Source organism: Eutrigla gurnardus (assembly GCF_963514095.1).
Source record: "Eutrigla gurnardus genome assembly, chromosome: 9".
Lineage (NCBI taxonomy): Eukaryota > Metazoa > Chordata > Actinopteri > Perciformes > Triglidae > Eutrigla > Eutrigla gurnardus.
The window spans coordinates 11,289,915-11,554,218 of NC_139923.1; the positions used below are offsets into that span (position 1 = coordinate 11,289,915).

Here is a 264,304-nt window from a genome sequence, read left to right on the forward strand (position 1 = left end):
ACAGTGAGGTCACCGTGGTGCTCACGTGTGCTGTGCAGCCTCGACCGCTCCAATCCTCTTACAACCCCCACGTCTTCCAGCACTCAGGCCAGACTATAAGATCAGCTTGCCGTGCTCAGGTCTTATCCTGAAGACACAGTAGATCCTCAGAACAGAGTCACGCCAGCAGTTATCAAACACCACAGCCAACAGGCTTCCTTCCCTCTGTATGCAGAGCAGCTTTGAAGATGCCTTCACTGACATCCTCCAAAGGGAAATATTTGGAGATACAATATGTTCTGTATTAATTGCTGTAGAAACAAAAAAAAATGTAAGAAAAAACATATGGTTAATGCACAAACCAAGTTATTTTTATTAGCCTGGTAAAATTGGCACTGCTGTTGATGATTCTTATTCAAGCACTCAAGCATTCACCCATTTGTTGTTTAAAATGACAGGAAAGTAACTCTTTAAATAGTCGATAAATAGTCTGAAACAAAGAATATTGAAATTATTTCCAATTAATTTTCTATCATGTTTTAAGGGAAATTCCTTTTTGAATACATCACCTTGACTTATGGTAAATGAGCCATTTTCTTGTATTTTCTACATTATAGATACAATGTACTGACTTCAAACAGATATTCAATATTATATAAGCATCAGCCCTAAAAGTAACAAAAGGGTATTGTCATCTTTTTGTAAAATCTTAACTAAATGTATTAGGATGGCGTCCTGTAACTTATCCACCGTGTACCTGCAAATACTGTTATCACATCCCAAAAACAACACTGGTAATTCCAAAATGTGAAGGTTCTTTTGTCCATGTCTCCTTTTGGTTTATCAGTTCAGTCGCAGGTTGAAATATGGGAGTCCCTGGCTTTGACGTCACTTACACAACCTATCCGAGGCCGGGCTGTATTTGCAGATTTTATATGCCGTTTCCCCCCCTCCTCCTTATTCTTGGCGTCCTGTGGAAGAGCGGATGGGAAATTCTGATGTCATCAACCTTGGCACAGCGGGACACAGGAGCATGCAGACCCTCAGGGTGCCACGATCGGTGCCCATGTGTTTGTGCCCCGTAGATGGTGAAATAGATGGTGTGGTGCTGCCCGCCTGTGCTGCACCTGCGTCCCAGCATGCTGATTGATCAGTTTGGTCATGTGGAATGTCACCATCTGCTCCCCAGTCCCACTCACCCCTTCTTGTGTGAATGCCAATCACTGGCAGGAAGATAGTTATTTAAGCCATGTCAAATCAGGCGCATGACGATGAGCAATATGCCAGCAACACTTGAAATGTGCAGGCGTAGTATGCACCACAGCATATTTTACAGTAAAAGGACAACCATGACTTCAGACAGCAAAGGGGATTTATATGCTCCCTCTTTTGTTCTCATTGGTCGGCCACATCGAGATTGTTTTCCTTTACAGATTATAATAACATGTTGTGCCCCTCAATGATGTATTCTGCACATAAAGTTGGATTTGATGACTGAGCGCTGCAGTGATGGTGTGATAGTGTGCATGCGTTTTTATGTGTTTGCATATAAAAGTCTTCATTTGCTTTCTTTTATTTTGAGCACGGCTCCTTATTTATTTCCCCCACCTCCATCCCCTTATGTTGCTCTTTTTTGGCCTCTTAATGGCCAGCCATGTATCAGGGGGCCATCAGGACTGACATTTTTCATTGTAGAGCCTCATAACCAATGACATTTCAACCATGGGAAAATAAAGATATGCAAATTTGAACTCATTAACATTTGCATTACCTGTTTGAATAATCGCACTCCTGACAAGACTGCAATTAACTAAGATTGATGCAAAGTTCAGGGTTAGGGGACTGTATATATTTAGTCTTGGATCATCTACCCAAGATGTGTGTGTGTGTGTGTGTGTGTGTGTGTGTGTGTGTGTGTGTGTGTGTGTGTGTGTGTGTGTGTGTGTGTGTGTGTGTGTGTGTGTTACTAAGCTTGGTGTGTCAGATAGGAGAACTGATCTGTCAGAGGAGAAGGTCATTCAGTAGCCACTGGTGTTCCTGGATTATTATGACTTATTATTACTATTTTGTTCTTCATGTTTGCCCTAAAACACCTGCATTAAGAACATTCCCTCATTATAACATGGATCTTAACTTAATACAAATAAACTTCCTAGAAGAAGAAGGAAAGGTCTACAAATGATTGTTGTGATGAGGAAGAGACTGACCTGCTAACCTACATATAGCATGGGTAGTAAATAGCCTGGGATTAGACTTTGACTTTGAGGAAGCTGCCAGGACCGTCCAGCTCACTATTTATTTGAAACCGGCAGACAATAGTGAGTTTATTTTCTACTCTTAGATCAGTTTGTTTGCTGTTTCTACCCCTAGTTAATATGCTCTCCTTATAACGGTCCAGCTGCTTGAATGGTTTTCCTGTTATTAAGGTAAGGATACCTTCTGTAACACTATCAGTGTTTAAATACAAACATCCTTATTATAAAAAAAGTCTTAACAAGTTATTAAACACTCACTGGGCATTAAAAGTTATGGGGTCACCGGAGCAGACATTTTGCTCGAGACTTAGAAATCTGTGTTATCGAAGTATTCCACATTAATCTCTTGTAAATGTAAACACTGGAAGGTTCATAAGACAACAAGTTCAACATCAGACTGTGCAGCTGACTGAAAAAGGTCTTGTCGGGACATTGTGGCACGCTGCAGGCCAATCGTGTAGATAACACACCCCTGCTCATTTCGTTTAGGCCTTCCTGATGACTTTCTGGAGAAAGCACCTATAAATCAGAAAGGTGTGGTTTATTTGCACATGTAGGTCACTGGCAACTTTCATCAGCAGGTCAGCAGACAGTGGATTTAACATCACGCAGGAACTCTGAGCGTTATCGTGTTTTACTTCAACAGCATAGACATCCCCTCAGACAGACTGCCGTATAAATAACTTTTAACCCAGCCGCTGGAGGAGCTCAACACGCCACACGTGCCTACAAATTGAAGATTTGGGATCTATTTGCACATGTAGGTCAGACATGGCTGTGTTAGCCTCTGTTTACTGGAAACCTCTACCTGGCTAACCGCAGATAATCTTCACGGCGTCGCCACTGCTCCAAGGGATTTTCTGAGCTTGCTTGAAAATACAATTTTGACACCAACACACAAACACAGGATGTCATGGGAAGTGGGTGACAGATGAACAACACTCACACACACACACACACACACACACACACACACTGGTGTGGTTAAGGTGTTTGCTCATGAGTGGGTGGGGGATTCCCTGTTTATTACAAGTTCGTTTCATCGTTGCCCATTTATAACAGACTCTTGAAATGTCAACACACTAAACACTAAACGCTGCAGCCTGAAAATGTTTATTCTTATAATGTTCTTTAATAATAAAAAGACATAAAAAGAAAAAGAAAAAACACTGCTTCTAATAGCCTATCCTGGACCAGGCATGCGGTACAGTAATAGCATCAACCCTCGGCCACCCCTCTCCGCTGCGTTGAATGGTCGGACCCAACCCTTATTTGCATAAGTTGTCTGCGGGTGACCAGCAGGGGTAGGTTAGGGGAAGGAGTGCATGTGGACTACATACACATGAAGACACGGACAGACGAGCCGCTTGTGGACTGTATCGAGAGACCTGGACTGTTGCTCTGAACCAGACGGAGTTATGTACTGCGCTCATCCTGCCTCCGGCACAGGCAACAACCCACTGATGTACTGCTACAACATGAAACCAGTAAGTACATTATAAATATATAAATATATATATATATATATATATACATATACGTGTGTGTGTGTCTATTTGTAAATGTTCAGAGGGTGACACTGTCGCGGCTGCTCTGCGATGCTTCTTTAATTGTTTCCCCCCCAGATGTTCTGCTTTGTTTGTTGGCTTGGAAAGAATGAAACACACGTTTGCAGCTTTAGTTGTTATTAGTTCTCTAACTGACACGCGACCAGATGTTCATCTAACTTCACATTATCTCATTTTGCATGGGCACCTTTTAGTGAGGCATCTCAGGATTGGTGGGATGTTTCCTAATATGCATACTTGTTGGAATACAAGGTGTGTGTGTGTGTGTGTGTGTGTGTGTGTGTGTGTGTGTGTGTGTGTTTAGGAGACCATGTCTATGTTTTATGCTGAATGTGTCATTGACACTTCCTTTGAAGAGTTGTGCACATTGGTATGAAGCGGCTTCTTGTTTAAACTTCAGTGGGTGCAACTTGCCAGAGTTAACTGAGAGGTTGTAATAATATTATCATGTAAAAAAATCTCTGGTCACTTGTTTGTTTGAACAGCTCTGCAGGGTCACACGAGTAATGTCATTTTGTGATGATTAAAATGTATGATTTACCTATAAATTATACAACTACAATAATGTTAGAGATCCGGTAACACCTCACTCACTCAAGTTTTAACAAACAAACAAACAAAAAATGGAATGAAGGAGCACCGGTGCTTCCGCTTCACTAAGCACCGTGCAGTCGAGCCTGGCAGCAGAAAACATCTTGACATGAAGCAGATTGCTGCTATTTCTATTTGATTTAACTCCGCTATGTCGGAGCAGTGCAGTCTCTCCACCACTGCTGCCATTATCAAAGGCGGCTTTGATCTCTGTGAGACTAACCATATCCAGACATCGTGGATCACAGAGGCAGAAAATTGGTTGCATGTGGCTGGAGTTGGGCCGTGGTGGAGCACAGCATAGGCCCTGAATAGCAAGTTGATATTTCACTAATCTAGCATGGTAATGCTGTGTGCATTTACAATGGGGGGGAAACACTGTAGCCGTTTGTTACATATATTATATATTTTTCTTAAAGTAACTCAGGAAATGCAACAGCTGGCCAAAAAGAGGAGCTGAATACAAAACCATTATTTCAAGCAAACATAAAGGTTTAATAGCATTTATATTCTCGCTAAATTGTAGGGTTTTTTTTATTTGCTGAAAAAAAAAGTCCCATATCATTTGTGATGCAGTGATTGATGGTTCCTAAATCAATGCTATGCTAAAAGAGGATGCCATGGTGACGGGCCCCTCTCCAGCGGGGGCCAGAGAGGGCGTGCTGGGGCGGGGGTGTGACCATTATTAACGGGTCGCCTGCTATGCTGATGGTAAGGAGGACAATTGGCTTTATCCTCCGCCATATGCTGCCCATGGCGGCTCAGACGGGCCCAGTGTCGGCAGGGGCTCCTGTGTTTGGCCGAGCCCACAATCACCATGGGACTCATGCCAGCCAGGGTCACGGCTGCGTGTGTGTGCTTAAGAGCGTGTGTCTTTGTGTGCGCGCGTGTGTGAGTGTGTGTGCGCTTGCACAAGCATACTCAAGAGAGTCTTTAATAGCCTGCTTTACAGAACTTGTCGTCCGGGTAACTGACACCCCATTGATGCTGTGCAGGGAGGTTTATTTTCATTTCCTGGGGCACATCAAAGCAATGGAGGGAGGTGCAGGTGCAGCCCAGACCTCTTGGTGTGTTTGAGTGAGGGAGCATGTGTTGGTGTGTTTTGTGTGCAGCTTCTAGACGTGTGCTTTACATTTACCGCCAAAGGTATCTTAAGTGGAATTCTTAGAACCGTTTGCTCCTTACAATATTTTCCTTTCCTACAGAAGTTGATCTTTAGGGCGAGACTCGGTTCTCTGAGGATGAAGCATGAGAAGGCCTGTAATTCAATTTTATTCGAGAGGGAATTGTATTCCAGTCTTCTGAAGCTAGCCGAACCTGATCATGATTAGGGCAGGGATTTCTCATGGTGAATGGTTCCTAAATCCGGATGAGGAGGTGCATGGATCTGCAGCTTATGGATTATCGCAATAGCTCTAAGTGTGCATCAGCTCTCTGCTTTGTTTTTATAATACTGTCGCTACAGCTCACACTCACAGTATTCACGCCGTGTTCCAGACACAAAAAAATGCCTGTGTACATTATGTTACGCTTCAAAAGTCTTAATCGAGTTCTTCTCTTCAGGTTTACGGGCAGTCTCCCACTAATGACGACATCAACCAGAACTCCTTTTCACATCCGTCCAGCAAGGCCCACAGCAATGTGTTCGCAAGCACCTTCTTCGGTGAGCTCAAACAATCCTAAATGAATGTGATCATTCTAGTAGTAGTTTTTACAGTGACTACACAGTAAAAACACCTTGCTTTGGATCGGTGTTCTCTCAAACCCATTGTCTCTTATGGTACAAATAATACATGGGATTTCATGGATACCAAAACTGCCATCAAGTTGAAGTATTTCATGAAATAAAGTGATTTTAGATTGACATTTTGACCTGATGATGGGGCTCCATAAAGGACAAACTGTAAAATTCCTCCTTAGAGGGACATGAAGGTTTTTACCAAATTTCATTGCAATCCATTGACCAGTCAGTTGGATTCCTCCTCTGGAAACCGTAAAGAGCTTTTCAAAAACGATGAGTCTCAGAGATTAGTTAAATACATTAACACTGTCCAGCCATTGATCGACTGTTAGGGCTTCAGGGCTGCTTGAGATGCTGTTGCAGTGGAGGCTATAACATAATTTTCACTTCTTTAGAGGGGACGAGCAATTCACCAGACATCTGGAACGCTGTAAACGGGTTGAACCAGCAGGGCTATGAAGGTGCACTGGGAGCCACAAGCCACCAAACACAGCCGGGGAGCTACGGCAGCCTGCAGCCGCCGCAGCACAGTCACCTGGTGAGATTCACCTCCGGCACCTCGGATGACAGCGCAGCACCTCTTAACCCCCTGCTGATCATAATGCACGTTTGCTTACTGTTCCAGGACTACTCCCCGCTGTCGGTGATGGCCGCCGACATGAACAGGGGTCTCCCACCGATGTCCACCTTCCACCGCAACAACACAGCGCCACGCACTCCGTCGACCAACACCTCGGAGAATTCAACAGGTGAGGAAACAGAGAATAATAACCACTCCTTTCAGCTCAGGTTCGTGTGTTCTTGTCATATTTTACAATGGGTGTTTTGGTTTTTTTCAGTCTCAGGGAACAAGGGACATGTGTCAGGAGGATCACAGACAGGCGATGCCTTGGGCAAAGCTCTGGCCTCTGTAAGTATGCACCACCTCAATCCTGTTAGGTCAACTCATCTATGCATCGTTATGTTCAAACAGTAAGACCAGAGCTTCAGCGGCATAATGCAAAAGGAAAATGGGGGGTTTGTCCCTGCCCGTAAAAAAGACTAATGCATATTAACGCAGGCCACTCTCGTGCTTCTGGTACTTTTTATTAGCTGCCGACTAGTAAAATGACCAGAATTGATGAGTTTAGCTCAGGTTACGAGTGTGCTCCGAAGGCGGTGGCAGCAGCTGTAAAACCGCACGCAGAAATGACAAGTTGTGCTTTTAAAATGATCCATGCCCTGCTCCTACTCTAACCCGCCTCCTCCCCTCTCTCTCTCTCTGTCTGCTGTCAGATTTATTCCCCCGATCACACCAGCAGCAGCTTCCCCTCCAGCGCGTCCACACCCGTGAGGTCTCCGTCCCCGCTGCAGAGCGCAGCTGAACCTGCAGGTAAACTGGACCCACACGCTCTCCAGAGCGCAACGTTACTTACATTCTACATTTTCTGACCCTTTCGTGGTCTAATTTGGTCGATTTTTAAAACATTTTTATTTCCAGGTACCAGCATGTGGCCCCGCAGTTCGGTTCAGGGACCGGTCTCACCACACTACGAGTCTTCACTGATATCATTGGTAAAGATCTAACTTGATTTCTTATGACTGAAGTTGAAATTCTTATTGTGTCATATAGAGATAATGAAGGGATGGATTATAATTATCATTTTAAATTAAAGCATTGCAGCAAATAAAATTAAGAAGAACATTTTATAAAGTAGAAAGACGAGAATATATTCAATATACAATACCTCGTTGTATATATTTATTGAATATGGATCAGCATTTGTACATATCTGGAAAGATTTGGACAAATATATAAATATCAGTAATAATACTACTACTACCACAACTACTACTACCACTACTATTACTAATAACAATGTACTGCTTCATATGCCAATTAAAAGCTTATGAATAACAGAAAATAGGTTAGCAGCAAATATCCAGAAGAAACTGGCTTAAAGAAACGGCTACAAATGAGGGGGAACTGAAAAAAGCAGCATGAAAAGAAATATACACAAAAACCAAAGTTTAGAAACATCAAGTTTTTACAGGATTTTAGTGCCGAACAGGTCAAGGACACGACAAAGCCCCAGGAAGTCTCAGTCTTAATGCCCAGTTAAGCTGAGTAGCTGCTCGCTGTAGCTTCATGTTTAACACACAGACATCAGGTGATGTCCTCGACCTCTTAGCAAGAATGGGAATTTCAATAGTTCCCAAAATATGGAATTATCATCATTTAGATTAAAACCAACCTTTTTATGCTACTTTGTGACTCTTTAACTTAACGATGATTTGACAACTGTCTTCTGTCTCTTGGCGTTTGCAGTCTCAGGTGGAGGACCGACTGGACAGACTGGATGACGTGATCCACGTCCTGAGGAACCACGCCGTGGGCCCCACTGGCGGTCTGCCCGCTGACATCCAGGGCCTGCTGAACCAGAACCTCCTCAGCCACATGGGATCCCCAAGCGCTCTACCGCTCACCTGCCACGCTTCAGCCATGGTACAACCATTTCTTTGAAGTATTTAAGGGCAGCATGGATGGAAAGCCTGTGTGTACATGTGTGTGTATGTCTGTGTGTGTGCTGGTATTCAGCTTCAGGAATTTTCCACCTGCTATGTCTGCATGTTTTCCTCGTGTAAAAGGTTGTTGTCCTTGAAATAGGAAACTGAGCACAATGGGAGAGCGCGGTGACGCGTGGCCCTTGTGTGGACAGCGTACAGTATGTGCGGACTCTAATTCCAGTGTGGGGGGGACGCCTGCATCGTACAATTCCCATTCCAGCGTGTTTTCAGCAGACCAGGGGATTTTGGCCCAGCTGGAATGGAAGTATATGCAGGGGAAAGGTTTTTTTTTTTAGTCTAATCCTTTGGGGGAGGGGTATTAAATTCTCTCACTTTTTATTTTTTCCAATGATGTGTCCGTTAGAAGTGAATCATCATTCCTGAAGAGAATTACTGGGATGTGTGGGGAGTATATAGGAGTTTTAAAATGAAGGATTAAGATCGTCTCAGATTAAATCTGTAGAGCGAGAGATCTCCCCAGAGCTGCGTCGGAAACCAGGAGGCAGATGTTGTGACTTATTTGTCTGGATCTAAAAGTTGTACAGTATGTGACTCTTTATGCACACATGAATATCGCCCTCATCTCATCCCTTCCTTTGTTTCCCATAAAGGTCGAAGCCGTCAACATGAACAACAACCACTCCGCCTTCCAGAGCCGCACACAAAATGGCCACCCGTACCCAGCCAGACAGAGGGCCGCGCTGCAGAGTGGAGGTAAGAGGCTTCATAGTTCACCTCCATTCCTCTGAACTCTTGAACCCTTTGAGCCACCGGCTCACCGTTTCAATATATATTTTTGTGTGATCTCCAGGAAGTCACGGAGCTCAGAATAATCTGGAGCTGAAGATGGAAAGCAGGGAAAGGGAGGAGATGATGCACACCAGTCAGAGTCACAGCTCCGACAGCCAGAGATCCGATGAGGAGAGCGAACTCAAAACACAAGGAGAACACAGTGGATGTAACAGGTAAACAGGGCCGCTTTGCTGTTTCATAGAAGAAACCCAGCATTCACCCAGTCAGAAACACTAGTTTAAGCTGCTGAGTGTGACCGTTGAAGACTCTTTGTGCTGATATAATTGCGGCATGCATGATTAATAATCTACAATGGGGGGGTAAAAAAGTAACTGTGATGAAAAACAGCATGTAACAGTAAAGTAATACAGCAGATTTCCAAAAAGGCAAGTGTAAGAGCCGTCTTCTTTCACTAATTTAAAACACTATCGGACCCCCTGTGGTGAAGGGCAGCTGTGTCTGGGCGAGCCTATTTAGCTCGGCCTCACATTTCCTCTTCATGTTGCATAAAGTTGCAGTGAATTAAATGAGGGGGAAAAAAAGAGGAGCTGCAGGGACAAAGACGTCAATGATACAACGGTGTATTTTTGTTTTAAACGTCTCCAAAATACAAGCCATGCCAAAAGAAGTCATTTTATAGTCTAGATTGTTTATGTGTAACAATAGTTGACCCATTCATTTTCTGTCGATCAACAAATTGCTTCAGCTCTATTTGTGGCATCAGAGTTGATAATTGTCTAAAAAGGTTTGCGTTTTCAATTAATTAAGGTGGTTTGGGGTTTTAAATGAGCTACTGATGTTAAAACCAGACCGCACATCTTGAAAATCTCACGGATTAATTTGAGTGTATTTCCTGGCGTGTCTCGTTTCAGAGATCACTTCAGGACAAACATCGTTTTATTTAGACCTGAGGGAAATGGATGATGACATATGTGGACAATCCTCCAGCAACTACTTTCTTTCTTTATTTTTACTGGATGTTTTTCTTTTGTTTCGGTCTCTTATTCAAATTGAATGTGACAACAATTTAAAATAAAAACGTATCAGTGGTAATCCAATGAGTAGGCATCTTTTAAAAAAACGTTTTTCAAATGTAAACACTCTAAATTAAATGAATGATTCGCCCGATCACATGAGCCTGTCAGTATATGTAAGCCCTTTTCACAGAACAAATGAGGCTCAGTAACATCAGCTCAGCGGCCAGCAGAGGGCAGAGAGATCCACAGTATAACTCAGCTCTCATGTGTGATCCACTGAAGCTTTAATATCAATTTAAAAACATAAATATTTAAAACAATCAGACAGTAGATGCATCCTTACCAGGGTCTCCTATATCTCATTGATGTCTAGTATCCATGAGGACGGGGACGAGGACCTCAGCCCGGAACAGAAGGCTGAGCGTGAGCGCGACAGGCGGATGGCCAACAACGCCCGTGAACGCCTGCGTGTGCGTGACATCAACGAGGCCTTTAAGGAACTGGGTCACATGTGTCAGCTCCACCTGAAGAGTGAGAAGCCCCAGACCAAGCTGCTGGTGCTGCACCAGGCCGTGTCAGTGATCCTCAGCCTGGAACAACAAGTCAGAGGTCAGTAGAGCTTTTCCTTCTCTGTGGAGTCAAATGGAGATAATAAAGAGAGAGTGACAGCTAGACAGAAACCATTATCATGTAGGAGGTTTGGACTCTAAACATGTTTTTAGCTGCATTATATCCAGACCAAAATATCTAATATATCTACTTACCGTGTGAGGAACAACATTCTGGTGAAAATTATCTGTGGGTTTGTCACTATGAGTGACGTCAGTATACAAATAATCGATGGGAGCAGCTTTAAAACCACTGTGACAGCAGCTTGTCACATTGGTGATGCACTAAGAGGAATAATGTTGAATGTCAGAATAGTCAAAAGGTGGAATTTGTGAATTATTACTATTATTAACAAGCCTGAATCTGCATTCAGGGGATGAAAATGAACAGCATCCAGCTACTACCACACATCCTCTGTATCTTTTATTTAGTCCAACGCTAAATTTGTCTGTCTAATCCTACAGAGAGGAACCTGAACCCGAAGGCGGCGTGTCTGCGGAGGAGAGAAGAAGAGAAGGCGTCTGCAGCCATGACGGATCCACACTCCATGCAGCTGGCTTTCCATCCCAGTGTGACGGACCCAGCGAACCCAATGGGCCACCTCTGAGCATCTGACCACGACATCAAATCCAGCATCAAAGTAATTAACATCAACGTACACACTTACAGTTACATATCTGAGTTTAACTTCACTGTCCTATATCATACATGCGTGTTAGATGTTTATTAGCAAACAGAAAATGTGTTTCTTTTAAGAATATTGTTTTTTAAAAAATGTTAATGCTACCAAACCATATTTGGAAGGATCTCAACATTAATAAGAGTCATATCAAATGTCTAATATTGTCATTATCTGTGTGTTTGATGTCCAGATGCTGAGTGACAAACATCCCAGGAAGCATCCAGCTGTTTCGGAGGTCCAGCGTTTCCTCGCCGTCCGGAGGACGACCTCTCGGTTGAACAATCATCAGTCTAACTTTGTGCCTAAACTTTACTTGTAACAGACAAATGCATTGTAAGCTGCAGATGTTTTGTACATATTTTGTATATTTATTGATTATCTGTCTGTTTTGAATATATCTGAAAGGATGAAACCCAGTCGTGACGAGGTGTCATCTGCAGATTGGATTTTTTTTGGCAGAGCCAGACTTGTTTCTGAGGGACTTTTACAGTGTAACACTATTTACCACGTATACACTCGTGATCTCCACCGAGCTCAGAGGACCGACATTCCCACCTCAGTGTTCTGACAACGGATTTCATTTGTCCTGTGGTGTGTGTGTGTGTGCGTGTGTGTGTGCAGGAGTTTGACCATTCTGTGAATGAACAGATCTCCGAGAATGTTCTTGAATATGTGGGCATCATTTTATGTACTTCATTTTATTATTTTTGTGTGTTTGTTTCCAAATTTGTGTTTTAGCACTGTTAACGGGATCACGCTGGTGGACAGACTCCCTCTTCTTTTTAGTGTCATTATTGCTCTTCAGATGTAGCTCTTTGCATGTTTTTGCGTTTTTAATAGAACATTACATTGTTTTTCTAAGTTATGTAACTTATCTTTTATACAAATATTGTGAATGTCCATTTACTTTTTCACAGGAAAACCATTATTGTGCAGTTTCGCTAGATGTAGCCACATGTCATACTCTGAGCAATACAGTATTACAGAATAATTGATGTCTCGTTTGCTTATCACACTGCTGAACAAATAAGTAATAATCCAAAATAATCTGAAATACTCCTATCATAACATGTACAGTATGTGTACAGTTTGAAGTAGCCTTCAGGCATGTGTTGAAATGATAATGTAGCAATAAATGTCTTTTTTCTTTTCAAATAGTTTGAGTCCGTATGTTTTGATGCAAAATTACAAGTGAATTCAAACGTCTACTTAAGGAAAAGTGCATACATGTTATCTGCAAAATGCTTAAAGGTATCAAAGTACTTGGCTCCTGTTATAATACCAAATTGCCCTTGGGGGACAATAAAAGCTTTAAGTAAGTACTACAGTATTATATTATTAGATGATGTAGGTGAAGCTCACTTTCTATAGTTTAGTAGTTTAATCCTGTGGTTCCCAAACGAGGAGTCAGGCCCCTTCAAAGGGTCACCAGATACATCTGGGGAGGAATAGATAAGATAAGATAATACTCCTTTATTAGTCCCACAGGGAAGTTTACAGGGTTACAGCAGCAAATAGTACATAGTGCAAATAACAAAAGCATTAATAGCAGATGCAAAATGCAATAATAGACTAATACAAAAAAGTGATAAATAAACAGACTGGTCAATGAAGTAAAAAGAGCACAAAGCTTTCAAAGTAATCAAAGTAATGAATTTGAAGTAAGTTCCAAAAGAAACTAAATAGTTAAAAGAGCGGTTATTGATCACAAAACCAGAAAATGACACAATGTAAGGTAAACGCATTAAGCCTGAGCCGTACTACAGCAAAAAACAATTACAAACCTTCTGTTTTACTACATTTTAGAGCAAAATGTTGCATGTTGTACTCCACTACATGTATTTAGTTACATTTATTTACTGGTTTATTTGCAGATACGAAATAAAACCAACAAATAAATGATGTATTATAGGTAACTGAAGATAGCCTTTATTGATCTCTTGGGGAAATTTACAAAACAGCATGCAACATTAAATCCGCATGCATGCATTCATAATTATAATCAATAATATAATAAACACTTTTCTGAAATGGGTCGTTCTGCATAATGAGAACACAACTAACATTTTGAATCCAGGTGTTTTGTTGTTGTTATTTATGCTGTGGTAGTACTTTTACTTATAGTGACTAAAGGAAGGAGGAGTACTTGATAAGTCATATTTCCCAAACAGAGTTCCACAAACATACATATTGTTGTGATCATTACTAGGTTAATTAATATATGCCTTCATAATGAGCAACGGCGTCAGCGATCAAATGGATGTGACAAAGAGCAGACCGTGAACGCCTCTCAGAGCGGGACGCGTCCGGGCGGAGGAAGGGCAGTGAGCGGACAGGGGGGGAGGAGGAGGAGGAGGAGAGGAGGAGGAGGAGGAGAGGAGGAGGACTCTGTTCAACGCTCAGACAGCGGGTAAGTTTCACCACGGATCGATATCTTAATAACGCACATTTCCCTTCAAATTACAACACGATCTCGTTTCTTCGGCGACCTAAAGTGCATCCGCGGTGAGTTCAGGGATCTTAACAGAACCGAAAGGTATTTTACATCCTCTTTCATAATCTGTCAGTAAAAAGCTCCAGGTTTTTTTGTAACAGACTTTTTTTTTGATTGCTGTTCGTTGTTTGTTGCGCAACTTAAAAGGTTGTTTTTTTTCACTAACGGTGGTTTATGTTGACTGTTAAAAGTGTGTATTGAAGTTGTCCAAGTGAAACCGGATGAACGCAGATCCGCAGTACATTGTTCACCGCTGAACGTTATGGGATTCAACACCGAAGCTGGAGTTTAACAGTTTGACAAAGAAAAGAAAATCTAATTAATATATTAGTATGAAGGCTGTAATTAATAGTTATTAATGGTTAATACATAATTTACTATTAAGCTGTTGAGAACATCATTAGGGTTGCCAGGTTGTAGCCTACAAAATCCACAATATGTGTCCTTTTAGTGCTTAAAGGTTTTCTGTTGGGATTCTGAACATGAATATAGCAGCAAACAAATATTTGCTATTTACGGCCATACTGTGTGTGTGTGTGTGTGTGTGTGTGTGTGTGTGTGTGTGTGTGTGTGTGTGTGTGTGTGTGTTTCAGCGTCGCCATGTTGAGAGCCGTCGAGAGGCAATAGAAATGCTCCCAATCTTGTACATAGCACTTCAAACCTGACTGTTGCTGTTGTTGAGTGTAAATAACTTGGTTGTTTCATCGTTGGTAATCATTTTAAGAGCCATTGAATGTAGGAGTTTGAGGATTTACCACAACCTGGCAACCCAACGGTCTTTGTTAATGACTTACAACCAATCTATAAAACAGTCTTACACCAGGTATTACAGAACCCTTATGGTTCCTTATAGAAGGTAGTACTACTGTAAATGAGCTGCTGTGTTATTGATTGAAGGCACCAGGATGATCCTCTTAAGAAGATACCGTTTTGCTGCACAACGCCTCCCGTGTTCTTGGGTTTTTTTCCGCCCACACAGTAACACGTTTGTTGACAAACGTTTCCCTCGAGTGTCATACGGTGAGGTGGGTGACGACACCGCGGAGACCCCGGCCAGTTGTGCTCGTCATGCAGTTGTACAATAGTACGCTGTCATGAGCACAGACAAGGAGCTGTTTTCATTGCGCAGCAATATCAGGCTCTTGTCCGTGTCATTTTATCCCGTCTTTATGTCAGCTGAGTGCAGCTGGGCGAGGAGCTCCGTGGATGTCTGTCATCGGGTCCCAGTGTGGCTCTGACCCTGCTCCAGTGTTTTGTAAACACCAGCTTGATTAACCTGATGCATCAGTCTCAAATTCCTATGCAGGGTCAGTCTCCTTCTGCGTCATTTGTTAACTTGCCGGGTTTGTTTTTTTCCCCATCAGTTCATCTGTTAATTCAGCAGAGTCACGATGGAGTCTCACAGGCTGAGCGGCTCTCCGGATGTCCGGGTACAGAGGAGCTACATGCAGCAGCACGGCCCCAGAGGCGGCCAGGACAACGCGTTTGGCGTCAGGGTGCAGATCCACGGGGTTAAAGGTCAACCCTACGTGGTTCTGAATAGTTCTGGCCAGGAGATCCACAGGGATGTCTCAGTCATCACTCACCAGGCGGGGTACAATCCTGGCATGGTGAGGAGGTCTGTGGAGGAGAGACACCCTCCCTCTGAGTCACAGAGGACGGCAGCCTCCTCTGCGTTGCATTATCAGAAACACCCGGAGATTCTGAGACCTTACGACCCTGAAGGTAACAACCTGAACTTAGTACTTCCTTCAACAGCTTCAGTCGACCGATCTGGGACTGCCAATGTGAACAAACCCAGGATCCCTCTGCCTGCTGAGGGTCCAGTGGGAGACCAGGGCGAGGTGGCCCAGAACAAGACAGCTTCCTCCGAAAGACATGTCCCTGCAAGGTCCCCAAACTCAGTGGACGCAGACTCCTTCATATCTGTTGGGAAGCTAATAAGCCAGTTCAACAGCAGCCAGCGGAGGGGAAGGGGAGGACCAAGGAACAGGTTGAACCCGGAGCAGTGTCGAAGGTCACGCAGCGTGGACAGCGCTCGAACCTCAGACTCCTCGTCCTCGTCGTCTTCCTCCAGCAGGGCGTCGTCTCTGAAGGCCGCCAGGGGCGAGAACCCCGGTGGGATATATCCTCCGGGGTCAGCCAGGGCTCGACTCCTCGGTGGGGAAAGCTCTTTGGCAAGGGAGGAGAACAAGACCAGCACGCTGCTTAAAGGACAAAATGGAAAAGAGACAACGTCTCCACATGCTGCCAAACTACTTTATAGAGCAGAGAACGCCTCCCTCTCCAGGTCATTTAGCGACCAGACTGATGAAAGAGACACACAGGTAAAGAGACGTGCGCCAGGGCACCGTTGTCATTTGAAAGGGTATATTTATGTGCTGTATATCTCCTAACCAGGTCACTCCTGATCTTCTGAAAGGACAGCAAGAACTCTCAGTGGACCCACCTGAAGACACAGCAAAACAAATACTCTTCACTTACCTCAAGGATGGGTAAGTTTTATTTAAAGGCAAGAGTTGAAGGAAATTATTATTGCACCTTTTAAATTCAGAGATAATTCAAGGTGGTTTTAAACAAGGCAAAGCCGTGCATTCAGTGCAATATATACAAAAAGCAACATAAAATCAGTTAAAGTAAGACTAAAGGTCCACATACGAACACATCTAAAGCTCACTAGCATTTCATTTTCTTTGTTAAATTCATACAAAAAAAACCCAATATTAATAATAAGTTGTGGTTCTACAAGAGCTCAGCCTCATACATTAGTTTCCTGGTTTTCTTTCACACCCTATTTTTTATTTTTATCTCACAGCCACCTTTTTGTGATTAGCTCGTGGTTGTGATCATGTAGAGCAGTCAGATAAAGGGGGTCTGCTCCAGCTGTGTGTGCTCATGCAGTCAGGAATGCCGAGCTTGTACTTGTTTCCACTGATAAAATAACTTCTTCACATGGTATTTGTTTTACGATCCATCAGTAGAGCTGTTATTTTAAAAAGCGCCAGGATGCGTGAAAACAGTTACACCTTTTCCTTTCAAACCACAGAGGCCCAGCACTGCCATGTCTTTGTTTAGCAGAATACATTTAATTGTGTAATTACAGCCCGTTTGTGAAATATCTTTCTTGTTTTTCAGGACGTCTGACGATGACTCCACCACTCAGAAGAAAGTCACCCTGCTGCTCGAAAAAGTCAACAAGGTCAAGTGGAAGACTGCTGAAAATGTGGAGGAGGAGGAGAAAGTGTGTTTTTGGAGGAGATATCTGCCAGTGTTGCTGTTTCGCTGATTTGTGTGAAACTAATAATGTTGAGCATCTGCTTTTTCACATAATTCAGGAATATGCAGCCGAGGTGGAGCTTTTGCAAGATAAACAGGCAACACTGGAAAAGGAAGTGTCTGACTTAATGCAAAAGCTGGAAACGGAGATGAAGGTGTAGTGCAGTCTCATCCTGCTGATTCACCTCTAAAACACTCACTTCCTGTTCCTGTGACTCACGTTGTTGTTATATTGTGCAGAATGAAAAGACCCTAGCCAAGGCTTGTGAAAAGGCTAGGACAGAAAAGAAGAAACTTCAGGAAGAGCTTGCCAAAAGTCAGGAGGAGCTTTGTAAACTCAGCGACCGACTGGCTGAGATAGAGACCGAACTGCAGTCCACCAAACAGGAGTAAGGATCTGACCTCTGGGTCATTCAACAAACAATGAGAACTGTGCTATGTAAAAACATGCAAATCTTATCAGCCAAATGAGGGCTTTCATAATCAAAGTCGTATTATTTTAGTCCCCCCTGGAAACATCTAGCCTACTATTGGATAGGTATGTCTTGGCTTCTCCAGTGCTGAAAAACTGAGCTAAAGCAGAAGGGCCAAAAACCGCACCTCCTCAAATGGCCACTTGGGGCTAACTCCAAAAGTAAGGCAATCCACCTAGACCTCGTAGACCCCATGTCAGTGTTCATGACAACTGTAGGGGGTGAATTTTTATATAACTCACCTGTTTGAGTTATATAAAAGCTTAAAGTGAGCCATAATTCAGGGCATGGCCACTTTACCAGGTTGCTAGCCATCTGCTCTACTATTTTTGGAGTTGGGCTGTGTCGTCACTGCCAGGATGGCGATGACTGGAGTCACACAGTTTGAGCTTCACAAGTGCGCTTCAGAATCCCATGAGTGATGTCACAGAGACTACATCCATCTTTTATACAGTCTATGAAATAAACATATCCCCCAAATAATTCTAGCGTTGCAAAGTGCAGATCTAAATAAAATACATCAATGCTGTGTTCTACATCCTTTAACTAAGCTTCTGCTAATACTCTTAAAGTCATTCAAGTGAACTGATGTATGATCTGACGAAGCTCTCATTTGAAAGCAGGGTCAAATACCATTTGGATTAAGTGTGCAGATCTCCTTTTTAAACTATCTAGTTCTACCATGCACCTTTCTAAAACTTTGAAGCATGGGAAGCAGGCTTCTTTTCTAACTTAAATATACCTGTCATGTTTCTGTCTCCTGTGTGGATTCGTGTTGTCAGGCTGACACAGATGAAGGTAGAGAGAGAGAGATCTAAGACGGAGATGAAAGACCTCCAGCAGCAGCTCTCGGAGATGCACGATGAGCTGGACCAAGCCAAGAAGGCCGAGGCGATGCATTCAGAGAACGAAGTCCTTCTGGAGGTAAAAGAGATCACATGAACAGGTTGCACTTCACAAATCAACAGCAGCCTGAAGGCTCCCTCGCTGGAGTCGAGGTTATGACGTAGTATTTTCCTGGCTGTCCGTCAGGATATGGCGCTGCTGCGTGTGGACTTCCAGGAGATGCTACGGGTGAAGGAGGAGCAGGAGGATGTGCTGCATCGCAGGGAGAGGGAGCTCAGTGCCCTGAAGGGGGCGCTCAAAGAGGAGGTGGAGACTCACGATTCATACATGGCCGCTCTGAAGGATGAATATGAAAATGAGCTTGAAAAGCTGCTCAAGGATTTGGAGCTGGCCAAAGAGGTAACATGGTTCTCTACCATTTTTATTTGTTTCCCGAAGCTAAAACGTGGTTTCATCGTTTATTATCCCTTCCCGTGTCACAGTGCAGCAGTCTGCTGGGTCAAGAGAAGTCCGAGGCAGAGGAGGAGAGGGGTGTAGCTAAGGTGCAGTTGAAGGAGCTGATCCAGGACAGAGATCAGCTGAGAGAAAATGTGCAGGAGCTGAACAACAAGGTGGATCGTCTGAATCAGGCGATCCAGGAGTCTAAAAGCACAGAGAGACTGCTGGAGCAGAGAGCCAAGCAGCTGGAGGTTGGACGCCTGATTTACTCGATATCAGAGTGTTTCTAGAGGCTTTTTTTTAATCAACATTGATCTAACTGATCCAATCCATTCTGCCATGTTCTGTTTTCCTTCCCCAGAGGGAAAAGCAGCAGGTTGAGGTAGTACTCAAGGATGTGAGGAGGAATGAGGAGGAGATGTGTCAGTCCAACAAGTCGCTGCTCACTCGCTTGGAGGACGTGCAGGTAAAGCAAGGTTGCGGTTAGCTTTAGAGAAGCAGCTTGGTGGTGTTTCAGTAGTCTAAGATGCGTATCACGTAGCTGCAACGTACTTTGTTGCATGCCCCTCCTTCTCGCCATCCACGGAAGCTCAGTCATCCCGTTTTGTTTTTGCTTTCCCCCAGGGTAAGCTGACCAAGCTGAATCATGAACACAGGGACCTGAAAGAGAAGCTTAAGGAGGAGAGGAAACAAGTGGAGGAGATGTGGAGGACAAAAACTGAGCTGGAGGATGAGAGGAGGTTGCAGGACAGGGCTGTGGAGCTACTGCAGAGGAAGGTGAGAGGTGGACCTGGACCATTTATTGGGCTCCATGGCAACCTGACGTGAAAATCAGTTATCTTAACCCTGAAGCTCCATGAGATCAGCAGAAAAGAGGCCCACTTATCTCACCGTAGAAGCACTTTGTTTACCTCAGATGAACAGCATTATGGAGGAGTGCGAGGCGTCGACAGATATACTACAGAACCAGGTCGATGAAGCCAGAGAGAAGAATCAGAGGGAGTTGGACGAGCTGCGGAGACAGCTGCAGGAAAAGGGAGCAGAGCTGGAGAAATCCCGACAGGCTGCCAAGGAACTTCAGGAAGAGGTGTGGTAGTCATTGTCTCTCTGATTCATCAACATGTGGCTGGACTGTGTAGTGTGAAAATTAAACAGAAACAAAAGTCGTCTCAGATGTTGTTATTCGGTTTGAATGATTCTGCATTTGTGTTTTAACGTCTGACCAGGGCCTCAAGCAGATGTGTTAGCTTATCTCACAGTGCGTGTTTTCTCTGCGGTCTGTTATGAGTTCAGCTGCTTCCTCTGGAGGAGGATCTGCGGCGGTGCGGCAGGGAGCAGCAAGAGGCCCAGCTGAGGGGCCAGCAGCTGGAGCAGAGGGTGGAGGAGCTGGAGGAGAGGAACACAGCCATGGTGGGGGAGCGAGAGCGGCATGTCAAACTCATGGAGGTAAATGTCTCAGCAACCTCAGATAAGGAACCTTGTGAAATGACCTTTTGACCTGAAATACACAGTTAACGAGACTCAATTGTGATGCCATCACACAATCTGTCCAAATACAGACAAACAAAAATATATAGTAAACACCTGGTTAATCGGTCTGTTGTTCCTGCTACAGTACGTGTACACACACACACACACACACACACACACACACACACACACACACACACACACACACACACACACACACACACACACACGCTCACAAGGCAAAAACAATACCAGCGTTGTTGACGCATCTGGTAATTCCCACACATTTTGTTGGAAATATTGGACCAAACTTTGACCACTAAAGGTCTTCCTCAGGTCTGACAGATTATCGTTACTCATCGTCTGCAAAGGATTTATGGTGAGCTTTCAATTAGAAACAAACTCACTCCTATTATAGAGCTCTCTGTCCAACATGCGTCAGTGTATCAGGTTTTGAATCTATTCAGGTGCCAGTATTTTTACTGGGAACCATAAGGGTGCTCAGAAGTGTCGTAGCAACACCTCACAGCTCAGCACTGTGTGTCTTACTGATGACAAAACATCCCACGGTGACACCGGAGTGATGACTGTTGACACTGCGTATCTACTGAGGAAGCTCATGTTTACTGTACAAAGTGATCGGACCTGTCTGGGTGTTCTCAGGAACCTTCTTACATGCTTCCCTCTTTTCCCGTCACGCACTCATGCGTTCAGCACTGAACTTAAATCCAAACTTATTTTCTTTGTCTTACTGAATTTATTTCCACAGCTTTCTTCATACATTACTACCCAATACGCCCAGGCTCAAGAGATAGATCCCTCACGTCCTCTGTACTGTACAGCGTACTGCAGTGTATTAACTACATCGTTTTTCTGCTCTCAGGGACGAATCAGCCAACTAGAAGAGGATCTTAATGATGAGCGTTGCAGTGGTGACCACCTGATGGAACGAATAGACAAAACCAAAGAGCAGGCAAGTTCACCCCCTCACTCTCAATTTGCATTTGCTGGCATTCAGTTTGAACAGCCAGGCCTGCATCTCGGGTAAATCAGAAACAGATTTAGGGCCGAGTCCTCCAGATTTCCCCTCACTTTGTTTTGTTTCTCAACGCTCGCTCTGTAACGACCCTGAAACACGACTGAACGCACCGACTTCATATACGTTTCTTCATCGCTGACGTCATCAGAGCCTCACGTCCTCAGTGGGCCTGTAAAGTAGGCCACCATTCATGGGAACAAAGTAGTGCAGACTAATTGACACAAAACACAGGGCAAAGACAAAAAAACCCCAGCAAACTATTGTGTGCAGTTATTCACACTCCCTTCATTGGGCCTCTGGATGTTATTAGAGGAGAGCCTTTAGAAGTGATGCCGCTGCTCAAACCAGACGGCATTTTTAAGTTGAAAACGTTTCATCTCACGTGAGAGTGCTTGTGATCAGGGTCTGACCTTTTTAATAAGGAACAGCTGTCAACGTGGAAGGCAGCATATATATATATATATATATATTTATATATATAGTTCAGCCCAAATAAACAAAGTTCTAATACACATTTGTGTGGATATTTATGAAACATTGTATTGAACCTCTGAGTTTTAAACACATATTGTAATGAAGCCACGTGAGAAGGTTAGGGTAGATAGGGTCGAGTATAAATGTCTCTTTGGTTGATCCGCTAACAGCTCAGACATTTGAAACATGAAAAGAAACTCCAAATAGACTTTCATGTAAGAGGTCTGTCTCACTGCTGGGAATAGCAGAGCTGAGGAGGCAGCACGGAGAGCTTCAATTAATTACCTTATGAATAAAACAAAAAAACACTTACAGATTGTGTCCAAAAACAGGCAGGTAACAGAAGTTAATCCAACACTCGCAGCATGCGTGGAAGCTAGAAAGAAGCGACCCGACATCTGAAACAGAGAAACCACACTGACTAATACACATGGGACTAATTAACTAATGAAAACACAGGTGAGGTAGAAAACAGGCAGGAAAAGACAAAGGAAGACAGGAAGTCAAATAAAACATGACTATCAAAAAAAAGAAAAAAAATAGTATATATAAATAGACAAATAGGCTTGGAAACACAGGTTTAATCTTTAAAGGGACAGTTCACCCGAAAATCCAAAATACATATTTTCGTTGCCTGTAATGCGATTTATAGTTATAGATTGTTTTGATGTGAGTTGCATTAAAAAAAAATCACCTTTACAAAAATCATGTATCCACAGACATTGTTGTGAGTTTCTACATGCATTTGCTTGATGTGAAATCTTTTCAGTAACGATGTCAGATAAATGTAGAAGTACTATAGTAGTAGAGTAGAATGTCTGGACTTTTGACACCTCTGATGAAAACACTAAAGGAACGTGCAGCTATCTCAAAATTGCACTCCAATACAGTATTTGAGTAAATGTAACTTTCCACCACTGCTTGCTGCTGAAAAATGTTTCCCTCGTCTCGGGTGTGACAGATGGATCAGATGAGGAGCGAGCTGATGCAGGAGAAAGCAGTGAGACAGGACCTGGAGTGTGACAAGACAAGCTTGGAGAGACAGGTACTGACCTCTGACCCCATACAAACACCTGGACAACAAACCAGAGAAAGAAAATGCTCAGTCCACTAACTGACAACAGAAATCCCCTTGATTAGATGCCATATTTAAATATCGGTCATTGTACCTCTCCCCCTGGCTGCTCCCACTAGGGGTCGCCACAGAGGATCATCTCCATCTAGCCGGTCTTGATTTTACCCTTAATACTATTTGCTGATCTTTATTTTTTATTTTATGCAAATTGGCCTTGTTGCCCATCCTCAAATGTATGCCATCCCAAGTGACAAGTAATAACTCAAACAGATAAAGGACTGAATATTAAGACTCAAACACACAAACTTGTTCTAAACTGAGTCTTCGATACGCAGTCAAGCAGTCCAAAAAATGGGCAAAGGTTTCCAAAAACACTAGACAAGATCTAAAAGTGACGATTGGTCCAAATAAAGCAATTTACAACTGGCTCACTGAAACAGGTAAGACGAGCCGTTTCAGACACGTGGGAGCACAGTCTAAATACACAGTGCAAGGAGGCGGATGCTGGGGGCCACAGCAGGGCTAATGAGAGACAGGTGGAAACCACCAGGGCAGGAAGGGAAGTATCTGAAACAAGAGACAAAGGTGAGTTTACCAAAATAAAACAGGAAATATGAGAAACATCGCCTTAGAGGAGCGCGGGACATGACATCTGGCATCAGATGTGCAGGACATCAAACAGCACAGATAATCCAGCATTATTACTCTCTGCTGGCATCTCAATGTTTGTGTAAAAACCCCTTAAAGGAGCCCGGTGGGGGTTTACTGCAAACAAACAGAGTCTCTGTTCATATTGAGGGTTTCCTACCAAAAAAGCACTGTGTGCATCCTTGAACTCCAGCAAACACATTGAAATTATCTCCTTCCTCTTAAAAAAATAGCAACACTAGTGGTCAAAAATGTTGCCTAATTTATGGCATTCTTCCGTGTAATTTCCTCTGTCAGAATAAAGACCTGAAGAGCCGAGTATCTCACCTGGAAGGATCACAGAGGACCAGCCAGGATTCACTTGTCTCCAAACTAAACAGCCGCATCCAGGAACTTGAGGAAAGGTTACAAGGAGAAGAGAGGTGATCCCCCGCACATTACATAATGACCTTTATAGCTCTTAGCAAAAAAATGTTTTGTATTAAACAGAGCAGGACAACACTCTGGGTAATGGTTTCAGCAGATACTTGATGGTAGGATGGAAGCGGGCAGTCAACCCACTCATATCACTTTCCCCGTGGTTGTAAGAGTGAGAGTATCTCTGGTCCGAAACACACCGGGAAGGTGTTGAGTTACAGGAAGCTGCTGCTGTGATGTGATCCCTTCGTGCTCTTTGCTCTTAGAGACAACAACAGCCTGCAACAATCCAACCGCAAACTGGAGCGAAAGGTGAAGGAGATGAAGATGCAGACGGACGAGGAAAACGTCAACCTGCTTAGCCAGAGAGACCAGGTAGACGCGTCTTTCACAGCAAAGAAGAGGCACAGTTGTCGAGTTAGTCTTGACTCGGTATCTCCCTTTTGTGCGTTCTGCAGCTGACGCAGAGGCTGAAGATGGCGAAGAGGCAGATGGATGAGGCGGAGGAGGAGATCGAGCGTCTGGAACACTCCAAGAAGAAGGTGCAGAGAGAACTGGATGAGCAGATCGAGGCCAACGAGCAGCTTCATGGCCAACTGAGCTCGCTGCGGAACGAGATGAGGTGACCGCTCACCTTCTGCCCATCGGTTTTCTGTGTCTCATATACACCGTTACATTAAAACAAGTCGTCATTTAATAATTTTTTGCATTAACAGGCGTAAGAGGAAATCGCCACCCCTCCTTAAGGTCGTGGAGGACCACATGAACGACGTGGATGACCTCGGATCTGACTGACGTGGGATGAAAACAAAAGGCTGTTCAACAGTCATTTCTGGACTTTATTAAGGAATGTTGGACTCACTGTGAAGAATGCTTGATATCATAATTCAACATAATTCCATTAACAAACTCGGATGTGATTTCATGATGTCTGCCATAAAGTGGCACCTAGCCAAGGCTGACCTCTTGTGGCAACTTGTATAACAACAACACCTGAAAAACTGATGTTACAATGCAGCAGACAAACTGGTGGATTTACCTGTACTCATATTCATTAATGTGTCCCCTAAGTTATTCCTTTTTCTGCCGTGGGTTTATTTACAAACTGCATATATCAAACTAATGAATCCATTCATTAAAATAAGCTTGTAAACCTCCAGAAACTTAAAAAAAGAAATAAATCCGGCTGTGTGTTCGTCCTCTGACGACACACACAAATAAAGAAAAGATCTGAAGTTGTGTTTGATGGAAATACAATATGAAACACATCAACGTTGTGTGCTGATGGGGCTGATGGATCAATGGTCTGTGCTGAATGGCTGTGGTCGGGTAGAGGTGGAGATTTCCTAACTCCAGAGGTTCACACGGCTGGACATCTGGCAGTTGTAACAGCAGTTGGCACGGTGATACATGGAAATACAACACAAGAAAAGCATGAGGCAACACTGTGCTCTCAAACATGGAATACTCAAGGAGTTCCTGGCAGAATTCCTGGGGACATTTGTCTTGGTCGTGAGTAGCATTTTTCTATTATAAACTGTTGATTGAGTTCAATGTTAAGCTCCAGACTGCTCAAGCTTGTGTTCAGAAATCTTCTTGGCCCTTTATGGTGTCAGTGACAATCTGCTGTTCTCTCCCTCTCTTGCTTCTCAGTTGTTTGGCTGCGGCTCCGTCGCTCAGACCGTCCTCAGCCGAAACACCCTGGGCGAGCCCCTCACCGTCCACATCGGCTTCTCCGTGGGACTGATGATGGCAGCGTACGTGGCAGGTGGAGTGTCAGGTAAATGTTCTACTCATAAGAACTGATTTCAAATGAGCTGCCACAACTTGTGTTTTATGATCAAGTTAATCTACTTGTTGTGTTTTCAGCTTCTTTGCTGCATTAAATCTGCTGTTTAGCACAATAGACTACAATTAAAATAATTTGTAGTTAATGCAAGCGACCCTACATAGCTCGCTTGCATTGTTACTCATTCGGCTTGCAGCTTGTGATAATATAACTTTATGACTCCAGTCGTGTGCCGTGTCCACAGCTCCGGTGTCGGCAGGAACGTGCCAGCTCTCTGTCCACATCCAATGAATGTGTACTGGCCATTGATTTGTGCACAGCCTCTCCAGGGTCATACATTACCCCGGGCACTAAATGTCCTGCAAACTCCATTGATCATAGGCCACGTTCATAAAGGCCAAACGAGACCGCTCAACTCATCCTAGCAGCAGCTACTTTCAATTTTACATCAAAAGGACCAAACTGAATTCATGAAGAGAGATCAAACAGATGTTTTTAGAAATAATAAAAAAAAACTGGCAGGATGTGAGCACAGCTTGATTAAAAAACTGAATAATGCTCCCTTTTGTTTGTTTTTTTGTTTGGTTTTTATAGGTTGAATTTCTAATATGTGACCATTCTTCTGCCTCTTTGCTTGTGAACATACATAACAAAACCCCGCACCGCCCCGGGGGCCGCTCCCCTTCTGCTGCCCCTCGTAAATGTGACAGCCTCGGTAATGATGGAGGGGATATCATGCCAGACACCCCCCCACCCGCCGCACCCCCTCTTTCACTCCCTGCATTGTCTTCCCGTCCCAGGGGGCCACGTGAACCCCGCTGTGTCTCTGGCTATGGTGATTCTGGGCAAACTGAAGATCTGGAAGTTTCCCTTCTATGTCATTGCACAGTTCCTTGGAGCTTTTGCTGGAGCTGCTGCAGTCTTTGGATTATACCATGGTGAATACACGTGAACTTTATTCTCGTACACATGTATATTAAACCATACTGGTAATGACTGTCACTGTAAACACATTTTAGCTGCATGTTCAATAGTTGCACAGTTACAACAAGCTATTTCTTCTCCTCACAGATGCTTTCATGGACTTCACCAGTGGGATTCTGTCCGTGACGGGAATCAACGCAACAGGTCACATTTTTGCTTCCTACCCTGCGAGACACCTGTCAATCCTGGGCGGCTTCGTTGATCAGGTGAGGTCTGGTCACGGTGACCTTTTGACCTACCATTTAACTCGTGCTTTTTCCGCTCCCATTCAGCCTCTAAATTCTGGCACGTCTGGCAAATGGAGCTAATGCGAAATTGATTGCCCCATTTAGTCTGAGAACACCCCCTCTGTTGCTTCAGTTTTGGGTCTAATGACCCATTTCCTGGCATTTCCTGGCATTCACCGGAAGGTCAAATCTATACTTAACACCATTTTCCGCCTTTTTATTCAGTGCAGCGATCCAAAGATAACGGGTCTACCAGCTGACCATAAACAGAATGACTTGACATTCTGTCGCCTGAACTCTGCAGTTTACTGACGTTCCACTCCTGCAGGTGGTGGGGACAGGCATGCTGGTCCTGTGTATCCTGGCCATTATTGATGGTGGAAACATTGGCGCTCCCAAAGGCGTGGAGCCGCTGGCTATTGGTCTGATCATCATGGCCATCGGTGTGTCCATGGGACTGAACTGTGGCTACCCCCTGAACCCTGCCAGAGACCTGGGACCCCGACTGTTCACAGCTGTAGCAGGATGGGGGATGGAGGTCTTCAGGTAACTGTGGTAGCAGAGGAAGTCATATCTGAATGTACATGATATAATGTATTAACACAATTACTTTTGAGTTCGCCGTTTATGTTAGATGTGGATGAATGAACTGTAATATTGTAGAAAACATTTTAAATCATGTCCACAATGGCAGTGAGAACAAATAGAGATGTTATTACTTAATTATAATAGGATGTTTTGTTAGTTTTCTAACTGTAAATTTAGGGATAATTGTTTTTTTGGTTATTCAAAGATTTACATCTTTATTAACAAACTAATAATGGAAGGGGCTGTTACACGTCAATGTAGATAATGCAATTTATATGATTATTATCAACTGTTATCCTGTAAACTGATTGAGACCCGAGCTGCTGTAGTGTTACATAATGTCACATGCACTCAACAGATGCAGTCGATGCTTGTGAATGATCCGGCGATCGCACCACTCATCTACAGTGGCCTCTGTGTCGGCTGCCAGAGATGTATTAAACTCTTCCTGCTTCTGTCTTTTCATATGTTTGTACTCACAGCACTGCAGACAACTGGTGGTGGATCCCCGTGGCGGGGCCCATGGTGGGGGGCGTGGTCGCAGCCGTCATCTACTACCTGTTCATCGAGGTCCACCACCACCGCGAGGCGCCCGAGAAGCCCCATGAGGAGGAGGAGGACGACGAGGAGGAAGACGAGGACGACGAGGACAGCAGTCTGAAAGACAAATACGAGATGATCACGATGAGCTAAAAAAAAAAAAAAAAGACATTAACCTCCATCTGTAAGGACAGGCTTCTTCTGTCAGCGTCCTCACCAATATTGGACTGTCTCCTTAACTTTTTACACTTTATGTTTCATGAACACATGAAAAACTCAGTCCTGTGTGCTTCACATTGTTATGAATTTTCATATATGTGGTGTAAATACTGTATTATAGATATTAGACCCTTTATTTGGCTATATTCACAAACATTTGAGACTGGACCAATAGTTTTACATTACTGCCAGTCTACTTTCAGGTTTGCTCCTATTTTCTTCATTGGTTGCACTGATATACTTTGTATATTTAAAATTTCTAACGTATTGTTTTCTTCTTTTGCAAACCACGAGGAATCGTCCCTCCTGTTCTTTATTAATATTTGTATTTTATTCTGTGTTGTTTTGTCTACATTAAACTTTCTACAAATATCTATTTCATGCTATATTTCACTTCAGGGGCTCAGACTCCATCCATAATTAAAAGTGCCTGTGATCCTGTAGTGTAGAGAGTCACACACCTTTGATCCACCGGTCCTCCCTCACTGACAAATCCAGAAACTATGAACATGCAGATATATTTTTATTTCAAACATTTAACTGCTGGGATACATGCTGTGCATTCTCAGTATTTGTGTCCTCAGTGTTTCACAGCTGGATTAGGTCTAGGTGTGATGAGTTGGGTGCACACCTTAAAACAGAGAGACTTTTGTCCCTTAAATCTACAAATATGAAAACATGTTTTAATGAACATTTACTAAGTTCAATGTGATCTTCGTATTTTAGAGTCTATTATAAATATATGTTTTGTGTGTAAAATGTTAGAACAACATGTCCCTCATGGCTGGAGTAGAAATGTACACTATATTGCCAAAAGTATTCTCACCTGCCTTGACTCGCTATGAACTTAAGGGACGTCCCATTCTTAATCATAGCGTTTAATATGACGTCGGGCCACCCTTTGCAGCTACAACAGCTTCAACTCTTCTGGAAGGCTTTCCACAAGGTTTAGGAGTGTGTTTATGGGACTTTTTGACCATTCTTCCAGAAGTGTATTTGTGAGGTCACACTGATGTTGGAAGGGAAGGCCTGGCTCTCAGTCTTCACTCTAATTCATCCCAAAACTCTAATGCATCCCACAATGCAGTCAGACAAGTACCGTTCTCCAGGCGACCGCCAAACCCAGACTCATCCATCAGATTGCCAGATGGAGAAGCATGATTGGTCACTCCAGAGAACGTGTCTCCACTGCTGTAGAGTCCAGTGGCAGCGTGCTTTACACCACTGCATCCGACACTTTGCATTGCATTTGCTGATGTATGGCTTGGATGGAGAGTGACCCATTCTTTCACAATGTTTTGTAGAAAGACTGAAGTAGAGTATAAATACCTCACAACTATACCAAAGCACCACATAAATCTACATAGTACCTTTCCACTTCCTGCTTTGGGTCAGTGAATGTTTCCTGGCATTCATCGACACATTAAACTCCAGGAGGAGAAGTTCTCAGACAGCACAAGTCCCCTCTTCAACATTCATGCTAACTAAAGTTTCAGAGACAGCCGATAACGCTTCATGTGCGGCTGCACGTGATCGTCTCTCACCTAGGCCGGGCTTCTGAAGATGTAGGACAACCTCACTGTGCTGATTCAGCCTGCTGGGAAGCGGCACTCAGTCTTCTGGGAACTGGGTCTGTAAAAATGCATCTCTGCTTGACAAATGTCACATGGGCACACTGAATAATGATCAATATGAGGAATGCTGGTCCTCAAAAGCAGACTGTCACCTTCAACTAAACTGACATAATATGGATTTCTTGTTTTTAATTGCGTGGAGCTGTAAGTTGGCCTGACTGATTCTGTGATAGAATATAACTATGTACGTTTATATTTACAAGTACTGTATTTAAGTTCAAATCTGAGGAACTTCTGATGTACTTGTTCCACTTTATACTATTTAACTTTTTACTCAACTTAAGTTATGGACAGCTTTGAAGGTGGCATTTTAGGCTCTGTAATTGTTGTTGCATTAATTGCTATTTTCTGAATTTTAACAAACCAAACTATCAATTTATTTTTTAGAATCAGCAGATAAATCCTTGAATTTAATTATCACATCATTCAATAGAAAATTGTTTGAAAATAGACTCCACCTCAACCAGTTATAACAGTAAAACCTGCTTTTACATTAATCCATGAGTATTAATAATGTTATAAAATATAAAAGTATTACAGTCAACTGGGGCATTTTTTATTTTAATACTTAAATCCATTTTCCTGATTCAACTTATAATAATATAATACTTTTACTTGTAATGGAGTCATTTTACTTTTGCTTAAGTGTAGGATCTACATCCTCACCTCGGTAATCTAGCGGGCATTATCTGAGATTGGACAATGAACTGGAAGTTATATTCCTTGTTTTGCAGTGTTCATTGTCAGCTGCCACTCAGCTCAGTCTGGGTGACACTCAGCAGGCCCGGGCCACTTTTACAATCGTGCTTTGTCAGTGCAAGGAGAGACAAAAGCTGCTGCTCGCTCATCGACTGTGACATCAGCTCTCGCATAGAGCTGAAGCACTAAAAGTACAATATTGAGCAGTAGCATTGTCCTCTCTGCTGGAAAAGAGTTTAAAGGCCCAGAGTGACATCAGCTTGTTGAGAGCTGTGAGAAAATAGGCTACAGCATCGGTAATAACATGTAAACCTACTGCAATACAACTCGCCATCTGAAAATATTGAACCTAAACTTGTTGTGGGTGGCTGTTTGTTCATGTGACAACCAGCGACTGCAGCTGAGGATCCACATTGAAAATCAATAGTAGGCCTCATTCCACCGCATGTGCAGATGTTTGCTTCCACAAACACGCTCCTGTGGTTGTTACATCATCAAACGCACTCATGAGGTTACAGTCATCAATGTAACCACGTGAACAGAGCATGCACAATATTTGAAGTTCCTCAGTTTGAAGGTTACTCTTCGATGGAAACCGAGGGGATGAGAAGCTGTATGTGGCTTTGTGGTGCTGATGTTGGTGACTCACAGGATACAAAACCTCTGGTCCCAACAGTTCAGCAAGTGACTGAGCAGCTGCTCCCTCTGCTGTCGACGCCCCTCTACTGCACACAGCTGCAGGTTTACTTTACAGGAACGGAGCAATATTATATTAGTGTACAGCTTCCAGAGCTTTAAACATGACAATTCTTTATCACACAGCATTTAAAGGATAAAAGAACAAACAGAACACAGAAGGATGCTATGAATCGGATCCATCTTTAGTATTAATAACATTTGCTGCATTTTTAAGTAATTTTACAAAAAGATTTTCAGCCTTTCATACACTAACGTAACCAAAAACAAGTTGTAGGTACATTAGTAAAATTGACTGACACCCCGTCTATACATCACACACTATACATCACAAAAACAAGCGTTGGTGTATGCAAGCAATCGTCGTATAATACACTTCATGCAGTCTTGCCAAAGGCAAAATTTAAAAAGTACAGCCCTATGTGTACTGGCAGTTCTGTTAGCACTTAGCCAAATACACCGTTTAAAACAATTGAAGTCAGCCGGCACAGCTGTGTGTGTAGTTCTATAGGCTATTAGCCAAACTCACCTGTCCATTCTGTTAGCTGTTAGCCGAATATGCTGCAAACGGTTATCCACCCACTGTGGCAGCGTAATGGCTGGGTGTTGGAGACGCATTCAGCTGTGTTTTCATTAGCCACCACTACCAGCTGAGGCTGAGTACAAAGAGAGGGTAAGCATGCAGTATAAAATAGGCAATAAAATGTAACTTGCTACAGCAGAATAAGAGATTAGCCGTGGACAGAAACAGAAGAGCACACTCACTCACGCACACGAATGATCCCATGATCCTCCTGGTGGGGACAACGACACTACTGACAGCATCAGGTGCCCCAGAGGTCATTATGTACCCGCTACACAGGCTGAGTGGTACTCTTTATAAGTAAACGATCTCCACATTTAAAATTTCAGGTCTTTTAAATATATCTGCATTAAACCTCTGTAGATAAATAAGTAAAACTGCACCAAAGGAATAGAAAGAGAGCACACATTACAGACAGTAAACAGGGGTCTATTTTATTTTGAACGAGTCTTTTAATTAATGCATTTCAAGTACTCCAAAAATTACATCTCTTTGCACAATACAATTTGAAATTTTTTTTTTTTTTTTTAGTAAAAATGTTCAAAGTGAACAAAATATTCCGATACTGTATAAAACACAGTGAACATTAAAATCAGACAGTAGTATTACTTTTTAATCTTGTGTTCTTTCGGCCTACATCACCTACAACATTTCAAATCAATTTGGACATTTTCAGTGCACGTTTATCTAAAAACTTTACCAAGACTACGAAATTAAAAAGAAAGTAAATTTACAGGCATTATTCTTCTGCTCTTCTACCCAAACCATGCCACAGGAGAACAAAGACAAAAATGAGAATGTAACATTAACTCCCATCACCCTGAATTGTTTACCATTGATGATGGTGGAGAAAAGTATCATAAGCAAACTCCAGTTCAACTATAGCACATATAAGAACATAAATAACTTAGAGGAGAGGAGGGTTTGTCACATATGAACATCTTTGAACAACTTACTCTGGAATTAGAATACAAAAAATGAAACGGATGTATCAAAATGTAATTTCTCCCATTTTCAAATGAAATGCAAATTTTCGAAGTACTGTACAAGTTTTACATATTCTCTAGGCATAACAGTCGTGATCCAGCCTAGACGACGGAATTTAAAAAGAGCTCCATTTTGTACAGACATGAGATGTTATAGTGACCGCTGACCTGCCTATTTCATCTGCCATGTGAAATAATCTATTAACCGTGAGAGACATTATTTGCTTTGTCCCCTCCAGAGCGCATGTGTGATAGTTACCACCATCAGGACAGTGTTGTAAGTTAAGATAAGTTGTGATTAGTATTGCATGCATTTAAAAATAATGCCGGGATAAAACAAAGTCGGAGCATAAAACGTTCTTTGCCGAATACATAATGTAAGATTCCCAACCTTTTTTGTCTGTGCCAGACTTTTCACTCAAATGCCGAGTCCTACTGGTGGGGGAAATGTTTGCATGATGAATAAATCGTGACATTTTACAGGATTTATCATGATCAGATTATGAAATGCTTTTGGAAGCAGTGAGGGAAGGAAGACAAGTCAAACAATAAAAAAATTAAATAAAAAAAAAAGATCACATTTCCTTCATTTCTTCCATCAAAAGTATCCCCGGTGCTTTCTGCATTTTTATAAAACCTCTGCACTAAAAGATCAGCTGTATAAAGTTTTATGGCACTCTAATGTGCACCCATGAGCTCTTAAGGGGATCCAGTCAATGGTGAGGTCTGTCAACTGCATGAGTTAAAAAAAGAAGAAAAATAGACAGCAGCTCGTTTCCTATGAAACAAGTGAACATACTGAGGAGATGTGTGAATAGTGTGACAATACTGCTGCTTCCACCTGTTTTAAGACTAACATTAATAGCTGTCAAAGTAAATAGTGTTGCGTGAGATACAAATATTACAGACCTTGGTCAATTAATAGTCACATTTAATAAATGTGTCCGCATGCCCACACTGACAAGTTCTTAGATTTGCTATCTGAAGAATAATAGAATGATTTAATCTTACATTTTTTTTTGTACATCCACACCGGAGTCATTTTTAAATTTATTTCCACACTCATGTAAACTAACTCTGTAACATGATACACTCTCACTTCTAAGCTAAGCCACAGCAGCCTTCATGTTCCCTCGTCTTGGTATCTGAACAGGTAGAATCATCCTCAGCTTCAGTTAGTGGTTATTCATTTCATTATTTATATATATTTATATATAAAAAAAGAAAAATCGGTAAAGACAATAAAAGGTGCGTCAAACTAGGTGATCTTCCCTTTCTGTTTCCATGACTATTTTCCTCATCTAGCTTGTTACACAACATGAGCAAAACACGATGTTAGCAAGACAATAAAACAATTAAAATTAAAATAAAAAAAGATGAAAAAAGCAACCTTGAACAAAGAAGGCCTGAAAAGTGGGATATGGTGACCTTGTTGTTAAAATTTGAAATCTAGCAACCGGACGAAAGTGAAAGAGATCCACCTGATTGGACAACTGCGAAGAGAACTTGATGGCGCCAAATCCGCAACAGCAACGTCCAAGGAACTCATCACAACCATCACTCCTTCAATTATGTGTTAAGAGTCCTGAGAGCACTAACCGAAACCGAAAACTGAAAAAAAGTGAAGAATTACACATTTACAGTAGAAGAAATAGTTTGTTTTCACTTATGATACACTAAATATGTACAGTCACATGCAGAAGACGGTCTGCATGAGAGACCGGAGCCTGTGTCTTTTGCCGTTTGACATGTGTAAATCACAAAAGTGCCGCATATCCTCACTGAGTGTCTCTCGTTCCAGGCTAGAATGGTGAAAGAAAATCACGGAACAATTCACCAGCAGCCACGGGCGTGTCACTCAAGAAGACGATGCAATAGAACCAAAAAAAAAAAAAACACACATCACATAATGTACTAAAGCTACACATGATTCCTTAACTCCTTGGCACTCCTCAAAAAAAAGAAAAAAAAAAAAAAAAGGTGGAAAAGGATGCTAGATCTCACTGCACTGGAAATGGCTGATGGTCGAGTCCACTCCACAAAGAGCCAATCGAGTTGCTAGATAGTGTTTTCTCTTTTTCACGTGTCAGTTTTGTTTGTAAATGGAGGATATGATGATGACTAACAACCATGTCAGGCTTTTCTTTGGATGGAGTGACGCTTTTGTTTCCCACTGTAGGCACAAGGAGGAGCCAAGGCATTGGGGGGAGGGGGCGGGATGCGGGGTCTCAGCGTCTCATCTGGCCCATCTGATAGTTCTCTCTGGGCTGACGGTGGTGCCTCTGGGGCTGTGCCTGCCGCTGAGGCTGCCTCTGGGGTTGCCGCTGGCCGCCGTGTCCCTGCTGGTGGGCATGCGGGTGCTGAGACTGGTGCTGCACCTGGGAGTTAGCATGCTGCTGCGCTCGCCGTCTCTTCAAAGTGCCTGTCAGGATAAAAGGCAGTTATTTGAGCTTGTTGAAAGACAGACTGCGGGTGATTTTCACATGTTTTCCAGTACGGCAATAAATAAAGATGCTACTACAGTCCTAATCTCCCGAGACTCAAAGTATGTTGATTTAATGGTGTTTATACCAACCTGAGAATTTGAGGTACAAAATGAAAAGAACAAGAAAGAAAAAAATTAAACAAATAAATCTATTATATGACACTATTTTTGTGAAAAACCTGGTTAACTTTCCTGAAATTCTGCTTGTTTGTTTATGTATGTAAACATCTTCAAAAACAAAAGTGTTTTTCTTCTTTAAATTATGCATGTGGGCATTTTATTTTCAGAGGATGGACACAATATCACAAACACCTTCAACACAACAAACCTTCAGCTAGAAATGAACACCATATTGCAATGCAGTGGAGTGGCAGAAGGGACATCCATGAAAACATGAAAACTGTTCATATATATGACATCAAACACATATTTTTTTTTTTAATAAAAAAAAAAAACATCACTGGACTCACCTGGAAGTGGTTTGGGAGGGGGAAGTTTGGGGTTACTGCTCGGTGTATGCACACTACAGATCTTAATGAAGCCAGCCATGAGCATGATGAGGGCAATACCCATCAATAGCACTGCCCACCAGTGGGCCTAGAGAAGAGAATGAAGCACAAATCAAACACTGCCACTACACAACACCTCATAATAATAACAAATAATTAGAATTGAGTAGTTGATACTTACCACAATCCACTCTGCAATGTTTTCATAGAGCTCTGGGTTGAAGATGGCCTTCTTCAGCCTGGCCAGCGGTCCGTCTGCATCCACCAAACGGCACTTCATGAACACATCACAGTAGCCCTTGAAGTCATTGCACGGCGAACCGGCTGGCAGCGTGGTCACTTTCTTATTGAAGAAACGAGTCAGACGCTCTGATCCTGTGCTGCTGCACGTGTTGGGATTCACTGTGGAGATGAATCACAGTCCGTCAACACAATTCAAATGAAAAAAGATAAAAACTCAAGCACAATATATTAGAAAATAAGTATTCATGGCAGGGGAAAGGAGAAGAAGATAAAATGACTCACTCTTCTCCATGCAGCACACGTGGCAAAGCTCAGTCTCATCCTTGCCATCTTGGCTGGCACAGGTGCACGCCTCAAGCCCATACTTCTCACAGATGGAGCCAGAGCAGCCCTGCGGGGGAGGAGCATGAGGACAGGCAAGATCAGACACTGACTGGTATAGGAATATAAAGTTGCAATAACTGAATAATAACTTATTCCAGGTGTTCAGTCACTCACCCCATTGAGGCAGACTTGAGTCTCTCCGTGGCAGGCGGTGAAGTTGGCCTTAGGCTCAGATGTGGGGCACTGGGCACCGACTCCATTACACATGCCCTGGTGAGCACACTCCGACTCCTCTCTGCACTTTTCATTACGACCCTTGTAGGAGCACGTAGCAGTACAACAAGGACCCTGGCTGGGACTGTGGGATGGAAAAAAGGTTTGGTCAAGAATGATCACAAATGAGCTGCCAGATCCTCGTTATGAAACATCAAAATTGTCAGGCAATCAAAAACACAATAGTGAGATTGAGATCTACCTGCAGCCTTTGTTGGGCTTTAATTTGCACTTCTTGTTGTCAGGCTGGTTGGCGTCATAGCAGCACTGATCCTTGCACTGATCACTGTAGCCACAGTCACACTCCTCTCCTGGTTCGACCAGGCCGTTACCACAGATGGGCTGACCAGACTCTGTTCGGGAAGGAAATACAAACATCAAGACTATTTGTTATGCTACTGATTTGAGAGTTGTATGACATGTTTTGTCTCACATAAAAAGATATCACAAAGAATAATACCACAATATGCCAAATGCTGTCAGTAAAAATAACACTGGACTAATGCCAAGACTGCCTTTCAATGATGACACCAGCCTATGTTGCACTATGTTAGTGCCTCTCAAGTTGCCTGATTTAAATCACCAATTAATTCACACAAGCTCAAGTTGGATAGTTAAGGGGAAACCAGTAAACCGTACCAACGAAGCAGTTGCTTCTCTTCTTCTCCAGCACCTGGCTGATGTTTCGCACGCTGCAGATGGAGAACTTATTATTGTTGAGCTTGTCTCCTGATGTAGCTCTTGCATACATGATATAATTGCCCTTCTCCTTCTTGTCTTGGCTCTTGGATTCTCCTGGGGTGCACTCAGATCCAGAGTCGTGCTGAGAGAGAGAGAAAGAGAGAAAAACAACAAAGGTTGAAAGAAGAAGGGAGGAAGTGTGCGAGTGCAATTCAGTCTCACCTTGCATAAATGTGGCACATAGAGGTAACTCACCGGGGAGCCAAAGTTGTGTCCTACTTCATGTGCAAAAGTGATATGGGAGACTTTGGGAGGTACGTGGGAGGCATAGTTCTGTACAGTGATTATACCAGTGTTGAGTGATTTCTTTTTTCCATCAGAGTACAGTTTGCTTTTTTCACAGATGCCTCCGGAGCTCCCTGCAAAAGAAAAGCACAAGTTGGAGCAAACTTTCTTCCAAACCACAGCCACAAAACATGAACGATTTTGCTCATTAAAGAGGGAGAATCTGATTAATGTAATGGCAATTTTTTCAATTAATGTCCAGATGACATAATGCCTTACTTCAAAACATAATGAGCTTGATTTATCAACTTGTTTACGGAACATGTTTAATTCAAATTGTGTGTCATCATCGCGAGCACACACATGCTCCCAACCTCCCACAGTAAATTATGACTGTATAAGATTTCACCCGTGCAATATTTTCTGTGAAAACAAATTAAGAATCTTGCACAGAGAACACCTTAGTTGCTATTCCACCAGTAATAGAGTGCAATAAATATATAGCTAGGGCCATAATGAAAACCTTAAGGAAGCATTACATTTGCATATTGTGTGAGTTGATATTTGGAGCTGCAGTTTGTTCTCACAACAGTCTGAAACAACCAGTATTTGCAAACACCACTGACACTTTTCCTTGGTGTAGCTGCAATCCAGCTAAATGACAATTAACTTATTCCTTAGACCCAGTACAAAGAACATTATACGTCATGTTATACGTTGTATAATGCTGTTTAAAAAAGCTGATTGATCATTTGCAGTTCCTGATCACCAATGACTATCTTAAAGTACCTGAAGGGGCTCCAACCCAGGCCAAACCCAACACCCCGTCATCAAAGTCTCTGTCAGTGAAGACGTAAGCCAAGCAGTAGTCGTCATGGTTCTGCTCCGAGTTCAGCTCCAGGAATTTCTCCACGCCAATGTTGGCAAAGCGGAACGGGTTGGACTTGTCCCTCTCATCACTGGTGGTGTTTATCTACACAAGAGGATGTTGACAATAAGTTCAGAGGGAAGGACCTCATCTAAAAATCAACACAAGCCTTAAAAACAGTACAAGACATACCCTGATCCTTTTCACCATGAAGCTGATGTTGCGAATGCCCATGAAGTCTGTGCCCTGATAGATAGCATCGATAGCCTTGACATGACTGGAGATCTGAAAGATTAAGAGATAACAACATTTAAAAAAAAAAAAAAAGCATCAACTACTAGTGCACTTTACTCCAATACTCATTAGCCTTTCTAATCTTGTATGGTGCTACTGTTGGTTAGCAATTTGCCACCTACATACAAACCGTGTAAATCTAAAGCCCAAGTTATGCTTCCGCATTGACACAACGAAAGGGGGCTTACGGACCCCTTACGTCCTTGCGGACCCCCCTTACGTCCGCCGCAAGGGCCTGACGTGCACCTCCCAAAAATCCTAGACGTGCGTCGAGGCAACGCAACACCAACGCAGCGGCATTGGCTGTGATTGGTCCGCTAACTACATCCGCTGGAGACCGCTTTTCCGGTTTCCACTCATAAACACCGCCATTTAAACTTTTAATAGGCTACTTGTATTGTTTGCACCTCATTTTATTGTTTGCACCTTGTCGCTTTTGCACAAGAAATATAACACCAAGTTCTGAAAAATTGTGGCTGTTTAAAGCCGGAAGGTAAACAAATAGGTTATAACGAGGCTAACAACGATAAACGTCAAGAGTCTCGGTCGGTCGGTCATTCTTTACAAAAAAACATAGCGCCCTCTATCTGGCATTGAATTGCATTTCGACACGTAAACCCCACGCAGAACCATCACGGTCTCCAAGCAACTGCGTGGCCATTGCGTGATCACTACGCGGAAGCATAACCAAGGCTTAATTCTTACAGCACCACAGTAGCATGTGTCATATGAGTGACTGTGTAATACCTGAGCAATGACAGCCTCTCTGGTCTTGTAGTACTTAAAGAAGAGGTGGTCAGTCTGAATGAAAAGTTGGCAGGTGTTTTTCTCAACTTGGGTCATCCTCTTCTTCCTTAGCAGCACAGGGTCATTAAAGCCTGCCTCAGTATGGAGCTCCTGGTACGGGGAGAAGTAGGAAATACAGTTAAATAAAACATATACAGTATATAGCATTTCCCACCAGTGGCTGAATAAATAATGTCTGGTATTTTTAGGCCATGGTTTTTCAACTGCAGATTATTCATGAGCTGCAACTTTGTTGCTGTGGAACATGTACTGTATGTCACACACAAGAATATGGTAAAGGAAAAAAAAAAAAAACAAATAAAAGCACCCCAATGGTCCAATAAAAGGAATGCTTTGATTTGGCAAACATTTGGAAAGAAAAATCAATAGTATTTCATATGTCATTTACAGCTACAATAAAAGAAATTGAGAAAGAATCTTTTTTTTGTCTGCAGTGGACTAAAAATGTGTTCATATAGCTGTTTAGAAGAGTCGAGGATTACAAACAGCACTAAGTGTTAAATGGCCTTTAGGGTTTTTCAAAGATTGCAGGACAGTGAGGTTAAGCTTGCTTTCCTCAATTCATGGAGGCCAAAGAGATTAGCAACAACTGACTAAACCACGTGCTAATATGTGTACATTTACAGCATATAATTCACAATTTACCAAGAAATGACAACACATCAAACCTCAGATTCACTTCACTTTATGGACACCATAGTCTCACACCATAGACTGAATACAATGGATGTATTCACACAGTCACCGTTAACTTATATTTGACTTAAACATGAGCCAAAATGAATTGGTTAATATTGCGAGAAAAGTCTACACCCCCCCTTAAAAACCCATCCCTTTAAAAGACACTGTAACGTTTTAATGTGGTGTGTGATGAAGTTCACCTTGGGTGACTCTACTACGGCTGAGGCTTGGTATTTCTTCATCCTTTCAAACACTGAACTATCAGCGCAGCCTCCCTCTGGGCCGTACTTGTGCGGGTAGTCTGAGTGAGAGAGGCAGACACAACACAGTTAGGATTATGGGAGACAATGTCAGCTACTTAACCCCCTGAGTCTCTCTATTTCTGGCGCTATTCATGATCAGCTAATGGATGTACTTACACGCCACTTGAGCCTAGCTTTGCTATGTGAGCTGTTTCTTGCCGCTCTCATTTGTGTTTAATTTACCCCTCAGCCACACAGTATATGTACACAGCTTATTCAAAATTATGGGGTGCTGGTGTAGTGAGGTATGCCTGGTGCTTACCAACAGCACCAACATTGTAAAGACTGCTGAAATGAGCCAGTAGCCTGGGAGAAAGATTGTGTTACTCAGTTAATGAGCACCGCGGGTATCTCTGCTCCCTGGTGGCTGATCACACCAGTCAGCCTCCCTCAGCTCATCTGCCCTAACCTTGCACTTCCCAATCACACATTTACATACAATGATACATACTCAATGATTACAGCCTGTCAAAGAATTTGTGTAGCTGAAGTTGCGAGTGACTCACGTATGTCGTCTTCGTGATAGATGACCGAGTGAAAAGGCACGTTTTTGTCCTCCAGGTGTCTCTCAGCGGGCTCCACGTAGTAGGTGCCATGGTAGCTTTGAATAAAGCCCTCAAACTTACCATCCACAATGGAGCCATGAGTCAGGGTACCTTTCTCCCCTGGGAATCCAAATTACAAAAGTAAAGGTGTCAGAGGATTCACACGAGATCAAGCATCACTGTAGCGATACATTAAAACAAGCATATTCAAATGAGAAGGACATTTTTACCGTAGATTTCTCCAGTGTAGATATGAGAGGTATCAAATGGAATCTCATCACCTGAAACATCTACCTTTAAATCTTGGGAAAACAAAGTGGTATCCCTCTTCATTCGTAGATTAAACTGCCTGAAATGAAAAGAATGAAACTATAGGCAATAGAAAAAAACAAAACGTCTTTGAACGGGATGACAAAGGTTAAGACGTCAGACACGTTTGTTATCTATATTGCATGAAGTTTGTTTCTGAAACAGTCTGCTGATATTATTCGGGTCAAACAGTGTGAATATATGTATGGATTTGGATGTGGATCTGAATTAGACCTCACTTCGGGAGGCAAAGCAATATTTACTCAGAGTGTGAGAAAAAGGAAAATGCAAATGAAAGGAGAAAAATTGTGAAAAGGCGGACATGGTTTGGCAGAGAGAAAACATCTAAGCACTTTTCTTTTGCAAAAGCAACTGCAGTCTTATCTTGTAGAAGAGGGAACGGAAAATTAGGACATCTTGCTGTCTCAATGCTGTCATTGGTTGATCAAACATGTGGCAGGGAAACAAAGATGCTACAATAAACCTAGAGTTTCATGTAACACCCACACAGTGCTCTTATTGTCTATAAGTTACTGTTCTGTAGGTCAGACACAGCAGGCAAATTAACTGCCAGAAAACAAGTTTTATCAGAAAATCATGGTCAAACTTAATACGATGGCACAGAAATCTGGTACGTGTACAGAACCTATTGTAACACAATTGTTTTCTGTTATGACTATGAATCTGAATCGAATGTAACTGAGAACACGTTCATACACAATACCAGCAAGCAGAAGGTGGATGGGGTGATGCAAATTAAATGTAAGAATTTGAGTTTTGTCTCCAGCTTTGCTATGAATTTAAAATAAAGCTGACACCTAACTGCTTTTTTAAAAGGAACAGGCATCTTCCCTCAGTGTGTTTGTTTACACAGCCCTTATAATTCTCTTCCCTATTAAGCAGCATCAGAGTCTGGGAACAGCAGGTCCTGCTACAGGCAGGACGATAAACAACCTTTGCCAAGCTCACAGCCAGATGGTATTGACTTTGTCATGGAGAGTGTGGACACTTTCTATCAAGGAACACCACCTCTTCAAAATGCTGGAGGAACAACCATGACAAAGACTACATGTGTCCATCCATCCATCTTCTACAGCTTGAAGGGTTTCCACCCAGGTATGAAGTGTACAGAAACACCTGATCTACCACAGGGCTAACAAACATACACAACACATTAACAGTTTCTACCTAAACTCATTTTTTTTATGTATTTAGATTGTGGCAGAACAAAACCGCATCAAGGCCGATACTAACAATATGTTTTAATACTAATTAATCTGCTGATCAGTCTTCGAAAAATAATCAATCTATTGTTTAGGCAAAATGTCTTCAAATAGCCTGTGTTATTGGACCAACAGTCTCAAGCCTAAAACTGATAAGTTTACAATGAAGGCAAAGAAAATCAAGAAATCCTCACAACTGAGAAGCTGGAAGTGGGAATGTTATCTTAAAATGTTTTTAAAAATGGCTTTAACGATTGTTGTTAGTTAATTCTCTGATGATTGGCCAATTCTATAATCATTTTTGCTCTAATAGAGACCATAGAAACTACACTGAAAGAACCAAGGCTGAGATTTAGAATTCATCCTCACCACACTGCCAAGGTGATGCCACTGACCAGGTCTAAGGTTTCATAAAAAGAGGATTAAATGTAAACAACTGTCAATCATACTGTGGACCTCCACCGTTGATCATAAACACTGTTGGCATATGAGATGACTTTTGCAAATAAAGGTAAAGACGAGACACAGAAATGGACACAGATCCAAACAAAAGGAGATCCAGACAGAATTTCCCTTCAGGTAAATATGTGGGAAAACTGACAAACCTTCCATGGGCATGAAAATCTAAATGAAGGAACTTGTCTTCATGAGAGAAAGCCCTCTTGGCCCGCTGATGGTCGCTGTGCACAAGCTCTGTGTCATATGACAGGCCTTCATAGTGACGGATGTACTTGTTCAGGGGATTTCTATAGTGTCCTGTGAGAAAAGAACAGAGAAACTTGTGTTATCAGCAAAAACAATGAAAATAGAAGCCTTATGAAAAATATTGAAATTGCATATCCTTTTAGAATTAAATGATATGCCAAGACAAGCAATATAAGGTGTCTGGTGCAATGTTTGTGTCATTTATTATGGGTTGTATATACATGTACAATACGTAAGTGGACCAAAAAATAACGTGTATATAGGTGTGACTGAGAGCTCATTACACAGAAATAAGATGAAAGATTATAAAAAGGTCACATAAAAATATACATTTAAAATAAAAAAATTATACACTACCAAATGTTGAGGGGAAAAATACTAACATCCAAGTCAATAAGTTTGAAACAGCATTGATACAACAGTCACATCGACTATTTTTAGCAGATGGCATTGAAACTGAAATGATAGTTTTGTATGTTACGCTACGTATATCAAGCATAGAACTTATTCAAGTCTTTATGGGAACATTTTAGGCATTGGACATAAATGATGATCAGGCAGATGTTTGACAGACAGGATTAAAATGATGGAAACTGACAGCAAACCAGTATGTTCTGTGTTTGAAAATGCAGTTAAAGAAGTCTAAAGCAAACGGATGCCACTTTTGGAGAGATGTGCTTTACAACAGCCCCCAGAGTCACAGCATAATCATTTTGCCACCAGAAGAGTGGGTGGTGGGCTTGAAGGAAAAGGATTCCCACCCATTTCACCAACTGCTTCACACTCAAAAGCAGTCTGACAAATTCCACATCAAGAAAACAGTGATTTTGTTGTGGCCATCTAATTTCACCTGGAAGTTGCATTGTTTTCTTTGTTTAGACGGTAGAATGAGCATAAGGGTGAGTGTGTAAGATCACATCCTTGTCCCATAACGTATAAAACAAGCCAAAGTATTTTTAGTGTATATGTAATTAGTACCGTCTGACAGGTAATTATGCTTAGCCATAGACCCTGAATACAGGATAAGCGGTATACTATGGATGGATAGTGAGCCATAAATTATAGGATTCCCTGTAACTATGTAAGAAACATTGGTAAGTAGACCAGGCTTCAGCTACTTCTCTGTTCATGTGAAGTATGAAATATTCAGGTGCCGCTGCCGACATTAAATTTTTCATTGAGGTGACTGTCAGAAGTGAAGGCCATATCTATTATGAAATATATTAATTTCTCAAGGCTAACAAAATTAAGATAAAAGCATCTAATACGTTATTGTTTTTTTTGTACAAAGTGTACAAAACAACATAACAATAACATTATGTGGCGAAGCACTTCACATAGACCCTTTGATGTTAACACAGGAGGTGGCCCTATTAGTGTGGAAAAGTTGTGACAGTTTGACCAGGGAACCAGCTGGAGATTAAACACATTACGATTGCTAAGTAAAAATATAGATTTTTTTCTCTACTACTGACTGAGACATTTATAGACTAAATTTGAGTCGCATACAGCTAATTTTATTTTATTCTAGAAAATATTAAAGAGCAGTTACGAGATGCCATAACGTAACCCTGGATAAAGCACAAGGCAAAAACAGCATTTTACGACATTTGACAAACAAATCATACACATTATTTTATAAACAAGTTACTGAAACCAAAGCAGTGCGTTGCGTTAAATTAGAGGATAGCGGCAACAGCATACAACACAGCACTGACCAGTCCCAACAGAAAACAGAATAATGCCAGCAAACCTCAACACTTGTTCGTCATAAACATTGTAAACCCGAGACGGTGCAGGTAACACAACGATAGTGGCTACATGTACTATTTTCTTTAACAGCATTGGTAATGTTAGCGGCTAAAGTGTTAGCTAGCACAACGCTAGCGGTCTGTTAACACAGTCGGCATCTCCATCTTCTCATAACAATGGCTGTCGGCGCTATTCGCACGATAACAACAAAACCGACCCAAACCTGACAATAAAAACGGTGACAACACGCGGAAATAACTCGTCGATATCGGTTTATTTCAACCGACCGTGCGAGCCAAGGTCAGCTTTTACGCTATATATAATTTTAGCGTGAAGCAATACGGCAAAAAGGGTGCAGTCCTCTTCATAACAAGCAGGCCCTGCTGATCCTTCTGTTAGCTAACGGGCTAGCAGCCTTTCTGCCCGTCTCTAGCTTCACGGATTCAACACTACTCGTAACGTTTTCTTCACGAAACGCCTCACTCACCTTCGGTGTAGTTTAGCAAGTACACGAAAAGGAAAAGTTTAAGAAGAAACATGTCTGACAAATCCATTGTTAGAACATTGATACCGTTTTCACTTTATTGTCCTACTTAGATAGGCGCAGACGCCCTGTGTTTATTGCACCTTCCTCTCATCGCCTCCTCTATCCAGCGTCGTGACGTCGGCGACGCGCGGCAGCTCGGCATCCCTTCCCCCCCAAACGCGTCCATGATCCAAGCCTGCATATACATCACAGCACGCCCATCAACTATGCCTGCGATTAATGTAATGTCTGCCATATACATCTTTCACCATTACAGGAGCCCTAAAAACAACAACACAGGACAATTATATCAAAGTTTTCTTTTAATATGTCATTGCATCACATCCGTTCATACATCTTGCATGTCAAGACATCTTTAATAACATTACATATTATTGTATTGATAATAACAACAGGCGACCAGTTTGATAATCAATTTACCATTAGAGTCCCTTTCAGACAAAAATGCTAAAATACTCCTAATGTCCAGCTTCTCAAATGTGAGGATGGGCTGCCTCACTTTGTCCAATGTATGGGCTGTTGTAAGAATAATTTAGATTGTGGACTGTTGTTTCGGACCAAACAAGCAATGTGATGCTGACTTAGGCCCTAGGAAATTGTAATTCTCAACATTTTATTATATAAAAAAAATAATCAATTAACACCAATGGAGGCAACAAACAGCAACTTAATCAATAATGAAAATAATTATCAAATAAATAATTGCAGACATATTATTTAAATTTACATCTGGAGTAGAGGCCAACAGCGTATTTATAAGGATATTTTCACATTAATTACTTGCATAACAAACTCATAGAGCTGTAATACAATTCACAAGCGGCCAACTAAATGGGAGTTTTTGTTGCTTGGCAACCCAAGATCCTGAGAATATAGTGTTGCCGAAGAAGATCTGGTGGAATCAGATTGGTGTGTTTGTTAGATGCATTTCCTGTCCTGCATGAGCTCTATCTATAGGCAAGCTATTTCTGATCTTTGCAGTAGTCAGTGATGATCTTCATCTCACAATACACCTCTACCTGTTGAAGGTAGTGGTTTCTCTGATGTTTATGCCTCAGGTCACACTCCGTACCACAAGACCCCCTATACTAAAAAAGGTTTCATTTGTGATATATGGAACATATATGTGAAGATAAAACGTTTTTGAAGAAAACATCAATATCTGTACGAGATGACCAAAATCTGAAAAAGCTCATTTTCGTCCCTTCAGTTTCTGATCACACTCCGATAATTAGCAACAAAGTATATTCTTCTGTAGTCGTTTATTCCAGACAAGCGCCTCTGCTTCCAGTTGCTATCACGTGACACACCTCCACATCACCCCCCAGCTTCTGCAGCTCATCCAGCCATATTTGTTGCTTCTGGGATAGTCGGTCAGTGGGACCCTTCACCTCCACCAGCTACAACAACAAGACACACCACATCATATAGTGTACTCCATGTAAACAGGCATAACAGAATCAGGTACCACAGAGTGTAGGAAAGCACAAAAATACACATACTCCAGGCCAGGATGAGATGTGATCTCACCTTGTAGCTGTTGTTTGAGGTGTTCCACACCACGAGATCAGGCAAGCCTCCACGGCAGTGTCTGTAGTCCTTTGACATTCGTGATATTACCCCTCCTAAGAAGGCTCCACCCAGGCATGACACGAGAGACTGCAAATAGAGTATATCAATGGTTATGTTGGTACCATAATCATAATGATGATAATACATCGGTTTTATATAGCGCTTTTCCAGATGCTCAAAGACGCTGTTGGCCATGTAAGTACTTACAGTAGCACACATAGACAAAACACCTGTTACATTTATATGAAGTATAATGTGATGTAATGTGTATTACTGAAGTCATAGTTAGTAGTGGTGTTGTACTGGGATTTACTGAAATATCTTTCTCATGTTCATGTTTGTTCATGGGCAAAACATTAGAAACGCCTCTCAATATATGAAGTCATGTTCACCTCACTGATGGTGTCATTCAAAACTTAACATGGTTTTCTTTGGAAAGGTAGAATATATGGCAGGGCTGTTACATCAAATTGCTTTTAATTCGAACTGAGCGTTAGATTTTACAGGTGAACCCAATCAAGAGTGACAGTAAATACCTGTGCCTGTTGAAGGGATGAGAAACGCTCCCAGGTGACCAGTGAACACACTTTACCCTCGTGCGACGTCCAGACGTCTTCCATCATGTCATGCAGAATCTCCACAGGTGACTCACTGAGTAACTGAACACGAGAATCGATGGCCTCTTTCCTGTTCTCGTAGAAACAGTCGGTGTAAAGATCTAGTGGGCATGTCTGTAAGAAGACAGGAAGATGAGTTCATCTGGTATTCATTAGATGCACAGTAAGCAAAGAAACATTATACACACGGAGGTTACTTTACCTGGTACGGATTTCTGAAAACATCTGGAATACCCTCCGTAAAAATAATGTCCCATAGCAGAAGACCAAACAATGTTGAGAATGTTGAGCCTTCTCCGTGGATCCCTAAGACATTAACAATGGCAATAACATGTAAAGGTCATAAACAAATACCAAAATATTTTCAGTAGGGCAAGCAAAGCTGCTTACCTTGGTCAAAGCCTAGTTGTCGGTAATGTGCTAAAGACAGATCTTCCACAGAGCATATTACAGTGACGTCAGCACTCTCTTCCCCTTCTCCATTTGCGGGTAAAAGAAACTTGGATTTCCCCGTGCCCCCCTCATGAGGGAACAGCTGTCCTCGGATGGTTACCTGTAGACATGAATTCATATATCTACTACTTTACATACCAAACAATTAACGCCTTTTCCTAGAAACCCAAATACTGACATATTGTGCTTAACTCACATGTGTGACATCTTGGACCTGGATAGTGGGCAGGTCTTTGAGTTGCAAGCGATACTTCTTCAAGCTGGCGGACTCTTTCATCCTAACAGCTCTCTGATGAAGAGAAAGTTTATGCCCGGTTCGCACCAGAGGGTCCGACAGTCCATCTCTGATGGCACAAATAGCCTCGGAGCAACAGGAAAAGACCACATCAAACAAACGGAAACACAGCGGCTATTCCTGTGCACACTGCCCCATGAAGAAATAAATGAAGAAAATGAGGTGAAAGGAACCACTAGTGCTCACTTGCTCAGGTTTTTTCAGGTGCTGGTGAAGGTTTAGTGCCAGTCTGTCCCACCATCGCCCTCGGCTGTCAGGACAGTAAACAAACTGTAACAGTAAAGACCGCAGCACCTCCACTGCTTCCTGTAACACAAAAATAGACCCCTGTTCATCTATGAAATACTTTGAAATTCATAAATACTTGTGTGCGCTTATCTCTTTCTGGAAACCTCATAGCGACGTAGCCGCTGCAAAATCTCCACCCCTCTGGATAAAATCCGAGTGTAAGCCCATCCTGGAGTGAAGCTGCGCAGGAACACAGGCAGCTGCTCCTGGGGACTATCCAACACAATGGAAATGTGAACATGAAGCAATATCCAGGGATCCTATATTTAGACAGGAAAACAAATAAACAGCTATGTTACCTGAGGTCGTGCTCTTTCCTCAGCTCCTGCCAGGAACTTTTGGCAGCAGTGTAAAGCTCCATGGCCTCTTCCCACTGACCTCCCTGCATCGCTGAGACGACCTCTTGCAGGGCTCTCATGGATGCTTCATATCTGTGATGGATGGAGTCATGAGGATTGATTCCTGGCTATCCTTCATAGATAATATATAATAAACTTAATTTGAACTTTTTGAGCAGACTCTCACCTGATAAGATCCTCTCTGTCCTGGAACACCTTGGCTGTACGCTGCACTGTGTAGTCTGGGAAGGCCAGGCGTCCCGAGTTAACCAGCAGGATGGTGAAGAGCTGGCTCTGCCCACCAGCCGCCGTCTCCTCTTCGTCAACGGTGTCCGTCAGAGAGAAGAGGAGAAGGACGCGAGAAAAGACAGCTCGAGGTCCACGGCAAACGTGCGCGCAGGAACTCGCAAGCTGCTTTGCCCTTTAGGGTTAGAGAGAACAGGGGGGGACATCATTACTGCAATACTACTGCTGCGAATGAGCAGAATGCATTTGATCATCTCACCTTTTGAGGATGACAGCCCCAATGTTGTTCTGTACGGGGCTCAGAGAGAAGAGGGACTTTTGCCTGCTCAGGCGGAGAAGTCCGTCCACTAGCTGCTGTTTCTGACTCCCAGAATTGCCCAGATGGAAAGTTTTAGCCAGACTTTTGAGTTCAGGCGCAGGCAGGAGATTCAGAGCCTCCCCCAAGTCCTGAAGGTCACTCTCTTTGGTAAACAAAAGCAGCACAGGAGGGGATCAACAGAAGAAAACCAGTTTTGTGGTCATGTGGTGTTTCAGCTGGTTAACTTGTATATCTTATTATATATGCTTAATTTGTATAGCTCTCTTCAAAACAATGAAGCCCTTCAAAAAAACAGCAGCTTGGTAAATTTAAAGTAGAAGTAAAAGCAGCATGGCACATAAAGACCAACTAATATGGTAATGCAAGTTTGTAACAATGTGTTAGTGGAGATTTAATGGAGATTGTTTCTGAGCCCTTGGGGTTGCTAGGTAATACATTTAGCTTTTTACAGTTTCATCAATCCATTGAAGCAGTGGGGGATGTTGTGCAGAAAAACAGGGGCAGCCTCTGAAGAACTGCAGTTACAAATCCAGAGGGATTAAAAAGTGTTCAGAAGTGGAGCCGGATCTACTTCAAACATGTTATTGTGTTTAGCTACACATTAACAAACACATTAACAGCATGATTATACATATGCCAATAATTCAAGAGGTTTTAGTTAATTCTCCTGAAGATGTTCCAAAATGGGGCTGTGTTGTGGTTACCACGCCTCACAACAAGAGGGGCCCGGGTTCGAGTCATGGTTCGGGTTCCTTCTGTGTGGAGTTTGCATGTTCTCCCTGTGTTAGTGTGGGTTCTCTCCGGGATCTCCATCTTCCTCCCACAGTCCAAAGACATGCGTGTTAGGTCATTTGAAGACTGTTAATAGCCCGTAGATGTGAATGTGAGTGTTTGTTTGTTTCTATGTGTCAGCCCTGCGATAGTCTGGCGGTCCAGGGTGTACCCTGACTTCCCCCAGTGTCATAATGGATGGATGGATGTTCCAAAATGTTAAAATATATTATTAGGGTTTATTTACCTGCCTGTAGAAAACCAGCTTGAACCAACTCCTGGACCACAGGTCCCAGATCACTGCATATCTCTTCATAATCCAGTTTATTCACTTGGATCCACTTCAGTTTCCTCTGAAAGAGTCTCACATACAGCTTCTGTGCCAGGACTTTGAGAGGAAAAATACATGTGAGCGACGAGGCATTATTTGTATTCAATGACGATGACGGAGTGGCAGCATACCTGAGAGTTTCTCAAATGCATGTATGAGTGACATATCATCCTGGTTGAACAACGACCTGTCGTCCTCATTCTGCAGGACAGCCTGAAGTACGGTGCGGAAGTTACGGAGGTAGTAGGGAAGTCGTGGGGGGTCAGAGCTGTCTACAGCCTGGTGACTATTAGTGGTGATTTCAGGCCCAGACTCTGCCAGTGAATCACTATTGATCACTGCAGCACTTTTCTCATATGGTTGGTTACAATTAGTGGTTGAAGGTGCCTCAGTTTCAAGCTGGTCTGCATCAGTTGTCTCTGCTATACTTTCCTGTGACGACACCTCACCTGCCTCCCTGCTCCTCCCACCATAGTTTGCTTTCTTTCTGAAAACCGACACATTGCCAGTGGAAGTTGTTTCTCTCTTTCTCTTTGATAGTTTGGAGGAGGAAGAGCGTGTCTTTGGAGCAACCTCTGATTTAGATGTTTTGTGTTCAAGATTATGTCCTTTGTCTGAACCTGATAGATCTTCCACTGCAGTTGGAGGGTCTGCAATGGTTTCTGTAAGGTCAATGACTGTCACACTACCTTTTTTGTCTTCTAAACTCTGAAGATTTTCTTTCTGTGAGCTGCCAAGTGTCTCAGAAGAACACGCCTCCTCATCATGATTCATCTGTGCAGGTTTATGCTTCATCTGTGTCTTCTTAGGTACCTTATCACATTTCCTAGATAACTTGGAGGAGAGACTTCCCAGGTCAATCGTCCTGACCACACTTTTACTTTTTATCTCCCGCGGTGCCTGCTGGGAGTGGTTCTTTTTGAAATAAGGGCTGGTCTTGGTCTCTTTGTCCTGCTCTTCCTTCTCTGGATCCAGCTCTGGGGACTTTGGGGGATTCCTTGTGCTTGACAGCTGGCTGCTTGGCACAACACTATTACTTGCTGAGCCGGCACTGCTGTCTCCTCTCTCGAAGTTCTGACATTGCAAATCAATGTGCTGATTGATCTTGAATCTGGGTACGAAGTGGCCACACAGAGGGCAGGCCACCTTAGGTGGAGGCTGGCTGCCGAAGAACGAGGTGATGAGAGCTGTGCTGGCAGCACTGGCAGGAATCCCAGCTGTGACGCTGCCCTTCTTCTTGGACAATGAAGACAAACTGCGTTTCTCAGTCATGTTGCAGGCGGAAGTGGTGCAGCTCGATGAAAACCTATACGTTTCTTTGTCGCGTACTTTGAGCACATTACCGGTGTGGACAGTGTGGATGTATGATGCTATGGCTATTTAGCTAACTTTGTTAAACAGGAACACTTCATTTTACATCGTCATACATTTGTAGCGTTTTAGGGCTTCGCATGTGCATTAGAAAAAAGCCAAAACATTCATATAAAGACTATCAATTCCAAAATATGAGCTACCTGAAGCTGCAGTGCGAGATCATAACAATCCCGCTTCTCAGGCGTAACTAGTCGAGCGCAGAATAGGCTGTACTAATCAATCACAACTACATCGATTTTTCTCAGCTACCGAAACACAAAAAACCCCAAGGTAAAATAAATGTAAAAGCGCATTATTGATGTAGAATGTATTTGTGTATATATAGATGTATATATATATATAATATTTTTAAATCAAAGTCAATGCTAATATAAAGCAAAACTGTATACGAATCATTATTTTTACATAAATGGCACTGGCGGTACATTGTTAAATATATCATAAATGATTAACCTCTATAATTGTTTTAAATCTAAAAGACACGGGTCAGTTATTTAGGCACTTGTTTGACTATGTTCTCATTATGCCTGTATTTGTTGGTGGACAGAGCAGTGAGCACATGATAGGGGTGTATTCCCTACACAGGTTCCTGGGCTGCTGTGCGGCTTTTATTCAAAAATCACCATTCCGGAGAGCAATCTGTTCTCATCAGCACACGGGCGTTTTACAGGGAGGGCCGCCGACGGGACCGATGCTGGTAAGTGGCATGAAGGATTGCCGGTGTACGGATGTGGGGACGTTGAATTGTAATAGTGATGCATTATAGGCCTGTTCGGCTTGCGATGACAGAGCCGAAGACAATGCTGTGCTGCCGAGGCAGCGACAACATCGGCGCATAAACTGGATGTGAGCATGGTGCAGTGTCGATGCTTCAAATCAAGGTCGATGTCAATTGCAGCAGCGGGATAATATTTGCTTCCAGATGGTGAAACAAGGAGTGTGTGTCTCTCTCTCTGTCTAGTGTGCGCGCGCGCGTGTGTGTTGGTGTGTGTGCAGAGCGTCGGCTCCATCACCTCCTGCTAGCATACGCAGGAAAACCATATATCCGATTATCTTATCGATGTTTAGGCAGGTGGGGATGCGGCGTCCTCAACAAGCACTCCTGCGGCAAAAGTTCGGCGTAATGGGTTTGTAAAATACCACCAGGAATCCATCAAGGGCAGGGCGACATGCGCGAGATCTTCAATACCGAGCCTTGCTTTAATGACCGCTTCAGCACCATGGAGAGATCATGATCGGACCCGCGTGTTATACTGTATTGAAGGTGATCTTTATTGGGGGGGCTGTATCCATAATATCATCATCTTTGCTGATCAACACCGTAAACGGTCAGGATTTATTGTGTTTAGTGTGATAACCATAAATCATGTCCACAATCATACGTGATGTTTTTTTTTCATCCTTGTGTTCAGCTTGTGTTTCAAGTTTAGATGAGGGTGTTGACATGTTTACACCGGGCGGGTTTCACTGTGTTCTTGATGATACACACATTCAGTGCTAATCGAGTGATGACGCCTTTATTACCAGACCAAGAACAGCATTATTACATTTCAAAGGGCTGTTGTTTTGTTTAAAATCATAATCGGGATGAAAACTGTTGCTTTCTTTTATCATTCAATTTGCCAATTCCATGTTTGGTCGGCTGAATGTCAGAAAAACTGAAAATGCCAATCACATTTTATAACGGCTTATAACGGTTTTCATTGTTTGTTTGTTTGTCATACAAACCTAAGATTGTGAGTGGTTCTAACCACTGTATGTATTCAGAATTGTTGCAAGAATTTGTCAATAACTAGTCATTATTAACAATCATAATAGAGTCAGAAAATAGTGCATGTTTTCCACCAGCTGTGTTTATTATTCTTATTCAACAGTGGCATTATTTGTCTATTTACCAATATACATGATGTTGTGCTGTGCCTTAAGTCTAGGGACAACATCCATTCAGAGATGTGGTTCGGATGTCAAAATAATGATGTGCTATTGCACAAAGACTTTCCCTCAGAAGACGTTGATCATAAACCTGGCATTAACACAAATCACATTATATAAATGCTTCAAGGGGTGAGTTTGTAAGTGAGGGTAGAGTACAATTATTTTACATAAGAAAAGCATCACATGCTGCTGGTCTGACTCACTTAAAATGGTTTTGCTGCATGTTTCCTGTTCTGCAGGACATCAAGACACAATTAGAACAGATGCAACAAAGCAAGATGCCAGATAAGAAACAACATCAGCAGCCGTACATAAGAACTGGCTACTGTTAGATGGTGTAGAAGTAAGAGCTGGACGTACATTATTATACGTGGCCACTGTCTGTCCTTGGAATAGGGATAGTGTTTCTATAAAAGAGTGAAACAGACTTTTATCGTGATACAATTGTGGAAACGATCAATTATTTCATTGCGGTGTACTGTGAAGTGATGCTCTGGGAATTTGGTTTTACTGTACTGTTTAATATTTTTCTGTATATTCTCTTATAAATGTGTGTCTGTTTTTCTGGCTGTATGTGAAGAAAGGCAATGTACTGTTGAAGGGAAAACAATCTGATTTTGGTTATCTTTTAATGTCCACAGGGTTGAGGGTAGTGGTCTACAGGGCCAGTTATGGCTCATGAAAAAAGGCCTGAAACCATTACCAAAATATTGGCGCCCAGCCCTCCACCGTGCCCCAGTCCAGGACTCACTAAACAGAGCCAAGAAGAGCAGCAGGGTTTGGTGAAGGAGACGTCTGAGAAACCACTGCGTACCTTGAAGGATGATGACGATGACCAGCTGACTTCTCCTGTCCCTGCAGGCCACTATTACATGAGTTGTGACCCTAGTCCCGAGGACATGGAGGACACCTGCTCTGAGTACGACAACGTGGGCTCTGATGTGGAGCAGGACTATGATGAGGTGCTGCGTTTAAATAGAGAGGGCGTTGTGGACACGAGGTACTACAAGCAGTACTCTCCTGAGGAAGCTGGCTATATAAAGCATGCAGTAGGTGATAATATTAACGAGAACAGCAGTGCCGTTGATCAGCTCTCTCCCAGGCCTCGCCAAGGCACAGAAATATGTGAGGGATCACCATCGGACACTAAGCCTCACAAAACAGGCCATCGCTTTCGGTCACATTGTGCTCCAATTGCTGGAGACGAAGCAGCGAGGGAGGTGGGAAAGGGCCAGGAGAACAGATTCTTCTTCAGTGATGGAGATGAGATAGAAGAGGTGCTGGATGGGGCCAAATTTATAGAGGATTTAGAGGAGATGGAGACCAGTGTTCAAATGAAGACAAGCCTTTATCAGGACAACAAGAATGAAAGAATTAGAAAGGGACGCGATGAAAGGGAAAGAGAGGATGCCACTCGATTCACAAGAAACCACAACATCCCTGGAGCCAGTAAGACGTGTGAGCCGTCTCACATGGGTTCAAAGGAGAGGGAGAGGCAGGGGAAAGGACGAGGGAGGAGGGTGACAGGAGAGGACGTGGAGCATATTGCGTCCGGGATCAAAGGATGCACGACCAACAGCACCGAACAGCGTCCAAAGACATTGTCGAAGGACTGTAAAAAAGCCGGCGTGCGGACCAAAGCTAGGTGTGGTCCCAGTAAGCAACATCCTCCTCCACCACCTCGTCAAGCCCTGGCTCAGCCGCCTGCTGACACCCAGAAGGCCCCGCCTCGTAGAGAGACTCCTCCTGTTCCCAGACCCAGTCCTTCTTCTACCAACAGCCGGGAGAGTGAACCCAGGGTTATCAAATCATCCCCGGCTCCGCATCACACACCGGAACAGCAGAGGGAGCCCCTTGAGGAGAGGCAGAGGTGGCCAGAGAAACCCCAGCAGGTAACCGATGCAAACAGGGAAGGCCTTTGTCACATCTCATCTCCTGTGGCTTGTGTTTGTTTCTGCATAATCTACCTTCTCTGCATCCCAGAGTGAATTAAGCATGACTTTAATGAAACGCTTTGTCACAAATAATCTTTTCTCCATGGGGTTATCATCTACACAATATAATAAGAAACATTTAAACCAAGGCTTAAAGCAGTTGCTTGTATACAGCAGGGTGAGAAGCCAAACACAGCTGTGATACCTGAGGAGGTGCCAGAGCTGCCGAGGAGGCCTCAGTGTCCAGAACTAGTCTCCGCAGAGGACAGCAACACGCCCAAGGTGAAGAATCAATGCACTACAGAAGCTACCTTGACAAATGTGACTACTTTTAATTTCACCATATTTGCTATTATATCTGATATTGTGTTTTTCAGGTATTATAACCAAAACAATGTTGTTCAGTGAAGTCTAACAAATTGACATGATCACTTATCTTTAAAGAACACACAGGAAGCTGCTTCTTTCCCCAGTTTTGAGGACGGTAATTATCAATAATGTGCTTATATTTCACACTTCTTTGTAGCGCGTTACAATGTTTTACAATGAGAGCCTTTTTGTTTTGCTGCATAGTCCCAGGTCCCTGTGAGCCAGAGGATCTTATTGATGGGATCATCTTTGCTGCTAACTACCTTGGCTGCACCCAGGTGTTGTCTGATAAAAATCCATCCAAGTCTGTCCGCATGTCCCAGGCCCATGAAGCTGTCAGTCGCATCAAGGTAATCTGCCTCTTCAGGGAGACAGTCGATAACATCCATACATTTACTTTATATATATTCAAGTCTTCTTTTCTCATCTCACTAATGTCGCAGCAAATTTCAAATACATTTGGTCAACAGATGACCTTGTGTCCAGGAGAAACTGATTAGAAGTTGATGCTGTAGCTTTAGCCATCCAATCAATGGGGAGACTTTATTCCAAATCCTAAGGGAACATTTGCAGGCTTAAGAATCACAATTGATCCCTCTGTGTACGACGACAAGGTACTTGTTCAGCACTGGCAGAGGCCTGTGCTCCTAAAGTGCCTCTTACTTTGCATTTTAATGGATTTTTATACCAGAACACCTGTATTGTCAACTGATTTATTTCCAATGGGTGCAGGGTCACCTCTCTTCCACACGGTGGAGCTGTTGCTTACCTTATCTTTGCTTCACATGGCAGTATTTTGAAAATGAGCTGAACATTTGCACTAAAAGCACAGCAATATTTAATGTCTCATTAAAATAATGTTATCTATTTCAAAGGGCCAAGAGGAAGACTCTCAAATGATGACAGAAGTAGACCTGTTTATCTCCACTAAAGCTGTCAAAGTGCTGAATGCTGACACTCAGGTTAGTAAATCCATGTGTCTTGTTACAGCCAACCCCTCTGTGTAAAATCTATTTTCAGATATAATGAGTAATGATTGTCATTACTTTTTGCTCATGTAGGAGACAATGATGGACAGTGCCTTGCGGACCATTTCCTACATCGCAGACATTGGCAGCATTGTGGTTCTGATGGCGAGGAGGCGCATGTCTCAGGCCTCATCAGAGGATTTCTCAGAATCTCCCGACTCGGCCAGCGAAGGGAAGAGCCAGTATAGGATGATCTGCTATGTCTTTGAGTCAGAGGATGTGAGTGTTTGCTGATTCATTGCACATATTCATTGTGGCTTTAGTTTTTATATGTTGTGTCTATCACTAAAACACTTTGATCTGTCTTACCTCCCTGCTGTTGTCAAATGGAATAGCCTTTCTGCTGAGTAGTTTTCCCCAAACTCTCCCCTTCCCACAGGCGCAGCTCATTGCACAGTCCATCGGTCAGGCTTTTAGCGTGGCCTACAGAGAATTCCTGCGTGCCAACGGCATCAACCCCACCGACTTGAGCCAGAAACAGTACAGTGACATCATCAACTCCCAGGAAATGTACCACGATGACCTCGTCCATTTCTCAAACTCAGACAACTGTAAAGAGGTGTGACATTTTTTTTATTTGGCTGCAGGTGAATTGTGGATGATGACGGATGGATTTCCCTTTAATGTGAATCCCTAGCAGAATCTCACAAATCTTCAAAACCCCTTGGCGTGTGACATTCACTACAGACTTGAAGATGATTAAGAATACTTCTTCTTTGTTCCAGCTGAATGTGGAGAAGCAGAAAGGGGAGAGCCTTGGTGTGGTGATCGTGGAGTCTGGGTGGGGCTCCATTCTGCCCACTGTCATCCTGGCCAGCATGCTGAACAGTGGCCCCGCAGCTCGCTCCGGAAAGCTCAGTGTTGGGGATCAGATTATGTCCATCAATGACACCAGCCTGGTGGGACTGCCACTCGCCACCTGCCAAGGCATCATCAAAGTACGGAGCATGAGGCACCTCTGGTTTCCACATATTTAGTGTTCATTCAATCTTCTGTAACATGACTTTTTTTTCATGTGTTTTTGGTCCAGGGTCTGAAGAATCAGGTGAAGGTAAAGCTGAGTATAGTGAGCTGCCCTCCTGTCACCACTGTCCTCATCAAGAGACCCGATCTCAAGTTCCAGCTTGGTTTCAGTGTGCAGAATGGCATTGTGAGTAAGCCCTCCTTAGTATGAAGCATCACACTAAACTGAGGCTCAAAATGAAAGGACTGCTGTTTTTCAATGTGAGGGATGTGCTACACACTGTGCGCCTTTCTTCACTTCCAAAGATCTGCAGTCTGATGCGAGGTGGCATAGCTGAACGAGGCGGTGTCCGCGTTGGACACAGAATCATCGAAATAAATGGTCAGAGTGTCGTTGCCATGGCACACGAGAAGATTGTTCAAACCCTGTCTGTCTCAGTGGGTGAGGTACGATGACATCATGCCACAAGCTGGCAATTTTCACTGATTACTGCACTACACAGATCACACTGTACCAGGCCTTTAAAAGATATCCTTACACATTATATCTATTATATGTCTTAGATTAGTTAAAGGCATACATGGTTCCATATATTATTGTACTCTATATGCATTTAATAAAAAAAAGAATAATTAAAAGTTTTTGATAAAAAGAGCATAATTAAAACACTGCTAAAAAAAAAAGTCAGAAATGAATTAATATGAACCTACCACCAGCAGCTGGTTAGCTTAGCTTAGCATGAAGACTGAAAAAGGGGACAAACAGCTCTGGCTATGTGCAAAGGTCATTTATACTCAGGAAATAGTCTGACACAGAAACTCTTGTAAAACCACAACATGGCATTCGACAGACATTTTTATAGAACTGCTGGTAGGTGGTTTATGTTACCTTTTGACAGAGCCGTGGTAGCTTTTTCCCCGATTCACAGTCTTGTTGCTAAGCTAAGCTAACCGGCTGCTTGCTGTAGCTTCAAATTAATAGAGTGGTAACAATTATAGTTAACCTAATGTCAACATTTCACCAGCTGTTAACATACAGTGACATTTTATGTGTTTTTTTGCCACGATTACTTCTACTATATGTCTCATTTAAAGCCATAGAAGCTTATTCTTTGTGGATAATGTATCAAGGCGCTCTCTGACTCGCTGGTGGCACAGACGGCAGTACATTAGGCCTGGATTCAAGACATGTGATTAGGACTGTGCCTCTGTGGACAGGCTCTGAAGTTGACTGCGTAATTGTCCTCACTCCTCTCATATCTGCCTCTCTGCCAGATCAACATGAAGACGATGCCTGCTGTGATGTTCCGACTGCTGACAGGACAAGAGACGCCCATCTACATATAGAGCGCCTGCATGGATCAGCCCACTGTAGTTCTGCATGTCTGGCTGTGTAGAGACGATGTACAGATGATGGACAGGTGACTCAGTGGGGGGGAGAATTTATTTTTCTATCATTTTATTTTCATGGCCTCTTGTTGCAATGCTGTAAAGAACATCCGGTTCTCATTTTCAGGTTTTATCTTGAATTACATTGTCATAATGGCCTTACAATGTGAATACTCTTGTCTGTAGTACTGTACGTGAGGTCCTGGTGTTGAAGAGAAGTAGCTTTAAGGTCATGATTATTTTCTTATGAAGAGATAAATTAGTACATTTATTTTTGATTTAGTCATTTTTATAATGTGTATGGAGTTTAAAAATGTGCTTCTACTGTAAATACTTTGGATTACTCAAGGACTTGGTTGGAAAGGCCATATTACTCCTACAGTATATGCATGTTACTATGAATTACCAACCAAGGATTCATTCTCAGTCCGACATGATAATCTGCTACAATTAGTATTAAAAGAAGATAATATGCTGTACAAAGGCACTAAACTAAGTGTATTATGGTGATGCTGAAGGCCAAAGACACACCTACTTTTCACACACAGTATGGGTGATCATTACCTTTACCAGAGCATACAGTACAAGAATGTATCAGAATATACATTATTGAATGAATGTAATGTTATAACACACTAAGAATACAGTCTCACGGATGAATGCTTGTTGTTGTTTTTATTTTATTGCAATGTTACAGCAAAAAAAAAAAAAAAAAAAAAGTACGTACAAACAGACCTAAAGTGAGTAAAGTACATGTGTCTGGATTAGAGATGAATCAGTTGTATCCAAGCAGTTTGGCATCCATTCTTCCTCTCATGTTTTCACATTCATTTGGATCTCAGAAGCTGTGAAAGAACGATGATGCTGCTCAGGAACTATGCACAAAAATTAGGCCACATATTGTTGCCATGGCAACGTGCATGCGTCACAAAAAAATCCAGAAGAGGCTATTAAAGAGTTATCAATATCAAACAATGAATTATTTTCCCCTCATTTTTCATTTCTGATGAAAAAAAAAAAAGAGTTGAACAATGACAGACCTATAATCCTTATTGATCATAAACACGTGTATGGATCCCATACGACTTTATATATTGTACTTACAACTACTGCAACATGACAATAAACTTTACAAATACAACTATTTACAGTTAAATCACTTAACATAGAACAGACTCGCTGACTAGATAATTGCATTCAAACAGGTGTGAAATAAGAAACTCCGTCTGTAACAGTAACAGTAGAAAAATATCTTCAAGTATTTGCTGTAAAAGCTCCCTGAGGGAAATCAAGATGGCTTCATAGATGTACCTAAAACACAGAAACAAAAGCATGTCAGTCAATGGTGGAAATAACTCCTTTAAAAGTTATACAGACATTAAAAGAGCAGCACTCAGGATCCAAGACAGGTATGGTGACGATGATAGTGGTGATTCATTTTGTTTTAATCTTGCATCTCTTGAACTGAATACGTATTTTGTAACAATAAATGCCAATCAAAGTCTAGTTTTTTAAACAAATGTATTAAAGGACAGTGAATAAATGCTTGTAAATGAATAACTAATCCATTGCTACATGCGTCATAAGGAAGTATGACCCTCTCAGTGGTGACACCTACCGCCTTGACTTTTGATGTCAATGGTGAAATTGTGACTCCGTCAAGAAAAACTGTATTCAGGTAGCCCTCCCCGCTTGAAAGGTCCTCCTCGTCATAACTGTCCACACCAACACTGAAGGCCTCGTTCATCTTCTCTGGGATAAGACAGTCCAACATCACCACCAGGATCCCGATGACAGAGGACAGCACACCTGGAAACCATTACAGTGAATGAAAACCCCACTTTGTCTGCCAGTTTAGAGTGCAAAACATACGTCACGGCTTCTCATCTGTACCTGTCGCCAGAGCCAGCCAGAACGAATGGCTGTACGCTATCTGAAAGGAGTCGGACCCTATGAAGAAAACACACTGTGGCACGTTCATGATGGTGGAGAAGGAGGCCATGGAGATGAAGATGAAGGCAGCGGTGGCCATCATCATATAGCCAGCGTACAGAACGACCGGCATGGAGAAGAGGATATTGGCAAGCATCCAGCAGCAGAAGGCCGTCCTGTGAAAGTGTGCAGCTGTTTTAATCTCCGCCACCTTTAATTAACATCTGTTTACAGCGACAGTATGTTCAACACAAACTGTGAGCAGTTATTTAACGTTACCAGAGGGTTGCAGAGGCGTAGCGTCCGGAGAATCTGTACTGAAAGATGAGTCCGCATGGGTTGTTCAGGGTGAACTTCTCAGCAATGTACAGAATGGGGTTGGGTAAACCTGTCTTCAGAGCTGCCTGATATTCCTGGTCAATAGTGCCAAACCAGCTAAACATCTCATTGTAGTCAATGGTCTCATTGAATTGTACAACAGGATTCCCTGAGGGAGAAAACAGGTTAATTTATGACAGATGCACCTACAACACACAAATGCTACTAAACGGTTGCTTTACTGACAGAACCTGCAGGAGGACGTTATCACACTACAATCCAATATCTAAGTTGTTCAGAGCTTTAAAGCTGCAGCCGGTGACTCACCCTTTAGTGTCACATTAATGCCGTACAGTCCAACATGCAGGCCGATATCTGCGTTAACCACCACATTGCTGAAAGACTTGTAGGTGGCGTTAGTGGTCATCCTGGCCGCGGCCCAGTCGTCGGTGAAGTTGAGCGCTGCAGAGAAAAAGACACAAAGGTGAGTGATAGTGGCAGGAAAAGGACAAATCTGTCATTTATTCAACGACAATGATACAAATACAAAACTCACCCACTATCACCCCGCCTATGAACAAGCTGATAATTATTCGAAACATCCAGAAGACCCTCTGATAGGAAGGAGCAGAATCAAAAATGACTTAAGGTGCATTGAATAAAAAAAGGGGGGGACAGAATAAGACAACAATTCAGAGGTTTTTGCAGCGAGAGATATTGTATCTGATGCTTTGCACTCACCGACTTCCCTCGTATCCCTGGCAGAATGAGGAGAAGACTGACTGCTAGCACAAGGAAGACCAGAATAATAGTGAGCAAGCTGACATCGAAGATGAAGGAAGTCCTTTGTCCAGGGTAGAATGGGTAAATGTCATCGTAGAAAGTCATCTTAGCTCCTTAGTCTGAGACTAGACGGTGTAACAGAGAAGACAGTGTTAGTGGCACCGTTCTCAGTTTCCACAAGATGCAGAGATAGCAGCACTTGTTCTTTATAGCAGATAAGGAATGGGACGTTAATGTGCTGGTGAACATGGCACATGATTAAGCACAACCGTGTCTGACTCATGTAATATCATCTCACGTTTCCCTGCATCTGTTTAATGCACAAAGGCACACAAGTGCATCCACGTAACCACTTCAGCCAGTGTCTTTTAAATAGGTGTTCTTAATTTTAATGCATTTGAACCCGAATGACAAGAAAAGTGTCCAATAGAACTCACTGATGAAACAGAGAAAATCCCCCATCAAAAAAAGTTCATTCTTACCCAAATGTTTCCAGATGAGGACGGCAGGAGAAGAAAGCGAAGTGTGAATGTTGAGGGAACGTACACTTCTTTTTATAGTGCCGGTCCCCGTTGTGTCACTAAGGAGGAGGATGCACTGACTGGAATCCTGAGGAAAAGAGGTGTGATCCAGAGGCAATGACCATTCCCATTTGGGCAACACAGGTCACATGCAGGTTTGTGATAAGCTGTGCGACATAAGTTGGCTTTACTATTGCACCATCGCTCACCTGCACTTCTACTGCAACTATTACTCCACCACTACATTTCCAGCCTCTCCAGTGGGTAAGACTCCACTCTTTATCTATATTCTCCTGTCCAGGTAAATGCATTGTCTTTGGAGGTCTGCAGTTTACAGGCATGACCAAAAGGAAGAAGGAAGAAAAGCTGTAGAAGAAGACATCCTGACTTATCTTATCTTCTATCACATAGAAATATCCAATAAATATGCCAGTAAATGTCAGTTACCTTCACCTTGTCTTCCCTTTTCAGAAGTTCGCTCCCCTTGGCTGCAGGCTGAGCTGAGGAGCATCTCTCGCATCAATGGATTTGCGTAAAAGGTTTTGGAGTATCTACGCAGCGCTTGGCTTGGTGCTCATCGTCGGTGAACGTAAGTAGCTTGCGCAACACTTGCACTCCATAGTTAACAGTCCAGTTTACCTATAAAAAGCATGTTTAAGCTCGACATTTCTTGAACAGGTTCACGCTGTGAACTAACGTGGGAGGTCCCTCGCTTTGACGGCTGGTACAACAGTTTGGCTTCACCGAAACGCGGAGCTGCCGGTAAGAAAGTTACGCATTTGCAGCGCCAGCCGCTCACATCGTGCCAACACTCACCGCGTTTGCGCTCGCGCAGGTTCTAATCTGGTGCGCCTCGTGCCCGCGAATTACTGGGACGGAGTCTACCAGCCGGTCCAGGAGCCGCTGCTGCCAAACCCCCGCAGACTGAGCCGCCTCCTGTCCGGCGGCCCCTCCGGGCTGCCCTCAACACGCAACCAGACCGTGCTCTCGCTGTTCTTTGGTAAATATGTAACATGCGTTTTGTTCCATTGGAGTTCACTATCAAAAAACATAATCAAACTCACCCAAAAATCATTGGTCATCCATATTTTACCGAAATGCAGGTGCCACATTTCAGGGTAATACGATTTTAGAAATGCATATCAGAAATGAAAGCTTCCATTGGCTGTTATTAAACCAATGATATGTCAAGATGTTCACCTGAAATGTCTTGTCAAATAATATTCCGGGCTTTTAATTATTTTCACTTCTCAGGTTATCACGTTTCTTTTGAAATGTTCAACTCAAGAAGTCCTGGGTGTCCACCTGAGTTCATGAACATCCCAGTCCCAAAAGGTGACCCTGTATTTGACCCCACTGCCACTGGGAAAGTCCTGTTGCCCTTCCAGAGAGGACCGTGGGCTACAGGGACTGGCCAGAGCCCCGGTAACCCTCGCACACAGGTATCAAATATGAAATGACTATGTTTGTTAGTTTTACCAACAAAATCCAATCTCCCACTTTCTTCAAGTTCAATAACTTTAGAAAAAACAAACAAATACAACACATGCAGGTGAACTTCGTGACCGCGTGGATAGATGGCAGCTCCATCTACGGCACCACCGCGTCCTGGTCTGACACCCTGAGAACCTTCTCTGGAGGGCTCTTGACTTCGGGCGATGTGTGGAACATGCCAATTAAGGCAACAAGCCGTAGTCCCATGTGGAGCGCCGCTGACCCCTCTACAGGAGCATATGGACCCAATGGCCTTTATGGTGAGACATTATATACTTATATACATATTACTTATATATTCTATATTATATACACCTCAGATCTAACATGAAACACTGTTTGCAATATAATCATAATCATAATAATTCATTTTATTGTCATCTGTGTACCAGATAGTGGGGTTTATGTCATCCTGCACTCAACTGACTGTATGCCGTTGATTCACTCAAAGGCACAGTCACACATAATTTCAGTGCATCCAACCATATAGTTAAGTGTGATTTATTCAAGAAATAATGTCTGGACCTCAACCCTGAAACAGTGGAGCTCAGTGATATTTAATAACTGGCCGTTAAAGCCCCCAAACTCAACAGCGATATCTCTTTCCAATTTCCCAATTATCCTTAAAACAGCAATTTTCAGTGAAAGGAAGTCGTTATTACACTCGCAAAATGAGTTGAAATCCACATAAGAGAGTTTCAAATCTCATGAAATCACTCTAAAACTAACTGGATGCACAGATTTCACTTAACGTGAGATTAAATGTGTTTTCGTTTGTGCTTTTTGGCCAAACTATATCTTAAAACAGGAAGAGTTCCTAAATCAGAAGTGTTTTGTTAAATTGTATGTGGTGACGCCCACCAAATCGATACTGCAAGCAATTGAAAACAAGCGTCAAGAATTCCAGACAAATATTATTTCACCGATCAGGGTTGTAGCCCTGAGGGGCTTAGTGAAAAGAGGCCCTGCCTGATGCGTGTTATCACCCTTTAATTATTGTGTGGCTTGTCACACTCATCGCACTTAATCCCCTCTATAGCATAGAGGATGTCGTGCAAGTGTTTTGTCCTGTGTTTTTTAAAGTGGGTGCAGTTATTATCTGGGGCGGAGGCTGAGGATCTTCAGCTGCTGTCACCGCTTTGTTGTCACATCCTTACAAACAAACAGTCAAATTATCCTTCCATTTGTGCTGAGATCCTCATGCAAACGGTGTGACACGATACCCAAAGGGTTTTTCTTAAATGTTCTGTGACAACACACGCTACACAAACCTGCCTGTTCTCTGCAGCTACGGCGATGTTCATTCCTATGATGGAAGAGCAGAAATCCCTATAATTTGTGCCATCTTCTGTGTCCAGAGTTGGGAAATGCCTGGGCCAATGAGAACGTGTTCACGGCAGCAGAGGGGATTATCTGGTTTCGCTACCACAATTATGTAGCCTCCAAACTGCATGAGGAACACCCAGAGTGGTCTGACGAAGAGCTGTTTCAAAACGCCAGGAGGACCGTTGTGGCCACATTCCAGGTAGGAGGAAAAGTCTCCATGTAATCCTCTCGCTACTTTAATTTGCACTCTGGAGAGAGAGAGAGAGAGAGGGAGGGAGAGAGAGAGGGAGGGAGGTTGCATGAATCCCAGGCGGTCGTTTTATTGATAAAAATTGATGGTTTTAGTGTCTCTCAGGTGTTTGATTAGTTAAGTCCTCTGCAGAAATGTCATAAACAGCACATGATAACTGCATTTCTTCTTGTATTACAAATCACAACTAAACTATATCAAATCCAAAACAAAGCCTCATCCAATCATGTTCAGTTTGCAATGATTCCTGCTGTTTCCCTACACAGAAAATTGCTCTCTACGATTGGCTGCCCGGATACCTTGGAGACAAACAGCTTCCTCCTTACCCAGGTAACACTCAGCCAGCGTGCGTACGAGTGGAGGGGAACAGGTAATGCACCGGTGACCACAAGCCATGTGAGCTATCCTTGTTGGTGTTTGACAAGTATGTGCTCTGTCAGCAAAGCATCAGCCCGAGTCTCCCTTCTTCTGCTGAATAAGCAGCCGCAGCTGAAGAAAGTTAAAGAGACAATGGAGGGATGAGCCCTTCACTGACCACCACTTTTGTTGCCGCACTTTAAACATAGGGATGACGATATAGAGTGTTTGCATGCATGAGGATCTTTTCAGCTTGTATGTTGTTGATCTTCTGTTGTTTTGTGTTTTTGTTCCGATGTACCTGTCAGGATACCATAAGTTTGTCGAGCCGGGGATTTCTCTTGAGTTTCAGGCTGCAGCCATAAGATTTGGCATCACTATGGCCCCACCTGGTGTTTACATGAGGTATTTATTTTCTCCTGGCACACTGAAAAATCAAAGCTCACAGGCTAAACAGTGTCTGACATAATCCAAAATACATTGTGTACAATTAGAAATGAATGTGAACAACTGCATGCTTTTTTCCCTACAGAAACAGAAGCTGCCATTTTCAGAAGATGGTCAACATAGATGGCAGCTTGTCACCAGCAATGCGTCTATGTAACAGCTTTTGGAAACACGAGGTATATCATGATTATACTTCTGAGTGTAAGGAAAGAAAGAAACAAAAAATCACTCCACTTGTATTATTCTAGTTTCCCATCGATGAATTCTCAGTTATGTGTTTGATTTTATAATTATTTCTGGCCTAGTGGATGTTAGGGGTATCAAAGAAGATATATTACCCATTAAGTGCTTTATTATGTGCATACATGTTTTTATTCACATTCTTTCCAGGGAGACGTGAAGACAAACCAGGACGTGGACAACCTCCTCATGGGCATGGCTTCGCAGATTGCAGAGAGGGAAGACAATATTGTTGTGGAGGACCTGAGAGGTGTTTTATCATTCTTATTCTCGGCATGTATGAAATCTGAAACTCTGGTGTTGTGTTGCAGAAATATACAAGTACCACACCAATTAAATCAATCATAAATCTAAATGTATATACGTCAAGTTATAAAGTCTACAGATTTGATCTGATTTGCTCCCTGACAGACTTCATGTACGGACCGCAGAGGTTCAGCCGGTCAGATCTGGTGGCCATGACTGTCCAGAGAGGAAGAGACGTTGGCCTGGGTAGTTACACTGAGGTCAGAAAAGCTCTGGATCTGCCTCCTGTTAAGACATTTGAAGACATAAATCCTGAGCTCAAAAGCTCCAACCCACAGGTGAAAGTCTGAAACAAAGATTGAACAAACTGCATTGAAACGTTTAGCAATTATCCAGAGAACTAAAGTGTGTTCTTGTGTACAACAGTTGCTGCAGGATATTGCAGAACTGTACAACAGAGACATCTCAAAACTAGAGCTCTTCCCTGGAGGACTGCTGGAGTCTCGCGGCAGTCCGGGTCCAGTTTTCTCCGCCATAATCTTAGACCAGTTTGAACGCATCAGAAATGGAGACCGCTTCTGGTTCGAGAACAAACAGAATGGGTGAACGCCTCTGACTTTCAAAATATGACCCTACATTGTTTACTTTGAATGCCGATAATCTTACTACATTTGTGGTCGTTGCAGTTTGTTCACAGATGAGGAGATCCAGAGGATCCGCACTGTGGCCTATAAGGACGTCCTTGTTGCAGTCACAAGTGCAGAATCCACTGATATTCAAAATAATGTGTTCGTCTGGAAGGATGGTAAAAACAGTGGTTTACACAATAATACTTGTACTTGAAACACAATGACCACAACCATCTCATAATATTATATATATACACTGTATATTGCTACATACACAGTATCTTCACTATTGGCCAGGGATAACATTGACTGTGATGATGCAGTGTTTGTTTTTTTTTTACTGCAACTACATTTTCTATTGTTTGTTCTGTATGTAGAACACTTTACCCACCTGACCTTGTCTTTTTATAGTTTTTTGGGGGAAATAATTTTATATTTATGATACAGTATCTTTGTGTTTCTATATTTGAGTAAAATAACTACCACACAGACTACTTTTATATGCATGTTTTTTCAATTCATAGTAGTGTTTGTGTTTTTAGATTTCAGCATAGAGTTCTGAGAATATCAGTAAAAGAATGTAAACAACAAAGATTTCAAATCAGTGACATAATATGAAAGCACGGGAGAACACATGGTCTTTCCGTGTCCTTAGGTGACCCTTGTCCTCAGCCCACACAGCTGAATTCGTCAATGCTCCGTCCCTGCACTAATGCCACCAGACTTAATTATTTTGATGGCAGCGAAGCTGGCTTTGGGATATTCCTCATTGTTCTGCTCCTCTTTCCTGTTGGTCAGTATCGCACTCACAAATTCACCTCTTTTTGCACAGCAATAATACCGATTTCTTTTGTGTGAAACTGATCATCGGCTTTGATTACTCTGTTTTCACAGTGAGTTTCCTGGTGGCCTGTATGGTCGCATATCTCCGCAAGTACAGGTACAACAAGTTCCAGAGAAGAAGAAAAGCTGGTGACAGAGCAGAGGAGCCAGCTGTGGGAATCACTGGTATGTAATCTGTGGGATTAAAATGAAATCCTTCTAATGCTTCTAAAAGTGCCCAACGTTAGTAAAAAAAACACAGTGTCTATATATATTTTAGCAGCAGCCATTATATATGTCACATGGTATCAACACAATCGTAAAACTGAGCAGATTACATTGTTTTCATAACCTTTCATGATTTATATTCTGTTAGCTACAAAACCCAACTAAGACTCAACTGATTAGTTATTCACGGGTGGAAGGGACACCAAACTGGTATTTCATCCTCATCATCATCCAGAATCCCGTCTTGCACCTCACATCCTTCTGCTTTCCCTCTCCAGCCTACGAGTGGCAGGGCCATAAGATACCTCTTCATCCCGTCAGCGTGGCGGTCGATGAGAAGAGGAGGCTGCAGGTCTTTGACAGATCTGGGTCTGCTCACCGATGCCTCAATCTGAGAAACCAGGACTACTTAGACATCCTTCTCTCCAATGACCGGCACCATAAAGCTCTGCTGCTCAAAGTATCAAAAGAGTATGATCTGGTGAGTAGCTTGAAATGATGGGATTTGCACCTTCAGGTGATGAAAAGGCTGCAGCCTGATTCACGTTGTAGGAAATGCTGCTGCTGCTGCGTCTTGTGTAAACATACACACTAACATTCTGTGTAGAAATGTAATGTGTTTGCAGTTAAAGCCCATCCAGCGTTTTTCACTTTTCCACTGAAGTTGTTCCTTCTCTTATTTTTCACCTCACCATCCAATCGTTGATGCAAGCACGATTCTGCTAGATGTACCCGATCTAAATCACTTTTATCTCACTCCAGCCCTGTTTTTTTTTCTTGCCCCGTCTGCACATCCAGGTGCTGTTTTTTGATGACGAGGGCAAACGTGCAGCATTTGTCAAGCATCTGAGCCCGGGGGTGACGGACGTCGGTCGGGAGATTAGAGTGAAGGAGATGAGAGAGAGGGAACTGCTGAAGGAGGCTTTAACCAGAGAGCAGAGGGCTCAGATTGTGGAAACGTTCATTCGGCACGCTTTCTCCAAGGTACCGTCAGACTCTGGACGTTTACCTCACCAGCTGCTCTGTCAAAGCGACGGCGGCTTTAAAGCTCGGCCACAAAATGTCGTCAGCCCTTGTTTGAGGTCAAATTAGGTCTGACCTCCAGCCAAATGAACTAATTGTCGGTCTTGATGGTGACGTCACCTGTAATGGACGTACGCTAACCTCAGTTAACGTTGGTGATACTACTAATGACACTACGGTGGCATATAATGATCTGTCCCTCGCTGTCCCTCTGGTGCACAGGTGTTGGAAATAGAGAAGTGTGACGCTGGCGACATGAGCGGCGTTTCCCACAAGAAAGCCAGAGAGGTCCTCCAGTGCGAGCTGACAGCAACTGAGTTTGCTGCTGCGCTGGGCCTCAAGCCCGACTCCTTGTTTGTAGACTCCATGTTCACACTGGCCGACAAAGATGGAAACGGCTACCTCTCCTTCCAAGAGTTTCTTGATGTGATGGTTATCTTTATGAAAGGTAGAAATGCAGTGTAGCTCAGTGTGCTGTCATCTAACCACTGCATGACGTGATTTCCATTTCCAGGAAGATGGAGTTCTTTATTTTGAGATTGGATTATTTTTCAGTTGAAATTAAAAAAAACAAATACTGCTCATTAATTTGCAATGATTTTTTTTCTGCTTAAAGTTGCAGAACACATTATGAAATCAATAAAGTAAATCAATAAATATAAGTAAAGGACAGTCCATTTCATTACAGTTTTTATAGACAGTAATAGTCTACATTATGCCATTAAATATGTTTGTATTTCCTCAGGGTCTCCTGAGGAAAAATCCAAACTGATGTTTTCCATGAACGACATCGGTGGAACTGGTTTCTTATCGAAAGAGGAATTTGCCAGGATGCTCAGGTTTGACTTTTTTCATGACTGCACAACATCTTCTTTTATCTTTATTTTATCCGTCTGATCGTCCGTCTTCTGCTTCTTGATGTGCTGCAGGTCTTTCATTGAAATCTCCAACGGCGCGCTGTCAAAGAGCCAGGTAGAGGACGGCATCAAGTCCATGATGCAGGCCGCAGGCTTTGATAACAAGGAGAACATCACATGGGAGGACTTCCACTTCCTCATGCGGGACCACGAGAAGGAGCTGCAGTTTGCACAACTCAACGTCAAAGGTTGCAGGAAGTCTTGTCGAAGAAGAGCTTTTCTTTAAATCCTAACTTCTCTGACCTTGTCTGATGAAATGGATGCGTGTGCACAGGGATGGAGAATCAGGGAAAGAAGCGCATGAGTCGAGACCAGAGAGTGTCCTTCATCTCTCCGGGAAACAGGTCAGAGAACAGAACGCAGGCTGTAATCACTCATCACACGTGGAACAACTGTTGCTTGACACTGTGGATAAAAACAACTATCCACTGGAGCTTTGTCACTTACTCATTTCATTTATATACCCCTAGTGACCATTGTGTCCCAGCTTACAATTTTGCTCATTTTTTTTGTTGTTTGCAGCTACAACAAGACAGATGGACCGGAGCTCCGCAGACGGAAAAAGTTTGTTCCTTATTTTGTTTTTTCTGCTCCTGTAAATGAGTTGAATACTAAGAAAGACATACCAAACAATGTAGTTTCCCACATTTGTGGTTCTCAAAGGGTTTATTTTGCTTTGCATCCTACTTCCTCCTTAAAAAATAAATCTAATTGATTTGCATATTTGCAGGTTAAGTGGCAACACTCCAAATGTGTATGTGCAGCCCAAGCGTGAGCAGTACATAAGGAACCCAGTCCGGCAGAAGATCCAGCACTTCAAACGGTTCATTGAGAATTATCGGCGCCACATCGTCTGCTTCATCGTCGTGTACGGCATCATGGCGGGCGTGGTCCTGGAAAGGTGTCACTGTGAGTAGAACTCTCTTCTCCATGTCTTTACCTCCAGCGTGAGCCTTTTATAAACTGATTAAAAACCTTCTTCAGACAATGCCTTGCAGTCAGAAACGACCGGCATCCCCAAGACTTCACGGGTGGGCATCATCGTCTCCCGCGGCTCGGCCACCGCCATATCCTTTCTGTTTCCCTACATGCTCCTCACCGTGTGCCGCAACCTCATCACGCTGTGCCGAGAGACATTCCTCAACCGGTACATTCCCTTTGACGCAGCCATCGATTTCCATCGCTTCATGGCCATGACGGCCATCCTCCTTGCAGGTTGGTGGACCGGAGGAGAGTTGAGAGCGATGACGGAAAGTGACGTTCTGATGTCTTTGCCTGTGTACATTTGATTGAAGTGAGCTCACTCCTGTTTCTGTTCTGACTGTAGTGCTTCACAGTCTGGGCCACGTGGTCAACATCTACATCTTCACCATCAGCGACCTCAGCATCCTGGCTTGTCTGTTCCCCCAAATCTTTTTCAACAACGGGTAATGTTTGAAATGCTTGATGATGATGTATTTGTTCACTTTGCCGAGTGTTGATTTACAGTGTGTTTGCATAGGTCTGAACGTCCCGTGAAGTGGTCGTGGTGGTTCTTTCAAACTGTTCCAGGTATAATAGGAGACTGATTTGAGACCTCCAGTGGTACATGAGGTGCTTTTTATATTATTCGATAATCTGTTTTTTTCTCCTCTTTGTCCTTTTTTCCTAGGGATGACCGGTGTCTTGCTTCTTTTTACTTTGGCGTTTATGTATGTTTTTGCCTCACACTATTTCCGTCGCATCAGCTTCCGTGGATTTTGGATCACACATTACCTCTATGTTGTTGTGTTCACTCTAGTGAGTACTTTTTCTGTCTTTAAAATACCCAAAATGCACTCTGAGAGGCAATAATATTGTGATTCTGGCTTCGTCAACAGACAATTATTCATGGGAGTTCTGCTCTGCTCCAAGCGCCCCGTTTCTACATCTACTTAATTCCACCTGCGCTGCTCTTCCTGTTGGACAAACTGATCAGCTTGAGCAGGAAGAAGCTTGAGATCCCGGTGCTCAGGGCTGAGCTGTTGCCTTCAGGTGACACTCTTCAAAATGTCTCTGCTGCTCCTCGATTTTAATGTCTTTTGTGAACTAAATTTCACTTTTCCATCGTCAGAATCACTGATATGACGTAATGTTTGTGTGCGCTGTGCATTCAAGTTCACACACTTTCTCTGCCTGCAGGTGTGACACATCTGGAGTTCAAGCGACCACAGGGCTTCGTGTACCGTTCAGGCCAGTGGGTTCGCATTGCATGCCTGATGTTGGGCACAGATGAGTACCACCCATTCACACTGACGTCAGCCCCGCACGAAGAGACCCTGAGCCTGCACATCCGAGCTGCGGGGCCCTGGACCAGCCAGCTCCGAAACCTCTACACCGAAGAAAGCCTGCTCGAGTTCGGAGACTATCCAAAGGCAGGTTCAATGCAATGTTTTGTGTCTGTAAATAGTTTCATCTGCTTCTGCATGTTCATGATATTCATATTTGTATTTAATCCTAAGCTGTACTTGGATGGCCCATTCGGTGAGGGCCATCAGGAGTGGATTGACTATGAGGTGTCTGTTCTGGTGGGAGGAGGAATTGGAGTCACCCCATTCAGCTCCATCCTAAAAGACATGGTGTTTAAGTCCTCCATCAAGTCCAAGATTATGTGTAAAAAGGTGATGCTTTAAAAACCTACAGCACATTTGTTTTCTTGAACCCCTCCACTGACGCATGATTTATTTTTTGCAAGAAGCTCACTCTTTCTCTCTTTTCTTTCTCTCGGTTATTTGAAGGTGTACTTCATCTGGGTGACACGGACACAGCGTCAGTTTGAGTGGGTGTCGGACATCATCAGGGAGGTGGAGGAGATGGACACCCAGGAACTGATCTCAGTCCACACTTACATCACTCAGGTGGCCGAGAAGTTCGACCTCCGCACCACCATGCTGGTGAGACCTGCAGCCACCAATTTCCAAGTGTAGAAATCCTCTTCCTGTTATATTAATGAACCCACTACTGAGACCTCACACTTGTCTTTGTCGTGTGTGGACAGTACGTGTGTGAGCGCCACTTTCAGAAGGTGTGGAACCGCAGCCTCTTCACCGGCCTGCGCTCCGTCACCCACTTCGGCCGGCCGCCCCTGGTCTCCTTTTTCAGCTCACTGCAGGAAGTTCATCCCAAGGTCAGACCTTCATTCATCTTCATCTAAAACAAACATTTCCCCCAACACACAAGCCTACTTTTCAATTTGTGTCATCATCTCTAGGTGGGTAAAATGGGTGTATTCAGCTGCGGACCACCTGGACTGACCAAGAACGTGGAGAAAGCTTGCCAGCAAATTAACAAGAGGGATCAGGCCCATTTTATACATCACTATGAGAACTTCTGACTCGCATGTCTGCGGAAGAAAAGATGAGCCACTTAAACGCTGGAGGATACCAGATACTGCAGTGGTTAAAGACAGTCACACAATCATAGAGACAATGTAGGAAGTTTTGATTTGATTTTCCCTTTGAAGTGAAAGATATTTGTTGCATACTGATTAAATGTGTGTTTTTCTTTACGTCTTTATTCTCTAACTCTGAATATTATTGTTGCATTCATTTCAATCAGTCAAGGATGAGAATGATGATAATATAATTTAAAAACTACAGTTTTTTTCAGATCATCATGTGATTTCTTTGTATCTGCTGTTTGACTCGGATGTAATTTGAATTAATTGTAACGATTGGTTTTATGTTATTTGTTTCTTGTTTTTGTTTGAAATATCTGGAACAAATAAATTATGATTTACCAATAGATTTGTGACTTTGTCATGTCAGAAGGACCCAGAAACATTGTGAGTGCCACACTCAGCCCATGGATATGACAACATCTTTTAATTTCCTCTCTTTGTTGTAGGGCATTAGATTATGTAAGCCCCTGTGGGATTTTCTGCAGTTGAAATTCTCTCAATTCTGCTGTCGGCTCCTTCTCGTGCTTTTAGCTTTTGGACTAAAATTACACTTGAATTAACCCAACTCCAAAACTGGAGTTTAAGTGATCAGCCAGCTCTCCCGCCCAGAAGTAGAAGAAGAATATAGTAAAAATGTAGATTTACCTTAGGGAGACCATTCTTTTTCTTGGTGCCTCGTTAATTCACAAGTCATTATTATTTATCAGTTAAAGCTCTTGATCATCATTAACTGACAAACTGCATTTATGTGTTTGAGATTTGTACAATGCTTTGCGTGCCGCTACTGCACAATCCCAATACAATGGGCTGCACACGTGAGTGTGCTTATCAAATACACTCAAGATAAAGTATGAAGGGTGTATGCAAACAACAACATGCACTGTCTGTATTGATGAAGTGCACATTGAGTGAGACGTTGAACCTGCTGGTCGTCCCAGTGGCACCAAGAATTTTCCTTATTTACCAAAGAAAAACGGCACATCGTGACAATATGCAATTACAAGAATCAGCCTGCATCTGATGAAAACCTTTATTGACTCAGGGTTGTTTCACTGGGAGCCTTTTCAGCACTGGCGCCGGAACCTATTAGTCCGCCCCACTTTTCGGGGAAGGAAAAAAAAATCACTAAAAACAGCTTTAACTGCTCCGCAGAACACCCGAGACAAATGTATTATAACGTCGGACTATCGATGTACATGTCAGTGTTGGTAGAATAATTTTAGAAATTAAACCAACCTTGCATTTTCAATGATAAAACATTTTGAGGGACTAGTTTCTCAGCAGCAGCGGAATTTTACTTTGCGTGTTAGTAGTAGGCCTAGTGCGTAAAAACGAAACCTAAGCGCCCTACAGTCGTGACAGCTAGTACTCGTAGCAGCGTTATAAAAATGGTGCTTCAGTGTGCGTTCAGAAATTGCAACAATAAAAGTTACAGATGGGCACCACAGAGTTTCCACCGATTTCCATTACAAGAACCAGAAAGGAACCAACTATGGCAGCTGGCAGCTGGCTTGGACTCCAGGACACCGGCGGAGACGGTGCTGAAGTTGCGAATATGCAGTGATCATTTTAGAAAAGAAGACTTCGAAAAACCCCGCAGTCTGAAGGACCACGCATTTCTCAAAACAAATGCCGTCCCAGCTGTCTTTCCTGATGCACAGATGACGGATACAGCTACGGATGAACAGGTAGGCTAATAACTTTTGGTAACCTACTCTTGCTAATAAAGCGCACCTCTCATAACGTTAGCCTAGCTTCTTCTGATATCTTCTGAGACTTGAGACTGAGATCGAGACTGCTTACATGTACCGGTGACGTTATGTGTGTTATAATCTGGCAGATTGTAATTAGTTGGAGCTCGCATGCACGTGGAATGAATCCCTGGCATAGAGCATGGGTGCAGTCGAATAGTCTTTTTTTGCTTAGGAAGGTTCCTAACTGAAGAAGTGACCCGGAAGTAAACAAGTGGCCGCCATGATAAGAGCTGTTCGAATTCTCTAAATGCATAGGAAAGGAGCTCCAATGCTTCCTTTCAGAGCTCCTTTAGCATAGGATGCAACGGACCTTCCTATGCGATAGGAAAGGAGATTACGCCGACCCACAATTCTTAGCGAGAGCAACATTTAAAGTGCCGCACACCTTGGCCGTTCATGAAAACAAACGATATGTGCATTTACATATTTAACAGTTACTTTCAAGCAGACATATAGTAATTGGAATAGTGATAATAAATGTGTGTGGACAGTGATAATAATAGAATGTTTTTATTTTATTTATTTCAATCATGTTACAAATGTTTGACAAAAACGAAACTAAAACCACAAATGAAAAGTAAATAAAGCAACCGGTCAAACAGAAAGGAGGAGATGCTGGACCTGAAGCCGGTCAGTGAACCAGCTGTTTATAAAACCAACATGTGGAGAAGTGGACGATGCGCTTTTTGTAGTCCATTATTGTAGTTTATCCAGCGCAGACGCACGTCAATCGCCGGTGCCGATCATCAGCTGTCAATCATCAGCGGCCGCGTTATAATGACGTAGCTTAGTGAAAGTCCGGTCGGATTCTCTGAGCACCGCGGCCGACTTTTCCTAAATCCTTTTGAGTTCTCCTATCGCCTTTCCTTAACCCCGTGACGTTTTCCCCAGAGGTCAAGGAATAGGAGATAGGAATAGGAGTTAGGACCTTATTTTTTGACTATTCGACTGCACCCCATGAGTTTTCTAACGTTATGTACTGCAACTTGCATTGGCATCAGAGGAGGCTACAGTGCTTGGCGTCAGGCCCGGCCCTAACCAATCTGGAGCCCTAGGCAAGATTTTAGGTGGCGCCCCCCTTGCATCGGCAGTGTAGTGTATATACTCACAAGAAACCGAATAGCTTTGTCTTTGACTTTTTTTTTACTTAAAGGAGTCATCACCTGGAAATCGCAATTTCTCTTGTTAAAACATGCATATCTGTGTTTGACCTCAGTTGAAACTTGCCTGAAAGGCTGGAGTTTGAAAGTGGCGCCGTTTTTTCGCTTCTGCTCTTTTTCCGAACAGGAATAGCACACAAGGGTGTGCATTCCTAAAGCACGAGATTTTGATTCTGCGCCTTCGGTGACGTCACCGTGGAGGCTACTTGCATAAGCCCACCCCTCTTTCACCACCCAACCCCGCCCCGTCCGCTACCTGAAATCGCCGAAGCGCCGCCATTATGTTTTGGAGTCTGCATGCAGGCAAGCCCCCCCGGCTCTGTCCTTCCTGCGGCGAATCAACGCGCGCCTCATTACATATTATACAATGCACATCCGGACCAGTCAAAACCTCGCGCGTAATCTCGCGTGATAAAATCGCGGTACGAAAAAGGGTCAGAACAAGCTCAATGTTTGATTAAATTTTTTTTTTTTTTTTCTAATAAGTTTTACGAATTGATCCAAAGCGATCCAAGGGGGGCTGGATACGTATAAAACCAGGTGATGACTCCTTTAAAGAAAGCAAATTCACAATCAGAATAGTTAACAAGATAAAAAATTATGAATAAATAAAAGAATACAAAAAATACAATGAATATATGAAATACAATCATTTTTACATACATTCATAAATAGCCTTAAGTATAAGATCTAACTAAACACAAAATAAAACGTGTCAACAAGTTGCATAAAATAAATTAAAAATACAATATAAATAAGGCACTGCACAAAACAAGATATTAAAGGTGGGGGCAACAGGAAGACAGCTTGATGCTGCTGCATCATGGCTGGGTTGTGCTGCTGAGGTGGAGGCAGCAGTGGTAGATGTGGTAGATGGCCCAGGGGTGGGATTTAGAAACTTCAACAGTGCATCTGAAGAGAGGAGTATGTGACACCATTGAGTATTACAGTCTAATAATAAAAACATATGATTCCAGGAATAAAATGAAATGATATAATATAAATGAAAAACCAAAGAGATATATGTATGATGTTAACTGATATGCAAATTAGATTAGATTGAATTTATTGTCATCATTACAGTGAAATGCTGAATAGCAGAATGCAAAGTAGCAGTAATATATCATATGAGAATGTTATGTTATGATTATCTTTGATCGAATCACAGCAGTGCTCATATTCAAAACAGCATTCTCTCTCATGTGATATTGCTTAATTAACATTAATGATGTGCACTTTAACAACTAGGCGTACAACTATAATATATAAAGGGGTGGAAAAGTCACTATTACCAGCAGGGCAAACGTGAGCTAACCAGAAGGCAATAAAAATGTAAACAAATGTAAAGACCTGCTTAAAGGATCTAAGACAAATGTCCCTGAGGAATGTAAGGTGGTCCCATAGGTGGGAGTACTGTAATTACCTAACGTTACATTATTACTTTCCATAACAACTTAGCCCCCTCCACAATATTAACTGACGTTAAAACAGTCAACTAACGTTAGCTATTTATTGATTAGCAATTAGCGAATCATGTAACGTTATCCTAATGCTAAAAAGCCAGGTGTCTATCTGTAACAGATAAATAATTTAATGTAACGTTACTTCTGTCTTTTTCTCGTTCCTCCTCCTCTTCTTTTCTTTTTTTTCTTCCCTGGGCACCGGACAATTTTGGCCGTTTTGACATCTTGTGTTGATTTTTTGATGTGGTGATGACGTCCAAAAAGAATCATGATAGGCTACGGGAAGGGAGGGGGCGCATTGTGCATGGGAGGGGGGGAGGGGGGGTTGTAATGTTGTGACAAATATTATTTCTATTAAATAGGCTTTGCTTTGCATTTAAATTAACGTGGGATTATTTCTTGTACCAACTTTTTATTTTTTATTTTATTTTTTTTACCATTTGTGGCACTGGCGTGGCGCCCCCCGATGGACGGCGCCCTTAGCATTTGCCTATACGGCCTATGCCACGGGCCGGCCCTGCTTGGCATACAGATATCCATCCTGGATGCTGCTGTTGATCAATATTGACATTTACACTAAGTAAGATAACTTTGAAGTGTGGTGGTTTATCACTTGGTCCAACAGTCTCTCAAACCACGTAGACCTATTGTCTTTACAATCCATGACAGTTATTTATTTGTCTCTATGTTGTGTTTTGCAATACATTATACTTATATGTTATTGTTGTTGTTATCTGAAAAGGAACTTGAGGAGATGAGCCATTTACCACAATCCACCCCTAAAAAGGACACCTCTGGGCCATTATCATCCTCAGCTGAGTGTTCTGGTGCACTGAAATTGTTCATCACCACTCCAGAACAGGCAGAGCCACGCCCACCAAAACGGCGTTCTGCATTTGGGTTCTATTTTGCCCTCCGTCCTTTTCTACATCGGCAAATTGAGGTAATTGTCTGATTTATAGGAGTGTTTCATTCATATTGTACTCTTTGACAACTGCATTGTCATCAACTTGTGTATTTTGTATAGGATATCCACAGTGCAGCATCAGGCCAGCTGAAGGAAATCCAACTGCCATCATCACAAGTAAGAGATTGAGCTCAAATAAATATTAGTATTTGTATGACATGTATGACTTCATTGCATTGCTTTACATACTTTTATTACACTGATGACATGGATTACGCTCTTACAAAAGGACAATGCAATATTTTGGCTGGATTCTGTTAGACAGATTCCTGTTCACGCTCTCTCTGCCCTTCGACTCACTGGCAATAGACATCTGTTGTCCACTAGACTATAGAAACCCTAGATATGCTTGCATATTTATTTGTATTGTGTTGTTTATAAAGGAGGATAAAATAGTGGCTGAAGATGACAACCCACTGAACCAGAGTATGAGCTCAGTTGAGGCCTCATCAAGTCACCCGGTTGACAGCAGCTTTGTTCCATTGAGCAACACCTCAAGCTCCTCCAGCTCAGACATACCCTCTGCTGCAGGAGCCAAGAACTGGTCAGAAAATAAATGGATTGTAAATGAGTCCAGGCTAATGCAGCTCTTCACAACATGCCACCAGTGTGGAGTTTTCATTGAAGAAGAAGACAAGAAAGTGACCACTGCTGGGACCCGCATACACATCAAGTGGAGTTGTGTGAATGGACACTCAGGAGAATGGGACTCGTGTCCTCAACGGGTCCTGGAAAGGCGCCAGGATCCTACTGTAAAGTTAGCAGATTCAAAGTCATATATCCAGTCATCACCTACTTTACCTGCCAACATCGCCAACATTCCAAGACCAGACAAAAGTCAATGTATCTCAGAACATGTCTCCCGATTTAAAATATAAGTAAATGGGGAAATGAAAGCCTAACTGTCTGCAAGCAGAAGTAAAGAGACAAAAGGTCAACTTTTTTATTTTATTTTTATCGAACCATTTATAATGTTATTGAAAAGGCATTACTGTAACATTAGAGCACGTTGTTGAAATCTCCTCTGTTGTGTAATTGTTATAACATAAAAATAATTATAAATACAATTGTTATATAATAATAATGGTAAAAAAAAACATCAAAGTTGTATTATGTCATCGGAAACCAAATGTATGTGTTATTTCTCTGTTTTATATAAAGAATATGGTTTACAGGATGTGGTGCAGTAGCTGTAGTGTGTTCAGAACAGTCTCAAAGCATCTTGTGCTTCCTTGAACCCCACATATTGCCCAGTGGCTGAAGGGTATTTGTTGCGGATGCTATTCACCACACATGATGGAAGAACGCGTCGGTTGCCTCTTCCAAGCTGTGTTCCTTTCAATCCCCACTCCAGAACAATTCTGTAGGCCACCAATCGGTACTGCCTAAAACAAGAAGGAAAACAAATTAGCTTTTGGTAGCAGGCAACTTTCTTACCAAAGACAAACACTTGGGTAATAGCACACTGACAATGACCATGGTGGTAGACAGCTGAATAGTTTAGGCTAAGAAGTCGGCCTAAGCCTACATGGTTATAACTGGCTAGCATTATTCTAAGCGTTCTCTGTTATCAGCCACACTAGACTGAGGCTGTGATTGTACATCAAGGGTAGGCTAAATCAATGGTAAAACTCGCCTAGCTAAAGCAGACTTGTAGTCCATGTGTGAAAATACATTATAAGAGTAAAAAAACAAAAACATTTTGTTTACATTGTACACTTACAAGATTGACAACTGGCCGTTGGGTCCAGCAGGTCTGGGTCGTCTTCTCCAATTGATTTTGTCGAAGAAGAAAAACGTTTCTAGCACACCTTGACTCAGAAGAGGTGGAAAGTCCTGGTGCTCGTTTATACAGATTTTTTTGTCTCGGGAGACGCTATGCCCGGACACATAGGTCTTGGAAACTAGTGTCCAGCTCCAGTTCTTGCATCTGTGGGATTACTTAGTCCCACTCCCTGCAGCAAAAACATTCTTGATCTGTCGGCATTGGTATGCATTTACTGCATTGGCACCACCAGTCTCCAGATGTTCTGTCCCGGCGAGTGTCTGCTGCAGCTCCACCGGTAGCGGTCTCAACTCTTTCACGTTCTGCCCTTTAAGTATCCATCTGTATCAGTTCTTGGTCCGTATACTCTGGCTCAAACTGGTATGGCTGATTTGATAAAACAACCTCATCTTCGTCGTCCTCAAACTCCGAAATCTCAGCATAGCTGGCAGTGGCCATAGTCTCCTGTTATCCTGATTCCTTCCCGCTAGCATAGGACTGACAGCAGCTGAATAAACTCAGCGAAACCGAAACCGTCTTCCTCTGTAGCCTCACTAGCCCGGAGATAATATCAATCCGCCGCTGACGTAGCCTTAGCAACAACAGGGAACAAAGTATAAGCTATTCCAATGCCATGCAAGGTTGGTTTAATTTTTTTAATTATTCTACCAACACTGACATGTACATCGATAGTCCGACGTCATAATACATTTGTCTCGGGTGTTCTGCGGAGCAGTTAAAGCTGTTTTTAGAGACAGGCTGGATGTTACCGTTGACGTGCGCTAGCTCAACACCAGTTTAGCAACAGTGACTTGTGCAACTATAAGGACTGGACCAATTGTGCTGAAAACGGTCTCCACCGACCTATATCACCTCGGGTAAGTTGGAAATGAGGTCCTATGTCCAAAATTCTGAACTTTTCCTTTAAGGAATTAAGGTGGCGCATTGTTGTCACACTAAAAAAAAAAAAAAGGCTCAGTATCAAGTAATTACGTGAAAGTTTCTTGTTATAACAATATCTTTTTCACGTTTTAACAAGATAATTGTTAAGCGTTATTACATGAAATTATCACGTTATTTCATGCTGATATTTTCACGTTTTTACACGATATTTATCATGTTATTACATGAAATTATCACGTTATTTAATGATAATGATTTTTTCATGTTATAACATGAAAATATCATGTTATTTCAAGAAATTATATTTTCACGTTTTTACAAGATATTGGGGAGACCGGGGATGGTTGCAACAAAGGGATAGTTGTAACACTCTCAGTTTGACCAATCAGAAATGAGCTGTGGTGATGTCATCAATACAGTCCATGCCCACTGACAAATTGACCTCACTGGTGAAGCCTCATGTCTCTGAGTTGAAAACTGTCTGTTCTGGAGCCAAAAAACTATTTTTCAGGTAAGAAAGTAAAAATTTCCATCACAACTATTTTTTGCATAGTGTCCATTGTGTTGTTGATACAGTTGTTTCACTTACATAAGCTCAAGTAGTAGTTTCTCTAGTTTAATTTGATGTGTTGCATTAGTGCTAGCTTTGAAGCTAAATGCTAAAAAATGGTTAGCTTTTTAATGGCTGCCTGGCATGGGGATGGTTGTAACTGTTCTTAAAAAGTGTTACAACCTTCCCCATATGTTGACATTTTGTGACAAGCAAGAAGAAAGCGGCAAAGAAAAGGCCCAAACCTGATGACACTGAAGATGCCAACTCCTCAGACAATGAAAATGTCTGCATTGTGTGCTTGGAGCACTTTGATAACTCAAAGGAAGTGTGGATCAGATGTCAGCATTTTGGGCCCATGAAGCCTGCACCCCAGGCAAGGACAACTACATTTGCCACAACTGCCTATCTAATTAAACATATGTGCCTTAGGCAGTTTGCTATCTTCTGCACCTTAAAAACACACTGTTCAAAATAGGCAGTTCAACTATTCAAATGCCTTTTAGTACTTACTAAGTATTTAGTGCAGCTTTGCACCACACTGTTCAAAAGTGGTTTGTTCCACAGAAATTCAAGTGTTCAAATACTTTTTCACATTAATGTGTTTCAGGCTACAAAACACACAAACAACAGACACCAGTTTATACTTTTTATTTATTTTATGTTATATATATGTATTTATTCTATTGTATTTATTTTAATTGTATTTAACTTGTACTTTTTATTTATTTTTTATCATTATTTTTGTATTCTGCCAAGTTTATGGTTCCTTCTTTATTATTCATTAAAGTTCTTGCATACATTTTAAGTGTAGATCTTTTTAAAGGAGTCATCACCTGGAAATCGCAATTTCTCTTGTTAAAACATGCATATCTGTGTTTGACCTCAGTTGAAACTTGCCTGAAAGGCTGGAGTTTGAAAGTGGCGCCGTTTTTTCGCTTCTGCTCTTTTTCCGAACAGGAATAGCACACAAGGGTGTGCATTCCTAAAGCACGAGATTTTGATTCTGCGCCTTCGGTGACGTCACCGTGGCGGCTACTTGCATAAGCCCACCCCTCTTTCACCACCCAACCCCGCCCCGTCCGCTACCTGAAATCGCCGAAGCGCCGCCATTATGTTTTGGAGTCTGCATGCAGGCAAGCCCCCCCCCCCGGCTCTGTCCTTCCTGCGGCGAATCAACGCGCGCCTCATTACATATTATACAATGCACATCCGGACCAGTCAAAACCTCGCGCGTAATCTCGCGTGATAAAATCGCGGTACGAAAAAGGGTCAGAACAAGCTCAATGTTTGATTAAATTTTTTTTTTTTTTTTCTAATAAGTTTTACGAATTGATCCAAAGCGATCCAAGGGGGGCTGGATACGTATAAAACCAGGTGATGACTCCTTTAAGTATAATAATTTAATTGTTACATCCATCCTCAAGTAGTGTTACAATTCCCCCCGGTATTGGGGTAAGTTGTAACAACATACCTCTTTGTGTTTGACATTAATTTACATAATCTGTGATGGTGTAGTAGAAGTCCAAGTGTATGTCATTCACAGCAGACAAAAATGGTTACCACATGTCAAAATTTGAGATCTCTAGCACCAACAACCACTGAGTTACACTTGCTCAAACAAAAGGTGTTACTATCATCCCCGGTCTCCCTTTATCATGTTATTACATGAAATTATGACGTTATTTCATGATAATGATTTTTTTCATGTGAAAAGTTGAGTAACACACTGAAATATAATCTGGCAAACTCTCTTACCATTGAGGCATCAAGTACATACCTTAATGCAATGATCATCCCCCATTTTTTGTACTGTATCACATCCTGGTCTCAGGCATGTAAAACAGTTACAAAACCACTCGAATCGTTGTATAAAAGTAGCCTCAAGATCCATGCCAAAAAAACACGGCATTACCATCAGTGTCATGTACTTGCTAAATACGATATTCTGAGCTTTGAAAACTTGATCATACACTCAAATGTCTGTTTCTGTTTGTTTTCACTCTGCTCTGAAAAAACTGCAAGATTAACTCGATCTGTCACGAGGGGTGAGTGTAGCATTCCAAAACGTAAAACTAGATTTGGTAGTTCTTCCTTTTCATGTGTAGCCATGAGTCAGTGGAATGCCCTTCCCACAGAAATGATCCTATGTATAAATCCCCACACATTCTCATGCTTATCAAAGTGCTGGTTATTGAGTAAGCAATCTTGCACACGTTGCTGAGTTATGGGAGTATGTGTATGTATCTGTATGGTTATTAATAGGTGTGTGAGTGTGGTTAGAGAAGGGTGGGGATGGTTGGACTGTTATCTATGTATGTACTTGTGTTTGAATGCTTGTGATTGAACGTGTGATGAAAATAAGAGAGAGTATGTGCTGTTGGGCTAAGCTCTGTTGTGCATTTTCATGACCTGGTGCTCTCGCTTCCCTGTTTCTGTTTGTTTTGTCTACTGTTAAAATACTATGGCCATCAGATAATTTTTTATTCTGTCACATCGAACAACAATTTTAATATAGTTGTTCTTTCATTTGTTCTTACCTGCCCAGGGACTACAGGTGGAAATTAGGAAAATTGCTATAACCTGGCTCAATACATGTTTTCTTGTTTCACAAGATTAATGTTTTTTGTGCATTGTCCCTGTTTTAAATAAATAAACTCCTATCCTATCCTATCCTATCCTATCCTATCAACAGCAACTCAGCAGCTGTAACGAGGGAGGGCTATTTTAAAGTCCCACCAAAGGTCATTTTGGCAGTTTGGGGATTGAACTGGGGACCTTCACGACGTCACAAGCCAGGTTAGTTAGATGACGTTCTTAATCATTCTTTAACAATACAATTCAAGAGACTCACTGTACAACATGCACTGTATTGATGAAGTGAACATTGAGTGAGACGTTGAACACGCTGGTCGTCCCAGTGGCACCAAGAATGTTTCCCTATTTACCAAAGAAAAACGGCACATCGTGATAATATGCAATTACAAGAATCAGCCTGCATCTGATGAAAACCTTTATTGACTCAGGGTTGTTTCACTGGGAGCCTTTTCAGCACTGGCCCCGGAACCTATTAGTCCGCGAGGCAAATGACCACCCCACTTTTCAAGGAAGGAAAAAAAAATCATATACAAAAATATATTGCATTGGTCATATAGTTCGTTCCTAAACTAAGGAATTAAGGTGGCGCATTGTTGTCACACTAAAAAAAAGGCTCAGTATCAAGTAATTACGTGAAAGTTTCTTGTTATAACAATATCTTTTTCACGTTTTAACAAGATAAGTATCGCGTTATTACATGAAATTATCAAGTTATTTCATGATGATATTTTCACGTTATTACATGAAATTATCACGTTATTTCATGATAATTATATTTTCCTTCCTCTCCCTGCCCTAAATATGTGTGTATATAGTGTACTTCTTCTGTACCATTTATGTATTTAACTTTCTCTGTGACTATAGTAACTTTTTGACCATCCTTTTCTCTGATTTGAACTCCTCCCTGTCTTCCGTTTGGGCAAACACAACAACTCACGGCCAAGCGTAAATCAGGGTTTCCGATTGGCTGATTGTAGTATACGCTACAATGGGTTTCAGAGGGCTAGCCTAAACATGTTCACTTCATGCATAGCGATTTAGCCTGTCATCTTCAAACTTACAATCTATATTTTTGGAACACAGAGTATGAGGGTCATTCCGTGTCATTTCATCAAATGCCTCCCACCTGACCATCTCAGAATGTCCTGTAAAAATTCTAGTACAAAGACACACTTGTTAATAGGACAAATCCAAAATATTAGGTCTCTACTGTCAACAGTTTTCTCATGAAACATCATTGAATGAAGGGTAGTTTAGACGGTTTTTGGCATCATACTCTGAAAAGCCATTTTTAAACAGCAATATCTGGAAAACTATCTCACCTGTGGCCTTCAAATTTCCTACACTGTCTATCTGTTAGTAATAGCCTCCAGACATGGAATATCAGAGGTGTAGCTCAATGATAACCTAGTATGGTAGGTACTTAAAATGTGGCTTGTCGAAATGAAGTAGCAAATTTGAAGAGTGGCTGAGCTCCCATTTTTGCAGATAAAAGACTTCTATCACTTCGGGCTCTATCTCTGGTGTTAGCTTAAACATTCTACAAAATATGGTCTCTCATAGATGATTAGTTTCACAGATATTAAGGCTCAAAAGTGGAAGTTAACACATCTTTGCCCAACTTCAGAGTCATATTCCAAAAAACTGACAACAAGTATCAGGTCCAATCTTACTTTTTTTGAAAGATCATATTCTTGTTAAAATCATATAAAAAAATCGGGAGGATGTTTTGCCTCAATTTGTTGCAGTGATTTTTTAAAATCCTGATATTGGCGGGGTTGTTGTGGCCGTTTTTGGTACTGCATGTCCTAATAGCCTACTAGTAAACATCACAGGAGGCAGGGCTGGACTGGGACCAAAAATTGGCCCACGCATTTTCAGCCGAGACCGGCCCACCAGGTATTGATGGAAAGACAATGAAGCCTATGAACAAACTTTTTTGTGACAATGCTTGTACACTGTCGGGCATCGGCCCTCAGCTGTAATTGGTCCAGCCCAGAATCAATCATGACTAAGGGGCCAATCTACCAGTTTTGTGTAACAATAACAGTGTTTCCCACAGGATTCTATTGTGGGGGGTCTTGCGATCTTCTAGGGGGGTCCGGGGGCATGCCCCCCCGGGAGAAAAATTGGTTTCATTTTAATGCATCAATTTGGTGAATTTTGAGAACCAAAATATGACATCAATTACTGACCAATTTCTTACAAACTGCTGGTACTAATACAAAATGTTGACATACTAAATGGGGTTGAGGAGTTAAAGCATTCAAGAAAAGATGAAAACAAAAATGACTAAAACCCCGTGCTGAGCCTTCCAGGGTTCCCCAATTAGTTTTCACTGAGGGCCAAGTTATGCCCAGGTTGCCAAGTCGAGGGCCAAATTGTCTGTTTTTTTTCATTGGATCACTAAACATTATTTTATGTGCAAATGTTATTATTGTTGCTGCTATTATTTGAAGTATTATTATTGTAATGATTAGTACTACCAGTGGTAGTTGGTTGTAGTAGCAGATAGTAGTAGTAGTCATAGCCTGTGTTGAGGGACAGATAAAAATGTACGCTTGAAAGAAAATAAGTCCAATATCAACGATTTATTTATTTGAATAACCCTGGAGAATATTTTTATCAACAACAAAAAACAACAGCACTACAGCAAGTGGTGCCCAATATGCCCGATGGCCAGTCCAGCCCTGACAGAAGGGCAATTCAATTGTGTTTTTTATGATTTACCAAAGACTTACATGTGACTAAATGCTGCTGATAAATGTAGCCCTATGAAAACATTCAAATGTAGCACAGTTGTAGTTACAGAGGCAATAAGTCCTTGAATGTTAGTTGAACATGCTGAAAGCAGCTTTTAATGTCTTAAACCATGAACAAACAATGATATGATAGCAAAATATTGAAGACTGCACAAAAATGGCTTTTCAGAGTATGATGCCAAAAACCGTCTAAACTACCCTTCATTCAATGATGTTTCATGAGAAAACTGTTGACAGTAGAGACCTAATATTTTGGATTTGTCCTATTAACAAGTGTATCTTTGTACTAGAATTTTTTCAAGAAATTCTGTGATGGTCAGCTGGGAAGATTTTCAGAAATTTGACAAGCCGGGTTAGTTAGATGACGTTCTTTATCATTCTTTAACAATACAAATCAAGAGCCTCACTGTACAAACAGTGAACCCGCTGGTCGTCCCAGTGGCACCAAGAATTTTCCCTATTTACCAAAGAAAAACGGCACATCGTGATAATATGCAATTACAAGAATCAGCCTGCATCTGATGAAAACCTTTATTGACTCAGGGTTGTTTCACTTGGAGCCTTTTCAGCACTGGCGCCGGAACCTATTAGTCCACGAGGCCAATGGCCACCCCACTTTTCAGGGAAGGAAAGAAATATTACATAAAAAAATATATTGCATTGGTCATATAGTTTGTTCCTAAATTAAGGAATTAGGGTGGCGCATTGCTGTCACACTAAAAAAAAAAAAGGCTCAGTATCAAGTAATTACGTGAAAGTTTCTTGTTATAACAATATCTTTTTCACGTTTTAACAATATAAGTATCACGTTATTACATGAAATGATCACGTTATTTCATGATAATGATATTTTCACATTATAACATGCAAATATGTTATTTCAAGAAATTATATTTTCACGTTTTTACACAATATTTATCATGTTATTAAATGAAATAATGACGTTATTTCATGATAATTATATTTTCACGTTATAACATGAAAATATCATGTTATTTCAAGATATGATATTTTCATGTTTTTACAAGATATTTATCATGTTATTACATGAAATTATGACGTTATTTCATGATAATGATATTTTCACGTTATAACATGCAAATATGTTATTTCAAGAAATTATATTTTCACGTTTTTACACAATATTTATCATGTTATATGAAATAATGACGTTATTTCATGATAATTATATTTTCACGTTGTAACATGAAAATATCATGTTATTTCAAGAAATTATATTTTCACGTTTTTACACAGTATTTATCATGACCTGAGGTCCTCCGGCACCGGCCTTTTATCCATACCAAAACCCAGAACTAAACCCATGGTGAGGTGGCATTTAGCTACTATGGCCCCCACCTGTGGAACAGCCTGCCGGAGAGCCTCAGGACCGCAGAGACAGTTGATATTTTTAAAGGAAGATTAAAGACACACCTTTTTAATCAGGCTTTTAACTAGTATTTTAAATTCTTCTTATGTTCTTATGTGATTTTATCTTATTTTATATTTTTGCTTCTATCTTGTTTTTAAGATGATATTGATCTTAAATAATTTTAGTTGTTTTACTTATCATTGGTATTGTTTTATTTTATTATCTTATATATTTTTATCCTTTAAAGCCACTCTATTTACTTATTTTTTCATGGTTTTTTAATCCTATCTTATGCTTTTAGTTTTTAGCTTTAACTCCAGTGTTTCCTCAGGGGGGTCTTCCACACTGGGAGCTGTGTCTGGGCTGCTGCTGGGGGCGCTGTCCCTGGGTCCCTTCCGCTCGGCTGACTGTTGTCTGTCGGGGTCGGGGGGCCTGGGCACTGGTGCCCCCTGTGGCACAGCCTGTGACTCCTCCCAGTGTGGATGGCCCCAAAGATAGCGTTTCCTCAATCATCAGTGTCATGCCATGTCTCCCTATTGTCAGTAGTGAGACTGTGCAGGTGTGTGTGTATGTTTGTGTGTGTGTGCGTGCGTGTGCCTGTGTGTGGAGGGTGGGAGGGAGGGGCTTTATTTGTAATTGTTTTTTCTATTTTCTTTTTTATGTGTGTAAAGCACTTTGTGTTACATGTTTATGTAGGAAAAGTGCTCTATAAATAAAGTAAAGTAAAGTTATTACATGAAATAATGATGTTATTTCATGATAATGATATTTTCACGTTATAACATGAAAATATGTTATTTCAAGATATGATATTTTCATGTTTTTACAAGAAATTGACCATGTTATTTTATGAAATTATTACGTTATTTCATGATAATGATATTTTCACGTTATAATTAGGCCCGGGAAACGGACACGGTATATTTGACTGATTTATCAGGTTGATGACATGTCACATGCCGCTCGTCACATGCACGCGCATTTTGCCCCCCCCACCGCTGAAACCATTCCGGCGCCACTGCTTTTCAGGTACACCCTGCTTCATTTCCACTGGCAGCTGCCCAGTTCCACCAGTCTGATGTGGTGGCCACTGAGCAGCTGCACAGGAGCAGTTGAGGGTCATGAGTCTTGATCAACAGCAACTCAGCAGCTGTAACGAGGGAGGGCTATTTTAAAGTCCCACCAAAGGTCATTTTGGCAGTTTTGGGATTGAACTGGGGACCTTCACGACGTCACAAGCCAGGTTAGTTAGATGACGTTCTTAATCATTCTTTAACAATACAATTCAAGAGACTCACTGTACAAACAGTGAACCCGCTGGTCGGCCCAGTGGCACCAAGAATTTTCCCTATTTACCAAAGAAAAACAGCACATCGTGACAATATGCAATTACAAGAATCAGCCTGCATCTGATGAAAACCTTTATTGACTCAGGGTTGTTTCACTGGGAGCCTTTTCAGCACTGGCCCCGGAACCTATTAGTCCGCAAGGCCAATGACCACCCCACTTTTCAAGGAAGGAAAAAAAAATCATAAAAAAAAATATATTGCATTGGTCATATAGTTCGTTCCTAAGGAATTAAGGCGGCGCATTGCTGTCACACTAAAAAAAAAAAGGCTCAGTATCAAGTAATTACGTGAAAGTTTCTTGTTATAACAATATCTTTTTCACGTTTTAACAAGATAAGTATCGCGTTATTACATGACATTTTTACATTATTTCAAGATATGATATTTTCACGTTTTTACAAGATATTTATCATGTTATTACATGAAATGATGACGTTATTTCATGATAATGATATTTTCACATTATAACATGAAAATATGTTATTTCAAAATATATTTTTTGCGCTGAATTTTTATTTGATGGTGGTTGAGGTCAACACTTGTCAACACTTGTTGACCTGATAATACAAGCATTTATAAAAACTCAGCTAAACTTTTTCATACTCTTGCGTGAAAGTCGCGTCACGGCATCGGCTGGGTAAACACGGAAGTGGCGTCTACGCTGCGGTAGCATAGCAGCCGAGGATAGAAGCTTTCAGGCAAGTGTTTTTTAAATAAACTCCTGGTGTACTTACAAACTTTCAAATGCCCCGTTTTGTGAGTACAGACCCTATGTGTACTACTGCAGAAGTTTGGTAACATTCCATGCATTATTAGTGGGGTAATTTACGAGATATACCCACTGTACCATAGCGCTAGTACTAAGCCATTCGGCTGATAGCGGCTATCTTGACCAATGCTGACCATCGCTAAAAATGCTTCCGAGGGGGTATTTGGCTGGATGTCATGGTGGAAATTACCTAGGGTGCATTTCACTCCGAACCATCACTTTAAGAGAACAAGCTTTGCCACCACTGTAGCCCCCGTGATAAACAGAACCCAGCCTGGAACTAAAGGAAAGGAGCATGTCAAGTCTGCAAGGAGGACATGCATCTGTTGTGGAGAAGGACATGTTTTGGATTCATGTCCACAGTTTGGGAAAGAAGGCACACAAAGAGAAGATAGTCTTCTTAAGAGAGAAGGGTGTCTGTTTTTGGCTCTTTGTGTATTGGACACATCAGCAAAGTTTGCAAAAAATGGATTTCCTGTATAAAATGTGGTCTCAAACATCCAACTGTTCTTCATATTCCTCAAAAAGAAAAGGATAAAGATTCGCACCAAGCTGAGAGGAAATCAGAGATGTCCGTCAACAGCACTCTGATGTCAAGTGGGCGTACAGGGGCTGGTGATCACGATTGCAAACTTCCTATAGTTCTGGTGCAAGTTAAGTCCAAGAAGGGCAGTAAGATTATCACCACCTACACTTTCTTGAACCCGGGAAGTACTGCAGTATTCTGTACAGAAGCTTTAAGGGAAAAACTTAATGTTGGCAGGAAAGAGTTCATATTCTCCTACGGACAATGAGCCAAGAGAAATTGGTGAGCAGCCACATGGTGCCAGGACTACAAGTGGCTGGCTTGACTGGGGAGCATTTCTGTGAGCTGCCCAAGGCTTATACTCAAGCACACATGCCTGTTCACAAAGGAAACATTCCAAGACAGAGTGACATTCAGAAATGGCCTTATCTGAAGCATGTTAATTTGCCTGAGATTGATGCAGGGATTGAGCTGTTGATTGGGACAAATGTTTCTAAAGCCTTGGAACCCTTGCAAGTGATTCGCAGTGTTGGAGATGGACCCTATGCAATCAGAAAGATGCTGGGCTGGACGGTGAATGGGACGCTGAAAGAAGACAGTGGTGACGCAGTAGGAAGTGAGCAGCCAGAGTTAACAGTTAACATTGTCAGTTGTGACTTTGGATGAACTTTGGCAGCAGCAGTTTAAAATAGACTTCCCTGAATGCAGCTTGGAGGAACAACCTGGCATGTCAAGAGAGGAACACAAGTTCATGGAGCTGGTTACAAGTTCAACAAAGCAGGTCAATGGTCATTATCAGATCAACCTGCCATTGAGGAATAAGGACGTTAGTATGCCAAATAATAAGAAAATCATTGAGCAGCGTGCCTTACACCTGAAGAAGAGGCTTCAGAAGGATTCCTCATTTCATACTACTGTATATGGCCTTCATGAATGATCTTGTTGTCAAAGGCTATGCTGAAAGGGTGCCTAAAGAGGATTTGGAACGTAGTGATGCAGGGTTTGGTACATCCCTCACCAAGATGTTTACCATCCTATAAAGAAGAGGATCAGGGTTGTTTTTGACTGTGGAGCAAGTTTCCAAGGAACATCACTTAATGCTCAACTCTTACAGGGCCCAGATCTCACAAGTTCGCTGATTGGAGTGATGAGTAGGTTCAGGAAAGAACCTGTGGTTATTATGGCGGATGTGGAAGCAATATTTCACCAGGTCAGAGTAGCATCAGAGGATACTGACTTCTTGAGGTTCCTCTGGTGGCCTGCTGGAGATTTAAATCAAGATCATGTGGACTTCAGGATGCTGGTGCATCTCTTTAGGGCAACGTCCTCTCCCAGCTGCTAATTTTGCCCTCAGGAAATTCGCAACAAAGGACAGTTCAGCCAGGAAGCGATAGATAAGGTCCTACATAGTTTTTATGTGGATGACTGCCTTGTGTCTGTGGCTTCAGAGGAGAAAGCTGTGTCTCTTTATCATGAGCTCATCGCGATATGTGCTAAAGGTGGGTTCCGACTCATAGTGCATAAGCAACAGGCATGTTCTAACTGCAATACCTGAAGAGCACAGAGCCAAAGACATGAAAATGTTGAACATGGACCAGGATTTGCCACCTGTGGAGAGAGTGCTTGGTGTGGAGTGGTGCATTTAGTCTGATACTTTTAAGTTCAAGATTTTTTTTAAGGACAGACCACTCACTAGGAGAGGAATCCTCTCTACGGTCGGCTCCATCTATGATCCTCTTGGTATCGTGAGTCCTGTCGTCTTGTCCGCACTTGGCTGGGACGATGTCATACCCCAGACCGTGGCTCAGGAGTGGACAAGTTGGCTGGATGAACTTTGCCATTTGGAGAAATGTAACATCATGCGGTGTCTGAAACCATTGGATTTTGGTGAAGTGACCACAGCACAATGACATAATTTCTGTGAAGCAAGCGAGGATGGCTATGGAGCAGTGACTTACCTGCTGTCACGAAATGCACACTCACAGGTGCACAGTGCTTTTGTCATGGGAAAGGCAAGGGTGGCACCATGGAAACCGGCTACCATCCCCCGAATGGAGCTTATCGCAGACACCTTGGCCAGTCGCATTGATATCTTGTGGAGGAAAGAGCTGCACATGCACCTTCAAGACTGTGTTTTGGACCGACAGTACTTAGGTGCTCAAATATATCAGGAATGAGACATCCAGGTTCAGAGTCTTTGTTGCCAACCGGGTCACACAAATTCGCAAGGCTTCACAACCCTCTCAGTGGAGGTATGTTGGAACGGCAAGTAAGCCAATGTCGCCTCCAGGGGTGTGAAAGGCGATGCATTTGTCAAGGATGGAACATGGGTGTCAGGGCCTCGTTTTCTCCTTCAACCTGAGAATGAGTGGCCTGTCAACCCTTAGGATGTTCATCGACTTCCAGCAGACGACCCTGAGGTCAAGAAGGAAGCCACAGTGAATGCTGTACAACAGACCAGTGAGGAGGCTGATGCAGTAACTCGCATGATCCACCACTTCAGCTCTTGGATCCATCTGAGAAAGTCTGTAGCTTGGATCTTGAGATTCAAAACTTGGCTCTCATCTCTCTGTCAGAAGAGAAGACAATTGAATATGGCTCTTGCACAATCTGGTTTGGATGTGGAACAATGACAACGTTAATTGGAGAGAGATATGGAAACATTCAAGAGAAAGATGCTTTCAAGTTGTCTATCAGTGGAGGAGTTGGAGAAATCAGAAATGGAGATCATCAAGTTTAGTTTCGAGGTGAGAAGCAGAGGAAGTGTCGTAAAGAGGTATGGGGTCATTTTTACCTGCATGGCCATAAGAGCAATCCACATTGAAGTGGCACCTTCACTCGACACAGACGCCTTCATTAATGCTCTCAGGCGCTTTATAGCAAGACGTGGTCAAGTACGAGAATTGCGCTCGGATAATGGGACGAATTTCAGGGGAGCAGAACAAGAACTGAAAACATCCATGTGGAATCAGGCACAGATTAATGACGTCCTCCTTCAGAAAGGGATAAAATGGACTTTTAATCCCCCAGCTGGCTCCAATCATGGAGGTTCTTGGGAGAGGTTAATTCGAACAGTCCGTAAAGTCCTCAACTCCACCCTGAATGTACAACATTTGGATGAAGAAGGCCTTCACACAGTTTTCTGTGAAGTGGAAGCCATTATCAATGGCCGACCAATTACAAAGGCTTCCATGGATCCTCATGACCTGGAAGCATTGACGCCTATCACCTGCTGCTTTTGAAGGCATTACCATCTTTGCCACCAGAAGTCTTCCAGGAGGCCGACATGTACGCACGCAGGCGATGGAAGCAGGTCCAGTACATGTCAGACCTGTTCTGGAAAAGATGGATTAAGGAGTACTTGCCTCAATTGCAGGAGCGGCAGCGATGGTCAGGAGCAAAGCGCAACCTTGTTCCTGGAGATCTGGTGCTTATAGTGGACAGCACAGCACCTCGTAACTCCTGGGTCATAGGACGAGTCCTACAAACCTTTCCGGACAGAAGGGGCTTTGTGTGTCAGGTGCGCATCAAAACTAAGAGTAGCTGCCTGAACCGGCCTTTAACCAAGGTCTGTCTGCTGCAGGAGGCCGATGCTGGATGTGTGGCAGCTGTTATGGATGACGGTGCCTAGACCTCTGACTGAACTTTGACACTTGACTGATAATGACTGTGGCGAACACAGATCACAGGGCTATGTGCTGGTAACGTCTGGCCACACTGACTAACTTTTTCACAGGATCATGAAGACCGAAGAAGACAAGGAATGTAATGTGATTATGCGGACTGTCTAGTTTTAATTATTCCATGACTCCTACTGTGCATAATTATTGGGTGATAGATTAATAATTAGGGGCTGGTGTGTAGGAGCCATGAAGGCATTTAATATGATGAAATGGAAATAGATAATTTTGTAGTTTATATTTGGGTTATTTGGGTTGTTTTATTTTGTTACCTTTTGTTGTTTATTTATGATATCACAGTAATTGGGTCACGGGCATATGGGCGGTAACATCTAGTTAATATAATCACCAGCACTGGTACGGGGCCGGTAACTAGAGAGAGAGAGAGAGAGAGAGAGAGGGTGAGTTACCGGGAGGCCATTTTTTTTGTTGACCACTGTTTTTTGCTTTGTTCGCTGTGATTGATTTTGTTTCACACTTTCAAAATGTTATGATAAGTTGTCATTCTTTAATAAAAACCGATAAACGGACTTTTGATCTCAGTGGATATTTTGTTTAGTACAGCATGTCAGACAATCAGCTTATACCCTGTCCTCAGCCTCTCAGCGACTGCTTTGTTTAGACAATAGTCGCTACACCCACCAAAGGTCATTTTTGGCAGTTTGGGGATTGAACTGGTGCATAAAAGGAATTAGAAAACCAGTCAGTTAAAAGCCTGATTAAAAAGGTGGGTCTTGAGCCTCTTTTTTAAAAACATTCTCTGCTGTTTGTAGTATGATGATAATCTTCCTTGAAAAACATGTGAGCTTATTACAGTGATATGGGAAGCCAGAAATGCACAGTCACTTCCTTTTACTGCGAGCATACGGGAAATGGCTTTCAGACATGTAACAACTGTCAAGTAATCAGAATTACCACAATTAACAAAATCTTTATCTTACACGTGATACTTATTTCTTCTATTATATTGAATATGTTGGGTTTGTTCCTGCTCTTATCTGTATGCAATTACTTCATGTTGTCATCATTATAATCTCATTTAATATAATCTAATCTAATACCTAAATGTGGTACCCGACTAGCAGTATACTTTTATTAGTCTGACAACGCCACCCCCTGATGGGCAGGAGGACCCAGAAATCTTCCCTTAAGTGTTGTGTGGCTAATTCTATATCTTCCCCCCGGCAAAGGGACAATGGACAAGAGGCAGATATACAAATGTATTCCAAATGTATTATAATTTAATTCAAAGGCTATAGCAAGGTTAATATACGTCTAAAAATTACTGCTATGAATAGCTGATTGATTCTCTTCGGTCTAGGAAGGTCGGATCAGCCAATGCAACACCTCTGCTCAGGACGCCCCTGGTGAGACAGAAAAAGAATGGCGACAACAACCCAACACCAGTAGAAGCATGCAACACAACAAGCACTAAACACTTGATATCTAGAGATACCACTACAAAATAATCACACCTTGTTGTAGTCTTAAGTACACACCACTACAGCGTCTCCCAGTGTGGTCCCTCGACATGGGGCAAAGCATCAGTGTGGATCCGGCCTTGTACAGGGATAGCCTATGCAGAAGACAAGGTTAGGGAGGAGAACCACCAGGATCAATAGCACCACTAGTCCAATGAACAATGGACAAGGCTAGTATGAATAGGGCACAAGGGTGGTAGGCCCAACGGCAAAATCACAGAAAACCAAACGACAAATAAAACTGAAAACAATAAAAAAAACTGCCTACTAAAAAAAACAAACAGTGGCTGGCCTGGTCCCTGGTTTCAAGAGAAAACAATGTAAGTTGCCAGCCTCATTAAACAGCATAGGTTCAAACAATTCAAACATGACACAAAAATATAGGCCTACTTTTCTGTATGCTCAACTGTCCCACAGCACATTGACAAGTGAAGAAACACTGAACAACTGTTGCTACGAACAAAGAAAATCATTAAAAGGACACGTTCAAATGCAGATAACACATTCAATGGAAATGTGCATATTGAGACATTTACCAGTGCAGCCCAGCAGCTCAGGTCACATTGAGGTAGTCACATCCCTATTTAAAAACTCCCTGCAGAAGCCTGTGTCCTCCGTGAAGAGTAGACGCACACTTCTAGAAACTAACCTAATAAAATGAAATAAATAAGTATTAAAATTCAGATGGCAGCGATTAAAACATGCTCTACCATGACCAACAGTACCTCCAATGAAGAAGGGAGCCCAACTCACACAGTGTCCAGCAAACAAAGAGAGTCTGACTTGCAGCCAGCAAACATTTATCACTTCCTGATTAGTCATGTGACTACCAGGTGTTGTGTGAATGTGATGCAGCTATGTTGTGTGCCTGTCTGTAGATCCCCACATAAAGAAAGTAAGTAAGTAAATAAGCTTCAAATTTAGTCCGAAATGACAGAAAATGAGAATAAGAGGGCTTAGACACATTAGAAAAGCAGACCCTTGTAATGTGACATGGCTCCTGCATTCCCCATTTTTATTTGTCACTTTCACTTGTACTTGTTCAGCTGCCATACCAACATGCTGGTATTGTACTTACAGCAAGTTAAACAGAAGTTCAGTCACAACATTGGTAAGTCACTGACATTGCTGCATGACTCAGTGTGTAAGAAAAAAAAAAAAAATTAAACTACAGTCTGTGTGCCAGCTGGTACGTGCAGAAAGACATTCACAAGAAATTCACTGGTAGAACAAATAGATGAGCCTTATTGAAACAACAATCAAGCCTGAAAGTCACAATCATCCATGTTACAACGCATCACCTTTCATTGATAAGCCTCCTCTATTTTATCACCAAAGGTTGTTTTTTTTTGTTTGATAAAACTTTGATTTGGAAATCTTAGATGGTCAACAAAGGGATTACATTTTTCACACTGTGCCAACTACTGCTGTAGAAGAGCCAATTTATGTTTAGGATTTATGATGTTATTTGGCAAGGGCTGAGATTTTTCACAATGAGAAAGTGTCTGCTGTGAATTGTTACAGCTCCAATGTGTAAATTGTTTTAAAACGGTTACTACATATGTTACATTTTTTAACTTAATTGTGATTGTGTCTTACAAAGGCAGACAGCAGAAAGAGTGTAACTAAACAAAAAAGGCTCTTTAAACAAAGTTTAAGGCAATTGAAAACAAAACAGATATGTATAGCCTATGTAAAACCTTATTTTTTTCTTTTTTATGCTGTTTGTCACAAACTTTACATAAAATCTTAGTTCGATACTGCACTCTATTTGGACAATCTAAATGCAGAAAAATGTGGTTTCTTTTCAGCTCAGCTCAATCATCATTTTTAAAAAAGCTGTCTTTCAAGTCTCCCATCTTTATTGAAGTGCAATACTATATTGCTGGGGGGAAAAAAACAAAAAAACGTTGGTATTGTTACTGAACGTATTCCATGTTTTAAAATATAATTACTACCATAGAAAGTACAAATCGTTTAGTTTAGTTAGTGGAATTAAACAAGTTCTTAGAATATAATTAACCAAATCTGGACACCCTTCAGGCTTATGTAACATCATCTCTGCCGATCTTTGACACACTGAACCAGATAGACATGCACACAGAAGCTATCTCTCCCCGTCTATATCAAACAACTGCAGCTGGAACCACACCTTCATAGTATATGTTGCATATTGCAGGAATGCTTGGGCAATGAGATAATGGGTTCTGGTTAAAAGTAACTAACTGCTAATAGTAGCACACTGATAGAACAGAGGTGACCACGAGAATGTGCTTCGATAAAGTTGCACTTTTGTGAGCAATGCTGAGGAATGCATTCACCTGATGCAATGTAGATCAGTGATGCTGGAAACTTCCACATTAGTCACACATATTAAGTACTATGGATAATATTAAATAATACAATGATGTGATGTCTTCATAAAGGGACCATAATGCAATAGAGAGGCCATCGGTCCTTATTTAATTCAGCACTCTAAGTTAATATAATGCTTCAGCAGTTATTCAAATAAAGTAGGTATTTCCCAAAGTTACAGTATTTTCAGTGCAGAATTCGCGACATGCAATGGTTTGTAATAGTGGAAAAATAAAATTGAAATCAATAACGATCATGATACACACTGGTTATATAAGAAAACGAATATCAATAGTGAACATTAAATAACATCAGTCTTGTAGAGCTGTTTTCGTGTGTAAAGTTCATAAGATGTTTTTCTGGTCAGAAGTTCCATTTATGTTTATTTGATATTGAATACTTTATTTCACATAAAATGTCATTAAACAATAGACAGGTTAGTTGCCATCTGTCCGTCTGTCCTTTAAGATGAGATTTTCCAAAATTGTATTTGATTGGTTTTATATGTTGGACACATTGAGTTTCCATCTGAAATCAGCTGATGTGATAGGATGGTTCAATCATTTCAGATAGTGACATCTTTTTTCTTCTTTTAAATGTTAGTATCCATGCTGAGGGCTCATTTACCTATAATACAAAATGTTTAAACACACACACACACACACACACACACACACACACACACACACACACACATAGTATTGATCATACCCATATCAAACTGTCACCACCTGATTTACTGTATATGTGATACTCACTGACCAAACAGCACCCTCTTCTGGTAAAGAGTAGGCTGACTTCCATCCTTTTACAAAGCAGCTGGATAAAATGTGATTCAAGGTCATTGTGGTTTGTGCTGCATTACCTTTCCCCTTAAAAAAAAATCTTGACAATACATTAAGCTCCCCTTTAAACACCCTTGTTGCATTATATTATATGTTAATGCTAGTTCTTCTCAAAGCAAGCCTGACATCTCGATGTAACGGATCGATGCCCATGACAAAATGGTTTAATCTCACTTTAATCAAGGGGTCACATTCACAGTGATGACCAGGGATGTGAGTTATCGGAGAGGTGGTCAGTGGAGCAGCTAGAGGTTAAGTGCGTAGCTCACAAGCAGCAAGTTAGTTCACATTGTGCAGCGTTTCCAAGATGGGGAGCGGATTTGAACCTTAAAAGCCTTCGTTGATGATGATTTCTATGCTCAGCATTACTCAATGCGGCCATTCACATGGTTGCTAAGAGAAAGAAAATAAAAAAAAATTAAAATAAACAGCAAAGAGAATACAAAGACAGCATCAGAAAAGAGAAACTATAGTGAAAAACATTTTTAAACGTTGCATATGGCGATTAAATTACAACTTTAGTAGCTCAAATGTTTCATCCTCCAACAATACAGGCAAAAAATATTGTCAAATATGCCGTCTGCGCAGTGGTGAGCAGTTTGCATTGGTGTACTTAAGAGTGGTAATCTTCTTAGTGTCGGTAAGTACCCAGCTAGGAACCAACTACTGTCCAGATTGTCTGACAACAACAAAGCGAGGCTCGGGGAGATGTGTGGTTGCCTCGCTTGCATGAAATATGCTCCTCCCCTCCTTTGGGAACTGTGTTGACAGAACCGCACAAGAAGTTCTGGTGGGTCTCCTCAACGTGAAGATGTTTGGCAGTGGCTCCAAGAAGTGGTTTGTGAAGAAGCAGAAGAGGCACCAGCAGAGGCCTGTCAGGAGGCCATGCACCAGGAAGAAGAAGAGATGGGCAGCCAAGATCCTCAAACAGCACCGACAAAAGATCCTGAGGGAGCTGGACGTCAGAACGGTGCTTCCCTACCTGGTGTACGATAAGGTTTTCTCCCTGGGGGAGTACAAGGAAATACTGGGACAGGAGTCCAGCAAGAAACGGACGGAGATATTCTTGGACCATCTGTCCACCAAGGGGCCTGCTGCATTCTGCTCATTCTGCTCTGTTTTGGAGGAAGTGTGTCCCCACCTGCTAACTTCCTTTCTGCTGGAAGAAAAAGGTACATCCATTGATGAGCCACTAATTACATTAATGAGTAATACCAAAGATAAAGGTTATACAGGGCCGTTCCTTTGCTGATGTTCTCTTTGGCAAACATTCCTTGTACGTCAGAACAAAACAGACGTACAGCTCATCGATCTGTTTTTTCACTTATCTTGTGTTCCATTTATTTTTCTGTGAGAAATGTAATTCAAACAAACAAACAAAAACACATAAAAGGAAGAAAAGTACTTTGCATTAAGCCAGCGACACAGACTAAGAGCCAGCAAAAATAGCTTCTTAAATCTGGATGGCCGAGGAGATTACTGAGCTGTCAGCAACGTGGCTGTAGTCTGCAGGGCCTTGTCTGTGCTGCACTATTACAAATCAATAGGCTTCAGTTGCATTTACATAAAACTGAATACTCTCAAGAAAATGAACAGCTCAGTATTATCTGTGAATAATTTGTCCCACAATTACAAAACCTGCAAATCCTCTTATTTACTCACCCAGCTAGAGGGCAAGACGTGTAAATTAGCAGAGCCATAAGAAGTGTTTACTATATTAATCTGTTCCTACAGATGGTGCCCCAGGACATGGCGGGAAAGGAGGTCTCCCTGTGCCCCCTAAGAGTCCGGGAGAGCAACCCCTGTGCTCCCCTCCCGTGTACACCGACCCCATGTTTGACTCCAGGTGAGAGCAAGTTTACTTATGTGGCTGATGCGAGTGCATTCATTTAAAAATTGAGGTTTGATCACGCTCAATAAACATCGCAATATAAAGTGGGGTTTTTCCATATGAATGGAGCATAGCGTCTCTGTCTGCCCTGCAGTTTCCATACCACCATGTCTGCTCTGTTGTTTTCTAATTAATGGCAAATTAAAGGAGGCTCTTGATTGCCTATGGGAGATTTTGGACCAATGAATCCATCTATGTCTTTTTGCTTTGAGTGGCTGATGTGGTTGGTAAAACTGTTGATCATTTGTGCTGTGCATGGCTGCATGTCCAGAATGATGGATGCTGTCGTTGTGTCGTATCATTGCATCAATGTTTTGCTGCATGATTTCAGCACCGTCTTGTGCATGCTGATGTTGTTGCTGTTGTTATCGTACCGGTGTCTTTTCTTAGCCTCGCATCAGTCTCTGAACATTTTGCCAAAGGGCTATAGTTGAAAGTTAGCTGTCAGATTTCCAGAAATATTGACGATTGTTTGTCGTCCCTTGTTAAATACATGAAGAAATGAAGACATGAAAGGATTTGAAGATTTTGTTTTTTTTAAGAGCGGTTCCAGAAACTTGAACAATCAATGCCAAGAAATCAGGTTGTGGTGCCCCAACGCCTTACTCAGACACATTATGTTGGCTTTTCCTTTAATTTGCCACACAACTGTGATTGGACTAACTTGGTCTGAAACAGGGGAAGGCTATTGCAGAACTATAATAATGTCTTGAATTGAAGATACAACTGCATTCATGAATGAAATGACAGAAAAGAGGGGCATTATATGACATCTGCCGAGCTATTCTTTTGTATATGAGAAAGCATCCAGAGCAGTCCGGTACTCTGGTGCAGAGTCCTGCGAGTTTGCTTTTGTCACTGTGAGTCAGGCCCCATGAATGCATCATGACTGAGTGTTGGTGTCTTTCTGGGTGTGTGTGGACCCCTGGAGAGTACCCTTGGCCCAGCTTACACAGCGGGGGGAAGGGGAGAAGCAGGGAGCAGTTGACAGTGTGTGTACACACACACATAGGACATATACGTGTGTGTGTGTGTGTGTGTGTGTGTGTGTGTGTGTGTGTGTGTGTGTGTGTGTGTGTGTGTGTGTGTGTGAGGTAGAGTGCTTGCTTGGAAGTGATGCCTGAAGTGACGGGACAGACAGGCTGATATGCTCCCTAGACCGTTAAGAAGGCCTCTTTAATGTATGACAGCTAAGTCAGCATGGAGACAGCTATCCCAGTGGTCTGGCCCTGGGCACTGACACACACACACACACACACACACTCACACACACACACACACACACACACACACACACACACACACACACACACACAAACACACTCACACACACACACACACACACACACACACACACACACACACACACACTCACACACACACACACACACACACACACACACACACACACACACACACAATAGGCTGACAGAAACAGTCCAACACACACAACACGGCATAGCAGCACACACAGCCACAATAGTCACAGAGCCTCCACAGGAGATGCAGTACGCTAACAAGGCAATGTAAGTTTCAGAGGAATTTAATTTCAGACTTTATTTGTATGTGTGTGTGTGTGTGTGTGTGTGTGTGTGTGTGTGTGTGTGTGTTTTATGTATTCCTACTTGTGTGGTACCTGTTACAGTAATACAAGCTGATTCAGATTCATTGTCGGGCAGCGTTCACTGCATGTATGTCTAGATAAAAATGGCATAATGGTTTGTTTATTCACTTATTAGGAGAAGTAGGACAGAAACTGCCTCAAGCCATGGATGCTCGCCTTCAAAATCTGTGTGCCAGCGAGTGTCCCCGTGTGACAGAGTGCAGCGTGTCTGCAGCCGTGCTCCTTATAAGTGTGGAAACAACCTGGGAATATCTTCCTCGTGCCGAATTGTATCTTCACTTTCTCTGATCCACAGCAGAAGAGCAGATTGATTGTCAGCTGTGTGGGTTCAAAGAGACACCGTGTTTATTAGTTTGGCTTTTCGTGTCCGCCTCTGGTCAGAATCCTGCTGACTGAGAGTGAACATGCAGCATTTAATCACATCTCTGGGCTTCTATCTTAAAGGGCACAAAGGACCTGGTGTATCACTGAGAGAGCGGTGCAGGAGCTGATGCGAGGCAGCTTAAGGGCCGTTGACTGCCATATTGTTTTCATGGGACTGCTGTGGTTTTTTTTAAACCAGCATAATAAAACATCAAGAGCGATCGTCTCAAATAAAAGTGCTGATTTAAGCACATTACATGCACAATTACATAGAATTACTGATCGGCTAGCTGGCTTTTTATGTAGCTGCAGGGTATACCACTACAGGGGATGTGCATTTGATTCACCAGCATGAGTTTGAATCTGTGGCCTTATATGTATATGTGAGGCTGCAGTGATGATGTAAGTCGCCATGTCTTCATCCATAAGTGGAGAAAATGAGATGCTGGCAGGTTGAGGAGGAGGTGGAGGAGGAGAGGAGAGATTAGCTGGAGCTGCGAGGTTATGCTTCTCTGTGCTGATGACTCACCTCACAGCACATAGAGAGAAAGCACTGCGACAGCGCTGAGGTGTGACTGTGTGTGTGTGTGTGTGTGTGTGTGTGTGTGTGTGTGTGTGTGTGTGTGTGTGTGCGTGTGCATGTGTTTCATTACTCTTGTTCTTCCTTGGTGCAGTGCATTCATGTGAAGAGGACTTTTCTCTGTGAACTTATCCTCTATGTTTGGTGCAAAAGTAATAAATCACGGTGTTACAGCGGCAGTGGTTCTCAGGGCTTTCATCTAGGTTTGTCTCCTCTGGGAGCAGCCTCTGAGTCCTACAAACCAGCCTTGATTTTGCTGTATGGAATAAAGTGGACAAGAGAGTGTAAGGACACAAGAAAGAAGGGCAGCCCCTTCTGTCCTATTTAGTTGCTGGGCGAAAAAGTACATTAGTGCATTTAATGCACACATGTGCAGTGGCACTGTGTGAACGTGCTTGTGTCGTGTGTCTGTGTGTGTGTGTGTGTGTGTGGTGTACAACAAAGGATGTCAGCAGTGGGTTCTCATGTGAGAAGGGTAATGATGGGGCAGGCTGCTCTGAGCCATTACTGTCGAGGTGCAGAGGGGGGGTTGCCAATGTGAAATCAAAGTGCTGCAGTGGAGTGTGCATGGATATGCAGCGGGCATCAGACTGCAGCACAACCACTGACCCACTGCTGTCTCAACGCTTCCCCACTGACACACTACTGGTTCCCATCCTTGCTCCTTGCACGGTGTGTGTGTCTATGAAAGAGAGAGAGAGAGAGAGAGAGAGAGAGAGAGAGAGAGAGAGAGAGAGAGAGAGAGAGAGAGAGAGAGAGAGAGAGAGAGAGAGAGTGTGTGTGTGTGTGTGTGTGTGTGTGTGTGTGTGTCCATAAGAGTTTCCCCATCCACTAATGACTGCTGTGCTCTTACATGCCTGATAATGCCCGGCCGTAGCGTGTGATTAATCAGGAGAGTTATCTGAATGGCGTCCTGGTCAATGAGTGAGTCCGCGGCTGGTGTGGCTTCATTGCTGCTCTGATGATTCCATTAGTGATGTTTTAGTTGCGAGTTGACTGGATTCAAAAGGGCTACTTACAGGAAGCAATGATGCCATAGCATGTAGCCGAGACGTTTTCTGTATGGGGAATCATACATGCAAGCTACAGTGAGGTTCCAATGATTTTATACCAGCTATTTTGTTATTACGCACAATTTAGTATGAAAGCTTCCAAAAGCGATTTCAGTCTTTAACCAAACATCAATATTTTTCTGCATTGTGTTAGTTTTTCAGATCTTACATATTGAGTTGAGCCGTTTACATTTTCTGTAAGTTTCATTTAAAGCACCTATAATAGCTATTTGTATATCAAGCGACACGGCGAAAGCAATGCGACCACAAGAAACTGTTACTACTGTGGACGTATTGTTAATTTAGACACAACTACAAAAGATTAAAAATAACGATGTGTCAATAAGCAACTGTTTGCTATGTCATCATATACATTTAAAAGGTGACGATATGTCAAAGTTGTGTTTACAACTTGTTTCTGCTGCCCCCAAGTGGCCATGAGAAATAATTTCTTAAAAAAAAAAATTAAACCAACTTTCTAGTCTCTATTTTCCCTTTAAGTAGTACCAAATAACATAGCTCTTCTCTGTCATTATTAGGATATTATGGATCATTTGATTTCCCAAATCAAGTAAAATTCTGGTGTAATACTAAGTAAAACACTATATTTTTAAAATGTGCCACATGTAAGGTTTTTAACTGATTCTATGATACATATTCTGTTTCAAATCTGTAGAGTCCACACTTGTTTCATGTATAGGCTACTAATGTATTAAAAGTGTATACATGTGGATTATTGTTTATTTTATATATATATATATATATATATATATATATATATATATATATTTAATATATTCATGCTACACAGTTAGGGGCCTTCTCACCAGCAAATTCTGCATGGGAGAATTTTTGGATATATGAGCATGAATTTGGGTTCCTTTAATGCCCTGAAGGGTTTTCTGCTTCCACTCACCCAGAAGTAACTACTGGCAACCACAAAAAGAGCTGTTTGAAATAACAGAAAAGGCCTGATGTTTATTCTCTGTGTATTATATTAGACTATGCTGTAAATAAAATTATAAAATACCTAAAGCTGCACAAACTTAGATGTTTATTTTAGAAAAAGAGACTTTTACGGTTGATTTAATTTTACATAACACACTGCAGTATATTTAAACATGCAGTCCTTCATGTTTACCCTACACTTGCCAAAGAGAGGTTTACAATGTAGGCAATGCACACACTGGGGGACACGTTCTACACAGTGTTGTGGGTGCATACATTTTTAGCAATGTGGGCCACAGAGGGATTCGCTCCCCTGACACCGGCGGTGTCAGTGCCGTGCTCTTCCTGTTTAGCTGTGTGGTGGAAACATTTGCTCAACTCCATTTTCAGCATGTGTTTTTCCTAATTTACCCATCAGATAATCCCTTCATCTCATAATGCTTATGACAGCTATTACAGTATTGTATTTCTCATGGCAGATAAATATCAGACCTTCAGTTTCCATTCATCGGGGCTCCCCAGACCTCTTGTGCTGTCAGCATCTTTGTTTGTCTGGTCTAGTGGGTGTGATAGGTGCACCTCTCTACTCAGGTGAGCCCTTCTCTGCTCATCCAAGGCTTCAAAGTCTAGACTAATCGACTTACTCTGCAGTTTGATCGGCCCCTGTGTGTCAGTCTATTGACCAAAAACACAACCCATGCCAGCCTCTTGCTTGGCTGCGAATGACAGGTGGCGTGGTCTGTCCGCTGAGACAGAGCTGCTGTGTACCGCACCCCCATGAAAGTCACTGTGTAACCTGCGGCAGAACTGAGGAGCATGTGAATTCAACTCTAATGATAGAGGTAAAATAACATGTTTGTTTTTCTTTTCTGATAGAGGGAGAAATATGTTCAACATCACCAATAGGACATTCATTCATCTTTTAGGTCCACGACATCAAGAGTTCCCAACATAGCAAGCTCTCTGAGACAAATCTCTTTCGAGTATGTGCACATGGGGGAAAAGAACATCACAATATATATATATTGTCACAGGTAGAAGAGGTTTAAACACAAGGGGTTCATAAATGAGTGATGGAATTATAATAACTACAATATTATATGTAATAAATCCATTAAAATAAGTACAATAAAATATGAACAAGAAGCGTTTCCAGTGAAAAGGTCCAATAAAATGGGTTAGGTAGAATAAGCCCATTAAAATGTCACATAACTGGTGACAGGTAAGTGGGGGAGGGGAGACATGAAGTAATGATTTTGGCATAATTTTCATCCCATCCAATTTAAAGAGAAATGCCGCAGATTTCTCATCTCGTAACTGACTGCCATGTTTGAACACATGATGGAGTTTGTGGAAATGTGAAATTTATTGAATGTAAAAAATGTGAGAATTAGCGCCAACTACTTTCTATCTCCAACAAGCACCTCATTTTATCCTCAAAGCAGATTTTCTGGAAATGTGGTTAAACGTGCACTACACACTACTGTATGGGAATAGAATCATTAATTTATGGGCCGTTTACACAACATTTTGCACATAACACGCAAAATGTATTTTTATGTTCTGGCCGATAATTTATGGGGGATGCAAAAGAAAACTTTTGAAACCGGGTTCCAGAATGAAATCATTTAATAACGCGACTCCAACGTCGGCATGTATACTGGCAAAAACCAGTTCCCGTGGAAACGGTGACATCACAGCTCCACTTTTGCAGCTTTCGCAACTTTCCCATTTTTCAGCGAGACCGTAGCCTCAATCTATGTTTTTCCCACTGTGACATGTCAAAATGTCTCCTATGAAAAATTACATAAAAAAGAAAATGGCCAAAAATGACCCCCCATCTCCACAAGAAAGGAGCAATGAGAAGGGGACTCAGACTTACTGTTTCCGCCCCTGCGTGGTTCCACGAAGTCTTGTGTAACAAAGACGCTCGACTTTCTAAATCAGCTCCCGCTAACAAGTAATTAAAGGCAAACTGTGGACTTCCTAAACAGCTGCCACAGCGGAGCCCCTCCAAATGACTCGGTCCCTCGCCTCCTCTCCCTCCTCCCCCCTCCCCTCCCTGCCAGTCGCTCCCCTCTGACTACACCGTACACACACTCTCTCCCCTACCTCACACACACGGACGCTTGGACGCTGCAGCGTTTTTAAGAGAGTGTTTCCAGCCCTGGATAGGAGGGAGGAGGAGGCAGGAAAGGAAGGAGATCATGTCCGAATCCTGACCGTGTTTTTTTTTTTTTTTTTTTTTTGGGAAACAAGAGAGCACGAAATCACAAATCGGATGGATCGACAGTCTGTTCGCGAGCGCTAAAAAAACCCGGTTGTCAAGATTGTCATTGCAGACATGGGTCGCAGCGGTACGGCACCTCTCGCTCAGCTCCTTGGGGAGTGTTTTCACTGTCAGTCCTTCAGCGCTGGAAATGGCGTTTTGACGCTGAGCATGGAAGACGCAGCGGAGGCGGATGCCAGGGAATAAAGAAATATATGATCACCTGTGCTTTTCTTTGGGTTGGATTTTTAGTAGCGGTGGACAGTACCATGGTGAATTACCAGAAATACATTACTGTTATGCAGCTGGCTCTGGGGGTGACCGCCTCCAACAAAGAACATTGTCTTCCACCCAGGAAGCGTATGTGGTGAGTATGAATCTTGGTGCGGTTGATAATGATGATGCAGGTTGGGGGGGAAGAGGGGGAGGGGGGGCTGCGATGATCCGAGTTGTCGCCTCCCACATCTTGTCAAACGATGAGCGGGTCACGGAGCCACGGTGCGCCCGCTCACTCTCCAAAATGACATAATATTCCGTTCGGCCACTGCAGCCAGTCTGCACCATGTTGCGAGCTAAACCCCCTACTGTGGTCGATACACAGTAGGTAAGGCAACTGCTCCGCATGCTCGGAGTTTGTGTGCGCGTGTGTGTGTGTGTGCGCGTGCGTGCCTGTGCGCGCGTGACATCTAGTCCAGGGGCTCAAGCTATATGCCCTTCCTCTTTCATCGGATTGTAAAATTGAATGCGTAGAGATGATGTCATAGCCTCATCGTTGTGTCTTCACCAACTTCATTGTGCTTGAATGTCGTGTGTGTGTGTGTGTGTGTGTGTGTGTGTGTGTGTGTGTGTGTGTGTGTGTGTGTGTGTGTGTGTGTGTGTGTGTGTGTGTGGCCTCCACTCCACCGCTGTCACTGGAAATGTCACCATCAAGCTAACCATGTGGAAAAACCATCACCCTTCCTCCTCTACAGCACCCCCTCTTATCCCCACTGCTGTGTTGTAACTCATTAATAAAAAGCAAAGCATGAAACATGATCCTCTCCTGTGTTGATTCCATGTGCTGCTGCCGGGCCTCTGTGCTCCTCTCATTGCCATGTCTATTAAACATTTTTCTGCCCATACTCTGCTCTCAGCATGTGTCTATGTTTGTGTCTTGTATCCATCTCTTCAGTGTGCCCTCATTACTCCGTGTGCCTGTATGCTACACTATATTGCAGTGACCACCTCTCATTGTCTCTCTCTCTCTCTCTCTCTCTCTCTCTCTCTCTCTCTCTCTCTCTCTTTCTCCTCCTGCGGCCTTGTTCATTTGTTTACTTTAAGGCAGCCCTCCTCTCATTCCTTTCCCTTGCAGCAGAGGCTGCAACGTGTGCGACACTGTGTGCCTAATTGAAGCCGGATTACCATCTCGTTTGAAAGCAGAGACGGTTCATTAGGAGTCAATGGCACTCCGATAACGAGTGTCTCACACAAACTCAAAATGTGTCACACAGCGTGGAGCGTTTAACCACATAATGCAGTTACGTTAGCGCGAGTGTGAGAGCTGAACTATTACCATCACCTCCTGAAAGCCAAACACATCGAACCATCAGGCAAGGACAAAATAATGATCCTGAATGTCACATTGTCTTGAAGATGGTCACAATCAATGGGGATTCACAGAATCTTACACAGGCACAACCTTTGTTTTTTACATAATGCAAATAGTGCGTTTACAGTGGGGTGTTTTAATGGCGTAATGAGGTTTTTCTCTCTTAATTCAAACATTTACAAGATCACCAAGAGGAGTGATGTCACCAAAGTCAAAGTGCTGCTGTAACCTCACCAGAGGTCAGCTGCTTATCACACACAGCTTTTTTATTCCTCTTGTTCTCATTGGCTCATCGTATAGCTCAGTCATCCTCTTATTAGCCTTATAGCCCCCCTAGGAGAAGATCAGGGATTTCACAGAGACAGAGGAGTCCTTTCACGTGTCTTCTGTCATTGTTGTTTCGATCCGTACATCTCCACATTCAAGTCGACTACGTGTCGTGTCCACAGCACGGCACTGATACAACAGCTAACCTTACGTAACTCTTAAAGCAAGCTCTGACCTTGTTAAATTGAATACTTTTTTTTTTTTTTTTACAGCCGGAGAGTAAAGCAGCATCCCCAGGTTTTGTGAGATGAAGTGAAAATGCTGAGCTCTTCATGCACCTCCAATAATTAATTCATAATTGGTATTTTTCTTACTGAAGTTTTTATCGTGATGCCTTTTAAAGGACCGTTTGAGGGATTATGCACGTCTCACTTCGTTTACTGCACATGCATTTCACTACCATTGTTCAAGTCTTGTTGCTGCGGTTTGGATATTTCACTGTCAAAATGTATTTTCAAGCAGGTGCTGCTTTTCATTATTCCCAAATATTATAATTAAACTTGAATTTTGCATCAGTTGATGTGTAATTTATCACACGGAGTAGTGTTGTTAGGAGACAGTGCAGTTTTCAAACCAATCTGCCTATAAAGGTCATTACCACCTATAACAATTGATCTTTGGCAGAACAATACTGCAGCCTTTTTTTTTATTGATTGTAGCTTTGATTACCTATATTAGATGAATATAGATACCTGTCTGTAGAAAATGTCAAGGGTCTGTTAAATTGTACGTGCTAATTATTTAATTATGTAATATCAGAAACCATAATGCTTTGAAAATGTTAAGCTATAGTGTAAAAATTGTAGCTTCAACATTAAGGTAACGTTTGTAGGTAAGGAAATAAAACTGCAAAAACACTGGTCCTTTTACATAATAAGAGCATATTTTCTATAAGCGTTGGTGGAACAGGAACTTAATAAGACGGCCTAAAACTAGAAACATAACATCAAGGCTACAATGAGACAGCTGACAGCTACAGTATGTTTTAAATCATATTAACCTGATAAGACCAGGTGCAGAACTGATGAAATAAAAATACATCAAATACAACATTGTCAATTACACAGTGTAACATTTCGGTACAGCAGCAGCTTTTGACATCTTATAAATCATAAACACTTAATGAATCAGGGCCAGTAACAACACATCAATATCTTTGTTACCAGACATGTAGAAAGATGATTAAATGCATGGTGTAACTGAACATTGGGTGGTAGTCTGTAGTTAACAGCTCTTACATCTGGCATTATAACCAGAAACAAATCTCTCATCTTCTCTGCCTTGGTTTTGGAAAAAGATCCTGTGTTGGTTTAACTTTTTTCCACAAATGATAACTTGATTAAAGTGACCTTTTAGATCAATACTACTCTACATCCATTAACAAAAACAAAATACATCAGATACACACCGCTGGAGCTGAAACTATTATTTGGAAATCAATCTCAGCAGGTATAATAATTGATTGATTCTTAACAAGTACAAATACCAAACATTTTCTGCTCAAAGCTTCCAAAATAAAAGGGATGGGATGGTTTACTCTATGATGTCACATACAACACACATTGATGATGATGATATGCTAATAATAACAATATATGAGCAGTTACCTCCTTAAAAAATCATTATTCTGTTTTATTTGGGCTTGTCCAGGGTTAGGGTTCATCCTGCCTTCCCCCCGTCTCCCTGCGACTGTTAACAGAATATGTGGTGATCGATAATGGATGGATGTTGTATTTGTCGGCTCTATAGCCTCCCTATCAAGGATTTGGGAAGGCTTGGCTTCATGTATTAGCAGTGAGATCATATTTTCCTCATTCACAAATACATTTAGCATACAGATGCAGCAGGATGTGACATCACTATAAGACACCTGGATTTAAAATGCTTCATTGCATTTCCAGAGGACAATGCTTCTTTGATTCATTTGAATAGAGAATGTAAGCATCCTGTTTTTAAAGTTGCTCTAACATAATTGCAGCATTAACTCCCGTTTCTGGTCAAATGGCCAGAGCTGCTTCCTGTTCTTCTGATCTCTCAGCGTGTGGTAGTGAGATTAAACACTGCGCTTCCCAAACACTTACACCATCCAGTGAGCAGAGACCGTGTGCATCCCATTCTCCCGAAATAAGAGGAGCTACAGTTCCACTTGCCTTTAATAAAGGCTGAATAGCAGCGGCGGCAGCTCTCTAAATTAGGATTCATCTTTGCAAACAGATGTTCCTCTTGCCTGCAGTCTTAAAAAGCCATTCCCCTCTGCACACAGCCAGAGATTAGCATTAACCTGGCTTAATGAACTTTACACTCTGTTGCAAGCCTGCAGGGCTATTACAACAAGTCTACTGTGTTTATGTAATGTTTCCTCTTATTTTTAACCTGCACATTTTCTCTTGCTAAGAAAACAAAAACAAACAGATGGTGTGGTTACAGTGCAGAGTTAACTCATTTAAAGCTACCACTGAATTAGATTACGAGCCTTTTACAGCGTGTGTGTCCGTGTGTGTGTGTGTGTGTGTCCGTGTGTGTTTTATTGTGTCCATGTGTGTACCAGACACTGGACAGGACTGTTCTCATGTTAAGTGTTGTATTAGCAGTGGGGAAGATGGGAGGAATGAAGCGTAACATTGCCTATTGACCTGCTGATTAAGCAGCAGCCATTATTGCTCCAACTAATCGTACCTGATGGCTCCTCTAGCCAGACAGGGAACAGAGGGATGGCATAAAGTCCTTCAACTGATTACGTATGTGTGTGTGTGTGTGTGTGTGTGTGTGTGTGTGTGTGTGTGTGTGTGTGTGTGTGTGTGTGTGTGTGTGTGTGTGTCGTCCTTTCCCTGTAATAGCATCGGGCATCTGCTTGACCTTTCCTTATCTGGGAACTACATTATCACATTCTGTGGTCGGCCATCGGTGGTCTTTGCATTGATCTTGTTCCGTTTCCTTTTGGAAGTGGATTTTTCTTTGTTCTCGGAGAGTGCACCAGGTCCAAGACTCCGATACCCTCCTCATATCAGGGCCAAACAGGTGCTAATTGTGTTGTGAACTAGCCACAAATCAAGCACCTGACCCGTTTGCCAAAACAAAATGTGAATACGGGACTGAGGCTCCGACGCTGCACATTACTTATCAAGATAATTTGACACAAATCTTTACTAATCTGTCTGAAATCAATAGAGCAGAAAACAAAACAATAAAAATCACTTACTGCCCTTGTATTGTGTGTGTAGAGGCTCAGTCAGAAGAGTACACAGAAATACAAAAACATTTACATTTTCTTTTTTGTCTTATAGAACAAGGTTTCTATTTGAGAAAATGGTCTTATTTGCTTTCTTGCCACATGTCTGTTAAAACTCACAATAAACATGTTATATCTTGTTTGTTACATTTATAAACCAAAGTTCACAACAGAGAAGTTGTTGAGTTCCTGACAACAGTGATTACAGCACTGCACAGGTCAAGAAATAGTCTGGCATATGAAGCCCTGGGAGACCAAAACTTGTTCTTACACTTTGGTTTTTTTACGTTTGTAAGTTAAACAAAAACAATATGTAGAGTGTTAATGAGCTTGAAAGTGGTATCATCTTCTTATCTAACCTTCTGCAACAAAACCAGTACATAGTTCCCAAACTGTTCCATTAAGATTATGTCCTATCTCATGAAACAGTAAATATCACAAAGGTAAACGGTCTTTTAACTTTCCATAACTCTGGCAACATTCGCACATTTAAAAGGTACCTAATACCACGATAAAGAAAAAAGGAAACGTTAACATTGAGTCTCAGAGTTTGACATATTCTCTCAACGCTCAAGAGAAACACATTACACCTGCATATTTGATAGAGGAGAAGAATTGATCGCAAAAGGGATGTGAAATCGTTCACTGCACATTATATCTGACTCGGCACAGTTGCTGGCACTATGTTACGTTCTGCCTTTGTGGCCTGAAGTGTTTTGGCTGAAATCCATTTCAGAATCAACATCCACGAAATGGGCCTGTGAATGTGCAGGGCTACACCGGGGCCTGTGATACAGTCCAAGCTGTTTTTCTCATTAGCCATGTTTGCTGTATTGTTTATGAGGACAATCTGAGGTGGCTTGTAATTGACTACACGTACTGCGGGATGCTTTTCACCTCGCATTTCCATTCGGTAAGCACCTTACATCGCTGCAGGCAACTACAGGCTCAATGCAGAAAGTGGAAGGTGATGTTCTCTTTCCTCCCATCTTAGTTCTCTTGTAATTTCCCCTCGCCGAGTCTCCAAACCTCGGGAGCTCCTCTGGGCCTGCTGCTGAGCACGCTAATGGATATCTACCGTCCCTGAGCCGCACTGTGTCGACAGGATTTCTCCTCATTGAATATCGCGTTAGCTAAATCTTCATTAAGAGTTACTGTCGGACTGAAGAGAAGAGAAGAGAAGGAGGCAGGAACATGAGTACTAATTTGAGCCACACTGTGCTGTCTAAGCACTGCACATTCAGGAGAAACAGCCGTGCTGCAACATTTTGGAAAAAGATGCTTGTCGCAATTTCCTAAAGCCTAAGATGTCTCAAAGATATTTCGTTTATAGTGACATAAAATACAGAAAAGCAGATCAATCCAAAAATGTAAAACAAATCTATTATGAGAAACAATCAATTATCAAAATAGGTGATGTTCGATGATTCATTTTATATCATTTAATTGTTTCACATTTACATTAGTGTAAGAGACATAATGGTACCGCTTTCTGATAGGGTCCTTATATCAAACGTAACTAATGGCTTTATCAGGGGTTAATATTTCATTTATTAAGACTTTAAATAAATCAGTTATGTGCCATTTGTAAGAATAACTTTAGGGTTGCCAGATGGTGCGTCTCCCCCTGCAGCAGGCCACCTATTATGTCTCATTTAATAGTCTTCAGTTAATCAGCTAATGCACCATTTACCTCGTGGAGAGAAAATAACTGCAAATATTTGGCCCAAAATCAAGTTATTAACAACTTAATAACTTCGTAGATTTGACAGCAGCACATTAGAAAGTGTGAACCCTGCACGCATTAGTAGATTAAATGTATTAATTGATTAATAGATGAACAACAGTTCTAGATGCATCATTGCCAAATACAAAAGATAGAGAGTTTTTTTTCACAAACTTGCATGAACTGATTGATAAAACATTAGTAATTCATTTAATAACCATAAGTAAAGCAGTTAGTCACATCCTTTCAACCGTTTATAAAGTGATACTGATATAATGAATAATGCTTAATGCAGGCGATAGATGTGGCTGCTCTCAAAAGGTAACCCTCCTGTAGATCGAATCTCCATTTATCCCTACGGATGCTGTTAATTTTGATCACAGCACATTACACAGCAATTAAGCAACGAACATGAGAAACACAAAGGAAATGAGGGGCGGAGGGTTTAATGTGGTCAGCAGGGTTCCAACAGTGCTGCATAAGTATGTCATTTGTGAAGGGTAAAACATTCCCCGAGAGTGTTGGTGATAGGTCAGCCAAGTGTGCCTCCCCCCTACATCTCCCCCTGACCCAGCTGCAGTCTGGCTGGTGTGGCCCACAGAGCTGCACCGGCGTCCTGTGTTCAACGCTGCAGTGCTTCCTGAGCTCCACACAGCTCTCCTACAGGGCCCCTGTGACATTAAATCCAATTATAGATTTCTTTAAATGCCATTTCATCCAGCGGGGGACTGTGGCCTTTTGAGAAACGTGACCACTGTGTTCTTCCTCCTCGTCTTCAGTTTTGCCCGTGGCTCTTTGTCCCGCTGTGATACAAACCATGTTGCATGTGTGTACTTACTCGCCCTGATGTAGCGCTGTTGTTTTTTTCTTTGTCCTCCTCCTGCCTCTCCGTCCACGCTGACCTCAGGATACACCCCAGCCCGACAGCTGGCTCCATCACAGCAGCCTCCTCAGTGAGCACCATTCAGGGCAAACCATCACTCCGCCGCATCAAGGGCCGCATTCACAGGAGCAAGAGCCTGGACAGCATTGATCTCCTTGACTCCAATGTAAGTAAACTGACTCAAAGGCCAAAACGCAATGTATTCATGAGATGTATCACAAAAGCACACCCAATAATGTGGCCAAAGTATAAAAAACAAACATTTACCATCCATTAGAAGACAAAAAAATGTCCCTCAGGAATATGTCTCAGTTGTGAAGGAGACTCGTATGCAGGTATTGTGCATATATACCTTACACCTAATCTACCACCAGAAAAGGTTGCACAAAGCAAGATCCATTTGTTTTGAGTAAATACACGATGAGAATGAAATGATCATACATGTCACAAATGTTGTATTCCAATGTATGAACACGAAAACGTGTTACTTTGATGTGGGGCAAATATTTGTTTTAACTCAAGAAGGAAATCCTGAATTTAACCAGAATCACAGTTTTATATTAATCAAATTTCATTTTGACAACTCAGCTGAGTATGATCTGTCTTAATAAATTAGAGAGACTGATGTGTTACATCATGATAACTGTTCACATTCATGAGTTTCTGTATTGGTTGCACACACAAACACACACACAAACACACACACATGCATACTTTCATCCATAAAAAACAAGTGTCTTGATCCTTAAATGGCTCGAAATGTTCCCAAATGCTCAGATGAAACGCTTTCTCATCTTTATAGTGACAAAATGCCGGTGTATCCTTTGCTGAAGTATTTATAGACACAAAAGACATATTAATTCACAAAGTAGTGTTCAGAGCTCTGATATGCAGAAATCAATGTAGACACAATTGTAATACAATCGTGTGGTTGAGGGCCAAGGGAATTATATTGTGTTGACAGTTCTGTGACCTGACTGTGAATTCAACTCAAATGCTCCAGCTTATGAAAGGATATCACAAAACCACCGAGCTGGTTGAGTTAATGATACAAATACAGATTGGTGATGGGAGGCTTTTGTGAATATTTGAATGCTTCTAGGAGATATATTTCTTATACTATTACTAAGTACTATTTGATGTTTAAAATGTTGTTGTGAAATACCATCTAGTGTAACTTGAGGGTTCATCTTTAACTCTGTGTAAGTAGCGACTCACAGCTTAGTGTTGCTGTCATGGTCTTAGAGCTTTAAGCCCCTCCCTGACATGCTGATTTATTAACGAGATGAACAGTCTGCAGACATGCTTGTGTCTCTGTGAGGCTGCATGCTCACATGCTCACAATGGTAATGCATACATGCTAATGTTAATTGTTTTTATTCAATGTATTATCTGAATGTCTGAATATAATTTCACCGCAATGGTTGTCAGACACTTCACTTGACACTTCCTGATAGTGATAGTTATATCGAGCACCGATCCAATAAATTAATAATATATTATTACATATTATGTATACATAAAACTGGGATCCTTCGTTTATGTTTAAAGCACAATCATCCTTGATTTAAACATTACCTTTATTCATTTGTAAAACATTAACACACAAAGTTAAGTTTACTGATTTGTGAGCACAAGCAACATGAAGTGGGATCACCAAAGTCATTCATCCTCTGGAGACCATGAAGTATGTACACATTTTCATGACAATCCAATAGTCGTTAAAATATTTCAGTCTGATCTAAAACCGTCCAACTAGCAATATTGCAGCAATTTGCATTGTCTCAGCCAAAAAAACAATAGTCATGATTGACTGAAATAAAAATAAAAAAGATCTGTATTTCAAAAGTAATTACAAAATCACCATTCAATTCCCATCTAGTAAACCGGACAGTGGATGCTTTTAGACTGTAATTGACAGATTAGTGGTGGCCTTGATTTTGAGCCATACACAGCCATCATAAGCCTTCATCTGAATGGGAAAATGGCAGCGTATCCCGTCACTATATTCTCATGTCCTCTCGTGCTCCATAGAGAGTGACTTACCTCGTCGTTGTCATTTGTCTTTATGGCATGCCACTCAGAGGACGTGTCACACTGCTCAAGCAGGCCACTATCTCACCAGAGACTGAGAGCCCTGCGAGGGGCTCCTGGCCTTTCCACGCATATTTCTTTTTGTACAGGCTGTGTGCACTAGAGGAAAACTTGCTGACTTGCCCAAACTCAAATGCAGCTGATGGAAGTAACGGTCCGCCTTACAGTGAGTGATGAGACTGCAGGATGCTGCGCTGAAGAGCAGTTTCCATTGCATCCTACTAAAATGTCACAACAGACACAGCACTGCCTCTGAGCTGCTGGGCGATCCGTGGCCGTTTTCGGACAAAACAATCTCCCCCGATAGGCTGTTTCAAAGGAAAACTGAAGATATTAATCTACTGAGTGTATGCATTAAGGTCCATAACTATCATTGCCCATCAGCTAAATAATCAATAGTAGTTAAGACTTTGTTTATATCGATTGTTTCTTTTGATTGCTTTTCTCTCTTGATAGTCAGGGGAGGACGCTGGCGCCTGGCCCACTCCTGCTGTCATTTGTGTTGGCAAGCATCGCACTTGCTCGCAGAAAGCTTGAATCAGATTTTAGTGCTAAGGCTGCAGAAAGCACAACAGAGATGGGGGGGGGGGGGGGACTAAAGTCTTTTATGCAGCCGATGCCTTTGTGTATAGCACGAGTTATTTTTCTTGGTTCATCAACAAAACCTCATCCCATTTCAAAGCAGTAGAGTTTACACTATTTGTTATGCTTTCGGCTGATGTATTCATCTATCTGCACAATATTTATCATCTACACCACTAATCACTTTCCTCTGTCATTCTAAAAAGAAACACCTCTGGAATGAAGTCCTTGCTATATGTGTTTTTTATGGATCAATGTTGACATCATTCTGAATATGCAGCCTATTGTTATGTGCATTATTATTATTCATCATGACAATGGAGGGGAAAAAACATCTTTTACATACACAAAACCTACATTGTGTCCCTGGTGCAGTGTGGATGCTAAAGTGGGGTTGCAGTTGATGTTTTATGTGCCTTGAATCGAGGGGGGAAGATCTGTTTTTAATGCAGTATTTTCCTGCTCTCTCAGCTGTTTTGGAAAATGTTAAAGGAATGTTTGCTGCAGAGGCTGTAACCAGGTGAGTTGCAGAGAAACTGAGAGGGTATCAGCAGGACCAGATGCAACTAAGTCAAGATGAGAAGCGCAATTAAATTAATTACTCCTTAACAGATCAGGATCAGTCACCAACTGGGCTTTGAGCTTTGCCTTGGTCAAACTCTTAATCTCTTATTAGTTCTGCTTGCCCCATCCCATCCTTGGCTGCAGTCTGCCGTGGACAGAGGCTCTCCCCCCTAACCACCACCAAAAAAAAGCCCCAGCGTAAGCATTTATTCGCTGCTCAGTCTTTGGAAAGTGCTGCAGATGCATTTACGGGGAGAGCAACTGCAGCTGAATTAACCAATCTGCATATTCAGGGCCTGTTAGAGGGAGATTGCTCCCGTGTGTTGAAGGTGTGGAGATAGGAGCAGAGGGCCGAACCTGAGTGAGACGCACAACAACGGCCGTGAAAAGAGATGGATGGAGGGAGGGAAGGAGGGAGGAGAAGGGCGTAGGGGGTGGGTGCAGGAGATTTATCACGACTACCATAGGAGGCTTTATAGGAAGGAGGGGGGCTGTGATTGGGACGGCAGCTGATTTTCTTTTAGGCAAGACAGGTCTGTTATATAAGAAGAGGGTTGTTTTTGTCGTATAGTTCATAAGCCCTGGGGGATGGTTGGAGGTGATGGAGGGGGTTTGTATGTGACACTGAGGTGGTGCTGGCCATGTATGATGCGTGTAAAGGTTTCGTGTGTGCGATCCATGGACCGCATGGAGGGGATGGCAGATGTTGGTGTTTCTGGAGGCTGTGACTCAGGAGTGTCCTCTGATGGGACATATGGCAGGTTGCTGTACGCACTCTGCACTACGTGTATGTAATGCCATTATGTCACACATCTAAAGCAGTATGCTTACTTTCCGCCTGTGCAGCAGCAAAAATAACTTTTTTAACTGGCTAATTGGGATGTAAATATTGAATGTGTGACGCCCCAAAAAGCATTTCATTTTGCTCTCAGTGACACTGTAGGATTAAAATATCCTCCTGCACATTTCCTAAAGGATGCTGGCATTAAAAGCAGTGGAGACCTTGGTTGTCAGTGGATGATTTGAAGAAAATAAAGCGTGCTTCTGAATTGTTTTTATGGTCGGGCTTGTGTCCCTCATCAACAACAAATCATTTTGAAGAGACTCAAGACTCAAACCCACATAAATGCCAACAACTCTATTGACTTTCCCGCATGATTTATGTCAGGAGAGAGTCCTGGACAGTAAGCATCGGCAGCTGAGGATAAGTGAAAATGTAGCACTAAACCAACATCACATACAATAGTTCGAGTCTATTAATACCACGATAACAAGCTTCCATGATCATTTTGGCTAATTTTCAAGGAGGATTTAATGTCTATGTTAGCCCCCCCCCCCCCCCCCCCCCACCCTCCCAACCTGAAGGATGATGTAATGTTTGGAGGAATCAAGATGGCTGCCATATTGGGGAAGTCAAGCAGGAAGAATGAAACACTAGAAAGGTTGTCCAAAGACAAGTTCATCAATCACAGGATTTGATTCTCACACGTGTGGTCACTCTGGAGATTACATTGTCTGTTGATTGATTATCATGAGATGGACATGCACTGTTTTTGTGGAGGTGATAAGTTGCATTTACAAAAAGGAGATTTGACAGGTATCCGTATATATATATATATAAATATATATATATATATATAAAATTGAATTATTATTTAGATTCTCTTAATTAGTTATCAGCAATAGTACAAAACGTCAGTGACAGTTTCTCCTTCATTCATCGGTAGTTGAAAAAAGCAAATGCACTGTGATGTATAAAAGCCTATATTATTAGTGTCAAATCACAAAATACGGGTTCAAATCTTGTGAGATTTAACATGTAACAACACAACAAAGCTCCATTTATGGTCAAAGAAATAAACAACACAAACATTAAATACAAATATGTTTATTCTCATGCCCTTCATAGAGCCATAATGTCTATTCTGTATTTCAGAATGAATGAAAGGAAGTATGTGTACATTTGTGTCTGCTGTGTTAGTGGTATGTGTGTGTATCACGCAGCCTGCTGGACATGTAGGATGTGTGCCGATGCCCAGGGAGGCACCATATGCTGTTTAGACTCAGGAGCATCCCATCACAGTGGACCCGTGGGTGAACAACCTTCTTGCATCTCCCTCCATCAGCAAACCGCGCATCATCAGCCAGCAAGGAAATCACGCAGATCCACGTTCCATGTTTTCATGCCACCATGATTGATTCTCCATATAAATGTATTTTTTGCAAGGCTGGAAGCAGTCATGTTTGACGCAGACAAACAGTGTTCAGCTGAAGTCCTGCAGAGGGCAGAGTTTTACTATCTATATGTACAAGAACACAGTGAAGCATCTATGTTTGCATAACTGACGCAATAGAGAAAGGAGGGGTCGGATGTGCAGTTGGGTTTGGATGAATGTTTTGCTTTGATGTGTGGTGACAGAAATGTTGCTGTAGTTGCTAAAACACACATTATCAAAAACAACGGGCAACACAGTCGCTAGAATGGAAAGAGTTGTTAGCATGAGGACACTTAATGTTGATGTTGTTGATGAAGTCGAGCAAAAGATCATACAGTTTAACCTCCGACTCATCTGATGCATTGCACAGGGGGCCTTGCACTGATGTTCTGAGAGAAATACTTTCTTATTGGATTTATCAATGACTCCACCTGTGGTTGTGATACAAACACATTTCCAGTTGTATTGAGAAGCAGTGGAGATTCATAGCATTGTCTGGCATCTTTCCGCAGTGCGGTAAATTACCCCCTGGGTGGTTTTTTCTCCCCTTTTCTTTTTTGTCTCCGTTACCCCCCATCACCTGCCCTCCACAATGCCCCTTCAGTCTAGTCCAAAGGGAGCACCTGATCCCACACCACCGAGGCCTCTAATTGCTTTACTCTTATCCCGAGCAAGGATGCTCTCTTGGGAAAAAGCCATGAATAGACTTATGAATCCAAACTAATTTAAAGCTCTGGTTGATGGAAAATAAAAAATGCAGCCACTTCATTAATACTTTAACTGGCAGGTCACATCAAGGGTCACACTGTGGTCGAGGCCATTCCCCTCTGATGGTAAAAGCTTTTTATATCTCCTAATATTATTATAACATTTTGTGGTTTCAGAGCTCAGCTTAATGCTCAGTCAATTTCCCCTCGATGAACAATGGCCGTTGATGATGATGAATATTTTAGATTTTAGACAAGTGAGTCTCCCTGGGCCTATGTGAGAAAAGCCTCAAAGTATTCGTGGTTAATTGACATAGATAATTAATCTGTCACTATTTCCAGCTGTCTGTGAAATCGCAATCGGATTGATCAGAACCCGGCTGCTTTAAAAGCTTTTATTCCCCTCAAGGAATTCAGCTTCATGGTTAGAACCGCAGCCTATGATCTATAGTCTTCCAAAGGAAAATAAGTCCTAAGTCACCATTTTGCCGTTAAAGACCTCTCTGTCATACACGTGTCCACATTAACTGATTGGAATTGTTCATCTTTATTAGCATTAGTGCTCCTGTCCTGGGATAAACATACTTAGGCGATTGCTTCTTTGCAACTGTACATGATGCTGTAGTTTGATCCAGAGAGGATTTGGATGTCAGTGGCCTGTTGTCACATGAGCCTCAGAGCCCCGGGATGTGAGGTCATTTCATGTCACCTGATATGTCTGAGCTTTCAGCTGTTGGTGGGGAAAAAAATGAGATGGAGATTATGGTTCGTTTCAGGAATCTTGAAAAAAAAAAGTATTTTCTCCCTGTACATGGGTTCTGATTGTATTTCTTTTACAAATTGAATGCATCAGTAAATCCAGATTTGTGCTTTGTCAATTACATCCTGTGTGTTCTCAGTGTCAGATGGCGTTTGTCTCCATTTTGTTACTTCCTGTAGCTCAACACCATTACTGTATGCCACATTTCATTAATATATCTACTTTTTAAGTGGGAGTGATTTGGATGTTGCAAACACGAAAGTGTCACTCCTGGCAGTTGACAATCCAGTTATTATTACAATATAGAAACTAATGATTCCATATAAACTGCAAGCACATCACAAAGAATGGAAAAATCTATTGTTTAGCTGCTTTAAATGGCCCTTATATAAAAGCTGAATATGCAAAAGCCTGTAGGGCAAAGCCGATGTCATTTTTATCTGTATTATAATTGTAGAATCTTATTTTCAGGTGACACACTATGTCTCCTGCATGGTTCAGTGGCATTTTACTGCATCCTCAACTCTGTACAACCTCGCCGAGGTCACAGCTCATTCCTTTCTAAAGCCCCTTTTGATAAGTGTTTTTTCTAACTGCTGACTTTACAAGATTTCTCATGCTTGCTGGATCACGGACCCTTGTCTCTTTCCTCGGCTCTGAGGCTGCTGCACCACGGAATTGCGATGCATTAGGACACCTTGTGTAAGGAATTTCTGTCCCGAACACATGGGTTGACAGTCAAGTCAGTGTGCTGCTTTCTCATGCTAGAGGTCAGTGATACTGACAGAGGACAACACAGAAATCACAGAAACACAAGCCGCTGTACAGTAGCCAGCTCCCTCCCTTATGCGATTATGTTGATGTACTCCAATTTGTAAAATAATGCATGGCAAGATAAGAACGCAAATTTTTCCGTATCGTCTTGCAGCTTTGGCAACATGGCGTCACGTAATATCATCTATTCTCTCATGTTGAACGAATCCATTCCTTTTCTTCTGCTGCAGTGCTATGTTTAACATCCGTCACGTCATTTGATAGCTGCAGTCATTAAAGCTCACAGATAGCCACGCCAACCTTTGCTTAGTAGGCTGTTTTCCTGACCTGTGCAGCTGAGAGGTGACTCACTCGCTGTCAGGAGCTGTGCACTCTAAAAGCCAACCTGCTGTGAATTTGTAATTTGCTTTTCCACTCGTGTGATTTGTTCCTGCAGTTATACTCTGGTTTGGAGCCTGTCTGTGTGTCTGAATGTGCTGATGGGGGAGCGGGGCTGCACAATTCTGTTGCACGGCATGTGAACCTCCCTCTGTGCTGTTGGAGCCAGTGATGCAAACACTGTTGTAGCATTAACAGAGGGTATTTCAAGGGCTTCAACAGAGATGTATTGAGCAGCGAGAGAGAGAGCCAATAAAAACAACTTGAATGCATTTCCGGAGGGGTTGAACTGTAGTTAGTTTTAATATCGCGATGCATAATGAGAACTAATGATGCCATCATTTAGCCACCATTCATGCTCAGTGACATACTATCCTGACATATTGCCAAAGGTTTGCATGTTATTGCTCTCAATGGACAACTCAACAAACCTCAAGAGGTGCAGGTTACACATACATATTTTGAGCAGTTCCTGCTAGATATCATTTTGTTTTTACACAGGATATAAATGACTGACCTTGTTTATCTAATTTGTATGACCTTGTTCAACTCCCATTCTTCCATTTAAGATGACCCCCCCCCCCCCCCCCCCCTCGCCCCCACCCACCCTTCAGATCCTCCAATGGAATCTGCGGCGAGTCTCCCTACGTCAGCAACATTGCAGGACCTCTGTGCTCCTCCGGCATTACATTCAGTCCCTATCTTCTCCTGAGCTTATTAGTGCCAGAGGTAGAGGTGACAAGAGCGGTCACACAATCTCAAAGTGATAAAATGCACAACAGAAGGTGCTGCAGAGAGTTAGGTACTTCTGGAAAAGCCAGCGCAAAGACTAAAGCGCATGCGATGGAGTCTTAAGAATGGAGTTTGGTGCAGTGCACAATTTACATTCTACTGTATATTGATTAAATCTGTATACCCCGTGGGAAGGAGTATTGAGCATCGTGACTGTAGGGTGGGTTTTAGTTATATCCTCTGCATTTTAAATGTCTTTATGCAGCATGTCATTACTACTTAAGTAGCCTACCTCAGCTTTCCCTGTATAATGTTTATGTTTGCGGTAGTTAAAAGTGATATCCAAATAGATTTTTTTTTCGTACCGTCTTTCCAATTCAAAACAGTATAACATCAAAGTGAAATATCTTCCACATTAAGGGCCTCTAATCTTCATCCTCTGCAGCATAGTTTATAGAAAGCTATCATTTTTAAATTAAGCTGCTTTTCCTGATGGTGCACAAAACACTACACACACACACACACAGAGAGAGAGAGAGAGAGAGAGAGAGAGAGAGAGAGAGAGAGAGAGAGAGAGAGAGAGAGAGAGAGAGAGAGAGAGAGAGAGAGAGAGAGAGGCATGGGGGTTAAACCATCTTGTCCTTGTCCAGTCCTTGCCTGATCAATCAAACTACTCGGTTTTTTAAATTCAATCTGTCAAATCAATATTAAGGCCTGGTTTACATGAGAAAGTTCTTGTTGCTTTTTTTTCTTTTTCATTGTGATAAAATACATCTGGATGCAAAGTTCTGGGTGTATAACATTAACAGGATATCTACTATATCTTGCCATACCAGGTGTTTCAAAAAGTGATTAAAGAAGAAGTATTTCTTGGAAAGCCTTGGTTGTAGTACTGCAACACTGCTCAGCAGCTAATTGAAATGTATTGTGCAAACAGATTATTTATTTAATCAAACAATTAAAATTATAATATAATGAACAGTTTTAAAAATGCCTCTCTCTTGGTGCATGAAGGCAATGTAACAAAGCTCTCAATAGCTCTGGTTGCTCTCTCATCCTCACATCAATTTATTTGTTTACTGTTTTATCAAAATACAAAAGGTCTATTTAAAGATAAATTAGAACCCTTATGTCACATACAGCAAAAGGAAAGCGTACAGTCTGTTAGGCTTTCTGCATTAGACCAGAAGTCCACTGCACCACAATGCTATAGGGAAATATATTACCTGGAACAGGAAGTTATTGAAGTAGCTCATACACAATTAAAGCATAGATAATAAATACGCTGTAGTACCAGGTCCTCCTATCTCAAATATTTGTATTTAGTTAAAAAAAAATCCTAGTTTTTATAGCCCTGCATTTTTGAGAATTAGTTGCCAATTATTCTAATGTCTTTTCAAATCAATCAATCAACACCTACATAGTTTTATTGTAGGCTGGAAGCTAAAAATGGGCCAGTGAAAAGATACCCTCTTAGTAGAGAAATACACCATGCTCATCTGTTTCTTATTTGCAGTAAGCCTATAGTTAATTTCAAACTTAAAATAAAAAAATATATATATGATTCCTGTCATCCGTCCATGAATAGAAATAGGTTGGTCAAATTACTATTAATATTCCATAAATAATAATAATATGATAATAATAATAATAATAATAATAATAATAATAATAATAATAATAATAATAATAATAATAATAATCCATCCAACCATTTTCTACCGCTTATCCTGTATTTAGGGTCACGGGGGGGCTGGAGCCGATCCCAGCTGTCATTGGGCGAAGGCAGGGTTCACCCTGGACAGGTCGCCAGTCTATCACAGGGCCAATAATAATAATAATAACAATGACAATAATAATAATTATAATTATAATTATAATAATATATCTAATATCTTTGCTGTGAGAATGCCATTATTGATGATATTCATGCATTTGGGGCTTTTCCGTGATAGAAATGCAGTACGCTTTGGATGTTTTTAGAATAAGACATAGCATTTAATATCAGGGTATTTTCCTTATTGATTGGTGCATTTAAAATAGATGACCAGATAACAGATATACACATATAATGGGCACTGCCTCTGATAAAGCTTCATCGGTGTATGTTCACACTCATCGACGACCGCTTGTTCTCCCGCTGGAATGGCGCTTGATGCTGCTGGATAGCTGCTGCTGCGGCTGCTGCTGTGGAAAGCATCTCTGCATCCCTCCCCTCCCCCCGCAGAACCATTTGGAATGGTTTCTTCCAGGCGAACCTGTCACTGTCACCGCGGCGGTGACGGCAGCCGAAGTGTGAGAGCAGAGGGGGGGAGAAGGAAGGCTTCATCCACTGCCTGCCATTGCAGTGCGGCGGCTGCTGCTCTGGAGCCACACCAGGAAGGTCTTTCCATTCCTCTTCTGTAAGATATTCACAAGCACGCCGTGAGGACCGTTTGTTTTACGAAAGGTGAATGGGTTTCTTGATCTATCCGTGAGTACATTATCCGGCAGAGCGTGTTTCGCTGTAGCCGCAGGAGCTGATTGGATGCGTGTCCCTCTGCGGGTACGAGCGAACGATAACGGTGCAAGCCGAGGTAACTTAGCTTCCTCACTGTTAGCGAACTGTATCTACGCGGTATGCTAAGTGCTGAGCTAGTTGTTCCACATGCTAACGTTATCCTCTTGTTGAAAGCATGAATAACGGTGTCCATTGGCCTAGTTTTTGTGGAGCTTGCATAAGCGATAATATGAAGTCACAAAATGCCTTTCGGTCGAGCTGTCATCGGGCGGACGGGTCGTCGCACGTCAAGTGCGCGAAGCGTCCAGGTAACGATAGCTGGGATGAGCTAGCCTAGCTGCTGGAACAAAATGTCGGCCAGCTCTGGGTTGATTTGACCAAAACGGTATAAAGGGTGCTCTATATTAATACAGTGTCAGACTGCAAGAGCTAAAGGAGGGTGGTATCGTGAGACCAGCTGCTATAAATATGACAACGGGTTTAATTAAATAAAGGGAAGGTCAAGCGGTGGCTCACCTTGTTGTGATGGTCCGTTTGTAAAACCAAAGTGGGTCTTTGGTCAAGCTAGGTAACTAGCAGTTGGCTAACGTTAGCCTTTTAGCTGCCGTTAGTTTTGGTGACACTGAAGTACTGCTTGTCTGTCCCGTTGTCTTCCGCGTTACCAGCTGGTATAGGAATGTCATGTCAGCTGTGTTTGGGGGCTTTGCTGTGTGCTACCGTCGGTGTTTGGTACCATCTCACTATTAAGCTAATTTCCCTACCCAGGCACTGCTGCTAACATGAACTAATAGTACCAGACCTGATCACCTGTTGAATATTGTTAACGCTGGACAGTATCGTGTCATAGATTGTTAACGTTTGTTTCGTAAATATACACTTTCTATACATGAAGCTTATTTGCAGCTAGTGAATGGACAGACAACATAGCCCGTTAACTTTTATCTGGTGTGCAAAATTACATGGTATTTAGCCGAGAGATAACAAAAAAAGATCATATGAGGTAAAAAAGTAGCTATATCTGGTATTATCTTTACCTTATCCTTAAGTACCTTACGAGATAACGGTATATAATTAGTCCACACCGCTGTGGGAAATAAACAAAGAAGGCCTGGTTGACTAACATCTCACAACTTTGGTTTGGATTACATAATGCATGTTATCATTATTAATAGTGGCCAAAATATAATCTATTAATTGTGTTCTTAATGTTGCCATTCATGCCCAGTACATTGGGGTTTTATTCACTTATTTTGTGAATAGTATGGGGTAAATCTGATCTTGTCATAGAAGATATTTGTCTCTTGATATGTGTGGTTTCTATAATGGATAACAGGCTTTGAATTTAAAGCAAGCTCTCAGATACGATTTAAAGCATACAGTAATGTAGCGTGTCTTCTCCAACTATATCATATGTACAATACAATGTATAATTGGTATGATTTTCAGTGGAAGTATGGTCAATTACTGCATGTCTGCGTATAAGTGCCGGGGTCTGTGACTTCAATATGCCATCATTGCTGGCGTCATGATAGTAATGGTTATATGAAAGGGCAGCTGGACAAGGCAACAGATTTGTCCAAGTGAGGCACAATACAGATCATATTTGTGGCAGCCAGTGGATGTTTCATTCCATGATTAAAACATTTTAAAAAACATATCATTCAGATGGCAGTGTTGTACAGGGGATGATTCTGGCAAACATGACGCCTGAGATGAAGAGAATATGTAGCTGCTCAAGGGCAGCCTTACACGTTGGCCTGTAAATCATGTTGACCTAAACTGTCATGGGCAGCAGTCATCTGAACCATCGTGGTTTTGGAAGGACAAATGTATATGATATTTTGCCTACTTAAGTTAAATTTGACTGCAGTTTTGTTGTCCTGTGTATTTGTAGAAACTGTGTGGAATAAGGTGCTATAACATACGACATAAATTCTATTTCTCCATCGAACAGTCTCTGTGTTAACAAATGGCACATTTATATTATGTTCATACCTTCAGTTATACAGAAGCCTGCTCATACGAATCAAGTCCATCATAAATCCCATTTTGAAAGGGGGGTGAAATTATCTGGATGAAGAGGCATTTCAATGTGAACCTCTTTTTCTTATAAAGCATCCCTTATCACCATTTTTCATTGGCTCTGTTGTCCTCATTTCAGTCACTGTGACTGAGAGGAGGCAGATTGCAGGTCAGTGGCTCAGCTTATCAGCACATTCCTGCCCTCTTGTGTGTTCTGTGTGGGGAACTGATAACTTCCACAGGGCTGATTGAGTTCAGGGGCTGATTCCCTGGTCCATGTGTTGAGGACATACTCTGGTTATGATCACTGGCTTAAGCTGTGGAGCCTGAAAATAGACTCTGCTCACATGGAGACACTGTCCCTGAGAGCAAGTATCTAAGGTTTGAACTTCATTTATTTAAATATTATATTTTTTGTGGGAAAAAGGTTTATTGAAGTCCAAAACTCAAATTCGATTCTTGAAATGTGGGCTTTTGTTTGCTATTTTATGGTATAATTGTTATACTTTTCTTGGATGGTAAACATTGTGGAGAAAATAGCAGTTAGGGTGTCATATTTACCTCACAAATAAAGAGAATATTGGAAATTTGCCATTGAATGATAACTTTCCCCTGTAACTGCTGGATATGTAAAGAAACAACGTTTGCTAACCTGTTCTCCATATCATCTTAAAAGCTGCAGATAGATCAGTTTTGTGCACACACCTCTGCTGCCCCAAAAAGTCAGTTATCGCAGGTTTGATATTAAAAATGCATTAGTTAGAGGGATAGAATAGGATCAAAACCACATATAATAATGTTAATCAGCCTCACCACTCAATTTCAAGATTTTTTTGTTTTTTCCACACAACACAACTTGACATGTAAATTGTGTTATGACAAAAGGAAAGATAACCAGCATTACAATATGTCTGTTCTCATCTGGGGAATGCGTGGCAGGTCTACAGTGTTTGACAGAAAGCAACAACTCATGTCAGCATCAATATTATGAGAGCTGATTTTGTAATAACAGGTAATTATCATACTGTCTAAACACAAAGTTCATGTGAACACTTGTTAATTACAGTGTTGAGTCATCCTCAGTGTACCACATCAAATAAGATGCCCGCTGGCTTTCTCCTTTTTGGAAACTGAAATCAAATTTAAAGTACTGTGCCATTGTGTCTATACAAAGCTGCAATGACGTTAAGTTTCATTAGGTATGAGTGTTTAATCCATTACAAAGACACTTTGTTCAATGTTTTATGTCCATTTCTAACATGGATTGCCAATCAGACTCATCCCACACACACATTGTAGCATTTTGCTTCCCTACAAGCCTCTTTTGGCTGATGTAGAAATGATTAATTTGGAGGCTGGTAGGCAGAAGATGGTGAAGAGAGCAAACAATGTCTGGAATCTGTCACCACTCGGAGGGATGAACATTTAAATAGTTTCCTTTGCCAGTGGAGTCCGGCTTGTCAAACTCTATCATCATCATTATCCTGACTGATAAGTGGGATGTCATGACCCACATGGCCTTGGTTTGGCGTGGGATCCATGCTCTACATTGATGAATCTGAGCTAAATATTTGTAAAGTGAGGGCTAACTCTGTTTGTGTGTTGAGTGCTGTTCAATGTTGAATGATTCTCTTTGTCAGGCTGTGAGTTCACCATATCCCAGCTTGGCAAACCTGGGTTGTATATTTTCACTTTTATGCATTTTTTTCTTTCACAATCATACACAAATCTGTAACACAACATGAAAATACGTTCTCCGCTGAATCGCTGATTTACTTTATCTGGATGAAAAGTGCGTCCATGTCAGTGATCACTGCTGCTTTTACATAGAATAGAACAGGGTGAAACAAAAACGTATGATTAGTCGACTCCTCACCGCGTCATTGGAGCACTGAACAAAGTTGACAGTTTATATTGAAATCTCAAATTTGATTTGTCGTATGTTAAAGTTGAAGGCCAGTTACTGGCTTTGTGTCACCGGAATGTTGCTATGCTGCTCGTAGTGTGAATGCAACATATTAAACATCTCATAAATGTCAGGAATTTGATGAGGAACAATTAGTCTTTTAACAGCAGTTCAGGATGTTGAAGTGCATGAGGTTGAATAGATGGTTTATAGTTTACTGTTAAGTAAAAGCACTCTGAGGTGCCCTAGTAACCTTCTGATCGTGTCATGCATTCGGATGAAGTGTACAGTGAAATGTTGCTACATTTGTCTCATATGGAAGTACATTAGTTTTCAGTTGTCGTTTCCTCCCTGCATTCATAACATGACTTGAAAACAAAAGAGGCATTGTTAAGAGAAAGAGAAAAGCCCCAGTCATAACAACTATATCAACCATGTATTTCCTGTTGGTGGTGAAAGAAAATGTCTTAATGCATGTATGAGGTTGGCATAATCTAGAGGCTTGAAGTTGCCTTAGGATGAATTCACATGCAGTATAGCACTATAGAAAATAAAGGAATCTTAATGGGGTAAAATGCGTCAACTACTAAATATAGGCACTTCTAAAAAAGTTGCCTAACTGTGTCCCCTAAATGCTGCTTGATTGGATACTCCTAAAGATGTTTTCAACTGGAAAGAACAATGTTCTTTGTTTTATTTGTGTTTTGCTGCAAAGTGCACTGCAGTAAGCTTTTTTGTAATAAAGCCATTTTAGTTCACACACTGTAAACACCATTATAACTTGGGCTGAAGTCTGTATAATTATGAGCATTTCCTGGAGGAGATATTAACTGCAGAGTTAATTTCCCCTGAAATAATTAACTTATTTTAACTTAAAACGTATTGAACTAATCAGGAAGATGTGCAAACAAAAGAAGGTATTAATTACAAAATAAGTTAAAATCAAGAAATCTATACTAACTGGCTGTTAAAGTTATTGTGTTGCCCTACAGATGTCAGAATTTCTTTCCATGTTGAACGTTGGGATGTTATGCAATCTTTGCTTTCCTCTCATTCTGCCTCCACCTCTCAGATTTCCCTTTATTTGTATAGTTTATAATGGAGATTTTGTTTGAGTTGTCTTCAGCTGCAGTATACAATAGTAGTAATCATCTATGGCGTGTCATTGACATGTTGAGCATAATCTATGCATGCAATGCAGCACACCTGGAGGGGTGGGGCGTAATAATGTTCCACGTGCAAAGAGAATTGATGAATTCTGCTCTGGCTCAACATGGCGCCTCAGGGGTTAAGTCCGATACAGCAGTTTACACTGCGGATGGATGTTCGCTAGTACAGAGGAGTCCCATGCTGTAGCCGAACTGCAGATCCCACACAGATCGCTGCCAAGCCAGAGGGGATTTGCTTCGATCCCATGAGTGTGTCAGGAGAGAGTTGGAGCGAGGGATACATTTTGAAGAAAGATGTTGGGAGAGGACGCAGACCTTTACAGGACAGGGGAAGCATTAGGGTGTAGCTGCAGGGCGTTTCTTAATCCCTCACCTGTGGTTGTAACTTCAGTTGTTCCAGAGCCAAAAATAAGGAGAACGGCAAAGAAGGTGGGGGTAAGTCCCCTCCTAGCACTGATTGTTGCGGTTATGCACTAAGGCTGCTGATGTGCGTCTGCAGGAATCTCCTGCTGGATTTACTGAGGAGTAGCTGGAGGTTGGAGACGCTTTTGTTTGTGTTCTCTGCAGTGACGAGGATGAACCGTTGTAAGTACCACTGATCTTGTATCCATCCAGTTTAATCTGAATCCTTAAGCAACAAATAAAAAATATGAAGCGGAAGTGAATGGCTGTTAATCGTTGGCACATACATTTTATGTCAGAATTAATAGTGTTCATCTGTTAACCCATTATCCCTCATGCATTGCTGCATCTCTCTCGCTATCTCCCCTCCGTCAGAGATCCACAGTACAGTGTCTAACCATGTTGTATGTGCCACTAATCTCCCATGGGACCCCCCTATGTGCTATGACACATTAGCATTTGAATACCTTCTCCAAGGCTGGGGGATTTTTAGCAGTTGTCAGCACTCACCAGCACATCGTTTTCAATTTCTGAAGTGATCACTCATCTTATTCTACTTGTTTGCTGCCTCGCTGCCAGCAGCCTCAGAGGAGAGGGATCCTGTTGTTTTTTTCTTCCTTTGGCCGCAGTGTAACTTGCTCACTCTCCTAAAACTCTCCTTGTTCTAGCAGTTTGTTCATTGCTGGCATGCTAGTTTTTGTGTCAGTGTCAGTCTCTTTGATTTAATGGCCATATATAGTAGCTCTGACTACCCAAAACTTTGGAAAGATGAGATGTTTCTTTCCCTGCTGGAGACTAAGCCACATTTAACGTTATTCCTGCTATTACCATGTGGGGATCTGTAGTTGGACTATTGACAAAACAAAAATGATTATGATAAATGTTTCAATCATCAATCATCATATACATACAGGTACATGATCTCTGCATTTAACCCACCCTAAGGAGCAGGTGTCTCCCTCAAGGACATGCAGACAGCCATGGATCAAACCGACAACCTTGTGGTTGAAGGGTGACCTGCTCTACCTACAGCCGCTCCTCATTTGAGTCTCAAATAAGGATCGAGAAAATAATAGTCTTATCCCAAACCGAAACTAGAAATTGAATCAACAGCAATAAGATTTTAACATTTGCATTCATTTAATGGAACAACACTGGCACTGTAAAGGCTTTGTCAAAATGAGCTACCTCTCTTTGTTCTCCTCAGGCCTTTCAGACATATCCCAACGACTGGCCACTAGAGAAAAATTTAATGCGTTTTCATTGCTGTATTGCATCATTTGTTGCAGTCAGTCCGTGGCATTTAATATAACAAGAGGTTATTAAATGTTCTCTAGTGTTCATGCTGCAAGTTTCCCTTAAATCACTCTTTTGCAGCATCACAACGGCAGAATTAATGAGAGCTATTTTTAGCTACTCTCGTCCCAGAGCGGTCAAAATTGAATAAGGCTCTGCCTCACCCCTAAACCATACTACGGCACACAGTCTATTCTTTTTGTCAGATAATTGAACACCCCACCATATTGCCTCAGTTCCCTCTTTGAAAGAAGTATGATTTTTGTGTTTCTGCTGAATAGAGAGTCTAAAGGAGCCAGTGCTCTTTCATTTTAATGAATGATGATTTTAGTGAATACAATATGAAACCTCATCTTAGCTTCCCTCTTCATGGGTTGTGTTAAGTTAGTATTGTGGTGACTTATAATTGTTTATTGTGATTTTTGTCTCCAAGTGCCGATATTCTTTTCATTCTTTTTTTATTCTATTCTTTGGTGCAGAGTTTTACTTTACAGCAGCAGGTATGGATTAATATAACCTGCATTAATATTCAATGTGTGTCAAAGAATCTGCCAAAGGAAAAAGTGAAAATTTGTTTCATAAGATTTCTTGAAATAAGATGTAATATAATATGATACCATGGAGATTTTAGGATAAAAAGATCTTGAAATCTTGAATTTAGCTGGGAAAACAAATTTTGAGCTATATTTAGCTATAATCTCTAGTATGATTGTGTGATATGTTATTATAAGCCTGTAATGCTCAAAAGTAGTATTTTCACATAACACAATATTTTAGATGCATTGTCTAAAAACAAATCCCTGTATCTACTAAAATTCATAAACTAACTGTTTACAATAATGGAAAATAATCTTTATTTGCAGCCCTAAATTGATTGAATTCACATGTGAAATTTAGTTCCCTAAAAGCTGATGCAAGAACAATTCTTTGACAGACATGCTTTAATAGTTTGTTCTGCAGAGGAATAAAAGCACATTAGTTTTATTGAATAATTGTGTCATTTACCATTTGTACATTGACTCCACACAGTCCATTTTGCCTGCAACTCTCCTGTCCTTTCTCCACTCAGCTGTGTGTGATCCATCTGTGTTGTAGTGCTGGCTCCCAAGTTGCCTGGTTGTAATCCCCCAAGCATGACCCAACCAACATGGTGTGTCTCCGCTGCGGAGTGGCTGCCAGCCCTGGCTCTGGCTTGTGGCATGAAGCTTCTGTTGGCATCAGTTGTTTGTGGCCATAAAGGGCGTACACTACAGTACCCTAAAACTCATCAGTGACTGGATGCTGACGCGACTTTAGTACAAAGTGTACACAGGAGCACTGCAAAGTCAACTCAAACGTTTCTTTCTTTTATGTTTACTTGACTTTTGAGATCAATGTCTTTGCCTCTGAATGAGTCACTAAGATATTGATTTGGTTGTGAGACTTAATACAAAATGCCATGTATAGTATTTTGATTCGTTGTGCTGCAAAGTATTTCATTTTAACGTTTGAATCTTCTCTTAGATTGTTGTTTAATCTACAGAGAACGCACTTTTGACATGTTTGTTTTTGACAAACGTCAGACCACAAGTGCAGACTCTGTTTAGATGTACATGTAGCAACAAAGAGAGTGCTCATTTAAAATGCAAAAAAAGCTTTTGTTTCTAAATTAATTCAGTTGTGTCTTTTTTTAACCTCCCACGGTTGAGAGGAACCTTCAGACACGGCCTGAAAATGTCAGGCCACTTGAACAACAGCACACAGTCCCCCCCCCCCCCCCCCCCCCCCCCCCCCCCCCGTTACCAGAGCAACAAGCTCTGCTGGAGGAGCAAGCAAAATTACATCCCTTCAGTGTGTGTGTGTGTGTGTGTGTGTGTGTGTGTGTGTGTGTGTGTGTGTGTGTGTGTGTGTGTGTGTGTGTGTGTGTGTGTGTGTGTGTGTGTGTGTGTGTGTGTGTGTGTGTGAGATGGGGGGGGGGGGGAGTGAGATGGGGGAGAGGGAGTGATACACACTGCAGAACCCTGAACCCTTTTTCCCTCCTAATGTTTTTACTCCATTTTAGATTCTTCCTGTTTGGCTCCATTTCGGATTTTACATCCCATTAATTTTATGGTGATTTATTTGTATTGGCTCAGACACAGTAAGCATTCTCTAATCATATTTTCCAGACAACAAAATCACATTTCTCACAATCACAGGCCCTAAACATAATACACTGGTGTGTGTACATGTTTGTGTTATGCTGCATAAATGCCTATACAGAATTTCTGGAAGTAGGAATATTGGCTGGAAACGAGTACCTCCCATAACTTTGCAGTTTAGTGACAAACCGTCCATAAATTTAGACGAAATGTTCGAGTTCTTTGCATCAGCATTTCCACAGTGCTGATCAAGAAGACACGAGCATAAATCCTCCTCCCCACAGAGCAAACTTTCTAGTGAGAATTCATGCCCCTGTTTTTAGCAGTCTTGTTAATATTCAGATGTCTTTTTTTTCCCTCTCTCGAGTGCAGTGTATTCAACGTTAAAAGCCAGGGGGAGTTTTCTGTTCAAACTTTTGTTCCGCCTCCTTGCGTGAGTCCCACCATAAGCTGCTTGAGGAGTTTGGGACTGTTGCTGCCAAGTTGAGAACGTCTGAGACCACTTGTGGCAATTTATTCAGCTGCCTGTATTCCCAGACATTAGCTAACGTTTGGCACTTGACCGGTCATGACAGACGTGTGGACGATGTATTGAAGGAAGCATGGGTGGTAAAACAATAAACAGGACAGAAAAAAATCAGTCTGAGACCTCCTCAGATATTATATTTATACATTTATGTCATAAAAATACATTTATCTGAAAGGATGTTTTTTGTTGTTGTTTTTTTTCTATTACATTTTTTAAACATGTTGCCTCTAGATCATATCACATTTGGGAACGTGATAGGCATACCATTAGCAGGTTGTCATGCTGATGTTGGGCAGATTAATCTTCAACATGAAGCTGGATTGACACACGCTTGATGTTTTGGGTTTGAAGCTGCCAACAAGATGGCAATGATGTCAGTGTCCAAACACTGAAACATCAACAGCTTTAATGTGAGGCTCATCCCTCTTCATTTCTCTGTCACCATGCTTTAATGTGCCGCAACATGACTGATCACTCTTCCCAGTAAGTCCTCTCCCTAGTTGGCAGTCGTTTTAAGTGTCAAAGAAATTACCAGCAAAGCAGGAGGAAAATGTGTGATCGTCTCACCTATTGAGGTCACACTCCATTTACATGAAATTAGGGTTATTGCATTAGGTGCTGTGAGGTGGGATGTAATTTGCCTCAAAGGAATGGACCTCATAGTATTTTATATGTATTTTATATGCAGACATTGAATGTCTAATGTGTTGTGAGATTGTGCTAGAGGTGAAATGATCTAGAAGAAGAGATAAGATAAGAAGGGAGCTGTGGGGTGCAGAGGACAGTGCTGATCCAACAGCTGAAGGAGTCGACCTTCATCTTATTCTCTCTGCTTGTTAATGAGACGGCGGGTGTGCTTCAATTTCAAAGACTTACAGTCAGCGTGGCTTCATTCTATCCAGCGGGATTTTTATTATAGTATTGTTGTATAATTTTCTACAATGCGCTGTTAACATGTGACCTCATACTACGGATTTACTAAGAAGGAAAGTATGTTGATAGTATGTGGTCTGTTTGATAAAGTGTGAGTGCACTGCAGATAAAACCAAGCACAACGCAGTGTGAGTGGGCCTGTAAATGGGTAACAGCGAAACAAACTCAATAACCTGCTGGGCGCTGCTCTGTATGTGTGACAGTCTGCATCCTTATTAGATTTCCCGTGTGAAGAGCCAAGAAACACCGAGACTGCGTCCCTCTTTTAAAAGAAATTCTTAACTTAGTAAAGGGAATTCAGTGGATATGGACTCAAGGCAATAATTATTATTGTCTTTCAGCAATTGTATGGTTTTAGACTGTTCACTGTTTATCATTTTTACACTTTTAGTGTCCTTCTGTTCTCTACATTTTGGAAAATCGTAAAATACAACAAATTCCTCAGGTGGCTATTCATTTTCTTGATTAAGATAATATTAAGCATACTGCAGATACTCTGTGCACATCTGTGCTTGGCATCACACGTAAACACATTATGAAGTTGATTGTGTGTTCTCTTGGGGAAAACATTTTGATGATGGACCATCTTGCAGACTTGGAAAAAGTTACATTTGCAGTTGTGGCTGCAGTGTAAATCCATTTGAGCAGCAAACTGGCTTGAACATGGAAATGTTAAAATGTATCCATTCATCAATTATTTTTAGTAATTTTTAATAGATAGACGGACAGACATTCATAGATTGACGTATTACATTAATGTTAAACATACCGTACTGTATTGCTGTCTTCCAGAGCGCAGCGATGGAGGAGACTGTCATTTGGGAACAGCACACAGTAACACTACACAGGGTAGGTATCTGTTATCATCCCTCAGATGCTCTTTACATATGTATGGAAAAACTGAAACTGGTCCTGGTCCCAGTAGCTCTCTACTGTTTTTGCTATCTTTGCTTCCATCCCCCATCCCTGCATTTGTATTCCCTCCTATTTTCTTAGGACCATATCATGTGGGAAGTGTGCTTACTGTATATAGTACACAGTTGCAGGTGGAACAGAAAAAACAAGAGCGTTCCTTATGCATGATTTTTTCCTATTAGTCTTTGCTTGCTGAAAGTGGAAAAAATACTGTTTATTTTTTGTAATACTTTAGATAGGTTTATAGTCTAATAGTATGGTTGAATAGCATGTGTGAATTTAATTTTCTATTTTTTTAATCAGTGAGTGGTCTCTGTATATTATATTAAGTATTTCGGTCCACGCAGAAAGCCATATCACCATCCTAATCTATGTTCCTCTGTGTGCAGGCACCAGGGTTTGGCTTCGGGATAGCCATATCAGGAGGTCGGGATAACCCTCATTTTCAGAGTGGCGAGACCTCCATTGTTATCTCGGATGTGCTGAAAGGAGGCCCAGCAGAAGGCCTACTGCAGTAAGATTTTGTTCTTTTTTTGGCAGCCTGGTCAGATTGCTAGTTACTATTAAATTACCCTTCCTGCTACAGAGTTCCAGCACATCGCATATATCTGTGTCCCCTCTAGGGAAAATGACAGAGTCGTTATGGTCAATGCAGTCTCCATGGACAATGTGGAGCACGCGTACGCAGTCCAGCAGCTTCGTAAAAGTGGGAAAATTGCCAAAATTGTGAGTGCCCTTTATGAATTATTGTAGTAAAACTAAAGTCAGAAACTACATTGTGTTGACATAAGTCGGCGTGCATGGCATTTTGACACTTTTATATTTCACAAATGTCTAGTAGGAAAAATGTGCATGAAGAGTGATTGATTCGTCTTACTGTAACTGATCTTGTATCTTATTTCGTTTGACCAGACAATCAGGCGGAAGAGAAAGGTGCATGTCCCCATGGGTCGCCTAGGAGAGAGGGAAACGATGTCAGAGCATGATGAGGAGGAGGACAGTTATGATGAAGAGATATACGAGACGCGAAGCGGACGCAGCGCCACTTACAGTGGTGTGGGTGGGGCCATGGGCAGGCGTAGCGGCCGGAGCAATGGGCGAAGGGACAGGGACAGGGAACGCGAACGCAGTGGCTCGAGGGAGAGAAGTCTCTCCCCACGCTCAGACCACCGCTCACACAACCTGCCTCCGCGTCCTGCGAAGGTCACACTCGTCAAATCCCGCAAAAATGAAGGTGAGGCTCACAAAGTCGGGGATAAAAAGGAGGGCACAAAGAAAGTTTTCTGAGGTAATCCAGGAAATCACCTGCCATTTTATTTACCCAGCTATTATCGGACAGCCCCACTTTAAGGAGAGGATAAGACCTCTAAATCAGCATTGGTCAACTGCCAGAGTAAATAAAACTTGCCAGCCACTACAAAATCCAAGTTTACTCAAGTAAATCTAAGTAAAAGAGCAATTAATCTTCTTTAATCAGTTTTGTTAATCCCAGTGGGAGCAGCGGCTTGACAGCAGGCTGCGGTCAGTGCGGTGTGGCCACGTGAACTCTATGCTAACATGGTCTTTGTTGCTGTCGTTCACTTTGTAAGCAGAATATGGCCTGCGCCTGGCCAGCCACATTTTTGTCAAGGACATTTCCCCTGAGAGCCTGGCAGCCAGGGACGGCAACATCCAGGAAGGAGATGTTGTACTGAAGGTGAGGGATAGGGCTCTAAGAAGCCCTGGTGGAACATGTGGATACATCCATAAAATATGAAACACACAAACACACGAAACAATTGAAGATTACATTTCATTATTTGTCACTCTTTGAATTTTAGCAATAAGTGAAAGGTTAATCATATGATTAAAGGAAGTAAATTGTCAAAATGATGTTCAAGTTAATACTGAACATAATGTATGACCATTTATTAAGCTTACAAATTGATTTGACCCTGACAAACTTAATCAGTGTTGCACTGAATTTGCAGGTGATCTTGTGCCTTCTAAGACAAAGCATTTGACAATTTTATTGCATTGCTGTGAAACAAAGACGTCTTTATTTTATATCCCTTATTTTTAATTGAACTTCTCTGGCTGATCTTGTCTTGATCTTGTCATTGTTAATAGCTCATTTCTCTGATTCTCCCAGATCAATGGCACAGTGACAGAGAACCTCTCCTTGATAGATGCCAAGAAGCTGATAGAAAGGTCAAAGGGCAAGCTAAAAATGGTGGTTCAGAGGGACGACAGGGCGACCCTGCTGAACATCCCTGACCTCGATGACAGCATTCCTTCAGCCAACGCCTCCGACCGAGACGGTGAGAGTGGTGTTGGATTCAGCTGAAAAGCCAGACTTGTCCGTGTGTATTTCAGACTGCAGTCGTTAAACAGTGACTCTTGTTTGATCAGACATTTCAGATATCCATTCTCTGGCATCCGACCAATCAAATCGATCACATGACAGACATCGTAGCAGCCGCTCCCGCTCTCCAGACAGAAGATCTGAACTCTCAGACCAGTCCAGACACTCGCCCCCACAAATCAGCAATGGCAGGTAAAGACCATCCATTTACACGTGTATTTGCTCCTTTCTCTCTATGGTACAAAATCAATCGGTATCAATCTAGTAACAATGATAATTAAGATTTCTACTTAATAGAGACAAAATGTATGTCTCAATAGGTTACTACAATAATTATATATTAATAATTGATAATTGATCAGAAACACATCAGTAATGACCACTTGCCACTAAATGTTACCAATATCAACAAAACTAGATTATTACAGACTACAGCCACTTTAATGGCCAAATTTGTGTCTGAAAGGGAATTTATTTATTTATTAATCAATTGGTAAATCAACAGAAAATATCTGTTAATCTGTTGTTGATTATTGACTAATTGTACTTTATCAAGAATAGATGCCCTGCATTCTCTTGTTCCAGCTTCTGAGTTGTGAGGTTTTGCTGCTGCTTGTTATCTTATTCGGTAATAAATGTATTATTTATGGGCTTATTTGTTGTTGTTTTTAGGTTGTTTTAGGCTTTTAGAAAGTATGTGATGGTAACTGTTTACGTTTTTCAGATGTTTTTGAAACTAAAGAATAAATTGAGAAAAAAGTTGGCACAATCAATAATTGTTGTTTTTAGCCCTGTATTTATTGTTATGTAACTGATATGGTCAACATATGCTTCCATCCATGCTTTTAGTTATGAAGGACTTTGTATTTTAATACCAGCCATCAGCACATTCAACACTTCCATGACTGTAACCTTGTCTGGAAGTACCACATTAATTCTTCATTTCAACTCTGTAGAGCACCAGAGTTGTTCTCCTTTCACGCTGCTTATTGACCCAAGGAAAATTAAAGTCAACTCTTACGCTGCAAAAAAGGCAATCTTAGTCATCTTAGAGTCCATTTGCTGCTCGACTTTGTGTAAAACTTCAGTGCTCAACTTAAGATGACAGTCACAGGATCCTCCTGTCTCTTGAATGTTTTGGTGGGCAAACCACACGTTAAGCAGAAGCACAATATGGCTCCAACAATCAACTAACAAAAGGCCATCACCAACTATCAGTGTTATCAGATGTTTTTATTCATTTTTTATATCTGTGGATGTCAGGCTTGATTGTACTGTATTTCGGTCAAATAGATTGTATTTTGTGGGCAATATTATTTGTGCTAGGCTAAGATGCCTAAACCGACAATTGCTTTATTCATGACACATCAACGTTAATTTAGCACAGTTATTGTATTTTGATTAACAAGAAGGAGATGCTGGGACAGGATTTTATTGTGAATGTGAACCAGAACCTGGTTCTATGACCCGTGACCCTTCCTCTCAGTTCAGAAAGTTGGCAGATAAAAGTAGGGCCTCTTCCTGGATGGCTTGCAAAAGAAGTTTGTTCCTCTGCAGCCCGTTCAAATAGCGTCCTGCAGGGTACTTCGTGCCTCAGCCTGTGAATAAAGCAGTGTTTTGCCAATAAAGTTGTGCCAGTGAGCTGCCATGTCACTGGGAGTTTGGCGTCCGAGCCATAAAGCCTGCTTTGCATTTGAAACACATCGGGAATGTCAGCATTTATGAAAACACAAGATAATTCTGTCATCATTTACTGACTTGTAATTGGCCAGGGTCACTGTGTATCAGTTTATGGAGCCTAACTGTTTTAAAACTGGCATCGGAGTCAAACATTTGCTGGTCTACAGCCAGAGACGAGCAGTGAAATTCACCTGCCGGAAAGAATCCACTCTGAGACCTTGGATAAGCTGTTCTAAAAATAGAGCACCAAAAAGTAGAAAGACAAAGTAGTGACCTTTTAAGACTATGCTGTAGCCTCAGACTCGAGCCGTTCTTTTTCAGATTTCATGCATGTGGTCAAGATGTAGGCTTAAAGCTCCCCTTTTGCCTCCAAGCGCTACATCTCCAGAATTCACTATTTATAATCTCGCATATTCCGTTTTTTTTAAAGATAAATCACGCAAAAACATCTATTTTTGTCTGCAGTCACAGAAGTCGCGATGACGAACGGCTCTCAAAGCCGGCTTCAACACCAGTGAAGCTACCGGAGGAGGTTCCTCTGCCCAAACCGAAGGAGTCGGCTATTGCTAGAGAGGAGAAACAGCTCCCACCACTCCCAGGTCAGTAATTTAACAATCAGATATTAAACTTGTTCATTGTGTGTATGTGAAATCAGACGTTAAGACACAGTAGTCCACTTAATTTGTGTCTTATACCTGTGAGCAAATACAACATGCTGTTGTGGGTTTCCCTGTTCATTATAAGCAATCATTTAAGTTGTATTAAATAATTTCATTATAGTTAAATGAAATCTTGCGTCAGCCAGTCATTTCTGCCCTTTTTAAGAGCATGATGACTGAAAAAAAAAGTTAGATCCAGATGCCTGCTGAGCCTGGCTGAGCTTGCCTGGAGCCAAATGAAAATAAACCGTATGAGTTGATCGAGTCTGACGTTCCTCCCGAGCCTTCGGCACTCTGCTGCCTTTCTGTTTGACCTCCCTGTTCGGGACACTATGTGCCTTGAGTGTGTGTGTGTGCGTGCAAGCATCTGTGTGTTAACACTTTGCCTGTGTGTGTGGTTTTGAACAGTTGGGTTTTTATAATTAGTGTACTTGTTCTTAGTTTAACATGTGTCTGCCCTATTGTGTATTTCTTTGCTCTTAAACCTATTCAGTGCAGTTTTAAATGTTCATTATATTGTTCGCATTAATAACCTGACATTGTGCTTCTATTCAGAGCCAAAGCCGGTGTATGCTCAGCCTGGACAGCCAGATGTAGACCTGCCAGTCAGTCCCTCTGATGCCCCTGTGCCAAGTGCTGCCCATGACGATAGCATCCTACGGTAATAAACATAGTGTACTGTGTTTCACCATCAAATATTAAAGTCTTCTTAACATGCACAAAACAAAAACTATTATGTGAACTTTCTGAGAGCCTCAATCCATAAGTCTCAGTTCAGTTCATTAAAAAGAGAAGGAAAGGAGGACATTTAACTGCAGTACTCCAAACCAAAGCATATCTTGGAGCGGTTTTAAAGATGCTCGCTCCGTTATCCATACAGAACACTTTGGCTGTCACAAGGCTTAGATTTCAATGCTGTTAAGAAATATGTGTTTCTGCACACATTGGTTTGTTGGCAAGTTGAATAAGCAGCTTTGAATATGACTGGATGCACAACTATCAGTGTTTGTGCATTAAACAAACTCTTTAATGTGGTTATTTTTGTCTTAAGCAAAACTATTGAAATGTATTCAAATATTCTGTCGGACAGTTCCTTTCTCAATTTTACATCCTTGCTTTTGTAAGCTCACTAAAGAGTAAACAGTCTGAAAAAAGCGAAACCTGACTGGCGTCCAAGAGTCACTCAGCTAATCATAAACTGATGTTTGCATTGGAAAGAGTGAAATGCCATCAAATGGTATCATGCCAAAGCCTAACTATAGTCTTTATTCCCCGTCCTCAGGCCAAGCATGAAGCTGGTGAAGTTCAGGAAGGGGGAGAGTGTGGGGCTGCGGTTGGCTGGGGGGAATGACGTGGGCATCTTTGTAGCCGGGGTGCTTGAGGATAGCCCAGCTTCTAAGGAGGGCCTGGAGGAAGGCGACCAAATTCTCAGGGTAAGATACTTTACTTTTAAGGGGTTCTTTTTTAACCTAAGAGTTGTTGTAAAAATTCAGTTTTCAAAAAGTCCAAAAGTTAGAGCTGTTATTTTATGTCACAAAGGGTTGTTTTTTTTCTCTTCTTGTTGTTTTTACAATGGGAACCTGATAGTATCTGTCAACAGCTATGTTTTATGGGGTATGCATCCTCAAGCTTTTTCCTTTTTATATTCATGGTTTTACACACTGGCTGATCCAAAATTCCTTTACCTCCAGGCTGGTCTCTTAGCAATGGCTCAGAGGGAACACACACAAAAAAAAACTGTTTCCTCTCGCTGTGTTTGTCCCATTTCCTCAAAGCCATATATCTTGCTGTTTATACCTCCTCCTCCATTCTGCAAGTATAAAGAGGAATGGCTTGAGTTCTTGCTTTGCAGTAAAAGCTGCAGATACCCAGGCAATACTGGGAACAGGAAGAGCTATGTAAAGCTAATCTATCTAAATGGAGATACACACCCCTGTGACGTACACTTTGAACAATGAAGCCTACTTCTTAACTTCAATGTCAAAGTACAAGACAACAGTGATGTTATTCTGTAGAAAGCAGTAATCTCTGTGTTCCCAACTTCCAGGTAAATAATGTAGATTTTGCAAACATAATCCGAGAGGAGGCTGTGCTGTTCCTCCTTGACCTTCCCAAGGGTGAAGAGGTCACCATTCTGGCCCAGAAGAAGAAAGATGGTAAGTGAAGTGAGTAAGGAGATGAGACTGAAGAGCTAGATGGATAATTTGTATTGGTCACATCGGCACAATGTTTTCTGACTTGCTTTCTCCTGCTCAGTGTATCGGCGGATCGTGGAGTCGGATGTTGGTGACTCCTTTTATATCCGGACACACTTTGAGTATGAGAAGGAATCTCCGTATGGGTTGAGCTTCAACAAGGGCGAGGTGTTCCGTGTGGTCGACACCCTCTACAACGGAAAGCTGGGCTCCTGGCTGGCTATTCGCATCGGCAAGAACCACCAAGAGGTGGAGAGGGGCATCATTCCCAACAAAAACAGGTGATCCTGACTTTGTCTTTGTCACTGCTCATACAAGAGATGTAGCTCAAAATACTTTACTTTAAAATGATGCCAATTTAAAGGGCAAATAAACAATACAATTAGACAATAAAAAGACAGTAGATGCTAGAATATTTTTGAGAAAAAACAGACCCTTATAGAATAATAATAATGAGAGAATTAGTCAAATAAAATATTTAAGATTGATTATAAGTCAAATTAAATACATAGGTTAGGTTACTTTGGCATGAATCAGATGTCAGATAACTCCAAGAGTGACATGCTTGGTAAATGTTTGTCACAACAGTCAGTCAGCCCCCCTATTTATATTACATTTGTTTTGACTATCATTGCTGTGTAGTGTCCTTAGGCATTGGCAGTGTTGAGGTTGGCTGTGCCAAATTTATGACACATTAAGAACTGTCTCTGTCTTTCTGCCATTTGTCAACAGAGCAGAGCAGCTGTCCAGCGTGCAATACACTCTCCCCAAAACAGCAGGGGGCGACAGGGCTGACTTCTGGAGGTTTCGTGGTCTTCGGAGCTCAAAGAGGAACCTGAGGAAGAGCAGAGAGGACCTCTCTTCCCAGCCAGTCCAAACAAAGTTCCCGGCTTACGAAAGAGTTGTTCTGAGAGAGGGTGAGGAATTTGACCGTATCTGCTTGCTTGCATGACAACGTGAAACGAAAACTGCATTCTGAGTCCGTTCATATTTCTGTGCAGCTGGTTTCCTGAGACCGGTGGTTATATTTGGTCCGATCGCTGATGTCGCTCGAGAAAAACTAGCCAGAGAAGAGCCAGATCTTTTTGAGCTTGCAAGTATGTTTGTATGCATTATACTGCACATATATTGTAGAGAACATCAATTGACAATAAACATGTTTGTGCTCCAAAATGTTTTCTTCACGAGTCCCTTTAACCTTGTTTCCAGAGAGTGAACCGCGAGATGCAGGAACAGACCAGCGTAGTTCAGGAATCATTCGTCTTCACACCATCAAGCAGATTATTGATAGAGTGAGTAGGTCTCCTTGTATAATATAATTAGCATTATCAATGATTAGATTATTTTATGACAGATATGCAGTATCTTTCATCCCTGCTCTTTCTTGCATTTTCCCATCAAGGACAAACATGCTGTCCTGGACATCACCCCGAACGCTGTGGACAGGTTGAACTACGCTCAGTGGTACCCGATTGTAGTCTTTCTAAATCCTGATACGAAGCAGGGTGTGAAGAACATGAGGACCAGACTGTGTCCAGAGTCCAGGAAGAGTGCCAGGAAGCTCTATGAGAGAGCGATCAAACTGAGGAAGAATAATCACCACCTGTTCACCAGTGAGTGTACAAAGAGTGCACATTGTCTCTTTTACATGTTTTATTCTACTTGAAGTTATTGTGACTCAAAACATATTCTCTTTTAGCTACCATCAACATGAACAATATGAATGACGGCTGGTATGGAGCTCTGAAAGAAACGATCCAGCAACAGCAGAACCAGTTGGTGTGGGTCTCAGAGGGCAAGGTGAGAGAATGTTTCTCTTTCCATTCTGATAACAATATGTTCTGATGCCCGTTAGTCTGCCTCGGTGTCACATGAGATGAACATTTCTTTGCCCTGTTCAGGCGGATGGCACTACAGAGGATGACTTGGACATCCACGATGACCGTCTGTCCTACCTGTCTGCGCCAGGAAGTGAATATTCCATGTATAGCACGGACAGCCGCCACACCTCTGACTATGAGGACACGGACACGGAAGGTGGGGCCTACACAGACCAGGAGCTGGACGAGACTTTGAACGACGAGGTGGGTCTGCCCACAGAGCCTGCCATCACCCGCTCTTCCGAGCCCGTGCGAGAAGATCCGCCTGTAATTCAGGACACCCCTGGTTACCCTGGATACCAGCACCCTGTGCAGCCCGACCCAGCCAGTCGCATAGACCCTGCTGGGTTCAAGATGGCTGCTCCGCAACAGGTAAATTTCATAAGTGGCTTTGCAGGCTGCACCCTTCTGAGATGGATGTATGGCTAAAAGTACTGCAGAGCTGAGGAATTGCTCCTTTGTGTTCAGTGTTGTGTCCTGGCCTTTAAGATTAAATGCCCTTTGCTTAGTAATAAACATGTTTTAAAAGCTACTGGTATGTTATCTATTCTGACCACATTCTCTGGCTGGTGTAGAACTGATTCAATGTAAGGAAGAAGATCATGGTGTTGGGGTGAGCTGTTCTTTTTGTGCCCTTGGCAGGCTGTGTTATAAATGTCTCTTAACAATACTTCACAGCAAGATGAGGCAGCTCTGCCCATGCCCTCGTTGTCTCCGACGGTGGTAGCGCCCCCTGCTGTTGAGCAGCCTGTACAGCTTGAGGGTATGCACCTAGAGGAGCCACCTGCTGCAGCTGCAGCTCCTCAGGCTGACTCACTTAGCAGCCCCAGCCCTGCCCCTGAGCTTATTCAGCCCCCACCACCAGTACCACATGAACCCCACCCGTCTGGACTGCCCGGTCCAGAACCAAAGGTACCCGTTGTTTCACCAGCCACTCGGACCGGGCCTGGGCCCCAGCCTGCTGTTTTAACTGCCTGTCTTCTCGCACATGCTTTCCACTCGCTCTCTGCATGACATGCCCACACTGTGACTCACTGAGCCCACTGTGTGCCTCTGGCTCCCAGAGAAAATGTGTGACAGACTAGTCCACATGCACCACAGTGGGCTGGGAGACCAGAAGGACCGGTGCATCCGAGTCTTTGACCGGGGTGAAGACATCCACAACCAGCCCTAACTGTTGCCTCTTACTTCCTTTGCATGGCTCCTAATGTTTTTTGGGTTCCTTTCAGCTTTAACTCTCTTCTGTAAATGAACGTTGGTAGCACTTACAATGGCATCATAGTGGTAGATGTGTCTGTTGTAGTGCCAGTAGTTTGACGTTGCATTAGATGCAAACTGAATGTTGGTTGCATGATGAAAGCTAACCTGCAGACAGTACTCTTGGTAATGTTTCCATCAAGCAATTTTCCCGACAGAAAAACAAACTTGCATCAGCACACTGCATTGTGTCTTCTGTTTTGTGGTTTTGTCCAGAGAAGATGCCATCAAATCAACCTTCTTCCATAGGAAGTACTGTAACTAGATTTGCTGTCTACAGGCTACACATCATATGTTTGAAATGAGGCCTTTCATAAATGTGCAAATTGCTTATTAGTGCGAGTTGCAATTCATATTTATAAAATGTGTAAAACCCAGTTGTGTGCACATGGATCATTATCATTCCTGAGAGGCATCTTGTCAAACAGACATTCAGAACTGTCTTGGAATAATGGACAAAGGTTTGCTTGTGTAATTGCACTTTGAATTGTTTGTTTGTTTGACTCAACGGCAGAAGGATTTATTTTCAATTGATTTGGTTAATGTTATACTTGTTTGTCAAGGTTTCTTTTCATATTCCAGTATTGAATTTAATCTTTAACTTATTCTTAATCTGCTGTTGAGAGCATTTTGTCCTCACTGCTTTCTGTCCTCCAACTTGGTGAATGGTAAAAGCTGAAAATGATGATGATGTAATGGATGAATTCATTTAGTATTGTTTCTTCGCAGATGTACAAGAAAGATCTGTACAATATGGAGGACCCCGTGCGAATCAACCATGGCCTGAAGCACTCGTTGAGCTACTGTCACCAGCCGCCGTACCAGGACAAACAGCCATACCGCGAATACGACCACCCGCCTTACGGATACGATGGAGGCGGCTACACAGAACCAAAGCCTCACAACGCTGACTCTCACCTGCACTACGACAACCGTGTGCCTCATTACAACGAACAGTGGCCCCCATATGACCAGCAGACCTCGTCTTCCCAGCCAGCAGGGTACCAGCCGGGCCACCAGCAACCCATGGGCTACAACCCCCGGTCCCCCTATGACGACGGACAAGGGAGAGACTACAGCCCTCCTCAGCCACGCTACGATGAGGCCCCACCAATGGGCTACGATGGCAGGCGACGCCACAGTAAACCTGGGCCCATTCGTTATGATGAGCCCCCACCCCCGCCACCAGCTGGCTATGATGTCCGCTCTCCCTATGAGGCAGAACCTCACGGCTTCCCGATTAATTCACCTCGATCGCCAGAGCCCCCAAAGCAGTATTACAGTGACTCTGGTCTGAGGCCCACCTACATTCCTGGGCCTGCAAACCGGGGCTTTAAGTCAGGGATGTTTGACCCGATGATGAACTCTGAACCCACAATTCCCCCTCCTAAACCCGAGAGCCTGCCCTCTCCAGGTGAGCCAGCGATCACTCCGGGCTCCAAACCTCTCCCTCCTCCGCCGCGGGAAGAACTGGACGAGGACCCGGCCATGAAACCACAGTCGGTGCTGAACAGAGTAAAGATGTTTGAGAATAAACGGTCTGTTTCTATGGACAGGGCTAAAGAAGGAGGAGAAATGGCACTCAGGGTAAGTTCCTTGCAGAGGTATACAGCAATTACTTTAGGCTAAATGTCCTTTGTTTGTTTTTGTGAAATGGTCTGTTTTGTAATTGTCTGGCCTGTGAGAAGTCAGGCACCGATCCATTCATGTGAGACAAAAATGGATCAGTTGCAAGAAGCACTAGAGATGCCTTCCCTTTGCTTTTCAGCCTGCAGATGTTCCTAAACCTGTGAGTGCACCTGGCCCAGTCCTCAAAGCCAATTCCCTCAGCAACCTGGAGCAGGACAAATCCACCTATAGGTATGTAGTCCCCGCAGCACCCTGGGCTGCAAAGTAGGTGGGTGAAGGACAACTCTGAGATCCTTGAAGAAGCATCTTGCAATTCATATATTGTGGTTTGATCGCCATCTGCTGGAGAAAAATGAATGTGCAGATAGCCAGCCTCTGGTGTGAAGACAAAGAAATGTCTGTCGACCAACTCAACCAGTTCTGCATGTTAGCAAGGTCATTAGGAATCTCATTTCTCCCTGCTGTGAGAGTGTTATTGTCGTCCTGAGCTCTTACATACTTGATCATTTCATGCCATTCAGCTCATCTTCAAATGAGCGCAGTGTTAATTTCATGACTGAAATGACAGGATGTATGAGATGTTCCATCAAAGTGTTGTCCAGGACAATCCTACCATCCCTGCTGCTTAAATTTCTGCAGCTGTTGTACTCGTTTCTTTTTGCTTCATCTGCAGGGCCCCTGAGCCACAGAAGCCCCATACAAAACCCCTGGATGATGTCATGCGTTCCAACCACTATGACCCGGATGAGGATGAGGAGTACTACAGGAAGCAGTTGTCCTACTTCGATCGCCGTAGCTTCGACAGCAAGGCCATGGGCCAACCCAGTCCTGGGATCAACCGTTTCCATGATCTGCCCAAACCAGCTCAGCTGTCCTACCCGTACAACAGGTAGAACTACACCCTGGCACTGTTGGCCGCTGTACAACACTCAGCTCCTGAGGTACACCAGTTTGCAGAATTTATTTGTTAACCGTATTGTTTGTGTCTCCACCTGCAGAGTTGAGTCTGTAGAGAAGGTGAGTCCAGTGGATAAAAGATATGAACCCCTGCCCCAAATCAGCCCGTCATCCCAGTATGGGCCCCCTGTATCCGCCATCTCACCTAACACACTGCCCAAACTCAGCCCCAACGACGGTAAGCCATGTAACTTTTCCTGCCTGACTACTTCATCATGCACTTATCTAGTGTACATTAACATTGTAGGGATGCAAAATGACTTGTCACTTGCGTTGCTTAAAGTTGTAACTAAGGACTATGTATTAAATTCTCAAGAGATTGATCTAGATAGCTATCCAAACTTCTATAGTGCAAGAATATAATAGACTTTGGTTAAGTGATTGTATCTTCTTCATATGCTTCCAGCTAACTCCATACCTGAGCTGTTGAGTTCACCCAATCCTAAACCGGAGCTGCCAGCTCTCAGGCCGGCCAGCAGGGACGAACCCATACCTGGCGGCTACCTGCCTCCTAGGGGCCATCCCGACAAATCCCCAGTCAATGGCACTGATGTAGGACCCCCAAAGACGCTGGGCAATCCCGCTCCCACTGGCTATAACCGCTACGTCCCCAAGCCGTACACCAGCTCCGCCCGGCCCTTTGAGCGCAAGTTTGAGAGCCCCAAATTCAACCACAACTTGCTGCCCAACGACACACAGGTGAAGACGGACCTCCTCAGTAAACCCAGTGTTGTGAGCAACAGTGGGAAGCCCCAGCTGTCACCACAGCCCCTGGACCATGACAGTGGCCTGGACACCTTCACACGCACTATGGACAACAGGCCCAAATACCAGCACAATAACATCAACGCCATTCCCAAGGCCATCCCTGTAAGGTGAAAAACTTAATTTCTGAGCTGCTGAAAGACAGAAAGAGACCCACAGGCGGTTTGTTCTTGTCTCCTCTGCTGTGCAATATTCTCTGCCTCCACCCTCGCCTTTATACTGACGATGCTTGATTCTGTTTCCCCCAGCCCCAGCACGCTGGACGATGACGACGAGGATGAAGGACACACGGTGGTGGCCACGGCCCGGGGTATCTTCAACTGTAACGGAGGGGTCCTGAGCTCCATCGAGACGGGTGTCAGCATCATCATCCCCCAGGGTGCCATCCCTGAGAGTGTGGAGCAGGAGATTTACTTCAAGGTGTGCCGGGACAACAGCATCCTGCCCCCTCTGGACAAGGAGAAAGGTCAGTCCTTTCTTTAAATCCTGAATAATATCAAGGAGCAAATTACACTACACTCTATAGAGCACATCTATATTATAACCACAGTAAACCAGGGAGTTTGTAACTTTTTACTTTTAGAGCTCATTTCTTTTATGAATCGCTACATCAGCAGTTTATTAGGTTGTTGTAGATTTGATTCCTACATGTGTGACTAATAACAGTTTACACTTCACATTGGTGCTGCTCTACAATGAAATAAAAACAAATAAATCTACATTTTCTTTTGTGAAGACATATAAACAGAAATGCCAAAAGAATACAACTAAATAAAAAGCTGGCTTAAAGGCAGGATAAAATACTTTGCTCTCAAGTAAAATAACCTGCCAGCAGTTTAATTTAGAGGATTTAAAAAAATAATAAAATTAAGCATCAGGGGAGTGTGGCGATTTAATTAACCTCCTCATTCACACAGAAGGCCTGACTCCATATTGGCTCATTATTGGGTAATAAATAATCCAGAGTGCCGAATAATTCCTGCATGTTTACTTTGTGGGATTTTAAATCTTGTTGTGTGTCCGTGCAGGAGAAACGCTGCTAAGTCCGCTGGTGATGTGTGGACCGCATGGACTCAAGTTCCTGAAGCCGGTGGAGCTGCGCTTACCTCACTGTGCGTCTATGACCCCTGATGGTTGGTCTTTTGCTCTAAAATCCTCCGACTCCTCGTCGGGTACGCTGTCCTCTGTCCTTTTGGGGTCTTTGGGCTGGCTTTTTTGATTAGAGAGGAGAATTTCTTGGTGTCTCACTCATAATCATCTTCTCTGTTTTCCTTATTCCCCTCATTTCTTATCGTTGCATGTATTGCTTGGAGATGTGTTTTACTAATTTTCATGCTTAATTTGAGCTGAGGAGTCATTTTTAGAAATGTAATAATAACGCCAGTTACAGAAAAGCAGTGCTAAACAGAGGTCACTCTCTGTGATTAGTTGAGAGAAATACAAACAAGCCAATTGTCTTGAGTGTCGCTAAGCACAGGGAGCAGATACGGTGCCCTTGCAAAAATAGTGCAGATAGCATTTAGTGCTTCATAGTATGAAGTAGTAGTATGGTATTACGGACTTACAATGGAGAGTTCTCCAAATATAATACAGGAAAATCAAATTCGGTGCTGCAGAACCTGAGATTACATCTTTTTTTCTATTTCACACAATCTTCTTTTAAAAAACCTGGTGCCTAAATTAGCCTCAGTCATGTAGCAATATGTAGATGTTTGCATGTGACCACCAAAACCGGCTCCACATTTCTATGAGAACCGGTCCTGTTGTGCTTTCAGAGAGGCTGATCCGATGCACCTAACTGGATTATAGCTCGTTTGAGAGTTGACATTCATTCAATTAAAATGACCCATTAAGCCTTAAGTATCATTCATTAGTATTATGTAAACTTAGAGCAACAGGAACTTAATTTCCAGATGTAATGGATGCATTAAATCATCATCAGCTGTACACTTATTTCATTCATGATGCATGTGTCACAATAATCTTTGTTTTGAGCATCTACTGTGTTTCTGTTAGGGATGCACCGATGTGATATCAGGCCGATACTGACTCTGGATCCGGTGTGACAATGGGGCTGAGCTATTCACTTCAATTCTATACATAGATACTATATACATTATTTGGTGGCATCTTTATGGAAAAGAAAGTGCTGCTGCATTTTAAAGTTTTACAGTAGAATTGCAAATCCTGTTAAAATGTATAACAATTCAGTACATTTATATGCATGTACTTATTTGTTACACATTGTTTTACAAAGTTAGGAAAGTCTGATGTTGCCTTGCAGTTAAATGAATGATCACAGTCACTACAACACAGCCAACATTTAGAACATGTATTAAACACTGGTATCGGAGGTACGATGCATCAGCCCACACCCAAAATCCCAGGCGTTGGTATCGGGATTGAAGAAGATGGATCGGTGCATCTCTAGTTTTTTTCTTTTTTTTTTTTGTTTGTTTTTTTTGTATTGTAAAGAAGAAGGGAGGGGCTCCAGCAGCTGACATCATGTCTCTATTTCCTGCAGGTGATCCCAAAACCTGGCAGAACAAATCTCTCCCCGGAGACCCGAACTACCTGGTGGGTGCAAACTGCGTGTCTGTGCTCATTGACCACTTCTGAAGAGGGCGACAGCTGGCCTGTTACTGAATGTGATAAACAGGGGCCCTCGGGTGCCCCTGCCGTGCTCCTTCCACCGTGGTGGGGGTGCACGACGCTCGAGGAAGTATGAACCAGATACTCTCACGTTGTTTACTGTGCCCAAAAATCTAAAAAGAAGAAAAAAACGACACACACAAGGAGAGTCGGAGGAGTCCAGCATCCCCAACGCTGTACTCTTGTTCTTTACTTTCTTTCTTTTTTTTCGGTGCTTTCAAGGCTTGCAAAAAAAATAAAGATTTAAACAAGTTATTTAAACAAAGGAACTGAAGTTGGAATGCATGACCAGTGCCACAGACTGAATAATCTCGTTTTGACATTTTTAAGCTAATTTTGTAAAAGGTTAGAGCGGTGGAAAAAGGAGAATTTTAAGAAACTCGTTTAATATTGCAATGGGTTTTTTGCGTACTGTTTAAAAAAAATAAATGGAAAAAAAAAAACACTCTCAAACAGCAAAGTTGGTATATGCAAAACTTTTGTTTGTGAGTTCTGTGGTCATGCGTTTCACTCATGAAGGATCTCTGAGGACTTGAGAAATGCTCAGCCTGACTCATGAAGGAAGACATAGAATAAAATAAGAAGAAGAACGAAGGTTAAGTATTAGCATCAGACGCCCGTGTGTTCTGACGGGGCTCTCTCTGTTTAAAACTGATGTTTTGTAGCAATGTTTTACCGTAGATAAATATACTGACTTGATTTTACAAACTCCTGCTGTCTAGAGATCTATGCATGTGCTATGACTCAGGTCCAGAAGCCTGCTACTACTAAGTTCAACACATGAAAACCCCATCGTACACTGCAAGCAGTGATGCCTTATCTGCATATTAACTTTTCAGTGAAACTTTAAAACATCGGATCCTTCAGTTATAGCGATCACTACGGAAGAAAAAGTTGTCTCTGCATTTCTCATAAAACAGTGAACTTGGATTTAGCACACGAGAATAATTGAGGCTGATGAAAAGGTATGCTTTCTTTTACTGCTATGCATATGAAGTCTGAGGAAATACAAAAAGCTAGAAGATGTTTAAATTGTTGCTGTATATATTGCTAGTATATGGCCTTGGTTCTCTGTAAATGAACTTTTTTACATCTTTGTTATTTTGTATAAAAGAGAAAACATTTGTTAAAAAAGAGAAAGTGGTTACATTGGTTATGTTTGTATTCTGGTTATACCCCTGAGCCTTGGAACTGACATAAGCAGAAATAAGTCTGACTTTTCTACCTACATATACACACACACACTACTTAAGGCATTTTTAACAGTCAGAAAACTTTTTATTCTTATTTACAAAATAGAGAAGTGCTTGGTTTAAATGATTTTAAAAGATGTACTTGAGGGGTCTGCTATGAAGAGTGGTCCCTTCCTTTATTTGTGATACTGGATGCGGTATTGTGTGCCCTGAAATGTATTTTTGTACTAATAGACAATTTATTATGGCACATCGGTACTATTTTCTTTTGATATGATAACACTGCTTCAATCCAACACTAGTTTATTTTCCTGTGTGGCTGACATTTTTATTTATTTTGATTTTTCTTCGGTTCAACTTATTTCTTTCCCCTTTGCGACACATTTCTAAGTATACCACTGTATTAATAAATAAATTCATTTTTTAAAGTAACTGCTGCTTGTATTGTGTACAGTGTGTTGTGTTGATATACTAAACAGATGTTGTACATTTCAACACACCCAGACTTTTTCTGCCAAATGCTCAAAGGATCCCTTGGTGGTTTGTGAAGTTGACGGCTGTATTGTCAGTATGCAACACTTGAGTCACGTTTTCTGCCGTTAGCAGCTGCTTCCCCATTTATTCCACGTGTAAACTCGGTGAACCGAGTTGTCAGGTGGATTACTCTGCTAATGTAATTCCAGTTCTGCCGTTTTTCGTTTAAAGATTATAGTGGTGGCATGCATCTTATTGGTTTGCTAATCACTATATTATTTCATTTCCCCTGCAATTAATTTCCTGGTGTTTCTGGTTCAGTGGTTTTAGGTCAGAAATGAGCTGCTGCACACATTTTAAGATCCACTCAGTTGCTAGTTTATTAGCTAAAGCTAAGGCCGTTTCATGCAACGGTCATGAAATACATCCTTTTGACGTTTTGTGCCTCCACGCTGTCGATGGCAACGCCTGAAGGTCATGAAGTCCACTTGGACCCAGTGATGAACAGCAGATTCTGGATGTCAAATGTCTAATATGATAAAATGATGAAGAGATGACATTCTGGACAGACATGGGTGTAAACTGCAACTTGACAAGTTGGCAGACAGACATCCATAAGGCAGGTTTTAAAGTCTAGTTTGACATAATATACTGTGACTTTTTTCTTTTTTTTACTTTTCATGACTTTTTTTTTATTGTGACATACTAAAGAATGACTTCTGTGAAATATGCATTTTTTATGAGCTACTTCATTGGCTTTTTTTTAGGACATTCATTACCTTTTTATTAACTTTTTTATTAATTTGTTTTAATATTTGTATGACATATGACGACTTTTTAATGACAAACTATATTATGACTTTTTTATGGTTTACTATGCTTTGACCTGATTGCCAGTTTTACAAAAAAAAAATTAATTACATTTTTGCATACAAGAAATTCACTCCATGCATTCCTGAGAATGGTACAGACTGATGGACAGCCTGATGTACGATGACTTTTATTATGAAATTTGTATAACATACTATGTTGGGAATATTCCTTAACATACTATACTGTGACCTTTTTTCATTTTTTATACTATGACTTTCTTTTATTGACATTCTCTACTATGACCTGTTTTGTGACATCCTATGACTTTATGACATACTACTCAATTCTTTACTCTGTTATGACATACTATACTATACTATAATCTTCTATGCCTCCTTGCCTTTGGTTGGTTGGTGGAGTTCAATCAACCAAGAGCACAATATGCTTCTAGATCGACGAACAGAAACCTTACCATAACCTGAAGAACCAAACGCCTCACTGCTGCTACACGTCTCTCAGTGTGTGATGTTAGTGTACACAAAGACTGACTGTACATAACATTAGGGCAAAGGTTCACCGATTAAGCCACAGCAGACTGTACCAATATTTGACATAAGTTCTTAATAGTTCAATATCCAAAGCTTATGCACATCTGTAATATCTGACCTAAATGATTTTTCAGTACATTTAGGCTTGAAACAAACAAAAAAACAAAAAACAATGTAATGATTACAAGTACATTGGCAGAAAACATACCTGTACATCACATACTGTCAGCTTATGGAATACATTTACAAAACTGGAGATGAAAGGTACTTGTGTTAATTAAAAAGAAAAAAAAGTGGTCTCTTTATCCTCCTATTATCTTTTGGGTCAATGTTTAACGTCTCCAAATAAGACCTTGACATCTTTGTTGTTGCTTAATTTTAATGACCTTTCCTAATTTAATGGTTAGAAATACAATTAAAGTAATAGTAGGTATGCAATGCTGTATGCATTTTGTGTGCATCTTTCATGTTACTTTAGCTATATAAAACATACTGGAAATTGTTTCGGCTGATATTGACGTCACTTCACATGCAATGTTTAATCTTTAGGGCCCTAACCTTCCATGACTCTACCTGTAGCAGCATGAGAACACGATATGTCTGGTCTATGTCACAGTTCTCTGACAAGGAAAGAAACTTGGGAGTACACTATACTGCCAAAAGTACTTGCTCACCTGCCTTGACTCGCATATGAACTTAAGTGACATCCCATTCTTAGTCCATAGGGTTTAATATGACGTTGGTCCACTCTTTGCAGCTATAACAGCTTCAACTCTTCTGGAAGGCTTTCCACAAGGTTCACCAGCAGAAGAAACTGGGGGTATTCAGGTAGTAGTAGGAGAATTGATCCCAGGTATAAAAGATAAAAGGAGGGTTAAAACATGATGCTTCAAAGTCAGTCCGTCCCTGAGATTAGTTCACTGTTAAAAAGTTCCATAAAAATAGATGTTACCGAATACATAAAAAGGTACCATGTTACAGTTTTATTTCCCTAGAAGCGATCGCCCTGTAGATGTCTTCAGTCAGGGGAACGTACGTCTTCTTCTCAGAATCTAAGAAGTACAAGGGATCTTCAATGTGAGCTGGGTGGAATCCCTCCTCCACCAACTTCACTTTCTTCATTTTGAACGTCCCCGTCATCTCCAGGCAGGGCTAGAACGCACAGGACATTTAAAAGTTATTCTCTTCAGCTTCAGTTTGAAAATCAGCAACAAACGGGAACAACACATCTTATATGTATAACAAGTCATAACAAGTTATAGTATAGAATGCCATAAAAATGTCTTTAAAAATCATAGTATGGTATGCAACAAAAAGACAGAGGCACCACCATGCAGTTACAAATATCCCAAACTGTTGTCACTATTTGGTATTTTCTTCATTTACATAAAAGTATCAAATCTTACACTGTTTAAAAACTTACTTTCCATAATATTCTACAACATGTATAACAAAAAAGCCACATCAATTGCTGTATTTATATTGTATTAACCCAATAATCATCCTTGATAGAAACGGGATAGTTTTGATCAATATATTACATTAAAAAAATATAAAAAGGTTACTTTTACTACATTTTCCATGGGTAACAGCTCATGTATAAATAGATGTTTTAGTTATAACTTCATACTGCATTATCTGATATGATCAAATTATCTGTAAATTAAAAAAAACAGCTCAACGATTTTATTTTTCGTCTAAAAATGCAGAGCAGGTGGACCTGCATTTATTTTCAGCCCAGTGCAAAAAAGTCATCAATTCACTAGCTATTGTTTGTAAAACCCAGAAAATCTGACAAAATCAGCGACCTTAGCTGTGAAAAAAAAGGTGAAACAACTTACAAATTAGGTACAATCCAAACTACAGTCGATCATTTTCTTCCTGCTTATGTGAAATCACATAAAAGTGCAAAGCAAATCATCTCATCGTTTGTTTTTTTACCTGAATCCTGATGAATCGAGGTCTTGCGTAGGCCGGGAGGTAGGTGACCACCTGCTTGTAGGTGAACGAACAGTCAAAATCTTCTCCTTCCTTCAGAGTGACGGCTGCCATGCCGATCCGCCCCTCGTGACCTAAATCACACAATTCCATTGAATACAGATAGAAAACAATAAAAAGCACTCTACAAATATATGGTTTTAACATTTTGACTATTTCTGACATCATCAGTGATTTTACCTTCGACTTGAACGCCGTAGACATTCGCCTCCGATATGCAATTACTCATTGTGAGAATGTCTGCCACCTCCGATGTGGCAACGTTTTCCCCTTTCCATCTGCAACAAACAACAGATGCTAAATGAAGATTACACTTGTGCAACATGTCATTCCAAATCACTTCCGGACTGGCAGTACATTTAGACAAAGAATCCATTGTATCCATGCTGAAACGCCTCCTTTCCTTGGAAGACAACAAAACCAACAGATCAACACAAAATGCCACTTGCCTGAAAGTGTCACCGACTCGATCCTGAAAGTAGACAAATTTCTCGTGATCAAACCGAAGCAAGTCCCCCGTGTTGAAGTACAGGTCGCCTTTTTTCAAAACGTCCCGGAGCCTCTTCTTCTCCGTCTGTTGCTTGTTGCCGGCGTACCCGACAAAGGGCGACCTCTGTGTAACCTTTCCCACCAAAAGTCCCGTCTCGCCTGAGAAGAAGATACATGAAAAACGTTGATCACGGTTCCCCTAGACCCGAGGTGACTCTGAAAGGTTGCATGTTTCTGTCCAACCAACAATCTAAGACCAAATTTAAAGGAAATAAAATCAGATTAAAGCAGCACAAGTTCACATTTGAGAAGCTGGGAGTGTGTTTGCTTCAGAAAAAAGGTCAAACTACAAATCAATTCCCAACATAGTAATTGTATTTCCGTGACTCACCTGTGTCTGCCTCGATGCACAGACCCGCAGAGTTCCTGACAGGCTCCTCCTTCTCAGTGTCAAACTTGATCAAAGTGTACGGGAAGAAAAACTAGACGGAGAACAAAATTAGTAGTTAAAATTTGTATTTTAGTTGGATTGACATACAATACTAGGATGTTTTTAATTTACTTTTAATGACAGTCATAAACTATGATTATTTATTACGCAATGATTTTCTATGAAATATACTTATAACTTTTCATGATGTACTATATAGGTTTTTTTATTACATACTATACTGTCACTTTTTTTTAAAGTTTAGTTTAAACATGACACATTACAGCCACGTTAGCAGCTGTGTAAGGCTTTGAAACAGTGGTGCTTTGAGCTAAATGTTGAGCATTATGTTTACTATGTTCACCATATAACTTTAGTGTGTAGGAAATGCTAACACCAATGTTTGTAATCATCTCATGGTAATCCGTCTAAATAGATATAGAGACGTTTTTCTCTAAAACAAAAAACGCCAACCTCATGGTGGCGCAAGGGGAAAAGTCAGCCAGTGTTATGAGGATCCATCCTCTGGAAACCAAGAATGTCACTACCAGATTTCATAACAATGCATGCCTTGGGTGTTGAGATGGTTCAGCCCGGACCGAAGCGGTGCTGCTTCTTACCCTGTGGACTAAATTGACTCGCCCCACTGCACCGATCTTGGACGTGTAATTGATGAAGCCGATGTTTCCCTCTGTGGCGGCGTACAACTCTCTGACTTTAATGTCCCCGAAGCGATTCTGAAACTCCGACCAAATGTCTGTTCGGACTCCGTTGCCGATGGCGACCCTCACTGTGTGGTTCTTCTCATTGTATTTCTGTAAAAAGCGAGATGGACTCGAGAGTCAAAGCAGGGACACGCTAACCTTCGCGTCTTTAATACTTCAATGCTTGGATTTAACCGGAAGGTCGGGTTCCTTTTACCTTGGGCGTGTTGCAGAGGTAGCGCATCGTTTCACCAATGTACTGCATGACCGTCACATTGTACTTCCTGCAGTCGTCCCAGAACTGAGAGGCGGAGAACTTTCTCTTCAGCACAATGGTTAGACCTGCAAATATCACATAAGGCAGCTTTTATCTGGGGGTGAACTCAGAAAGCATCTTCTTGAGTGGCCCCAAAAAGAGGATCATATCACCTCTCTCCATGCCTCCGACCATCCCGATGAGGAAGCCTGCACTGTGGTAGAGAGGCAGATTGATGTAGAAGATGTCCTCCGATGTGATTCCACATGCCGCCTGGATGAAGGACGCCGCCCAAACTCTCTCATGGGTGACGACGGCTGCTTTCGGCAAACCTTCCAGGTTCAAAGTAGAAGAAATCAACATCATCATCATCATCATCAGCAGCAGGTACAGTCCTTTAACCTGCTCTAATCAATACTTTTTAATGCAATCGATCAAACGACTGTGTGTAATGTGAAAGGGATTGCTTTGATGATGTCATACAGAGGCTCAATGTTTGGGCTCAATCTCACACTTCTGTCATCAGATCTGATTAACCCACTCAAACTCCCCAGTCTGTGTCTCAAAGGTGATCAAAGCGGCTCTGAAACAGATAAAAGGAGCGCTGATGGAGGTTATGGGATGCTCCATCCAGCCCAACTGTGTATGTAGCTGATGCTCATGTGAAAACATGCCCAACAACTCAGGTGTCTTGTGAACTTCCTCCATCTCTTTTTATTTTTATTTTCATTTATTTGGTGAGTAAATTAACATATATGAACACTGGAGATGTGTTCTTTTCAGCCAAGTATAAACAGACCCACTTGTTTTAACCACAGCGAGCTCTTTCATTTGTTAAATCCACTGTATGGACTTCTCTGTTGTCACAACATACAGTTGTGTAGTTTGTCCAGACACACTATGAACCGAGTGGTTAAACACTCCTTGAGGATCCTCCTCAGTTTGTCTAAAACAGTAAGTAACTCAGTATAGAATAGTCCGTTGACTGATCTGGTCTAAAGCCAGCTTGGCCAAGTTTACGGTTAATGTTGATCCTAACGGACACCTCACAGTTTTCTTGTCAACAGACAGTTGGAATGTAAGTCCGGTGTGTGAGAAGCTCTTCAACACACCAGGAAGAAATGCTGAATGTGCAAATATAACCCTAATCTGCTAGTAGTATCCAGGTAAACAAAACCTCAAACAATAGATAAACTGCTTTCTAATCTCACTACATCACATACCTGTGGTGCCCGACGTGTAGATGTACAACGCGGTGCTTCTGATGTTAACGTTGGCTCTGAGCTCCGGGGACAGCGGCTGATCTGAGGCCTGGGAGATCTTGTCGGACAAAGCGTGGATGCCCTGGATGCTGCAGGCCTCGGACAGGAGGAACACTGTGATTCCCTGCTCTCTCAGCGTCGGCAGAACCTCCTCCAGGGCGCTCTGCAGCTCTGCAAACAGAGAGAAGGCTTTCCAGTCCTGCACAATGTGTCAAAGTGCCGCGTTGCGCAATGCAGCACATGTAAGCTTCATGTTACCTCACATCCCACTGGGGACGCAAACACATGCAGGAAGTTCTGCCTAAATGTGTGTGTGCACTTCTCTGGAAAAAGCCCCAGAATGAAGGAGTGGAGACACAAGTACTCAGATTTAAGTTGTCAGGGCTGAAAACAACGCTGACAAAAGGCTGATTAAATCTGGTTCCTGATCACTTTTGCTGAGGAAGCGAGTTGATAACCTCATGACTGTATGCTGATGAATGAATGTGTAAGAAGCATTTTGCTGTTATTGCAGTTGCTCGAGGTTGAGCTTCATGCCTTTGGAGACTTCTATCTCTCTGAACAAATACTCAAAAGAAGCATGTGAGAAGTCTGGGGAGAAGCAGCACCAACTTGGCACTGCTTATTTGTCAAAAAGACATTATTTTCATTTTGAACACAACATAAGTTCTGCAGTCATATTCATCTAGAGGCACAAAAAGTGCAAATGTTCCCAAAGAAATGTAGAATAAAACAGCAGTAAATAGAAATACTCAAGTCAAGTACAAGAGTGTTATAAGTGTTATTGAGTAAATGGATGATTTAGACAGAATGGAGGCCTAATAATTGGACTTCGCATGTTTCCAGCTGAAGAGGACTCATGTAGTCCATGTCCCTGGATCTCACCTTCAGAGGCGATGATCACTTTGGCCCCGCAGCAGGAGAAGCAGTGCAGCAGAGACTTGGATCTGATGTTGTAGTTGAGCAGAGCCGCCGCGCAGCCCAGCTTGGCCAAACCGAGCCAAGTCCACACGAAACTGGGCTCGTTGGCCAGAAACAAGGCGACGGCGTCCCCCTCCTTCAGCCGGGCTTCAGCCTGCAGAGCCCGGGCCACCTTGTTGCTCTGCTTGTCCACTTCTCCGTACGTGTACTGCCGTCCTTCGAAGTGCAGGAAGATCTTGCCGGGATGCCTCCTCACCGCGTCCAAGAAGCAGTCCAGGACGCTGTAGAAGGGTTTGCTCCTCTTGTACTTGATGAGCCTGAAGCCGAGTTTCAGGCTCCTCATGATGTACGTTAAGTCGTCGACTAAGTACGGGAAGAGGTTCCCGAGTAAGGAGGCGCACAGGAACGCCAGTCCGGTAAACACGGTGAACCAGATGTACATGATTGCGGAGGGAGCGCAGTGTGCGGCGGCACCGGGGGGGAGTTATTATGCAGCTCCGCGAAGATTTGTGACAAAGTTCACCCGCTCGGTTCCGGGGCGGCGCTCCGCTCAGCCCCCGACCAATCCTTCCTTCAGGAATGCCTTTTTTTCCAGGGTTGCCAGACCCCGCATCCACGTCCACGGAGAACTGATTTCACACTGGGAGAAGCTGACACACACGGAGAGGAAGCTCCGCGTTTCACTCTGACTGCGACGCCTCCAGGATATTACAGCTCATTTCAGGTTATGTTCGGTTCTTTCTTGTTTGAAATGTTATAAAGTGTCAGCAGAGGACAGCAGAGTGAAATCCACCGATGCAGACTGTCATGGCAAATGTGAAAAGCTGCAGAATTCTGCAAATGGCAACCCGCGTCAAAAATACGCAATCTCAGCGGTAGGCGTGCTCTCCTTGAACTGAGCTCTATTTGTCTGCTGATTAATAAGGAGGGGCGTTATCACGCGCACGCGCGCACGCATGCGCGTCACAAATAACAAGTGGTGAGAGTTTAATGTTTTCGACATCCCTTTTTGCTCATGTAGATGTCTCAAGCAAATCAAATACATGTTGAGTCTGTAGAATATTAACAGGCTTCCGTACATGTGCTAGTTGCTTCATGTTGCATCTCACTTGTAAAAAATAAAATAAAATAAAAAAGGACACGTTAAGACGAGAACTAGCAAAGTGAAACTAGTGTGACACCACTCTGTTTGTAATTGTGGTTTCATGTATTTCACACATAAATTGCTGCTGAATCACTGAGAAGCGCTGAATTCGAGCTTGAGTTGTATGTTTCTGGAGACCCACTCTTTCAAAACGACAAACCATGACAAGTCAATTCACAAAAGGCCTTTTGACCATTGCTGATTATTTCCACGTCACCTTATATTATCTTGAACAGGTAAACCAGCCGTTTAGGAGAGAAATGCTTTTAATAAATCACATTGTTTTCTGCACGTTATTGAACAAATATTAGTTCAGCATAGATATTTCTCAGAGACATTTCCAAAGGATGTCTCATTGTTTTCAGGTATTCATTTAGGTGCAGTTAACAGGTTTTTCTCTCATGGGTAAAACAAACAGAATGTAAGCAAGCCTTTCATAGATGTAGGCTACAAATATCAGAACAATGAAAACATTAAGGCTCCCTCATGTGGCTCAAATGTGTACTGCAGGCAGAAATGTTAAAACGCTCTGAACAACTTATATAGAGCCTTTATGGTGAAAAAAACAACTAAAAACTAAAAAGTGATAATGGTGGATGATGACCAAACTCACCCCCCTCCTCCGTGCTGGTGATAGCCGGTCGGCTCCAGGGGCAACACAGCCTGGGTCACCCTGCACCCAACCAGGGCTGAAAGGAGCGTTTCTCTGGGAGCTGGTAGGTCATATTGATCTGAAACACTTTGCTGCGCTTTACAGGAACCCACATGGAGATTTGTTTAAAAAGTACATGACGGAAAACGTTGTTTTTTATGCATTATTGTTCACCATTATATGATAACAACTGGGCATATGTGATTATTTTATGCAAATAATTTAGTTTCACTAACATAAACTCTACAGATGGAAGTAAAAGCAGACTACTTTACTAATACTTAATACTAATACCATTGACAATCCATAGAGCCGTGGGGCCCTGAAAGCCACAAAGTGGATTACATATATATACATGGAAACATATGAATGTGACTATATGTACACGTGTGGTTTATGGACAACATGCTGTGGATTTAGACAGCAAATGTTGATATCATCAGCAATCTGACAATTTACTTGTAGTTGCAGTTAAGTAACATTGGTGGACCTAATTAACAAGAAACTGAATAACTTTCTTATTATATTTAAGTAGAAACTAGATGAAGTTGAATGAAAACAAAATACATATTGTTTAAACTATGAGCACAAATAAAGGCCAGGAGTTCAATTCATACAAATAAGAGCAATTTAATTCATAACTGATAAGAAAAACAAAAAAATCTCAATAAATCATTTTCCTCAAATCTCTAGATCTAAAGAGAGGAAGGACCGTCACAACAAACACAGAAGATGAAATCTATTGTTTAGAAGGCTGAGATAGCCTCAATAGATCAGAATGGTACACAGCAAAACGTCACCATTTGAACAAGGAGCTCACAGCCCTACATTTTCTCAACTGGAAAACCTGGCATTCTTGCTCTAAATTCACATCTCAGTGCAAACATGTCTGGGAGTTTAAGTCATTTAAGAATATGTACAAATGAAGTAGTGCATATATGAAGAAATACAAATGGAAACTGATAAAGATTAGATCACAAAACAGGTGGCTGATATGTTACAAAGCAAGCATGTGGCTATTTCCATTAACAGAGAGTCAATGAAAGCCACTTTAAATTTTGATCTTCCCTGATGTTATGGAGTTGAACATATCCACCGTTAGTGGGACGTAATTCTTGTCCTTCTCATCCAGAAAGTAGAGCGGGTCCGTCATTAGGTTTGGGTTGAAACCCTCCTCCACCAGCTTCCCCTTCAAATGCTTGAAAGTGCTTGTGACGTCCAAGGAGCTCTGTAGTCAAAGTCAAATCCATTGTTAGGGGGACCAAATGTAAGAAAGGGTGTGAAGATGCTTTCTAAAAAAAATAAAATAATGACTAATAATAAAATAATATGTAAACATACCTGAATTCTCATAAAACGTGGCCTTGCGTAGGACGGTAAGACGTTTTCAACATGTTTAAAAACATGCGCTGAATCAAACCTGTGTCCTTCACTTAAAGAAACGGCAGCCATTCCAGCTCTGCCCTCCTGACCTGGAACAAGTTAAAGTGTAGTTCAAACAGAAGGCACGAGTGCAGAGGTCACTTAAGCTTGGGCTTCAGAGAGCAATTTAAAAAGAGAAAGCCTGCATCACTAACCTATAACCTACCAATACCTTCAACCTTTGACAAAGCTAGTGACATACATGGCGCACAAAAAGAGAGATGATGTTCACCAATTTATTTTGGGGATTTTCTCAGACATTTTTTAACCCTCCATCTCCATTGTGTTGTGGCTTCAACCAGAAATGTATCATGTTTTTTGCTATTAAAAGGAGAATTATGGGGCTCTGAATAGCTCAGTTGGTAGAGTTTGCTTCCCATGTAACTGAGTCCGAATGGCGGCCCTTTCTGTGTGTCATCCCCCTCCCCCTTCCCCTTTCACTCTCATGTGTGCTCTCTGAATAAAAGACAAAAAGGCCGAAGCTGAATCTAAAGAAGAACACCTGTTTAATCTCCTTTCAAACGGTCTTCCAGAAACGCTTTGGACTATACCAGAACATGCAAAGTCCCCGACCAATCCACAACCCCTCCATAGTAGAATAAGAGGTATTATATTTGAGTGTTGGACTGATGGACTAGTCATAAGTTTAGTCCCGCTTTGAAAGTTGTCTCTAATTTTTCTTCTGGTATTATTATATTTGTTTCCAACTACCATTTGTTCCTTATTCCTTCCTTTGTTCCTAATTCTTCTCATTAGATTAATGTAGTAGTGCTTTATAGATATTTTATCAAACTTTTCAAAAAACTTTTTTGTCTCTTTGTAGATGTAGACTTATGCACAGTGTGGATGTGGTTCGGTAGCAGAGGCAGGAAAAATCATGACATTTTTCTTTTGACAAATATTGTAAGTCGCTTCGGACAAAAGCATCTGCATCTTTTTTTTTTTTTTTTTTTTCATATTGCACCGTCTCATAACCTGACCTCTCAGGACGTCACAATATAATATATATATATGTAATATAGACCCTGTTGTTAAGTGGGCCAAATCATTGGGACCTTCTGTGGTTTTCAGACTACTTTTCAGTTTGCTTATTTGAACTTTAACCTCTGTGCTGCCCCGCCACCTCTGATATCCACTGTTCAGCGCTGGGATCCTCTGAGGTACACGACCAACACAAGTGGATCATTAAAATGGGCCTGCTCCCCAGTCTGGTCTCACAGACTCAAACTCCCCAGTCTGTTCCAGCAGAGATTAACTGATGTCACATTCAGGTGGTCCCTGTATGAAGTAAAATAGTTCGGCCAAAGTTCATGAGCAGGACAATGATCGACGAAGTGTAAATACCACTGAGAAACTGGGCCAAGCGTTGTGATACCAGAGTTTATGGTTCGAAGTAGCAAACACTTCAATACATGATGGACTCTTGGCATACAGTGTGTCTGGTTAATGGTAAGTGTATCCAAATGTTTTATTTGCCCTTTGATTTGTAACATATTCACACAACAAACATGAGCGGTGTAGTTTATGCCTAACGATGTTGTTCCAGTTCAACAGGACGGCTATCTGAGGTCAAAATATCTACTAAAAATAACAATAATTCATCCCACGAGGGATTCAAACCACCTATATGATACAGAGGGTTGTGTGCTTCCAATCTTGGCATAAGAAGTATTGTATATTTTATTTGGCAATGAGACAACCATTATGTGAAAGAATGGAGGTGGGGTGTTTCGGCAGCATCTAGTGGTGAGGTTGCAGATTGCAATCAACTGAAACTTCTCCCCCTGTGGCGAGCATGTAGAACTATAGTGGCTGACGTGAAAACGCAAATGTACTGTCTAGAGCCAGTGTTTGGTTTGTCCCTTTTGGGCTACTGTAGAAACATGGCCGCAGCCCTAGTTTACTGCCCTATTTCTGCACACACACTTTGTGAGAACAAAGAGAAGATGCACGGTGGCAATTACCTGGAACTTTGACTCCATACACATTGGCTTCTTTGATGCAATCAACCAGTGTGATGACATCAGCCACCTCAGTTGTAGCCACATTCTCTCCTTTCCATCTAATAACAACAATAAAACATACTTTACGGCGGTGTACACTCAGGTTTTTAATGAGGTGGCTGAAACTTAAAGATGACCTCACCTGAAGGTGTCTCCAACCCGATCCTGGAAGTAGAAGTAATTATCTTCATCGATGCGCAGCAGGTCACCGGTGTTGAAGTACAAGTCTCCTTTCTTGAGGACATCATGGAGTCTCTTCTTCTCGGTTTGCTGCAGGTCTTTCTCATAACCGGTGAACGGGGCCAGCATTGATATTTCAGTTACCAGAAGTCCAGGTTCACCTACGGAAAGGGAATGCATGAGGTCACAATGTAACTGTTTCCAGTGTTTTGACCACATACATGAGCATTTATCTCAAGTAGAGCCGCATGGCTGTAGATGCCTAACTTCTTCCTGTCCAACTCACCTTTGGCAGCCTCTATGCACAAACCAGAAGAATCCCTCAAAGGCTTTCCTTCATCGACATCAAATTTGATCACAGCATATGGAAAAAACCTCTGCAAGATTAAAAACATATATACATATTTAAAACATTATTATTATTGATTGACAGCTTTTACTTCATACTGTGGAATCAAATGTGGAGTTTCACCTTGAAGAGGAAGCTGTCTCGGCCAACAGCTCCGATCTTGCCGGTGTAATTCAGCAGACCAAAATTCCCCTCAGTTGCTCCATAAAACTCCACGATTTTAACGTTTCCAAACCTGCTAATGAAGTCCCTCCAAACATCGGCTCTGATCCCGTTGCCTATTGCAAGTCTCACTCTGTGTCTTTGATCATTGAGTTTCTGTCGGGGGAGGAAACAATAGGGTCGTCTGTTTATTTCTGGTGACCTTTAATGCCATAATACCATTAATCGTCATGCTGTGACAAACAATACCTTTGGCGTGTTGCAGAGGTAACGCATAACTTCACCTATGTACTGTATCACAGTGACATTATATTTTCTGCAGTCATCCCAGAACTCCGATGCAGAAAATTTAGTCCTCAAAGCCACCGTGGAACCTACACATAGCAACAACATTTTTCTTGTCAACAAATACGTGAAAAAAAAAAAGATCCACAAACAAATAGAATATATAGTAAATAGTCTACGTAGGACTTGTTCCTCTGTGCCACAGAATTCCACTGTTTTCTGAAAAACTATGAAAAACACACCAACGAACCAGACGGTTGCTGTGTGAGTTTTGCACTTTTCATTGGGTTTGCTGACAATAAGAAACATACAGCACCAGCCTTATTCCTGAACAATGACTGATGTTGTTTAAACTTGTATAACAGTTTATAAAATATTAGCCAGATGTGTGCGTACCTCTTTCGATAGCTCCAGTGAATGCTAAGAAGCCGGTGGTGTGATAGAGAGGGAGGCCGATGTAAACCACATCATTGGAGTCGACTCCTGCTTGAGCCAGCAGGTAAGATATGACCCACAGTTTGGAATGAGAGATGGCTACTGCTTTAGGGAGTCCTGTTAAAGGTGAAGCCAGACGTACACGTCCTGTCACTGCCATTTCTTTTATTGTCGAGTCCTGACATTTAACACCTGTAGTAGCTTACCTGTTGTCCCCGATGTGTAAATGTAGACTGCCGGACTCCGCAGTGTTAAATGTGACCGTAAATCCTTGGATAGAGGCTCAGAGGACGCCTGGCTCATTTTGTCTTTGAAGCTCTCCACATGTGCAGTTTTGCATCCGTCAGTCAGGATGAAAACCGTGACCTGCTGCTCCAACAGACTGGGCAGGACCTCCTCCACTGCATCCTGCAGGTCTGGAAAGTAAACCAAATGGACATCGTTTTTCTTTCTTTTTTTTTTTAATGAACTGATGTGCTTTCTCCCCTGTAGCTGAGGCATTAATGCACACCAGTGAAAAGTAAGTGAAGCAAAAGTACCAATACAACGCTATGTAAACATGCTCCATCACAAGTCTTACATTCACAACTTTACTGAAAGTACACAATAATCTTCAGTGGAATGTGTTAAAGATAGATTGTTAATGCTTGTGTACTTGTTTTAACTACTTTATGAACTAAGTATTAAGTCCACCTGTTCCCAACAGTGGTCTGACCTTGACAGGGTCAGAAGATACTGTATATCTGAGGGGTTGACAGGTGATTGAACAGAGAATAAAAGAACAAAAGTCCATCTCAACCCAGAAGGATTAGTAACAAAAAAAAAGGAATATGCTGAGTATCAAAAGTAAAAGGTACACATTAACCAAAATGACCCTACTCTTTGTAACATTCATAAAATATTATCAGATTGTTGTATAAACTGTTTTATCCATAGTCATGCATCAGTTTAATTAACTGTTGCTCTTTTAACTTCAATAATAATAGTAAAATTAATTCCAAGTAACTTGCAACCCATGATACAATAATCTGTATATTGTACTTTGCATCTTAAGCTGTTAAGTAAATGTTGTTGGTGACGTTCCCTCCATGAATACTCACTAACATGAACACAGGATTACTCGTTACTCGTTACTTGTGAGTATTCCTCCTGCAAACCTCACCTTCAGCTGCGACCAGAGCCTTGGCTCCGACGCAGTTGAAGCACTGCAGCAGGGACTTGGATCTGATGTTGTAGTTGAGGAAAGCAGCGGAGCAGCCGATCTTCACCAAGCCGAGCCACAGCCACACAAACGTCGGCTCGTTCCTGAGGAACAGCGCCACCGTGTCTCCTTGCACGATCCCGCTCTGCAGGAAAACCCGCGCCGCTTTGTTGCTGAGCTCGTCCGCGTCCCGGTAGCTGAACGTCTGGTCTTTGAAGAGGACGAGCGGCTTGTGCGGATGCGCCTTCGCCGCGTCTGCAAACCGGTCCAGGACGGTGTAACGAGTCTGCGCGTATTTCAAGACGCGGCGCCTCGTTTTTAATTTGTCCCGCACGTATCGGACATCCTGTACAAAGTGCGGGTGGCGGAAGAAAAAGGCGAGAAAAAGCGCAGCTGCAAACGCGAACCAGACTATCATGTTTGAGTGTGGATGAAGTTCTCCGAGGACTCGCTGGAACAGCAGAAGTTGGAGGAAGATTAACTTTATAGGAGGAGCAAAGGCATCAAGGGTTGGGACAAGTTACCTCAGTCAGTTTATAACGCGTAGTGTAACCTGATCAGTGATTTACAGCCTTTTGGTATTTTCATTGATTAGCCTGTAAAAGATATGCGGCTTATATTCACTTGCAGAAGTAGGACTGGATTTGGTTTATATCACCCAAGAGGCTCCAAACTCATTCTTACTTTCACGACATAATGATTTCTTAATTTTCAATAAAATGATACGATTTATTAAAACGAATTCAATCAATATAAAAACGTGTATAACGTATGCACTGCATATCTCATTGACATGGTATAAAATATTTCAAAACTTAAAAACAGACACACAGAAAAAAACACAATATGTGTGTGACATGCCTTTGTATAAACCTGCACCTGATCTATCATTGGTTGGTACAAGCTGCCAGTGTCGGTCACACAAGGTATCACAAGTTAAATATTACAGAACTACGACGTTTGACCTATAAACACTGTCTAACAACATGAAACTGTGATCCAACAATCACCTCTTCATCAAATGATGAAGATCGCTACCATTCATGTCCAGTATTGTATATATATGTCTAGTGGTTATCTTTGGACATTTCATTTCACAATATGCAGACTATCCCTTTAACAATGTTATCACAACACACTGCAAGCAGCTATGAAGGCAAAGGTTGTACGTCCTGTAAACTTCATACACTGCATTGAAGGCACTATTTGGTATAAGCTAAATGACACCGTGAGTCAGTCCCACTTCCCTTCATACCTGCCCTTCACTTTGTCATTTTTGTTGGTAGAATGGACTGTCGAAGCCACTGTCCTGCTGCCGTTGTCTCAACTCAGAAAACAGAGGCCTTGGACAAACATGCTGCTTCTCACCCTCGGACCCAGGGGTGGGTTGTCTGTCTCTGCTTATCTTTGCATTCTCAAAGTTTAAGGTCTGGGTGTGAGGTGTCTTGTTGGCAATTTCATTGTAGACAGTCAGGTCAGAAACATTTGGGGTGAGGCCGCCAAACCCTCCGAAGTCACTGGTTGATGCAGCAGAGACAGAAAAAGGCTTCACTGGTTCTACTTTCCTCCCCGAGGAAGAGAGGGTGGAAACCTGGAAGCATCTGTCCGAGTCCCTGCTGGTCATGCTCCAGTCGGTCCATTTCTCGTCTCTGATGGGAGCCTCCTGGAGGAGCAACGGTTTGCTCTGTCGCTCTGAGTCACGGTGGTTCTCTGCTTTGCTGGAGTCACCTCCCCCCAGGTGCAGCTCCCTGCTTTTACTCCTCACAGACCCACTGACAAAATCCACCTGGGATGGAGAAGCCATCTGCTGAGAAGGTTTGTAAGGGTGGAGGTGTGAGAAAGCAGCAGTTTGGGGTTTCAGCCCTGAATTCACGAATGCCTCCTTCCCAGATGCAGAGATTTCCTGGTGACTCACAGGTTTAGTCCTCGCTGCAGCGGTTGATTTCTGCTCTGAACCAGTCTTTTCCCTGTCGCTTCTCTCCTCTGGGAGCTCTGGGAGTGTGGATGGGTTCTTACTGACACCTGTGCTTCTACCTGGAATGCAGTCAGCTACGGACACCGCTGTCAAACCACCTGCCAATACAAACAGATACATTGATATTTTGAAACAAAAGAAACTTCTCGAGTCAAGCAGTTCTGCACAACAGCACTCACTTTGTAAACTGTAGTTCTTTCCAGATTTACTTTTTAAAGGCGTCTCCAGCACTTTAGCCATGGCTGCCAGCTTGCTTGCAGCATTCATTATTTTCTTTTCAGCCCTGCATTAGACAGAATGATCAATACAATTATCCTGGGGAGCCACGATGAAGCAAGCTAACAAGTTAGGGACAATTATGGCCTCTTGCCCTGTAGTCTTTCCTCCGTCCTCCAGTAACTCCTGCAGACAGGTCAGATAATAGCGCCGCATCTTTCTGGTAGTGTCTTTCCTCTCCCTCTGCACCTCCATGCGGATCATCTCTGCTGCTCGCTCCCGACTCTCCTGGAGGTAACACAGCATGTCTCCTGCCATAAAAAATAAGATTATGATCAGTGACTTGATGCTGCTGGTTCACCCGGTCTTTGCTTAAAAAGAGGGATTCATCTCAATGTGACTTCCTAGCTAAACAAAAGTTACTGTATCTGTGTGTCTAGTTTTGTCTGCACCATCGCCTTCTCCAATCCCTCCAGGAGGGTGTAACACAGTCAACAGTCAGTGCCATTACCAACCTCTGATTTTTTCTACAGTCGTCAGGTATTGCTGTTTCATCTCTTCGAGGCCTTGCTGAACTTTTTGTTGATCAGAACTCCTGTAAACAAGAACAATTTGGTTATTGCCATAATTTTATCAAAATATATTAACTACTGTTATCACATTGAATGCTACTGGATATTTTAAGTAACTACTTTGTTTTACACCCAAAACAAATAAAGTATAGCTTAAGAAATGTGATTTCAATTTTCAAAACACTGAGCTTCCCAATCATTTCCCCTCTTCTACAAATAGTCCAGAAATTAACCATATAAATCAAATATCATCAAATATCCCCCTTTTTTAAAACAGTTCAGCTAACAATCAGCTAGAGAAACAATATATCATTTAATTTCATTGGACTTTTAAATAAATACACAAAATGATTAAAAAAACAACACAAACCCTGAGGATTCCTTGGCTCGCTGTGCCTCCTCAAGCTGCTGCAGATGTCCCTCCATTGCCTTTTTTAGACTGCTTTCATGCTCATCTACAATACACCCATACATTGTATGGTGAATACATCTATTTAAATTAAATTAAAAGAAACATTTTAAAACATTTAGCATTAGCAAATACCTTTCAGATGCTGCATGGCCGTTTTGTGCTCTTGAATGCTGTGTTGGAGTTGCCGACAGGCCTTCTGTAAGTGTCTCTGGAGCTCCTGGTTCTTCTTCTGCAGCTTTCCTAAAGTCTCAGCGCACTCCTTCCTGCAGCAGGCCTGCTCCTTCCTGTGGGCCAAAAGGCCTGGGAAATGTGGACAATATTGTCATGTAAACTTCTTAATGGGCACTACACTATCGTCTCATCACAATAATTATTTCTTCACTTCATATGGATTTAAGTACAACGTTTTCATAAAGCCCTGCTTAGTGAAGAGATGATGAGAGCACTTTACATACTTTGCATTTTGTCGATTTCTCTCTCATGCTGCTCCTGAGTTTCTTTTAACACAAGGCTCAGTTTCTCCTCGCTTATCTGTGGGGCAAAAGTGAAACCATAAACATAAAAGCAACTCAGTAGTAATTAATTATTAACAGATGAAATCACTTATTACATCTTTAGACAACAGATAATAAAAACTCACTTTCTTCCATTCCTTCTTGGATTGAGATACTGCTCTGCTGACTATATCTTTGCAGAACGGTTGGAGGATGTGAGTTAGTGTGCCCTGTGATGTGGCCCCGCTGGTCCTCTTGCTGTCTTCAGTGTCCTGCTGATCTGTTTTGGGATCCCTCAGAAGTTGTGCTTGGACCTCTGCCAGACCAGTCTGAAGCTCTGCTAGTAATTCATTTCTCATCTGCTTTCTCTGGGCGTGCTCCATCTCTGCATGCAGACATCTCAACTTCTCCTCTTGTGCCCCCAGACTCTGCTGTAGCTTGGCTTCCATCCGTAGGAGCAGCTCCTTTTTATGGATATCAGCATCCGCTCTGGCCTGCTGCAAAGCCTGCTCCAGCTTTTTGCCTTGCTCTTGCAACTTGCGTTGTTGTACCTGCTCACTGCGGACCTGGATGGTGGAGATCTCCTGTTGTTTGTCTCGGTTCCACGCTGCTCTCGCTCCAGCCAGCTCAGCCTTCAGAAGGGCAGCTTGCGCTCTCCTCCCTTGGTCCAGCTGACTGTGGAGAGCTGCCACCTCCTCTTTGAGATCCTCGACCCTCTGCTCCTCCAGCTGGTTATTGTACTTATTATGCCACTGCTCCTCTGCCTCCCTCAGGGCCTGGGACACCTGAACATTTACATTTAGGAATAAATATGATCAGAGAAGAAAAGAAAAACAGTTGACAGGAGTGAGACTTTTTTTACCGACAAAGAAAAAACCCAGTCATACCCGTTGGTCTGTGCATTTCGCTTGTAGTTCTTCCCATTTCTCCCTCTCTGTTTGGAGAGAGGCTTGGTATTCTGGCAGTGAAGTCAAATCCTCAATCCAGCAATTGTAGGCCCTGGTTACTGCACCTTCAACCTGAAACACCAACACTAAACGTGTCAAGCCCCGATGAAGGCAAGATAGTTGATCATGTTTAGGGAATAAAGCATGGTACTATGGAGAAAAGGTACATTTTGATGGACCACTACTTTGCTAATTTCTTATGATGAAAAGGATGAATCAGGTAAATCATCATGTAGCTGAGAATTCTAAAAGTGTAAGAAGAAAAAAATCCAAACCGTGTGAATACCACAGCAATTCTACTACCTGTGGCTTGATTATAATTGTTGCCACACATATAGAATGTATAGTAAAGCATGTTTGGCTAACTAGCACAAGCCTTTTAAAACCCACCCACACCGACCTGTTTGCCCATGTCCTCCAGGTGTTTGTCGTGTAGCTCTCTCTGGGTTTGTTTCCGGGCATCTTCCACAGCTTTCTGTTTGGCTTTGTCAGCCTCCAGTTGCAGCTGCCGTTTCTGTGCACTGAGCCTGGAGTCCAGCTCCTCAACAGTAATCGTCACACTGTTAGCCTCAGTCTCACCTGCCTGACAGGTCGCCTCGGCAGTTGTCTCTTTGTGTTTCTCTCTCCTATCCTCCAGCCTCCGGACCGAGCTCGTCTCTATCTGCAAAGAGGCAGTAAACACTCTCAGGTCTGATCTAAAATGTAGTATTATTATTAGGGAGTTGAGGGAATTGGACAGTGATTACAGAAAAGCACACCTTTTGTAGTTCCTCCTTCCAAGCAGCCTTGGCCAAAGTTACCTGAGAATTCACCTGCTGCTGGATCTCAGTCTCCTTTTCTTTAGACCACAGAGCTTTGAGCTGGTTTATAGAGGCCTGGTGCTGAGCCTCAAGCCCAGCCCTCAGTTTCTCCAAAGACATGTCCCTCTCTTCTCTCATCTTTTGCTGGGAATGATAGCAAAATCCTAAATCATTCTCAGTCCACAGCTAACCTGCTTTGGATACAAGCATGCTCAGCACTGAGAAACTTGAGAAACAGCACATGAAGCATGTAGCAATACATAAATAAATGGTAAAATATAAAAAGTAAAAGCTTTGCTTTCCAGCTGAATCAACAGATACAAAATCAGCACAAAAGCAAATTTTAACTTCCAAAGATACAACTAATTAATTAAAATGCAGATTTCAAATAATAGTTTACCCTACAATGGTGTAATGTCATCCTTTAAAATGTGTTCTTTTATCCCTTTCAATGGTTTGGGGAGCATGAGAACCGTGTCCGACTGCGTCTGATATTGTAAACAGATTTTAGGATCTTGTATACCTCATTTACTCTGATCAAAGCATCCTCCTTCTCAAGCATGTCCTTCTCCTGGCAGACAGATATGTAACACTCTTGCACAGACAACATCTTATCATTGGCCTCAGACAGCTGGGTCCTGTGAAGAAGTAATAAGTGCTGTAAATCATCTGCAGAGGTTTCCAGATAATCATTTTCACAGGTCACGGGGGCAGATAACGTACTGTATCTGTTGGACCTGTTGCTGGTACTGTGCAGTCAGCTGTTCAACCTGAGCATCATGTTCCAGCATGAGCTCTGTTCTGACCCGGTCCACCACGTCATCCCTATACTGCTGATGAATCCGCTCAGCTCTCCATGAAGAAAGAGAGCGTTGAATACACACTGATCATTTAAGTAGAGACGTTTGAATGATCTCACTTCCCTTCCCCTGACTTACCTCTGAGCATTCTCCTGCTTCTCTTGGTCCAGTTCCTGGATCATCTCCCTCATCTTGGTGCAAAGCTCCAAGTTGGCAGACCTCAACTTCTCCTCACTCTGTTTCAACTCGTTATTCTTCTTCTGTAACTCCTGAGTTTGGAAAGAACACCATTAGTCTTTGGTGATATAAGCTAAAACCGACAGTGAATAAGACTATAACTCATTTGACAAAACTACAACCAACCTCTACTTGCTCCTGCAAGTGTTGTTTGTCTTCCTTTAGTGTTGTGAACTCTTTCTGAGACTCTCCAGTTATGTCTAGATGTTTCATCTGGCTGGTCTCTCTGGCCTGTGAACACAGATTTCCTATGAGTACTTTTGGAATTATAGCAATTTAACTGATTTTATTTATGTATTGTATTCCCCTTTTATTTATGCATCATTTTATGCCATATCATTTATGAGAGCTCAGGTGTTGTCGGTTTCCTTTTATGCCAACACAACTGGATAGTTTTGGGAAGAAACATGCATGTCCAATGGGTTCAATAGTTTTGTAATCTTACCCAAACCATGATTTTCCAATTTCGGTTTTTATCAGCATGAAATCAAATTGGCAAATCGACTTACATGTTAATAAAATCAACCATGCAGTGTATAGCAGTACAGTTGTAAATGCTTTCCTAAGCAAGGCAACATTAAAGCTTGTGTCATTTAGAGGGCAGTCCTCACCAAAGAGCAGAGCTTGGCTTCGTCTAACTGGGTCTGCAGCTCGGTCACTCGACTCTGACAGAGCTGAAGCTCCTCCTGCAGCTGAGTGATCTTCTGCCGCTTCCCCTTCAAACTACCCAGGCAGCGCTGCATCTCCACTCGCAGAAGCCGCACAGCTTCATCTTTAGGCAGCTTGGAGTCCGACAGGTGAGCCAGGGCAGTACTGACCAAACGGTAGGGAAAGTTAGATTTTGATTGATGGGAGTGGTGATAATTAAGTAGAAATATTGCCAGCTGATAAAGTTACACAGTATATACTAGCAATCATGGCACACAGACAACATGACACAGAGACTCATAGTCAATGAAATGACGATAAAGACTGTTCGATAATCACAGTGTACCTGTGAAGCAAGCCAGTTTTCTTGGCCGTTTTCTTTAATCCCAAATCCACACAGGAGTCAGACAGCTGGTTCTCCCAGTCACAGTTCAGGTCTAATGTAATAACACCGTGTTTCACGGCGGATTCATATAAAGTGATCTGCTCCTTCAACTCGGCCAGATCCTCCTTTAGGATAAAAATTAAAGATGAAAAGTTTAATCAGTCAAGATTACGCACATTTACATTGAGTAATAATGTTTTCAGAGTGGTTCCAATATTGGGCAGAAAAAAAAAATCAAGAGAGCAAACCTGTAAGGCTTTGTTCATGTTTTCACTCAGTGCTTTGGTTGACTGAGCCTGTTGTAGACTGATTTGTATCCGACTCATCTCCTGTACTGAATCTGAAGAAAATAGAATCGCAACAGACAAATTAAAACACACATGCACAGACGCTCTCATAAATATTCTGGGGTTCTCATCAACAGGCTTTCAGCAAGAACATAAAATACAAAACAGCTGGTTGAAGAATTTACTAACTTGTCTGCAGCAGCTTGGCACACTGTTGTTGACTCTCCTCCAGACGCTGAGTGAAGGTGTTGACAACTCTGGCTCTCTCCAGTTGCTCGTCTTCTCTCTGGCGCTCCAGTTGCTTCACATGCTCTCGTAACCTCTGACCAATATCAACCTGGAAGCAGCAAACAGGAGTTCACCATGTCTGCCGCCGGTGACTTAGACTATATCTCCTGTGAGAGGAACACCACAAACCTGTTCATTCAGAGCCTGAGAGGTAGAGTCTAGCTTTTGCTGTAGTATCAACAGAGCAGCCTCATGCTGCTCCTTTATCACGACAAAGTCTCGGTCATGCTGCTGCCGCGCTCTGGACAGGGTGTCAGAGCGACACAGCTCCAACATCTGCTGCTTCATGCTGTCCACTGCAGCCTCTGCCACTCTCTGCTTCTTCATGGTCTGTAGTGCAAATTAAATAAAACTACTTATACTAATGGAATATGGATCTCATATCAAAGGTTTTATTGAAAATTAATGAATGAATGCTATGTACATTTCAGAAAGAGATACAGGAATCACTTTGGATCTATTTGAGAACACATTACTGTCTTGTTTTAAACAATTGAGAAGATGAGAAGGAGGAAAACATCGGTGTGCCAGAGCAGAACTTACCTCCTGGTCTCTCTCAGTAAGGACATGTACTTGTTGCTCCATTGCCTTGACTTTATTTTGCATTTGAACCTCTCTCTCCTTTGCCTCTTCAACCAGTTGCCTCGATTCCTTTAGGCTTACTGCTAGGCCGTCCTTTTCATCTATTGATGGCAACAAATTTGATTATGTTCCCACAAGAAGCACATCCAGCAAGAGAACAAGGGCACACAAGGCCAGTTCAGGTCAAGTCCTCATAATAGCCACAAGGGGACATATATATAAGAATATTCTATTTTATTTCCCTGCATCAGTGCTATAGATTCATCAATAATATGACATTTGGCTCTATAGCCACATATAGTCTGAAACACAAAATTCAGACGGTGAAAAACTATGCTTGAAAAGAGGCATACGTCTCATAAACCTTAAAGGGTCACAAACGAGTATTAATATACAATAATATACAATCAGTTTAATCACATTTCATGGACTATGTACTACAACACCAACGTAAACAGCAATTCCAACCCCTTATTTCGCAAGCAAAAATAGTGTAAAACACACCTTTGGCGATTGCAAACTGATGCTCGATATATCTCATATTACGCTTTGAATCCTCCAGTTTTCGCTCCAAGTCTTCAATTTGCCTCTGCTGTGCCTTGTGTAAAATCTGCAGCTGAGCAAGCTGCTCTCTATCAGCAGTTTCTGAAACAGAGCACATTTATATTCAGCACATCAATCGCTTATCCCTTGGTCAAAGTGTGTCATTTTCATTTCATTCATTTTGAGAGTGTATGTTTTAAAAGAACACTTTACGCATCCAGTTTCATATTGGTTAACTGGCTGAGTCAACCAAGGGCCCCCTGTCTTTACACCTTGATAGATTATATAATCCAGAATAAGAGGTTGAATTAAGGCGGTTAAAGCTACTTACAGTGTCAATGAATATTACACTTTACTTGATGTGTAGCTTTATGACTACCGACCTGCTTAAATGTAAGATAATTATTAATTTTATTTCTACACAATGAGATTTAAATGGAAATTTTGACGATTTGAAATATGGACAAACATTGCAAATTATTTTTAATATGTCTCACTTTCTCAGCCCTTTTCAATAAAACCTCCTAAACCTCCCAATAAAACTTATTTTGTGTACTAATACTGTTCTCAGAACAGATAAATGGAGCATATCAAAGTTAAGTGTTATGCTCAATGGCACTTTGACAAAAAAAAAATTATTCGATTATTGACTTGGATTTTTTTTCCTCGGCACAGGAAATTCCTACCTTGACAATCATGGTAACAGGATCAATTTTCCAACTATTATTGTTATTTACATTGCACTCCGGTGCTATTAATCCAGCAACTCGGGACTGTAAGACTCACGTTGTGTTGAATCAAGGAATTCTCTTTGCAGAGGGTCAAATTGACCTTCTTGCTGAGCGGCCTGTGTGTTAAACAGATTTGGCTGACGGGTAAGGTGGTGCGGATTGTAGCTGGCTTTGTGCTGATCCACTCCTCTGTCCAATGCTCCAGACTTTACATTCTAAAGACAAAAACACAAGCAACACAGCATGTTTGAAATAACTGTGTTCAATAACTCAAGAATATACCAAAGTCACACGTTTTCACACGTATGTATGATATAATATAAAAAACATCTGCAATTAAATAATAAACCAAAAATACAAATGTACTCACTTGAAAATGGTTCCTCCTGTTGTGATCCCCGTAGTTTTGGTTGTCTTTGCCTTCTCCTGCTCCATTACACATTACAGCGTTATTAATGCCTTGAGTATATGGTTTAGATTCATATTCATCTCTGGAGAAATCAGTGGACTCCATGGATTTTTCTGTGCCTATGCTGGTGTATGTATAATCTTCCTGTGTGAACTGATGATCCTGGTTCCAGGTGTGAGGTAGAGGTTGGCTTTGAGGGAGAGGTCCATTGACCTGAGCAGCTCCAGCCTTATAAGCGTACTCATCATGGGAGTGATGATCATAGTCAACCTCACAGTTCTTCAGAGACAATGACAATAATAGTGATGCATTTATTATTCTTTATGAGATCTGAAGTCAAAAATCTCTCTGTAAAAAGTAAGTAATAACCTACCCGTTCATGAGAAGTTGGTCTTGGATGATCTGACCATTGCTGAGCCCATGCAGACTGTGGGCTGAGTGGAGAGTATGGAAAAGCATAATTATATCACAATGTAATCAGTTATGGCGAATTGTTTTGCACCCAGAATAATTCTCTAAATCTGAGATTACTAGTGTCATCAGCAATATATTATTATACTATTATATTTTACCTATTACGAGTGTTTTTGTTGCTGCAGGTAGAGTACTCCAGCTCTGGGGAGGAGTCTCTGCTGTCATCCAGCATGTCATCAGGCAGGTCAGTGAGCAATTTGTGAAGCTGTGGAAAAATAGCACATGGAAATGAGTCACCAAGGTTGCTCCGCAACCGGGTCGTAAAGAATTGCAGATAGGGGAAAATACAGCAGAGAAGCAATCACTGACAGTCTGAGAGACAGAATATGTCAGGTGGTACATTTGCAAAGTTTGGCTCCAATGTGATTTGACAATAAGTTGAACCAAAATGCTATTGTCTTGAGTGGAACAAGGCTCAATTAAAAAAAATCCAATAAAAAACATTTTTCTAAGGTTTTTGTATCCACAAACATGTTTTGTTCTTGTACTTGTCATTTTAAGCATATATTAAGTCATACTATCAATAAATCATTTAACCCATTTATTAAACTAAATGTGTCTTTCGTTTAAATGTGAGGTGAGCTCAGTGAGGTGCTGATTCTCGGTCATTAGATTAATCAGTAATTAAGGTAAACATTATAGATTTGCCCAGTTTATATCAAATGTGCCCATTACAATCAAGCTGAGAATCAAAACACTGACAAACAACAATTAATTCATCCGTTTAAAACATCTTAGCTTTTCATGACAAAAAACAACAAGTCAATTCCACCTCTGCACCAATAACAGACTAACCAGCCATGTGTGATGGAACAAGTAGAACCAGCTGAACTTACTTCCCACAAGGACAGTTGAATATTCCTCAAATCCTCCACTGTGGCAACAACAGATGGACCCATATTATCCCGTTTACATTTAACAACGATTGAAGAGGTACTTTTGCTTCAGCGATGAAGCCACATGATAACCTCAGTCTAATCTTTCAGCAGAGGAGACTTTCTGTGTGAAACATCCAAAACAGGCCCGGCATGTTGTCAGCTGAGAATCCCTGCGGTATTGCCGTGTTTTTTGCTCCCAAAGAACTCCATTGTTTCGACAAAACATATAGCAAGGTTAACTGGAGCAGAAACATTCCAATTACTGGTGGAAAACATTTCCACTTGACCAACTTCTGTATACATAATAGGCTATACCAATGAAAAAAAAGTCCATTTGAGAATTAATATCCATGAATTAAGTCCCATTCCTTTGAGTTGTGAAGCTCACAATTTGAAGATATTCAGTGAAAGTTTCTTCCTGCTTGCCTCAGTTAGTCAAGGACAAGTGGGGCCACGTACAGAAACAAGGTAACCTAAATGGAAAGGCAGAGCTAGTTTCTGTGTGACACACCTGAAAGGAGGCATTTTGCTTGAGCCAATAATAGCTCAGGTTTATGGTGCAACAGATTGTAGGCGTGAGTAATAACGCAGCATGCCTATCTAGCTGTGAAGCTGGCGGTGCTTGTGAAATTCAAACAAAGCACACCTCAAATGTGCAGGAAAAACAACAAATAAGGACCTGATCAATGTAATGCTCAAAAAAGGAGGAAAGCTATTTTTGGAACTACATCAATATGGCATGATGCTTTATCATTGAGCAATGGGTGATATTGTTTCATTAAGTAGAGATGCCTACAGCACTGCACACACGCCACATGTTATTATTTGATCATTCAAGCATGCCCTGGATATCTTATCGTCTAATAGGTTGGATAACTGATGTTGTAAATATAATCAGGAAACCTGTGGTATACCTCTTGTTCTCTGGCATAGTCCTCCTGGTCGTATTCTTCTTCGTCATGCTGGGTTTGTAGAGCAGCACTATCAAAATCCATAGACATGATGCAGAGCCTGTCGGTGTAGGGAAATCACAAAACAACCAGGACATTTGTTCCGTGTGACGTTAGCGTTAAATAAAGGGTGGCCAACGTTAACTTAACGCTACACTACAACAATGCTACGAGTTAGTTAAAGCTAAACACCAGTGCACCGGTGCTTGCTATGAATCAGTCAAAGCAAACACATAACGTTAACTCACCTGTTGGCATGAATAGGAAAGACGTTTCTTCTAGAGAGCTTCCTTTTCCTTAAGTGGCGTTATTAGTTAACCTAACTGCTAGCAACATTACTGTTTACATGACAAAGTAGCGCAGTGCTAGCTTGCCTTAGCAACGGGACCGACAAAAACTTTGTCAACAAAAACCACCCGACCATAACTCGAAAAAACTCCACCGAATAGGTTTGATCAAGGATGAGGATTCGTTGGCAAACCAACCGCTTAGTACAATATTACGTGTGTGCAAGCAATAAAGTTAAGCCTTGTGAGGTAACGTTTCAAAGCTAGCTAATTCCAGCTAGCTGGTCGGACATCCTCTTCAAAGACTCGCCCACTTTGAAAACTCGCGCGCATTCGCAGCGCCAAACCACTGCGGGTCTTATTGGCATATTTCACATACTAAACAAACTATATACACTATATACATAATTTCACTAATATACAAGTTCAATACATATTCCATGTAAAAACCATATGCATAGTAGAAGCTATTTCGTACACGTTATTGTGGCTTCTGTCAACCCCGGAAGTAGAAGCTATCCACGCTTCCATGGTAACAACGCGTATGTATCGTTTGTCTAGACTTGTGGGAAATGTAGTCGCCGTGTCACGATCATCAGGCATCGCTTCAAAACACCAAACTGACAAGCTAAAACACTTCTTCAAACATTGATTCGTAAGAAAAGTGCTAACATTTTACACGTTAAAGCAGATCAGCCATCATCATTATTATTTTTTACTATTAAACAAAAAACAAATGGCTGTTTGCATGGGCATAACATTTAATGTATTGATCTTGCTCATAGGCCTTGTTAAAGTGTAATCCGTACAAATATTCATTATTAGAGGAAAATAAGTCAAATGTATGTGTATTCTTAAACAATCCATGGTCCATAATGTTCATTAAGCATTAGGCCTATGTGCATAACATCTGTATATGTTATAATAAGAGGGACATATATTATTTTCCTAAAAGCAAGTGGTGCAGGTGCTGCAATAGGCTATATCACAGTTGGCTTGGAAACCACATCTTTAATTAATAGATTAAACACATGAATGATATTCTCTTTGTGTAAAACAGTGACACGCTAGCAGTGTCCACTAGTGACATAGGATTTCACCGTTATCCTGCACTGCAAATTGGGGAAATCAGTGGAGCTGTACGCTACGTCATCGGCCTACGCGCCGCTGTGTACGTGTTTAGCCACGCCTCCTGTCCTCCAGATACTTCCGCGTTTTTGCTGCTACCTCCTCAACTGTTTGAGTGTCAGCTCATCTATTACAAAGAGGAAGTAAATCCCTCTAAACTGAGCTGAACTTGTGTTTTAGAACTGACTGCAGGTCAGCGCTTGTGCATCCGCGATCCCCATGTGACAGTCAGCTGATCGCGGCCAGGATCTGCAAAAAGCTTTGAGCTCTACTGTCAACAAGAAGTGCATTCATAGATATTTTAAACAGGTAGAAATGGCTACAAACCCGCCCAAGTTAAAGACTGCGATTACCTCCAGTGAAAGGTAAGGAGCAGTAGTATGCAGATTGTTAGTGATACAGAAACAAATGTACTCATTTAAATTTTTAATTTGTAATTCTTTATACAGGCTGCAAAACTTGAAGAACACGTTTGAAACAAAGTACGGAGAAGCTCCTCTCTTCTATGCATGTGCACCTGGACGGGTCAATCTAATAGGTAATTACAGTGTATATAGTAGGGTTTAGTTGACTCAAGACAGTGGACTGTCAGTTCTGACATTTTGGGCTGATGTTGCTGTATTTGTCCCCACATACAAGGGACATACTGTACATACATTATGAAAATGCTGAGCTTTTCCCCCCTAACCCATTCTTTACTATTTGGAAACATCAACAACGTTTATATTAATATAGACTAACGGCTTTTGCTAATGATAGTCCTTTTACAAATCTGTCATATTTAACAGGAGAGCATATCGATTACTGTGGCTATTCTGTTCTTCCAATGGCCATTGAGCAGAATATCCTCACAGCCGTCTCATTGAACAACTCAGGGATGATCACGCTGGCCAACATGAATCCTCAGTACAAGTAAGGCTTGACTACCATGATCATTGTCGAATATTTACGATACAAGTGTGCTATTGTGTTTAATTCAGGAGCTTAAAACACATCGACAGTATCCTGATCTGTTTGCAGGGATTTCACTGTGCCGTGTTCGGGAGACATTGCCATAGACAGAGAGAATCCAAAGTGGCATTATTATTTTCTCTGTGGGGTAAAAGGTATACAGGTGAGATCTATGTATTCTTCATTCATGCCCGTTTAGTATGCAATAGCAAAGTGATAGTTTCTCCAAATGAATAGAAGTAACCTTTCGGTTGTATGTGTTTTTTTTTTACAGGAGAAGTTTGGGATTGCTCCTTTAGCAGGGATGTCATGCGTCGTAGAAGGAACCATTCCACCGAGCTCCGGCCTCTCCAGCTCTAGTGCCTTAGTTTGTTGTGCCGGACTTGTAACTATGGAGGCAAATCAAAAGTCCCTCTCCAAGGTGAAATGCTTTCCTGCTAACTCCGAAACCAACTATAATGTGCTTTCACGCTAGCAGTCAATATTAGCGAGTGTGTGTCAGTTTCAAATGTTCTATTTAGCCCATTTCTCATTGTGCTCTGTAATTCCCCAGGTGGCCCTGGCTGAGATATGTGCCAAAAGTGAGCTCTACATTGGAACAGAGGGAGGCGGCATGGACCAGTCCATCTCGTTCCTGGCAGAGAGGGGGACTGTATGTCACGTTTCTTTCAGTGCATTTGGTCAAAAAGTTGATCGTGGTCATCTGAACTATTAACACACTTAATAAATAAAGAAATGTAGGTTTGATTGGTGTAAAGTACCTTATATAAGTAGCGACTTCAATACTGCTTTGTTTGAATGTTCTTTGTACTCAACAGTTACCACTTATTTCCTTCCTTTTCATCCGTCAGGCAAAGCTGATAGAGTTCCAGCCTCTGCGGGCCTCTGACGTCAAGCTCCCGGATGGTGCCGTGTTTGTGATCTCCAACTGCTGCGTGGAGATGAACAAAGCTGCGTCTTCTCACTTTAACATCCGTGTGGTTGAGTGTCGAGTCGCCACAAAGGTACAGTTACCTGTCCAGTGGTCAGTTTTTTTTTTTCAGATAACATTTTTATGAGACAAAGTTTATATCTCTGTTTTTAGATGTTTATTGCTGCTGTGAAATAGTGAATATCTTAATTACACACTTTATATTGCATGCACATCCTATGACTGGCGTCGCTTTGTTTTAAAGGATTAAAAGCCAAACAGGTCGAGAAGCAGTAATCTGTAGGACCTTGTGCTCTTTATGTGATGCACAAGAAATGTATGGTCACATTTATGTAATTTTCGTTGGTTGATTGTGAAAGATATATTGCTGTGAAGAATGTGCTAATCTGAACTGTACTGGTCATTAATGACCTGACTAGTGAGATGACAAGTCTGTATACACTTGGAGTATTTCAGCGTGGCCAGCAGGAGGCAGTGTGGCGCTTTGCTCTTTACATCTCGTCAACATTAATATTGTGTCCATGAACATGATGATAAAGCTCTAATTAGGTTTTTTTTTTTTTAACATTTAGGTTTGGTGAGACTTTCCTTTTGGACTTAATTAAATAAATAACCTACACAATAATTCCAGTTTTAGCTGCCTATAAAAACATTTCTGAATTATTTTGAATATTGTGTGGTGTGTGGTTTCCTTGTTAGCAGTCCTTACGATAGACCTTCAGCAAATATATGTAAATATCAATATAGTTCAAGCGGACAGAAGGGTAAATAATCTCTCACTTCAATGTCTTGGCCGGTCTGAAATCAGATGCTGGCCCAAGCACGAGGTCTGGACCCGAGCAGGTTTTTGAAGCTGGTGCAGGTTCAGACGGAGCTGAAGGCCTCCTTGGAGGAGATGGTGGATCTGGTGGACGAGGTGTTGCATCCTGAGCCGTACAGCCGAGAGGAGATCTGCAAGGCGCTGGGCGTCACCTCCGAGCAGTTTTCCACAGAGCTGCTGAGCGCCAACACTCAGCATGGTGAGCAACAGCACACAGAAACATCAGTGTACGTGTATATGTATGAACTGAGTCATGTCTAATCCATGGAAACAATTTGTTGAGTGGCTGATTAGTGGATTGAAAGGTAACAACTTAAATAATGTGATACACTGTTTGAAGTCAGTTATCTTCCCCAAAAGATGCTCAAATATGAAGTTTTGCAATGTGAAGACTTGTTGTTGCCCATTTTCATATTATAGTAAACATAATATATTTTGCTGGTTTTGGATTACTGGTCCTGATTTAAAACAATGCCATTTAGGCTCTGGTAACAAATCATATTAATCAATCAAGAAAACTATTGGTAGTTGCAGCCATAATTACTCTGGTATAGAAATGGGCAATGCATTTTTTCATTATTAATACAGTATTGAATGAGACTATATATAATCTGGAAGTTTTACTGTCATATTGTGATATCTATATTTACCGGGACTTAATTATACTTTATTAGTAAAATACATTTAAACAACACACATTTCCAACCATAACATGTCTATCTGTGAAAAATTACCAGTAACCAGCCGTTACAAACCTTTGCCTCGTCTTCTCTCTCAGTGACGCATTTCAAGCTGCACCAGCGAGCCAAGCATGTGTACAGTGAAGCTGCGCGGGTGCTGCGGTTTAAGAGCGTGTGCGACTCCCAACCTGCGGAATCCGTACGGCTGCTGGGAGACCTGATGAACCAGAGCCATGCAAGCTGCAGAGACCTGTATGAGTGCAGCTGCACTGAACTGGATCTACTGGTGGACATCTGTCTGTGAGTACAGCTCACGACTATTACAGACGTAGACTCAGGACAGGACAGAATGGGATTAAAAGAAATACTAGTCAATGCAGTTTTAGACACTTGACCAGCAAAAAGAAGTAAAGAACACATTTTAGACAATTTTAGACACATTTTATTTTATTTTATTTAGCTTCAGTCTGAGGGACCTGGTATTCAACATATTAAACCCTTGTACACTAACAGAATACGATACAGTTCTTAAATCAAACTGCAACTTTAAAAAAGTTGGTACCAACTAAACACAACAAAGAGAGTACAAAATGCTAATGTATTTTCATTTTTATTAGTGGACTCAAAGTATCGCGCAATACATCTGAAAAGTAGTAGTACAACTGATGGTCACGAACCAAGCAATATATACCATCATGCATTGCGCTGAAGTGAGTAGAGATCAGACAAATCCCACATTGACAACCGGAGCATATACAACTCTTTTCGTTGTTTCCTTTCACAATAAAAGTCCTAGGCATATATGTGGCATCACTGCTTACCAGGGGAAGTTAAATTACAACAAATGAATAGACGATATGTATTTATGACAAAAATCCTGTTGGTATTTATTATGGATGGTCCACCAGCCACTGTTGATCAGGCGACAGAAAAAATGACATGAGTTGTGTCTGTAAGTGTTTTTTCCATTTTACAGATGAGCTCACTAGTCCTCTAATAGTCCTCTTCAAATAACTCCTGGATAGTGAGTAGGGAGTAGTGAATTTTACATTCCCATCAGCCTCAGTTGTACATTGTATTTAGCGCTAATTAGACAAAGTTAGCATGCTAACGTGTTTCTTGTATCTCCTGGTGACAGGAAGTCGGGGGCGGTTGGCTCCCGGCTGACGGGAGCGGGTTGGGGCGGCTGTGCTGTCTCCATGGTTCCCAGTGAGAAGGTGCAGTCTTTCTTACATGCAGTGAGTGAGGGATACTACCGTCCTGATCCACGCAGAGCAGCGATGGAAAAACAGAGTTTGTTCGTGTCGAAGCCGGGTGGGGGAGCTGCAATTTTCCTTGAGGATTAAAACTCAACATCCACGTCCGTTTCTACAGCAATCAGTCATTCAAGTGCACTGCGGCAGGGAAATAAATTACATTTCTACACTTGCATTTGATTAAGAAGGCCAAATCTAAACCTTACTTCTGTGTTTAATTGTACCTCATTATTCTTCAATATAAGGGCACAGTGGTGAAATACTATTTACAAAGGGAATATGCCTTTTTATGAAGATTTATGTAATAAATTGACTTTGTACATCTGTATCACTGTCTTGTCATTGTTCAGCTCAGAAAAAAACAACAATATATATTTAAAATAACAATCTGGAGCAGGGGTAATTCTCACTTCATTGGAGAACAGTGAAGGTGGATGCTCAGTGGTCTTAGGCACACTCTACTGTACTGAATATACACTCACCGGCCACTTTATTAGGTACACCTGTCCAACTGCTCGTTAACGCAAATTTCTAATCAGCCAATCACATGGCAGCAACTCAATGCATTTAGGCATGTAGACATGGTCAAGACAATCTGCTGCAGTTCAAACCGAGCATCAGAATGGGGAAGAAACGTGATTTAAGTGACTTTGAACGTGGCATGTTTGTTGGTGCCAGACGGGCTGGTCTGAGTATTTTAGAAACTGCTGATCTACTGGGATTTTCACGCACAACCATCTCTAGGGTTTACAGAGAATGGTCCGAAAAAGAGAAAATATCCAGTGAGCGGCAGTTCTGTGGGCGCAGATGCCTTGTTGATGCCAAAGGTCAGAGGAGAATGGCCAGACTGGTTCGAGCTGATAGAAAGGCAACAGTAACTCAAATAACCACTTGTTACAACCGAGGTATGCAGAAGAGCATCTCTGAACGCACAACACGTGGAACCTTGTGGCGGATGGGCTACAGCAGCAGAAGACCACACCGGGTGCCACTCCTGTCAGCTAAGAACAGGAAACTGAGGCTACAATTCGCACAGGCTCACCAAAATTGGACAATAGAAGATTGGAAAAACGTTGCCTGGTCTGATGAGTATCGATTTCTGCTGCGACATTCGGATGGTAGGGTCAGAATTTGGCGTCAACAACATGAAAGCATGGATCCATCCTGCCTTGTATCAACGGTTCAGGCTGGTGGTGGTGGTGTAATGGTGTGGGGGATATTTTCTTGGCACACTTTGGGCCCATTAGTACCAATTGAGCATCGTGTCAACGCCACGGCCTACCTGAGTATTGTTGCTGTCGGCAATGATACGTTGTGGTTTCCTTCTTTTTACAAATGTACTTATTGTAAGTCGCTTTGGACAAAAGTGTCTGCTAAATGACCTAAATGTAAATTTAAATGTAAATGACCATGTCCATCCCTTTATGACCACAGTGTACCCATCTTCTGATGGCTACTTCCAGCAGGATAACGCACCATGTCCATCCATCCATTCATTTTCTACCGCTTATCCTGTATTTAGGGTCACAGGGGGGGGGGGGGGCTGGAGCCGATCCCAGCTGTCATTGGGCGAAGGCAGGGTACACCCTGGACAGGACGCCAGTCTATCACAGGGCCGACATGTAGAGACAGACAACAATTCACACTCACATTCACACCTACGGGCAATTTAGAGTCATCAATGAACCTATCCCCATGCTGCATGTCTTTGGACTGTGGGAGGAAGCCGGAGAACCCGGAGAGAAACGTGCCATGTCATAAAGCGCAAATCATCTCAGACTGGTTTCTTGAACATGACAATGAGTTCACTGTACTCAAATGGCCTCCACAGTCACCAGATCTCAATACAATAGAGCACCTTTGGGATGTGGTTGAACGGGAGATTCGCATCATGGATGTGCAGCTGACAAATCTGCAGCAACTGCGTGATGCAATCAAGTCAATATGGACCAAACTCTCTGAGGAATGTTTCCAGTACCTTGTTGAATCTATGCCACGAAGGATTAAGGCAGTTCTGAAGGCAAAAGGGGGTCCAACCCGGTACTAGCAAGGTGTACCTAATAAAGTGGCCGGTGAGTGTAACTACAAAATACTGCATTTAAATGTGTTCTGCGGACCTCACGCAGGCAGTTTTCCATCAATATGGCAGAGTACGCTGTCGGGCTCCCCCATATGAAGAAGTGATATCAGTTTCTTCCAATTAACACACTAACACACAAATATTTAAACTGACACACAGAGAGCAAAACCTCTTCTCAAGTCTCCAAAACTTTAAATACATTTTCTGCTTTTTAAATCCACTGAACACGGTTCTCGGCATAAGACACAACATCATCTGACATAAAGTCCCATTTCAAAACACTGCTATTCAAAATAACACTATATGAGCTATTTGGCCACTGTGCCACCTGGCCCAAAAATTGTTCATTTTTACCACTTCAATCAGGATGTAAGCAGTAAAACACCACAGGTGAGCACCTTTTTTTTTTTTTACCACAACAATGGAAGACGTTGCAGAGAAAGGAAGAAGAAGAGGGAGGGTGAGAATGAGGGGGGGAGTGAGAGGTAGAGCTGGTAGAGGAGGTCATCGCCAAAGAAGACAACAACTTTCAAATGAAGTCAGAGCAACCTTGGTTGATCACGTCATCAACCGTGCATATGTTGCACTGACTTGTTTGGTAAATAAAAAAAATCATGTTTCAACAGCATGTGTGTGTATCTACAAATGTTTCTGTGCATGTGAACAATCTGAAGAACTCTACAATTTGAAATATTTAAGTATTATGGTAAAGCATACTAACATTTACATTTACATTTAGTACATTTAGCTTTTGTCCAAAGCGATTTACAATAAGTACATTTGTCAAAAGAATAAACGACAACATATCATTGCCGATATTGAGGACTTGATTGGCAAATGTATGACAGATGGACAACATACAACATTGTATGGGTTGAATAAAGTTAAGGGTTTCAGTCACACTTAAGTTACATTTAATGTAGTACCCATTGTAGCGTTAGAAATGTATTTATCAATCATGACAGAATAAAAGAGGTCTGCAATGATAAACTATTCACTCTCACTCAGCCCTATGACCTCTAGAAAAAAAAAAACAAAGATGTATGAGGGCTTTGGAAACTGCTGGAAAAATAATTGAAAAGTTTATGTGATATTGACTTTGTAAGTCAGTGTTTTATTATTATCACACATTTAATAGTAATACCTGATCAAACAGTCCCATTGCCAGGACTGGTAAAGACATATAGACTATTTTGAAGAAGGTAAGGAACTTAATTTAATAAAATGTGAAAGGGTTTGTGCCTTTAAATCCAGGCTTTCACACACTGACAGAAATCACCATTGATTAAAAGTGACTTGCTAAACAAACCTTACACTAAATAGGGCTAATTGCAGGTGTGATGGAGAAGGCCTGAGATACTTGACTTAGTGCAACCTGTTTAATCTTTGTCTGGTCACTTTGGTTGTTGTATTTGAGAAGGTTGTTCTCTCCTGGTTACTAGAATACCATTTGTCCGTCTCTCAAGGCCGAACACAAAGTTCTTACCTTTAACCTAGACATAATACAAACACCGTGGCAGCGTCCTCAAGATAACTTAGGCTTTGAGGCTTTCCAAGGAGGGACAGGAGGCAGAATTGGGGTTGGGTTGGGTTGCATATTTCCATAACAGCCTATACAGTCCAGATATGCTGATTCATTGTGGGAAATGATAGCGAGATGTAATCTACAGTCACCACCCACTCATTAAAATTGAGACAGAGAAGAGGGTGGGTATGTTTATGGATCATACCAGGTCATATTGATCTTGCAACCACCACAAACGTTTATTAGATTTTTATTTTAAGCCAGATAAATGATTTATGAACTGTAAGGCGAACCTATATAGATGCCACTATGTGGACCTTAAAAATTATCTGTGTGTGTTTAGGAATTATACAAGTAATTGGATGGGTAGCAAATACATTGTTTGTTTCTTCTTTCTTTTTTTTTCATAGTATTGTATGTACTGATCTCTAATCTTCTATAATTATTATCTTAACCACTTCCAAAGGCGAGGCTGAGTCTACAGGAATATAAAACCGCCTGATGTTCTCATAAGAAAAGAGATTAAACTGTTCCAAAACACAACGCTTATTCACATTTAAAGTTAATACCCTTTTTAAACATTATAGAACGAAATATTGTGATGACTGGACAAGCAATAGCATTAGCACTCAACAAAAATGCCTTGAAAACAATATCTTGCAAACATATGGCCAGTCTAACAACCGTTGTATGATTATCTCCGGTCAGTATGCTGCTCACCCATTTGTTTGGAGCATGTGACTACACCTAAAGCGTCACACTGGGAGTATTTTGTGACCGCTTTTTGATTGGTCGATTGATGGAGGAGGCGGGACGAATGTTAAGGACTACAATCTCCGTCCGTTCCTCGGGTGGGCGTGGCTCCGTTACAGTTCATAGCGGGGGTGACGCTTCACCAAGTTTGTGGATTTAGGAAGTCCTGCCTTCTAAACCGACTCCGACAAGTCAAAGCAGGTCGGATATAACTGTCCCGAGCTTTGTCTGAATTTCCACTGAGACAGACGGTTGGCCGGACGGTGAACAGCAGGGCTGGTGAAGGCAAGTACCATAACCCCAAGTGTCTTTAAAGCGCTGAGGCTCTTCAGGTGACGCAGCATGCAGCAGTAACGGTTCTACTCAGAAGAGGATGTAACGTTGTAAAAAACTATGTAAGCTAGTGAGATCATGTAGTCAGTAGTTAACTTGACTATGGTGTAAGGTTCCCTGGCTTCTGGCTTCTTACATGAATTGTGTGGTTGTCATTAGTGTGTCCACTCCCCACCTAACCCCACTAAGTTATTTCCAGGACTCATTTCTCTAAAACTAACTAACTTCCTGATAGTGAAAATGTCAAAGTGGAGCAGCCACATTGGGATGTGCAGCTTGCTTATTTTGTACATTTGAGTCCAAGACAGCTTACCTGTTATGAATAGTAATAATAATTTATTACCAACCAAAATGACTTGTTACTCTGTCAGACACAGAATGGCTGCACTACAGCGTCTGAGGCAGTGCTACTCCGCAGGCACTGCTGTGTCTCATTTTCACACCAGCAGCCGTGCCCATGACAAACAGCACTACAGGATGCTTGTTCTTGGAGGAGGCAGTGGGGGCATTTCAATGAGTGCAAGAATGAAGAGGATGATGGGAGCTGAGAACGTGGCTGTTGTGGAGCCCAGTGAGGTAAGGATCCAGTAGATTATGATTATCTCTGACGTACTTCCCTAAAAGACAATTCATGTTACGAATTATGAAATGTGGTGGTTTCCATTCATTCGGCTGTGGATTCGTGTTTGCATTTTTATGTTTCGTTCCATCAGAAACAGAAGAGTATTTCAACTGTCTTATAAAGCTGGTGTCTAACAACTTTTCTATTTTTGTAGATGCACTACTATCAGCCAATATGGACCCTGGTTGGTGCTGGTGCAAAAACTGTAACCTCTTCAGGTCGTTCCACTGCAAGTGTTATGCCCTCTGGAGTAAAGTGGGTGAAATCTAAAGTTCAGGAAATAAACCCGGAAACAAATACTGTCCGCACTGACGATGGGACTGAAGTATGTTTGCTTAAGGAACTTGTCGTCTGACAGAATGTATATTGAAGTTATAGAATTGCTTAAAAAATTGTCTACTGACTTGGCGTTGAGTGGTAGTTTTTATATACAGTAGATTAGTTTAAAATGATGATGATAATCTATGTTCATCTAGCCTGACTCTTTTCACATTGCAGATCTCCTATGAGTATTTGATTGTGGCTCTTGGTTTACAACTCCATTATGAAAAGGTGAAGTAATGGTTTGTTCATTCCCATATCATGTGCAATATTACCTTTAAATATTGTGCATATGTGCAATATAAGTATTTTTATTACTTTTTCAAAAGCATTGCCAATATTACTCTCACTATCATGCACAATATTACTTTTCCATTTAAATTGACTTATTTTACAAAATTTGAACTTACTTGAATTGCTTTTGTATTTTATTAATATTACTGGTATTAGTATTGTTAATTATATGTTTTTATTTTCTGTCTCATCTTAAACTTGAGCCATTGTATATAAAATCTTATATGTAGATCAAAGGACTGCCAGAAGGATTTGAACATCCAAAGATTGGGTCAAACTACTCCGTCCAAACTGTGGAGAAAACGTGGGAAGCACTGCAGGACTTCAAAGAGGGCAATGCTGTATTCACGTACCCAAATACTCCAGTGAAATGTGCTGGGGCTCCACAGAAGATCATGTATCTGGCAGATGCTTATCTCAGAAAAGTATTTACATTTCGGAATGTTCTGATAATTTATTACCATTTTGAAACTATGTGATTCTCCAAAGTAAATGAAGATGGTTTTATGTGTCTATCCAAGACAGGCAAAAGGGCAAAGGCCAATGTGATATACAACACATCGCTCCCTGTGCTCTTTGGGATCAAAAAATATGCCGACTCATTGTGGGACGTTGTGAAACAACGTGACCTGCAAGTGAACCTGAGGCAAAACCTAATTGAAGTTCGGGCAGATAAGCAAGAAGCTGTGTTTGAAAATCTTGACAAACCAGGCGAAACTACAGTGTTTAAGGTAAATGTAACTTTCTAATAGTAGTGTAGTATTGACTGCTTTGTCAACTGAAGAACCTCTTACACCATGTTTTATGTAATTTCTTTCCTGTTAAAATCCTTAAATTATGTGTTTTTTTGGTTGTTGTTTTTTTATTGTGACTGAAAAATTGAGTACAATATACATTGTTTCTTACTCTACCTGTGTGCCAAATAAGAAAAAGAGTCTATAGTGAGTAACTCTTAACCATTGCTGTTTTCTTTGTTAGTATGAAATGCTTCATGTCACACCACCAATGGGGCCCAATTTGGCGATTAAAGGCAGTCCGCTGGCAGATGAGGCTGGCTGGTTGGATGTCAACAAAGAAAACCTCCAACATAATAAGTATCCAAATGTGTTTGGGATCGGAGACTGTACCAACCTGCCCACATCCAAAACAGGAGCTGCAGTTGGTAAGTGGTTATTGTGTAATTAGTGGGGATATTGCACCATCGCACCACTGGAATTCACTCTAATGTTGGGTAAAATTCATGCACTTGCATTTATTGTCAAACAAATTTTTTGTCATTAGAGGTAATTTCCTTAGTAAATATATAGCACACATGATCTGGTAGTAACTGGGATAGCGTAATCCGATTATTATTTTTAAAAAAAAGTAACCAGCTAAGTAATCAGCTTCTGTTGCATTTAAAAATTGCATTTTGGATATTGCATTTTAGTTACATTGCCAAGGATTACCAAATAACATATTTAATTACCTCTTGAATCTTTTTTCCATTATAACTTGATAATTTGATTTGACAAATTTATATGAGAAATACGTTCTACTGCATATCAAATTAAGTTACTCCACATGTTGCTCATTTTTGTTAAAGGTGAGTTCACTGTTTAAATTTTGGTATATTAATAATTTATGAATAATGGATTATTTACATTAAGATGAGCATTTTGTTGGTGTCCTACATATACATTTTGATAAAAGAAAAACAGCCATTTTTTTTTTGTATTTTTAATGTTAATATTTTTAAAATCTAGCGTATTGTTGGTAGTTTCTTATTACCAATCCTGGCTTTAAGTGTTACCAATACGTGAAATCATTATTTGTTATTTATTTGTTGGCAAGATATTACGGGTGCTTTGTCTTCAGTTGATGCCCTCCTGCAGTGAGCCTCGCGACATTTCTTACATACATCAGTTAACTTAAAGGTATAATATGTAGTCACAATATTGCTGTTTGTAAACACAAAACTCAAAAGTAGCTTCTTTTCCAGCTCAAAGAGCAAGAGAGAGCAAGAGAGAAAGTGCAGCGGTGGTCTGGTGAGGTAGAGTCTTCCACTTATCCAGGACCGTGTCGTGTGGGCAGCAGGCTTAGGAGGGCATTCCAGACGTCCCTCTGCCCAGCAAAGCTTTCCAGCTCTTCCTGGGGGACCTTGAGGTGTTCCCAGGCCAGACAATACTCCAGTGTGTATTGGCTCTACCCTGGGGGCCTCCCACTAAAGAAAGGCTTCCAGGAGGCATCCTGATCAGATTTCTTCAACTGGCCCCTTTCTATGCGAAGTAGCACAAGCCCCTTTTAGACGATTCCGCCACAATGGCGGAAAGATGAGTCAAAATATGACGCGAACTGGAGTGTTTAGATAGAACTTTGTTTGCGGCGTAATGCAAGGTGAACTTCAATCCAAGAAAAGGACATGTTGCCATAACAGACTTCTCCAAATTAAAATATTAAAAATGCTGTAGGCAGAATGTAGACCAAATTCAGTGTGTTTGCTTTGATCTGGGCATCAAGGGAACATATACATTATACAGGGACTACATAGAACTGAATTCATCCAAAGTCTCACAACATAGTCTTCTTCGTTCCTGTGGGGGTTTAGCTCAGGAGGTCGAGCAGGTGAACCGCAAGATTGCCGGTTCGATCCCCGGCTCCTCCAAGCTGAGTGCCTGGTGTCCCTGAGCAAGACACCTCACACCAATTGCTCCTGACGAGCTGGCTGTCGCCCTGCGTGGTTGACTCCGCCGTCAGTGTGTGAATGTGTGCGTGAATGGGTGAATGTCAGTCATTACTGTAAAGCACTTTGGATAAAAGCGCTATATAAAAGAGGACCATTTCTTCCTAAAAAGAGAATTTACAGATTTATTCAAATGTTCCTTTATCTTACCATTTGTTCTCTCATTCTCAGCTGCACAGACTGCCATCTTGAACAGAACCATAGGCAAAGTACTGAAAAATGAGAAGCCAGATAAGAAAGTAAGCGACACATAAACATCAGCCATGATCTATCTTTTTGATTTTTTAAAAATATTAGAACTTCTCTGTGGAACTACCTCTGTTGAAAAAATGTGCAAATATATATATAATCAGTAACCTCCTTGTTTACAGTATGATGGCTACACCTCATGTCCGTTGGTTACGAGCTACAACACGGTGATCCTGGCAGAGTTTGACTACAACGGACAACCGCTGGAAACATTTCCAATCAACCAAGCAAAAGAAAGAAGACTCATGTACCACATGAAAGCTGATGTGATGCCTCATCTCTATTGGCATGGGCTTCTACGGTATGTATAAGGTTAATTATGTATAAAGTTGGTAATACTGAATCATACCACATTTTATCAATGTTTTTTATTTGTCTTATATCAGGGGCTTGTGGGGTGGACCAGGACCATACAGGAAAATCTTTCATCTTGGGATGAAATGAATCACCATCAGTAAAAAAATGAAATTGTTGATTAAAACAATATTTTGTCAGTATAGTTTCAACCTTGTTGCACTTTATTGTACATCCAAATGTTTTACTGAAATATTGAATTGTATGACTTGTTTTGCTGTGCATAGTGTTGTTTACTTTTCTTAAGTCCTTGATTAATGAGATCACTTTAGGGCTTAGAACACAATCTGTCTGCACAACTGTCAAGAAGCCGCGTGGTCTGTGTACACTCAACAACATTGGCTGTAAATACAGATGATGATTACTCTGCCATGGTGCTGTAGTTTGCTCATTAATGGCATAATTATTGTACTTAATATCTTCCTCTTTCCTTCCAGATGTCAAAGGTTATCAGCAAATGATTGATTGGATAAAGTACCGAACAGAGTTTGGCAAGGTGATTGACATTTATTAGTACATCTACTGGGCAGGCGGTTCAAGTCACTGTGGTATGAAAGCCAACACCTTTTTGGCACCTTGCTTGAGAATTGGTTAAGCAGCTGGATGCATGGTCTCTCAAAAGCTCTTCATTGCTGATGACCCCAGACTCGCCATCTACAAATATAAAATTCTGATTACCCAGACCCACTGCCTGTATTTGCTTGTTTTATTTATTTATTTATTTTTGCTTGTTTTTATTTTTGCTGTATTGCTGGTATATCTCCTAAAAGGGCTCTTTAAGCTGCATCCAACTGAATGTTAGCAGATTATTTTATGGTAAAGTAGGCCTACTGTAAAAACAGGGTTAAAAAATGCTGAATATCAGTCTGATTCTTCTTAAACGTAAGAATAATTTATGGATAACACACAAATGAATAGACTTTTTCAAGCATTGTGTTGCTTGGCCAATGGTGTTGGTCTAACTGTGCTTCCTGTCAGCCACTGTATTACAACACATTGCAGCATAATACAAAGGGGTCCATTTATAATGTTTATGCCGCCGGATTTTAAAAGGTCTACAGACATTCTTCCCTGTAGTCGCACAACAATACCAGCAGGGAAAGAGTGCGGTAGTGAGTCTTGGTCCAGCTGCGCACCGCACACGAACCACCACCACCACCACCATAGCCATTTTTCTGTTGACTGCTCGCGCCACGTTGGTTCTCGTGTGTGTCGCATTCCCCTGCGCATCACCAACGTTATGTTTGTGATGAGGCGGGAAATGGCGTCCGCAGACATGTTTGGTCTGTGACTAGCTACCGAGCGACAGACACAGCTGGCGGCAACAACCACGGCCCGACCTCTATCGGTGGCCGCGACGGTCGCGGCCGAGAGCTGCCGCAGCGGCAAGTTTTGAGGAGTTTCCAAGATCATCAGTAAGTAACGAACAACGTCAACATGTAAACAAAAAGGTTTCCCCCCCCTCGTAGCCCGACTGCTGCTAGCTAGCGGCTAACGTTAGCCAGCGAAGGGGGCGTAGTCTAATGGCTGAAAATAATTATGGAGGCGAACAAAATGACGCGGTAGCCAGAGCGTTGCTAGCTGAATAAATAATTGTATTTTACAGACGATTCGATAGATGGTTTGCATGTTAAACACAGCTACGTTTACGGGTACACGCGTGGGTGGTGTTATGAGAACTGAAGTGAATAATGTCACGGCCTTGCTTTTACTGCCATTGGTGTTTTGTTAGCCTGGTAGCTAACTAACCGTATCCGCTTTCGTTAACTAGCCACAGGAGCCCACCGACAGCATCTGGGTTACGTTGAGATAAATACCGATTGATAGCAGATATATCTAGTCAACAAGCGCCAGCTGTGGCCACGTTAACTCGTCGCCTCGACCTTCCATGGGGAACACCAGCGTCAAACCAGCGGTGGCTGTACGCTGGGCTTTAGATGCTAAGTACCAGCAGCTGGCTAACGGTAGCGATAGCTGACGTCGTTGGCGTTAACAGCCTGTCCGATGTTGCATAACGACAGCCAGCAATGATGTTATGTTACGAGATCTAAGTTGGCAACAAGTAGCGACTGAAGCTGTGACATCATTAAACAAACGTGCACGGGAAAAGCGGTTGTGCTTAAGCACAATTGAATGTATTAAAGGCCTCGCATTTCCGTTCACCGAATGTTTATCACGTAGCGTTACTCCACCGACCGGTCTGCCACACACCGACCCATTCCATGCTGACTTTGTTTATTATGAACTGATCCTCACATTCAGGCTGAAGCTACAGTCCCTCATGCTGGCTTTCCCATATAAGTAAAAAAATATATTTTTTGGTTTACTAAATGTGTCTCATATAACGTTCGCGCATCTGTAATTCATTATTTTACACAAATATTCCAGTAAACAATAACGGTAATTTTTCAGTATCTTCTGTTGACCACGTGATGAGGTGCGTTCAATGTAGTGATCATATTTGGTACTATTTGGGATCACAGTGGGTCACATTACATGGAAGCTATTGGGGGGGGGGGGGGGGGGGGGGGGGAATCTACTTAGTTGCCCAATTGTATTTTTTAATTTTTTCAATTGAGTGATTGAATCTAAACATGTCTCAAATCATTTTGAATAATTGACGATTTAGCTATATATCAAAAAATGTAATCATGTCTTTGAAAAATGTATTTTAAACAAGTCATATTATTGACATTATACTCTCAATGTACTAAGGGCAGGGAATAGAAACCTAGTACTATTATCACCAAGTAACAAAAACGGTCAACTACAGTAATTGGCATCAAATATATCTGGTCAGCTACATCATATGGTTTACTTGTTATTTCATCATATAATTACTGATTTTGATCAAAAAGTTCTTGTAAAACTTCTTGTGGTGGGACAACCAGTAACATTTAACAACTTTGTCCTTTTGTTCAGTGAAAACAAGGATTTGTGTTAACGACTGCATTTATATTCTCAGAATAAGGTTTTGTTTTAATTATTAAAGCCATGATTATTAACTATGTTTTGCCCCCTTGTCAGATATTTCTATGTGACGTTGGAGCATGATGAAGCTGAGAGTGCGTAAAGCTCCTCAGCAGCTGAACTTCGGCCGTCGAACCCACCCATCCGAGGCCAAACGGAAACACCGTGAAGTGGAACCATCCCCGGTGAGAGGTCGAGGCAAAATGCAGAAGAATGAAACCGGCCTTTTCTCTACTATAAAGAAATTCATCCGTGGAAATGCTGTCAAGGTGGGCTTATGTCAGGGTTTGTTTTTGCTGCCGTAACAAAATGATACACTGTATGAGCACACATGTTTTATGCAGAGAAAGCAGTGCCTCTGCTGCATTCGGGTGGATAATTTGAAACAGTGACTCACACATAATAGCTAGTTTTTAGAGTGTTTTTAGATGCTTAACAAAAAGTCTGAACATGTCCAACATAGTTTCCTACTGGCATAGTTTCTGTGGACTTCCTCTATTTTCATTCCGACAACTAACTGCTGTCTGTAAAAGAAAATACTCCCTGTTTATTTTATTAACAGAAAACAAGTGTCAAAAAACAAACCTTTCCCCTGCTAAAGACATTTTTTGCACGTCAGACATATACTTCATTAACTCATTATTCGGGTGTTTGAATAGTGAATAAGCACCGAAGTCCCTGTACATATAAATGTTAACGGCAATTATACTGGGTTGGGTCTAGTAACGTTTCTGTAACTCTTTCAACACAGTCTCAATTGAATGCTGTTACATTAATGCAAAGGGTGCAGCAGCACAAATGTGCCACGTGAAATAAATTACTTGTCTAGTTTGCCTGAACTCTTTAAACTCTGAAAATTAGCTGTCTCATTTGCAGTGTAGAAAAATCTGTTTTTATGAAGTGACATTTTTTTGTGTAATTTCTAAATTTAGGACATTGTTTTTAATATTTGGAGTGAGAAACAATGGTACCATGATTGTTATGAAACTATTCTCTCATAACTTATAACACTAAATCATTTTCTAATCAATTGGCTGATTTTTAGAATGAAAGACTTAAAAAGTGACTGAAAAAATTGATTGAAAATGATTTGTAACCTTTATCGGTTGTGTGTCCCTGTTTTTGTTTTTCTCAGGTGGATCAGGATATCCCTGCAAAGAGGAGTCGTATTGATTGTAATTCTGAGAGCGATTTAATTACTTCAACACCACAGACTAGAGGCCTTTCCAACAAAACAGTCTCCAGAGTTTGCCGGAAAAGTCCAAATAAAGGTATTAAAGACCAAGTAAAGTGTGTCGTCTCATCTTGACAACAGCTTTAACAGATCAAGTGCCTTTTTGACGGTTACAATAAAGAAATGTTTACAGACATCTGTACAGATATTTTATTTTTGGGCTGTTATTAAAGAGCTGTTGTCATTTTTAGACAAAATGACCTGCAACAGTAAACCCATGAAACCAAACGGTAAACTCGAGGCCCCCGTGGAGGCAGCAAGCAGTCCACCACGCACCACCCTGCTCGGAACCATCTTCTCCCCAGTCTTCAACTTTTTCTCACCAGCAACCAAAACTGGTAAAATGTCTAAAAATGTCTAAAAAATACCCCTTTGTGATTATGTGACAAACGGGTGTATTTAATGCTCTTGTCATTCATATTCAGCCACTCCTGGTTCAGACTCTCCTGGCCAAGCGATGGAGGCAGAGGAAATCATGAAACAGCTGGACATTGAGCCGGCAGAAGAAATACCAAGCAGCACTCTCACATCCACAGAGGGCATCACTCCATGTCACAATGCCCCAATATTACCGCAGAGGCTTCCGATGACCTCTGACACAAGCATAGAAGAAGGAGAAATAGTCACCGAAACTGACATGCCACCATTAACAGGTATGACCACTCACATATCACCTCGCTCTTTTAATCTGGGAAACTTTCTTAACTATCCTCGCATGCTTTCAGAATATACATACTAACAGACAGTTATCCTTATTTATCTGAACCTGCTGTGATGGCCGAGTGGGTGGGGTTTACAATAGTAGGATGTTTAAATCAAAGTCATCTTCTTTTGGCCACAGATTTGCAAACATGAAACTGCCAATAATATACCAAGTCAGTTTTAACTGTGTGTCTTTAACAATCAAACTTCAGGTACTGTAGTTGGTGCTGATTTGTGTTAGATTATGGGCAGTTAACCTAAAGAACAGGCTTCATCTTTTCAGAAAACCAAATGTCAGAGATGTTGAATGTGAGGAAATAGTGGAACAGAGATTAGCCCCGACATGACCATGTCATGACTGGCTTTTCATTGTTTTATATAATATTTGAACTCTCTTTTTTCCCCATCTCTTTGTCTTCATCAGCTCCTGGTTGTATGCCAGTTGGTGTTTACCCACATGCGTTACCTTCAGCTCCTCCAGAAACTTCATATGAAGAGGAATGGGAAGTTTTTGATCCGTAAGTTGAAGTTGATTTTTAAGCAGCTTAATAAACAGCAGCTATTTATTTATTGCACATCATTTAAAAAAGAGAGGGCTGTACATGTAGACTGATTTTGTGTCCAAGTTTAAACTCTTTAACTCTTTTGACAACACACACTTTATATAGACTCACTTCCAAGGTGACATTGCACGTTGGTGCGTGAACTGAAACTTTCAACCACTAGATGGCAGCAAAACAGGACTTCCAGACTTTGTGTGACTACACTGTGATGGCATGTGACTCCATATTTACACCTCTGCTGTGTTTCCTAGGTCAGCCGAGTAGTTAACTGACAGTTAGTAGTAGTAGTAACACTTTCTCTTTTCAGACCCCTGTAGTGTTAACATTGGAGTAGACAGACTCTGCTAGTGCTAATTACTGCTTGACATTTCAGCCAGGATGACCAACACTATTCTGTTCTAAAAGTAATGCCCTTGTTTTGTAAAATGAGGGTCTTTTTATGTTTTCTCTACTGTAAGGTACTTCTTCATCAAGCATGTGCCTCCACTGACAGAAGAGCAGTTAACACGCAAACCAGCGTTACCTTTGAAAACACGCAGCACACCAGAGTTTTCTCTGGTCTTGGATCTGGTAAGCAGTGAAAGGTCTCCCATGCTGTATCTCATATTAAAAGTAAATAGACTTTAATGGATGCTTCCTGCTGGTGTGTTTTTAGGACGAAACTCTGGTCCACTGTAGTTTAAATGAGCTAGAAGACGCAGCCCTCACATTCCCTGTGCTCTTTCAAGATGTAATATACCAGGTACGAACCGGTACATGTCATTCTCTAATCGAAAGGTCTTGATTTTCTTTGACGGCTGTGATTTAAATATTCCATTTTTAATCTGAAGGTGTACGTTCGCTTGAGGCCCTTTTTCCGCGAGTTTCTTGAGCGCATGTCCCAGATGTATGAGGTGAGATCCTCACAAATATTTCCATGAGACTTCCAAGAGTGTTGGTTTAATCTGACTCGCTCTAAATTTCTCTCATTTATTGTTGCTGTCCATTGCAATTTCAGATTATTCTCTTCACGGCTTCAAAGAAAGTGTACGCTGACAAGCTTCTCAACATCTTGGATCCTAAAAAACAGTTGGTCAGGTCAGTGATAACACGAGACTCTGAAGCAGCTTTTATGGTAAATCGTATTCATTTAACAGGATGTGCGACTACGGTGAAGCTGGAGGAATCTGTCAACCATGATTCCACCAGAAAAGTTGACTAGCTTTATTCAACACTGGCTCATGGAATGTAATTGAATTTAAACATAAACTTTGTCAGCAGGAAGGCTTGATCTCTTTGCTGGTTTCATTTACTGTCTTTTAAACAGTCAATGACAAATAGATGAGGAAAAAAACAGCTCGTTGAGATCACAAATATCTGCCTTGTTGCTGGTTTGTAAAGCATGTTTCCATAGTACTGTTGCTGGTTTTCAAGTTGATCAAGTTTGCTTGTCATAGCCAACAAGCATCAACATGAGATGAAGAACCAATCATGGTTTAAACATTACTGGTTAATGCTGGCGTGGGCTGCTTTTAAAGTTTATATGAAAAAAAAGTGTACATTTCCGATTATTACCAGTAGTTGTTGATTTTGGTCAATATGGACTTTTTGAAATACTCCAAAGAAATGTAATCAGTTGCTGAAACGATGTATAACTGCACGTTTTCACTGAGGAATATTCTCTTATTCTGTGTGTTTTCTTTTAGACATAGGCTATTTCGTGAGCACTGTGTGTGTGTTCAAGGAAATTATATAAAAGACCTAAACATTCTGGGACGGGATCTTTCCAAGACGATAATAATCGACAACTCACCCCAAGCCTTTGCCTATCAGGTAAAAACCTTTCACATAAACGAGTAAACCATGTCTAAAACCTGTCTACCTTTGTGCAACAGTGATACTAGAGCATAGATGTTGTGTCTGTTGCAGCTTTCTAATGGAATCCCTATTGAGAGCTGGTTTGTGGATAGAAACGACAACGAGCTTCTAAAGCTTGTTCCTTTCCTGGAGAAGCTTGTGGAGCTGGTATGTATCTACACTTCTGTCTCAGACTGACAGACACTGAAACACAGTGCATGTAATGAACAGATACTTACATTGATATGGGAGAAAACGATATGTCGTCATCAGAAGGTGCCATCAATTTATCGTGATGCACTCTATGCTGCAATTCTACTGCACATGTGTAACGTGGACTTTAAACAGAACTTGTAGGTGTCAGCGGCGGTCCGTTTGGAAGTATAACAGGCATTCCTGCCTGTCCTGATCTGTTTTCTCTCTTTATTACAGAATGAAGATGTCAGGCCGCACATCCGAGAACAGTTTCGTTTGCACAACCTCCTTCCTCCAGACTAACCTTGTGTTCGCCTCTCGGTTCAAGATGGTTTCAACATTGGGGAAATCATAAGAATCATAGATTGAAAGGATTTCTCTTTGTAAACATAGCCATTATTCTTTTTTTAAATCATTGAAAGTTCTGTTTGAGTCAAAAAGCCCTGGATGTTTTTATACACACACTCAAACCAGATTCAGAACAAACAGACCTGCTTGCTGCAGCAGACTTTTCGCTTTTTAATCGTTTGTTTTTGTGAAACTTTGAAGGCGGCTTCCCAGAAGGTATTTTGTCTTTTTAAGAACCATTTTGGATTGACAAAACTGAATGTCATGCAGTGTTGGATCATGTGGACCCTGGTGGCTTCAGCCTGACCTTGAACGGCCAGTCAAACATGTATAGTATTCACTCTATTTACTTGTAAATAATGTACATAGGTTTGTTTTTTTCCTCAAGGTTTTTAAGTCTTTATTTTCATTTCAGATTTTAGTATGTATTCTTTGATTCAGTTGCTTTTTATAAACCAACAAAATGTTAGTGTGTTTTGTTTGAAGTTGTTGATAAACAGCTGCTTTTCTGTTGTATGCCTGCGTTATTCCTGTGATGCTTTACTCCATTACATGCAGTTGTCTGTAATAAGGTGCAGTTTAAAAAAAAAAAGAAAGAAGTATCTTTGGGAGGAAATGTTTCTGAAAAATATTTTAAAGATATGTAATGTAAGCTAGACTTGGGTCTCAACTGAATACAAAGCCATAATGGCTGAATTATAATTTTGGAGATTTGTATTTGACAGTCCATTTCTGATTTCAAGACATCAATCGTCCTTTTTAATGCGGAGTGGGAGGGGCGGGAGGGGGGGGTTAGGCATCTTGCACTTTGACATCCAGCCCTTTGTAATTTGATGTAAAATCTTGTCACTTTTCTATACAGGTGTGTATCACCTCAATTTGTTATGTGGGGGGTGAAATTGTAGCACCAGCAAATTGCCAACATGTTTGCTTTGAAATCTCGTTTTCCAAGACGTCTTGTATGTGGGATCCTTATGATGTAGGAGTCACAAGTTTTATTGACAATTGAATGATCACTCCTGTTGTATTCAGTGTTACTCAATGGTTTCCTTGAAAATAAATACATTTTTATACGACTGTGAGCCTCCTAATACTTAATATACATAACTGTGGGTATATTCATTTCCGATTTCATGAAAATAACAATTTGGTAACAAACTGGTAATTTGTAAATTATGCCAGATTGTGACATGTATCTGGATTTTGAAAGAAAAAAACTTTGGAAAGCTAATACAATTTTTAAACACGGGTAGTATATTATTCCCACAAACATTCTTCAGTCACATGACCTTCAAAATCATCATTTATTGATCATGTTAACATCAATAAAGATTTAAAATGGGATTCAAAAAGTATCCTAGTCACAATATAATCAAAGGCAGGTGCTCGACTGCCTGTTTCAAATACACCACTTTGTAATCTGATTTACTTTAAAGAGTAAAGTATATAAAGTAAAGACCTACAACATACAATACACAGATATTTGTGACCGTAATGGACCATATACATTTCTATTGATATGGTTGTTACCTTGCCAAATAAGTAAACTCTGAAATCACCAAAATTCTGAAAAGTATTTTTCATGTTCAATAAGGTATCATTATTTGATCACCTTCCAATCCCTTTGTGCCTGAAATACATGTGATTTATGAGTTAACTTATTGTTCTCTTCATCTGCTTGCCGCCCTGTAAAAAGGAAGCCAGATAAAAAAGAAAACAGGAATTTATATTGAAACCTCCCTCGTAACTTAATATATATCCAGTGACAGTAGTCATCTTTTACTGTTATGTACACAACCTGTCTGAGTTTGATATGAAACTTACAAGATGTCCTGATCAGATAACCTGCTGATGTACTAATCCTTTTGTTCTTTCAAGAAATAGGTCATTACCTGACTAGGTGTGCACTGAATTGCCCCTTCCAGAGGTCATGTGACTCCAAATACAAAGGGGGCCAGTCTTCATCAGACTTATCTTACAGGTTTTCAAAAGGAAGATTTATTTCAAAACAAAATCACACTGTTGATAGTGTGAAGATAAGATGTGGGGATAGTTAACTGTGTATTTGGAGTGAAACCCCCTCTGCCCTCGTCTATTGGCTGCTGGTGGGGGGTGGAGGTTGTGGCTCATAAACTATGAAGCCTCGCTGGTGTGTCAACCCAGAGGCCGACGTATATATAAAAAGGGGCTGACAGGTCTCACCTCAGGATAACGTCAGGTGTCAAGGATGTGGATGCTCTTCTTTTCGAGTGCCTTATTGGGGGTGCTGGGGTCACAGGAAACGCCCTCTGGAGCAGCTCACCAGCTTCAGGCCCTTCACTGCCCGCCCTGCGAGCAGATACACTGCTCTACCCGGCGGGCGTTGAAGCTCCAGTGTAAAGGGGGCGTCACGACGGGTGTGTGTGGCTGCTGCCCCGTCTGTGCCCAGGCAGAGGGAGAGACCTGTGGAGGAACATGGGACTACCTGGGCAAGTGTGGCGAGGGTCTGGTGTGTGTTTACCAGGACACAACAGCTGGCAAACCAGACGGAGAACGGAAAGGCCTCTGTAAAGCAGGTGAGATTATAGTTTATAACCTCGATTAGCATCAGGCAGCTTATGTGATAACATTTAATCATTGATTAATATGCCACAGTGAGCCAAATGCATTGATACATTAGTCACTAGTCGAATTTACTTTAAAAAAAGAAAAAAAAAGATGCAGCAATCACAAAAACTCAATAATATACTTTAAAAAACAAGATGTGGATAGCAATACTACAATGTTTAAATACTCCATTACAAGTTAAAATCCTGCACTCAAAATGTAAACGCACAGCAATATCAGAGAAATGCACTGAAAAGTATAGAAACAAATCCAACCATTATTAGATGCATTATATTTCAAAAACTGATCACATTTTTTTGCATCCATAGCCATGTAAGTCAAATGTACAAGGTTTTCCTCTGAAATTCAGGATAATTAAGTATCATTGTAGTGGGACCAGTGCCAATGTGGTAAATCTTGCTTATGAGCTGTGGAGACTGATAGTGTGGTCAAGGCTTCCTTTGATTCAAAGGCTTGTGCTAAAAGTTAAGCCATAATTACACCTCTTATCTCCTTGTAGTGAACAGAGTTGTCACTGTTATTGATATGTTATCAGACGTAGTAGATTATAGAGATTTCCAGGTTGTTGTTTTTTGTTCTGCCCGGGAAAATATGTAAATATTCAATTTGTGTCTAATATGCCTTGTGAATATCAGGTCACACTTCTGTTTCTCATTCAGTGTTTAAAATGTTGCTTTGTGCAGTTATTGAATCGTTGGAGCCGGAGAGCTGTCACCCAGAGTGCACCAGGGAATACTGTCAGGCCAACCCCTCTGAAATCTGCTCTGCCAGGTGACTACAAACATAATAATCATGTTTTTTTGCTGAATATATTCTCATGCTGCATTTTAACAGGAACCTGTATTTTCCTGCTCTGTAGGTTTGTGACTCTGGAGAAGATCGCATGCCAGGGCTCCTGCCAACATACTTCCTGTTCAAGCTGCCTCCTGCTGAAACCCCCATCATGCACTCAGACCTGCGCCCCTTCTGATTCCTCCTGTCTACACCACTTTGGGAAATGTGTGCACAATCACCTGGCAGCAACTCATAATTCTGTATGCCACAACAATTTACAGGTAATGTGGGAGAAAACTAAAAAGGAAAGCTACATCAACAACCTGTATTTCTTCATGAAGCTGTACTGCCTTAAAGCACTAATCCAACACTTTGTCTTTTGTCTCTCTGTAGAGTCAACCTGAGGGGCATTTCCTGTGTTTGATCCCAGCCTGTCCAAATGCAGCAAAGTAATTCTCTATGTGGAGAGGAAATCTTTGCTAGTTCATGTAGCAAAATAGAAAAAGGCAGCTATCTGTAAAATGTATGTATAACTTGAACATTTTGTATCCAACAATGGCATTTTCTTGCCCAAATGTACACCTGAATAAAAACCTGTGAAATGTAACGTATTATTAATAATCAGAAATAAAATGACATGTCATACGTCCTGTCTTTGATTGTATTAATCTAGTGGGACCTTCAGTGAACTTGTGGGCTCTAGTGTCTTTTTACATAGTTAATGTATGCCTGGAAGCCTGTGTGTGCTCCTTATGGATGTAAAGTTAAGTTTACTAAGATTCATGTCAACGGGACTGAAAACCCTGCTTGAAAACTATTTCTATTGGAAATGATTCATCCCTGTGTGGACTTAATAAATCGCACAATGCAAAAATGTTGAATACAGTTTTAGTCATGCTAAGGCATGACTCCAGAGATGGTCAATATGGGTCAAGCACTAAAGACTGAAATATCTCTACAACATTGATGGATCGCCATGAAACTCACTTCAGACATTCATGTCCCTCTTAGGATGAACAATCTTATTTTCCATGTGGCGCCAACATCAAGTCACAATGCAAATTTGTCAAATACTTTGGACCAAATACCTATAGCAAATGTTAGCATGCTAACATGCAACACCAAGGTGGTGAATAAGGTCAACTTTATACTTGCTTAACTTCAGCACATTGCCATTTATGAGCATGTTGCATGGTGATATTAGCATCAAGGTGTTTAGTCTTCTACAAAGAACTTCCTTTATAGTGAATGTGGAACCATGAATCAATGAAACCGTTTGGACTCCTGCATAGGAATAAGTAGAGAAATGCAGCAATATATACAAAATAAATAAGTAAAACTAATGACACAGAGAAATGAAGCAGGATCATTAAAGGTACAACAATGTAGTGAATTAAAGCGTCCTATCAGTCTAGCACTGTCTGTCTTATGTCTGAATTGTTCCCATTTTGGGAGTTTTTCTGGTTCACAGGAGAAGTGAAGCGTCTGGAGTCCCCTCTGCCATCGCTGCCCCCTGTCAACTGATGGTTATTCAATAACAGACGGTTTATGAGGCAGCAATAATGAAGCTTGTACAGAAAGGGAATAAAGTGTGGACCAACAATGGACAGTTTGTTCTGTGTCCTTCAAATGTGAGTCGTTTCTGGAGAGGAGACGCCGTTTATCTGAAGGATTTCGCAAGAAGGAATCTTTTTTATACCAAAACAAAGGCTTGTGTTTTCTTTCATCTTCTTTTAACTTGTTCGTCAGTTGTATGACTAATGTACTTTGATATCTAAATAATATCTGGCGTTTAATCAGACAGACGAGAGGAATGTGCAGCTCCTTGTCCTGGGTCTGTGCTGTCAGTATTATACTGCCACTCTACTTCAGCATTATGCTGAAATGGATGAACTCATTGTTAAATACAAGGTATTTTATTTATTTACTTTTTTACTAATCTAATCGATCTACCAGAAAACTATATATATTTACAATTTACAATTACAAAAACTTCAACTTTCCTGTTTATGAAATATGTAAATGTAGTACTCCATCGTTTCAATAGGTAATAGGTATTATAGCAAACCATAAAAACCAATAAAATTCCCTTCCTTTTGTACATTTCTTGTGCTTTCAACTGTGGAAACACATCTGTATATCAGGTATCGATCAGAAAGACAGGACCCTGTCACCAAAGCAGGCCGCCTCTGTTATCAATCCCATATAGCCATCACTTTGTTTTACTGATAAAAACAACGCATAACAAAGGACTGTCGGCGTGCCAGCAGTAATAAAAGTGCCCCTGTAAGAGGAAACCCATGTTAAAGTTTGAATAGAACACAAAACAATAGAAAAGTACAAGAGATTACTACGGAGTGACTTTCAAGTAGATATTGATGTACGCGAAAGAGCTGCAGAGATTTCTCTCTCAGTTTACCTGAATAATGTGCAAAGTCAACAATTAACAGTTTGAAGGTTTGTAAGTCGACTTTGGAGCGAACCAACCTCACTCAAACCTTTTTATTATAACTTTATTAGAGTTAAAAATTGTAACAAATGTTCAGAACCTGTTGGTGTAAAGTGGACAAACAGTTTACTTCCTTTACTAATGTAAGGATATAAAAGCATATCTGAATGTTTTATGAATGAGGTTATCAGTGGCCTTTTTTGTGATCCATTATTATAAATACAGTTGATTGATTGCGCAATTGTTTGGGCGATGGGGGGGTGGGGGGCAAGGAAAGGGCCCGGTCCTTAATAAACACCTCCGCCAGGCCGCCGTCACCAACATCAGCGTTGCCAAGGTGGGCTCATCGACTCTCACAGTGCTGCTCTCTCACGCCACTCTGTATTAGTCATTGTTAACTAATCAGTGTATGTATAGAGAGGTCAAGTTTTATGTTCTTCCTTATTTCGGAAAAAACATACGTACCAGTAGTCAACGGAGAGACAAATAATGTTTTAATGCCTTCAGAATTTTACCATTAAGTACACGCACGATGTTTGTCCATTTAAAAGTCTCATTTTATGGTCTAACTAAGTATCAGACTTTGAAAATACATAATTATCAAGACATTCCACCCAAAAGTGTGGTAAGTGCCGTCTCTCTGTATGTTCGGTACCAGGATGTCACGTTACTCACACTCACAACAGGTAAGATAACGTAACAACTGTGTAACGGAGCTCAGTTAGTCAGTAAGCCAACGTGTGTTGGTGACGAGAGCTCCCCGACTGTTTCACCCTGAACTTAATCGTACTACGACAAACTGAAACTTTCTGCACTTTAACAATTAGCTTTTAAATTAACAAACTTCATACGTGGAACTCGTGTTTTCCCCCGAAATATGGTCGAGGACAATCAAACTTCCCCAGTTCATTCATTCCAAGTCTGTTTCCAGCTATATATATAATAAAGTTATTGAAATATTGAATATGTGATGGAGGATTTTCACCCTCTAAAAGACTGCATGTCGGTAATGAGGACAATGATGAAGCCCTCTCCATCTCCATCTTCTTCCTCCATCCAGGTGTCCAAGCAACCAAAGGGCCTTCGCTCAGCCCACCAGCTCTGCTTCTCCTCGGACTCCTCCAGACTCTTTGCTGCCTCCAGCCAGCTGGACTGCAGATACCTTCATACCCTCAAACCCAAGTCAGGTGAGTCTGACTCCAGTCTGTAATATTTAGGCTCGTTAGGAGATGAGCTTCACCTCGCCTGTCACAGAATAGTTACATCCGGGTAGCAGTCGATGAGGGAAAGCTGCTAAAAGCAGGAAGACACCACAGTAACAGTAAAAAGCTCTGGTTGAGTTGACGATAACGTTACTCACACCATCACCACTGATCAGAACACTTGGTTGATAATTAAAGCTGCCCTGTTATTTTCCCTGTTTGTTGAATGGAGTTCTGCTGATACAGACAGCAGCTTAGAGCGAGCTGGTTGTGTCTTGCTTTAATACTCTTAACGTATGTTGTTGACTCCTTCCTTCTCGTTAGCCATGCTAGCTAAATCCTGGACCTGTTGGACCTATGTAGACTGTCCTCTTGTGGATCCTTTCGTTCAGCACAACAAAAAATGGCCAGCTTATTCATTTTTCATTTATTATACCAAATGTTATATTCAATATCGTATAATCATGCTTAAATCACGAATTATGAAAAGGTCCCGACCCATAACTGAGTGATGCAAAATGATAACATTAAAAAGTGAGAATTTAAATTGGGACATTGTCATGAGTGCGCTAATGACACTAATGAGTCATTGCAACCAGTTAATGTGTTTATAATTCTCAGTACTTAAAGGAACAGTGTGTAGCTCTAACGGGAATCTATTAGCAGAAATTGAATATATTAATAAGTACATTTGCTTAAGTGTGAAAATAACAATGATTGTGTTTTCATTACCACAGCATGAGCCGTTTAGATCTACATACAGAGTGGATCCTCTTTGCAGAGCCGGCCGCCACGCTTCTATAGGAGCCCAGAGCTGACAAACCAAACACAGGCTCTAGATAGGACCGTTCAGGCTTTCACCTTCGTAGTACACACTTCATACAAGGAACTTTCACTTTTTACAATCGACAACCTCACCGCTAGATGCCGCCAAATCCTACACACTGCACCTTTAATGCATAACAAACCAAAAAAAGGACATCTGAACTCATGAACTTCATTGTGCAGTTATTAACACAAAACTATACCCTTCTTTTAACCCTTTGGTTAATAAGACTGTATCCTTTCAGGACTAAAGCCAACAAAATGAACAACAAAATGAACATACATTATGATCCTGATAGTTGCTATTTGAAAAGATGTGTTATCTTAGAATAACAGTTAGTGTGGTTATTTGTACAGTTGTACTTCAGAGAGAAAACAGTATAAAAAGATGCATAAAACTTTATATTTGCTGAAGCCTCTAGTCCGTCTCTGAAGGCACTGTAGATAATAAACATCCAGGCCGTCTGTCCTGTTGTCTTGTCACCTGAACAGTCTGCTCCAAAAGGATACGAAGGTGTTGGAGTTAAAGGCACCGATGAATATGAGCAGCAGAATGTAGAGACTCATCATGATGGCAAAATGGTGTCTGAGAAGCCAGGAAGTGCTGCGGGAACGTCTGATGAAGAGAAACACAAAGATTACCTTTAGTTTACCAGCACCAACCAAAACTGACTCACTTACTTATTAGGTTTAGTTTATATGCAGCAGCAAATATTGCAGCCAAAGGATTGAAAAACGGCTGGACAAGTATTTATACAAAGTGTAGTTCTGTAGTGTCAACAAAAACAGTATCAAACAAATCCATTGATAACCCTACAACTCTATATTTCACTGTTAATGCTGAGACAGGCTGGAAAATAGAAGTGAATGTACAATTTATATTGTATGGAGTTATAGTGAATTTACACATACAGACAAACAAGCTGAGGGTTTGTCACTCCTGTATGTTAAAGGAAAACACCACCGCATTTCCATACTGAACTATGTTCTGCTCTGATCTTAGACAAGGTGATACATACCTCCCTCTCCTCTGTGCGTGCACTCAATGGCTCTTGCGCGCACTCCGCGCAGCGCTAATTTGCTAGCATGTAGCTTGTCCCAGTATATTCCTGAGGATCCAAAGGGGGGTGAAGTTAGAAGCGACCAAGCACTTCCACGTTGTCCCTATTTAAATACGGTTACGTGAGTAGTTACACGACCCAAGTTTGGTTACACAAAATGAAACATGCTAATTTTTCTAAGCGGATAACAAGGGTAACTATATAGTATGGCGGAATAACAACTGGAAGCACTTCGACGTCGGCGCAGTGATATCATCACTCCGCTCCCCCTCTTACTTCCGTCAATAGAACCTACGTGACCTGCACGCCCTCGCCTGCACTACCTGTAGTAGTTTGTGCACAGTTGAGGAAGCATCAGGTTGTAGTAAGATAGTTTGCAATCAAACAATCAAACATCATGGTTATAACGTGCATCGTACAGGGTTGTGAAAACAAGCAGAAGGTATATAGTCCCGTCATGTTTTGAGTGATGATATTACTGCGCCGACGTCGAAGTGCTTCCAGTTGTTATTCCGCCATACTATATAGTTATCCTTGTTATCCGCTTAGAAAAATTGGCATGTTTCATTTTGTGTAACCAAACTTGGGTCGTGTAACTACTCACGTAACCGTATTTAAATAGGGACAACGTGGAAGTGCTTGGTCGCTTCTAACTTCACCCCCCTTTGGATCCTAAGGACAAGCTACATGCTAGCAAATTAGCGCTGCGCGGAGTGCGCGCAAGAGCCATTGAGTGCACGCACAGAGGAGAGGGAGGTATGTATCACCTCGTCTAAGATCAGAGCAGAACATAGTTCAGTATGGAAATGCGGTGGTGTTTTCCTTTAAAGAGGATATTTACATAAAGTTAAACTTTTCTAAGCTGTCCCATATTGTATTGCTGGACCTCTTTTAAATATTTGACTACTGCTGGTGGCAAAAGCAGGTTTTTCAACTCATAATCAATAGCATCCTGACACCTGAAAAACATTTTCTTTGTGTAATGTGGCTTCAGCATTTACATCCTTTACCCACTAGTGATCCTTACCTCGACAGGTGTCTCCTCTGAGAGTAAACAAGCAGGTACTTGACTCGCAACAGCTGATTGTTGGTAACTACAAAGTACTTTTGCGGTACATCCCCTCCTTCGCTGTTCTTTGCTCTTGAGCGCTGACGGTCAATGATCTCAGAATCTGAAATGGGAATGTGTGGCTCGTTTATACAAAAATCAGTGGTGCCCGATTTTACATTTTTCAGCAAGTCGCATGGTTTACACACCTTTTTTCTTCACCTGGCATTTAACATCTGGGTGATCAATGACTTCACACAAGGCAACACAGCTGAGAAGTGGACCCAGGAGACTTTCTCGCCAGCCGCTGCTGTGGGGACTGTAGAGGACAGCCATGCTGAGGTCACTGGTGAGGTAGGTCCCCTCCCCAAACACCGAGTTCTGCACACAACATGCAGAAAGGAAACCAGGTCGCCTGAGTTTTGTCTCGGGCAGAAACAACCAAATATCTCGACAGCTCCATCTTATATATTATGTTGCACAATAACAGGCCTTTTAGCGCCGATTTCAGTATTCCACAATAATAAAACTACCACTTGTTGAGTGGAAAAGACAAGTTACGATCGCACTGACCTTGTTGAGATGGCAGTGCAGCCCATTGTGAATGATAGAGTGAAAGTTTTCCAGGCGGCTCCCGTGGAATGCATAGAAGACGTCTCTACCTTCCCTCATCTTCTCAAACCTGGCGTTCATCTGATCACAGTACTCCAGCTCAAACAGGAAATCAGGTACAGGCACAGAAATCCCTTCATTTTCCGTCAGGTTACAAAGTTTAGCATACTGTTAGAGAGCAAAGAAACACTGTAAACAAAAAAGCGAGAAGTAAAAGATATTTCTGTATTCGTACTTGTAGTGATGTACCTCATCTTTCTGTAGTGTCTTGACAGCAAAGCTCTTTGAAGAGAGAATCCAGTGTGTGAGAGCCAGATGATGTTCTCCCTCTCGGTGTCGTAGTCTCACCAACTCTCTCACACCAGGCAAAGAGTGTACATCAGCCAACTAGAGAAGAAAACCAACTTCATTTTGATCATATGACCAGGAGTAGTCACACCCACCTGAAGCTGTATATTCTTTAATTAATTCTTTGTCATCTCTTCGTTAATGCGATCACAAACATCTGCAAACTTTGCATTTGTCCATGTAAGTAATTCTATATCATGGTATCATGGTCAAACTACTGATTGCAAAAACACATTAATACAGTACATGTCAAGATCGGATACACATTACTGCCACCAAGCGTATGTGTATCATCAAACTACCACACAAAACGGTTCACTTAGTGCCTTTAATACTTAATTATAAGCTCTAAAATTAAAGCACCTCAAATTATGTCATTAAGCATATATGCTACAGGAGAAGGTGTTTCTTACCAGCTCCTCAAAATCCTTATTGTCGCCACTTATATATCTAGGGGGGAAGGGTCTGAGCAAAGAGTCCCTCTTGTAGTTCTGTGCAGCAGCAACAAACAGGCTGCAGCGGAGGTCGGCTGCTACTGGGTCTCTGTGCAGGCAGGAGCACACCAGCTCTCTGACCGCCTCAGGTGGGAGCGGTGGCTGCATTCCCAGCACTGCAGACAGAAATGATAAGAGAGCACGCAATGAGTACAGCTAAAAAATAGCACATCAAATACCCTAATGACAATATATTTGAGGGCAATTGGTCCGACATGGGTTGTGGTGTGCCAAAGTGTCTAATCTCAATGTGTTTCCCCAACATTACCCCAATATAATTTACAGTTTTCATTATTAATGAATCAGGTTATTAGTTTCCCAGAAAATAAATTATTTGTTTTGTCAAACCAACAGTCCGAAATCAGACATATGTTGACTACGAAATATAAATCCTCCCATTTAAGACGCTGGAAGCATGAAATATTTTGACTTTTTTATTATCTAAAAAAGCCATGTGATTAGTCAAAATCAAAACAGTCAACGGATGAATTTACTGATTACTCAGCTAATCGTTTCTGCTCTAACTTGGTGTAACAAAGTGTGTGACTGAGGGCATGTACACGTTGTCTTCTCCCTGCTCATCTTCTCCTACTTTGAAGGGAAGACATGTTCTGATAGGGAAACTACATTTGCCAATACAACTAACTTAGCTCGTTTCGGACCTGTAGAGAACTGGCTTAGGTTAGCTCATCTTATTTACTAACTTAGCAAATTACTGACTAGCAGTCACGTTTAGCGCTGTTACTTTTACTAACAGTCAGCGTCTACTGTAACGGTAACTTAAAATGACACTCCGAGACAAAAAGTCTGGCATGGGCTAACGTTACTGTTTAGTTTTTAGTTTTTTTTTCCTGAACTCACAACTTTGCTGGAAATAAATGAAGTTCCAGTTTAGTTCCTGTGTTAGGTCACCTCTTTACTAGCATAGGAGGATGTGAGGAAGCTACGTTAGCTAACATTAGCTCAGCTACAACAAGTGAAGAGCTGCTAACGGAGAATTATCCGTCTCCCAGTATCGTTACTGGTGACAAATGCAGCGTTCTCGGGCTACAGTGGGATCTTCAACATATCAGGAATACATGCCAGTTGCACACAGACCTATTTCACATGACAGACACTAGTTTAATACCATTATTTCCCGTTACCTTCAGTCTTGCTCAACTCATAGCACTGCAGGGAGAGCTAGCCTTAGCCTTAGCCTTAGCTTTACGAGGTGCTGCGTTCACGTTCCGTAAAAATAGCGGAATTGTGACATTTTAGCCAGTGCAAAGGCGTAGGTGACGTGTCGGTAAATTAATACATAGAAGAGCACAAGCATCGTTGGTAAAAACGTCAATACATGTGTTTTATTTGTGTTTTTCATCTTCGTTCCAATATGTGTCGATAGCACCACAAATTGAATTTTACGAGGACGGTGAAAGCAGCATTCGGTACTAATGTCCAGTGAGCCCATAACTGCAGAGGCCAAAAGATGCCCAGAGCTTGGACAGACTTTGTCTGCCAAACTCCAACCAAAAGGCCATGGTAAATGGGGAAAGCAAGCCTTGCCTTCATATATCTTTGAGGCAAAGTCTGTATAATTAGAACACAGGTTTTGTAGCCATGACGCAAGTGTGTTGTTGTGTGTAGGGGGAGGTTAACCTACTGACTTAAGACGACAAGACAGGCCATCACATACATCCTCCTACAGTCCAGAGCTGACCAATTTGATGGCAACATCAGATCTGATTAAGTCTTTGACTTTTTGTGTCTTGAGCAGCAAAATCTGACCATTCATATCCTTCCATGTCAAGCTTACTTTGACACTGACTTCTACATTAAGGCTTTTGTTAAAAAAGACTGAGGTGAACGAAACTAGACCAAACTTCCAACATGATTGTCCCCCCATCTATCTATCTAACTGATCTATAAAGTATTAGTAAATAATGATCTGATAATAAAGCGTACAGTTCTTCAATGGCTTTCAATGAACCCCTGAGTAGCTACTTTTATTATCCAATTGCACTAACATCTTTATGCATTTTGTATTTGGTCAGTTGTTTTTATCCATTTGATCAAGATATTTTCTGTACTTTTAATTTAATAACCTTAAATTTGTTATTTGGACTGAAAAAAACCAACGTCCAAAACAGTAGTATATTTTACTTTATATGTTTTGTGTGTGTGCTGTGGCTACTATATTTAATAATATGATAGCAGACCACCAATTGGATCAGATTGCGTATTGCCTCCTCTGATTTTCAGCACTGTGGAAAGCATCGGGGGGCGGGGCCTGTTGTCATATTCCTGATTTCTGATTGGTCGTTTCAGGCCAGCAACACATCTCGTTTTTTTTTTGGGCCTCGATCCTGCACGGGCGGGTAAAACCAACGGATGGGGAGCGGGAGGAGGGGGAATATGTGCGTAAAGAAAAGACCTTACGTCACGTGACCGCCTCTTACTCCCGAACCCGTCATTTGAGAAATAACGTAACAGATTTCTGTTTCAGCAGCGCCGGATCTGACCGTCTCCTCAAATGTGTTTTGATGCAGATTCATTCATATGATGGTATTTCAACGAACGGAGGAATTCTAGCGACATTGTCGGACTGAGCTGGAGGTGAGGCTTCAATCACTTTCATTTCGTTCATTACAGGGGGTGGGATGGATGGAGGCTTTTAAAATAAAGCCTATTCTAGCTTCAGTAAAACCCCCCACCTCTGTATCCCGGGTGGTTCATTGTGAGGAGTTTGCGTGCGGATGAGGAGGAAGCACCGATGCACCGTGTCGCATACCCGGGCTGAAGGACGCTCCTCCGCCGCCCGTGATCACGATGCACGGTGCCCTACTGCAGCATCACTGCCATCTGCGGAAACAGACACACGTAGGAGACGGTTTTAGGATCACAATCAACCGGGATCGGCTTGTTTTTTTCTCGGTAGAGACTGCTTTATTCTGTGGCAGAAAGATGCCCTTCAGAGCTAAACTCCCCGTCCACCATCACATCCATTGAAATGTGAAATTCAAAGTCAAACTACGTGGAAGGTGGTTCGTTACAGCCATCATGCATGGTCCAGTCCGTCCACTCTGTAGGCCTGTAACGCCTAGTTTGCGCCCAGGTTATGAATTGCTACATGTTAAGAGGCCACCCTGTTTCCGCGGATTACACAGCTGTAAATATGCGGCCGAGAAAACATCTTTGTCTGTCGATGTAATGAACGATGCAGCGACTGTTATACTAAAAAAAAAAAAAAGGACCGGCCACCGGCTGTAGAATGATGTAAGGATGTACAAGTGAAGAGCATGCATCCATAGGGAAGGCCTTTGGAGGACTGTGGCCCTGTTGCCTACAAGGAGAGCAGTGTGAGTGAGTGATGCTGCACTTCATAAAACAGCTCTGTTTTCTCTCTGCAGTTTGGTTTTCAAGGCATTGAAAGAGATTGAAGTCTGTGTGCCTGTTTGCAAGTGCTGACGACCAATACAGAAAAAGTCATCATGGCAGGTAAACACGGTGCAAGTCTGTGCACGAAACCCATTTATATACTGCAACCCTCCATGCAGCCGTCTTGATTTCTTTATGGATTTGGCGTGGGAATCTGTGTTGAACTGTGTCTTTGTGTCCTAGAAAACAACTTCCCTCCCCTGCCTCGATTCATCCCCCTCAGGCCATGCTTCTACCAAGACTTCAATGAGATCCCGGACCAGCGTCGCACCATGTGCAAGAGGCTCTACTACCTTTGGATCTGTGAGTGTACCTGTAGTAAACCTTGTTGCAGTCCAGTTTACACGTCGCGGTATAAAGGCGTTAACCTGCCCACAGATTCTGTGTTTTTGTGCCGCATCGCTTTGTTTTACCCAAAACATAGTAAGAGTCAACATTATAGACACATGGGTGAGCTGTGAGACCAGGTGGACCGGTCTCACTCTCACAGAGGTTGTTTGATATATTTTACATTTTTCTGTGCGTTAGGCATATATTGAAATATTGTGTTGGTGTTGCACTTTGGCTCTTTGCTGAGTTACACAATCTTTACAGATCTCAGTTTGATTTCAGTGAAGCTGATCAGCAGAAAATGACACATTTCTCCGGCTCCAGCCTCTTAAATGTTAGGATTTGTTGGCTTTTCTTGGTTGCAAATCAAAGAAGATTGAATATTTTTGAGTCTTGGGCAGAAAACAAAGAAGATATTTGAAGACATCTCAGACATATACAATGAGTTATCTATTAATCAAGAGACAAATTGCAGATTAACCAATTAAGACAACAATGGTTTTACAGTCTGTGAGTGATACCAGTAGGTGTCAAATTGAAATAGTCACTGTATCTGTTTCATTTCCACACTTTTGTCTCCAGTCCGTCATGTTTCGCTCATCCTTGCTCCTTCTCTGTGACGTTGACAGTGAATAGTGCCACCCTGGCTGTTAATCTGATCGGCTGTCTGGCGTGGATGTGTGGAGGCGGTGGAGCCACCAACTTCGGCATGGCCTTCCTGTGGCTCATCCTGTTTACGCCCTGCTCCTACGTGTGCTGGTTCAGGCCCATCTACAAGGCCTTCAAGTGAGCTGTCCCACACTGAAGCGTACACAACATTTCTATCTGCTGGATGGCATCGTTTCTGACACTTTTCTATTCTCCCGATGCAGGACCGACAGCTCTTTCAACTTTATGGCGTTCTTTTTCGTCTTCATGGCCCAAGTGGTGATCAGTATTATCCAGACTGTTGGCATTCCAGGCTGGGGAGTGTGGTATGTGCTTTGACAAACACATACATGTTTCATATGAAGCAGAAATACAGATGGGTGACAAATTAAGGGGGGGAAAAATCTTCTAAAAGATGTTTGATTATGGAGGTGGAGAAAGGCATCTAACACAATCGCTTCAAATCTGTGTTCAGTTGGGTGAAGATTTAGTGATTGCATACTCTGCATACATATAGGGAACAGTTACCAGACTATTACCTTAAGAAAAGCCCTTAAATATTGCCTCATATTACCTTAACCCAGGGGTTTTCAAAGTCTGACACAGAGGCCTCGCTTCATACAATGTTGAGACCCAGTATTTTCTCATTTTTGGAGAATTGGCACCATTCAACTACACATTACACATACTTTTGAACAATTGTGCTGTATCATGCTGCTAACTCTTTTGTTTTTCCCATCAGTGGCTGGCTGGCTACCATCACCTTCTTCAGCACCAACGTTGGCTCAGCTGTGGTCATGCTGATTCCCACCATCATGTTTACTGCTGTAGCTGTACTCTCCTTCATCGCCCTCACAAAGGTGACCTATTCTACTTCTTTCCTCAGTTTTAGCCTTTTAGAAGCTGACATTAGCATTTTGTGGGCTTGCATCCGGTAAAAAGTCTCCTTAAGTCAAACTAAAATTACACACTACAGTACTACAAATGTCCATTATTGTCCATTTTTCAAAAGTGACATTGTAGAGACAGTATCTTCGTCTCAAGCCTGTGGGTAGCCGTTTTACCTCTCAGCGGATGAGTGACATTTCGAGTCCGGCGTTGCTAGGAGACACGCTATCAACATCCGTGATGTGCTACTGACTACTAGACTTTGTCATAAATACCCTAATACAACACATTTCCCCACGTTTTCCAGTCCACATGGTGTTGGCTGTGGACCCATCATGCAGTTTAGGTCGCTAATGTTAGCACTGGTTTCTCTCTAGTGGGAATCCCATTTTCAACACCTGCTGAATCACCGGCTCCCACTCACTCAGTGCTGTGCCACTTTGTACAAAGGAGGGGGTCGAGCTAACGTTGGCTGTTTTTTGGGTCAAACTGGAGAGACTGCAAATCACCAGACTTTAAAAAATGACAACAACGCTCTAAATGTTAACAAGTCGACTACTGAAAACCAAACCAATATGGAGGCCTCACTGAACTCATGTTCTCTGCTATCAGTGCAGAGAAAGTATAGGTTTCTCCTTTATGTCTCCGTGAAAACATATTTTGATTTCAGCTCAACTTTAATAGTGCAGACATTTTTTTTCCTGATTATTGATGGTAAAATGCCTATTTTCAATTGCAACTTGTCTTGCAGGTTCATAACTTCTACCGTGGCAGTGGTGGCAGCCTGGGTAAGGCCCAAGAGGAGTGGGCCACCGGGGCTTGGAAGAACCCCCACGTCCAGGAGGCAGCTCAGCAGGCGGCCATGGGAGCCGCTCAGGGCGCCATGCAGCAGAACATGCAGCAGAACCAGAACCAGTACTCAGCAGCGCCCACCTACAACTACGACGACCCCATGTAGGGCAGAGGAGGAGGCCGGGCTGCAGGGTGGGAGAGATATAATGGGATCAATTAAGAATACAATTCAGAATTAGGTGCCCTTCATTATAATACTGTACAAGTTGAATCCAACCAGTGTAGAGAAAAGTCTTGCTTCTGACATACGTGGGAGTTAAATACGTTAAGTCACGTCACCTTCACAGCCAGTTATTAAAAAGCTGTTTAAAACAAATGTAGCTGATCAATGTGTGTGTTGCTTTCCAGCCGAGACACATATTCTAGCTTAAAACACTCCCCTGAGCTTCATCAGTTTATTCAGGTAGGTTCATCTGTGGTCAGCACAGAGTGACTTTCTTGCCTCTGCCTGTGTTACACTTAATGTGTTTTTCCATGTACTGTATGTAGCCATCTTGTTTACGTTAATTAGCCTCTAAGGTCACCAAACGCTAAACATATTGCCCCCCACAGTTGACGCACTTTAGCTGCTTAATATTCAGATAAGTGATAAGTCAATTCTTTTTCTTCCTTTGTATGTGAACTTTGTTAGTCTTTGTTGGAAAGAAAAGGCTGAACTTGACAACAGAATCAGCATATCAAACTATACACAATAATACAATTCAACAGGAAGATGAATGAAAAACAAAAATTTAAATCAGAAGACTTGAATTCATATCTAGCACAAACTGTATTGAGTGTTTCCCCAACCCCCAAATTTTTTAAAATCCTTTGGATCCCAGAGAAAATCTTCTTGTTTGTGTATTCGGTGACCTGGCTTTTACTAACAAGAAGTTGCTCTGCATCCTTTAAATTGAACCTTTTTTTCTACATTCTCAGGAAAGGTGTGACAGCTGGTTTTAAATTCTACCTGTAAATCCCTTAAAGTGTCAACGTGCAGGCTTTTGTCTGCTTTTAATCACCATTATTCAACCATTTTGCGTGTTTGGTTTCGTCATTTCCACGCAGGTTATTTGTTCAGCAGGTTGATTTCAGTGAAATGAATTGTTATTATATGTTGAACTGAAGCACATGCAGTATTTAGGATTACATTGGATAAAACATTCCAAAATCAACGTTGTACAGATTAAAAGTGAAAGAAAACCAAAACACTTGCAGGTTGGAGATACAGTAATTATTAATATTCATAGTAGATCGTCATAGCATTGTATGAAGTGATGGATGTTTTCACCTCTTTGGCAAATTCTCCCACTTTCCCCTACATGTAAATGCTTAAATGACGACTCGCTCCTAAATCTCTGGATTTCAGGCCCAAGTGCGTCATTTTGTGGCTGTTTGTGTTATTCTATGAGTAGGTGTAATATGATATTTATATAAAAGAAAATCTAAAAAATTGCGCCAATTATTTCTTTATGAAGTGAAATGGAAAGAGAGACTAATTGTGTGTTGCCGTTTGGTCAGAGACAGTGTCACGTTGATTTTCGTGTTGCTCAAGTCTTCTTTGAAAACGTCCTCAAGATTCCGTAGATGGTTATTACAGTGAAACAGTATTAGACTTGAAACAGACAAAAGACTCCTGTCTGAATGCTCGTTATTTTAAAAAAAAAAACGTGAGTTGTCTTGTCTGATTGTGATCATGTGGTATTCAATAGGCTGTTTGTTGTTTTACTTTTAAGTTGTTGTTTTTTTGTACCAACCTATGATTATGTTGTGTATTTTGGATGATGTGTGGATGACTTTGAAGCACATGTTCACTGTGTCTTTCCACACATTTCTTTTTTCATAATTTTTTAGAAACATTTAGATCATTTTTTTGCACTGGGTTTCCTGTTAACATCAGTGTAAAGTAAATTCACAGTGGATCACAGTGGAGCAATACTAACATAAATATATTTAGCAGTGGACTGTATTAGGATTAAGTGGGGTCTGGTTGTGCAGGCTTCAAATATAGACATGAACAGCAACAACCATGACATAAACTGTTACAAATTGAAAAAATGTTTTCAAGTTAGACACCACTAGTATCATTTTTACGACGAATGCATAACATTCTCACCAGCAGATGCACATAATACGGTTATGAAGCATAACCCTGTACACCATCCGCACGCTCATCTGTCAATCAGTTCAAAAAAGTAAATGTGAAGTCTGCACAAAGAACAAACTACTTTTGTGAGTTATCAAGGTGAATTTTGGATCGGTCCAAACTGTCTTTTTTTGTTGTTGCCATGTGTACATACATACAGCACAGCGTCATTAGACAGCTGTGCAGTTATTGTGCAGCAGGGACTGCAATGCATTGGATATAACTAATACTTATTAATTTCATGCTGTTGTATCAACGCTTCTGAATGCCATTTCCCATGAAATCCCCCATGTTCCCATATGTACTGTATGTTGTTTGATATGTATTATCATGTACTATATCATAACTAGGTAGAAATATATAATGACTTGAGGGGAGGTAAATATTTGCCATGGACAAACACATTCAATAGAAACATGTAATTAAACGAAACGTTTGAGGAGGCTGTGTCTCCATGAGTGAAGGAAATGAAGAATACATTTTTGTGTATTACTTTTGTATTATTTGGTCTTACCCTAATAGATATTAAACAGTTCTTGTTGCATCCTGTCCGTTATTGTATGAATGAAACTAAACAAAAAAACAACTGCCACAAAGCTTGAAACAGGACTATATTCTGAACTTACAAATACTGAAATAACACAACAGCATATGACTAACGTTTAACACACTTGTATCCAAAAAATGTTTCCAATCTGCCCTCAAAACAGATTCTGAATTATTTATTGTACCCTTGGCTAAAACTGACTGAAAATCAATTTCACTGTGAAGGTACTATTCTCTTGATGAATGTTGTTGAACAACAACGCTTAATGACCTGCTCTCAATTATTTACTATTGAGGACAGAATCAGGTTTTGAAAATATGATTCAGAAAGCATTTTCCCCTCAAAATGCGGTTGCTGGTCTTAGTTACTCATGCAGGAGGTTTATGTGTATCCAGTTACTTTAACATTAATGTCACACAAGCTAATTAGACAGGACTTCCACTTCACAAGATTTAGAAATTATTTGGGCTGATGCCTTACCGCTCTCTCTCTCTCTCAAATCATTTAAATATGGCAAGTGTTTAATGACTGAATAAATGTGTTGCTTTGTCATTCTTGCCATCATAAATACAGAAGTTCAGTGAAACCATGACCAATGAAAGTCTTTGATGTGGCTTTGCAGGGCTGTGAGACAGGAAATAACATGTTCCTTTAATAAAATAACATCAGCCAAAAACCTCTTCAATCCATTGAGTAACAGTAAAAAAAAAAAAAAAAAAAAACCCAGTAAAACCGCATTCATCTTAAAATTCTTTATTCATAAACTTGATGCAAGTTTACAAATCACTGTACATGGTCAAAATGTCTTCAAATGGAAAATGAGAAATAAAAGAAAACCAGAGTGAGCCAACGGTGCTCGACTTGATCGTGTTCTGTTGGATCCAGAAAATGAACTGACAGTTGAGATAAATGTATCTTTTCAAATCACAGTCCAGTTTGAGAAGCGTGCAACTCACCACTGTATGACCACCAAACTCAATCGTCTCTTACATCCCCTCTGACCAGTGTCTTTAGATGAGGACTCTTCTTGATAAATGAGACCCCCTCCCCCCCCCGCCATCTTCATCAGACATGTAACAGGATGTGTGCCGAGAAATAAAATCAGTTTTTCCTGAATTTAAAAATATTTTTGCTCAGTTTGTTGTAATAATTCACCTCTCCAGGCATGTTGTTGCTAGTAAAATGTTTAAATCTTTAAAGACCACACACTGAAATCAAATCTACTTCCAGATGAAAAAAAAAAGGATAAAATAGTGGGAACTGATGATCCATTACATGGGGTGGTCATCGTGCTACTGCAATCCTGTTCAAAGGGCATTGTCCTGCATTCCTTTTACATTGCTTGAATTAAAAGAACCCATATTATTTTACAGCTCCTTACATCTTCTGTTTTTTGACATCGGATCAGTAGGTGTGTGAGCCTTAACGTCAGTGGTGCAGAGTGTTTACTAAACCAAGGAAATAACCCCAAACTCAACATGGACATGTACAGATTCCCCTCCTAAGTATTGTTTGTTACCTGAGTTGCCATTCAAACATACTTCTGCAGACAGTGTTAACAAATAAGTTGCAAAAGAGTCGACAGATTAATTGACACAGTGTGTGTCCTGTAGTACAGCAGTAGTGATGCCGTACTACAGTATATTGCGTGTAGGGCTGGGCGATACAGCCTATAAATAATATCACGTTTCTTTTTTAGGTTATATTGCGATAATGCACAATATCACTAGTATGATGGTTCTAGTAGTCCTTGCTTGAGAAAAATAACTAGAAACACCATTTAATGGTTAGACATGAGAATCCGATGCAAAAGTCCAATGCATTGATACAGCTCCGTTTTAAGGATGTAGCCCCTTACTCCATGCACACACAGTACACGGGACAGTCACCGACACCTCCATGTGGGCGTGACCGACCGACCTGCCTCCCAACAGTCCCTAAGCAAGCACCAAACCAGCAGGTTAGTGGATACACTGAATGCAAGTCTCCCCGACTACATACTTTTAGAGGGAGGCCGTGCTGTTGTTTGCTAGCCAGCACTTAGCCAGCAGTTAAAGTAGCAGTGGGCGGACACGCACATCGTCGTAGCAGCTGATTCACGACTTGTTAGCACTTGGATCCCCAAAACACGGAGATGAACAGTGAGCCGGAGATGTTGTTGAACCACGTGAAGACTCTCGGGCTGCACACCGGGAATTTAGTCAACCGAAGAAGTCTGAAAAAGAAATGTCCGTGCTCTCCCAGCAAAGAGGTAAGATAATGTAACGTTAACACCAGTCTCATTTAAAACGACGGCAGTTACGTAGTTAGTTAACCGCCGCCAGCCACAACTGTTGCAAAACTCTCAACTTGTGGGTTTTGCAACTGTTGCGGCTGAGTTTCAAAAAAGGTTCAAGTGCTTTGCAGAGCAACTCAATGGCAACTTAGTTTCAGCTAAGATTCAAGCAACTAAAGTTGCGTGAAAGTTTCACCGTGTAAAGCCAGAGAGCGAGAGAAGAGAAATGCCAAAGCAAGTCATATGCCGGCGGCTTAACAAAATTATACTTGACAATTTGTAGTCGCGGTATTCGCGATATAGTCATTTAATACATCTCATGTACAACAAACCGCGATACATCGAATATATTCGAGATACCGCCCACCCCTAATTGCATGGTCAAAGTTGAAACACACAGTCTCCTAGAGTTTCAGGCCAGTTCTGAATAATCCCTCTTGACACACACTAAAAGCGACACCGAAACATATTTATGGTACATTGTTGTGGCAAAGTGGGTGTTTAGCTGCTGAATGAGAAAACAGCAGAGGGGAGATGAATCTAGCTGATGTGACATGTTGTAACAGGAAAGCAGTTTCAAATCTAAACTGGGCATGGGCAAACCACTACAATCTCTGTATGTCAGGAACATATGACGTACAGATCTGCTGCTAAACGGAGCAAAATTATGAAAAATAAAAATCACATCCAAACACCCTTTAATTATTTCCTCTGTAAAGCCAATTCCAGTGTGATTCTGCTTAAAAAAAGTGACTGAAATCAAATCTATCTTTTATAACAGCGGTTGCCCCAGTGCAATATGCAGTTAGCTTTGCACACACAGGGCTTCATTTTCAGCATCAAACCACCTCTACATCTCTACAACAGAAAGACCAACAGCCAACCTTAGTAAATCTTCTGTTGAAAACACATCTATGTATCCTCTTCCCAAGATATGTAACATGCAGAATCTGAGATTTTTCCATGTCCATCTGCCCTGTTTTATTATAAACCACTGGTGACTTTGTTCACAGACAACAGTTAATCTTAGTTCAACAACATTACAGCATTTTGATTCTGCTTGGCCCGAAATTCTTCACATAAATTTAAAAAGTCAAGGGCTAAAAGATACCGAGTGATAGGTCATCTCAGTTTTAAGATAAGCTCCCAAAAGATGAAATTAATTTGTCTTGGATGCTCAAATAATAAAAACAATTGTGGAATAATATTTATACAATGTTTGCATCTATGTACCAGTTAATTTCCAAACAAAGAAAAAAGGGAGAAACTGTGGCAAATAAAATCAGGTGCAGTGAAGTGCCACATCAAGAGCTTCAGTATCAATCTTCTGTTAAAATTCCCATTTAAAGAGGGGTAACTGACGGTTTGTGAAGCCCACTGTCAAAGCAGCTAAAGAAAAAGCATTTCCCCACATTTAAAGGGAGGAAAGTTTTTTTTTTTAAAGACAAATGAGCATATTTAGAAAAAAAGGACTAGTGATACCCTTACATCCTCCTCCTCACTAAAACACTGAGGGGAGAAGCAAAGTGATACCAGAATAAAGTCTTTCCCGGAGAGGGGCGAAGGAATACTTGTCAGATGAGCCAAGGAGATGGTTTCTGCCAGAAAGATGATATATCCCCAGTTAAGTCAGAGGGAGGAGGGGGAAATATTCCAAAGAAAACAAGATACTTTGACCCAAAGACATGTTCCCAGTGCATAGTGGTAGAAGCTCCTTATCCATCCTCTTTCGGTGGTGTATACCAGCCTGTGAAAACAGAAAAAGAAACCCTTTTGCCAATGGATTTATTCCACTGTGTGTCTAATGAGGCCCAACCACTTAGGAATATTTACTCACCATTCTTTTCATGAATCTGCACAAGGGATTTGTACGACTGTTGTGCTCTGGCAAGATTGTACTGGTTCTGAAAAACAATGAATCTTCTGTCAGATGTACAGAATCTGCTTGCTATGCAATATGAACTATATAACAACTACAATCAACAAAAAACCCAAAAATGTAATATTCCTGTGGCTAGGAGACTTTGTTGCATGTAATTTTCCATCTCTCATTCCATAATTCTTTCTTGTCATCTTTTCAGTATTCACTCCAATAAAGGCATAAAATGGCAAGACGCATCTGTAATCTTTACTCCTCTGAAGTTTCACTTTGTCTTTCCGTCTGAGGGGAATAGCCTCGGCAGATAATGTATCTGGATGCAATGCACTTAAAATGATGGGTGTAAACGGGCCTTATTTATCTTGAGACACTTCACTGTTCACTTGATATCTCAATCGACTGCTGTCGCCATGTTGAGTGCCGCATGGAGGCATTATGCTCTCATTATTGAATACCTGACCTGACTAATGACGTCAGTTACCTTATTGGCTCCAAACTGCACCCTGGCTTTTCCTTTAACCAGGGTTGCATTTATCTGCATAATGACAGATTCTATGGAATAGGCACTGCTCCAGCCCTGTAAACAGACACAAAACCATTCATTCTGCAGTTAAGGTGGAGGAAGCGTTTGTTAGAAGATGAATCATAGTCATTTACAAACCTGTTTTGTGAGAAGCTCCATGCACAAGGCCCCTCCCCCTAAAACATAACTGAAAAAATAAATAAAATAAATAAACATTTAGTATAAAGGATGAATCTTAATATGTATTAAATCAGCCATGTTCATTTGATCAGAGAGTGCACACAACAACTGTAGACCAAGTACCAGTGAGTCAATGTTTTTCAGAGCATTTAATTTGCAAACTGGACAGTTTAATAAACACTCACCCTCCGGAGAGCACAGGTGAGACAACCCGTACAAAAGGTGGGTCAAAAGGAAAATTATCCTGTCATATGAAGGAAAAACAATGTTGAGTATCGAGAAAACTATTTTCCCGAATAAAACAACTGACAAATATTAATATAGGACTCACTTTATAAGAGAAATTGAGCAGAATGTAGTCCACTCCTTCCTTTTCTTTTAAGACCTGCAAGTCACTATGTAATGGACTATCTGGGTCTACCCTGTAATAAAGAACAAGTCAAATATCATAGAAAACCCAACACAACATAATATTTGAACATTTTAAAGCAACAAAATGTGAGAACTTACATCCTTAACTTGACATGCCATTCATAAAGACTGTCGCTGACTAGTTCGCATGAATAAATACCTGTGAAATAAGTGACACAAACACAGAGCTTTACTTCAACCTGCTAATGAGATGTTTAAAACATGTAAATCACCACTGTGGGGAAATGTGTCATTGCAGTCACCTGTCTTGTAACTCTGTGATCTGTAGATCTCCCTGAGTTCCTTCATTAGGCGGTCTGAGGCTTGCACAGAGCCAGACACTGCACCCTGCAACAGAAATCACAAAGGTGAATCACATGCATGTTATGACAACTGGAAAAGAAGGAGATGCCGTACATCAGGCCTATTTAACTTTAAAATCTAACTCTGCCCCGCCAATCAAAAAAATGTAAAACCAAATCCCTAATTTTCATACGCATTTTTTTTATATATCTATGACCTGTGAGTTTTTGATGCAAACTTGGTTTTCATAGCACACTCAATCGAACTCATCAAGACTAGTGGATGCGGCTGATTCTTGACTTAATTCAAAAGATTAGGTGGTGTGGAGTTTTGAATTACAATATTTTTTCAGTATCCCTCATATTTGGTCTCCCTTTTTTAAAACCAGCAGGCATCTGGTGGTTAGGAGCATAGATATTTATTGTACTATGTTTTGAAGAAAAATATGTCTACTATCTACAGTGTATTTCAGAAATGGTACCCAATAATCACAAATTATCAAAAAGACAAAACGGCTCAAGTCCGTCAGGGAAAATACCTGGCCTCCAGTCCTTTAGCAGTCTGAACATTTGGCCCCCTGAATAATAGAGTGGAATAGCACTGCTGCATACTATAGAGGTGGACTACGATAAATCAGGATGATCAGACATGCCAAGGTGGAAGCCCTGTTCATTTCTGGCAATTGACAATGTTATAATTGGGCATTTTCAACACTTGAAGCACAACCAACTCTCCTTGAGTAAAAAAGTTACTCAGCTCTTCTTCTACTATAAGCCCATAAGACAAATCTTTGTACATGAAGTGTTCCCGTGCCTGTAATGATACCAGTTATTTTAAGATATTTGAAAATGTCGAGCTTCGTAGAATTTGAATGAAAAAAGATGAATCAGTTCCCGTTTTCAGCTGGCATCTTTTATCCACTGCAGTGCCTGAGGATGTTGCGCTGCTGCAAACTAAACTTTTTGCTGGACGGCCTAGCGTTTCTTTCTGCTGGAGCCCTCTGCAGCAGCAGGGGATCGCCTTGGTGTCAGCAGTGATAGGAACAATGAGTCTGCATTTTGGATGCAGTGTTACAGTTCATCTGAACATAGTGAAACTGACAGACAGAATAAAATAGAAGAATGTATGTCCAGCAGCTATCATATAATCCTGTAGAACTGTGAAACTATCCCGGCATTGGGTTGGGTTTTGATGAACAGTTCCATTTAGCCAAATGGTTCCTGGTTGGCAAAATATCCAGATTTCGTAAACTCCAACACTAACAATGGCATCTTTTTATTATGATTATTATTATCTCCATCAGGTGGATAATGAGATCATTACCGAGTCAGTGATACCGAGGCTGCATTCTAAATAGAATTTACAGGGAAAAGAAGCTCCTCTACTCTATTGCATTCACCAAAAGTTAATGAAGATAAACATGACCTCACTGAGCACTTACATTCAAGTGATCCTGCCTCTGGTTTTTACGAATCTTCTCCAAGATGGCCAGATTTTCTTTTTCTATCCCGTCATCTTCTGATTTTTTCCCATCAACTGGCTCCTCTTCTTTCATGTCGTAATGATCCAGGTCTTGGTCCAGGTCAATGTCCTGCTGTTAGTGTACCAATTATATTTAGAAGCAGAATCCCAAACCAACTTGACCTTTAAGCTATGAAGAATATGGATTCATTGAACTGTCTTCAATAGACATAGATACCTCTCCCATTTCTTCCTCTTCTTCCTCTTCAGATGTCACCTCATCTGATGGCCCATGCTGCAGTAAGGCGACACGTTGTGAGATGACAAACATCCGAGTTTTAATATGCAACAAAGGGCATTGGATTTTATTAAGCGAGTACCTTTCGCTCTTGGGTAATCGGGCCAGCGGGCAGAGGCTGGTCTAGCATTTCTACATCTGGATGTTGTGGCAGGTTGTAAAGCCGACAGAGATCACAAATTAGGCGCTTCAACTGCTGAAGGAGCTGCGGGTGAAATCAACATAATATAACACATCCATAATGAAAAGCAAACGGCAGTTAATCAATTATTCCAAGTCCTAGGATGCAATGATACCAATGATTTCAGACAAAGTACAAGTACTTACATTTCAGTACTTGCTTATTCCAAGTACCGATTTGAATTCCTAATAATACCATTTAAGTTTGATCAATAACTTTGGTCTTGAGGAGTTGCAGCATTTATTCACACACTGCACTGCTACATTCACAGCTGTAAAGTTACTGCTGACTTCATACTCACTACAGACCGGATACCTGCTAACATTACATCGGGCTTGCAATACATTGGAAAAAACCCTCGACAGATTATGCCAAGCAAACACACAGCTGACAACTTCACATCTGAATTAATTGATGTGGTGTAGACTTACTAGGACTCTCTGTTTTGCGCATACTGCCACTGGCGACAAATTATGGATTTAACATGTTTGTTATGTCTTATTACGCTCAATTGGCTTAGTGGTAACAGTTGCAGTTGTATTGGAGTATTTTTACGAGTACATAAGCACAGTATCGAACCTGGTATCGGTGCATCCCTACCAAGTTTCCATCGATGTGACATGTGCCTCTGTGAAGCTGGATCCACATTAGACAACTTACCAATGTGCTGCCTTTTCTCACATCCTCTAAGCGCTCCAACACTTCAGCCAGACAAGGATCATCAGAGTCAACAAACCATATTGGAGGTGTTGAGGGATAGGATTCCTGCAATAGAGTCAACAGTATGACATGTAAATTTAGCCAGTCATGCTTGTATGTTAGCACTTAAGGAGCACCACCAAAGCAAAATGTTACTCAAGGATATCTAATCTACATAAAATGTTCAAAGTGTATTCCAATGCTATAAATGATTTCAGACCGAATGTCTTCACCCACACAGACACCCACTAATGATTTGTCTACTGCCAGCTGTAGAGCAAGATGACCTCCAGCACTGGACACGTAGCGGAGCGCTGTGCTGAACATTCAATTAGAACTTAATACAGTTGTTAAATCATGTGTGACCTTCAGTTTATGACAAAAGATGCAAGATTATAAACGCCTAATTCTTCCCAGGAGATTATGGTTAAATTAGGTATAGTTGGAATATTGCAGAGTAAGCTCAAGCTGTGTTGTAGGTACGCCGTATGGTATTTAATGTATTGGTAATCATTTTCAGTAGTAAGGCTCCTATGTCCAATTTCCAGAAAGGATCATTCTACACCTAGTTAAACAGTAATGGTAATGTTTACATACAAAGTTACAGATGGGTTGGTAATAACTCGGGGAGTGTATAATGCAGTGTCATGCCAGAGATAAGAAAGACTCCCATGTTTACAACTTGCAAACAAACGTCATCGGGCAACTCTATATTTTAGCCACGCTAGGGTTTAAATAAGTGTGCATTGACACACAACCTCTAAAACCATTCAATGTGATCTTAAATTAACTTGAATGATCATGTGGCTAACATGAGGCATCAATGTTTGTTTGCTTTTCAGACACTTCTGCTTTGCACCAAGTCAGATATATCAGAGAGTTCAGAAAAATTGTAAGTATAATCATCACCTGACTGTTAAAGTGAACTCAATTAACATTTCAGCTACCTAACATATTTTGGGGATCATAAAGCAGATTCAATGAAGACACTGAATCATTCCCCATACAACCTGATTAAGAAGCCAATGGATCACCACGGATAACTATGGCAGGAGTTGACAATCCTATTGTGACATATTCTATGTCTACCTGCTTTTCCTATACCTGATCGACCACTACAAATGATGCAGCTAACCAAACATGGGAACTGTGCAGCGGCTGGGATACCCACGGGACAGGATTGGCTCGAGTCTCAACATGACATGGCTATCAAAACAATTTTAACAAGCCACGTTTGAGTCCCCAAGAATCCAACTCGAGTGTAACTGCGTGTGTGGAGCGGAGGATGTGGTCAGGATGCAACACCGAACCATACAAATAACCGGCGACATGACCAGATTGAGCCTCAGTCTTTCGTGACACAACGTAATGTGTTTTACACAAGTTTGGACAGTATGAATATGTCTAATGGTGTATATAAACCGCTTTACAGAGTTGGTGTTGAAATACACAAAACATACGAGGCCCATTTGACGTATTTGTCGAAGGTAGCATACTATAACGCTAAACGCACATTATCAGTTGGTAAAGCGAAGTGTAATACATAGCAGCCTCCTTCATATCTAGATTATATCGCTTTCGGTGTCCTGATAAAATAACTATTAACGTCACAGCTTTAATGTTAGTTAGCCACAGGGATGGGACTATTTACGGAAAAGGTATAAAACAGTGTTACAACATTCTATGAAACCACCTATATCTTACGTTAAAGCGGGACGTGGAGCGATATGACTGCTCAGATAAATGTGCTCTTCTAAATATATGATGAATATTTTAAAACAGTTGTGATGTTGACAAAGTCCCCCCGCGACTAAGCTAAATAACGTTGAACTTAAATGAGATACGGTTGAGTGGTTAGAAAGTTAGAAGCCGTAGTACTGTAAACAGTAACAGTTATTTTTGGCTAACAAGACAAGCTAGCGCGAACGTTACTTTCTGTTACCAAGCTAGCAAGAGGCTACCGCAGCGTCGTTACTAAACGACGTTTTCTTGTACACTTTTTCAAAGTGAATTTAACACCGGTGCCGTGTTGTTTGCTTCCATCGACGGGATTAGCTAAATCTGAGTGGCTTTAAAAACAAGGTGGATACAAAAGCGGATACTTAATCGTAGTTAATGTGTAAACACGGAACCTTCCGTGGAACCGTTCGGTTTCAGTCAGTCGATAGACAGTGGCTGGGCTAGCTAGTACGCAGGGCTGGCCTCGACTCACCGTGATGTTGCAGTGAATTATCAGCAGCTTCTCCCCTGTTACGTTGAATTGGCAACTGAGTTCGTCGGGTTTCCAGTCTATTATTCTGAATCGTTCGTGGTTTGGGTCGAAAATTGACTCCAGAAACTTCAATTCGGCCTTCAGCCCCGAAACCGACATCTTCTACTCATCTCAAACCACCAGGCCGCTGGCAGAGGGGAAGTCGGGGCGGAATGTGACCGCGCAGTTGAGTCGAGTCTACGGATCTCGCACATTAGCGTGAGAACAACAACAAAGGGCTGGAGAGTTGGTCTACGCCGGTATCTCACAGTTATGAAACAGCTCAACTTTAATTAGAATTCACTTTATAAAATTGTGTATCATTGTATTGTATAATAACATGACATGATTTTGTTCGGCACTAATCATAATTCATTAAGGGAACACTTAATCATCAGTCAGTTATGAAATAACCCTAAATAGGTTAATCCAGCCAGTTAAAAAATAATCAAATGAATGACTTAAATACTACTTAAGACAAAATGTTTGATTACCAGGGAATAATTTAAGATCCTCTTTTTGCTTTCTGCCTGCACGGTATAATGCAGTCGAACATAAATTTGTGCTTCCTTTGTGAAGTAAAACAAGTTAAAATTTGTGTCATATGGTGTTATGGTAAAAAATACCTATAAGGCAGTACTAAATGTTTTGCAGACTACATCCTCACACTTCAAACACACTGGCTGCTATCTACTGTCATTCTTTGTTTGTTCAACTTGGAACGATTTTAATGGTTATGATATATGTATTATGTGGGTTTGGGCCTAATGTTGCCTTGTGACCTGGAATCCTGCATCTTTGCTATTTTCATTTCAACAACCACAGACTTTTGGACATGAAAAAAAAATGCATGTATTGTTTTTTTTTTAACAGCTGTCTTTACAATGAATTAGGCTTCTGTATAATCATCACCATCAAGTTCCTGAAAAGTAATCATATCAAACAATCTGAGAGGGAAAACTCTCTCTTTGACCTGGCCATCACTATGCAAGGGGTAGAAAGTAAAGTTTAACAGAAGGTAGTGCTTATTCACAGTTATATGTTTTAAAATATCATTTCATTAGTTGTTGTGTTGTGTATTTTGGCCTGAAACTATTATTTAAATGAGGTCATTTTAGAAGTTTAGAGCTCTGTGGAGGACCTGCTCAACAACTCATGGACATAAACCCTAACTAGTGGTTTAATCTTTAACATTGTAGCACATCATAACTTTTGTACAAAATGTCAATCTACAAAGTAAGTCAAACTATAAGTGTAAAGCAGGGGCGTTGCTAGACATAAAGCTCTACTGGGGCACAGGCCCCCTATTACTAAAATCACAAAAAAGAGCGGTGCACCGGCTACGACATGCACACTGCCGTGCACGGACGTAATGTGCGCGCCGGACCCGGACCACAAGGTGCGCGCCTCAGCTTGTATTTTGTGTTAAACTGCGTTGGTTTGAGCTTGTGGATAAAAAAGAAAATCCATTCTTTTACCGTTAGTATCAATATAAATTAATCCACTGCCAAATATTAGCTCGTTAAAACTCGAACGGGAGATTTTACTGGGGCACGGCAGATCAATACTGGGGCATGTGCCCCAGTAAAAAGTGTCTAGCGACGCCCATGGTGTAAAGTAATGTACAGAGTGACAAGTGCAAATGTAGAGTAAGTAGCCTATAATCAAATTATAAAGTACAAGTACCTCAAAATTGTACTCATTACCGTACTTGAGTAAACATACTTATTTTCCACCACTGCTTTTCATGTAATTGTATTACTGTAAACACACACAAAAAAAAGGGGGGAAACCAGTCAGGCGTACTCTGACTGACTTGTTTTGGGGCATTTTAAGGTCTCTGAGGGACGTCAGCATGAAGGTGCCTCACTCCTCTCTGATTACTTTTGCTCTACTGTTGATTCAACTATACAGTGCACCTGGGGGCAAGATCCTGGTGTTTCCATTGGACGGAAGTCATTGGGTAAACATGAAAGTGATCATAGAGGAACTGCATGCCAAAGGCCACCAGGTCACTGTGGTGCAGGCGTCTGATAGCTGGTACATAAGTGAAGAGTCTCCTCTCTACACCTCTGTCAATGTCCCCAGTCCTGCTGGGTTTGAGAAAAACTACTTTGAAGCCTTTTTGTCTCGACAGCTGGAGATCCGTCTAAAGGTCAAGCGTCAAAGGACCATGAGCAATTTACCCTCCAAAACTGGAATGGTTTACTCTATCTCAGAATGTACCTTTCAAGACTATGGCTGATTTAAAAAAGATACAAGTTTTGATTCAATTGTCAACCACAGAATGCAGATTTGAATGTATAAGGTAAGTGAATATTAAAGGTCCCATATTATACTGTTTCCCTCAATTCCACACAGTTGTCAGAGGTCCAACAACACTGGATTCGATATGCATTGCCCCAAACCCATCCATGATCCTGAATTTCAGCTGTCTAAAAGTTGCTCAAATGAGCTCTGCTGAGAACAGGCTGTTTCTGTGTCTGCACCTTTAAATGCTAATGAGCTCCGTCTGTCAACACCTACTTGGAGAGCGACAGAGAGGATGCCATTTATGCTAGCGGTAGCATGCGCCAATGTTTACGGTGGATGTATCGCTATGGCTAGCCTATGTGGCTCAGGGGAAGTTGCTGGGTCCCGTATGGTTGGGACAGATCCTTTTACGAAGGTCAGTGTCGAGGCAATGCTAGCTTTTTACTGACCCTCGTTACTGAAGCAGTCCGATGTGATGTAGTTAGCACACACATACAAGCTAACATGAACCATAGCCGGCACATTGTCATTAAAAATTAAACGCATCACTGTCTCTTCTGTTCTTCTGTAGCTGGGACAGAATATAAGCACTTATGTTGATTTGTACAACCGACAACAGAGCAATTTTCGTGTCTATCTCTGAGCAACAACATTGTGAAACACCGCTATCTCACTGCTGTCTCACTGCAGGACACACCAAACTTCACCTCGGTGATGAAAGCCCCCTCTCGGATATCTACTATCATCGTGCAGAGAAGTTCGGCCTATGCAAATGACTCCCTTCGTTATGTAACGATGGGAGCTGAATATGAACAGCCCGTAGGAGTGCAGTTTTACCAGTTTGTGGGCTGCAGAGAGAGACCATGCAGGAGTCGCTTGTTTTCCTCATTATGGGAGTTGACAGGCTCAGGGAGGACCAGTTTATGTAGAAACCAGAGAAAACTTGTTTTTCATAATATGGGACCTATAAAACCAGCATTGATGCATACAGTACAGTCTGTCTATACAAAATCATGTATAGCTTCAAAAACACATTTAAGTGGGCAGTTACTGTTGAAATACATAGACTTGACACTAGATGGCACAACAGATTAATGGGTTCTGCTGACCACTTGAACTCCGGTTGATGCAGTACAGTATGCATATTACACAATAAGTCCATTTCCAGCAGCAGTTCACACCTTGTTATACAACAGAGCTGTCCATTGGTCCAGTCTCGACTTGCACTTGCCACTCTTTCCTCCAACTGTGCATAAAACGATGTCATCGAATTACTAATGCTGTGATTGAAGTGAGACTTTGAAGTTGGATTCTCCCTTCTGTACCTGACATTGGGTAAGAAAAAGCTCTTTAAAGTAAAAAATAGCCATTGAATGTATGCAAATCTTAGTAGTTATGCATTGTGTGTTGATAGATTAACAGAAGGTAATTCCTGTTAACAGTTATTGCAATCAACTTATGGCCATTATCTTTTGGCCTGAAACTGTTATTTAAATGAGGCCAATTTAGAAGTTTAATGAGGAATATCTCTGTGGAGGAACTGCACAACAACTCGTAGAAATATGAAATGCAACAAGAAGCCCCCGACCATTTAATTGTTAACAATATTGTATTTTACAAGCACATCATGATTTTATTTGCACCTGCAAAGTGAGTATTAGTAACTATGGATAGTAACTATTGGTGTGAAGGAATGTAAGGAGTGAAAAGTGCAAATGTACCCAAGTATGTTACTTGAGTAAACGAAATGAGGCCAGCTGGGAAGTTTAGAGCTCTGTGGAGGACCTGCTCAACAACTCATGTACATTAACCCTAACCAGTGGTTTAATCTTTAACATTGTAGCACATCATAAACTTTGTACAAAATGTCAATCTACAAAGTAAGTCAAACTATAAGTGTAAAGAGTGACAAGTGTAAATGTAGAGTAAGTAGCCTATGGTAATCAATAGGCTTTGTAATCAAATTATAAAGTACAAGTACCTCAAAATTGTACTCATTACAGTTTTTAAGTAAACGTACTTATTTTCCCACCACTGCCTTTCATGTCATTGTATTACTGTAAACACAAACATGTGGAAACCAGTCAGGCGTACTCTGACTGACTTGTTTTTGGGCATTTTAAGGTCTCTGAGGGACGTCAGCATGAAGGTGCCTCACTCCTCTCTGATTACTTTTGCTCTACTGTTGATTCAACTATCCAGTGGATCTGGGGGCAAGATCCTGGTGTTTCCATTGGACGGAAGTCATTGGGTAAACATGAAAGTGATCATAGAGGAACTGCATGCCAAAGGCCACCAGGTCACTGTGGTGCGGGCGACTGATAGCTGGTACATCAGTGAAGAGTCTCCTCTCTACACCTCTGTCAATGTTCCCAGTCCTGCTGGGTTTGAGAAAAACGTTGAAGCCTTTACGTCTCGACAGTTGGAGATCCGTCTAAAAGTCAAGAGTCCATCATTTTGGTCTAAAATCTGGAGTCAAATTCAGATGAAGATGCTGGCTTTGGGCCAGTTCTCTCAGATGCATAAGAAACATTGTGAAATGGTCATTCAGACGTTCGAAGATGAAAACCTGATGCAATCTTTCCATGAAGCCAAATATGATGTGGTTTTGACTGACCCCGCTGTTGGAGGAGGGGCAATGTTGGCACGTCTGCTCCAAGTTCCTCTTGTTTTTAATGTCAGATGGACCATTCAAGGTGAAGGTCATTTCCTTATTGCCCCCTCACCTCTGTCATACATTCCTTTCACTGCAACAGAGTTGACGGATAAGATGACCTTCCCTCAAAGGATGAAGAATGTTTTGAGTTATATCTTAGGGATGTACACAATGTCATATATCTCAGAACCTAATTACAAACCAGTAGTTCAGAAGTACTTTGGTTCCGATGTGGATTACTCAACGTTTTTCCTGGATGCAGATATATGGCTTATGAGGAATGATTTTGTCTTTGATTTTCCACGTCCAACAATGCCAAATATAATCTACATGAGTGGATTTCAGTGCAAGCCCCCAAAGCCGCTCCCTGTAGACCTGGAGGAGTTTGTCCAGAGCTCCGGCGATCACGGGGTCATTATGATGACCTTAGGAACTTTGGTCGGGAAGCTTCCTCAAGATTTGGCTGAGGAGATTGCTGCAGCCTTTGCTCAGCTGCCTCAGAAGGTTGTATGGAGGTATATGGGACAAAGGCCAGCCAACCTGGGCAACAACACGTTAATAGTCAACTGGCTGCCGCAGAACGACCTCTTAGGACATCCCAAAACTCGAGTGTTTGTGGCCCACGGAGGCACTAATGGGGTTCAGGAAGCGATTTACCACGGAGTTCCTCTAGTTGGACTTCCCTTATTCTTTGACCAGTCTGACAACCTCTCCAGAATCAGAGCAAGGGGAGGAGCTGTGGTTGTGGATATTGCTGAGCTTGACAGACACATCTTTGCAGATGCCCTGATGACAGTTCTTCACAATTCCTCTTACAGGGAAAACATGCAGTGGCTCTCAAGGCTGAACAGAGATCAGCCCCTGAAACCACTGGACCAGGCAGTGTTTTGGATAGAATATGTCATTAGACATAAAGGAGCCCGCCATCTGCAGACACATTCCTACAAAATGTCCTGGTTTGCTTACAACTGCATTGACGTCATCGTTTTTTTGTCGGCCATTGTTTTGTTTGTAACATTTACCAGTATTGTAATTCTAAGATTACTGTTGAGAATTATTTTTGTCAGGACCAAAGTTAAGCATGAATGACATGAAAAATAAAATTTTGATTTTGTGTGCGGAATTTAAGATTTACCAAACAGCAATCCTACAATTCTCTGTGTGAGACGTTGCTAAAGTTGACAGCATTAAAAAAAAAAAAAAAAAAACTGTGAGCCAGTGATATTTATCTAGTTCATCAAATCTGAAAAATAACTTGTCTCTCGACATCATTTAGGCTCATAACATCAATAAATGATGTGTATAAAATTAAAATCCAGACTGAAAATAATCAAAAAACCTTGTTGCTTAATGTAGTTCAGAGTTGATTTTGCGCCGCTACTAAAATAGGAATCTATTATCTTCGAGAAATAGATGGCCGTTGCGTTTTACATTTGTGTATCGTACGTAGTCAGAATGTCCTTTATAATCAAATGCAATTTAATCTTATTCCAACTGTCTTTTTTGATACTGTCTATGTGAATATACCTATTATTATATAATAATAATATTATATGAAATTATCTGAAACACTCTGTTTTAGCCTCTTTGAGCCACCCTCTTGAAAAATGCTCTCATTGACTTGCATGAAAAATATCTGTACATGGGAGCTACTGGCCACATGTAGCCATGTGTGTGGGATTGAGTTGATGTACTGGACACTAAAGCACAACATATCTTGACTTGATTAAGTTACTTTTTCTAATCCTTGCTTTTTGTATTTGAATTATTGTATAATCGTTTATATATTCAAGTTCCTTAAAAGTATTCAGATAAAACATTCTGGGAGGGAAAACCCCCTTTGACCTGGCCAGAACCTGTAAGCAACCTGTGACAGGTTGGTAAAAACTGCAACGGATTAGAGTATCATGTGAGAGCATTATGTAAAATGTATTAATTTTCTGTGAAAATGATGATGGTAACTGATGAATTAACAACCTATATAGTACTGGTTTTCTCCCACCCTTGTTAAATGAGTATTTGGCAAGCTAATATGTATTTATGTGCAATTGTTGATTTAAAGCCCAAGATTTGTTCTGAGAACTATAGTTGTTATGGCTCATTATATTCGAAAAATTAAAAAATGTACTTGTTTACTTTGTTTACTACTCTGTTCAGGTAAACGACCATGAGCAATTTACCCCCCAAAACCTGAATGGTTTATTCTATCTCAGAATGTACCTTTCAAGACGATGGCCGATTTAAAAAAAATCCATGTTTTGATTTAATTTTCAACCACAGAATGCAGATTTTAATGAATTTGGTAAGAAATGTGAATATTAAAATCAACATTGATGCATACAGTACAGTAAAAAAAAAAAAAAAATCAACCACTCTCAAAAACACATTTAAGTGGGCAGTTAATCTTTAAATACACAGACTCGACACTAGATGGCACAACAGATTAATGGGTTCCGCTGACAATTTGAGCTCTTGTTGGTACAGTATGCATATTACACAATAAGTCCATTTCCAGCAGCAGTACACACCTTGTTATACAACAGAGCTGTTCATTGTTCCAGTCTCGACTTGCACTTCGCCACTCTTTGTTTCCAACTGTGCATAAAACCTACGAAGTCATCGAATTACTAATGCTGTGATTGAAGTGAGACTTTGAAGTTGGATTCTCCTTCCTGTACCTGACATTGGGTAAGAAAAAGTTATTTTTTGTACACGTAAAGTAAAAAACAGCCATGGAATGTATGCAAATCTTAGTAGTTATGTATTGTGTTTGTAGATTAACAGAAGGTAATGCCTGTTAACAGCTATTGCAATCAACTTATGGCCATGCTCATTTGGCCTAAACTGTTACTTAAATGAGGCCATTTTAGAAGTTAAATGGGGAATATCTCTGTGGAGGAACTGCACAACAACTCGTAGAAATATGAAATGCAACAAGAAGCCCCCAACCATTTACTTGTTAACAATATTGTATTTTACAAGCACATCATGATGAAATTTGCAGTGTGTATTAGTAACTATGGATAGTAACTGTGTGAAGGAATGTAAGGAGTGAAACGTGCAAATGTACCCAAGTACGGTTCTTGAGTAAACATACTTATTTTCCGCCGCTGCCTTTCATGTCATTTTATTACTGTAAACACAACCATGTGGAAACCAGTCAGGCGTAATCTGACTGACTTGTTTTTGGGCATTTTAAGGTCTCTGAGGGACGTCAGCATGAAGGTGCCTCACTCCTCTCTGTTTACTTTTGCTCTACTGTTGATTCAACTATCCAGTGGATCTGGGGGCAAGATCCTGGTGTTTCCATTGGACGGAAGTCATTGGCTAAACATGAAAGTGATCATAGAGGAACTGCATGCCAAAGGCCACCAGGTTACTGTGGTGCGGGCGACTGATAGCTGGTACATCAGTGAAGAGTCTCCTCTCTACACCTCTGTCAATGTCCCCAGTCCTGCTGGGTTTGAGAAAAACTACTTTGAAGCCTTTTTGTCTCGACAGCTGGAGATCCGTCTAAAAGTCAAGAGTCCATCATTTTGGTCTAAAATCTGGAGGCATATTCAATTGGAGCTGCTGGTTGTGGGCCAGTTCTCTCAGCTGCATAAGAAACATTGTGAAATGGTCATTCAGATGTTCGAAGATGAAAACCTGATGCAATCTTTCCATGAAGCCAAATATGATGTGGTTTTGACTGACCCCGGTGTCGGAGGAGGGGCAATGTTGGCACGTCTGCTCCAAGTTCCTCTTGTTTTTAATGTCAGATGGACCATTCAAGGTGAAGGTCATTTCCTTATTGCCCCCTCACCTCTGTCATACATTCCTTTCACTGCAACAGAGTTGACGGATAAGATGACCTTCCCTCAAAGGATGAAGAATGTTTTGAGTTATATCTTAGGGATGTACACGATGTCATATATCACAGAACCTAATTACAAACCAGTAGTTCAGAAGTACTTTGGTTCCGATGTGGATTACTCAACGTTTTTCCTGGATGCAGATATATGGCTTATGAGGAATGATTTTGTCTTTGATTTTCCACGTCCAACAATGCCAAATATAATCTACATGAGTGGATTTCAGTGCAAGCCCCCAAAGCCGCTCCCTGAAGACCTGGAGGAGTTTGTCCAGAGCTCCGGCGATCACGGGGTCATTATGATGACCTTAGGAACTTTGGTCGGGAAGCTTCCTCAAGATTTGGCTGAGGAGATTGCTGCAGCCTTTGCTCAGCTGCCTCAGAAGGTTGTATGGAGGTATATGGGACAAAGGCCAGCCAACCTGGGCAACAACACGTTAATAGTCAACTGGCTGCCGCAGAACGACCTCTTAGGACATCCCAAAACTCGAGTGTTTGTGGCCCACGGAGGCACTAATGGGGTTCAGGAAGCGATTTACCACGGAGTTCCTCTAGTTGGACTTCCCTTATTCTTTGACCAGTCTGACAACCTCTCCAGAATCAGAGCAAGGGGAGGAGCTGTGGTTGTGGATATTGCTGAGCTTGACAGACACATCTTTGCAGATGCCCTGATGACAGTTCTTCACAATTCCTCTTACAGGGAAAACATGCAGCGGCTCTCAAGGCTGAACAGAGATCAGCCCCTGAAACCACTGGACCAGGCAGTGTTTTGGATAGAATATGTCATAAGACATAAAGGAGCCCGCCATCTGCAGACACATTCCTACAAAATGTCCTGGTTTGCTTACAACTGCATTGATGTCATAATTTTTTTGTTGGCCATTGTTTTGCTTGTAACATTTACCAGCATTGTAATTCTAAGGTTACTGTGGAGAATTATATTTTTCAGGACCAAAGTTAAACATGAATGACATGAAAAATAAGTATGATTTAGCTAAACTTCAGAAAAAATGCTGTATGCCAGTGATATTTGACATATTTAAGGCCAGTAACATCAATACTAAAAGGTAGACCTGAGAGGCAAGTTTGAAAATGTTTCTTTTGTTTTTTCTTGTGTTTATTATTGTAATACTCATTTCGGCCACAGGAGGCTGAAGTGTACAACTATCACAGTTTCTAAAAGCTTTCAGGATGATAAAATAATGTAGCACAAATAGCTTTACCTTGGTAATTTTTCTTAAAATTCTGTTCTGAAATATAGGTCTATTTAGTTAAGGGCACAGTTGCACTTTGTGATAGATGCTTGAAGCTGCCATTACCCTATTAGTCAAAGAGAAATAGGATTAAAAGTCTACTTAAAGCACCAGGTGCTGTTCAGGTCAGGGCTTAGGTCAGCCTGGGACTGCTTGACCTACTAGAGATGATGGTCTGTTCTTTGAGTCGTGGAATCGGGTTTCAGTAGAAAATGAGTCAACTCTTTGTCAAATGTAGGCCTATAACTTTTTCATTTCCATATTCTGGTTACTCAGATCTTCTTGCCGACTGTATAGGCTAATGAACCGATCCCATAAGCCATTGCAAGGTTTTGCGTCCATGGCTTCAGCCATTTTGGGCTGAAATAAAGTTGTGTGTTCAATAATGCTCCATAATGCCCCCGCATTGATCATCTTTGTTTGCTGTTTATTACAGCACATTGTTTTCTTTTATTCCAATTGCATTTTTCCTGACATCTTGACTGCATCCAGAGTGCAGTTCTGCTCATACTGGCTGACATTTTTAGTCAAAAACACACAAATAAAAACAAAACACCAGAGTTTTGCCCCTTGGTATCTCTCCTTTTTTGGCAGTGTAGTTTTCCAATGAAGTGATGGATATGAAATGATATACCACATTTAACAAACAGCTTAAAGGAGATGATTTGGAAAAACCCCAGAGGCTTTGACTTTGAACGCAACGCTGCCCCCTTCGTTCAGACCTCTGTTCAAAGCCGCTCCCCCAGGACAAGTCAGGAAGTATTGACAGACAGACAGGCCGACTTTTCTGATTGGACGAGGTTTTACAGTCCTGCCAGACAGTGGCATGACATTTTTTTGGTGTCAGAGCATTTCATTTATTCATTGCTATCGGTATGTTACAAGGATTTCAAATAATATAACAGAAAATGTTTCTGAATAGAATTACCTACTCAACCTTTAACCATGGGTTGATGTGGTTCCAAGATTTTTTCAAGTGATTTTCATTGTTAAATAAATATGACAAAAAACTGACTGAGAAATAATAGCGTCCATCTTGTCTATTCTCACATAATTGATCTCTGGTCCACTTGATGACAGGAGGTGGTGTATCCGCTTGTCTCCTCCAAGATCTCGCGGGATTGAAGATGAAACGGGTGTTTCCTTCCTTCCTTCCCTTGCTGCACCGCGCTGAGAGCAGAGAGCACAGCGGAGGAGGAGGAGAGCTGCATAGGTATATAGCAGTGCCGAGGGCTCCCGCTAGTCTACCTAGCGACACTTCGCTCCCTGCGTGTGATCCGGTTGGAGTGCGTGGAGAGAGAGAGAGAGAGAGAGAGAGAGAGAGAGAGAGAGAGAGAGAGAGAGAGAGAGAGAGAGAGACTCTGCGAATCAGCTCCGCACCATCACATCCCGCACAGGTCACCTCGGCGCTCTCGCCTACCGGCATTTCCCCACCTCCCGTCTCCGAAGATGATACCCGGCGAACGAAGAGCCGCAGTCATGTCCTTCTCGGTGGCGATACTCGGAGCCGTGATGCTGCAGTGTGTCTCCTCGCAGAACGGTAGGAAGCGAGCTCCGCTCATACAAACTCCACGGCGCTAATCTCACGTCACGGTGAAATGCGGGCTTTTTTTTTCGGGAGGGATGCATTTCTGCACTGTTCTTTTTTTTCTTCTCTCTTTTTTTAAAAAAATGAATCATTACAACACGCGCCATGTTCTCTGTCCATCACGAATATCTCCCAATCAATGAGGTCTCATTACATAATCCCTCAAACGTTACTCTCAAAGTAATCTGGTATCAGTCGAATTAAACGCTTTGCCTTTTCCGTGCGTTTATAAATCATGAGTGCGCCCCAGGCTGTAGCCTGCGTGGTGGGCTGACGTGGGCCACACGGAGGCCCGTGTCCCTAAAACGTCCTTTTGAAGAGTGGAGCTGCATACGCGAGTCGTTCAACCAGCAAGGACGAGTTCTGCTCATTAGCTGAGGAGGTGGATAGGGAAATGGTGTCACACTGAAGAGCTGTCCTGGGATCAGTAACACACAGGGTCTGCTCAGGTATGTCAGGATGGGGCTCTGGAATGTAGAGACCATTCCCAGCATCAGTCTTGTGAAGGAGCACTACTGCATGTAATTAGATGTAGGCCCTCAGAAGTGCTGTAAATAGCACCAGTCCATTCCCCCTCTTTGCTGCATGCTTCTATTTTTAGAGCAGAGATGCTGCACTGGGAACCATGGCTTTTATGTCCTCTTGCAACAGTGAATCTGTTAACTCTTTGCTGAGATGTACTGCACTGCAGAATGTCATTGATTTCTCTGCTACATTCTTCTTGTCCAAGTAACACCCCCCCCTCATAAATCCCCCCCACCACCAAGCAGTTAACAGGCAGCATACACCCGTCTCAGCTGGGCGTTTGGCGGTGGATGCTGTTGCGTGTAGATTCGCCAGCGTTATTTAGCTCGGGCCTCCCCTGGAGTTCATTACATCTCTTCTTCAGTCAGCATGCCAGCGGATAAAGTTATGCTTAAATGTAATGGCTTCATATCTGACAGAGCACAAAGTGTGACAGGGTCTTATCTTCTTCGAGTCCAGAAAGGCTGAATGGTTCCAATAATGCCACAGCGTACTCTACATCCCAAGTATTGTTAGTATTACACATTAGCTGAGCCTTGTAATGCAAGATATAGTAACGCACAGCAGCCAGCCTCATCACAGAAGCCATTTGTATCTGCTAATGGCTCATATGTGAAGCTATTCCCGCCAAGGTTCCCTAAGTATGTGTGTTTCTTCAGTAGACTTGTGGCTTTCACCAAGGAGGCTGTTAAATAGCTCATTTTTTCTTATTTTCACACAGTGAAACCACAAAAACAGCATAAGGGTGTCGGTTAACAAATGGATCAATGAGAACTGAGATGTATTGTGTAAAATATATTATACTGCAATTTATTAAAAAAAATAGAGTTCATCAAGTGAAGTATTTAATAGACAACATACATCACAAGGTTCAAATGATTATTTCACTCAAGTGTAAGGGGCTTCGGATATTGATTATTTTGATTGAATCATATATCTTATGATTATTTTCTCAAATTGTAAATTAATTGTTTGGTCAACACGATGTCATTAAATTGTGAAACGGAGAAGAAGCAGAAACTAGGCATTTAGATGACTTGAAACGATTTACTGATTATTAAAATAGGTATTTTTCTGTCACTTATTACTAATCTTTTCAGTTCTAATTTGCATTTCTGTCACATTTAACATCCAAAGCATCTTAACCAGGAAGTGTAAGTGACGGTGCAGTTTGTAAGAGCAGAACTTTTAAATTGAAATGATTCAGTTGGCATTTTAAAGCACATTAAAACTAGATGGCTGCAAATTATATTAATCTTAGTATTTATTCTAAAATCATGTTTATACTCATTAAAAAAACAGCAATTATTTTCTGTAAGCAACATCACAATAATGTCACTCAAGGAAAATGTCATTTTCACTTTAAATGCTGCATATAAATACATGCAGAATGCCATGCGTCTATGCTTTTTCTATAATCTCTAGTTGTCTCTATCTATCGGGAATCTCTTCTGTTCTGAATATTAATTTAGCATCCAATTACCTACTCAAGACTGTTGCCACGGTTTCACTAATTAACTGGGACAGTGGCCAGAATTACTTTATATTACACTGGTTGAAATGGATTCATAGATGATACGGATAAAATACCTGCAAGGAAATACTAGTGGCTCATACCATCGTGCTATCAGATTCATGGTTTTAATAATGAAGGAGAAATTAGCATCAGTTTAAACTTCAAAGCGTAATGATAAGGTTATTGACTTGTGATTTTATTTCCTATTTTCCAGTTTTAGCACCATATTAATCATCTTCTCAGTTTAGTCTCAGAATGGTGGATTAAATACAATGCATACATGTATGCATGTATGTATGTCACATAACAATATGCCAAAACTAAACTAACATCGACTTGACATGAGTGACGTCATTCAGTCCTGTGCAGTGCTACTCGCTCAGCACTTTTTACCAACCGGACTGTCCGAGGTGGCAGGATGTGTCTCTCAGCACTTCTATGTTCAGAGCTGAGGGTTCGGTATTCAGTCGCTGGTTCCTTTAAACACTCAGTGAAACACTCAGTGTCCAGTTTATCAACTATTCCTAGCTAAGAGTAATACACCATTCCTATAATAAACCCTGACTTCATGAAGTTGATAATGTCAAAATGTTTTTGTTTACCCCATTTATATCAATGAGGGTAGGCTGAAAACAATAACACCTGTCAGTGCAAAGTAATACAGTTTAACGCCATTTGATTGTATTGCAGGAATGTTGCATTAGACTCCATTAGTTTTAGGTGTTTGGTAGATGTGTCTTGATGAACCAGTACTGGGCCGTAGCAGGGTTACAATGTCAGCTTTGCTAGAAAAAAAATGTCTGTCCGCCTTGTGGTGATCTGCCTGGTGTGGTTGGCCATCTCTTTCTCTTCCCACTTTGTTGCCGTGCTTCTATGGAAACGGAGGGGGTCTATCACCATGCGCCCACACGCTCCCCAGAGACCCAGAGCTGCATTTTCTATAAATCTCCTCTCAATGTCCTCCAGGGCCATATAGACCATGCTTATGATTACACCCCCCACTCCATCCGTCCTCCCACTCCTCCAATCTGTGCAAATGTGATCAATTGTTTCATTTTTTTTATTGCTTTCAGTTCAGAGACGGAGTCCCGTACAGTTTGCCTGGTGTCTGTGTCCCCAGTATTGAATTATTAGATAAACAAGCACTAATGATGTTTTCATTACACAGGCAAGATGTATTGAAATTGACAAGGTCACTTGGAGGACTTTTGGATGCGAGTGCTGTGTAAGCCTGGCCTAAATTTATATAATGTCATTAATTGGACAAAATCAAGTGAGAGCAGCCTCGCAGAAAGACATCCCAGGAGAATTGAATGAAAGCTTCCTAGAAATAGCAGCGATAATGGCTGAGGCAGATCTGAGTCCCCCCCCCCATCTCTCTTTCTGTCTTTTTAATGCAAAAAATGGTCATAATTTCCTGTTTTCACCTTTTTATTTCTTTTTGTTAAATTAGATGACGATGCTATAATATCTTTGAGATTGGGACGTCAGCCAAAAAGCTATTTGGTTTCAAGAGTGTGGGAAATTTGTGTGGGACTTTTTTCACTATACTAAACAGAGGAATTCGACAAGGTAAAGAGGTACAATCTGAAAAAAAATGTATGGATTTCATAAGGTCCTACAAACAATTTATTGAGATGATAACAACAGATGTATTGATAATAAAGATAAAAGTGAGCTGCATCTCTATTGTATGTTTTCCATTATCTTATTTTTTAACCTTTGTTTCCTTTCAATATACTTTACTGTCAGTGACTTTTTATTATTTCATGATCTTTTCTTTCTGTTTGTCTTTTCTGTTCTGCTTCCCATTTTAATTTACCCTGTTTTTTCTTGCCTTTCTATCCATCTCTTTTCTTTTTTGGGGGGCTCATCTCTGGACACACTGCCCACTTAACCTCCGCCGCCACCAGCGGGCTTTGTGAAATCACCATTTTCTGAGACTAAGCTCACGGGCGACACCTTTGAGCTGTACTGTGACGTGGTGGGGAACCCCACCCCAGAAATCCAGTGGTGGTACGCTGAAATCAACCGAGCCGATTCCTTCAGACAGCTGTGGGACGGCGCCCGTAAGCGCCGCGTGTCCATCAGCATGGCTTACGGCTCCAACGGTGTTAGCGTGTTGGGTGTCTCTCGTCTCACGCTGGACGATGCCGGGACCTACGAGTGCAGAGCCAGTAATGACCCGCGGCGTAACGACCTGCACCAAAATCCAGCCACCTCCTGGATTCGCGCTCAGGCCACTATAACGGTGCTGCAGAGTGAGTGGTCACTGTAGAGGAAACACCCATCCAGCCTCCCTCAAACCTCTCCAGAGGACCTGTAGCTTCCTCCGTAGGCCCCATCCTCCCTTACAGAGATAGAAAATGAAGGCCAATACCACCCACTGTTCTTGATGTACTTTTACCACTAGAGCAGTATTTGACATTGTGTTCATCCGTTGTAGAGCCCAATCTCCTCCCCATCTCCATGCTTCATTTTAAAGAAGGGAAATTCATCCAAATCCAGGAATATGTTTCCACCCAGTCTCCTAACAAACACAGGAAATTACCTCAACTTAACTTATGGATGCCCAAAATAACTCCTCCCACCTAATGCCTATTCCTGTGCTGTATTGTGTAAGTGTGGTTGGCTGCGTGTCTGTCTGAGCCCTCCGTGCGTTGTTCTCACCCTCACCCACGAGTCCTCAGCAAAGCAGCACTTCTGTCGTGGCTCATCTGTGTCTGTCTTGCAGAGCCGTCGATCGCCGTCTCTGAACACACCACCCTTCCTGTGGAAGGTGACTCTTACCTGCTGCAGTGCAACCTGACCAGCGCCCACAGTATCCACGAGGAGAGCTTCTGGATGAAGAACGGGGAGGAGATCGAGGAAACGCGCAGCCCAAACAGGAACACCGAGTACAAGTAGGTGTCACAGCAAAACTTCATACAACCTTTTTGTGTGTGTGTGTGTGTACGTGTGTTAAATACAGCCTGGCGTGGGTTCACGTGAGGTGCGTTTCTGCTCTGCAGGCTGAAAAGACCAAGAGGAGACGACGCCGGAGTGTACATGTGTGTCTACACCTTCGAGATGGCTCCTCCAGCAAATGCCACCATCGAAGTGAAATGTAGGTGTTGATTTGTGAGCTGCGGGTGTTTTTTGTCAGCTTCAAGGCCACATTAGAGATGTCCCCAATAAAAATGGCATGAGTGCCCGGAGCACTAGCAGCCCTGTCATGTGAGGACCTGTGATTTCCAAACGGTTTCTGCTGGCGGCTCGCAGGGCAAGCCAGCGCCCTTGACACCTCCATCTAACCGATGCCCGGCTCAGTGGCAACAGATGGTGTCTTGTTTCTCTGATGGCGAGGGATTATGTCTCAACGGTCAAATCTGCCTTGCCTTTTCTGCTGTCACACGCATTACTATGGAGGCAAATAGGATTTTGTTTGCCTTTTATTTTTATGGGGCATTTCTTTTCATCCGGGAATAATACAGAATAATGCAGGTGGTTTGATTGACTCACATGTTCCTGATAGATGAGATGAAAGGTTGTGAATTAAATATTGAAATTTAAATTCTTTTCACAGAAGATAACAACATGTTTTATTATTTTATTTCTTCTTTTACTGGTTGCAATCTTGTTTGCTGCATTATTTTCACCACTTAAAGATCTCTCTCTGAATACGTAATATTTATCATTTTTAGGATCTGAACAAAGTGAAACAGCTGTTCATTGCCTCTTCTGTTTTCTGTGAAGCATTTGAAAAAAGTTTTAGTATGTTTTTTCTTGTTGTTTACTTGTGTTATAACGATTGTTGAAATTGTTGTCTTGTTTTAGCTGCTCCTGACATTACAGGCCACAAGCGAAGTGAGAATAAGAACGAGGGCCAGCTTGCTATTCTCTACTGTAAGTCTGTGGGCTACCCTCACCCCGCCTGGACCTGGCGCAGGTTGGACAACGGCATTCATAGGGTATGTGATATGAATAAACACTCTGTGGCCACTTTATTATCCACCTATACAATCAAATGCAGTCCAAGTTGCATTCTACATATAAGAAATGTAGTATTCAGTTCCGTTTTTGTTAAAACCATCAGATAAGTATTCATTTAACTTTGTGCTTTTTGCTTACTTGTTGTATTTGGACTGCATCATATTGAAATGAATAATAAACATATACATTAAAGAAGATTATCATCTGTGAAAAGTGTATTAGAGAAGAAGAAGTCCACTACTTATCTTCTTGCTACTGTTAAGATGTTAAGCTTAAGAAGCAATGCATTTATGACAACAAGATTACACCAAATGGAAAATTAGCCTTCATCGTTTCTTAGTAAAAGTAGTGATACAGTGTCTTTCTACAACGCCTTTCAAAACAAAGAATTTCTTTGTTCTCCCTCGACAGGAAATTGACAACACCAGCGGACGCTTCTCCATCAGCAGCAGAGACAACTACACTGAGCTCCGCATCGTCAACCTGGACATTAACTTAGATCCGGGCGAGTACCACTGCAACGCCACCAACATGCTCGGCAGCCGCGACGAGAAGATCGTGCTGAGGGTCCGCAGCCACTTGGCCCCCTTATGGCCTCTGCTGGGGGTTTTGGCCGAGATCATCATCCTGATCGTCATCATCGTCGTTTACGAGAAGCGTAAGAAGCCCGACGATTTACAAGACGGTGAGTCACCAGCGGCGGCGTTTAGGTCTGTTTGGTTATTTCCACTGTTTTTAATATATCTGAGGAGAAAATGGTTTTATTGTGCAGCGTTGACATGGATCTCTCCTATGAATTTTGGCGTCCCGAACCCCTTTTATGTATTTATTTGTTTTTTCTCGGGGCTCTGCTTCAGTCGTTCTTTTGCCAGACACCTACAGAGTCACCCAACACTGCGCTCCGCCTGCATTCAATAATTCAGTCTGGCGAGGTTGACCCAACAGGCAGACACTGTTGCAGGAGGTCGCACCTTGTCAGGACAATTTCATGCATTTAATATTCATGAGAAATACGATGCTGCAGTTTTGCAGAGGTGGACCGTTTCAATAATTAACGGCTTTCCAGGGACTTTGTGCTGTCCCTAAGCTGCTGCAAGCTTAACCATGAGACACATCATTTAGCTATCCAATCTGCGTATGCCAGACCCTGGATTTTCTAATACTACTGAGTGCTTCATTTTCAAGAGTCTATGCATATTATAAATTATGCATTCATGGTATTTGGGTGACCTTTCCCTCTCAAACAGAATTTTGATGTTGTCACATGCTGATTAAATGCGATGTGCAGTGAGTGAGTGACAGCTCAGAGCTGTGAGTCCGTTAGTCACTCGGAGCAGGAATATATTGTCAGTTTGGTTCATTACATGGTGTTTAAGTCACCTTGAGAATCCTCCCAAAATGGATGTTCTTGCATGAAATGTTAACGCGTAACATCTTACATAGGTTAGTTTTGACTGTTGAATATGTTAACAGATTGTTCCCCATTTTCCCCCAATTGCATAACCTAAACCGTGTTCGTGGTAAGTGTGAGACTTTGCATGCTTCATGAGCTTCAGCGAGCATCCAGCCTCATCATCTTCCAGTCCGCAGCACCGCACACACGTCCTGTTCGCCTCGATATTAGTGCCACATGCCCTTCAAATTTTTTACGATTTCATTTTTTTTTAATAAACGGTCACTTCATGGGCATCAAAGATGAGATGGCATGCAAGTCACTGTAAAAAAAAATGAAATTGTTTGTATCAATCATTCCGGCTCTCACTGTTTGACACGGCTTCAATGCATTTATTACCCGCAGACGAGGGATGATATTAACGGGGCTGCTCTTAACTAATCTCTTTGAGGGAACAGCTGTTCTTTGGGAGCGCTGCCTATCTATGCATGACAACAGTACCTTTTTTTTTTAAATGAAACATTTTGCCTGTATGTAATTGTTTTTAGTGTGTTGTTGCGCTGGATTTAACTGCACTCTTGTGATGGGGTGGTTTTCACTGTGTGCATGACAGCCTGTTGTTTACTATCTTGTTACTTCATCCAGGCTACGTTTTCATCCCCTAACACAGTCTGCACATGCGGTCCAGTTGAAACTGGAAAACTCAAGTGCACAATGTGTCACAGCTGACTGTCTTTAATGCTTTATGGTTTCTTTAAAAAAGAAGGGAAACGCTTCCTTGCGATTATTTTATTTTGTGGTCTTCATTTCTCCATATTTTCCCTTGTTGCCTCAGATGATGACCAAGCAGGTCCCGTGTAAGTATAAACATTTTACCTTCAATAACGTCTCTCTTTTTAGCTTGATAATGTTGTTATCATGATACATTACAGTACACCCCCAATCTGGCTCACAAATAACTGGATGCATCATGCAATGCTTTGCTGCATTCATATAAATCACAGGAAATATATATAGGGTCGCCTATAAAGTTGGAATAATTTGTTTCCAGACACAATCCTCTGTTTATTACAATGAATGCATCAGTAATCACTTTTGACTTCATGGGCGACCCTATATATATAATGAGTCAAGTAAGGACATGTTAGCCACGTTACCATCGTCCCGATTAGGGAAGCCCTGAAGACTAAAGGCCACATTTTACTTGAAGTCTTCCGATTATCAGTCATAAGCAGTATGCAGACATTCAATGGTTTACAACACACTATTAAACAGTTGTACACAGGAATAAGTGTTGATATATTTATCAATACCTGTAACTCCTCCCCATAAGGCTGGTGTATCAACAGAAAGTAAATGACAATTTAGTAAAAGACAGTTGTAATGATATGAACTATATCTACATTTAGATTTGTATACATTAATAAAGCTTTAGAAATGTCCCTAAACAACTACATTATAGTGTGTTATAAGTTATTACATGTTTGTATATGGACTGAGGTCTGGTGTACTCAAGGGTTAGGGTTAGTGAATAAGAGTTGAATTTGTGCTTGTGTAGTCGGCTGTTTAGTGTACGCGAGAGCTGCAACTCATGATTGTTTTCATTATTGATTAAAAGGGCATTTCACCGATCATTTTCTCCGAATTTAGAAAGCTCCCTTCAGAGCTACGGAGAGTAACCGTGTATAAAATCCGTGAAGTGCCCCATTTAATCGACTGTATTGTTGTGTTGTTTTCTAAATTGAATTAGTATGTCGTCCATAAAATGTCATAAATTAGGCTCGAAGTCCATCACAACCTGACAGATCCCAAAAAGATGCCTTAAAATTGGTCCATCTTCAGCAACCAGAAGTATCTCATTTATAGTGACTTGAAACAAACAAAAACAAATCTCTGTTTTTGTTAATTAATGGCTACAATGATTTAGCAGTTATTGGAATCAAATTATTTTCTGCCTAGCAACTCATCAAACATTTAACTCATTTACACATTTCATTAGAGGTACGAACTGATTGTGTTGTTTGCTTCCTGCTGAAGGAAAACTAATTCAACCAACAACCACAAAGACAAGAATCTCCGCCAGAGGAACACAAACTGAGCAGCCTGTCTGCTGAGTAAGTATTACATTATTTAGAGGAAGTAAATATGTAATACACGCCTGTGGCCACAAATTACAAGACGATCCCCCATATGATCTTATCACTGAACTTGAGTGCTGTCAGACTGGGCTAACGAGTTGAATGCTGTCTTTATTCGCAGGTTTCATTTCACATATATTGACCATATGAAGGTAAACCAGAAGGGAATCCATACTAGTTGTTAACAGGATGTATCTGCCATTACCAGTGTGGTTGTGGAGGAGATCAATGAGGCATGCCATATGTCAGCGTGCGAATATGGATTATGACATTGTTGACATTATAACCATTGTTGCTGCATGCAGTTGTTGACGTTTATGATTTCCCCCCCCATATCCACTAATTCTACATTTTTACTACTAAAATAATGCATGCAAGGTTTTGACCTTCTGTTTGATACAGAAATGGCTTCTTTTATTTATTTTATTTATTTATTTTTGCTCTTTTCTCTGAGAGTGGCTTAATTAAGATTATTTGTACTGTGTGTTCTAGCGGGAAAAAACAAAACTCGGCAATGTAAAAGACAAATGCCATCATAATCTATGGTTGTGGAGAGTTTTATCATTCCACTGCATACTATTTTATCTGAAAATATCTATTGCATTTCAAGGGCTTTGCAATGTCCCTCTAAATCTGATGATTTACTTTACTGTATGTATTAAATCACTAACTATGTATCAAGATCACCATTAATATAAAGACTTTTCATATGATATATGATGCACATAAATGTTGACGATAATGAAAAACTGTATAAAACCTACTTTAGGGAATCTGTAATCATTCCAACATCTTATTTTATAATCATGTGTCTTGTACAGCATGGCTATTATCCTATGCAATTATTATCCATATCAGTATATTGACAACCATCGCAGCTTTTGATTTCTCTGTGACAAAGCTTTAAACTAGTAGGATCACCGTAGAGCGTTGATGGCGTACTACACAGCTGCATGAATTCTCTACAGCTGACGTGGGAGGCAGTGAAGCAAGCCCACGTCAGGACTGATACAAGCAATTCAAAGGTCCCCCGACTCATTTTTCAGAATAAATATGCCAAAAAGGAAACAGCGTCTGTTGGGTTGCTTTCTTTGTAGAACACAGTAGAATGATACCATCAATGATGCACACAGGCAGTGAGGATGCAGGGAAGTAAGACCATGTTGAGGGCAGCGCCATCTAGTGAGGTTTTGAGTGGATCACAGCAGACGCGTTGCACATGACGATGAGCTTCAGAGGAACAAGCACCAACAAACACAAATCATCAGTCATTTAAGACTTTAAACTTCTATAAAACACTTGGTATGTTGTTTTATTCTAATGAAAGTTCTTGGAAGTTTCTTTGTAAAATCTGGTCGTAGGTAAACAATTTGAGAACACATTGACGCAAATTTGTTTTTTCTCTTGATTGATGAACATTGATTTAAAAAAGAAAAATCTAAAACCAGAACCTTTAGTTCAAGAGTTGCACTTTAAAGTAGATTTAAAGAGATGAAAAATATGACAGAGCAAGATCCCAGGGTTAAATTCTAGGGATGAAGTTGTCATTCTGGTTAGGATTATAATCCAAAATCCTGACTACTGACCTACATTTATGAACACCTTACATGCTATCGGGTGTGATTCAGGTATTATATGCACGTGGAGCCAATTGAATTGATAGAAACTGAAAATATATGTAAACCTTTTTTTTTTTTTTACCAAGCACAGTATTTTATTTATGTTCATAAACACTCTAATACAACAATCATGCTATAAATCATACTATAAATCATACATTTTTCTATAAAGGTTAAATTTGGGGTTTAGATATAATAATATTGCTAATATTGATATAAATGGGTCGGACACAATATAACTTAACATTAATATTAGGTAATATACACCTTAAGTAACACTTTAGTGCACTTATGAGCAACTGTATTTTTCTCCTGTGTCATTCTCAAACAGTAGTGGGCAGCACATTCAACACATTATGTTGATAATTGCAGCAGCAGAACAAAAGGGCTGTTATTTTATTGTGGCTGCTTTCAGCAACATTTCTGACTATTACCAGCTGGAGAAAGGGAATATTGATTCACATGATGTGATGGTGACTTAGATTAATATTTCAGGGACACAAACGGTTAAGATAAGTCCGTTTCTAGAGCAAAGAGAGACATCTGTGACTTTGTGAACCCTCGAAAAAAAAACACAACTTTTGACAAAATGATTTGTAGTTCTATCTATTAATCTCTCATTCAGGTGAAGTTTGAATACATCTGATGGACTAGTTTTTAAACGGGCCAGTGGATTACATTTAATTAGTGTGTAAGGATTTCTAGTTTTATTTGTGATTAATTAATAAGCCTACCTTCTGGTTTGTTCTACTCCTCTGTGACCAGACTCTAGTCTTTATAAGCACTCACACCCATTTTCCCTTAAAGGAAAATACATTATTGATCATTTTATGAATTTGACATAATTGAAATGTTTACATTTGATAAAATGTGCTTTGAATTCAACAACAGAAAATATATGAACTCAAAATAATTGTATCTGCAAAATGGCAAAATTAGCTCATTAATGTTTTATTATTCTGACGATTTAAGGGTTAAAGGGCTGGTGTGACATATCTGTCACAACGATATTGTCATAACTTGTTTTATATAAATTTGTTTAAGAAATGTGGTCCGAACATTTTTAATGTAATATGAGACGTGCAGAATTAGAATCGTTATGGGTTGGGACTTGATTTAGTAACAAAAATACAAGCTTTTTGAAATTAGCTGTCGAATGTCTTTATGTCATTAGGGACTTGATGAGTTGGATAAGGCTGTATAAGGAACTTTCCAGGACATTTAAAGTGTTTGAGAAAACCGTGTCAAGGGTTCGGCTAAAGAAGGGCTTATAGATTCTCTCCAGACACATTTTATCTAAAACATTACAACACAATAATCACTTCTTGTCAGATCTTTGTGACCCCGTACCCAACATTGGGGTACTAGTCCCAGTTCACTATCGGGGCATTGAGATTGTACCATGT

General features: G+C 41.5%; 20 protein-coding genes, 1 long non-coding RNA gene and 2 pseudogenes across 36 annotated transcripts; 16 read left to right on the forward strand and 7 right to left on the reverse strand.

The window, feature by feature from the left end:
- Nucleotides 1–3,552: 3,552 nt before the first annotated feature.
- Nucleotides 3,553–12,889, forward strand: LOC311018599 (transcription factor 12-like). The gene is made up of 13 exons (XM_084017632.1): nt 3,553–3,721; nt 5,957–6,056; nt 6,530–6,672; nt 6,760–6,883; nt 6,974–7,044; nt 7,410–7,506; nt 7,615–7,688; nt 8,443–8,619; nt 9,293–9,395; nt 9,493–9,646; nt 10,824–11,059; nt 11,524–11,699; nt 11,932–12,889. Exons 1-12 carry the CDS (start codon nt 3,653–3,655, stop codon nt 11,664–11,666), a joined length of 1,491 nt encoding a protein of 496 aa, XP_083873758.1. The 5' UTR covers nt 3,553–3,652; the 3' UTR covers nt 11,667–11,699; nt 11,932–12,889.
- Nucleotides 12,890–14,151: 1,262 nt separating this feature from the next.
- On the forward strand, nt 14,152–25,626 carry LOC311018130 (cingulin-like protein 1). Of its 4 annotated transcripts, none has more exons than XM_084016940.1 (19): nt 14,152–14,277; nt 15,600–16,562; nt 16,636–16,730; nt 17,371–17,476; nt 17,571–17,666; nt 17,752–17,900; nt 18,767–18,908; nt 19,017–19,229; nt 19,313–19,519; nt 19,630–19,734; nt 19,893–20,045; nt 20,185–20,355; nt 20,562–20,714; nt 21,622–21,711; nt 23,213–23,296; nt 24,272–24,396; nt 24,658–24,766; nt 24,850–25,013; nt 25,108–25,626. In XM_084016940.1, the coding sequence occupies exons 2-19, from the start codon at nt 15,627–15,629 to the stop codon at nt 25,184–25,186; spliced, it is 3,177 nt and encodes a 1,058-aa protein (XP_083873066.1). In that variant the 5' UTR covers nt 14,152–14,277; nt 15,600–15,626; the 3' UTR covers nt 25,187–25,626. The 4 variants fall into 4 exon arrangements, with proteins under 4 accessions (XP_083873066.1, XP_083873067.1, XP_083873065.1 ...); XM_084016941.1 differs by having other exon boundaries at nt 16,663–16,730; XM_084016942.1 differs by having other exon boundaries at nt 14,153–14,277; nt 17,371–17,434.
- A 35-nt stretch (nt 25,627–25,661) lies between these two features.
- aqp9a (aquaporin 9a) lies at nt 25,662–29,062 on the forward strand. Its single transcript, XM_084016943.1, has 6 exons — nt 25,662–25,903; nt 26,045–26,171; nt 26,981–27,118; nt 27,252–27,370; nt 27,720–27,937; nt 28,462–29,062. Exons 1-6 carry the CDS (start codon nt 25,802–25,804, stop codon nt 28,670–28,672), a joined length of 915 nt encoding a protein of 304 aa, XP_083873069.1. The 5' UTR covers nt 25,662–25,801; the 3' UTR covers nt 28,673–29,062.
- Nucleotides 29,063–32,763: 3,701 nt separating this feature from the next.
- LOC311018055 (disintegrin and metalloproteinase domain-containing protein 10-like) lies at nt 32,764–46,286 on the reverse strand. Its single transcript, XM_084016802.1, has 16 exons — nt 46,110–46,286; nt 43,771–43,921; nt 41,864–41,982; nt 41,595–41,753; nt 40,987–41,087; nt 40,046–40,195; nt 39,197–39,289; nt 38,926–39,109; nt 38,107–38,270; nt 37,810–37,993; nt 37,373–37,523; nt 37,072–37,255; nt 36,856–36,964; nt 36,512–36,732; nt 36,292–36,418; nt 32,764–35,758 (listed from the first exon to the last, which is right to left on the reverse strand). Exons 1-16 carry the CDS (start codon nt 46,174–46,176, stop codon nt 35,565–35,567), a joined length of 2,358 nt encoding a protein of 785 aa, XP_083872928.1. The 5' UTR covers nt 46,177–46,286; the 3' UTR covers nt 32,764–35,564.
- A 203-nt stretch (nt 46,287–46,489) lies between these two features.
- Nucleotides 46,490–52,940, reverse strand: fan1 (FANCD2 and FANCI associated nuclease 1). 2 transcript variants are annotated; one of them, XM_084017624.1, is made up of 13 exons: nt 51,531–52,940; nt 51,316–51,456; nt 50,238–50,439; nt 49,920–50,153; nt 49,694–49,825; nt 49,499–49,607; nt 49,293–49,412; nt 49,008–49,172; nt 48,749–48,911; nt 48,561–48,664; nt 48,278–48,472; nt 47,700–47,828; nt 46,490–47,569 (listed from the first exon to the last, which is right to left on the reverse strand). In XM_084017624.1, the coding sequence occupies exons 1-13, from the start codon at nt 52,669–52,671 to the stop codon at nt 47,432–47,434; spliced, it is 2,973 nt and encodes a 990-aa protein (XP_083873750.1). In that variant the 5' UTR covers nt 52,672–52,940; the 3' UTR covers nt 46,490–47,431. The 2 variants fall into 2 exon arrangements, with proteins under 2 accessions (XP_083873750.1, XP_083873751.1); XM_084017625.1 differs by lacking the exon at nt 49,293–49,412.
- A 340-nt stretch (nt 52,941–53,280) lies between these two features.
- Nucleotides 53,281–61,070, forward strand: apba2a (amyloid beta (A4) precursor protein-binding, family A, member 2a). Of its 3 annotated transcripts, none has more exons than XM_084016568.1 (12): nt 53,281–53,470; nt 55,350–56,600; nt 56,817–56,924; nt 57,087–57,126; nt 57,222–57,361; nt 57,887–57,973; nt 58,073–58,258; nt 58,419–58,598; nt 58,765–58,977; nt 59,070–59,189; nt 59,309–59,449; nt 60,278–61,070. In XM_084016568.1, exons 2-12 carry the CDS (start codon nt 55,380–55,382, stop codon nt 60,347–60,349), a joined length of 2,508 nt encoding a protein of 835 aa, XP_083872694.1. In that variant the 5' UTR covers nt 53,281–53,470; nt 55,350–55,379; the 3' UTR covers nt 60,350–61,070. The 3 variants fall into 3 exon arrangements, with proteins under 3 accessions (XP_083872694.1, XP_083872692.1, XP_083872693.1); XM_084016566.1 differs by having other exon boundaries at nt 53,283–53,470; nt 57,216–57,361; nt 60,278–61,069; XM_084016567.1 differs by having other exon boundaries at nt 53,283–53,470; nt 56,820–56,924; nt 57,216–57,361; nt 60,278–61,069.
- Nucleotides 61,071–61,264: 194 nt separating this feature from the next.
- On the reverse strand, nt 61,265–64,003 carry duox2 (dual oxidase 2). The gene is made up of 8 exons (XM_084016572.1): nt 63,907–64,003; nt 63,383–63,549; nt 63,198–63,255; nt 62,969–63,103; nt 62,603–62,810; nt 62,285–62,499; nt 62,010–62,200; nt 61,265–61,702 (listed from the first exon to the last, which is right to left on the reverse strand). Exons 2-8 carry the CDS (start codon nt 63,527–63,529, stop codon nt 61,691–61,693), a joined length of 966 nt encoding a protein of 321 aa, XP_083872698.1. The 5' UTR covers nt 63,530–63,549; nt 63,907–64,003; the 3' UTR covers nt 61,265–61,690.
- Nucleotides 64,004–64,086: 83 nt separating this feature from the next.
- Nucleotides 64,087–75,553, forward strand: duox (dual oxidase). Its single transcript, XM_084016573.1, has 34 exons — nt 64,087–64,209; nt 64,417–64,534; nt 64,624–64,707; nt 64,781–64,945; nt 65,200–65,387; nt 65,498–65,699; nt 66,798–66,964; nt 67,282–67,345; nt 67,681–67,777; nt 67,905–67,995; nt 68,210–68,309; nt 68,471–68,643; nt 68,732–68,907; nt 68,992–69,110; nt 69,590–69,727; nt 69,829–69,942; nt 70,263–70,465; nt 70,783–70,968; nt 71,230–71,455; nt 71,753–71,846; nt 71,937–72,112; nt 72,199–72,268; nt 72,447–72,488; nt 72,655–72,833; nt 72,909–73,139; nt 73,252–73,351; nt 73,426–73,475; nt 73,576–73,703; nt 73,784–73,937; nt 74,085–74,317; nt 74,405–74,563; nt 74,681–74,836; nt 74,941–75,069; nt 75,154–75,553. Exons 2-34 carry the CDS (start codon nt 64,468–64,470, stop codon nt 75,274–75,276), a joined length of 4,584 nt encoding a protein of 1,527 aa, XP_083872699.1. The 5' UTR covers nt 64,087–64,209; nt 64,417–64,467; the 3' UTR covers nt 75,277–75,553.
- Nucleotides 75,554–76,491: 938 nt separating this feature from the next.
- LOC311018514 lies at nt 76,492–81,206 on the forward strand. Its single transcript, XR_014597733.1, has 4 exons — nt 76,492–77,030; nt 80,462–80,662; nt 80,747–80,803; nt 81,070–81,206. It is a non-coding gene; the product is annotated as an uncharacterized lncRNA (long non-coding RNA).
- A 21,135-nt stretch (nt 81,207–102,341) lies between these two features.
- LOC311018798 (uncharacterized protein) lies at nt 102,342–103,491 on the forward strand (the record flags this gene model as incomplete). The annotated part of the gene is made up of 2 exons (XM_084017871.1): nt 102,342–102,813; nt 103,376–103,491. The coding sequence occupies exons 1-2, from the start codon at nt 102,378–102,380 to the stop codon at nt 103,489–103,491; spliced, it is 552 nt and encodes a 183-aa protein (XP_083873997.1). The 5' UTR covers nt 102,342–102,377.
- Nucleotides 103,492–110,334: 6,843 nt separating this feature from the next.
- tjp1b (tight junction protein 1b) lies at nt 110,335–157,305 on the forward strand. Of its 7 annotated transcripts, none has more exons than XM_084017181.1 (29): nt 110,335–110,735; nt 118,146–118,287; nt 140,598–140,654; nt 141,110–141,234; nt 141,344–141,446; nt 141,633–141,954; nt 142,313–142,416; nt 142,852–143,020; nt 143,112–143,256; nt 145,210–145,343; nt 145,959–146,064; nt 146,686–146,836; nt 147,451–147,559; nt 147,660–147,879; nt 148,331–148,515; nt 148,600–148,695; nt 148,808–148,890; nt 149,001–149,211; nt 149,298–149,398; nt 149,500–149,850; nt 150,157–150,390; nt 151,465–152,322; nt 152,504–152,595; nt 153,038–153,253; nt 153,363–153,499; nt 153,728–154,196; nt 154,335–154,552; nt 155,115–155,258; nt 156,611–157,305. In XM_084017181.1, exons 1-29 carry the CDS (start codon nt 110,584–110,586, stop codon nt 156,703–156,705), a joined length of 5,529 nt encoding a protein of 1,842 aa, XP_083873307.1. In that variant the 5' UTR covers nt 110,335–110,583; the 3' UTR covers nt 156,706–157,305. The 7 variants fall into 7 exon arrangements, with proteins under 7 accessions (XP_083873307.1, XP_083873309.1, XP_083873308.1 ...); XM_084017183.1 differs by having other exon boundaries at nt 110,336–110,735; nt 142,310–142,416; nt 155,115–155,198; XM_084017182.1 differs by having other exon boundaries at nt 110,338–110,735; nt 142,310–142,416; nt 155,115–155,219.
- Nucleotides 157,306–157,902: 597 nt separating this feature from the next.
- Nucleotides 157,903–173,786, reverse strand: slc27a2 (solute carrier family 27 member 2). The gene is given in 20 exon segments (XM_084017899.1): nt 157,903–160,918; nt 161,708–161,838; nt 161,945–162,042; nt 162,214–162,412; nt 162,645–162,735; nt 163,304–163,498; nt 163,605–163,754; nt 163,758–163,975; nt 164,867–165,076; nt 165,791–166,304; nt 168,680–168,850; nt 168,964–169,094; nt 171,009–171,106; nt 171,190–171,388; nt 171,514–171,604; nt 171,700–171,894; nt 171,988–172,112; nt 172,420–172,575; nt 172,665–172,874; nt 173,621–173,786. Coding segments are annotated over 19 exon segments (3,246 nt in total). The 5' UTR covers nt 172,762–172,874; nt 173,621–173,786; the 3' UTR covers nt 157,903–160,741.
- A 581-nt stretch (nt 173,787–174,367) lies between these two features.
- Nucleotides 174,368–186,880, reverse strand: cep152 (centrosomal protein 152). The gene is made up of 28 exons (XM_084018365.1): nt 186,536–186,880; nt 186,252–186,348; nt 184,558–184,664; nt 184,359–184,419; nt 183,947–184,264; nt 183,632–183,791; nt 182,807–182,947; nt 182,264–182,403; nt 181,850–182,050; nt 181,622–181,769; nt 181,394–181,485; nt 181,107–181,270; nt 180,724–180,925; nt 180,239–180,343; nt 180,014–180,144; nt 179,799–179,927; nt 179,599–179,713; nt 179,034–179,219; nt 178,676–178,936; nt 178,216–178,347; nt 177,475–178,113; nt 177,290–177,365; nt 176,967–177,134; nt 176,793–176,877; nt 176,366–176,445; nt 176,005–176,161; nt 175,814–175,917; nt 174,368–175,732 (listed from the first exon to the last, which is right to left on the reverse strand). The coding sequence occupies exons 2-28, from the start codon at nt 186,336–186,338 to the stop codon at nt 174,930–174,932; spliced, it is 4,992 nt and encodes a 1,663-aa protein (XP_083874491.1). The 5' UTR covers nt 186,339–186,348; nt 186,536–186,880; the 3' UTR covers nt 174,368–174,929.
- Nucleotides 186,881–187,823: 943 nt separating this feature from the next.
- On the forward strand, nt 187,824–192,668 carry galk2 (galactokinase 2). Its single transcript, XM_084017605.1, has 10 exons — nt 187,824–188,067; nt 188,152–188,240; nt 188,491–188,614; nt 188,723–188,816; nt 188,928–189,074; nt 189,207–189,305; nt 189,505–189,657; nt 190,393–190,603; nt 191,183–191,384; nt 192,223–192,668. The coding sequence occupies exons 1-10, from the start codon at nt 188,018–188,020 to the stop codon at nt 192,428–192,430; spliced, it is 1,377 nt and encodes a 458-aa protein (XP_083873731.1). The 5' UTR covers nt 187,824–188,017; the 3' UTR covers nt 192,431–192,668.
- Nucleotides 192,669–196,816: 4,148 nt separating this feature from the next.
- On the forward strand, nt 196,817–201,963 carry sqor (sulfide quinone oxidoreductase). The gene is made up of 10 exons (XM_084018520.1): nt 196,817–196,983; nt 197,403–197,607; nt 197,808–197,978; nt 198,152–198,205; nt 198,499–198,693; nt 198,790–198,999; nt 199,247–199,430; nt 201,162–201,229; nt 201,362–201,540; nt 201,626–201,963. Exons 2-10 carry the CDS (start codon nt 197,410–197,412, stop codon nt 201,681–201,683), a joined length of 1,317 nt encoding a protein of 438 aa, XP_083874646.1. The 5' UTR covers nt 196,817–196,983; nt 197,403–197,409; the 3' UTR covers nt 201,684–201,963.
- A 762-nt stretch (nt 201,964–202,725) lies between these two features.
- ctdspl2a (CTD (carboxy-terminal domain, RNA polymerase II, polypeptide A) small phosphatase like 2a) lies at nt 202,726–210,517 on the forward strand. The gene is made up of 13 exons (XM_084018519.1): nt 202,726–203,008; nt 204,621–204,832; nt 205,699–205,834; nt 205,989–206,135; nt 206,223–206,450; nt 206,924–207,017; nt 207,521–207,632; nt 207,718–207,804; nt 207,893–207,955; nt 208,060–208,139; nt 208,748–208,874; nt 208,971–209,066; nt 209,331–210,517. Exons 2-13 carry the CDS (start codon nt 204,644–204,646, stop codon nt 209,394–209,396), a joined length of 1,425 nt encoding a protein of 474 aa, XP_083874645.1. The 5' UTR covers nt 202,726–203,008; nt 204,621–204,643; the 3' UTR covers nt 209,397–210,517.
- Nucleotides 210,518–211,552: 1,035 nt separating this feature from the next.
- Nucleotides 211,553–213,275, forward strand: LOC311018831 (insulin-like growth factor-binding protein 4; the record flags this gene model as incomplete). The annotated part of the gene is made up of 4 exons (XM_084017900.1): nt 211,553–211,996; nt 212,732–212,819; nt 212,908–213,103; nt 213,216–213,275. The coding sequence occupies exons 1-4, from the start codon at nt 211,669–211,671 to the stop codon at nt 213,273–213,275; spliced, it is 672 nt and encodes a 223-aa protein (XP_083874026.1). The 5' UTR covers nt 211,553–211,668.
- Nucleotides 213,276–216,893: 3,618 nt separating this feature from the next.
- On the reverse strand, nt 216,894–222,072 carry parp16 (poly (ADP-ribose) polymerase family, member 16). The gene is made up of 7 exons (XM_084017290.1): nt 222,007–222,072; nt 220,781–220,977; nt 220,269–220,406; nt 219,981–220,187; nt 219,617–219,788; nt 219,387–219,531; nt 216,894–217,914 (listed from the first exon to the last, which is right to left on the reverse strand). Exons 2-7 carry the CDS (start codon nt 220,967–220,969, stop codon nt 217,779–217,781), a joined length of 987 nt encoding a protein of 328 aa, XP_083873416.1. The 5' UTR covers nt 220,970–220,977; nt 222,007–222,072; the 3' UTR covers nt 216,894–217,778.
- Nucleotides 222,073–223,305: 1,233 nt separating this feature from the next.
- On the forward strand, nt 223,306–229,668 carry scamp5a (secretory carrier membrane protein 5a). The gene is made up of 7 exons (XM_084018135.1): nt 223,306–223,459; nt 224,254–224,341; nt 224,465–224,584; nt 225,241–225,397; nt 225,484–225,585; nt 226,002–226,119; nt 226,899–229,668. Exons 2-7 carry the CDS (start codon nt 224,335–224,337, stop codon nt 227,103–227,105), a joined length of 711 nt encoding a protein of 236 aa, XP_083874261.1. The 5' UTR covers nt 223,306–223,459; nt 224,254–224,334; the 3' UTR covers nt 227,106–229,668.
- A 740-nt stretch (nt 229,669–230,408) lies between these two features.
- LOC311018992 (ubiquitin-conjugating enzyme E2 Q2-like) lies at nt 230,409–240,347 on the reverse strand. The gene is made up of 13 exons (XM_084018134.1): nt 240,094–240,347; nt 237,843–237,947; nt 237,084–237,206; nt 236,942–236,998; nt 236,684–236,836; nt 235,203–235,287; nt 235,039–235,099; nt 234,860–234,950; nt 234,714–234,772; nt 234,487–234,535; nt 234,307–234,402; nt 233,784–233,850; nt 230,409–233,693 (listed from the first exon to the last, which is right to left on the reverse strand). The coding sequence occupies exons 1-13, from the start codon at nt 240,250–240,252 to the stop codon at nt 233,662–233,664; spliced, it is 1,137 nt and encodes a 378-aa protein (XP_083874260.1). The 5' UTR covers nt 240,253–240,347; the 3' UTR covers nt 230,409–233,661.
- Nucleotides 240,348–244,513: 4,166 nt separating this feature from the next.
- LOC311018038 (UDP-glucuronosyltransferase 2C1 pseudogene) lies at nt 244,514–247,153 on the forward strand (annotated as a pseudogene). Its single transcript has one exon. The product of its transcript is annotated as a UDP-glucuronosyltransferase 2C1 pseudogene (transcript).
- Nucleotides 247,154–247,581: 428 nt separating this feature from the next.
- On the forward strand, nt 247,582–251,093 carry LOC311018037 (UDP-glucuronosyltransferase 2C1 pseudogene; annotated as a pseudogene). The gene is made up of 2 exons (XR_014599296.1): nt 247,582–247,729; nt 248,242–251,093. The product of XR_014599296.1 is annotated as a UDP-glucuronosyltransferase 2C1 pseudogene (transcript).
- Nucleotides 251,094–251,448: 355 nt separating this feature from the next.
- nptna (neuroplastin a) lies at nt 251,449–262,347 on the forward strand. Of its 2 annotated transcripts, XM_084016781.1 has the most exons (9): nt 251,449–251,687; nt 255,690–256,037; nt 256,511–256,679; nt 256,788–256,882; nt 257,593–257,726; nt 258,160–258,433; nt 259,977–259,998; nt 261,179–261,255; nt 261,401–262,347. In XM_084016781.1, the coding sequence occupies exons 1-8, from the start codon at nt 251,597–251,599 to the stop codon at nt 261,237–261,239; spliced, it is 1,194 nt and encodes a 397-aa protein (XP_083872907.1). In that variant the 5' UTR covers nt 251,449–251,596; the 3' UTR covers nt 261,240–261,255; nt 261,401–262,347. The 2 variants fall into 2 exon arrangements, with proteins under 2 accessions (XP_083872907.1, XP_083872906.1); XM_084016780.1 differs by lacking the exon at nt 255,690–256,037 and having other exon boundaries at nt 251,491–251,687.
- Nucleotides 262,348–264,304: the final 1,957 nt, after the last annotated feature.

What these genes read in the sequence shown, in the direction of transcription:
- aqp9a (XM_084016943.1), top strand. Translation starts at nt 25,802, where the DNA reads ATGGAAATACAACACAAGAAAAGCATGAGGCAACACTGTGCTCTCAAA. An exon ending in CGTGGCAGGTGGAGTGTCAG is followed by an intron (nt 26,172 to 26,980) that starts GTAAATGTTCTA and finishes TTCCCGTCCCAG; the next exon opens with GGGGCCACGTGAACCCCGCT. An exon ending in TGGGCGGCTTCGTTGATCAG is followed by an intron (nt 27,371 to 27,719) that starts GTGAGGTCTGGT and finishes CCACTCCTGCAG; the next exon opens with GTGGTGGGGACAGGCATGCT.
- tjp1b (XM_084017185.1), top strand. Translation starts at nt 110,584, where the DNA reads ATGATCACCTGTGCTTTTCTTTGGGTTGGATTTTTAGTAGCGGTGGAC. An exon ending in CCAGCAGAAGGCCTACTGCA is followed by an intron (nt 141,235 to 141,343) that starts GTAAGATTTTGT and finishes TGTCCCCTCTAG; the next exon opens with GGAAAATGACAGAGTCGTTA. An exon ending in CCCTCTGGACAAGGAGAAAG is followed by an intron (nt 154,553 to 155,114) that starts GTCAGTCCTTTC and finishes GTGTCCGTGCAG; the next exon opens with GAGAAACGCTGCTAAGTCCG.
- LOC311018599 (XM_084017632.1), top strand. Translation starts at nt 3,653, where the DNA reads ATGTACTGCGCTCATCCTGCCTCCGGCACAGGCAACAACCCACTGATG. An exon ending in ACTGCTACAACATGAAACCA is followed by an intron (nt 3,722 to 5,956) that starts GTAAGTACATTA and finishes TCTTCTCTTCAG; the next exon opens with GTTTACGGGCAGTCTCCCAC. An exon ending in TGGGCAAAGCTCTGGCCTCT is followed by an intron (nt 7,045 to 7,409) that starts GTAAGTATGCAC and finishes GTCTGCTGTCAG; the next exon opens with ATTTATTCCCCCGATCACAC.
- duox2 (XM_084016572.1), bottom strand. Translation starts at nt 63,529, where the DNA reads ATGACTTTCTACGATGACATTTACCCATTCTACCCTGGACAAAGGACT. An exon ending in CATAGGCGGGGTGATAGTGG is followed by an intron (nt 63,104 to 63,197) that starts GTGAGTTTTGTA and finishes TTTTCTCTGCAG; the next exon opens with CGCTCAACTTCACCGACGAC. An exon ending in CATTAATGTGACACTAAAGG is followed by an intron (nt 62,811 to 62,968) that starts GTGAGTCACCGG and finishes TTTCTCCCTCAG; the next exon opens with GGAATCCTGTTGTACAATTC.
- fan1 (XM_084017624.1), bottom strand. Translation starts at nt 52,671, where the DNA reads ATGACTGAGAAACGCAGTTTGTCTTCATTGTCCAAGAAGAAGGGCAGC. An exon ending in AGGAAAGAGCACGACCTCAG is followed by an intron (nt 49,608 to 49,693) that starts GTAACATAGCTG and finishes TGTGTTGGATAG; the next exon opens with TCCCCAGGAGCAGCTGCCTG. An exon ending in TTTTCAGAAATCCGTACCAG is followed by an intron (nt 48,473 to 48,560) that starts GTAAAGTAACCT and finishes GTCTTCTTACAG; the next exon opens with ACATGCCCACTAGATCTTTA.
- galk2 (XM_084017605.1), top strand. Translation starts at nt 188,018, where the DNA reads ATGGCTACAAACCCGCCCAAGTTAAAGACTGCGATTACCTCCAGTGAA. An exon ending in TGGACGGGTCAATCTAATAG is followed by an intron (nt 188,241 to 188,490) that starts GTAATTACAGTG and finishes CATATTTAACAG; the next exon opens with GAGAGCATATCGATTACTGT. An exon ending in AGTGTCGAGTCGCCACAAAG is followed by an intron (nt 189,658 to 190,392) that starts GTACAGTTACCT and finishes GTCTGAAATCAG; the next exon opens with ATGCTGGCCCAAGCACGAGG.
- duox (XM_084016573.1), top strand. Translation starts at nt 64,468, where the DNA reads ATGGATTTGCGTAAAAGGTTTTGGAGTATCTACGCAGCGCTTGGCTTG. An exon ending in GAGCTCCGCAGACGGAAAAA is followed by an intron (nt 72,489 to 72,654) that starts GTTTGTTCCTTA and finishes GCATATTTGCAG; the next exon opens with GTTAAGTGGCAACACTCCAA. An exon ending in CAAATCTTTTTCAACAACGG is followed by an intron (nt 73,352 to 73,425) that starts GTAATGTTTGAA and finishes GTGTTTGCATAG; the next exon opens with GTCTGAACGTCCCGTGAAGT.
- LOC311018130 (XM_084016939.1), top strand. Translation starts at nt 15,627, where the DNA reads ATGGAGTCTCACAGGCTGAGCGGCTCTCCGGATGTCCGGGTACAGAGG. An exon ending in AGAGAGCCAAGCAGCTGGAG is followed by an intron (nt 19,520 to 19,629) that starts GTTGGACGCCTG and finishes TTCCTTCCCCAG; the next exon opens with AGGGAAAAGCAGCAGGTTGA. An exon ending in TGGAGCTACTGCAGAGGAAG is followed by an intron (nt 20,046 to 20,184) that starts GTGAGAGGTGGA and finishes TGTTTACCTCAG; the next exon opens with ATGAACAGCATTATGGAGGA.
- cep152 (XM_084018365.1), bottom strand. Translation starts at nt 186,338, where the DNA reads ATGTCTATGGATTTTGATAGTGCTGCTCTACAAACCCAGCATGACGAA. An exon ending in CTTTGATCAGAGTAAATGAG is followed by an intron (nt 179,220 to 179,598) that starts GTATACAAGATC and finishes TATCATTCCCAG; the next exon opens with CAAAAGATGAGAGAAGAGAG. An exon ending in GACGGAGGAAAGACTACAGG is followed by an intron (nt 175,918 to 176,004) that starts GCAAGAGGCCAT and finishes TGTCTAATGCAG; the next exon opens with GGCTGAAAAGAAAATAATGA.
- sqor (XM_084018520.1), top strand. Translation starts at nt 197,410, where the DNA reads ATGGCTGCACTACAGCGTCTGAGGCAGTGCTACTCCGCAGGCACTGCT. An exon ending in TACAACTCCATTATGAAAAG is followed by an intron (nt 198,206 to 198,498) that starts GTGAAGTAATGG and finishes TCTTATATGTAG; the next exon opens with ATCAAAGGACTGCCAGAAGG. An exon ending in CAAAACAGGAGCTGCAGTTG is followed by an intron (nt 199,431 to 201,161) that starts GTAAGTGGTTAT and finishes TCTCATTCTCAG; the next exon opens with CTGCACAGACTGCCATCTTG.
- ctdspl2a (XM_084018519.1), top strand. Translation starts at nt 204,644, where the DNA reads ATGATGAAGCTGAGAGTGCGTAAAGCTCCTCAGCAGCTGAACTTCGGC. An exon ending in TTCAAGATGTAATATACCAG is followed by an intron (nt 207,805 to 207,892) that starts GTACGAACCGGT and finishes TTTAATCTGAAG; the next exon opens with GTGTACGTTCGCTTGAGGCC. An exon ending in GCATGTCCCAGATGTATGAG is followed by an intron (nt 207,956 to 208,059) that starts GTGAGATCCTCA and finishes TTGCAATTTCAG; the next exon opens with ATTATTCTCTTCACGGCTTC.
- apba2a (XM_084016566.1), top strand. Translation starts at nt 55,380, where the DNA reads ATGGCTCATGAAAAAAGGCCTGAAACCATTACCAAAATATTGGCGCCC. An exon ending in ATGTCTTTGAGTCAGAGGAT is followed by an intron (nt 58,259 to 58,418) that starts GTGAGTGTTTGC and finishes CCCTTCCCACAG; the next exon opens with GCGCAGCTCATTGCACAGTC. An exon ending in TGTCTGTCTCAGTGGGTGAG is followed by an intron (nt 59,450 to 60,277) that starts GTACGATGACAT and finishes CCTCTCTGCCAG; the next exon opens with ATCAACATGAAGACGATGCC.
- nptna (XM_084016781.1), top strand. Translation starts at nt 251,597, where the DNA reads ATGATACCCGGCGAACGAAGAGCCGCAGTCATGTCCTTCTCGGTGGCG. An exon ending in AACAGGAACACCGAGTACAA is followed by an intron (nt 256,680 to 256,787) that starts GTAGGTGTCACA and finishes TCTGCTCTGCAG; the next exon opens with GCTGAAAAGACCAAGAGGAG. An exon ending in GCCCGACGATTTACAAGACG is followed by an intron (nt 258,434 to 259,976) that starts GTGAGTCACCAG and finishes TTGTTGCCTCAG; the next exon opens with ATGATGACCAAGCAGGTCCC.
- LOC311018055 (XM_084016802.1), bottom strand. Translation starts at nt 46,176, where the DNA reads ATGGATTTGTCAGACATGTTTCTTCTTAAACTTTTCCTTTTCGTGTAC. An exon ending in CTTGCTAAACTACACCGAAG is followed by an intron (nt 43,922 to 46,109) that starts GTGAGTGAGGCG and finishes CTTTTCTCACAG; the next exon opens with GACACTATAGAAATCCCCTG. An exon ending in GAGAGGCTGTCATTGCTCAG is followed by an intron (nt 39,290 to 40,045) that starts GTATTACACAGT and finishes TTAATCTTTCAG; the next exon opens with ATCTCCAGTCATGTCAAGGC.
- LOC311018992 (XM_084018134.1), bottom strand. Translation starts at nt 240,252, where the DNA reads ATGTCGGTTTCGGGGCTGAAGGCCGAATTGAAGTTTCTGGAGTCAATT. An exon ending in TGAGAAAAGGCAGCACATTG is followed by an intron (nt 237,207 to 237,842) that starts GTAAGTTGTCTA and finishes TTTCACCCGCAG; the next exon opens with CTCCTTCAGCAGTTGAAGCG. An exon ending in CGATTACCCAAGAGCGAAAG is followed by an intron (nt 236,999 to 237,083) that starts GTACTCGCTTAA and finishes GCCTTACTGCAG; the next exon opens with CATGGGCCATCAGATGAGGT.
- scamp5a (XM_084018135.1), top strand. An exon ending in GCTCTACTACCTTTGGATCT is followed by an intron (nt 224,585 to 225,240) that starts GTGAGTGTACCT and finishes TGACGTTGACAG; the next exon opens with TGAATAGTGCCACCCTGGCT. An exon ending in CCTTCATCGCCCTCACAAAG is followed by an intron (nt 226,120 to 226,898) that starts GTGACCTATTCT and finishes CTTGTCTTGCAG; the next exon opens with GTTCATAACTTCTACCGTGG.
- parp16 (XM_084017290.1), bottom strand. Translation starts at nt 220,969, where the DNA reads ATGCAGCCACCGCTCCCACCTGAGGCGGTCAGAGAGCTGGTGTGCTCC. An exon ending in ATAAGGATTTTGAGGAGCTG is followed by an intron (nt 220,407 to 220,780) that starts GTAAGAAACACC and finishes TTTCTTCTCTAG; the next exon opens with TTGGCTGATGTACACTCTTT. An exon ending in CAGAGGAGACACCTGTCGAG is followed by an intron (nt 217,915 to 219,386) that starts GTAAGGATCACT and finishes TCTCTTCATCAG; the next exon opens with ACGTTCCCGCAGCACTTCCT.